Source organism: Heteronotia binoei, chromosome 8 (genome assembly GCF_032191835.1).
Source record: "Heteronotia binoei isolate CCM8104 ecotype False Entrance Well chromosome 8, APGP_CSIRO_Hbin_v1, whole genome shotgun sequence".
Lineage (NCBI taxonomy): Eukaryota > Metazoa > Chordata > Lepidosauria > Squamata > Gekkonidae > Heteronotia > Heteronotia binoei.
Window position 1 is genome coordinate 50,027,157 of NC_083230.1, and position 288,358 is coordinate 50,315,514.

At 42.6% G+C, this 288,358-nt stretch overlaps 1 protein-coding gene across 3 annotated transcripts; it reads right to left on the bottom strand.

Annotated features, from left to right (window-relative positions):
* Positions 1-4,095: 4,095 nt before the first annotated feature.
* On the bottom strand, positions 4,096-207,703 carry PTPRR (protein tyrosine phosphatase receptor type R). 3 transcript variants are annotated; one of them, XM_060245073.1, is made up of 14 exons: positions 207,541-207,703; positions 192,753-193,057; positions 95,714-95,827; positions 92,386-92,538; positions 90,119-90,229; positions 86,737-86,999; positions 49,880-50,066; positions 48,761-48,845; positions 47,861-47,940; positions 47,477-47,614; positions 32,918-33,028; positions 28,104-28,261; positions 15,792-15,905; positions 4,096-5,133 (listed from the first exon to the last, which is right to left on the bottom strand). In XM_060245073.1, exons 1-14 carry the CDS (start codon positions 207,599-207,601, stop codon positions 5,040-5,042), a joined length of 1,974 nt encoding a protein of 657 aa, XP_060101056.1. In that variant the 5' UTR covers positions 207,602-207,703; the 3' UTR covers positions 4,096-5,039. The 3 variants fall into 3 exon arrangements, with proteins under 3 accessions (XP_060101056.1, XP_060101059.1, XP_060101057.1); XM_060245076.1 differs by lacking the exon at positions 207,541-207,703 and adding an exon at positions 166,830-166,877 and having other exon boundaries at positions 192,753-192,846; XM_060245074.1 differs by lacking the exons at positions 192,753-193,057; positions 207,541-207,703 and adding an exon at positions 117,693-117,806.
* Positions 207,704-288,358: the final 80,655 nt, after the last annotated feature.

A 288,358-nucleotide genomic window follows, 5' to 3' on the forward strand; every position in this document is an offset into this window, starting at 1 on the left:
AATGTTCCATACGTCGAAAGGATAAAGACAACTCTTGAGCCATTATGGGCTCAAATAATTGATTGCTTTAATTCCAGTGACTTGGAATTGGAAGAAGAACATAAGAACCCTGGATGAGACCAACAGTCCAGCATCCTGTTTTCTACAGTGGCCAACTGGATGATCTCTCAACAGCCCACAAACAGAAACACAGAGGCCAAAGCCCAACAGCCAGTGGTTCTCTCAGCAACTAGCATTCCTGGGGTTTACTGCTTCTGAAAACTTCTAAGTGGCTGTCATGGTTAACAGCCATTGGTGGATCTATCTTCCATGAATTTGGCTAGTGCTCTTTTAAAGCCATCTAAACGAATGTATATCACTATATTCTATGTCAATTTAAGTGTAAAATCTTCTAATCTCTGAACTCATTGAATGAGGAAACTAGCCAGAAGTGGAGTTCATAGCACTGAGCATAGGGTATCATATGTGCCCAAAACATCATGGAAAAGTTTTCACATGGCATCTCATAATCTCTGAGAGCAGAGCTCTACACATTAGAGATTCTGCTCTAGTCTTCTCTAGAAAGAAGAAGAAGGGGAGGAGAAGGAGGAGGAAGGGGAAGAGGAAGAGGAGGAAGAAGAAGAAGGCTGGTTTTTATACTCCACTCTTCACTACCCAAAGGAGTCAGAGCGGCTTACAATCACCTTCTCTTCCTCTCCCCACAACAGCCACCTTGTGAGGTGCCAATTCACATGATACAATCCTTTCAGGATTCTCATTATTAATTGATTACTGTAGTGCTAAAGCTAAACCTGTGATTTTGTCTAGGTTCAGTTTCTCTAGGTTCAGTCCTGTCACTCCAAAGACCCAACAAAAATTAAGGCCTATATTGCTTGTAAGACAGCCTACCTGGAGCTTATTATATCCAAAAAGAAAGTTTTCTTTCAGAATAAATGGGACCAACTTTACCACTGGATAAAATCTAATGATAATAAGGCTTTCTGGAGAATCATTTTGGGTAATAAAAAAAACGATTCTGTTACTGACCCAACTATTTCTGCACAAACATGGGTTGATTACTTCTCTAACATTTTTGCTGCTCCATGTGTATCCCCTCCCATCTTAGTAAACCCCATAGTTACTGATATGTCGGTCTGGCCTCCAGTAACTATAGAGGAAATCAGTGATTTTTTGACGGATTTAAAAGCAGGTAAAGCACCAGGCCTCGATGGCCTTCCCGCTGAGGTATTCACAAAGTTTGTCGACTGGTGACTTTTGCCACTTACAAAATTGTTCTTGTTCACTGATCTGTATGGTTCCATCCCAGACTCTTGGCTTGATTCTATAATTATCCCAATTTACAAAAAAGGGGGGTTGGAGTTACCAGAAAATTTCCGCCCCATTAGTTTAATATCTATAGTGGGCAAATTGTATGCCAAACATTTAGAACTCCAATTAACTGACTGAATAAGCCTAGATAACATCATAGGTCCTGAACAGATTGGCTTCTCCAAAGGCAAATCTGCTATGGACCATTGCTGTACTCTGGCCTTCCTTGTTGAAAAATATATGCATACCAGGACAAAAAAATTATATGCTGCCTTCATTGACCTGAAGGGTGCATTTGATTCAATAGATGGAGCCCAACTATGAATTAAGCTAGGATACCTGGGAATGCACCCTCGTTTGCTGTTTCTCTTGAGGAAACTTCATTCCAATACCTTTTGCCAAGTGAAATTTTCTTCTAGTGGTGACCTGACTAGCAAAATCCCAGTGTTAAAGGGGGTTAAACAAGGTTGCGTGCTGGCCCCGCATCTTTTAAATTTATTTTTAACTGACCTGGCACAATTTTTGAACCCTATTAATGGTCATCCGCCTAAACTAGCAGGCCGAGCGTCCCCTTATTACTTCATGCCGATGATACGACCATCCTCTCTTGCACTAGTGTGGGCCTGCAAAGGTATTTGAATGCCTTCTATGACTACTGTAATTGTAATTCACTCTCTATCAATTATGCCAAATCTAAAGTAGTTGTCTTTTCAAATTGCTGGCGCCCACAGAGATGGTTTATTGGCAACTCAACAATTGAGCAAACAAAATTTTTTAAATACTTGGGGATCACTTTTAATCATAAGTTAAACTGGGTTTCACATCATAACGACACCGCCAACTTGGCTAAATGCTCAGTTGCTCAAATTAAACATTTTTTTCTTTGCAAGGGGCAACCAATTAGTTCCGGCAGCAATTAAAGTGTTCAAAGCTAAAATGCTAGCCCAAATTCTCTATGGTATTCCTATATGGATCTCAGCATTTACCAGGAAAGTGGAGGACATTCAAGCCTCATTCTTTAGACAAATTCTTGGTATGCCAAAATGTGTGTCCTACTTTGCTCTCTGCTCTGAAGTGGGTCAGTCTTTGGTGGAGACAAAAGCCTGGATTGCAGTGTTTAAATTCTGGCTCAAAATTCACTTTAGAACAGATCCTAACAGCCAGTCTGAAAAGAGACCCATATATCTCATCCTGGTCAGCAGTTCTTATCTCCAAACTTAACCAGTTGGGGATAGAGGTTGATGATTTTTTTTACATCTGATGAGTCATATATCTTCAGATGTATTAAACTGAGATTGTTGGAGTTGGAGGAAACGAAACTACGCCCAACAGACCCTTATATTTGCTCTCCAGCATCCTTAGGTCTTTATGCTTTCTGTGGCAAAATGGCCCATTATTTATCAGACTTAACCATTCCAAGTCATCGCAGGGCATTTATGTTGGCTAGATTAAATGCGTTTCCCTCCAAAGTTCTACAAGGGAGTCCCTTTAGGTGACAGACTCTGTTCCTGTGGAGCGAATATTCCCGACTCAATTCAGCATATATTGCTTGATTGTTCCATTTATTATAACCTCCGTAAAGATTTATTTTGCAAGCTTTCTTTCTCCCCAGATTTGTCTATTCTGCCACCCTGTTATTATTTATTGAACGATACTGAGTGGGAGGTTAGTCAGGCTGTGGCAAAATTTTTGGCTGACATCCTTAAATTTAAATCTGACCATGTATGAATGCATCTGTAATCTCCATTTCATTTTGATTTTATCTCCAATGTTTAAATTTTATATTCTGTGTATTTTTATTCGCAACTGTTATGCCATTAAAGGTTTGGTATGGAGAGTGAGGTAGTTGGGGTTCAGAGAGAACTGTGATTGGCCCAAGGTCACTCAATTCATGTGGAGGAGTGGGGAATCAAACTCATTCCTCCAGATTAGAATCCACCTTTATTAATCACTACACCATGCTGGCTCTTTACACCACACTGGCTCTCTCTCTCACACAGCTGCTTTTGTCACTGTGTCTTTCATGTGCAAGTTGCACCCATGTATCAGTTATAAAATGGCTTGAATGTTGGGTTGGAAACTTTCTTATCTGGAAGGAATTGCTAATTTCTTCAGCTAGGTAGCTAATGCTACTTTTCCATGTGTGTGCTTTCTTAATTGTATTTTGCATTGGACATCAATGCAGTTATCTAATAGTTTAGACAATATCTCAGGAAACATTCCTTAGCGAGGTAAGGGTCACTATGGAAGTTCTCCCAGTTCATACTGGTCCCATATTAGTTCCTATCTACTGCATATACCATGAGGAAGAGCAGGGGTGGTGGTGGTGGAAACTCAGACTTGTACTTGATATAGCAGGAGCTCTACTTACCTATTAGGGTATGAGAAAAGGAAACTCTGATGACCATCAGTGAAATAAAATAATGCAATCTTTAAATATTTTGTATCAAGTTTATTAGCTATCTGAAGCAAAGATAACATTGCTGCTTTTAAAAAACTCATTATTAGATCTTGTGTTCAGACAGTCCCCCCAAAAATTTTGCTTAGTTCTTGCCAAAAGGAGGTGTGCACTTTTGCTTTGCAAATAGATCATTGCCCAGGGGGTGGGGGGAATCTTCACTTTTCATTTGGCCTTTGACTCTGTGTTCTCCAAAACATCCATCTTCTCTTGGCCAGAAATTGAAATGTTGATAGCTTCTCTCTCTTTTTAAAAAGAACTCATTAGGAAAAGACTGGCAAATACTTAACATGTTTACAATTTAATATGTTACAAAGTGTTTTTCCCCATCAAAAGTAAAATTACTCACATGAGTTTACAAATACACTGGATTCTGTCCTGGAGCAAAAAGCTGCTTCTAAGACAATTAACAGCACTGAATAAATGCATAAACATTGTATAATAGACACTGGATTTGATCAGTTGGGAAATTCTCTTACACAAGCCCCACTGATAAATAAATAAAAAGTTAATTAGGGTACACCATGCCCCACTGAAATGCGGACTTTTTTCATAACTCTCATTTGTGTCAATGGGGCTTGTGCTGGACAAGTTCCCTTTTTATCACAGCCATTCTGGTTCAACAATGTTTAACAGAATTTTCTATACATGAAATATATCATAGTGTAAACGGAAGTCAGTTGTCATATAAAATGCAAATTAATTTCTGACTAATTAAAATGAATTATTTTTCCATAAGTTTTTTAAATGGTCATTTTCCTTTGAACCAATCACTGATCCCTTTCAGTCATAAGGGTTGTAAGTGGCTCTGAATTAAGTTTACCACAAAATAGGTAACAGCACTTAACAAGTACAGCTGAACAACTGACAGCCTATTCACAAGACAGACTTTGCAAACATGAAAAGCATTTGTACACATCTCCTCAGTGGCATTTCCCATGTCCAACTGTTGTAGAACACACATACATAATGTTACGTACATTCCATGTGGCATGTTCCATTAATACAGTAATAAATCCTTCATCATGTCTATATGTGTATCCAAATGTAACATCAGTACATTAACCTTCATTAAAACTGTTTCAGGGAACTCACAATACATTCAAGACAAGGGTCCATCAATCTTTTATGCTTTTTTAAAAACCTGCCACATTCCTTTCACAAGTCAGCTGCCTCTCCTTTGACTGCTGTAAACTCCTTGAAGAAGCGGCTTGGTAGGTAATGAAACAAATTACCTCAAGAAAAGTACACATGTGGTTCTTCCTTCTTGGTTTCACTGGACAGCTTCTGCAGACAACCTGCTTTCATACAGGCTTAGTGCATGATGCACAAATTCATACTGTTCACTTGTTTGGACCATTCCACCTCTGGAAAAAAGGAGAGGGTGACCATTTGTGGTATTTTCTGGCTGATGTTAGACAACAGATTTTTCAGAGGACTGAAGGCAATTTGACAGAGGGACAGGTCTTCACCCTGGCTCCCATCATCTCTGTTTTCACCTCTAGTCCAATAAGGTTTGTATTCTGAAAGCTGCAAAACCCATTTGACCAGGGATGACAAGAAATGTATATACCAGGGATGGCCAAACTGTGGTTTGGGAGCCACATGTGGCTCGTTCGCACATATTGTCTAGCTTGGAGAAGGCACTTGTCTCTTTAAATCACTTCTCCAAGCCAAGCTAGCTGGCAGCTTGGAGAATGCATTTACAATTAAAGTTACTTTCTTTCCACATCTCTCTCTCCCCATCTTCCTTCCTTCTTTCCTTCCTTCCCTCAAACATTTGTTGTTCATGTCCTATGGCTCTCAAACATCTGACATTAATTCTATGTGGCTCTTAAATTAAGCAAGTTTGGCCACCCCTGGTATATATACTTTAAACCATTTTCATCCCCAGGAAAAAGGTTTTTTATGGTTATTATTCCATCACCATGAGCTGCAAAGAATGGCAAGGGCCTGTGCATACACCTTCCTACACTACATACAGGCACAGCAGTCTGAGCAGACAAATCTAGATGCCAACTGATCATGCCATTGATTTGGACTAGCATAGTTCACCCACATTATGCTAACACATGCCTTCATTTGCTGTCTGGTGCTGGTGAGTCATGGTTTTGGCAGTGGCCAGGTTGTGAGTGGTGTCAGTTATTTCAGACTTTGTAACCTTAAGTCTGGACTACAGTAAGGACTTATCTGAACTTCCGCCTTTCTCTTTTCCTGCCTAGGTCCATCCCAGATTCTGTAACTCAGACATATATTGCATTTGGAGCCCAGTTTGGGCTTGCAATCATGTTGTGGAGAGAGGGAGCTTATGCCATCTCCTTGAGCTATTTCCCTGACCTGAAATGGCCCTCTGGAGCCACTATGTGCCCCTCTGGAAAAACCTTTGTATACCAACACCCTACACATCTACCAATGGGAATAGAGTTCTAAGCACAAAACTTGCAGGGCAAATCTGAATTCAGGACCAACAGCAGATCTGGGGAGTATAAAAGGAAAATGTAATATCTTGTTAGACTGTATGAGGCTATGCTGTGGAGACTCAGCTGGTACAAAAAATGCTGTTGAGAGCACACTGAAGAATGATCCATTCCATGCAGTGACTTTCTATGATTTCAGGCACAAATCACAGTTTTGATCTGTAGGTTCTTAAAGTATTCTATGTTCTTTTAACAATGATCACATTTTGGAATATGCCATTTATCCTGCATTGGCACACATTCTTCATGCTCTGCAATTCTCTTCCTTTGTCTAATTGCCAAAGCTAAGTCTAATTTTTTTTAGTAGCGTTTCAACTATTTCACATTTTACTAGCTTTTCAGGATCAAGACTAAGGTTTTGATTATAATAGTTTATTTATTTATTGCTTTGTAAGAATAACAGTTTGTCTAGCTTGCTCACAGATGTATAGGAGAGGAACTCAGCTTTTAAAAGCCTACTATGTTTAAAGGGAATCTGTTACATTTGAAGCACAACTGCAAATTTCATAATGAACATTTCAAGTCATACTTTGTTAGCTATGACTCATAGCACATACAGCTTTAGCCCATAGTTTAATTTAGACTGAGCAACGTGCTTCTTAAGGTATTTAAGCAAGTAAGAATCTCGCTCCTACAGCCAATGCATTTTCATTCTTATACAAAATGTGACCTATTGTGACCCTTAGAGCACATGTACAGAATGCAGGTTTTCCTGTCCTTTTTCTAACGCCTACCAGGTTTCCTGTCTCACCAGCTGACACAGAAGAAATTTCTGCAGACGTGAGTCATTTCAGCACTGGCAGGACAGCCCTGTTTAATTTGACCATAAAAGTCTAGGGTGGCTAGGTCAGATCCTGATTCTAAGATATAAAAAGGCCCAGTGAAAGCACACTTAGTCTCTGTAGAGCTAGGAATGAAAACTCATATTAGAAGGGCAAAAGCTGAACCAGCAATGAAATAATTCTGCACTATCAAGGGCTACATTCAGATGGGCAATTTGGCCCAACACAGCCACCTCCCACCCCTGGATTTAGAAGGCATGTTTGAGGGGCGGGGGACTGGAGGCTGTGAGGGCAAGTGCAGTGGCAGGCCCGAGTCAAGAATGCTTCTGCCCTCAGTTGGCTCACTGGGAGGGGCAGCACACCTGCTGCTGCATTGCACTGCACTGCCACTCCTGAGAGCCAGTTTGGTGTAGTGGTTAAGTGTGCGGACGCTTATCTGGGAGAACCAGGTTTGATTCCCCACTCCTCCACTTGCACCTGCTGGAATGGCCTTGGGTCAGCCATAGCTCTGGCAGAGGTTGTCCTTGAAAGGGCAGCTGCTGTGAGAGCCCTCTCCAGCCCCACCCACCTCACAGGGTGTCTGTTGTGGGGGAGGGAAATAAAGGAGATTGTGAGCCGCTCTGAGACTCTTGAGTGGAGGGCGGAATATAAATCCAATGTCTTCTTCTTCTTCTTCTTCTTCTGTTGGAAGGGGCTGGGCGGCTGCTGTCTTACCACTGCCAGCCTCCCTCCCTTAGTAGCAACAGCAGTGAGAAGTTCCTTCAGCTGGAAGCCCAAGCCAGAAGAGGAGGAGATGCAATGGGGAGGGGCTGAGAGTAGTGAGGCTGGGCGTATGTGCTGCTTGCTTCCTACTGCACTGCCTCTTGCTGCCAGCCTGCATTTATGCGCAGGCAGGGAAGCTGTGTGGGTGGGAGGGAGCAACCAGCACCCTAGTAGGCCAGGAAGTGCCCTCGGTGGCTGCGTACCAGGCCTACTGGGACACGCTGGGGCTGTTTATCCTTATAATCCTTGGAACTTAATTCTTTCAGAAGTTTGTAATAAACATTTCAAGTCATATTTTGTTAACTATGATTCATAGCACATACAGCTTTAGCCCATGGTTTAATTTAGTTGGGCAAGAAGGTATCAAACTACGTGGACAGTTGCATGTATTTCTTCACATGTCTGCCCCAATCATATGGGGTGGAGGAGGAGTCTTTTTTAATTAAAAAAAATGGTGCACATATATAAGGGAAGCTACATTCTGTCTCTCCCCCACCTTACCTTACTGTGCTCCATTGTCTGCAGTGGTTTTCTCCCAACCCAGCTCTGCTACCATAAATAAGCATGCTGAGGAGAAAAATTGTTTAAGCAATGTAGTAATTAGGTGAGGTGAGGTGAGAAAGAGGACAGGTTATGGCTTCTTTCCCTGGTGTGGTTCATCTGGTGAAAAAGAATAGTTTCCATAACTCATTTCACATGTGAAAAAATAGACATATATGCACCAGCATATATAGCCTGAGTCTCCCAGATGTCTTTTTAAAAGAAGAAGAATTGCAGATTTATACCCCACTCTTCTCTCTGAATCAGAGACTCAGAGTGGCTTACAATCTCCTATATCTTCTCCCCCCACAACAGACACTCTTTGGAGTGTGTGGGGCTGAGAGGGCTCTCACAGCAGCTGCCCTTTCAAGGACAACCTCTGCCAGAGCTATGGCTGACCCAAGGCCATTCCAGCAGGTGCAAGTGGAGGAGTGGGGAATCAGACCCAGTTCTCCCAGATAAGAGTCCGGACACTTCACTACTACACCAAACTGGCTCTCTTTTACCATACTACCTTTCCCCCTTAACCAATAAAGGATAAGGAAGCCAATTTTTTTTTAAAACTTAGCTGACGAGGTGATATAAGAAGTGACTGGAAATGCTGTTTCTTGCTATATTCATGTTGATCTTTTTGAATCTGGTGTGCTCAAACTGGCACTGGAACCATTCCAGTATAGTTTCTGCCCAAGCCATGGGATGAAGATGGCACTGATTGCCTTCGCATATGATCTCCACAGGCTGTTGGATCCAGGCAGGCCAGCACGACTGCTGCCTCTTGACCTTACAGCAGCATTTGACACGGTCAATCATGATCTGTTGACTCACTGCCTTGCTGATGTAGGAATTTGTGGGGTAGCCTTGAAGTGGCTTACTTTGTTTCTCCAAGGTTGGGAACAGAGAGTGGTGCTAGGGGAGAGAGTGTCTCCTAGGCACCCCTTGGTGTGCAGGGTTCCTCAGGGGACAATCCTCTCCCAGTGTTAACACCTATATGCACCCCCTTGCCCAACTGGTGCAAAGTTTCAGGCTGGGGTGTCATCAGTATGCTGATGACACCCAGCTATATCTGTTGATGCGTGGTCAGTTGGATACTGCCTCAGTTGTTTTGGCTGAGGGCCTGGGAGTTGTGGTGGGATGGTTAAAACATAGCTGGCTGAGACAGAATCCAGTTAAGGCAGAGGTTCTGTGGCTCAGTAGGTTTGAGGTGCCAACTCCTGACTTTATTTTTATTTATTTTATATATTATTAGATTTATGAGTCACCCATTTCTGCTGTAGCAAAGCTCTGGGCTATGTACAACAAGAAATAATAATATTGAACATACATAATTTAAAGCAATTATTTACAGTCTAAAAACAGATGGTGAGATCCTATTATTACAGTGACTGCCAGCCACTTTGCAGGCAGCGGGGAAGAGGGCAGGACAAACACAGAGCGCCAAAAGGGGTGCCTGCCAAGATGGTAACAATTGCTGTCATCAACCAAAGGCCTGGCAGGACATCTCTGCCCTTAACACTGGCAGCAACTGTCAAAAGCTTGGTGTGATTCTGGATGCCTCCTTATCAATGGAGGTCCAGATTGCAAATGTTGCCAGACCCAGCTACACCAGGTTAGGCGACTGGCCTCCTACCTGTCCCACTCTGATCTAGCCACATTAATCCATTCAACAGTCATCTCCAGATTGGACTACTGTAACTCACTCTACATAGACCTACCCTTGAGACTGACTTGGAAACTTCAGCTGGTCCAGAATGCAGCAGTGCAGGTCTTCACAGGGACCCCACAAACTGTGCATATTCGACCTGTGCTGTGTCAGCTGCACTGGTTCCTGGTTGAGCACTGGATCAAGTTCAAGGTTTTGGTGCTTACCTTCAGGGCCCTAAATGGTCCAGGACCCGTATATCTTTGGGACCACCTCTCCCAGTATACCCCATGACAAGCATTATGCTCCACTGATAAGAACTTGCTTATAGTCCCCAGCCCTGAGCTGTCCTCAACCAGGTCCAGGGCCTTTAGCATCTTGGTCCCAACCTGGGGGAACTCTCTGCTGAGTAACATTCATGCCCTGTGGGATCTGATGCAATTCCACAGGGCCTCTAAGGCAGAGATGTTCCACCAGGCATTTGGTTGAGGACAGCAATGGCATCCATCCCCAGCTGGCACTCTCATTCCCTCTTCCCCTGCAAGATGGCAGCACTTCTGGGAAATTTCAACCACCATCTGTTTAAATTGGATTGTTTTTTAATTTTTTTAAAAAGGTTTTCTGATATTGAATAAATCAAACACAGAAATCTTAATATACACAATATCTTAATACGTAGTTATTCATTTCATAGTTGGAGAAGAAAAAGGGGAAGAAAAACACCCCCCCACACACACAGATTGGTTCATTCTAAAACACATCATAATCTTTCCTATTTGGAATAATATCGTTACCTAACCTTTAAGATAACTCTTATCACCAGAATTCACAGTTCCTCATGATTAACTTTCCATATATTTTAACATTTTCTTCAAATAAATAGTTTGTTATTTTACTCATTACGGTACATACATTTCTCTTATTTCATTATACTACTGTGCCCTCATACTGTAGGTGCTGTGGCTGATTTCCAATACTTAGCTACTAACAATCTTGCTGCTGCCAATAATATTGAAGTCAAATTTATATGTTCTTTTGTCATCTTACAGTCATGCCAAATATCAAATAATAACACTTTTGTAAGGAAAGGAAGGTTTTGTTATTTTTAAGATTTCCTCATAGATTTCCTCCAGCAAGATTGAATAATTGGGCATTCCCACCAGATATGAAATGGAGTACCTTTCATTTTATATTTCCTCCAGCAATCTGAGCTAGTAGATTTAAAAATTCTATTCATTTTAGATGGAGTTAAATAGCAGTTCAAAAACATTTTAAAGTATTGGTATCTAATACACAAAATTCTTGATGCATTTGAAGGCGAGGTCAAAATTTCTTCCCAATCTGATTCAGTTAATTCAGCTGACATATCTTTTTGCCAACCTTTAACATACCTTGGTATTGAAGAATAAAAGATATCTACTAAATATTTATATAGCTTCGATAACCGACCTTTGACAATATTATTAGGATCCTTTAACAGTAATTCAAATTGTGTTAACTGCCTTTTAAGAAAACCCCTCCTTTGCAGCAATTGCATTAATTTGCTTATTTGAAGATATTGAGACCAGTTAATACTATTACCCAATTTTCTTTCTGCTTGGGCTTTCGTTATTATTTCTCCTTTTATAAGCCATTCATATAACCTATCTAGACCTTCAGTTCCCATAAGTGCAGAGGTTTGGTCAGGCCGAAACCAATCCTGATTTAAGATGTTTGCTACTGGCGATATATATATATATATATAAACTTTCGTAATTTATCCCAAATTCGCAGAGTATTTTCTAATATAAAATTATCTGGACTAGAGTATGATCTCTTGTTCTTGTTCTTCTTCTTTTTTTTACCAAAACATGCCTCAAAGTGCAAATGGTAATACTTATCCCTTTTCTATCTGCATTAAACTGGACTGTTAATTGAATTTTATTGTAAATGTTAATGCTGTATTTTAATTGATATGTTGTTTTAATGTGTTGTTGTACACTGCCCTGAGCCCTACTTGCAGTATAAAAAATTGAACTTAATAAATAAGCAATAGATAAATAAAAATTTAAATAAATAAGTAAATAAATAATAGTCTTCTGATCTAGACCACTGTTCTTCATAGGAAGCACCAAACAGCAATAACTAGGCTTGCCAGTCCGCAGGTCCCAGTGGAAGCACTCATCCCCAACACCAGCCAGCCACAACCACATGCAAACTTAGAAGACACTTGCAACTGTTTGTGTTTTGGAATGTGTGTGTGCTTTTAAATCTCAGGAGCAGGAAAGCAGGAGGCAGGGTGAGCAGGCAGAGCCACAAGGCAGAAAGCAGAGTCCCTCTGTTTTGCATTTGCTTCAGAAGACATTTCTATAGTAAAATTGATAGGAGTTTGTTAGAACCTGATGGAATGGAAGAAAACTCCACGCCTTGCCCTCCTTTCCTGTTCGTATCTGAAGAAGCTGGTTGAAATACAGCAGATTGTTACATTCAGCAACTCCCATGAATAAATTGCCCTACTGAGATCACAGGAGTGTGAGCTTGAAAGCACTGTTTATTTTGGCTGCTTTGTGTGTGTGTCCCTTAAAAAAGCCATGCTTGGAAATGCTTCCAAAGCCTGACAAGTGGACTTCTGGGGGTATGACAGATTTCATTTTCATTTAGTGGGAGTGCAGATGCCAGGGTAGGCAAAAAAAGAGGATGAGGAAATGAAGGTTGTATTCAGGGGAACTGCACTGCTGTATATTTATTTATTTATTTATTTATTTATTTATTTATTTATTTATTTATATTTGGACTTATATCCCGCCCTTCTCACCGAAGTGTCTCAGGGCGGCTTACAACATTATAATTTACATAGATTTGGTTTAAAAACATTTACAAATAAGTTAAAACCATAATTGATAAAACAAAATAGGAATAAAACCAGCGGTCTGTAGATGCATTTTTGTTCCATCGAGAAGATGTTCTCATTGTCAGTTAGATGTTATAGGCCTGCCGGAAGAGGGCTGTCTTACAGGCCCTGCGGAACTGCCCTAGGTCCCGCAGGGCCCGCACCTCCTCCGGCAGCTGGTTCCACCAGTAAGGTGCCGTTATTGAGAAGGCCCGGTCCCTGGTGGCCTTTAGATAGGCCTCCTTTGGCCCGGGGATTACCAGCAGGTTTTGTGAACCCGATCGTAGTGCTCTCTGGGGAACATGTGGGGAGAGACGGTCCCTAAGGTAGGCAGGTCCTAGGCCATATAGGGCTTTAAAGGTAATGACCAACACCTTGTACTGGACTCGGAATATTACTGGCAGCCAGTGCAGGTCCCGGAGCCCCGACCGTATGTGCTCCCATCTTGGGAGCCCAAGTAGCAGCCGGGCAGCGGCGTTCTGCACTAACTGCAGTTTCCGGGTCCGGCACAAGGGTAGCCCCATGTAGAGGGCATTACAGTAGTCCAGCCTCGAGGTGACCGTAGCATGAATCACTGTTGCTAGGTCGTCGCGTTCCAGGAAGGGGGCCAACTGCCTTGCCTGCCTAAGATGAAAAAATGTGGACTTGGCAGTGGCTGCTATCTGAGCCTCCATCGTCAGTGAGGGCTCCAATAGTACCCCCAAGCTCTTGACCCTGCTCGCCGCTATCAACGGCGCGCCGTCAAAAACTGGCAGAGGGATTTCCCTTCCCGGGCCGCAACGACCCAAGCAAAGGACCTCTGTCTTCGCCGGGTTCAGCTTCAGCCCGCTCAGCCTAAGCCACCTAGCCACTGCCTGTAGTGCTCAGTCCAGATTTTCTGGGGCGCAGGCGGGCCGTCCGTCCATAAGCAGATAGAGCTGGGTGTCATCAGCATATTGATGACAACCCAGCCCATACCTTCGGGCAATCTGGGCAAGGGGGCGCATATAGATGTTGAATAACATCGGGGAAAGTACCGCCCCTTGAGGCACTCCGCAATCAAGCGTGTGTCTCCGGGACAGTTCCTCCCCAATTGCCACCCTTTGTCCCCGACCCTCAAGGAAAGAGGAAAGCCATTGCAAGGCCAGCCCCTGAATCCCTGCGTTGGCAAGGCGGCACGCCAGGAGCCGATGGTCGACCGTATCGAACGCTGCCGATAGGTCTAACAACATCAGCACCGGCGAGCCGCCTTGATCCAGATGCCGCTGAAGATCATCCACCAGGGCGACCAGCACCGTCTCCATCCCATGGCCCGGGCGGAAACCAGACTGGTAGGGGTCAAGGACTGAAGCATCCTCCAGGAAACTCTGTAGCTGCAACGCCACTGCCCTCTCAATAAGTTTGCCCCAAAAGGGCAAATTCGAGACCGGCCGATAGTGTGCCAATTCGGCCAAATCTAACGTTGTTTTTTTCAAGAGGGGACGGACCACCGCTTCCTTAAGCGCTGATGGAAAATGCCCCTCCAGTAGGGATCAGTTTATGATATCCCGTATAGGATATCTTAGCTCCCTCCGGCAGGTCTTAATAAGCCAGGAGGGGCACGGGTCCAATTTACAAGTTGTTGGGCGTGCAGATAGGAGGATCCTGTCAACTTCTTCCAGGCTGAGCGCACCGAAGCCGTCCAGAACTCGATCCAAAGACAAGCACGGAGCCTCAGGTCCACTAACTGTATCTAATATGGCAGGGAAGTCGGAACAGAGCGATGCGATTTTATCCGCAAAGAAATTCGCAAAAGCCTCACAGCCAATTTCCAATTCATTAGAATTTGGTCTGCCCTGTGGCAGTGTTGTAAGGGTCCGAATTATATTAAACAGTTGTGCCAGGCGCGAAGTTGCGGACGCAATCTCCGCCGCAAAGTATGTTTTCTTCGTGGCCTTGACTGCCATCTCATAGGACTTCATAAACTCTCTATAAGATGTTCGAGTCGCTTCGTCTCGAGTACGCCGCCATTGCCTCTCTAGTCGTCTGAGTCCCCGTTTCAAATGCCGCAACTCCTGGTTATACCAGGGTGTCAGCCTTGAACGAGGGCGCAGAGGCACTGCTGTATAAATTATTTATTTATTTAGAGAATAGGAAAGTATCCTGGCTCCACCCCCAAAGTCCCCAATTATTTCCTGAGTTGGACCTGGCAACCCTAAAAATAACCAGTGCTTTTTTTTGTAGCAGGACCTCCTATTAGGCCACACTCCTCATGTAGCCAATCCTCCAAGAGCTTACAGGGCTCTTATAACAGGGCCTACTGTAAACTCTTGGAGGATTGGCTTCATCAGGGGGGCATGGCCTAATATGCAAAAGAGCTCCTGCTACCCCCCCCCCCAAGAATAACTATTTTCAGGGTAAGTCTGCAATTGCATTTGTTAAGCTCCTACATATTCAATCCTCATTTTTGCTTTGTTTGGCATTTTATCTCAAACAAAACAATACAGCATATTGTAAAAAAGGAAATAATTGCAAATAAGTGTTTCTCAAATTCAAGGGCAAGATAGATATTGCATTCAAATATGTGTAATAATGCTTCAATGGCATTTTTAAAAGAAAAGGAGCCTTGAGAAGTTGTAATTTTTTTCACTCCAGATCCTGCTCCCTCCCCATTGCTTTCTTCCATTTAAATACATGCCTGGAGCCCCTGCAGAGAAAGGTATTTGGAAGGCCGGTATTTTGAGATGAAAAACAACTAAAGCTAAGCCATTCCCTTTCCCCCATGAAACTGAAATCTTCTGGGACTGTTTTTTCCTTAAAATCCTGTTAGGGCATTGCTATGTACAAATAGTCCCCAAGATGCCTTCAGCCTACACATATTGCTTTATTCTCACACCACTTTCTGTGTCTGGCATAATCAGAACACCTGTAATCAGTGAGATTACAGTCAAGATCTAACAGACAAATATAAATGATTGTCACATCTACATTTTCTTACCTGTCCAAACGCAGTTGACAGACAATGCTTAAAGCATCAACAACTCCCTCTTCCTTCAGCTGATGACAACCAATGGCAGTAGCAATAAAACATCCAGTTCTTCCTATTCCAGCACTGAAAGTGTAAAAAAAAAAAAAGCAAAAGCAAAAACAAAAACACACTGTTAAATGACCATCCACTTCCATTATCTAGACCAAGGCTGTCAAATATCTGGCCCAGGGGGCAAATCAGGCCCCCGGAGGGCTCTGAGCCCCTGGCTCTCATATGCTTCCTTTCCCCTTTCTCTTGCTTCCTTCAGGTCGTTTTCGCACTCACCTTCCGCCGGCGCGACCCCCCTCTTCACCGCGCAGGATCTGCGCGGATTTTGCACTAAACGCTGCGGAGCAGCTAGAAAAGCCGGAAGCTCCCGGCGCAAAAGCCGCTCAAACTGAAACCGCCAAAAAGCAGTTTGGCGTTTGCGCGGCTTTTGCGACGAGAGCTTCCGGCTTTTCTGGCTGCTCCGCAGCGTTTAGTGCGGAATCCGCGCAGATCCTGCGCGGTGAAGAGGGGGGTCGCGCCGGCGGAAGGTGAGTGCGAAAACGACCTCAGTGTAACAACTTGCTTGCCAGACATGCTCAATTGCACAAAAGCAACAAAGCAAAGCCCCTGCTTTCTCCATTGGCTGAAGCTCCTCCCTTGGGAAGGAGGGGAGGGGAAGGAAGAGCTTGCTTTGCCAGGCTATCACAATTGAACAGCAGAGCTACTGAGCCAAGCCTTTCTTCCTTCTATTGGCTGAGTCTCCTTCCCCTGGAGAAGGCAGAAAAGAGTCAGAGCTTCCTTTGCCCAGTTCCCTGGATCCCATGGGAGAAATACAAAGAAAGACCAATGAGTGCTAGTGTTTTAAGCATATTTTAAGTTTTTTTTTTAAAAAAAAACTTTAATTGTGCTTGTCTGTGTCCTTTATAGCTCTGCTACCTAATCTTTTTTTAAAAAAAATTTAAACAGTTTTATTAAGATATTTCAGGCAATTACATATATAAAAATAATATGATTAAGTGAATTATAAGAAGATTTATAAAAAGCAATTGATATGACAAAGAACTTAGTAAGGTGAGTCTAGTTATAACTGCTAAAACCATATATAGAGCTTTGCACAATATAAAGCTCTATAAACATTAAGAAACAATTCCATAGGAGACCTTATAGGGAGTTGATCAGCAGTAGATGTTTTGGATAAAAATCTATAACAGTAGAAGGACTTGGGAAAGGGGCAAATCATAAACAGTTAGTAAGATCAAATAAACCCACAGAGAGAAGAACAGACAAACAAACAAAATCATAAGACAGTATGAGCCACTCCTGTGTCCAGTAAGAAGTGAAGGAGGTAAAGATATGACACTAACAGATTAAAAGTAGAGCATAGACATTTGTGAAGAGGTGCAAGGAGAAATTTCTTGAGAAGTAATGTAATCAACAAAAGGAAGCCACTTAGCAGAGAAATTGGAAGAGTTGGATTACTGTAAATTGGACTGTATTTTTTCCATGATAAAATGCTCCCATGCTTTAGAAAGCCAGGTAATAACTGTAGGAGTTGTGGGTGTTTTCCAAAAAGAGGCTATCGATGCTTTGGCAGCTACCAACAAGCTAACAATAAGGTCTTGTCTCACTCTGAGGATAGTGAGAGAGTCCCAAAAATTTAAAAAGATGAGAGCAGAGTTAAGAGGAATCTGATAAGTTATGATATGGTTAATGATGTTTAAGACGTCTGTCCAGAATTTTACTATTGTTGGACATTCCCACCAGCAGTGTGCAAATGTAGCCATCTGGCCACACTTCTTCCAGCAATGAGGAGAGGAGGATTTTGAGAAGTAGGCTAACCTCACAGGGGTGAGATACCACCGATTGATAATTTTAAATGTTTGCAGCCTAGTATTGATCACTGACAAGGTGCATAGGGGAGATGAATATATTCCAGCCCACTGCTCTGGAGATAGAGATATTGTAGTCTTGATGCCACAACAACTGGTGCCCCATGGACTTTGAACTATCCAGGCAGAGTTAAATATCGTAAATTGCAGAGATAAGGCCTTTGTTATTGGAAGATGAGCATTGGAGTAGGCATTCAAAGTCAGTGGGTGGAGCGCGGTAGATTTTGCTAAGATCCAAAGTGTTGAAGGCATGGTTCAGCTGTAAGTAAAAAAACCAAGGTATAGGTTTACTAGTTTTCTTTTCCAATATGGATTTCAAGAAGAGGCCTGATGCACAGGAAACATCTTTGAATTGGGAAATATGTGCTGCTTTCCAGGCATGAAGAACAGGAGAAGAGTGGCCGGGAGGTAACCAAGCCTGGTTGGAGATAGAGGAGAAGCGAGAGAGTTCAGGTACCAAATGTTTACAGGAGGAGTCCCATATTTTATAAATTGCGTTCAACATAGGATTTCATTAAGTCCAGCAGCTCTATGATTAGAGTCCACCCAAACTGAGTCTTGAGGAGAGAGTGGTAACAACATAGTTCTGAATGGTTTGGACCACTCAGCAGCGTCCCCATATCAAGCTAATTTTACTATATTGGTTAATAATGCTGTTCTATAGAAGAGGGTTAGATCAGGAACACTAAGCCCTCCATTGGTGCTGCGACGGCGTAAGACATGAAAGCAAACTTGTTTTTTTTATTATTCCATAAAAAAGAGTTAAATGACGCTTGTCACTTGCGAAGAAGAATCAAAGGAATAAATATTGGAGTGCAAAATAGGTACAGTAGTTTTGGGAATGCAAAGGCTTTCAGGAGATGTAACCTATCTACAAATGAGACAACCCATTTATCCCACTTGATGATATCTGAACAAATTTCTTGAAACTTCACTTTGAATTTAAGATGAAGCAATTGTGAGAGGTCATTCAGTAGCTGAGTACCTAAGTATGGAATTGAAGACTGAGACCACTGGAAGGACTAGTGCTGCTTCAGGAATGCCTTGGAAGTAGCTGGTAAGTTCAGAGGGAGAATATTTGATTTGGATTGATTGATTTGCAGACCTGACACTTGACAAAAAGAAGATAGAAGGTCTTGAAGAGGAGGAACAGAAGATTCAGGATTGGAAATGTAGAGCAACATATCATCTGCGAACATGCTGAGTTTCATGGTGTGGGTACTGCAAGTGACGCCTTGTAAGTTTTCATTGCTTATTATCAATGTTGCCAAAGGTTCTATAGCTAACATGAATAAAGCCAGAGACAGAGGACACCCTTGCCTCGTTCCCCTTTGTAGGTTGAAATTGTCTGATGCTTGGCCATTAATGCTGATTTGTGCTGATGGGTTTAAATATATAGCCCTAATGGCATTAAGGAAAGATCCTCCAAAGGACATGTGCTCCAGAAGAGATAGCAGGTATGATGGTTTCAGGGAATCAAATGCTTTCTCAGTGTCAAGAGAGAGCAAAACTGTCGCTGACTTGGAAGATTGGCATGAGGATATGATGTGCAAAGTCTTGTGTACATTGTCAGTGATCTCTCTGCCAGGCATAAAACCAGCCTGGTCTGGATGGATGTACCTAGTTAATATTGAGTTGAGACACCTGGCGAGTGTTGCAGTGCAGATGTTGTAATCTGAGTTCAGCAGCGATATAGGACGATAGGAGGCTGGGAACGTAGGATACTTACCAGCTTTAGGCAGCACAACAATTGAGGCATCATTCCATGTAGAGGGAAGAGAACCAGTTTGGAGGATTTCATTACATGCATCGGTCAAAAGGTTGGCTAGTATATGAGCATATTTGTTATAGAATTCAGACAAATAGCCATCCATGCCTGGGGACTTATTGGTCTTTAAATTCTTTATGTTGTTCAGTATGTAAAATGGAAAAAAAGGGCGATCAAGGAAGTCCCTATGGTCAGTAGATAAACGCTCTATTTGAGGGTGTTGGGACAAAAATTCAGAGATCAAAGAAGACGAGGGTTTCCTGGAAGAGTATAGATGTTTATAGTAATCCATGAATGTTTTGAGTATTTCTGAGGTCTTGTTGCACAGATGACCATCCCTGGTACGAGCTGCGTGGATAAATTTAGATGCAGACTTGTCTTTAACTCTCCAGGAAAGGAGCTTTAGCTATCGGGGAGAGTTGAACCAATGCCTTTGCTTCAAGTATAGAAGGTTCTTTTGGATCTGGGAACTCTTCAACGATTCCAAAATTTTCCTTTCCATAAGCAGTTTTTTGTATATCTTCTTCCCACCACGCTCTTTATGGAGAAACTCCAACTGCTGAATTCTGGAAAGCACTTCACTTTTGAGAGCTTCACCACATTTCTTTAGGGATGACGATAAGGATATCAAATGGTCTCTGAGCACTACTTTGAGAGTTGCCCATCGCGTCGATGCAGACATGTCTGAGGCACCATTGTTGTCCAAATACTGCTTAATATGGGACTCAATATATTGTGCACACTCTTCATTCATCAATTAAGATTTATTCAGAGTCCAGTGTTTTGGTATTGTTTGAGAGTTGTCAAGGTTGATGGTACAATACATCCATGCATGATCCGACCAAGCAATAGGGCCAATATCAGATTTCGTAGCTGCATTTAGGAGAGAATCAGATAGTAAGATGTAGTCGATTCTAGTATGTACATCACACTAAGAGGAGGAGTATGTATAATTCCTGTCAGTGCCACGTTGAAGGCGCCATACATCCGATAGATGAAATCTTCTGAAGAGTTCTGATAATTTAGCTTGGTGCCTACGTCACTGAGGATGCTGAAGATTGTGATGTGAACGATCCAGATTGTAGTCATTGATGAGGTTAAAATCACCCTCAATGAGCTCGCCAGCTTGAAAGTCATGCAAAGCAGCAAAAGTCTCTTGGAGAGACTTTTGGTGTAGTGGTTAAGTGTGCGGACTCTTATCTGGGAGAACCGGGTTTGATTCCCCACTCCTCCACTTGCACCTGCTGGAATGGCCTTGGGTCAGCCATAGCTCTGGCAGAGGTTGTCCTTGAAAGGGCAGCTGCTGGGAGAGCCCTCTCCAGCCCCACACACCTCACAGGGTGTCTGTTGTGGGGGAGGAAGGTAAAGGAGATTGTGAGCCGCTCTGAGACTCTTCGGAGTGGAGGGCGGGATATAAATCCAATATCGTCTTCATCATCTTCTTCCAAGAAAGCCATTTGGTCACTGTTTGGCGCGTAGCTTGAGGCGACTGTAACTTGCAAGTCATCAAGGATGCCCTTAATAAAAATGAAGTGACCACGAGGATCTTGCTGTGTCACCCTTAGTTGAAATTGCACCCGCTTGGAGAGTAAGATCGAAACACATCGAGAGTTAGAGCTCCCAGCAGCATGGTATTGAGACTGAAATCATGAAGCTTTCAGTGAGACATCAGATAGGTTCCTTAAGTGAGTTTCCTGAAGCAGACAGATATCGGTATGTAGTTTAGAAAGATTACTCAAAATACATTTCCTCTTAATGGGGCTATGTAGCCCTAGGACATTTAGTGAGGTGATGTTCCAGGCATGGCTCATGTCATAGTGACTGACAGAAAAAGAATAGGAAAGGATTGGATAAGACTAAAATACAGAGAAAGAAGACAAGGTGTTCACAAAATGAGATAGGAAACAGACTGAAAGTGCAGAAAACACAGGAGTGGACCAATCAAAGAGCAGGAGCAAAGCTGGCAGACAGATAATTAAAAAAACACACACACCTAAAAATCACTACAGAGACAAGAGAGGCAGATCAAGATTAGTAAACTACATAAGGAGGCTAGGCAGAATGAAGTCCAATTCAAAAATACAAAATTAATTACAAGGTTAGACACTCTAAGTGGTAAAGGCAACAGCAGACAAGTTACAACTTTCTAAAATCTAATGAACGATCCCCCCTTATAAAATACAGTGACACAAATCAATAAAAAGCTGATTCACCCCAATAAGATCAAAAAGCAATTAATTATATACTAGCTACTAATTGAACTGTTTAACCTTAAAAACTATTATTTATACTTATAGAGTCAGAGCAATTACTGCAGAGAAAAACCTAATGGATTCTAAAAGGCTACTCAACTTGTGCTGAATTAATTATTAACAATCAAGAGATATTAATTTTCTACCAAAGAATTTGATTAACCATAAAAATTCAGACAATTTGTGAAGAATTAGTTATGAATAATCAGAGCTAAATTGATTTTCTAAAGTATTAAAACAATTTTAAATCTAGTATGATTACGTTAGGTAAAAACTTTCTATAAGAGAGCTTAGTACACTATTACAAACATCTACTGCGAATAAAGGATTTAGGTCTCCAAAAAAACCCTGTAAAAACAAATTAAGTTCTAAATTGTAATGTTAATTTCAGTAAGAATTAGAATTTTATAAAGCTTCACAGAACTATTCTAAGTACAAGGCAAGACTTAATATGCAAGCAAATACTATGAGATAATATATGCAAAGATTAACACTACAAGACAAGCAAAGCTCTATATAAGCTAAGTTAACTGTCAGATGCCCAGTAGTAGCCCAACAAGAACACACAGATATGAAGCTTATAGTTAAGTGGCAGTGATTACTGTAGCAAACTGAAAATGTAATCATCAAGCTAAAGTAGAAGATGATAGTCTCACGAGCTCCAGGAGAAAAAGAAATGAAAATGAAATTAAAATCCTGACCTGGAATTAAAGGAACAAAGTCCTATACAGAGACTATCAAAAACACGGAGGCAAACCTGGGAAGCCCTCCCTCTCCCCCCTCTCCCCGATAGTAACTAGCATCAGAACATTGCAAAAACGTTAAAGCCAATAATTAGCAACAATAATGAACAGCCAATGTATATAGCTTGCATAAAACGTGGGAACTGAATACTTGACAACAGACATGGCAGCGTTGATATTAGTTCATTTCATCATTGGAAGACGACGTGGAAGCGTGGCACCGTTTCGAATGAGCTTTCTGACTGTTGGCAGCAGGCTTAATATTGAGAGTTTGAAGCACCTTCATTCCCAAAGCTAAATCATCCACAAAATAAAGTTTGTCCTTAAAAGAGATCTGCAGGCATGTCAGATTTTTCCATTTATAGTGAACTCACACCTGCCGCAGGGCTTCAGTGACGCTCTTCAAGGCTCGACGCTTGCTGAGTACCGCAGGAGGTAAATCTTGAAAAACTAAAATATGGTCCCCTTTAAACAGAAGATGGTCTTGGCTTCGTGCAGTTTCTAGAATTGCTTTTCACACTCTGGTATCAGGGATGACTGCGATAATATCCCGTGGGCCCTATCATGCAGAATTGTGAGGGGGGCCCTGGCGGAAGGCATTAGAGAGAGCATAGGAGCTGTAACATCAGGCAAATCCATAGTATTTTCTCGCTAGTCTGTAATAAAAGCCACCAGGTCGACATTTAATTGTTCATTAAAACCACGGAATTTAAGGACTCTAAAATTCTAAATGAAGGACTCTATCCTTTATAGCGCCATTTTCTTGTTGAAGGGCAGTTACGTCTTCCTTCAAAGAGAGACTAATTTCTTTGGCCCCCTTGGCTGTTTGGTGGACTGCTTGTAGGGCTTGTTCAACTTTGGAAAACTGATCATTGAGAGGCTGAATTAGTGAAGTCATAGTCTCTTTGAGTATGAGCTCCAAGGAGGCTAAAAGTGTAACTAATGCCGGATCGGCTGAGGACGGGAAAACAGGGGCTGTAGAGGCCTTGGCAGCTGCCATATTGCTAGCGATAAGTAGATCAGGGTCTTGATTTTTATCAGGGCGGGATTTGGCGAAGAAACCAGAAATGTCTTTACTACTTACTGGATTAGCTGCTGTCTTATCTCCGCTTTTGTTGCCCATGCCCAGATAGTATTAGTTCTGATTATAGCGATGGTAGATGAGGTTCAGAGAGTATTTGAGGGAGGGAGCTCTTCTCCTAGGCGGCCATCATCCTTGGCACCAAAGCCATGCCCCCCTGCTACCTAATCTTAAATAGGTACACACATGGCCTGGCCAATCAAGGTCTCATTTATGTCAGATCTGGCCCACATAACAAATGAGTTCGACACCCCTGATCTAGACTATTAGTGCTCTGAAATATTATCCATGGAGAAAAAAGAATCAATATATGTATAATTAGACAATACATTAAATGTGAACTGCGTTAGGTGTGAAACCCCAAACAAGCATTTAACACGTGACTCAGCACTCACCTTAAAAATGGAGGGATTGGTTCCTGAGTGTGTGTATGGGGACAACAGAGATTTCACCATTCCCTTCTTTCCACTCTGCACACTTTTGCTAGCAGAAAAGAACTGTGGAGGGCAGGCTGTTTTTCCTACTGTTAGCTCCACATGTCTGTCCAGGAGACACATGAAACCAGCAGTAAGACAAACAGCCTATCCCCTACAGCTCATTTCTGCTACTAAAAATGCACAGGATGGAAGGGAGGGAATGATGAAGCTACAATCATCATCCTGCCACCATGCGCATGCTTGAGAGTCAATTCCCTCCACATTATGTTTAACGCAAGTGATTAGAGTGGTTAGAGTGTCAGACTAGTCTCTGGGAGGTCCAGTTTCAAATCCCCACTCTGCTATGGAAACTTGCTGGGAAACTTGGGCCATTTATATACTCTTATAGAGTTGTTATAGGCATGAAATGGAGGAGAACCATGGAAACTGCCTTGGGCTTCTGTGGTGGAGAAAACCAGGGTATAAATGCATAAATAATAAATAATGCTGAAGTTGGGCAGCAGATAAAAGCTAAGGTTTTTGGTAAGTAGGAAGAAGAGAAGGAAGAACGAAAAGTTGAGGATATGGGGGCTGCCAGGAGGAACCAGTTCAGGTAGAGAAATACAGGGGAAAGTGAGGTTCTTGCAGGTTCTGCACCACACAACTGATCCTGGCCTGGCTGGTACCATGCAACTTGACCAGAATTTTCCTAGGGAGGAGGTGCCAGGGGGTTGGGAAGGAGGGAAAGCTGAAGACAGAGAAGGCAGATAAATGTAGGTTAGCTTGTGTGTGTGTGGGGGGGAGGACAGACAGAAGCAGAAAAAGGGGGACATAGGGGAGGTCAACATGAGAGATCTATGCATATCTTTGCAGGTCCCCCACTTGTAATGATCAAACTGTTTTAGTCAAGGGATCATCCCATTGATTTTTCCTTACCAGAAATCAAAGTCACAGTTCTTAAGCAGATCAACCACTATAAATTCTGATTAATCAATGATGTGTTCTTTCTGTTTTCATTCTGTACAAATATGAATAGTCCTGATTACATGGGAGCACATTTGGGGGAAAAGTTAAAATAGATCTAGTATAAAGGGCCAATGTATTGGGTTAATTCTTTCTCTCAAAAATTCAGTTCACATCCAGTGTTCCCTCTAAACTGAGTTAGTGTGAGCTAGCTCACAGTTTTTTTCTTAGCTCAGGAAAAATGGCCCCAGAGCAAATGAATTTATGGCAGCAACTCACAACTTAAATGCCAGTAGCTCACAACATAGAATTTTTGCTCACAAGATTCCACAGCTATATTTCTGAATGACATGAGGGATGATGAGGCCACTTTCTCCAAAACGCATTGAATCATATAAGTCTGAGATAATACGATTTCCAAACAGCTTACTATGACTGATGTTTTCCTTGCCACTTTTCCTCACAGACAGAAAAGTACTCTAGAAGCCTAGGCAAGGTTGTTTTCCACTCTGTTTTTGTTTCTGTGTTTATTCAACTTGCTGCATAATTTAGCAGTTCTTTATCAGAATTCTGGAGTGGTTTTTCTCCACAAAATGGTGAGAATAGGCAATTGTATATATTTTTTCTGAATGCAGGGTTTTCAGAGGAAAAGTAAGAAATGTTTATTGTCAGTCAGTCACTGTAAGAGTAGAAAAACAGAGAGTTTTTTTTGAAAATAAAATGCTATGGCCAACTAGGCTTTCCTGCTAGGCTGTTGCTTGAAATCAGTGGAGAGAATAGAGTCTGCAGGGAGAAGCATCTACTTCGCGGGGCAGTGAAATTGACCCAATTGGTCCAATTTACGTGAAACTTCAGGGAATCTTTAGATTGGAGGAGGTGTATGTTTTGTGCAAATCTGGTGCCATTATTTTTATAAACAGCTGGCTCAGACCCTCATACACATTCTCCATTGGAAATAATGGCTCCAAACGCCAAAACCACATAGACTTGAATCCCAAACTAGTACTGTCCTATCTCCCCAAAAGCAATCACAGGAAAATCCCACCCAAAGCCTGGATTGGAAGTCATAAGGAATTTTTTCTCGGTTCACACCCCTAGTGAAGACCTAGGGTGCTAGGGGGAAGTGGTGGAATGTGCCACCAATTCAAGATCAAGTGAGATATGTAAAGTAACTATATTACATTGAAAGAAGCCAGAACTGAATTTTGTAGCCTTTCCAGTGTGTTACAAATTACACTGGCCACACTGGAATGTGAATGTGAATTTGCCATAGTAACAATGTTGTGGATAAATTTGCATAATCCTTGTTAAATAAAATGAGACATACAAAGGAATTTGCTAATTGGCTGTTGAACTTCTGGTTTATATAGCAGAGCGGGGGCTGTGTCAAGAAGCAGCATAATGAATGGAATAGCCTGCCAGTAGTATTTTGGAAAATTACAGAAGAAGAGCGGCTTATGTGGCTTCACATCTGCATTTCAAGCATATTGCTTCTTTCTATGATGTTTTAAGGATTACCAGCCTTCAGGTGAAGCCTGGAATTCTCCTATAATTACAAATGATCCCAAGACTACAGAATTTTGTTTAGTTTAGTTTATTCAATTTATATCCCACCTTCCCCGCCAAAGCAAGCTCAGGGTGGCTCACAATACATAATAAAACAACAATATAAAAACATTAGGTTAAAATAACAATGGGTGCTAATTTAAATACAGTAAACAATATATTAAATAGATACATAGGTGGCATTCAGTGGTCTTAAAAGACATCCATTAAGTTATAATGTCCGCGGTGATGGCAGTCATCTCAGCTGATTCTAGTTAATCAGCTTCCCTCCTCGCCAAATGCAGGCTGAAATAACATGGTCTTGCAGGCTTTGTGGAACTGGACAAGGTCCTGCAAAGCTCTGACATCCTCTGGAAGTTGGTTCCACCAATAAGGGGTGGCTACTGAGAAGGCTCTTTTGTGTGTTGAGTCTTGCCTCCCTTGGCCTGGGAATTGATAACAAATTTTGAGTTCCCAATCAAAGTACCCTCTGGGGAACATGTGGGGAGAGGCTGTCCCTAAGATTGACAGTTCCCTGGCCATATGGTGCTTTAAAGGCAATAGCCAGCACCTTGTAGGGAATCCGGTATGCCACAGGCAGCCAGTGCTGCGCCTGCAGCCCAGGCTGTATGTGCTCTCTCATGGAGAGCCCCAATAGCAGCCTGGTTGCCACATTCTGCACCAGCTTCTGCTGCCACATTCTGCTGCAGCTTCTGGATTCAGGACAAGAGCAGCCCCATGTAGATGGCATTACAGTAGTCCAATCTCAAGGTGACTGTAGCATGGATCACAGTTGCCAAGCTGCCGCACTTGATGAAGTGAACCAGCTGCATTACGCACCTAAGGTGATAAAAGGCAGATTTGGCAGTAGCTACTATCTGGGTCTCCACTGTTAAAGAAGGCTCCAGTAGCACCCTCAGACATCTGAACTTGGATGCCTTCACAAGTGGCACTTTGTCAAAAGCCAGTAGAGGAATTTTCCGGCCAGGACTGCTGTGACTCAGGCAAAGGACATCAGATCCAGCTTCAGTCGGCTCAGGCTGAGCCATCTTGCCATGGCTTCCAGCGCCAGGTCCAGATTTTCTGGGACGTAGTCAGACCGATCGTCCATCAGTAGATAGAACTGGGTGTAATCTGCATATTGACAACACCCCAGACCATAATTCTGCACAAGGGGGCGCATGTAGATGTTAAACATGAGGGAAAGCACTGCCCCTTGAGGCACACTGCAATTAAGTGGCTGCCTCTGGGATGACTGTCCCCCAATCACCACCCTTTGTCTCCAATCTTGAAGGCAAGAGGAAAGCCATTGTAAGGCAACTCCTGAATTCCAGAGATCATTTTCACCAGAGGAAATGGCTGCTTTTGAGGGCAGGCTCTATGGCATCACATCTCTGCTGAACTCCTTTCCCTCCTCAAACTTGGGCGTCCCTAAGTTTCTCCCTCAAATCTCCAGGAATTTCCAAGCCTAGAGTTGGAAAGTCTATGGAATAGTCAAAATCTATCATTACATGTTATCAGGCATAAGTAGAATGTCAACAAAAAGCACATTTATTTAGAAAGTCTTTCTGATTCATCTCTAACACATTCTACAAAATTGGAAAATCAGAAGCAACATTTTAAAAAAAGTTATTTACCTGCAATGCACAATTACAGGTCCTCTTCCAGGTGATGCCATCCTATCTTTTTCTACATCCAGCATGAACTGTAGAAGAGGTTGAGCACTATCTGGAGTTTTGTGGTCTGGCCAGGATGTGTACCAATAATGTTTGACATATTTTGACTGACTTCCATGCTGAAAATAATGGTGCAGTTTTATTGCTCACTAAAAAAGAGGTACAAGCATATAAGATACCACAAATTTTCTCCAGAACAATGACTCTAGATAGCTTGCAGTTTTTCTGTTTAACATGCAACATTCATATAGACTGTTAGGGTATTTTTAGAGCCCTGTGTTTAGAAACCAGTGTTATCATCATGACCTCTGGCGTTTGGACAGTCATGGACAGTCTCTCCTTTCATAGCTAGCAATGGAAAATTCTGCTTATGTGTGTAGAATTGCCTTGCTAGAGCATCACTATTTGATCTGGCCATATACGGTGAAAGGTACCAGTATGATATAGCGGACAGAGAGACAGACAAAGATCTGGGAGACTTAGGTTCAAATGGTTCCAAGAAAAAAGCCCAAAGGAAAAAAGCTCACAGAAAAACCCCATGGACAAAAATGCTCACAGGGAAAAAGCCCACATGGAAAAATGCCCACATGAAAAAATGCCCACATAGAAATAAACCCACATGGAAAAAGCCCACACAGAAAAAAGCCCACATGGAAAGAAGTCCACACGGAAAAATACCATGTAAAGCACCATAGACATTTATAATTGTGGATAATCATGCACCTCCATTTATGAGAATGAACAGGTATTATCTATATTTTATGTTGTTATTTTAGGATAAAAATATATTATATTCACATGCAACAATTTGTGTTGTGATTTTTATTAAGTATAATTAAATAATATATTTGCTAAGTTATTTGTACATTTGATGGACTGCAGAGGGACCCAGCTTGCCAAACGGCTAACGCATGGGAGTAGGAGAGGTAGGAGGTGGCCTGGGGTGCCACCTCACCTATGGGGCACCGCTAGGTGACCCCACCCCACCCCCTGCCCCACAGTTCTTAACTTCCCAGGTCACAGACCTGAGAAGCTGAGAGCGGCTGGATGGTGTGTTGGTAAGGCTCTTCAGAGGAGAAGAGTGAACCCAGCTCTGGGCTTGCCACAAACTAACACTGGCTAATGCACAAGCAGGTTGTGTTAGTTATGGCAAGCCCAGGTCCAGCACTTGGGCCTCGAGCACCAATGGTCAGCATCTGCCCCCATGCCTCCTCATACATGCCTGCCCCACTGCTGCATCCCTGCCCGGGGGGAGGGCAGGTGAAGCAGCATGGCAGGGGAGTGCAGGGAGGGCTGTGGGCGACCCGCACTCTCGCTCTTGGAAGCAATGCGAAACTGCCCTTAGGGCAGTTTAGGAGCACTTCTGAGAGTGCACTCATAGGTTTTCCTTGCAAGGGAAGCTTGGCTCAGAGGACAGTGCTCACCGATTCGGTGTCCCTCGCCCAGACACAGTTAGCAGAGGGAGTGACCATCAGGAGGTGCAATTTTGCTACCACACTTGCGGCAACTTTTAAAAAACCCCCAACACCTTTCCATAGGCACCGGAACCCACACAGAACGATTTCTGAGGGAATGGGGGAAAAATAAAGCCCCAAGGGGCAAAGTCTGATAACAGCAGTCTTTTTTTTAAACAACAACAATAACTATCTATAACTATTTAACTATTAAACTACTAACTAAGAAAACAACAAATGGGCTATATAACAACTAGAAAAATCCAAAGGATTACAGTACCGACCGGAGCAATTGAAAGGAGATCCTCTCAGCGCGGCGGTCAAAAAGGAACTTGCGGGATACTCACGCTGGCTCAGGTGAGTATGCATACTGGGACGCCTGTGCATGCCCACTAGTGCCAAGCGCGAAAAAATCCCGGGCTTTTTAGGTACTGATTCGGGGGATGGGCGCAGGCGCTATATCCCATGAGTGTGAAGCACAGAGACCATGAAGAAGTTTATAAGGAATACTGGAGTTATGAGTTTCTTCTGAACTCCTCTTTGATAAAGATCATCTTGGAAATGGAGTTCTAATAAGGCTGGCATCTCCATTGGAAGAGGCATAGAGGATTTCTCTACCCATTGAAAAACATCCGTTTGAATATTACCATTTGCCTTTCAAGCATGGAGTTGGGACTTTCAAAGACTTTTTCAAGACAAGTTTACAATCAATTTCTGGGATACTTTACATTTTGTGATTTTTATGGCTCATAGTGTGAAATATTATATGAATTTTGATATTACAAACAAAGTATAAAATCATATATAAATAGTTATTCATAAATAGTTTGGCTCAATCATGTTGTTGGGCCCACTTGGAGGCTAGCAATCAATGTTCCCTCTAAGCTGTGGAGTCTTGTGAGCAAAAATTCTACTTTGTGAGCTACTGGCATTAAAGCCATGAGCTACTGCATAAATTAGCTTGCTCTGTGGGCATTTTTCCTGAGCTAGGACACAAACATGTGAGTCAGAGTCTAAAAACCTGTGAGCTAGCTCACACTAACTCAGCTTAGAGGGAACACTGCTGGCAACCCTAGTAGCATGTTCATGTGTATGTAAAGGATGTTCCTCTTCTTTGTGTCACCACCCCAAGCAATAAATTTAACTTCTCATGTTACCAGTGACCTGGGGGATGCTAGTAAAGTCTGCACCTGAGCAAGCATAAAAGGCAGTTTCCCCATTATTTGGGGAAAACTCCTGTGCATACGTATTTGAGTGTGAGTGATCTAAGAAGGAGGAGAGTTGGATTTATACCCTGTCCTTCACTCAGAGTAGCTTACCATCTCCTTCCATTCCTCTCCCCACAACAGACACCCTGTGAGGTAAGTAGGGTTGCCAAGTCCCCAAGTCCCCTGTTTTCATGCGCACTTTATCTGCACAGTGTGATGATGTCACTCACAAGTGACGTCATCACACTGGTGACATTGCATGCCGGCTGCTCTAGGAGCTTCCAGGAAAACTCTATGATACCATAGAGTTTTCCCTCCCAAATTGCTAGGGCATCCATGAAAACCATAGAGTTTCCACAGAAGTTCCTAGAGTGGCTGGCGACATTGGGTGAGGATCCCCCTGCCGGCCCAATGTGAGCTGGTGGGTTGGGAACCTCCAAGATGGGAGAACCTCTCTGCCCAGCCTGGGAACTTGGCAGCCCTAGAGGTAAGTGGAGCTGAGAGAGCTCTGACAGAAACTGCTCTTGAGAGGAAGAGCCCTGCAAGAACTTGTGACTGACTCAAGGTCATATCAGCAGGTGCATGTGGAGAAGTGGGGAATCAAACATGGTTCTCCCAGATAAGAGTCTGTGCACTTAACTGCTACACAAAACTGGCAAAGGAGGACTTTGAATCACAGTCTGCTCTCTTAGGAAAAATCTTTAGTACTACAGATTAAGATAAAGCACAAAACAAGGAAAATACTATTGTGCCTACTGTGTTAAAGATCTAATGAAAAGAACAGAAAACACAGCACTACGCTAAACTTAACAATACAGAAATACAGAAGATTTACTTCCAAGATTCCCTCCCCCGGATGTCTGTGGAACAAATGCACATCCTCACCCCCACCTGCTCCAGAAGAACACCTACACCCTGAGACCCCAAGAGAGGGGAGGAGGAAGAGCAGGCTTGCCATGACTTCTGCCCGGCTTGTGCAGCTCATCTGCACTGCTGGCTTGTGGCTTCCACCCACTTTCACCTATTTATCTTGTGCAGGCAAGGGGTTGTCAGTTTGCAGCAGCAGTCCTTCCCACCCCTTTGCAGGGGCTGCCATCTTGCTGTGGTGGTGGCTTCTGCCCACTTCATACAGGACTGCCTTTGAGTTGAGATGGCTACCTCAAGCTGGTGGAATTAATGCAGGTATGCCAGGCCTGTGTTCCCCAGAAACTTTTGAGGAGTAGAGCCTGAGAAATGAAAGCATCACTGATGCTTTGACATCACTTCTGAATGAAGACCCAGAACTTATGGCACTCATACCACCTGCAGCCTTCTAGAAGTCTATGGTGATATCATAGAGCTTGAGTTGGTTCCTAGAGCACTGAAGGGGGGTAGTAATGTCAAATCAGCAGTGTTGTCCTCACCCTTTGACTACCACTGCTCACTGGAATGAGAGCCTGTGAGAGAGGGCATGGGGTCGGAGTTCCCCATCCTCAACGGGCACCTGGCAACTCTATCTTAATGGTCAATCCATTCCTGCAGTGACCAGTACCTGGCTAAATGTGTGTGTGTATGTATGTATGTATATATATGTGTGTGTATATATACACACATATATATATGTGTATGTGTGTGTGTGTGTATGTATGTATATATATATATATATATATATATATACACACAACATGTTGATTACTCATATTATATATATATATATTAACATGTTGATTACTCATTACTCATATTAAGAAAAACATATTAAGAAGAAAACAAATGTACACTATACAGGAATCACACACTTGTTCAATGTCATTTGTGAACAGGTTTTATATCTATACCTGTTTTTTGCAAGTATGACTTTATGATGGAAACACAAACACTTAAATCCATGCATAGGAGTTGGGCAGCCATGCTCTTGTTTGCGTCTCTACTTTCTGATGGCATGCCATATTCATTCTAGATTATAAAGACCATTTAACAGATTTCAAGAAAATATGTTAAATGGTCTTAATTCTCTAGACTAGTGCCAATGAGTACCACAACCTAATCAACAATATGCAGATTCTGCCCCCACCCCCAATTACCTTCCACTTTCAGATCACATTGCTTAGATTCAGGAGATCAGTTATATTACCTTTAGTGTAAGGTTGCGGACGGTATAATTCTCATATTCTTGCACACTGTTAACAAGTACTTCCACTTTGCCATATATCCCTCTCTTCTCTGGCCAGTAGAGCACACACTTCTGGAAAAAATAATATTGAAGGGGACAGGCTTCTGAGTGCAGGGCAGATTTTTCTTTCTAAACTATGTCAAGAACAACCTGAATCCCCTCAAAAAAGTCAGTATATTTGAATTGTACTGATAAAAAGGCTTCAGGTACCATGGTTAGTAACCAAATCTGAGCATACTAAGCATTTAATCTTCATATTGAGCATTAAAAAATACAAACAGTTCCATGTGGTAGTACTAATATATGGAGCCCTTCCCATTGCAGATCCATGTAAAGTCCACAATAAAATGAACAAAAAGTAAGTGTATTTTGCAATTCTATATCTGATTAGTCTTTTACTCTCTCCCAAATAAAAAAATTAAATATTCTTTACCTTCAATATTTCAGCCCATCTGACGACCACCTATTCTGTTAGATGAAAGTCTACTGTCCTGTTTAAGAGTTCTCACTTGTGTTTTAGAGATCAAAGAATGCTCATTTATCTTAAGTCCAGACTCCAGTTCATTTAGATACGAGTAATGTAAAATAAATAAATAAATAAATAAATAAATCAGCTTTTGAGTCTTGAATTTAAAAAGTTTTAGCAGCTATCTGACATCACCCTGGTGCATTAGTAAGCTAATAATACTAATTATAAATATGCAGCTCCCTAGGAAGATGTAGGCAAAGAAATACTGAATATTTCAACTACTCCTTGCCCATTACCAATCCTGGTGACTGCCTCTGAGATTTCTTGATAAATGGGTGTACCGTCTGCAGCTCTCTCCAGACTTCTGCTGTTCCCTTAGGAATGCTATTCTTGTCTTGTTCCCAGCCCTTTCATTGGCAGCTTACACTGGGGTTGACAGCACTGTGTGACTGTTGACTAAAACCACTCTTCATTATTATTGCCTGTCATTTCCAGTAAATTACAATGCCTTTATTTTTTAAAAAAATGTTTCTATATTCTGCCATCCCCAAACGTGGGCTTAGGGTGCATCACAACAGCAGGATTCAACAATGAAACAGTATTCCAATATTAAAAAACAGGTAGCACTATCAGTTGACGTGTAGTAATTTATCACATTCCTTGCCAGGATTCCAACAGCACCCTCAGAACTGATCCACCATCCATGTATTCCTGAAACTACCACATGACCAGGGTTTCCCTCTCTTTCTTTCAGAGCACCATCTGCCCTTCCAGTCCCACAAGCCACTTTTGAAACCCAGGGGAGGCTGTGACTCAAACTATATAATTCTTGACTTTATCCCTGATTCTTTACACTTGTGAGCTATGCAGATGTTTTTTTAAATGTATACTAGGCACTACTATATAGAAAAATAAGGCTAACTGCTAAGGCAGCTTTCTTGTAAACAGTGTGGTTTTGTTTGTCTGGTATTTCTTTTTTTATATTTAAGAAAAGTCATCTATTCACTACATTTCACTCCCACCTCCCCACATGCATAGTTCCATTTCTATTGTGGTCTCAGTGGTTGACACTGGACTAGCCAACTAGGGTGCCTACAAATTACAACTGAGGAGAGTGATATGTGTGTGTGAGGGGGAGTGAGGCCAGGCCTACTGTCTACTCCAGGAGTGGCCAAATTTGCTTAATGTAAGAGTCACATAGAATAAAAGTCAGATGTTTGAGAACCGCATGACATGGACATCAGGTATTTGAGAGCCATAACACATGATCTCAGATGTTTGAGAGTTGCAAGACATGGATGTCAGATGTTTGTGAGAGAAGGAAAGAAGGCAGGCAGGCAGGCAGGCAGGCAGGCAGGCAGGCAGGCAGGCAAATAGATAGGGAAAGGAGGAAGGGAGGGAGAGCTCGAAAGAAAACATCTTTAACTTTAAATGCATTGCAGCTTGGAGAAGTTATTTAAAGACACAAATGCCTTCTCCAAGCCAGCTGACGATGGGGTGGTGGGCATTTTGAGAGCCACACAATATGTGTGAAAGAGCTATATGTGCTCCCAAGCCACAGTCTGGCCACCCCTGGTCTACACCCTTGCTGTTGTGTATATTAGCAAAACTGGTGAAGATAGCCTGCATACTGTCCTCAAAGATATGTTATCTTTTCACAGCTATTGCACTGGATCCAGCAGAACCCTGACCAACAGGAAATAATCATAGACTCATCTAAAGTAGAAGGATTTAGGGGGAAAAGCTATGTTCTAGCAGACATGCTTCTAGCCTCTTGTTGAGAACATGGACACTTCTGTGAGGCCCAAGGAACTTGTCAATCCCCCCCCCCCCCAGTGGTGAGGCCTAAGTTCAAAAGCTGCTATATCAGTACTAGTTCTGATGACAGGGAATTTGTACCAAATTACAAATTGCTTCATGATAAGGAGACCCAGATTAGTATGGATGATGGTGGAACAACCACAGATGAGCTGCCTGAATGTGAGATTTCCCATATATGGCATGAAATGAACATTTCTCCAAATTGCCAAAAGCTTTTTTAAACACAGAATAGGCCACAGGTTATCAAATGAGAACTAGGTATAAATATTATTTTAAAATTAAAATGTGCTATTTAGTAGGCTTGCCAATCCTGAGGTCCCAGCGGGGGTTCTTCTGCTTTCCCAGGCTCCTTCCTGCCCCCAGTCAGCTGGCCGCCCCCAGTCAGCCCTGCCCCCAGAGGACCATGTGCCTTTCTACCTTCGGAGGCTTCAGTCTCCAATTGAAAGGCTTCCTCTTGGGATGGTGTGTCTGTGTTACTTTGAAGAAGTTGGCAGCAAGTCATAAGTAGAAAGGCCAATCCCTTGCTTCAGAGTCGCCAGAAACGGGGTGGTGGGGGGAGGGAAATGTCTCCCTATGTGGAGATTGATTCTCATAAGGTATAATGGGGAATTGATCTGGAGGTTTCGTGGGCTCTGGGGGAGCTGTTTTTTGAGGGAGAGGCACCAAATTTTCAGTATAGTATCTAGTGCCTCTCCCCAAAGTACCCAAGTTTCAAAACGATTGGACCAGGGGATCCAATTCTATGAGCCCCCAAAGAAGGTGCCCCTATCCTTCATTATTTCCTATGAAAGGAAGACATTTAAAAAGGTGTGCGATCCCTTTAAATGTGATGGCCAGAACTCCCTTGGAGTTCAATTATGCTTGTCACACCCTTGCTCCTGGCTCTGCCTCCAATGTCTCCTGGCTCCACCCCCAAAGTCTCCTGGCTCCACGCCCAAAGTCCCCAGATATTTCTTGAATTGGACTTGACAACCCTACTATTTAGTGTTCTAGAAGCCTGTTGCCAGTGTCTTGGACCCTCCTGAATTCACTTCACCTGTACCAGTGGAGAATAATCCAGATGACATCACACTGCAGAATCTTATTCCAACAGAGAATACTCACACATAGGTGATGCCTTGGGTTCTCAATGGTTTTGGGAAAAGGGATGCATAAAGCATTCTCCTTAATTAAAATGCATTTTTAAAGGAACCAGCAGCCACAACAACAGAGACCTTCCAAGCAAGGTGCATTATTATAAGAAAGCTTTTACACCTTGTGAAAGCTCTGTGGGCACCACTCCATTTTGGCTCTTGAAGACATCTAGACAACAGCAGTCATCCTGAGTCTCTGTCTACCAATGTGCCACTCTTCCAGCTCACCTGTCTTCCAAGAGTTCTCGTGTTTCTCCTTCAGTACACTGCCACCACCTGGTTGATTTCAGAATTACTAAAAGGGCCAGCACTTCCAAGTTCCTTTCTGCATGGCTGATTAAGGCTCTGCCTGGTACTTGTGTCTCCCACTACTCGATGACTGGTTAACAAAGGGTGGCTTACCACACTTGTGCACTCTCAGGGAATGAGGGCCTCACAACCAATTGCCTCCCTTTCCATAGTGTCGATTTTGAATAGTGTCTTTGAATGGTGGAGGTCTAACTTAGTGGTACGGGGGACACCAATCAGCATTTAAAACAGTAAATAATTTATTAAAAGAAAAAAGGCACACATACTATACACAGCAATGGACTGAGCAAGGAATAAAAAGTGCAAATATACAGTCCTTTTCCTCCTCAATTTGATATGTACCCTAGCTGGCCTTCTTTTAAACTTAGCATTTAACAGCATTTTAAAAGCTCCTAAAAGCTTCCCATTACCTTGGAGGCTTCATCTGGGCTGCCAACCAAGATGGAGCTCATTGTGAGAGTTCCTCCTGCAAGTTACCCCCAGTTGGAATCAGCCAAATGGTCTCTTCTCAGTCAATGCCAAGAGATTTTATCTCTTTTGTCTGCTCATCCCCTTTATGAACAAATCTCTTCTTCCAGTTTGGTGTAGTGGGTAAGTGCATGGACTCTTATCTGGAAGAACCAGGTTTGATTCTCCACTCCTTCACATGAACCTGCTGATGTGACCTTGAGTCAGTCACAAGTTCTCACAGCCAATTACACAAAAAGTAGACTGTGGTCTGATTACTGACAAAAGATTCTTTTCCAGATTAATTTATAAATATTATTAGAAGCATTCAAAGTCCATAATAAGTTCATTAAAAAGTTCAAGCTAATAATGAAAATCCTATTTGTTGGTATAATAAACATATCCCGTTCAATGAAGTGCTTATGTTGAATTTCTTCTTAAATATAATATTGGTGCAAAATCCAGAATCTTAGATGGGACACCTCAAAAGTCCATTGAAGAGTTTTTCTCCATTGAAGAAATTTCTGTGCTTCTTGTGAGATGTGAATGTACTGGAGTGAATGAGAACTTACAAAATATTTGGACAACTTTTCAGTGCCTCCATGAGGAAGGCATAACTGAAACACACTGACCAGCTAGCAAGCAATGCAGGAGGAGGTTTTGGCCCAAAAACCAAGCATCACTACACAACATCCCCAACATGATGACAGCACTTTCATGTTGGGAACATCACACAATGATATCACAGTTTGGGGGTGGGGTTTCTAACTGGCTGACAGTGGGCAGAAGCCCCCAGACCTGGGGAATTCCCTACCAAGACTTGGGGAATGGCAACCCTACTTGGAATCCCTAGAGAAGGAGCCTAGGCCAGTGACTGAGAAGGACCAGAGGGACTAGGAAGGGCCTTGCCCAGCAGGACCACCAGCAGACAACTGCTTCTCAGCACCAGATGACACCCTGTCAGAACCTGCAAGTCACACCTTGATAGCCACCATGCCTTCACTGCGTAAGTTTCAAACCCAGGCCCATAGCTCCCTGGAACCCACCCCTTCTCTGCAGGAATGGCAGCAACAGAAGGCACAGGCCAAAGTGGCCCAGAGGAGGTGATATGTCAGACTGTTTGAGCAGAATCTCATCCTAGAGCCAAGCAGTGAGACTGATTCTTCTTCACAAGATCCTGGCCAGCCCAGCCCAGCAGTTCAACACCTGCCAGTTAATTGCCTCAAGCTCTTAAAAGCACCTGATACTTAAGGCTTCTGACCACAATAATCTCACACCCTGGCAGGAATGAGTGTGTTGAATGCTAGCTAGTATCTTTTCCTGGGAATGATAGGAAGAGAAGGACTGACCATGAGGGCAAACAGAGGAGTTAAATTCCCTGGACAAGACCCACTTTTGTGGGTTGTTTTTGCAAGGTCTATTGCAGCTGAATCTATCTGGATGGCTGCCATTACTATGTGGAACTATGAAAGAGGCAGGCAGCCAGGACAAAGATTCAACATAATGGATGACTGATATAAAGCTATTACCTTAAGAATAAGGAGTCTACCCTTGAATAACAATAGTCAGGGTATGTTTAGAGAGAGGGGGTAGAAGAATGTGTGCAGTTACCTTTACTCTGTAACCCTGTTTGCTCCATTGCTGTGTAGTGTATGTGTGTGGACATTTTCTTTTAAATACATTTCTTATTATTTTTAATGCTGGAAATATGTTCTCTGCAACCACAATAAACACCACTCAAACAAATTTCTAAAAGGGTGAGAGGGGAAGGGAGGCAGTTGGTCAACAGATGCTCAGATCCCCATGAGTGCAAAAATGCAGCAAGCTGTTCCTGTAAAGGCTAGTTTAAGTACAAAATAGGAAGTGTGGGCACTAGGTGGGGCCTGTAAATGGCAACATGAGTAGAGTGCCAGGAGTGCTGGCCCTCTTAGCAGGAAATACTGTAATCAACCAGCTGGTGGCAGCACAGATGAGCAGAGAGAAGTGAGGAACCCCTCTGGGAGTCAGGAGGTTCAGGAGAGAGGTGCACTGTCTGATGGTGGCCTGGGACAAGGGATGGGCATGAACTGGGAAAATGTGGTTCAGTTTGTGGTTCATGGCATGCCTGGTTTGCGAACCACAAACCATTATGAAATTTTAGTTGGCAAATAAAGCAGTTCTGTTTGTGAGATTCATGACATGACAGAATGCTCTCCTGGCGTACCAGAGACACCAAACTCACAGGGGATTTCCAGCTGGCTCTCTTTTATTTGCCTTCCAGGTTTGGTGGGGATTGGATTTATGGGGTCTGGGTTGCAACCCCCCAAAGAAAAAAGCCCCCAGAATAGTGCTTTCTGGAAAAATGATAGCAGAAAATGAGAGTTATATTATCTACAGCAAAGCTTTTATTGAGCAGGAACAAACAGGAATGGAGTTCTAGTAGGCTTGACATCAGAGGGTATGGCCTAATATGCAAATGAGTTTCTGCTGGGCTTTTTTTACATAAAAAGCCCTGCTCTATAGCAAGGTCGTATGCAAGAAAAAAAGCAGAATTTAAGTATAACTGAATAATAGTAACAGTAATCTTTGCACTGGGGAGGAATCTCCTGGCAGGTATGATACTGGGGAGCCACACACATTTGTAACTATGGATGCCATTTGTATTTGATACTCCCAAGGTTTCCTGGAACTCGAGGAAAAGTTAATTATGTGAGATCAGTCAACATTCATGCAGCATCACATTATTAAACACAGCCCTTTAAGTTGCATTGTAGGCTCAATTTATGCTTCCATAAGTATATTTCAGTAAATGTCTCATGAGAAAAAAGTATGTTTTGTCTATGGCACTTGAAATACATTTATTTTGCATTTTGTCTATGATGCCTAGTCAAAAACATAGTTAATGCAGCACTGTTTCAATTTTTAGAAGTCTTTTTGCATTCTTGAATTCTTACAGATTCTAACACCAATGCCTTCAAAGAATTTAGGATATAACAGTGTTTAGGATTATACCATTAGTCATCAAGGCTTCAGTCCTAGAGTAAGCAGGGCTTGGACTTTTCCCAACATCAGCTATTGAACAGTTAGCATTCTTTCCCTTCTATACATTGCAGTGGGAGCTGGTTACCCATGCAGATCCTTGAAAGCAAACCAGAGATACTGGAAAAAACTGTTATTCAACTTCCATATTTAAGTACTAACAACAAAATAAATTTTTCAGTCTTTGGCAATTTGGCCAGCAATTTGCCTTCCCTTCCATTATGGGAGCCTCTTGTCCCCAGTGCAATTCCAGAGAGGGGGAGGAAATATTATACCCTATGGGGACAGTCCCCATAGGGTGTAATAGAGCCAAATAAATTTGGCAACACTGATAATTCCCAAACCCCAATATCATTTGGGAATATTGACAAATACCAATATTTTTTCAGGTTTGGAATATCCAACCCCCCAAAATACTGCTTTTTTTTGTGCACAACTCTACCCCTGACTACACATTCATTCCCTGCCTGTTAGATAAACTTAAGACTTCTGTTTGAATGCTGTACTGTCTCAAGAGTTAAATAAATTTTCTATTCTGCATCTTGCTCTCTCTCTCATCTTATCTGCTCACTGGTGCAGCTACCATTTTTCTTGATACCTTCTCAAGTGCCATTTCAAAGGATAAAACAAGATTGCTCTTGTTTTCCTCATCAAGTTCCTGGGCTGGGCTAAAAGGCAAATTATATTCTGTGACAGGGTGAGAGAAACAGATGATCAAATCCACAAATATTAACGTGGTACTTGGAGCTGCTCAGTCACAGCAGGGAACAAGACTTTTGGTGGGAAAATCTGCCAAAAAGTGTGTGTGTGTGGGGGGAGTGTTACAGGCAGTGAGAGAGTGATGGGTTCATCATATCATGTCATTCAGCACACTCCTACTGATTAGTGGAGTTAGTGCCATTGCAGGGAGGGACAGGAAGATTCTCTGTCTCGCTCTCCAAGCAGTGAAAAATATTCATTTGGAAGCCTCCTTAATTACTATCTAAACCCTTTGTGCCTAATTTGAGGTGCTTTGCAAATAATACTTTTTATTAAACTTATGCTAGATTCTATTTTCAATATGGCAGCCATTCTTAAATCATTTGCTCCAATGAGACTGCAGTCAAGCTATACTGGATAAAGATGGAATGAGAACTTTCCCCTTGTGCATATGGGATTCAGAACAAGCCACAATGCACAAATGTCAATAAAAGTAATTCTTCTGTTTCCTCTGAAAGCACTGATATTTTGATACCAACTAAGACAGAGAGCAACCAGACTCCAGTAACAAATAAGACGACAGAATAATTCATCCACCATTTTAATAGTTCTTAATATTCCCCCCAGGATTTCCCAGTGGGATGTCAGAAAGTCATGTAAACACAGACTTTCTCCATATAGCCTGGGAACTTCTTAAGATGTCTCCCCTTCCTTTATTAGAAGGAAATTGCCACTGTCAGTTCATGACAATACAGATAAACACTATTGTGGCAATTCCAGTAAACACAGTGCTTCCTGATATATTGGAGTCTACTGGCTATTTCAAGTCCTTCTTTTCAAGCAGTGTTAGAAGTATGTGTTTTAAAAAACAGCATTTCTTTTGGGAAAACATTTGCAGTTCAGGTTATATTATAGTGGGGCTCATTTTCAAAAGTATCTTGATCAGGTCAAACAAGGAACAATTTCATGTTCCTTTAGAATACAAGCATTTAGATTTAACTCTAAATAGGATACAATTATGTAAATGGACCTTAAAGGGTCATATAGTAGACTCTATGTAACACAGAGAACAAGAAAATGTTTGTTCTCTAAACAAGAATTGGGCCCGCGTCTCCCCACTGGACACTTTAAGTGTGGAAAGGGCTGCACTATTTGTGATTACACCATTCAATCTGATGAAGTATGCATTAATGATTTCACATGGCATCTAAGACACTTCTCTAATTGTGAGTCTTCTAAGGTCAATTATTATTTACGGTACGGTTGTTCTCTGTGTTACATACCGTCTGCTATACGACCCTTTAAGGTCCATTTTTTGGAGCATCTCTCCCGTGTTAAATATAAGGCAATGGAGGCTCCAGTTGTTAGCCATATGTTAAGTTGTAACCATGATCTGAAAGAACTTAGGGGTGGTATAATATATAAGTTACAACAAAGGAATTATTTTGACATTACAGACACGCATAGTCTACTTCTGTAGAAGGAATCTTATTTCATTCAGAAGTTCAACACTGTCACTTTTATTGGTTTAAATTTGGTGTTAGACTTAACATCTTACCTAGAAAAATATTTTCTGAGGTTGTCTCCTTTAAAAAACAAGAGCTTGACATTCAGCATTGTTTTAAAATTCAGACTTTAGCGTCTTCCGCTTTGAGAACTGCTAATGCCGCTTTAGTAATTGACTAACTGCATGGATACTTGTTTGAGCATTGGGTAAGCTTCTTTCTTTTTTGGTCTCTTGGAGCTTGTTTCATGGCAAATAATAATAATAACTATAATAATAATAATAATAATTATTGTTGTTGTTGTTTATTTTTATATAATTCTGTCATAGTTCCAAAATTTGAAGTATTGTGATCAAGAAGTGGACATCGAAACATGTGATTATCTAGAATACATGTTATCCCATATACTTCAATACAGTCTGTGAGTCCTGCCTTCCTTTGCGATTCAGCAGATCTGTGGAGAACTTTTGAACCTTGTTTCAGCTACAATCGATATTTTGCAACATTGTTGCAAAGTAACACATTGATACAAACAGCTTTAACAGATGAAACAAGAGGCCTACGTAACAAGCAAGCAAGAGATTTATTTACAGGCTTTTTGCCTAGGTGGACTTGTCAGTGTTCTCTTTATGTTTACTTATCATTTGGTGTTTAAAATATGAACTGTTCAAAAATAGGGTTCTTTACCCTAAGATTTGGTATAAATGATGATATTAGCAAAAAATTACAAAAGTAAAATTAACTAAACTAATACTAGGCTTGTATAGCAAATTCTTTTGAGAAACAGAGTGTTTTTGTAAAAAACTCCTTGTGAGTAAGATTGTGGAGCACAGGTGTCTCCTATTCACCAATCAGTTACTGTGTTCATCCCATGCGGTTGACACAGTCCCCAGGTGGGGGCAGGGGATCCTCTGGTTTTGAGGCCCTTCCCCCACTTCAAGAAAATGGGGGGGGGAAGGGAAATGTTTGCTGGGCACTCCATTATTCCCTATGGAGGCCAATTCCCACAGGGGATAATGGAGAATGATCCATGGGTATCTGGGGCTTGGGGGGAAGGCGTGTTTTGAGCCAAATTTACAGCATAGCACCAGATGACTCTCGTCAAAACACCCTCCAAGTATAAAAAAGATTGGACCAAGAGGTCCAATTCTATAAGCCCCCAAAGAAGGTGCCCCTATCCATTATTTCCAATGGAGGGAAGGCATTTAAAAGGTGTGTGGTCCCTTTAAATGTGATGACTAGAACTCCCTTTGGAATTCAATTATGCTTACCACAACCTTGCTCCTGGCTCCATCCCCAGAGTATCCTGGGTCCACACCCAAAGTCTCCAGATATTTCTTAAATTAGACTTGGCAACCCTAAAACCCCTTCTCTGGGGTCACATCTCAGCAGTGACCCAGTATCTCCATTCTGTCCTATAGGCCCATAGGACAGCATGGAGTCCACCAGTCCAGGTAAGTGTATTTGCTCACACACCGTACTGTCTGTTGGCCTGCTCCTTCCTTCTATATTTCCCAGGCCGGCACCTGACAATCCTAGGAGCTTCTGAGCTGGGCTGGACCTAGTCTGTTTGGCACCCTATGAAAGGCTAACTACTTGCACACACATGCACCCCGAACTGATAACCAATTGTCTCCTATGGGCCCTGTGGCCAGGAGACGCTGCCTGAGTCTATGGGTGTACCCCACAGGAATAATGGAGTTACCAGCTATGGAAACAAAATGGATGCTGCTTGTCAGAAACAGGCCAAGGAAAACCATTCTCTGCAAAATGTCAGAGAAATCTGCTTGAGCTTGTTCTGATTACAACATAGGTGTCTTCCTGGTCTGGCCACTCTCCCCCTTCCAAAGGAATATTTAAACAATAAGGGTTCACAGGTACGGTATGCCTCCTGTCTTAATCATTGGCCACTGTTAATGGCCATCTGCCTGCCTTCTTTACTACAATTCAGCTTCTTTTATTTACTTCTATGCTAATGTCTGCCATGATGTAGAAATCCTGTCTTTCACTCTGCCTCCTCTTCAGGATATCAAATACTAAATTGATTTCAACCATTAATCTCATAATGACAAACCTTAACAAACATTACTGTGTCAGCCTCACCTATTGTTTTATCCTGGGAATCCATTCAGGTGCCCAGGAAAAACCCATCAAAAGCCATTAAGGTCACCATAGTTACAGGAGGGTCTCCACCCTTCAAAACCCTATATAATCTGGGTCCAAATCACATTACATTGTCCATTCTGTAGGGTACCATTGTACAGTTTGTACCCCAATTACTCTCTATAATTGGGTCTATTGGGCATGTCACGCTGGTCGTGCATGCCCCTCTCTCCATTTTTCCTTGCTACACAAACATCTGCATTTCTGTCAAAACAATTTTATTGATAACGTATGGTAACAATATCCATTTAAATCCTCTCTTTCTCTATCCCATATGTTATTTTCTAATCCCCCCTCCCTCCATTACTTGACTCCCGCCGAAGTTATATACTTAAAATTAACTATTAAGGGTACCCTTAACTGTAAAAACGTAAAACCATATTCTACCTTTTTCTAATACTTAATCATTATTAGAAAGTTGTCCAATGTCTTTTTACATTCCATTCTTTTTCTACATAACATCTAAACTTCTTCCACTCCTTTCTATACACTTCCAAATCATAGTCTCTTAAGATTCTTGTTAGTTTGTCCATCTCACCCCATGATAAAACTTTAACAATCCAATCCCATTTTTCTGGTATTTTTTCCTGTTTCCATAACTACACATATAATGTTCTAGTCGCTGAAACCAAGTACCAGATCAAAGTTCTGTCTTATTTTGGAAATTTTTCCATTTGTAATCCCAACAGAAAAGTCTCTGCTACTTTCTTCAACTCATATCCCAAGATCTTAGATATTTCTTGTTGTATCATCTGCCAAAACTTTTTCACCCTTTCACACGTCCACCACATATGATAGAAAGAACCTTCGTGTTTTTTACATTTCCGACATCTATCCGACATCTTTTTGCTCATCTTTGCCAATTTTTTAGGAGTCATATACCACCTATACATCATCTTAAAACAATTCTCTTTAATACTCTGACATATTGATATTTTCATAGAGTTCTTCCAAAGATATTCCCATGTGTCCATCTGTATTTCCTTATTTACATGAATTGCCCATTTAATCATTTGAGATTTTACTACCTCTTCTTCTGTAGGCCATTTCAGCAATAACTTATACATTTTTGAAATTAATTTGTCATTATCACCAAGCAGAACCTTTTCCATTTCTGTTTGTTCACATCTAATTCCTTCAGTTTTAATATCGTTCTCCATCAGGCTTTTTATTTGTTGCATTTGAAACCAATCATATTTGTTATTCAGCTCTTCAGCAGATTTCAGTTCTATTTTGCCACTTTGTATTTTTAATAATTGATTATATGACAACCCTCTCTCTTCATCAGTTTCAGCCGTTATTTTTATTACTTCCGCTGGCACTATCCATAATGGCTTTCTTTCATCACCCTATTTCTTGTCCTTTATCCACGTATTTAGCAAATTATTTCTAATATAATGGTGAGAAAAAAGACCATCCATCTTTTTCTTCCCATAATACATATAAGCATGCCAGCCGAATTTGTTTCCATGAGCTTCCAGCATTAAAAGTTTTTTATTTGACAGCATCACCCAATCCTTTATAAATTATGAAATGTTAATCTTTAATGCTTAATTTTATATTTTTATGTTAGTTTTACATGTTGTAAGCCGCCCTGAGCCACCTGGTGGGAAGGGCAGGATAAATCTCAGATAAATAAAAAAAATAAATTTATCCATACAAAACAAACTGCATCATGATATAATCTTAGATCCAGAAATGCAGACGTCATTATCACCAAGCAGAACCTTTTCCATTTCTGTTTGTTCACATCTAATTCCTGCATTTCTGGATCAGGTAATATCGCCCTCTTCAACAATCCCTAAAAATCCCTAGCGATCACCTCTATTTTTCTTAGTCCTTGATTGTGTATTTTGTATTGTTTGTGTGTGTGATTGTACCTTTTACATATTTTTTCCAGTAAACATCATAAAATATATTTACTTTGGAGTTTTTGTTTCTAAAACTGGACCTCTGTATCATAGATGGAAAAGATCTCTGCTACAAAGTTGCTCTACCTAAGTCTCCCTCTTGCTAATTTCCCCATAAAAGAGGAGACCCCAAGCATTTCCCATAGTATCCCATAGGACAGAATGGAGAGATTGGGCTGTTGCTGCAGTGCAACCCCAGAGAAGGGGTTTAAAGTTTAAAATCCTTTCTCTAGCGTCACACCGCAGCAGTGGCCAGATCTCTCCATTCTGACCAATGGGCCATAGGAGAGATTGGTATGCAGCTGTGGCTTGACCCCAGAGAAGGGGTTTAAAATTTAAAACCCCTTCTCTGGGGTCACATCACAGCAGTGACCCAATATCTCCATTCTGTCCTATGGGCCCATAGGATAGCATGGAGTCCACCAGTCCGGGGGTCCAATTCTGTGCCCCTGGAGTGGCGGTACCCTACATGATCACTTAAGTTGCCTAGTGGGAGGTCCAGCCCTGCTTCTGAGGGTGAGGCATGGGGGCATCATTGGCATGACACCATGATGTCATTTCTGGGACAAACTCAGAAATGATATCACATGATATATCACACACTCTAGGAATCCTAGAATGGTGTGATATCACTTCCAGATTGGGCCCAGAAATTATACCATGCCATTACACTGATGGTTTTGGGTCTATATTTCCACTCCAACCTATCAAAAAGGAGTGGGTGTTGGGGAATTGTTGGTGGGAGGTCTCCAAACCTACTCCTCTCTCTTCCATTTTCCTCCCATTGTGTTATATTTAGTCTGCAAGCTTCTTAGGGGAGGGAGCCATCTTTTCAAGTCACTATATAAATTGATGTAATGGTGGGCATAAGAAGAATAAATAATTCCTCTCCAGAATCCATCATTCCTAAGTTTTTTGGGGGAGAGCTTACAGTTTGATTGCATACATCACGTTGTTTGAGTCCATATCATTTGATAGCAGCAAGATAGCTTGTTTCCACACCAACAAGGACAATTTAATGGGTTTTGCAAGCTAAGAAATCATACCTCATTTTTCTCCTTTAGTTTTGTGATCATAACAATGACAGGACCATCTTCTTGCCACACCATCAGCCAGAAGTCATTCACAGTATTAATCATAGGCCCTTGGGTTGCAATGAAGGCCTTTTCCTTGCCACCATAACCCTGATTGAGAAACAGACACAAGAAGTTGTATGAAACAACTGATCATTTGTCACAGATTTCAGACAATTGGTTCTTTCATTGTTTATCATTTTACTTATAGAGAGAAACAAGAATTGGGCAAGGATTTGTGGGAAGAAAAAGGAAATAGGACATAGCCCAGCAAGATGATCAAATATTTGTGACTGTTGATTTGGTAGGAAAATGTATAAGATGGGAAGCTGGCATAAGGAACATCAGCTTACTTACCCTAATGTAGTTAGCATTTATATAGGTGCTCAAGGCATTGCCAGGGTTCTTTGGTTTTAAACACACCCTGCTTGTAGGATCTAGAAAGAGGAATGAAAAAGAAAAATGCATTTACCTTTGAGGACTACAAAGAAAAGTATATGGCTGCTGTAAAGCACCAATTATGCAGGGCATCTAGACTTTAGATATGGTACAAGTACTGCCACAAATGTTATGGCTTTCTAAGTTTCTTGAGGCCCATACTTCCTCCACCCCTTCTCTTTTGGATATCATTCGAAGGAAGGGAGCCAGTTATTTATTCTAAACAGTTTTAACCCTCATACAGTCTCAGCCCAAGGCTTCACAGTGGGCTTAATTAATCTGCTTTGTAGATTGGACTGACCAGTATTAACACAATTGGATGTGAAGATACATAATACTGGTTGATGCAGTAAATGACCATCAATTTGAATAAAATGGTTTTACTCCCCAAACTGCTGAAACACAGCAATGCCCACAAAAATTAAAAGTATCTCTAAAAAAATAAATAAATGTATCTCCAACTTAACAGGACATTGAGTCATCAAAAAGTGGTGTCATGTTCTGTTCAGGCAGAAGTCCACAAAAGACATATCAGAATTCAGTGTTACTGGGAACTTGGTAGTTAATGCAACAAAAGTCACTGAATGCCCTCAGCAACACACAGGGTGGAGTTGTCAGGCCAGCCTTTTCCAAAAGAAAGCTTATCATTTCAGCCCTTGCTTGTCAGGCGCTACAGGTGATCCAGTTCAAAAGGCACACCCAACACTGAGAATGGAAAAGCTGACATAAGCAGAGGACTGATCATAGGAAAAGGAAAGGTTACATTACAGGCCTGAAGATTAAACTGCCTAAATGAAATATCTGTTTCAAGGGACTTACTTGGCAGAATAGTCTTATAACGATTTTTAGTTCCATGACTAGGAATGTCAATTTCTTTAGGATCCACAAAATTCATTGGAATTTCCTACACAGAGGGGGGGAAAGCAAAATAAGTAACTCTAGTACTTCTGAAGAGCAAACTACCCCTTCCTGCAAATGCACAGAATGAGAGATGTGCTAGGTTTTCAATGAATGAAAAGCAGCAATTTGGAGAAGCAGCAGTGAGCACTGAACCCTTTCCCAGCTTGAAATAACTCTACAGAACTTTCCATGCATGTTTACAAAAGTGATTATGATTCTGAGGGGAAAGCAGCTGGGGGAGAAGGTAAGCAAAGGAAAAGGTGAGCCATACCCTGCTACTCCATTAGCTCTTTTATTGCTAACCCTGGGAGGCTCCTAAAACCGTTTTCTGTTACCAACAAAAGGTTGTTTCCTATGCAATTGCATGTGGCATAGTTTATCCCTTCATTATTTCACAAGTAGCCTTCTCTAGAGTCAGCTCTGTCACTCAACAGTTATTATTCTCATATATTTGTTCACAGATATGGCAGCATCAGTATACAAATCATTTTACAGAATGCAAGAAAACAAGTCCCTGCCCATAGCAATTGCAATCTCAATTTTAAGATAAGTGAAATGACAAAAAGGAGGGAAGGCAGGAATAAACCGGGGAAGAAGATGTGCTTGTTTCAGTTACATGTACTTAAAGACTTAATTTCAGTAGAAGAAGGCAAATTTATGGGGAAAATGGCAATTGAGGATGTTTTCAAGGAAATGAGAAAGGTGGTATTTACCAGGTATTCTGGTACAGACAGGCATTGTGGACAGCAATGGTAAAGAGTGATTAAACCTTTAGATAACTGAGGAGAGTATAGTTGTTAAATCAGCAAATGTAATAGACAGAGATGTAGACTATGAGAACTGAGAAAAATTGGGCGCCAAGGCTGTGGAAGGCTTCACTGATCAGAATAAACATTTGTGTAGCATAAAGTTATACTTCTGTGATACTTGGAGTCTGTGTTTCAATTTGCATTTGATGACAGAGTACTGTGGGGGAATCAGGTCAGACATGCATTCTAGTTTGTTTAGTAGTTTTAATTGTTTGATTTTTGGAATTACCATGAACTCAGTCTGAAGCAAATGCGAACTTGCAACTGTGTCTTGCAATTGCTGCTTTGTCAGGACTCGGCTAGCTGACTGGAGATATTCCATTGCAACTTTTTCTCTTGGCGTTGGGGCTGCCACAAAAGGTTCAACGCTTCCCAAGCTGCTCATGTCCAAAGTGAGTGAGACATTGGATCCTCGCCTGTATGACAGAAGAAATAATGTGCAATTTGGTCTTTAGTACATATCTGCTGTATTTGAACTTGCTGTATCTGCAGGTAAAGTTAATGCACTTACTGGGAATGTACAAGTTTTGATTCTGGGCTTGATGGCTTAGAGAAGGTCCAGATGGTTCTTTACAAGGCTTCTGCCATTACTATGGTGCCTCCCAGAAAAAAAATTAAGGTGGCCAGAAGAAACATTATTTTATCCTATTTTCCCCTTCATCTTCATATTTTTGAGGTATAAAGTTAGGCCTATGAATCCCTGCTTGTGTGTTTTAGCTGTTGAGTCTCATTTCAATAATGGGCTCCAACTACTGGCTCCAAACTCCCAGGTGAGTCTTGGGGGAAGGTGTGTGTGACTTTTCATTGGCTCTGCTATACCAAAGCCAGCATCTGCAAAGGTCATGTTCAGCTAGGGTTGCCAGGTCCTCCCTGGCCACAGCTGGGGGATTGGGGTAGGGTTGCCAGTTCCGGGTTGAGAAACTCCTACGGATTTGGGGATGGAGCCTAGGGAGGACAGGCACCTCAGTGGGGTACAATTCCATAAAGTCCACCCTCCAAAACATCCATTTTTTTCCTCAGGAATTTAGTTCTGTAATCTGATTATGAGCTGTAATTCCAGAGGATTCCCTGGTCCCACCTAGAGGCTGACATCCCTCTCAGCTCATCCAACTTGCCCTCTTCCACACCACTTTCTCCTTCCTCTGACCAACTCTACTAGAGTTCACTCACTAGGACATGGCAGTATATCTTTCTCCCTCCTTCTCCCCCCACATTTATCTTCAAACTTTCTTTATATTAGTATTATCTGCTTAGGTTAGGATTAAGTAGAAGTTAGAATTTGTAGTTTATTTATTTAGCATGTGTATTCACATGTTTCAAACTCTATTCAATTTGCTAATTCCCTTTGCTATTATTTGTAATAAATCCTTAACTTTAAACCAATATCTGTTTATTCTAAGAATCTGCACACACCCCCCCCCCCATGAGGCATGAGATCAAAACTTGGACCTTGGTATATATCAGGCAGTATGGTCCCAATAATATCTGACCTAAGGTGTGTATAGACTTCTGTCCTTTTTAGAGAGGGCACTTCTTGGGTCAAATATTAAGTACATTTGGGCCATCTGGGTAACAGGGTCATTTCCTCATTCCAGAAGTCAACCAGGATGTCAACAGAAGGACCAGCTATATCAACAGGAAAATATCTTAGAGCCACCAGAAAGCCGTTTGGATTCACTTGGTTCTGGGGAGGGAACATCTTAATAGAATCTGCATCCCTGAAGAGTCTTGGTATCCTTTTAAGTCTAAAACCAAGCAGGTAGTCATCCACCCATGACAAAGGAAATATCATGTACTTCCACTCAACCCTCACTCTTTAGTACCAGCTTTTCCAATCTTTGCTGTGTCCCAGCCAGCAGGCTGTATGCTCTCCAGCATCTCCTGTAAACCACCTGTGTCCTTATCTTTAATTAGAGTTTCCTTTACCCTTCCCTACCCACCTACCCTCCAACCTCCCAAATATCTTTGGGGATATACATACATAATCCCCCTTCCTTCAAGTGGATATTCCTGGACTAGCCATCAGTGGAACACATATTTGGACAAAACAAACTGGACAGTAGTGGTTTCTGATTGGGAATTTCTACTTTTGCACTGTCCAACCACTTAGAAATACCCTCTTACAACCTGCCTCCATATTTAGAACTAATTTGAAGTTGGGTTTATCTTTAGAAATGTTTACTTTCCTCAATTTACATTCTATAGCTTTGGTTAACTAAAGTAAAACTTTTAAAGCTCCCCCCTCTCTCCCTTCTTTGTGAGGCATTGTAAATTTATGCAATGCCTGTGTATATGTAGGCTAATACCATCCCTGACGTCAAGGGCTGGGACCTGGACATGTGGAGTTGCCTACATGGGTACACCTTTACACAGGTCTTGACATACTCATGACTTAGAAATGATGTAAAAATACCATTACATTGTATTAAATGCCAGAAAAGAAGCAAAGCAAGCAGGAACACCAGCATGAAAATAAGCAAAATGAAGGCTCAGAAATGACAAAATAACAAAACAAAAAGGGTGTATTAATACACATCTCCTTCTCAAAAAATATGGTTCAGTACTATAGTGCATGTGACACAAAAGCAAGCTTGCATTTTATGTCAGCTTCTGATTGTTTCCATTTTCCAGTTTTTTAATATAAGAAGGGTAAGTCAAGTGTCTTTCTGAATTCCTTTTAACTAGAAAGTGCAGCAGCTGGGTTCAGTCTTTCCCTAAAGGGTCTGCAGCCTTTACAAATAAAAAGAGAAAATACATTTGTATTGTTTTGCAACAAAGCACAATTGAAATGTTAATATTTTCTTTGGCCCTTACATTGTTATATGTGTCAGTCATGGCAAAAGGGCTACTTCCTTTCTAAAAAAAAAAGGAAGAAATAGAAATGAGACCTGATCTAATTATAGCCTTGAATTTATGGTCTTTTCGAATATAGAGGATTAAGATCAGAAAAACTGATGCTGAGAAGCAGAATTATTCTGTTAATGAGAGGTAAATATCTATGCACCAGAAGACTATTCTACAGAAAGGGTTCAAGGAGATATTTACCCTACTATAACAGCTAAAGGAGAACAAATAATAATTCTGAAATATATTTATTGTGAGAGGTTATGGGATTAATATTTTAAAAGCCTTCAACATATTTTCAGATATTCATGTCTCCTTGTATGTGCAATCACCATTTTATACAAAAAAAGAAAATATGTATTTTCAGGCTTCAGTACACATGTACCCATCACTCCCAAAATGTAATATTTTATGTGCATGTATCAAAGCTGCAAATCATATATCATAATTCTCTTGTAATGGTGGCCAAATGAAGCGCTGCCACTGGTTGATACGAGCACTCAACAAACTATTGGCCCATCACACATCGGTCACCCTCTGTGGCCTCCATTGGCTCACTCAATTATCCTCTGCCCCCTGCGGCGTTCCAAATGCTGACAGAGCTTGCCAAAACGATCTTACCTCAGAGACGACTCTCTCTTGATCAAGACACCTCAGACATGCCTGCTACTTTACTCCAGCCTCCAGACCACCCTAGCAGCCACTACTCTAGGCCCACACATCCCCAGTCTCTCTTGTCTGGCCTCTTGCTGGTTCCACAGCCTCTGCCTTGGCCTCTGTAACAGCCTTACAACTACCAGTGGCAACAGCTGTTTGCCGCCTCCTAAAAGCCCACAGAAAACTGCCTCCCACCTGCTCCTGACCCCGTCGATCTCCTGAAGCCTTCCAAACAATCACAGCAGTCCCCACAGCTCTGACGCACCCTTGGTAATGGCCTTGCCACCAGCAGCAGCAACAGCCATCTGCCGCCTCATAAAAGGCCACAGAAAACTGCCTCCCATCTGCTCCTGACCCCATTACTCTCCTCATGCCTTCCAAGTGCTCACGGCAGGCCCTGAAGGTCTGATGAGCCCTCACACTGCACCAAAAGCAGCAGAAGCTTGTTAAAACAATTTTATTTGGTAACATATGGCAACAAGTTATATTTCTTGCATCATTTATAACTTCTTTTATCTATCCCATATATTACTTTCTACCCACTGCTCCCCCCGTTACTTGACCCCCGCCGGTGCCATTTTCTCAAAATACTAATATTCAAAGGTACCCTTAACTAATAAAAACAAAAATTAATATTCTCCTTTTTTCTAAGACTTAATCATTATCAAAAATTGTCCAATGTCCTTTTACTTTCCACTCTTTTTCTACATATCTTCTGAACTTCTTCCACTCCATCTTAAAAACTTCTAAATCATAGTCTCTTAAAATTCTTGTTAATTTGTCCATTTCACTCCACATCATAACTTTTACAAGCCAATCCCATTTCTCTGGTATTTTTTCTTGCTTCCACAACTGCGCATATAATGTCCTAGCAGCTGAAAGCAAGTACCAAATTATAGTTCTATCTTCTTTTGGAAATTTTTCCATTTGTAATCCCAACAGAAAAGTCTCTGCAACTTTCTTAAATTCATATCCCAAGATGTTAGAGATTTCTTGTTGAATCGTCTGCCAATACTTTTTTGCTCTTTCACAAGTCCACCACATATGGTAGAAAGAACCTTCATGTTTTTTACATTTCCAACATCTATCTGGCATCTTGTTGTTCATCTCTGCCAATTTTTTAGGAGTCATATACCATCTATACATCATTTGAAAACAGTTCTCTTTAATACTATGACACGTCAAAAGCTTCATAGAGTTCTTCCACAAGTATTCCCAAGTTTCCATCTGTATTTCTTTATTTACATTAATTGCCCATTTAATCATTTGAGATTTCACTACTTCATCTTCCAGAGACCATTTTAAAAGTAATTTATATATTTTTGAAATTAATTTTTCATTATCTCCAAGCAGAACGTTTTCCATTTCTGTTTGTTCTTTTCTTATTCCTTCAGTTTTGATATCATTATCCACCAAACTCTTTATTTGTTGCATTTGAAACCAATCATATTTATTATTCAGCTCTTCAGCAGTTTTCAGTTCTATTTTGCCACTTTGTATTTTAAATAATTGATTATACGACAACCACTTTTCTTCACCTATCTCAGCTCTTATTTTTATTACTTCAGCTGGCACTATCCATAGCGGTCTTCTCTCATCATATTTCTTATATTTCATCCATGTATTTAACAAATTATTTCTTATATAATGGTGAGAGAAAAAACCGTCCATCTTCTTTTTTCCATAATACAAATACACGTGCCAGCCAAATTTATTTCCATAACCTTCCAACGCTAAGAGATTTTTTATCCATATCCATATGAAGCTGCCTTATACTGAATCAGACCCTTGGTCCATCAAAGTCAGTATTGTCTTCTCAGACTGGCAGCGGCTCTCCAGGGTCTCAAGCTGAGGTTTTTCACACCTATTTGCCTGGACCCTTTTTTGGAGATACCAGGGATTGATGATGATGATGATATTGGATTGAACCTGGGACCTTCTGCTTCCCAAGCAGATGCTCTACCACTGAGCCACCATCCCTCCTTTTTTATTTAACAGCATTATCCATTCCTTTATCCACACTAAACAAACTGCTTCTTGATATAATTTTAAATTTGGTAATTGAAATTGCATCTGTCAAAATTTTCATTTTGATCCTTGGTTTCTTCCCAGTCCACACAAATTCTGAAATTTTTCTTCGCCATTTATCAAATTGTTTACTATCTTTCACAATAGGAATAGTTTGAAACAAATACATTATTCTTAGTAGAATATTCATTTTAATTGCAGCTATTCTACCCAGCAATGACAAATTAAGTTTATTCCATTTTAACATATCTTCATCCATTTTATGCCATAACTTCTCATTGTTATTTTTGAACAAATCAATATTCTTCATTATCTCCACACCCAAATATTTTACCTTGGAGGTAACTTCACAGCCCGTCAGTCTCTGCAAGGCCTGTTGCTTGTTTATTTGCATATTTTTACATAAAAATTTTGATTTTTCTTTGTTAATACAAAGTCCCACTAACTCCCCATATTCTTGTATTTTAGCTAACAGCAAAGGTGTAACTTGTATGGGATTTTCATTTATAAACATTATATAATCTGCAAATGCTCTGTATTTGTAAGTAAATCCTTTTATTTTTAATCCTTCTATTTTTTTATCTTCTTGAATCTGCATCAATAATATTTCAAGAGTCATTATAAACAACAATGGGGAAAGCGGACAACCTTGTCTTGTCCCTTTGCTAATTATCATATCTTCTGTAAGATCTGCGTTTATACATAGCCTTGCACATTGTTCAGTATATATTGCTTTTATCATTCTTATAAAGCTTTCTCCCAACTCCGTTTTCTCCATTACTGCAAACATAAAGTCCCAGTTTAAATTGTCAAATGCTTCATCTGCATCCGCAAAGAATAATGCTACTTCCTTTTCTGGATGTCTTTATAATATTCTACAATATTTACAACAGTTCTAATATTGTTTCTTATTTGCCTTTTGGGAAGAAACCCCGCTTGATCTTCCTTTATAAAATTTATCAAATATTGTTTAAGCCATTCTGCCAAGATTCTTGTATATATTTTATAGTCATTATTTAATAGTGAAATTGGTCTGTAATTTTTTACATTCGTGACATCTCTATCTTCCTTTGGAATCAACGAAATAACAGCTTCCTTCCATGTGTTTGGTATTTTCCCTTTTATTCTTATCATGCTCATCAACTTCTGCAATTTCGGTATTAACTCCTCTTTAAAGATTTTAAAGTATTTAGGCCTAGGTGCCTTTCCATTTTTCATTGCGTTAATTGCTGCTTCAATTTCTATTTTTTCAATTGGATCATTCAAAACTTTTAGCATATCTTCTGTTAAGGGTTCTATTTTTATCTTTTATAAATACTCATCCATCTTTTCTTTCTTTATTTTAACACCTTTAAACAACTTGGCATAATACTTTAAAAAATCTCTTTTTATTCCCTCTTGGCTAACCACCTCTCTTCCATCTACCACAATTTTATTAATAATTTTATTTTCTCTCTTTTTCTTCAGTTGCCAAGCCAAGTATTTTCCAGGTTTGTTTGCACCCTCAAAAGATTTCTGCTGTGGTCTTTTCAGATTCCATTCCAGTTCTTTATTTAACAAATGTCTCATTTTCGTTTGTAGTATTGTAATTTCCCTTATAATTTTCTTTTTCCTGGCCTTTTTCTCAACTGCCCTTCTTTTTAAATTTCATTTTGAATGTCCAACAACTGTTTTTCTTTTGGTCTCTTATCTTTATTATTTAAAGTAATCAATATTCCTCTCATTACTGCTTTATAGGCATCCCAGACGGTCTGAAATTTTCTATCCTCTTTGTCATTCATTTGAAAGAAAGCTTTAGTTTCCTTTTCTAGGGATGTCACTATTTCTTTATTCTGTAGTAAATCTTCATTCAATCTCCATCTTCTCAACTTCTTAGACAATTTTGTAATCCACATTATTGGGTTATGGTCAGCCCCAATTTTAGGTAAAATCTCTATTTTCCTTGTTATAAGACCTAAATCTTTAGTGCCCCACAACATGTCAATTCTGGAAAAAGTTTTATGTCTTGCTGAAAAAAAAAGGTAGAATCCTGCACTTCGGGATTAAATTTCTTCCATATATCCTCCAAATTTTCTTGTTTAACCAATTCAAAAAAAGATTTCGGCAATTTTCCTTCTTTATTATTATTCCCCCCCCAGACCTATCCAGTGTATTCTTAATTGTTCCATTAAAGTCCCCCATTATCAAAACTTGGTCATAAGCCAGTTCATCGAATAGTTGTATAATGTCTTTTAAAAAAGCATCCTTTGCACCATTTAGTGCATACAGTCCCAATAACAACTTTTTTTGCATTTAATATTATTTCTACTGCTACAAATCTTTCATCTTTATCTTTAAACACTAATTTCGGCTCCAATTCTTGTTTAATATAAAAAAATCACTCCCCTTTTCTTCTGTTTAGCCAAAGAATGGAATTCTAGTCCCAATTGTTTATTCCATAAAAATTTGTAATCCTTTTGTTTAATATGCACTTCTTGTAAACAAATTATATTACAATTTTGCTTTTTAATCCAATGAAACTTTGACCTTCTTATTTGTGGTGAATTTAGTCCATTTACATTCCAAGACAATAATTTGTAATCCATCATGGTGCAAATTCTTTATGTTCTTTATAAAATCTACGCAGTTCCTGTGCGTTTGTAATTGTGGTTCTTTCCCCCTGAAGTTCAAAGCTCAAACCTTCTGGTATTATCCATCTATGCCTCATTTCATTGTCCTGTAATTTTTCTGTCAGTTTTTTATATGTTCTTCTATCATTTATCACTTGCCTTGGCAACTCCTTCAAAATTCTTACTCTGCTGCCTCCCACTATCAATGATTTTCAAAGTTTTTGTTCATGATCTTTCCCACCATTTTTTTTTTTTGTCATATATCTTATGACAACATCTCTTGGTAAATTATTTTTTGGGGCATAGAGTGAGTTTACTCTATACATATAATCATACATATTTTTAGTCTCTTCAGGATCTTCCTCTAAAAATTCTGCAATTATTTTTATTATATATTCTTTCAAGTCACCGTCTTCCTTTTCAGGTACTCCTCTCAGACGTATCTGAGTCTCCATCAATTTGCAGTCATGGATTGCTACTTTTTCTTGTATTTTCAACAAGGTGGAGTCATGTACTTTCATTCTCCCTTCTACCTCCTGCACTTTCTTAGATGTTTCCTCTGTCTCATTTCTGAGATCTTCAATATCTTTTTTAATCTCTTCTACAATTTCTTTTTTAGATGCAGTTATCATCTCTTTCATGCCTCTCATCATTCTGGCCTCCATTGCCTCTAATTGATCCTGCATTTTTGTTGGAACTCAGTCCTAAAATGGCTGACTGACTCCATCTTAGTAATAGTAATGTTGTTTCTGCAATGTCATGCTGAGTCATGCTGCATCATGATCCAGCTGTTACCTGTTACTGAGGTAAGGTGGGATGACCTCACCTGTAATTAGGCTTTGTGCTGACTCACAGAGCTGATGCAACCCTGATGATTGGTACGTGTACTTAGGGAAGCTCAGTGAGCCTGCTCAGTCTGCCTGTAAGGATTGTGGGTTCTGTGAGGCCCGCTATCTGGGTGGCAGCGATCACTGCTGGTGTTGGATCCTAGGCTACTGTGCTTGGATCGTGCTGTGTATACTTACTGCTGTATACTGTTATCTACTGAAGTGTGTACTGATTACTGTGTATGACCTTGGCCTGGCAACGACTCTGAATATTGGATACTATCACTGGTAAATATATCTACCATTGAATACAGCTGTTTCTCTTGTCTATTAATTCCTGTGTTTTGCCTGTCCCTCTCCTTGAACTCTTCTGCTGCGTGCAAAATACTCTAACATTGGTTCTGGGCCCAGAGCTCCCAGTGCTCCCAGTGTTTCCAGAGGTGCTGCTGTTCTGAAGACAGAGGAGGCAACACAGTGTTTTGGAAGAGACGGAGGCAGACTGCCAGGTTGCCCAGGTGTCCAGTGATAAGTAGCAGAGATGGAAGCTGCAAATGTTGTTTCCTTCTCTGGGCTCAGCATTACTAAGCTGAATGGGACTAACTATGCCACGTGGTCCCAGAAGGTCAGTCTGTTATTAAAGCACCAAGAGCTGTGGGAGGTGGTGGCTGCTCCTATCAGTAGCCTGGAGGGTTTGCCTGAGACAGGGTTGACCATGAACGTCGTAACTGGACGGCTTCTTGATGAATATGGCAAGAGACAGTCCAATTCCTCTCTGCGTGTGGAGAAAAAGCCTGTCTGTAAGCCAGAGAGGGGCAGTGGATTTACTGTTAAGGAGGATCCTGACTGTCAAACAGGTAATGTAATGGCTGTAAGGAAGAAATGTTTCCGGTGTGGCTCATCTAGACATTTGTTTAGGAATTGTCAAGGCCAGAAAGGGAAAGAGAGACGGTCTGGAATGAGGTCTGCTGATAAGAGTGGTAATGTGCATCTCGTTACTACTGGTAAGTCAACTAATCACACTCAATCTTTCCTAATTGACAGCGGAGCGTCGGAGAACCTCTGTAGAGAGAGGAGTTTGTTTACTTCTTACACACCTGTTGATAACCAGTCTGTTGTTTTGGCAGATGGAGTTAAAGCAACTGTTTTTGGCAGAGGGAAAGTCTTCCTGCCAAGCCTAAGGAAGGAGCTTCAAATGGGTTTTGTTCCTTCACTTAAGATGAATCTGCTGTCTGTGTCTGCTCTGTGCAGGGAAGGTTTCAAACTGCAATTTGACACCTCGTGCTGTGAGCTGAGGACCAGTGATGGTGTGTGTGTAAAGGCAATGCTGAAGGAAGATTTATACTTCTTGCATACCAAGGTACAAACGTGTAATAACGTCTGTGTAAATAAACCAGTGCATGATAATTGCTGTCATCTTTTACACAGGAAATTAGGCCATGCTGGTTTTCCTGCTCTAAAGAAGACTGTTGAACAGGCAGAAGGCCTTAGTCTTAAACCTTGCAAGGAATTTCTTGACTGTGAAATCTGCAAGCTGGTAAAGTCTACAAAAGCTCCTGTGCGTACTCCAAGTAAATTTACTAGTAAGAAACCTCTTGACCTAGTGTTCTTAGACCTGATAGGGCCCTTTAAGGAGTCAGTGGGCGGGGCCAAATATGTCTTAAGTATAGAAGATCACTATTCAAGGTATGGGTTTGTTTACCTGTTGAAAGCTAAAACTGAAACCTTTCAAAATATGCAGAATTGGCTAAGGTTTGTTAAGAGAAAAACTGGAAATGTGCCTGCATGCATTATTTCTGATAGAGGCTCGGAATTTGTTAATAAACGTTTTCAAAGTTTATTTGCAGAGCTTGGGATTGAGCACAGATTGACTGCTCCATACAGACCTACCCATAATGCTTTTTGTGAGAGAAGAGGCCGTACATTGCAAGACATATGCCAGTGTATGTTACGTGATGCAGATATGCCCTGGAGATTTTGGGCAGAGGCTATGTGCTGTGCCAACTACAACCTGAACAGAGTTTGGTGTTCATCTACTGGCAAAATACCAGCAAGCCTATGGCATGACAAGGTAACTAACTTGGCAAATTTGCATGTATTTGGAGTTACAGCTTTTGTTCATATTCCTCAACAGCTCAGACGTAAAGGCCAACTGAAGGCTAGACGTATGAGGTTTCTCGGGTATGAGAGAAACGGGAGCTGTTATCGTTTTGGCACGCTCGACAGTCGTGAGGTGGTGATTAGTGCTTCAGCCACGTTTCTGGAGAGATCAGAGGGCTGGGATCGTTGCACCCAATCGCCAGCGTTCTGTCCTGAGGATGACCAAGGAATCCGGTTACAAGTCAGCTCAATGCCTAGCAACCCAGAGGAGGGAGAGGCGGCTGAGTTAACCCCAAAAGAAGAGATGCCTGACGAGGAGGAGATGGAGGAGAAGCCTACTCGTGAGGAATCATCCGGGAGGAATGTGCCAACTGATGAGCCTGCATTGAGGAGATCTACACGTGAAAGAAGAGCTCCTGAGAGATTTAGTCCTGTAATGTCTGCTATACATGAGCCTGAGAAATATACTGACATTTTCTCTTTGTCCAAGGAAGAGCAGTGTAACTGGAAGGCTGCTATGGACGATGAACTTTCTTCCCTGAAACGTTTAAATGTTTATGTTGAGACTGATACTGTACCTGCTGGTGTAAAACCCATAGGCAGTAGATGGGTATACAAGGTGAAAACAGACCAGTCTGGGGGAAAAAAGTATAAGGCGAGGCTTGTAGCACAAGGTTGCAGACAGACTAATGAGACTTATGACGAAGTGTTTGCTCCAACGTTAAAGAGCAGTTCACTTCTGACTGCGTTAACTGTGGCAGCCAGAGAAAAACTCCATTTTACCCATTTGGATGTCTGTGTGGCATACCTAAATGCTAATTTGGAGCACCAAATTTATTTAAAGAGACCAGAAGGTATTCCTGGTACTGGAAAGGGATACTGGTTGCTTAATAAGAGCTTGTATGGTCTAAAGCAAAGTGGTCATCAATGGTCAAAATGCCTAGTGGGTACACTTAAACAGCTAGGGTTTACCCAGAGCATTGCTGATCCATGTGTGTTTACCAAGGGAAGTGGTGAAACAAGATGTATTGTTCTTACTTTTGTGGATGACTTGGGGATTCTAACCAAGACAAAGAAACAAACAGATGATATTGTTTCAGCCTTAAGTAAGAAGTTTAAACTGAGAAATCTTGGTACTGTACAGACCTATGTGGGTGTAGATATTGCAAAAACTACACAAGGTTTTAAACTGTCACAAAAACCTAAAATCATAGATTTGTTGGACAAGTACAAGATGACTGATTGCAAAACTGTTTCAACCCCTATGGTGACTGGCTTTGTAAATGATGTTACAGATAGCCCACCATGTAATGTTGAAATGTACAGGTCGTTAATTGGTAGTCTGAGCTATATCAGTAATTGGACACGGCCAGACATATCAGTAGCCTGTAATCTGTTGGCAAGAGCTACCCAGAACCCTAAGCAGAATCACTGGATTGCTGCTAAGCGAGTGTTGAGATATTTAAAGAACACTGCTGACTGGTGTCTTTATATCGAACCTAGGGGGGAGCTAGCACTGAAAGTGTATACAGATGCAAGTTTTGCAAGTGACTGTGAAACCAGAAAGTCAACAACAGGTCTTTCTATATATTTGGGAGAGGTATTAGTATGCTGGAAGACACAAAAGCAGCGTGTGGTTGCCTTGTCCACCACAGAAGCAGAGTTCTGCACCCTTTCTACTGCTTGTACTGAGGTAGAATGGTTTAGACAGCTACTAAAGGACCTGCATATAGAGGCAGAGAAGCCTGTTGAAATTCTGGAAGACAATCAAGCTGTGATTGAGATTGCAAAAGCGGAAGGAGTAAAGACAAGGAATAGATACACTGACATAAGGTACCAGAATGTCAGATCATGTATCATGGAAGGGTTGATAAACATAAGGTATTGTGATACTGGCCACAATACAGCAGATATGTTTACCAAACCCCAGACTATGGAAAAACATAATGAGCACTGTAAAAAGCTCGGATTGAGAAACGAACAGAACTATTAAGAGGAGAATGTTGGAACTCAGTCCTAAAATGGCTGACTGACTCCATCTTAGTAATAGTAATGTTGTTTCTGCAATGTCATGCTGAGTCATGCTGCATCATGATCCAGCTGTTATCTGTTACTGAGGTAAGGTGGGATGACCTCACCTGTAATTAGGCTTTGTGCTGACTCACAGAGCTGATGCAACCCTGATGATTGGTACGTGTACTTAGGGAAGCTCAGTGAGCCTGCTCAGTCTGCCTGTAAGGATTGTGGGTTCTGTGAGGCCCGCTATCTGGGTGGCAGCGATCACTGCTGGTGTTGGATCCTAGGCTACTGTGCTTGGATCGTGCTGTGTATACTTACTGCTGTATACTGTTATCTACTGAAGTGTGTACTGATTACTGTGTATGACCTTGGCCTGGCAACGACTCTGAATATTGGATACTATCACTGGTAAATATATCTACCATTGAATACAGCTGTTTCTCTTGTCTATTAATTCCTGTGTTTTGCCTGTCCCTCTCCTTGAACTCTTCTGCTGCGTGCAAAATACTCTAACAATTTTCTCCAATGAGGTAGCCCTTGCACGGGTTTGCTTATGTTCTGACATTTAAAAACACTGAAAATTTTGATCTCACCAATTTCAAATTTGACTATCAAGTTCAAAAGATTAGAGCTTGCTTTTTACAACAAGCCTAATTTCACCATCCTCAGAGCTTCCCAGACTGAGATATTAATTTTTAAAGTTTTAAAATCCTTCAAAATGGCAGTCACAACTTTTTACTTCTCTCTAATTTTTTTTCTTTTAAAGGCTTCTAAAGCAGCTCAGCTTGGCATTTTCCTCCCCCAGAAGTCAGAGTGTCCTCTGCTGCTCCCTTGCCACCCACTGATCCTATCACTGACATTTAGCCTTCTGAGTCCTGACCTGGGTCCAGCCGCCATGAGCCACTTGTTGGGAAGGGCGGGATAGAAGTCATAAAATAAATAAATAAATAAATAAATAAAAATAAAAGCCTGCCAGATGGCCTTCTCAGACTCCCACCTGACAGACCAGCCAGACTTCAATGCCCAACCTGCACCTCTCCTGCTGGTACAATGGGCCTCCTGCAGGCCCATTCTGGCCATCCCGCCTACTAAGCCTAACAAGGCCTACCTGGCCACAGCCAACCAAACCTACGCCAGGGCTTGGGAGCTACATTTACTACCACCTCTCCTGCTTGTTGTGCTGACAAACCTTCTGCCTTCCACTGACAATGCTCCAAGACAGCCCTCTCCTCTTCTTCATCCACTTCAATGGTACATTCACCATTCCAGGGCCCCTTCTCTGTGTCTGACTGATAGCCAGCAGGTTGCGGGGGGTGGGGAACTTGACTATGCTAGGCCACCATACTGGGTTGCAGAGTCACCACACTGGGCAGTAGGGGAAGAAGACATAATTGTCGCCCTCCTATTTACATTGCTTTAATGCTTTCTGACTTCCTCCCCTTGATTATACATCCTCATGCACTTCACCAACCATTTCAATGTCCACGTATTAATTGTGGCAGTTGAGACTATACATTATTCCACAATTTCACAACTTTTGGTCTATCCAGGTCAATATTGCCTACTGGACAAAACTCCTCAGGGTCTCTGAAGAAAGACTTTTACATCAACCACCACTTCATCTTTTGGATTCTCAGGACAGTTATCAGATTTCTATAACTGACATATCTGACATTTCAGTTTAGTCTTGACAACTTAATTTTATTACCTTTCTGTTATGTGACCTTTTCATGATTGCTAACTTTCTCCTATGACAGCCAGTGTGGCTTAGCAGTTGCCAGCTCCAGGTTGGCAACTTCCTCGGGATTTGGGGGTGGAGCCTGGAGAGGGAGGGTTTGAGGAGGGGTGGGACATCAGATGAGTACAATGCCATAGACTCCACCCTCCAAAACAGCCATTTCCTACTGGGGAACTGCCGTTGCCAATCTCCAGGTGAGGGGTGGTGATCACTCAGAATTACAACTGCTCTCCAGACGGCAGAGAGGGGGGGGGGAGTGAATGCCTTCACTTGGATGGGTGGGAAGACAGCAAGGGGGGACTCCCACCCAAAGCCTCTTTCTAGAGCCTGTTGTATTTTTCTCCACAATGGGCTCTGAATGGGCAAGACGGCAACCTCATGTGTTGAGAGCAGGGTTTCCAACACTGCCTCAGGAAATGCCAGGAGATTTTGTACCAGAGAAGAACAGAGTTTGGAAAATATAAGATGTTATTTCTGGGTGATGCTTTAGGTTGCCTCCCCTAGTCTCTATGATGCTTCACTTTTAGGATGCCAGCGCAGCACTCTGGCATTTGGGGAGATGGGGCATTGCACTGGGAGACCCCACCTTCACTGGGGGGGGGGGGGGACTGGCAACCCTATATAACAATGGCAAGGCCTTATTTTGTTTCCTGATTAGTTAATAAATACATGTCCTTGCTGATTTCAGCATATTTAGCAACCTCCCTAAATGATTCATGCAGCAATTTTGAGGGGCAACATTTAACTGGAAAATCTTTACTGGAAGCTCTGCCTATCTATCTCAGTGGCAACCAATGTGTTAAAAACTATAAATCATGAGCAGGGTCATTTCCTGGCTATATTTTACACCTAAAATCAATTCCTGTTTCATATATGAACATTTGTTGCCGGAACATTCATTCAGCTGTTTATTTAAGCTTTGATCATTCTGTCTGCAGTGTTTATTCAGTACTCATTAAGAATGTAGTACCTCTACTCTTAATCCTCATGTTTCCCATTCTCTTTAATGGTCAAGTGATTATATCAGGCAAGCTGATGCCCTCTGAGTGTCTCCACCTTTTTATTTTGGAATTTCAGACAAGGGTGTTGCTTCCTTCTGTGCTCTCAGATATCTGTCCCTTTGCTGAGATTCTTAGTCAATAAGGGCTATGTGTTGGACTGAATCAACTGTGGCAGGCGGAAGGAAGCCATTAATTAGCTGGCAGAATACTACATTCTGATTACAGAGAAAAAAGCTTGGTTTACATCCCAAGGTTTTCCTGCAGTAATACAAGCACTTTTCTGATGCCTTCTGAGGATCTCTCTGAAAGGTAGATTCTTTCACTTGTACTTGTGGAGATAGGGTCAAAAACTGGGATTCTGTATAAGTTATAGCTGCAGTTTTCATATACACTGAATAAATATTTTTAAAATGTGAAGACACCCTTAAAATTATATTACTTTGCATTGTATTGCCTAGCTGCTTGAGAAGATGAAAACAGGTCTGATCAAGACCCCAAAAGCCAAGGAAGGGATTTCAGTCTCTCTCTCACAACAGCTCTGTGTGTGGTTTTTGAAGGCACACCCAAATATCTAGAGAATAGGGATGGGTATGAACCACATATTTGCAGTTCGGTTCATGGTTCATGGTTCATATGAACTAGGAAGCTGGTTCATGAACGGATCCACTTTGTATTGGTTTGTGAGACATTTCAAGTTTAAACCTCTGCTTTCTGCTCCCTGCTGCTTTTCCTCAAACCTGTATCAAATTTCATGGAAGATCGTGGTGGTTCTTCAGTTTGCAAAATCATTTTGTGAACCATGAACTGGCCAAAGTTGGTTTGTGCCCTTCCCTACTAGGGAATCTCTAGACTGGCATTTTTGAGGCTACAAACAACAACAACAACAATTGGCAACACCCCCTCAGCATGTATCCATGGGCTTCTTTGTATCGTGACCTCTGTTTAAATAGATTTTAATTATTACATTAACTATTGTACATCAGATGGTATTATTAATTGATCACTTAATATATAGCAAGTGGTTGGCAATATATGCACGTGTGATTTACTGCTGAAGTGTCAAAATTAATGGCACAAGAAACTAGAGATGCTCTGTGTAGTACATACCATTTTCAACAGTCATGATCACTCTTGAGCTGTTTATTATTATTATTTCATTTAAACAGTTTGCTGCTGAGTGGTGAACAGCAACAGGTCTGGGAGGTGTAAGAAAACTAGAACTTCCATCAGGCAGTGAGAACACACATGAATGAAGTACTACTGATTTGCACTGTACTGTACAATTTATGGGAAGTAAACTACCAAACAGGTTCAAGCTGCTTGTCAACAGCTGAACTGCTTGATGAAAAATTGGTTCTCTGCTCAATGATAGATATTCAAAATGTGAGCCAGAACACCAAGCATTTGGGAATCCCTACAGGAAATTCTCCTGTGGACTGGCACTTAGCTCTAAATCAGCTTATCTGATTTGTACCCTTCTGTTTGTCTCTACCTGTTATTCTGTAAATCAACAAGAACAGAAATCTTTTCCCTTAAAAAAAACACCAGTTTTCTAATGTCAGCATCATACACTGAATCACAGGAATTCATTTATGCTTTAATGGACTGAACACTGGCACAGAGAGATAAGCAACATGATAGGTTGGTAGAAAGAGCAAATGGCTGCACTAAAGACAGAGAAAGGACACAGCACCATGCATTGATCTGAAAGAAACAGATCCTATAAGCTGCATTTTTTTCCTATATGGAAATGCTACCTGTGTAGAAAGTCACATTGACCATTGCACATAAAGTGAAGCATGATTGTTTGCTTCACTTTGAGTGCACAGATAGGGCAGCTGAAGCTTGTAGGAAACACATTTATTTATAAATCATGCCATACAGCTACTGATACATGTATGTGGTACTATGGCATTGTATTAAATAAATAAAATAAATGAATAAATCGCACTGAAGAAAGCATTGGAATGTCTGTTGGTAGCATGAGAAAAAGAGCATAGGAAATGATCTGGACACATACTTCTGGACTAAGTTTCAAGCAATCAATATCTGGTTGGGGCAGGAATCACTCGACATCCTGAGCAGGAAAGCAGTTGACATGAGAGCAGTTTCAGCTTTCCCTTTTTTAATCAGGCTGTCTAAAGCACTGCCAGCTCCTGTTCTGCCCTCGATAAGGCTTCATTGTAGAGCAATGGGAACTGAGTGTACAGAATTTGAAAGCTTAGCCCAGTTACCCCTCTTTTCCTGTCAATTAGTTCTAACATCCCTTCTCTTGACAGTTTTGGAGCACAGATATAATAAAGTACAATATGCAAACAGAACATGTAGGTGTTCATATGACAAAGTAGAAACCATTGAGCATATGACTGTTGAGTGCCCTATATAGAATGAGTTGAGGACTAATTTAATCAACACTTTACTTAAAAATATGGAATTGCTTAATACAAGAGCCCAGGTGACATGGCGACTATTGGAAATCAACAATCTTGTCACCCTTTCAGTGGCTAAATTTATAGGAACAATAATTAAATACCAGGGAAATAGCATTAAGTAGTCTTTTCTATTTTAATTTTAATTTCTGCTTAAGGCAATAGCTGTATGAGCAGTGATGATAGATAGATAGATAGATAGATAGATAGATAGATAGATAGATAGATAGATAGGTAGGTAGGTAGGTAGGTAGGTAGGTAGGTAGGTAGGTAGAGAGAAATAGAGAGATAGATAGATCCAACACATTTTCTGATTAAATGCTATCAGACCCCCACATCCACCCCAGGACCTTCCACTGGTACACATAAATATAAAAGAACAGTTCCCACCAGTCCTGCTGTACAACAGTTCCCTGCTGTACTTGTGTTATAACACACTTAGTATGATCAAAGCAGAACCCAGGATGGGGCTGTGCAGACAAAGAGTACATGATTCCCAGTGGGAAGGGTCTTCTGGATTTCCATGACTGAAACGCCAAATATTTCCAAACACTGTAAACAGATCAGCCAGTATCAAAATGCCCCTGTATAAATCGATGGTGTGGCCTCATTTGGAGTACTGTGTACAATTTTGGTCACCTCAAAAAAGATATTATAGCATTGGAAAAAGTCCAGAAAAGGGCAACTAGAATGATGAAAGGGCTGGAACACTTTCCCTATGAAGAAAGATTAAAACGCTTGGAGAAATGTCGACTGAGGGGTGACATAATAGAGGTTTACAAGATTATGCATGGGAAAGAGAAGGTAGAGAAAGAAGTACTTTTCTCCCTTTCTCACAATACAAGAACTCATCGTGGACATTCAATGAAATTGCTGAGCAGTCAGGTTAGAACGGATAAAAGGAAGTATTTCTTCACCCCAAGGGTGATTAACACATGGAATTCATTGCCACAGGAGATGGTGGCAGCTACAAGCATAGCCAGCTTCAAGAGGGGACTGGATAAACATATAGAACAGAGGTCCATCAGTGGCTATTAGCCACAGCGTATTGTTGGAACTCTCAGAGGCAAGTGATGCTCTGTATTCTTGGTGCTTGGGGGGGCAACAGTGGGAGGGCTTCTAGTGTCCTGGTCCCTCTGATGGACCTCCTGATGGCATCTTTTTTTTGGGGGGGGGGCACTGTGTGACACAGATGGACTGGACGGGCCATTGGCCTGATCCAACATGGCTTCTCTTATGTTCTTATGTTCTCACATGGTCTCTAAAAAGAAACCCACAGGAGGGCCCAATCCAGACCAGAACCATAGCGCCGGGAGCACTCCCAACACTATTTTCCTAATCCAAAATGCCCCTTCCTGCACTATTTTTAAGACTGGGTGGGAAACCAAACAGACACAATACAGAATAGATGTTTGCCTTTTTTTCTACTAGGATTGAAACAGCTCACAGGTCATTTCCTACCAGGGGAATGAAATTCCTACCATCATGGCCCCAATACAGATGCTCTCTCTCTGGCTGCAAAGGGCAAATTGCACCTTGGGTGTTCTGATCAAAGAACTTTAACATCACATGTAGTTTGACCCTAAGCATTCAAGAAAAGAGACTGAAGTATCACTACCAAATACCTTTCGATGTTCAGCACGATTCACATGTCTTGAAATTAGCTGCAGATGCTCATCTGTTGAGTTTATACAGAGAATGAAAACACGTAATAATACAAATATGTTTTAGTCTCCCCACTGTAAACATGCACTCTAACATGAGCAAATGTGGCAAAATTTCCTTGGTGAGTGGATGGGAGAAAAAGATGCTGGCATGACAACTGTCATAGGCTGGGATCCATGCAGCAATGTAAGGTAATATAGCTCCCTTGAACTGGCTGCGGAATCATAGAGTTGGAAGGAACCTCCAGGGTCATCTAGTCCAACCCCCTGCACAATGCAGGAAACTCACAAACACCTCCCCCTAAATTCACAGGATCTTAATTGCTGTCAGATGGTCATCTAGCCTCTGTTGAAAAACCTCCAAGGAAGGAGAGCCCACCACCTCCCAAGGAAGCCTGTTCCACTGAGGAATCGCTCTAAAGGTCAGGAAGCGCTTCTTAATGTTGATTTAATGTCAACCCACTGGTTCTGGTCATACCTTCTGGGACCACAGAAAACAATTCCACACCATCCTCTATATGACAGCCCTTCAAGTACTTGAAGATGGTGATCATATCACCTTTCAGCTGCCTCCTCTCCAGACTAAACCTCCCCAGCGCCTTCAACCTTTCTTCATAGGACTTGGTCTCCAGACCTCTCACCATCTTCATTGCCCTCCTCTGGACCCATTCCAGCTTGTCTATATCCTTCTTAAGATGTGGTGCCCAAAACTGAACACAAGACTCCAGGTGAGGTATTATCAGAGCAGAGTAAAGCGATACCATCACATCACGTGATCTGGACACTATACTTCTGTTGATACAGCCCAAAATTGCATTTGCCTTTTTAGCCACTGCATCACACTGTTGATTCATGTTCAGCGTATGATCCACTAAGACCCCTAGATCCTTTTCACACATACACTGCTAAGATAAGTCTCTCCCATCCTATAAACATGCATTGGATTTTTCCAACCTAAATGTAGAACTTTACATTTATCCCTGTAAAAATTCATTTTATTGTTTTTAGCCCAGTTTTCCAGCCTGTCAAGGTCATCCTGTATCCTGTTTCTGTCTTCTTCTGTGTTTGCAACCCCTCCCAATTTAGTAACATCGGCAAATTTAATAAGCATTCCCTCTATTCCTTCATCCAAATCATTGATAAAATGTTGAACAAAACAGGTCCCAGGAGAGATCTTTGAGGCACTCCACTTGTCATTCCTCTCCAAGAGGATGAGGAACCATTCACAAGCACTCTTTAGGTGCGATCGGTCAACCAGTTACAGATCCACCTAACGGTAACAGGATCCAAACCACATTTTACCAACTTGTCAACAAGGATAGTATGTGGAACCTTATCAAAAGCCTTACTGAAATCAAAATAAACAATGTCTACAGCATTTCCCTGATCCAGCAAGGTAGTCACTTTCTCAAAAAAAGAGATCAGGTTAGTCTGACATGACTTGTTCTTGAGAAACCCATGCTGGCTCTTCGTAATCATATCCATTCTTTCTAAGTGTTCCAGGACCGACTGTTTGATGATTTGTTCTAAAACTTTTTCAGGTATAGACATCAAGCTGACAGATTGGTAGTTACCCGGATCATCTTACAAACAACTTACACTGAAAAATAGACCATCAGCACAATTATTATCTTGAACTGCCAGTATATAGTGCATAAATATTGTTTAATAATGTTCTCAGTCCATGGTCAAAGAAGACCTCTATGAAGATTCCACATAAACAATTGCAATGGTGCTAAACAACAAACACAATACTGTGTACATAAAATTCTCTCTTTCTCTTTAAATGCAATAGTCTGTGAAAAGTTCTTAGATGTATATGTGCTCAGTTGCAGACACACCATGGCAATATCTCTTGTACTTCAGATGGAGTCAATAGCACAGAAGCAGCATGAATCTTCTTTTCCATAAACAACTGCCAGTTGCACAAGAGTAATAACTATTATCCTTTTCTTAACATCAAGCAGCTGTACAAAAGCAGAACACGCCTCCCAGTTATAACAGTGTTTCATGTGTAACACTTTATCAACTCACTTTTATCCCTTCTGAAGAAGAACTGCAGATTTATACCTTGCCCTTTTCTCTGAATCAGAGAGGCTCACAATCTCCTCTATCTTCTCCCCCCACAACAGACACCCTGTGAGATGGGTGGGGCTGAGAGGGCTCTCACAGCAGCTGCCCTTTCAAGGACAACCTCTGCCAGAGCTATGGCTAACCCAAGGCCATTCCAGCAGGTGCAAGTGGTGGAGTGGGGAATCAAACCTGGCTCTCCCAGATAAGAGTCCACGCACTTAACCACTACACCAAACTGGCTCTCTTGAGCTAAATGTGGAAATAGGAAAAAAACCCTCAAGATAAAAACAAGCTGAATGTAGTGCAGAATGACAGTTTGGGGACAGGGTTGAACCAGGATTAAAGGTCTAGTGCAGAAAGGCTCTTTATCAGCTATTCACATAGCATAAAATTAGTTTATAATGGAGTTATGATTGTACTGTATGTGCATATTTCTTTTTATGTGTTCCTGCCTGTTATGGTATTGCTGATCTACAATTGTACTAAAATTAAGTAAGAAAACAAATTATCTATCTACATATCTAAAATGTAAGTTATCTATCTACATATATAAATGCCCTAGAAAAATTAAGAATCCAATCAAAAGTCCATTTAAAAAGCTCAGTTACATAGCCTCCAAATTTCCAGTAAAGAGACCTGTCCACTCCAGTTAAATAGTATGTATGCGTAGATGTATCCCTGAGTTCTTTAATGCTGTACAGCTATTGGTATAAAATGATTTGTGCTCCAAATGATGTTGGAGAATGAGTAGCTCTAAGCTCTTAAAAATGATTTTTAAAATATTCAAATAGCTACTTATCCCTTTCTCTTCAGCTACTTAAGACCTTTTTATAACAAGCCACTGTGACACATCCCTGACAGACTACCAACACTGTCTGCCAGATGTCGGCCACTGATTAATTTGTCTTAAGTTCAGCCAAAAGGAAAGAAAATGCAATGGGTGGAGCAGCAAAGTGAAGCACAATCAACATTGAACCAAAGAAGGCTTCCTGTCACCTTGGGAATGAAATTGATTGGTCCTGCAGTTTCCTGTGGACAAGCTAAAACCCATAGCAACAATAGTAACAAGTATCAACTCAAGATAAGAGACTGACAAGTGCAATTTGTGTATGCGTCTATGCAAATACATATACAAGAGGCACATAACGCAGACTTGTCTCTGTCTTGCAGCTGCAATGAAAATCCATTGGCTTTTAAGGTGCACACATTCAGAAGTCCAGCTTTAAGTATCCCCCCTGGTTGAGGTATACTGGGTGGCAATGTAGGCCAGGGCCTTTTCGTCAGTGGAACCAAGACTCTAGTTAGACACACTCCTCTCCAGCTTCACTGGTCATCCATATAAACTTCTTAATCTGCAGCTCTAGGCTGCTGCCTGTTTCTTCCACTGCTGGTACTACTGGGCTTCTGCAAGGTTGTTGTTTTTTTTAAGCAGTGATTTTTGCTATTGTTTATCCATATTGTTTGTACAGGGGTTTCAGCTGTAGAAAGCAGCACACATTCAGAACAAGCCACTGTGTTGATGAAACCATCTTGTTGATTTAATGAAGGGCTATATATATTCAAATCAGTAGGATGAAACTATTCTAAAATTTTTGGGCAAACAACTATTACATATTCATCACATGAAGCTGCCATATCAGAGGTGTTGAACTCATATGTCATAAGGGCTGGATCTGACATAAATGTCACCTTGTTGGGCCAGGCCATGTATGCCTCCCTCCCTCCAAAGAAGAAATTTGCTTGCACACAAAAGTTTACACATAGAATAAAATGTTGTTGATCTTAAATCTGCCATGGAAGTCCAATATTGTTCTCTCTTTCTCTCTCTTTCTCTCTCTCTCTCTTTTCTTCTCCTTCATCCCCAAAAGAGGGGAAGCAGCCCCGGAGAAGCAAGCAGAAGGGTGTGAGAGAGAGACAGACAGACAGACAGAGACCAAGAGAGACACACAGAGAGAAAAGCAAAAAGAGAGGGGCAGAGGCAGGGTTGTCTTTGTATTTCTGCTATGCAGAGCAGCCACAGAGCTCTCAATGTGCCTGTGTGTGTGTGAGAGAGAGAAAGAGTGAGGGAAGAAGGAGGGAAGCAAGAGGCAGGAAGTGAAGGGCCACTGAGGGGAAAAGCAAGGTAGGGTGCAACTGCAGCCCTGGAAAGGAAACAAGAGAAGGAAGTTGCTTGGGGGCTGGATTTGAGCCCTCCATGGACTGGGTGTGGCCCATGGGCCACACATTTGATCTACATTGTCAGAGCACTGATCCATCTAATGTTGTAGCAGTGGCTTTTCAAGAGAATAGTCTTTCATAACACACTTTACTTGAGATCCTTTAAATGAAGATGACAAGATTTGAACTTGCTTTGAACCTCAGTGTACCACTGAGCTACATATTTGAACAGTTCTCCTGGAAGGATCCTCCCATTAAGTTGTACATCTTGTGGATTGACCTTTAGGGAGTTGCCTATCTGCTAGGCCAGCCTGGCTTGAACCACAACAAGTTGGCTCCGGCCGGGGGCTGTGTGGCTTGCCTGTAGTATGGTGGGGGTGGGGTCTGCTGTGACCCTTGGCTTTGACTGTACCACAACTGAGTTTAGCCCTTGCCATTTAATGATTTGAATGTTAAATAAAGTGACACTTAGAGTTATCCAAGTTCTTGGTGTCTGATTCTTTATTCTGATATGGGGAACAATTTAGCCCCCACCCAGTTGGCAGTGGCCTGGCTGGAGAGCTGTCTTTGCCTCCCATGAAGGATGAGACAACCAACTGGGACCACCTGGGTCCTTCAAAAGGTGGCAGTGCCTGCTGGGAGTAACAGCTGGCTCCTTCCTTACATCTGTCTTCACCTGGTGATTGGACCTCTGTCCCTCTCTGATTGCTTTGCAGACTTTTAGCTGGTTGCCCCTTTTTGGGGGGGAGGGCAGGAATTTTTGACCACTGCCTGATTGGCTCTGGGATGGGAGTGTTTTTTCACCTACCCTGCACTGCATTTCATTGGACTGTGGAATTGTCTCTGGGTGGTGCTATTAAATAGATTGGTCACTTTAGGTTGGCAGGTTTGCTTTGGTGTTGAGAATATGCAGCTACGGGAGCACCAGATAGCACCCCTCCCCCTTTGTGGGGCTGGGGATCTGTCATGAGCTGACTTTGGGTTGTGCGAGCTGAGATGGGGTAATGTGGACTACATTTTGGGATTACCAAAAGGAATCCTCCCATTAAGTAATGTAATGTAAATGTAATGTAATGTAAATTAAGTATTTTAATTGAATTAACGGGTTTTTATGTGTAATTTTAATTGTTAATCTAATGTTTTACTACTTATGTTAATATATTATTTACTGTTAGCCGCCCCGAGCCGCTTTGCGGGGAGGGCGGGGTAGAAATAAAATTTATTATTATTATTATTATATAAGTTGTACAACTTGTGGATGGACCTTCAGGGAGTTGCACATCTGCTGGGCTGGCCTGGCATGAGCCATGACAAGTTGGCTCTGCCTGGGGGCTGTGTGGCTTGCCTGTAGTATGCAGGGCCGGCGAGTGGGAATAGGCTGACTAGGCGGCGGCCTTGGGCACCACCTGGCCTAGGGGCGCCACAAGGAGCCCTGTCTCTGCACTCCCATGCTGGTCCTGTCTTCGCCCAGGCTTCCCGAGGCTTGGGAAGCCTGGGCAAAGTAGGGGGGCGGGGTGGTGAGCTGCCACAATGTTCTGTCTTCGCCCAGGCTCCCCAAGACTCAAGAAGCCTGGGTGAAGGGGGGGGAGCTGCCACCGCTGTATTCTGTCTTCACCCAGGCTCCCCGAGACTCAGGAAGCCTGGGCGAAGGGGGGGGGGCAAACTGCTGCCATGATTCGGTCTTTGCCCAGGCTCCCCAAGACTCGGGTAGCCTGGGCGAAGGGGGCGGGGCGCGTGAACTGCGTGGATGCATTCTGTTTTTGCCCAGGCTGCCCAAAACTCGGAAAGCCTGGGCGAAGGGGAGGGGGCATGAACTGCCGCCACGGTTCTGTCTTTGCCCAGGCTCCCTGAGACTTGGGAAGCCTGGGCGAAGGGGTGTGTGTGAACTGCCGCGGCCACGTTCTGTCTTTGCCCAGGCTCCTCAAAACCCGGGAAGCCTGGGTGAAGGGGGGGGGCGTGCAAACTGCCGCCGCGATTCTGTCTTTACCCAGGCTCCCTGAGACTCATAAAACCTGAGTGCGGGAGGGGGGGGGGGCTGCACGAGCTGCTGCAGTCGCGTCTGTCTTCGCCCAGGCTCCCTGAAACTCGGGAAGCCTGGGAGAAGGGGGAGGGACGTGCGAACTGCCACTGTGGTTCTGTCTTCACCCAGGCTCCCCAAGACTTGGGAAGCCTGGGCGAAGGGGGGGGGGGGCCGCCCGAGCTGCCACGGCCCTGTTCTGTCTTTGCCCAGGCTCCCTGAGACTCAGGAAGCCTGGGCGAAGGGGGGGGGTGTCCTGTGATGTCATCAGTGATGTTACTGGGGGCTCGCAGGAATATGATACTGGGTGGGGCAACAGAGTGCTATTCAGCCTGGGGCACAGAAAAGCCTAGCCCCGGGCCTGGTAATATGGTAGCGGGAGGGGTCTGCTGTGACCTCTGGCCTTGAGCATGCTGCAATTGAGTTTAGCCCTTGCTGTTTAATGATTTGAATGTTATATAAAGTGACCCTTAGATTTATCAAACTTCTTAGTGTCCAGCTCTTTATTCTGACTTGGGGGGCAATAGTTTCTTAGGGAAGGAAGAACACAATTGGCTACACATAACCGACACACAGTGAGGACTTGGAACTTCCATGGAATACACTTCCCATTGCAAAAATATGATTTGTTTTTGTGAATATTTATTACAATAAGTGGTTCAGAAACATTTTGTTTCTACACAGAAAATATATATCTGATTAAGTGATTTCTAACTTATGAAAGCTTATACTGGAATAGATTTTGCTAGTCTTTACAATGTCACTGGAGTCCTATGTTAGTCTGTTGCTCAAACTAACATGGCTACCCATCACTTTAAAATACTTAGTAAGATTCAGGGTGCATTCACACTACACTAAATAATGCATTTTGCAACTGGATTTTTTCTATTCTTACACAGTAAAAATCCAGTTGCAAAATGCATTATTTAGTGCACATCAGTATCAGAAAAGGCCTAGGATTAACAGTTTACTTAAATGCTAAAGTTATAGGTTCATTCTGAACGTTATTACTTTGAGACAATAAACTGTTTCAAATCTGTGTGGCAATTTTGTTTTTGGGCCTCAGCAAGATTCTGCTTGAAACTACTATCTCTCGCATGTTCCTGTAAGTAATGGTAAATAGTTATATTAAGTACAAATAAAACATATTCATCATAACACAATAGAGTAAATGTACCCTTCAAATCTATGTGAAGCTGTATATTGTAGCCAGGAAATTCCAGATCCCTTCCTGTAAATATATTAGGTTCTCATGCTTGTGATACTGTACACTGAGTCCTTTTCATTATTCTCATTGCAGAGGGCTACACAATACTTCACGTCAAGCATGGCTCTTAACAGAATATCATACTATAAAGGCAGGAAATGTTTAACAATAATTATATATAGCACAGTGGTGGCCTATGCCAACAATTCTGCTCAGTTAATTAGACATTAGAAAGGAAGAAATCTTGGACTCAAAGGTACCATGTATCAAGAGCCAAAGTACACAACTTTTCCCCACAAAAAAGTACCTGAAGAGTAATGTACTGTCTCCTGTGTAAAAATGGTTGTCTTTTCATATATAATACAATCACAAACTAGCAAATATGTATAGTTGGCTATCCATGGATCCAAAAAGTCACACTTTGACATGCAAATAGTTTCTCAGCTTGATAGCCAATATTTTATTTAGAAAATAGTAATGTATGAAACACATTAGGATAAATCCAGAAGTAATATTATTATGTGATAATTATGTCATAAATTAGCACAGATCACAGAAGGCAATAACTCAACAAGTATACAGAAAATGGAGCCTTGTGGATAGGCCTCCCAACCCCCAGGTCCCAGAGGGGGATCTCCCGGTTTTACAGGCTTCCCCCTTCCCCCAGCCAGCTGGCCAGCAGGGGAAGCCCCGCCCCCAGAGCCATCATGCACCTCCATGAATGATTCCCATAGAGAATGATGGGGAATTGATCCGTGGGTATCGGGGGCTCTGGGGGGGGGCTGTTTTTTGAGATAGAGGCACCAATTTTTCAGTATAGCATCTAGTGCCTCTCCCCAAAATACCTCCCAAGTTTCAAAAAGATTGGACCAGGGGGTCCAATTCTATGAGCCCCCCAAAAAGGTGCCCCTATCCTTCATTATTTCCTATGGAAGGAAGGCATTTAAAATTTTGTGCAGTCCCCTTAAATGTGATGGCCAGAATTCCCTTGAAGTTCCATTATGCTTGTCACACCCTTGCTCTTGGCTCCACCCCAATGTCTCCTAGCTCCACCCCCAAAGTCTCATGGCTCCACCCCCCAAGTCCCCAGATATTTCTTAAATTGGACTTGGCACCCCTACTTGTGGAAGACACTTTACATGCCTCCTCGTGGTGGTTGCTGGTAGGTTGCTAATTCTGGGTTGGGAAATTCTTGGAGATTTGAAGGTGGAGACTGGGAAAGGCAGAGTTTGGGGAGGAGAAGGAGTTCAACAAGGATGCTATGCCATCGTATTTACCTTTCAAAGCAGCCATTTTCTCCAGGGGAACTGCTCTTTGTAATCTAGAGATCTGTTGTAATTCCAGGAAAACTTTGAGCACCACCTAGAGGTTGGCAACCCTAGCTGCTGATGTGTAGAAGTTTCCTAAGGACTTGGATGTGATATGTAGCGTCATGGGGTAAATTGTCCATACTCCAGTTAATAGGGTTGCCAGTCCCTGGCCACTGATGGGGTAAGGGGTGGTAGAGTTACCAGATTCAGGTTGGGAAACTCCTGGAGATTGGGGATGGAGCCCAGGGAGGACAGGGACCTCAGTGAGGTATAATGCCATGGAGTCCACATTCCAAAGCATCCATTTCCTCCAGGGGAACTGGTGTCTGTAATCTGGAGATGAGCTGTAATTCCAGCGGAACCCCAGGCCCTACCTGAATCCCTACCAGGGCAACTGGATGCAAACAGTATAAGAACCAGCCCTGCTTGATTAGATCTATGGTCTGTCTAAATCAGCATCACATTTCCCACAGTGGTGATCTCCTTTTTCCTGATGTGAAAAGCATCTGGGTACAGCTGCATATACCCCTTACAGCTTGTGGAACAAGCTCAGCAGGAGCTTATTTGCATATTGGCCACACCCCCTGACATCACTGGTTCAGTATAAGTTAGCTTCATGCAAGTGTTCATGTCAGACATCAATTATAGTTGGCTTCCCGAGGCGGACCAGCCAGAGCTCCACTCCTGTGGGCTCCTGCAGAAAAAAAAGCCCTCGTAATAGCAAATGTTTTTGTATAACCCTTCATTGTTATTAGAACTTTTGAGAAAATGAGGAAGATTACAAGGATCTGCCTCTGCACTGTGATTAGTCATTGTGATGGAGAAGGAGTTCCTAATTTCCAACTCTGTTTGCATATCAACAGGAGCAGGAAAGAGCAGTTTCTACCCACTGAAATGAACTTGAAGGAGCATCAATACAGCTTGCTGCAGCTTTTCATGGAAGTCAGCTATAGATTTCTCACAGTGATTCTACCCAAAGAAGAAGGATGAATTCCTTGCAATTGAGGGGACAACTGGAATCGAGAACTGAATGCCAATATTATATTTTAGCGCAAGCCCAATACATTATAGAAACAGCCACTAATTCACTAGAATAAAATCTGGATCAAATATTATCATGCATTTATTCAATTCATTTAAAAGACTTCTCACCACTCTTCAATGAAAGAATTCTCAACATTGGTCACAAAAAATCAAAACCAAACAACCAATAGCTTTAAAATATTAACAAAAGCAAATGGGAAAAAACTCTCCCAGCTGTGGAGAAACAACAGCTTGCTAAGAGTGTAGTTAACTGTAAATACTGCTGAAAGAATAGTTAAGTCCATTTGACACTAGAGGGAGCTGTGGTGCCTTCCCCAGTGCTTAGGGTTTATTGAATGTTTTTTCTTGCATTTCAGCCTACCTCATATTGTTTATCTCTCTGCTGTGTGTTATTGCTTGTGCTCTGAATGCCTCTCTGTTGTATTAGTGGCCTGCAGTTATTGTCTTTTTGCAAAAATCCTGTTGCAGTACATTCTAGGGTTGCCAAGTCTTACCTTGGCTCCAGCGGGGGATCAGTTTTGAATGCACAAAGTACAATGATGTCACTTGGAAGTGACATCATTGCAGTGGGGACGCTCTAGCATTCAGGGTAAAAAAAAATATGGCGTGACAATGGAGCTCTTTGGGGATGGAGATCCCCTCAGTGGCTCGCTCTGTGCCAGCAGGTTGGGGGCCTCCAAACTGGGGGGGAAAACCACCACTGCCGTGAGCTTGGCATTTCTAGTAAATCCATTAAACCCAATTCCGATATGTGGATTGGATTATTTCTTGAACTCTGCCAACACCAATTACTAAATAGACTCTGTAAAACGAAAGTATTTATCTGTCTTCAAAAGGGAAATGGGGAAGTACTCAAATGAATCTCCCAAGAGAGAACATTCCACAACGTCAGGGCTGCAAAAGATTGATGCCTACAGTGAAAACACAAGGCCGCATGAATAGGTTTTAAACAATGGAAAGTCCATCTTCTGTAGGGTTGCCAAGTCCAATTAAAGAAAAATCTGGGGACTTTGGGGGCGGAGCCAGGAGACTTTGGGGGTGGAGCCAGGAACAAGGGTTTGACAAGCATAATTGGCCATCACATTTAAAGGGACAGCACACCTTTTTAAATGCCTTTCTTCTATAGGAAATAATTAAGGATAGGGGCACCATCTTTTGGGGCTCATAGAATTGGACCCTCTAGTCCAATCGTTTTGAAACTTGGGGGGTATTTTGGGGAGAGGCACTACATGCTATACTAAACATTTGGTGCCTCTACCTCAAAAAATAGCTCCCCCAGAGCCCCCAATACCCATGGATCAATTCGCTATTATTCCCTATGGGAATCGTTCTCCATAGGGAATAATAGAGTGCCCAGTAGACATTTCCCTCCCCCCATGCTTTCTAAAGGGGGGGGGAGGGCCTACAAACCAGGCAATCCCCTGCCACCTTCCTCTCTCACACACACAAATACTTACCTGGTCTTCTTCCAGCAGAACTTTGCTTGCTGTGAAAACGAAAGCAAAATAAAGGGAGGGGCCGTTCTCCATGGAAACTGTTACTGACCCTTTCCCATGAAGCCCTTCCTGTTTCCTGTGCAGCCTTAAAGGGGCACACATTTTAAAAACTGTTTGCAGGTTTCTAAGCCTGCAGGAGCTCTACATGCATGTTCTCTCCCCCCGCCACTTCCGGATTTTTGGAGAGCAGGGGAGGAGGCCACATATTCGGGGATCCCCCACCAGGGCAGGGGGGTTGGGAAGCCTAATCTTCTGGCATCTTAAGCCATCACTTATTGGTGTTTGCTGTTTTAGGGTTGCCAATCCCCAAGTGGGGGCAGGGGATCCCCTGGTTTGGAGGCATTTAAAAGGCATGCAGTCCCTTTAAATGTGATCACCAGAACTCCCTTTGGAGTTCAATCATGCCTGTCACATCCTTGCTCCTGGTTCCACCCCCAAAGTCCCCAGATATTTCTTGAGTCCGGCCTGGCAACTGTAGTTTTCCCCCTTCAAAGTGTAATGTCCCCCTTTGGCTGTGGGTTCCCAGGTTAGAGTACTCAGTCAGGCACCCATCCTCAGGTCCATTCAGCAGAGACAAGCTGGCTCAAAACACCAACCATTTATTAACAAGTGGACAATTCTTACAACCAACAACAGCTAACATGCAAAACTGGAAATTGAACCAAGAGCTCCACCCAATAGGACCAAGCTAAATCACTACAGAATTTTTAATCCCAAAATGCTAAAATCTCTTGTGCAGTGCTGAAAAATATATCGACATATCAATCATAAAATAGGTACCAGAAGGGGGCATAACTTATCTTCCCAGGTGAATTGCAATGTGGAAAAACAAGTTTTCTCTTTATTAAAACACAAGTAGAATGAGCAATGCACTAGCAATAGTTTCTCCTTTTTCTAGATGTTGCTCTCTATCAACCAATATCACAGCCAACTCAAGGGAGTGCTGTTCTGCAGGCTCAGAATCAGCCCACACCATACACACTTCCATGTTACCCTAGAGTGCATTTGAGGTTTCCAAAATATTGCTCATAATCAGCAGGTTTCTAGAATTAATGTCTGGTAATGTCTGGTACAATCCTGATTAAAATTGTTATCTACACAATACATTTTGTTACATGCTGTTACCACAGCACCATATTAAAGAAACTTAAAAGAGTTGGACAAACACAGCTAGAAACTGATTAGGCAGCCTCTGCACTCTTGATATTTGACAATCTGATTTTTTAGAACAGTGGTTAGGAATGTGAATTGTGGGCCAAAATATCCCACCCCCCTCATATTTTATCTTGATCACATCAACTCTTTTCAGTCATTAGAATTCTGGCATAGAAACAGCGCACAAGAGGAACATTTCTACCCTTCTGTTATGTGTAGCTGCCATTTCATGTGATGAGGGTAATGTGTTTCTTTTCCCAGCTTCTGTATACACTAACCTGTGTATCAGGTCTCATGTACCAAACTTGAAAAATGTGTGTTAACATATTCGCACACATTGGTAACTGTGCATATCAGAAGGATCAAGGGAATCACTGTTATTCCCTTACATAATGACTAAAAAGGTCTAAATTCACTAGGCAGCTTTAGACAAAGATTGTAGTTAGCCACATTGGTCCACAGAAAAAAATTCTCCAGTAAATAGTACACAAATCTTCATCATCACCATTCTTCTTACTCCCTCTTTTTCATACTGGACAGCTAGTTTGACAATTGATGGGTGGCCAGTTTGACAATTGATGGGTGGCCAGTCTGACTGTACCCTGGAAAATCTAGACCTGGCGTTACAAGCCGTGGCCTCTTGGCTCAGACTGAGTCGGCTGAAATTGAATCCGACGAAGACGGAGATTCTCTACCTGGGTCGGGGCAGTCCGGGGAGAGAGATCCAGCTGCCGGCCCTTGACAGGGTACCATTGATACCGGTCCCTAAGGTCAAGAGCTTAGGTGTGTTCCTTGAGTCCTCCCTTACAATGGAGGCTCAGATGGCAGCCACTGTTAGATCTGCCTTTTTCCATCTTCGGCAAGCGCGGCAGCTGGCCCCTTACCTGGAGCGCAACGACTTAGCGACGGTAATCCATGCTACGGTCACCTCAAGAATAGATCACTGTAATGCTCTCTACATGGGGCTACCCTTGATGCTAACCCGGAGACTACAGCTAGTGCAGAACGCTGCGGCACGGCTGCTAATGGGGCTGCCGCGACGGGAGCACATTCAGCCAATGCTGAGAGAGCTGCACTGGTTGCCTGTTGTATTCTGAGTTCGCTTCAAGGTGTTGGTATTAACCTTTAAAGCCCTCTATGGTCAGGGACCTGCCTATCTACGGGACCGCCTTTCCCCATATATCCCCCAGAGAGCACTGCGATCGGGGACAAAAAATCTGTTGTCCGCCCCTGGCCCAAGAGAAGCCAGGCTATGTGTAACGAGATCCAGGGCTTTTTCGGTGGCAGCACCAGAACTTTGGAACACCCTCCCAGAAGCTATAAGGGCCCTGCGGGATTTATCTGCGTTCCGCAGGGCCTGTAAGACCGAACTGTTTAAATAGGCTTTTGTGGTCTAACTGAAAAAGGGCTGCCACCGGACACCGGTGGGTCAGATCATAGTTAAGAAGTCAAAACCGCCTATACTGGATTGAAATAGCGCTATAGAATGGTTTTAAAGTTGATATGTAAATTATGGTTTTATATGTTTTATTGGATTAATTGTTTTATAATGTTGTAAGCCGCCCTGAGTCCGCTTGCGGAGAGGGCGGGATATAAATGAAAAGTAATAAATAAATAAATAAACAAACAAAGAGTTCTAGAGGACGTGGAAACTTGTAGTCATCATGAGTACAAGCTTTCAAGTTTCCACAGAACTCTTCGTCAGACTGGCTGCTCAGTATGAAAATGAGGGAATAAGAAGAAAAAGATGCTTCATAGTGTAATGGAAAAGCCCAGAATTTTCATTTCATATCCTTTTTGAAATAGAGACCAGTTTGTAGACAACCTACAGACTAGGGTTGCCAGGTCTGTGTTGGAAAATGCCTGGAGACTTTGGGGGTTCAGCTGGGAAAGGGTGGGGTTTGGGGAGGGGAGGGGCCTCAGCATGGTACAATGCCATAGAGTCCACCTTTCAAAGTAGCTATATTTTCCAGAAAAGCTGATCTTTGCCAGTTGGAGATCAGTTGTAAAAGTAGGAAATCTCCAGGCCCCACTTGGAGGCTGGCAACTCTTCTAAAGATGCAACTTGACTCCTATTTTGTTCTACTACTTCAGACCAACATGGCTGACTACTTGGATCTATCTTCTACAGAAAGTGAGTTTTTATATAAGACCCTGACACATCTTCAAGAAGGGAGCTACAGACTATAAATTTTTTGCTTCTCTAACATGCTCAGACAGTATGGTAGGCGAGATCCCCTGTACAGAATTATTGATGATTTATGAAAAGCACTTGTACTCAGAAGGCATAGATCTAATTTCTGGCTTTCTGGCAGATTTATTGCAACAGATGTCAGGATGAACAGAGTAAGGAAAATGATTAAATTAACAATGGAAATTAATGTTGGCTCTCTGCTGTTTACAATATTCAAAATGCTGGATTGAAAACTAATTTGTTTTCCTGTTTGAAAAGATGGGGCAGCTTCTAATGTTTTTGTCTTTCAGAGCATGGAGGCGTAAATAGGAAACATTCTTTCACCTTCCCACGCAATCCTAGAACCAATGAAGCTGATTACTGGCAGTTTCAGAACAGAGAAAACTACTTTTGACACAATGCAAAATTAACTTACACAGAATTTATTAGCATGTGTTGGTTGCTACTAGTTGAGGGCCAAGATAGACTCACTGCAAATGATCTGTGCTTAGGATCTTCTATATATTTTTTAAAAGCTAACTAAGCAGATCCAGGTTAGGGTTCCCAATCTCCAGGTGGGGGCAGGGAATCCCCCCAGTTTGGAGGCCCTACCCCCGCTGCAGGGTCATCTGAAAGTGGGGGAGGGGAAAATGTCTGCTGGGCACTCCATTATTCACTATGGAGACTGATTCCCATAGGGTATAATAGACAATTGATCAGCAGGTGTCTGGGGTTCAGGGGGGAGCTGTTTTTCAAGATAGAGGCACCATATTTGCAGCACAGCATCCACTGCCTCTCCTCAAAACGCCAAATTTCAAAAGGATTGGACCAGGGGGGTCCAATTCTATGAGCCCCCCCCAAAAGTGCTCCTATCCATTATTTCCAATGGAGGGACGGCATTTAAAAAGCGTGTGGTTCCTTTAAATGTGATGGTCAGAATTCCCTTTGGAGTTCAATTATGCTTGTCACAACCTTGCTCCTGGCTCCACCCCCAAAATCCCCTGGCTCCACCCCCAAAGTCCCCAGGTATTTCTTGAATTGGACTTGGCAACCCTAATCCAGGTGGGTGTTTTGAAGTGCCGGGAAGGGTCACAGGATAAGGGGATATTTAACCCTTTCCTTCTGAAATTATAAATGTTTCTTTCAAGGTGCAATTTCTTGGGAGAAAGACGGGTTTAGGCCCTTTTCCTCCCTACAGGATTAATTGCAGTATTGGTAAGGTGCTGTAAATCATAAAAAGGCAGAGGAAAGGCCTCAGCCCTCTCACTCAGTAACCTTTATCTCCATTGTGAAGTAGGTGCCTGGAGCTGCCACATAACTTTTCCAAAAAAATGCAGAAAATCCTAACCAAGGATCTTTGGCATTACATCTGTTTGGAACCTCCAATGGTTTTAAACAGGATTATCGAAAGTCATGGGAGATAGACCTATTAGCCCTGCCAAACTGAACTGACTCCCCTACAAGAGTTTGGGTCCAGTGGCACCTTTAAGACCATCAAAGTTTTATTCAAGATATAAGCTTTCATGTGCATCTGAAGAAGTATGTGTGCACACAAAAGATCATACCTTGAATAAAACTGTATTCTGTTGCTTCAGACCAGCACAGCTACCCACATGGATCTATTCCCCACAAGAGTCAAATGTATCTTTGACTGATGGATGCTAAATTGAAAATAAATGGCTCAAGGCTCTTTCATGATTGGCCACCTGCAGTCCCTATATATGAAAATGAATTACAGAACTTTGTAAAGAAGTAGATTTGTTCATTGTCATTTGGCAAATTTACATGCTTTTCCTCCAAATCAGCTCAGATATATATTGTTAAAATGTTTCATAATGAAACAACTGCTGATGTACATTGTCAACCAATTCCTGACCCATATTCAAACGGGCAAAAATATAATGGATTAAGAAGTTCCATGATTTGCAGAGCTGCCACCTTCCCGTGAGGCCTGGAAATCTGCTGGAATCAACTGATCTCCATAGAGAGAACTATAGAGACCAGTTTCCCTGGAGAAATGGGCTGCTTTGGAGGATGGAGTCTATGGATTACATCCCACTGAGGTCTTTCTGTTCCCCGAACCCCACCCTAACCAGGGTCCACCCCCAAATCTCCAGGAATGTCTCAGCCTGGCACTGGCAACCCAAACTTGGAATCATAATGATCAATTAGAGGCCTGTTCAGAGGGTGCCGCAATTTCTTTTCAGTACCACAGGACCCATTCAGTTTTTGTCAGCCTTTGAAATGTCTCATGTTTAATTCAGTTTTTTTTTTTTTTAAATTGATTGCACTGACTTACATTGTATGGTGCACCTTGAGTCTCAATGAGAAAGGCAGATTACAAACAAACAAATAATTGTTGATCCCTTTCCAAATTGTGCTTGGGGGAGTTTGCCTATCTCTAATCTGAGCCTGCTTCAGCGGGGAGGGCGGGATATAAATCAAATTAAACAAACAAGCAAACAAACAAACAAATAAATAATCTTGTACAGCCCTAAAAGGAAACAAGTAGACCCTGAAACTACAGAAGCTGTAGCCTACCTTTCTTGAAGCCCCCCTGGTTTCATTTTGAATGGTGACGGGCTGGCAGAAAGAGTGGGCTTGAGTTCAGGAGCACATTGTCCTTGTGGGTCTACTGGGACATTTACAACTTTAGGAGCCTGTTCTGGTTGGACCATTCTGTTTACCACTTTATATTCAGAGGGAGGTTGCTGCAGAGGGATGGGTGAAAGGTGTATTTCCTGTTTGTTATTCTTATCTTGTCTCCGTGAAAACTGTATTTTCTCCTTCAGCCTGTACAGTACCTATTGAAAAAAGACATTAAATTGTTTGTTAAAATATGGACTGTCAATAGCAATAGAAAACACCAGTATGAATGAGAAAAGTCTCCTATTTTTGTGCTGCAAATAAAATGCCAAAAATTTGATTTGTGCAGTCTACCCTCTTGGACTGTTCTTACTTACTTACTTACTTACTTATTTATATCCTGCCCTCCCCGCTGAAGCAGGCTCAGGGCGGCTCACAGTATAAAACCACAACAGACAATTAAAATCCATACATATTATAAAATTACACATTTCATAGTTAAAACAATCAGAGTAGTTTGCTGCTAATCTTTTTGCTATTATATCATTTAAATGGCGATAGTATTTCTTCAGTATCTCTACGATACAGGCTCGGCGTCAGTTGAAAGCCAACCAGAAGAGAGCGGTCTTACAGGCCTTGCGGAACTGGGCAAGGTTCTGCAAGGCCCTCACTTCCTCTGGTAGTTGATTCCACCAGTAGGGGGCTGCAATCAAGACCCTAGTGGTCTTTAGTTTGGCCTCCTGTGGCCCAGGGATTACTAATAGATTTTGAGATCCAGATCAAAGTACCCTCTGGGGAATGTGTGGGAAGAGACAGTCCCTAAGGTAGGCAGGCCTAGGCCATATAGGGCTTTAAAGGTGATAACCAGCACCTTCTAACGAATCTGGTATACTATTGGCAGCCAGTGCAGTTCCCGCAGTCCCGGCTGTATGTGCTCCCACCTGGGATAGCCCCAATAGCAGCCTGGCTGCCGCGTTCTGCATTAGCTGTAGTTTCCAGGTTTGACACGGGGCAGCCCCAAGTAGAGGGCATTACATAGTCCAACCTCGAGGTGACCTTGCATGGATCACCGTTGCTGGGTCACCGCGTTCAAGGAAGGGGACCAACTGCCTCACCTGCCAAAGATGGAAAAAAGTGATTTAGCAGTGGCTGCTATCTGGCTGCTATTGTCATGGCAGGCTCCAGCAGCACCCCCAAGCTTCTGACCTTGTGCGCCATTGTTTGTGGCTCACCATCAAATGTTGGTAAGGGGATTTCCCTGTCCATACCACCGTGACTCAGGAAAAGAATCTCTGTCTTCTCTGGATTCAGCTTCAAGCGACGCAGCCTAAGCCATCCTGCCATGGCTTGCAACGCCAAGTCCAGATTTTCTGGGACACAGTCAGGCCGGCCATCCATCAGCAGATAGAGCTGGGTGTCATCAGAGTACTGGTGGCAACCCAACCCATACCTCCGGGCAATCTGAGCAAGGGGGCGCATGTAGATGTTGAACAACATTGGGGAGAGTACCACTCCCTGAGGCACCCCACAATTAAGCACATGCCTCCGGGACGACTCTCCGGAGTTGTTTTTGAGGATATAAATATGATATAATGAGAAATTATGTTATGGAAAGAAATATTAAGATCTAATATATAACGGGTAGCAAACATTACTCTCTTCCTCCATGAGCAGAGTTGTATAGCCTTCCATCTAGCTATCTCCGTCCATTTCATTACAAATTGTCATCAACTTGGTTTCATTCCTTAGCCTTGGAAAATGTAACTTTGTACAACCATTTTAAAGAATATTTATTGTGCTATAGCTTGTGGATGAGACTTGTTTATTTTAGAGAACAGAAAGCAAATTAGTGATTCAAAAGTGATTGTATCTCTAGGTTAATGGTTTATTTTCTTTCTTTTAGCAGTTAAAGTGAAGTGTAAAAAAAAAAAAACTACTGCATTTTTATTCTGGCAGATTTTCAGCTGACTTTGGTTTTAAAGTGCTTGCTGAATCTGGGTTCACCTAGAACATTTCAGCTTGACTACATTGGCAGACAATTCTGAGATTGTTTTTCCTGAACCTTGAATTGCATACAAAAACCTAAATTGGACTTCTGTCCTTTTAGTGCACACTAAATAGGGAGCTGAAGCCAATCCCAATGTATTCATTTACTTACTTCATTTATAGTCCATCTTCATTGCAGATATTTCTTGATGACCATATGAAGACTTATACTGAGTCAGCCTATTGGTCTGGCTAGCTACTCTCTGAGTGACTACTAGCAACAGCTCTTCAGGGTCTCTGACAGAAAAGGTCTTTCCCATCCTTTAACTACTGCCCAAGATCTTTTCACTGGAAATGCCAGAGATTGAACATAAGATTTGTGTGCATACCACATTTTTAAATGAAACCACAGACTTCTGTATGCAAAGCATGTTATCTAAAATGAAGCCACAGACTGGCGTCTCCAAAAGGGTACTGGTATGATACATCTTTCCAAACTACATTAGTTGCATTCGTACTTTAAGCTTAAAATTTCTTAAGTGAAAATGTATAAATGTAACCCATCCAATACAACTGAGGACTTTATGTGCATGAAAGGCTTCCACATAGGGTTGCCAATGTATTCATTTACTTACTTCATTTACAGCTTTAGGAACTTTAGGTTGCAAAATTCCTGGAAATTTAGGGGATGGAGCCTGAGGAAGGTAGGGTTTGGGGAGGTGAGGGACATCAGTGGGTCACAGAGTCTACCCTCCAAAGTAGCCATTCTCTCCCAGGGAACTGATCTCTATAGTCTGGAGATCAGCTGTAATACAGGGAAATCTCCAGGACCCTCTGGGAGGTTGGCAACCCTACTTCCATACATATCCCTGGCTAGCTGAGGAACTCTGCGAGCACATTTGTTCACACAGACAGTTCCTCTCCACCAGTCCTGCTGCCAGAGTTTCATGTATGTCCCCCTCTCAAAATAGCAGTAATTATGCTAGTCGATTGTTTTCTAGCATGGTGATTTATCCTCCCCCCTCCTTTCCTGCTAAAAAGAGAAATTCTTTCTTTTTGAGGAGGGCTCTTTATGCAAACTGTGACTGTGGTGTGAGTGTGCACACACACACACACAACTGACTGGGGCCAATTAATAAATGTGAGCACTACCTTTTTTAGTACAATTGCATAAAAGCTTGATAGACACATATTGACAGGTTCTGTCAAATCTGATCATGTAGACATTTAAATTACTTAAATTGGGGGACCAGGACTAGAATAATATGTCAATAGATTTGACACAAGCATTAAGGTTTTTTTTACTTTGCTGGTTGGTATAAGAAAAGAAAATATAGAGAAACATACTTACCATCAAACATGTCACAATAATAACAAAGATGCTGAGAAAAATGATGACAGCATAAAATCCTTCTTGGGTCCAGAGTTTACCTGATTCGTGCTTGCCTTGCAACACATTTTTCTTTCATTTATAGAACAAAAACCAGAAATGATTATAAGTGCTTAGTCCTAAATAAACCTCTTAACAGTTCTTCTCAGGTAGTTATGAAGTTTTCTCTCTGTTTTATTTTCCCCATAATATTAATTTCTGGATCTTTAATCAGCACCAATATTCTCCTAATCAATTTAACACAACAATCTTAACATGATTAAAAAGATTATTCTATATCTCCTTTTAGTGAGTGCTGGAAAGGTCTTTCTGCCCACATACTGAACTGTGTCCAGATATACAGACAAGCCTAATTCCTTCCTGGAAACCACCTGGCACATCAGGTGATAAGGCCCTGCTCTGTTTATAGAGGAAATTGCTTACACTTCCAGTCAGCTTGTTACATATTTCCACCCACAACATCTCCAATAGGCTATATATTGTGGCATTAATATCAAAATCTTATAGACCATAGAGAGCCAGGTGCAAGCAAAACCTAAGGGAGAGCTAATAAGTAAAGAGAGATGTTATTAAAAAAAAAAGTAAACAAAATGAGCTGTATTTATCTTACAGTTTTTCATAAATCATCCTGATTTTTTTGGACATCCCAGATATTCTACCAAAGCTTTGAGAAAGGTAACTTCTGTCTCCTAGCTAGATTACTAAAATTCTTATGAAGTAGAAGTATTTTTCTATGAACAAAAAATGAATATTCAAATTAAACTGTGTTGTTCAAATATTATATATGTATGCATATCCTGGCAACCAATAGCATATATGTTAACTTCTTGTTTCCAACAAGTCAAAAATCTCCGCTATGAAACTTGGAAAAAAAGCCATTTTGCGTATAGAAAAAAGATCCACTTTGCATTATATAGGTTAGAAAAGTGATGGTCAAATCTCCATTAACATGCCAGCAAAATGGCCACTCAAACACAAAGGAGGTTTTTCTTCCAGGTATGGACTTCTCAGGTATGCAGAGAAAATGTTACTTTGTAAGTAAAAGACTTCCCTCTCCACTCAAATCCCATCATGATGAAGTCTGAGTACCCTCATTGCCTGCAGTAGGCACAGAATATTAGTTTAGTATTAACTGAAAGAAGATGAAAAAAGAGCAGGGAAGGAAAAGGTGCCTGTTCATCACCCTAACAGTGCATAGTATCGTGGAGGACATTCCCACTCTAAACTTTCTCATATAGCATAGGGAGGGAGTAGTAAAAATATACCCTTCCCGTGCTGGAGCCCACAGGTTTGAAGCTAAAAGAGCAACCTTCTGCTTACCTACCCTGAAGCTCAAGACAATTACATTCTAGCACTGAGATTTAGGCTCTGCGAGCAGGAATCTGAAAAAAGTATTGCACACAAATTTGGAATATATGGCTCTTGAAATTAACCGTTTATAAGAAATGTATTTTTATTTCTCATTTTATGTGCCTTATATATTGGACTTCTATGCATGTAGTAGTTTTATATCCATTTCTGTGAGCAGTTCTTTCCCCAACACACATTTGGGTGCTCCTGTTTTACCTGTGTACTTTTCTTCCCTTTTGTTATCGAGCCCTTAATCATGTTATGCAGCTGCACATGTTAGGGACTTTGCATTTTCAGAACTGTGCTGAATTCGTGCCTGCTGCACATGGAGGAGGGGGGACTTCTAAGGAACCATCAGGTCTCTGCCTGTGTCAAGTGATGCAGGATTACTCACTTTGGCAAACAAAGAAGGCTTGGATTGCTGTGTGCTTATGCTTTCATTTGTGGATTATGGGCAGGGATTTTTTTTTTCTGGGGGAACACAGCAGAACAGAGTTCCAGAACCTCTTAGTGGAAGCAAAATTCTTAAAAAATGTGTAAAAGTTCATGAGGGGCACGCATGTGTTTCTCCTTTATTTCTCTCTTCAGAGTTCTGGCACCTCTTTTTTTGGGGGGGGGGGACCTGATTATGGGCAACTGAGGTCTGAATATAAAGCAAGCATTTCTAAACTCCTGGATGAGGTACTGGTATTGCACATGGGTTTAGAAGGGTGTAACTGTGTTCAGGATTGCACTGTCTATCTTTCATTTGCAGTTAGCATATTTTAACTATTATGCATTGTAGTCAACCTCAGTATTCCATCTTTAAAATAATCTAATAGCACATACTGGATGATATTCTACAAGGAGATGAAAAAGGTACATCATCAATTACTCACCTCTGGGGAGACTTCGGTAATCCCAAACTGGGATAAACTCTGTTGCAGAACATTGATATTAAGTGAACGTACGACTTCTTCTGATGGAAGTGTATCAGAAATTCCTTTCCTATTTACTGGGGATATGAAGAGTTCGACGCAGTTCTTTTTTCCCTAGCAAAATTAAGAGAACTGACAATAGAATAAGACCTTTTGGCCCTAAAGAAACCTTAACAAGCATATGGCCTAAATCTTGTTATTCTGACAAGTGCATGGTAGAAAAATATTCCCCCTTATCCAAAACCAGAAACAAATCAATCAGAACACTCGCCTTCATGTTCAATATGGTTGCCAACTCAAGTTTGGGAAATTTCTGGAGATTTGGGGAGGGTGGAGGATGGAGGGACTTCAGTAGAGATGTGACATCATAAAAGCTACCATTTCCTTCAAGAGAACTGATCTCTGCAGTCTCAAGATCAGTTGTAATACCAGACTCCAAGTGGAGTTTGGTAATCTAAACAAGTATTTTGACATCAGAAACTTCTTTCTTCCCCCAAATTCTGGTTGCATAAGGATGATCTCATCAGCATGCACGAGCGCACAGATGAATTTGGGAAAGCCAAAAGTTGCCAGAGTATAATCTGCATCCACTTTGAACCAGACATAGATTTCAGATGGTCTAGAATTCAGTCCAAAAACATATCTATGATATCTAGAACCCCCAGATCACATCTGTTTCTTGGGAATTATGTAGCACACCATTGGTTCTACAATACAGTCTGTTTATGCAGTGAATTGGCATTATGCTATTGGCATTTCAGTGGGATACAGTCAACTATATTGATGGGGAATTCTTCTCCTTTTCCCCACTTGGCCTGTTTTGAGAGGTGGGTTGTAATGAAGAAGGAACTCTCCCTTTTAGTGTGCTTCAGCAACTCTATTGGGCAGCCATTCATTGGGGGCAGCTGAGGAGAAGCAACCATCCTAAGCATACATGTTGGGAGAAAAACATACCCAATGGATAAAAGAACTAAATAGAGCCCACAAAACTACCCCAGCATCCATAAGAAATGTCAATCTTTCTCATTAATATAACATTAATTTAGTTTAGGGAAAGAGAATTGCATTTTAACATATTTGGGTTTCCAGTGTTCTGATTGTACTATTTTCCTGTGCAATAAACTGATTGTTTTTGTATCTATGGAATGCCTATATAGGTACACTCCCCCCTCCCCCTCCTCTCCCCCCCTCCCGATCTGGGAGTTTTTTGGTGTTTGCAACCAAAGCCCCATGCTTTAATTTCATGCTTACCAAGGTAAAAGACAGCTTCCATAGTTGGAAATATTTCTAACAAGTGAGACTTCTCAGTTTGGCTCCTTCTTCCCATGTGGATAGAAAGTGGGAGGGAGGGGAGAGGATTCTGACACTTGTAAAGGGAGTCTGGCCAACAGACTATAATTCTATGAGTGGCAATTATCGACACCAATAGTTTTGTTGTTGGTGGCAGCAGAGAGCAAAGGGAAGGCAGAGGAAGGGGGATAAAGGGTGGAAATATCAATGCCAGCTGTGTAATCCCCATTCCCAGTATTAAAAACAAGGTCCTAAGGCATTGTTTTACCCCAGCCTGTTCTGAAGAAATATGTTTGTAAAAATAGATGTTAAAAAAGCATATTGTATGTTTCTCTGAGTGGTAGATAGTATCACATATAAAGAAAACAAGCTTGCAAACAAAACTTGGAAGTAAACTATTATTTACCATTTGTTTGATGTTTTTCTACATGTGTCTCACAAATCCTCATGCAATGTAACCTTAGGACTGAACTGCACAATCACCAAGTGCTTCCACTGACTGCTTTTTTCACCCCAGGACAGGCCTATGGAAAATGTGTTGTGTATGGTATTCCCCTGCTCAGGGCTTTTTTTCCGGAAAAAGAGGTGGCAGAACTCGGAAGAGATAAAAGGAGAAACACACAAGTGCCCCTCATGAACTTTTAAACATTTTTTTAAAAAAAAAATTGTTTCCACAAGAGGTTCTGGAATTTTGTTCCACTGTGTTCCCTCAGAAAAAAAGCCCTGCCCCTGCTCCTCCATGGATCCAGAACTTTTCTGGTCTCAGTGGCCCTGAATCCACCCTTTGGGAGGTTCACTGTGTTCTGTAATCAGACTTGTACATAAGCTATTTAAACAGTGGCCATAAAAGAGAGAAGGCAGTTAGTGTGATTGGGCCTCTATTCCCAAATTGGCTGTATGATAGCTCCAGGCTGAATGATAGCTCCAGGTTGGAAAATGAGCCCGTTTATGGGAAAAGGCGGAATATAAGCCTACTAAATAAAATAATTCTGAGGGCAGAGTTGGAGGAGGACAGGGCTTGGGGAGGGAAGGGACTTCAATGCCATAGATACTACCTTCCAAAGCAGCCATTTTCAGCAGGTCAACTGTTCTCTGTCACCTGGAGATCAGTTGTAATAGCATTGATCTCCAGCAACCCTAGATAGCTATGACTGGCACTGAGGTCACTACTAGAACATTTTGCCTCTGTAATTTCATACTCACACAGATTCTCTGGATTCTGATAAGAACAGGGTACAGAAAAGAGCCCTTAGGGCAGGGTCTATTATTTGCACAAGCGACACAAATGAATACATGAAGCTGCCTTAGACAGAGTCAGATGCTTGGTCTCTCACTTTCAGTATTGCCTACTCTGACTGGCAGCAGCTTTCCAGTATCTCAGGTTGAGAACTTACACATCACCTAACTAGGGCTGCCAGCTCTGAGTTGAGAAATACCTGGAAATCTGGGAGGTGAAGCTTTGGGAAGACAGGGCTTGGGGAAGGACCTCATCAGGGTGTAATGCCATGGAGTCCACCAAAGCAGCTATTTTCTCCAGTGGAACTGGTTGTCTGGACATCAACTGCAATAGTGGGAGATCTCCAGGTGCTACCTGGAGGTTGGCAACCCTAGCTTTTGCCTGGAGATGCCAGGGATTGAATTTGGGATCTTCTGTCTGTAAAGCAGATTATCTACCAGTGAACTGCAGCCACTCCCCAGTGGCCTTAACAAGCAAGAGTGCCAGCACGCTACTTGGGCTCAGCTTGTTCCCCGCAGCCATCATGTGGGAGGAGTCAATGGGCATGGCTTATGTCTGTATTTGCTTCCTGGACCTGGGCCACCATCTGTCAGTCTACTGTGCCCCTCCAGAGCTGTTCATTGGGGGCAGCAAAGTACCTGGTTCTGGTGTCATAACTTGCCACCCTCACTGACAAAAATATATGGAAATATTTAACTGTTAAACTCTATACATTTTTACTCTCCACAGATTAAATGGTGATGCAAAATGATTGCCACTTACGAGGAGTCTGTTGATGTGCACTTGCTGTGGCAGCAGTCCTAAAGCGGCAGCCACTCCCCGGCGGAAAATCCGAAGCAATGTAATATTCAGCTTGTTTACATCCATTTGCAGAGTCTGCAAAACAAACCCCAAAACAGGTGAATGCTAATCTTGCTAGGCACATTTAGTCCTCTGCTATTGAATGACCTCTGTGAATTGTGCAAGTAGTTTTCCCCCCAGGATGACAATGTGGAAAGCCAATTTGCATTTTAAATTTTTTTTTGGGGGGGAGAAGAGTGTGTTGGAGGCTAATAGTTTAAAACATGCTTTGTGAGGTCAAAAAGTTAACACTCTTTGGCTGCCATTTTAAAATCTCTGCTCAGGAGAAAATGCCACAGGCACCAATTAAGTTAAATTGTACATCATTTCTGCCACTGTGAATGTGTAAAGGTTTCCTTCTGGTTACCATTTCATCACAGGAATAAATCAGTCTAAGAGTACAATTATGTAGTCTAATGATTCAGGGGGAAAAATTACATTGACTCTCTTCAACTTTTACCCCTTTTCCCTTCCCATTTTTGTATTTCCTTATCCCTCCCTTTTTCAAAAATTCAACAAAATATATATAACCAGGAAAAAAATTAGTCAAGTGAAGGGAGAAACTTATTTATTCAGCTCTTTATACCCATTTTTTCCCCTTCCCAGTGGAAAAAACAGGAGTAGAGCCAGGTTAGTGCTTGTCACAACTTTGCTTATAGCTCCACCCCCACTGTCTCCTGGCTCCACCCCCAAAGTCCCCAGATATTTCTTGTGGTTAAAACAATTTTATTTGGTAACGTATGGTAACAAATTATATTTCTTGCATCATTAATAACTTCTTTTATCTATCACATGTATTACTTTCTACCCACACTTCCCCCCATTACTTGACCCCCACCAGTGTTATTTACTTAAAGTACTAATGTTTAAAGGTACCCTCAACTAATAAAACAAAAATAATATTCTTCTTTTTTCTAAGACTTAATCATTATCAAAAATTGTCCAATGTCCTTTTATTTTCCACTCTTTTTCTACATATCTTCTGATCTTTTTCCACTCCATCTTAAAAACTTATAAATCACAGTCTCTTAAAATTCTTGCTAATTTGTCCATTTCACTCCATGTCATAACTTTTACAATCCAATCCCATTTCTCCAGTATTTTTTCTTGCTTCCACAACTGCGCATATAATGTCCTAGCAGCTGAAAGCAAGTACCAAATTATAGTTCTATCTTCCTTTGGAATTTTTTCCATTTGTAATCCCAACAGAAAAGTCTCTGCAACTACTCACAAGGGTGTGACAAGCATAATTGAACTCCAAGGGAGTTCTGGCCATCATATTTAAAGGGACAGCACACCTTTTTAAATGTCTTCCTTCCTTAAGAAATAATGAAGGATAGGGGCCCCTTCTTTTGGGGCTCACAGAATTGGACCCCCTGGTCCAGTCGTTTTGAAACCTGGGGGGTACTTTGAGGAGAGGCAGTTTGGTGAAGTGGTTAAGTGTGCGGACTCTTATCTGGAAGAACCGGGTTTGATTCCCCACTCCTCCACTTGCACCTGCTGGAATGGCCTTGGGTCCGCCATAGCTCTGGCAGAGGTTGTCCTTGAAAGGGCAGCTGCTGTGAGAGCCCTCTCCAGCCCCACCCACCTCACAGGGTGTCTGTTGTGGGGGAGGAAGGTAAAGGAGATTGTGAGCCGCTCTGAGACTCTTCGGAGTGGAGGGCGGGATATAAATCCAGTATCTTCTTCTTTTTCTTATACTAAAAATTGGTGCATCTACCTCAAAAAACAAGCTCCCCCAGAGCCCCCGAAACCTCTAGATCAATTCCCCATTATACCCTATGAGAATCGATCTCCATATAGGGAATAATGAAGTGCTCAGCAGACGTTCCTCCTCTCCCCCCCCCCCCCCGTTTTCTGGTGACTCTGAAGTGAGGGCTTGGCCTCTCTACTCACGAGTTGCAGCAAACTTCTTCCAAGTAACACAGACACCTCATCCCAAGAGGAAGCCTTTCCAATCGGAGACTGGCGCCTCCGGAGGGGGAAAAATCACATGGTGGCTTTGGGGGCGGGGCTTTCCCCCACCGGCCAGCTGACTGGGGGCGGGAAGGAGACTGGGAAAGCGGAAGAACCCCCGCTGGGACCTGGGGATTGGCAAGCCTAAAGTTGTTCCACCTCTCTTCAAGTTCTCTCCGCAGCAGGCAGAATCCTCTGAAAACTGGTTTCTGTCTACTGTGGAAGGAACTTGAAAAGGGGCAGGGCAACTCACCGGCTGGGGGCAGCTTGTGTGAAATACAGCAGCAGCCCTGCACGGAAAAGGAGCAACGAGACCGAAACAAGTTGAGTGGGAAATCGGTCTGTGATTCATAGATAGAGTACATGTTTGCAGGCTAAGCACCTAGTTAGCCATTTGGAGAGTGATTATCCATTTCATCAAGAGCTGGGACAGGCTGGCATCTCTTTGGGCCTGACCATCAAAGCACACCCAAGTGAGTTGGGTGAAAGAGCCAGGGGGAGCAATGCTGCTCACTAGGGGTCATTTCATAGAAAAAGAAGGAGGGATTTGTGAATTTCCTGCATTGTGCAAGGGATTGGACTAGATGACCCTGAGGGGTACCTTCCAACACTATGATTCTATGAAAAAGAGGTGCCAGCACTCATTAGCACAACTCATTTGCATATACCACACACCTCTGACATCACTGGAAGGTGTACTAAATTATATCAACTCAGCATCTACCTTAAAATGCTTCCTGAATTATAGTTGTCATAGTAAAACCTTACTCCCGTCATACTTTTAAAATTACTTTCCCCTATGTGGCCACAGTGACATGATGAAGATTTCCATCTGTCTGCTTTATATATTTTGGTTATTTCTCCCTTTTTTGTGTGGAGAAAAATATTAGAAAGTTTGTCAAATCTTAGAGTTCAGTAAAATTCTCACAGGGGGTTTGAACAATGGAACCCAGAAGCAAGTATGGGGGGGGGGGGCTTAGAAAGAAAGAGCACCATAAAATTTAGAGGTTCCGAAGCTCCGCTTCCGTGAGGCCTGCTGCTCATCTATGAAGAGGTGGGAGACATGCAGAAAGAGGTTCTCTTAACCCTAAACCCAAACTGAAGCACCCAGACTGCCAAGAATTCGTGTTTGGTCAAAAAAACAATAAAGTTGTTGCCCTTATTCCACCCCTATGTCTGTGTCATTGCTGGGCATATACACAATGCCATTCTTATCAGAGAGACGTTTCCAGTCATAGTACACAGTACTGGCCTAGATAGACAGACCAGTCATCTAGCTCTGTCAAGCAAGTTCACACAAAGCAACAATGATTTATTTCTTTATACTATATGTACACCTTACTGGTAAATGTAATACCTCATTCTACCTTGGAAAATAAGCATAAGATTATATCTCACATTATCCTGTTGATTTCTGTATAAACCAGGCTAGACAACCGAAGGCATGCAGGCTCTAATCCCCTTCCTCCAAAACAAGTAGCCCACACCACATGACAACAGTGTGGAGGGCTGGGAGGAAGCCTTTGCAGACGGCACCTTGTCTAGAAACTTTAGACAATGCAGACTGTTAAAGTACTAGGCACCGTGACATCTGAGGTATTAATAGGCCTCAGAATCAGAGGGAGCTCACAGGAGCACAGCTCCTGAACCTTTCTGAGAGTTCCACCTCCTCCTGAGAGTTCCACCTCCTTGTCCATTGAATAGTAAGTGCAGCTGTGTAACAATCCCTGGATGAGCTCTACCACCTATTTTTCTACAAAATGACCCCTGGTATTAACATTCAGATGCTCTGCACCAAATTCATGCTGATTTTAAAAAGCACTGCATGTGAAGCTACTCTATACTATCCCTGTTCATAAGTTACACAGAATGCACATACAAGCCATGCACAGTGTGCAGTTTATTTTTTAAAATGCATGCTTTGAGTAATTCTCATGTTACATTCAATTCATGTACAGCTGAACATGTGATTTGAACACCAAATTTCATTTGTAAAGTTAACACACTTTGGCTCTTTCTTATAAAGAGGTGTACTCACATACATACATGGTGTACATTGTGTTTAATGTAACATGTGAACAGGGCTGCTGAATCAGGCCGTGGTCAGATGCACCATTTAACCAATCAGCAAGGCGCTCCTGATTTTGTCTGCCCTTACTTGAAACGCAGTCATCTGATCAGACATCCTGACTGTAATCTGCTTCACCAAGTACCTGGCCCATCATTGACCGATCAGACAGCCTGGTCTTTGCACATGTGCATAAACAATGCTGCTAATTGGCTTACCCACAGAGGGACTATTTTCTAGGAGCATGGACTAAACAATGATTGCATTACAAATCTAAATTAGGTTGCATTACAACCTAAAAAAACTAAACTCAAAAAAAATGTTTCCGGCTCAGATTGCATCTCTGGTGGTGCTTAAGGCACCTGAGGGCTCCTGCCACCTTTTGCTGATTTTGTGATTATGTGTGTACTGCTAAGACTGTTTAAAGGCACCGAACCAGGGCTGACAGGGATGAAAGTTGCAATGGCTTGATGACACTGGAATGATCAGACAGGGAAAATCTGTTCATGGCTCATCATCAAGCGTTTGGGACAGACTTTATGCACTGTCAAATAAGTCCAGAACTGAGTTGGGGCAGGGTGGTTTGCCCATAACTCACAGACCATTCCCAGATGTTGCTATCTGGATGTGCACTTTAAATCTGTCAGGCATCCATGGCTATGTTGGATACAAATGCACCTCTGAGTGCAGCCTCAGTGTAGCAAGATCAGTATTGTCTACCACTCTAACAGGCAGTAACTCAGCAAAGTCTCAAGTTAGAGGTCTTTTATTTGTGTACTACCTGACCCTTTTAAGTGGAGATGGCAGAGATAGAACCTGGGACCTTCTGCATGCAAACAGACACTCCACCATCAAGCTATGCTGGCAGCTTTTGTTTGGCAAAGCAAGTGTTGAGCCATCTCAAGGCAGGCAGTCCTAATTAATCGCATTACCCCTTGCTGATCTGTACTGTTTATCATTTAGGGTACCTGGTCTCCAAGGAGAACACAGCTCTGAATGTGCTATATGTGCAAGGTAGTTGTGATTCAGAAAGCCTGAAGGGGAGGTCGGTAGTCACCCAAGAGGACTCAATTTCCCAGTGCAATTTATTAATCTAGATACACAACTGTTAGTGACAGTTTCCAGGTTCCTGTGCCTAAGTCTATGGTTGATGATTTCACAGTGTCAAGTAGCAAGAAAGACAGACTTTTAAAAAAGCTTGCAAAAGATCAAAACACCACAGTAGCATCCACAAATGATATCTGCAGGGTTTTCTGTAGAGGGACAATAAGTGGATTAGAGAAAAAGGACAAAGTGACACTTAAGGCACAGTGCATTTTACTTGTATAGAAGGTATTGATACTGATTTTGACTTAGTACTTTCCATAGTAATGAAATACACAGTGATTTAAGTGTGAAATGCACCATGTTTTTCTAGCATAAACATAAGTTAGTCATGGCAAATATAAACTTTTGGCCCATATAAGCAACTAAACATAAGAAGTATACATAGCATTGTAAATGGAGATGCGGGGTGGGGGTGGGGGGTCTAAGTGACAAAACTCCAGGGTTCTGTTAGGGTTGTCAACAGGCCTGTAGAAATTTTTACTGCCCCATTAATAAAGGCTTAATGGATGGCAATGGGCAGCTGAAACTTTTCATGTCATGGAGGTAAACATCGTATGGTAAATAATACCCTATTAAGTCTCTGTTAAAGAGACAAGACTGTTAAAGAGACAAGACTGGCAACATGATGTTATGGTCACCTAGGGAGACTGACAAGGTGCTGCTAAGATGTGGCTATAAATCCAACAGACCATTTGGTGTGGGATTAGGGAAGGGTGCCACCCTCTGACTTATTCTGGCTGTTGCATTCTGCACTATCTGGACTCTGAATCCTTTCCAAAGATGGCAAAGCGTGCAACATTTCGGTAGGCTTGGCAATCCCCAGGTCCCATTGGGGGTTCTCCCACTTTCCCAGGCTTCTTCCCGCTCCCAGTCAGCTGGCTGGCGGGGGGAAACCCCGCCACCACAGTCACCATGTGCCTTTCCACCTCCAGAGGCTTCAGACTTCAATTTGAAATACTTCCTCTTGGGATGGTGTGTCTGTGTCTTTAAGGCTGAATGGGGGCAGGGGGAGCAGGCAGAACAACATGGCTGCTCCCAGTGGCTGTGAAAGCAGCCCAGACCCTCCATTTGTTGCACAATCTTTTCAGAGGTCGTTTGCATAGGAAAGGTCATTTGCATAGTAAACTTGAAACTTTGGTTGCCCTGTGTTACTTTGAAGAAGTTGGAAGTTCAGCAACTCATGAATAGAGATGCCAATCCCCAGGTGGGAGCAGGCCCTCCCCCAATTCAGAGTCATCAGAAATTGGGGGGGAGGGGAGGGAAATGTCTGCTGGGCACTTCATTATTCCCTATGGAGATCGATTCCCATAGGGTATAATGGAGAATTGATCTGGGGGTGTCTGGAGCTCTGAAGGCGCTGTTTTTTGAGGTAGAGGCACCAAATTTTCAGCATAGCATCTGATGACTCTCCTCAAAATGCTCTCCACGTTTCAAAAAGATTGGACCAGGGGGTCCAATTCTATGAGCCCCAAAAGAAGGTGCCCCTATCCTTATTTCTGATGTAGGGAAGGCAGTTAAAAGGTGTGCAGTTCCTTTAAATGTGATGGCCAGAACTATCTTTGGAGTTCAATTGTGCTTGTCATAACTTTGCTTATGGCTCCACCCCCAAAGTCCCCAAATATTTCTTGAATTGGACTTTGTAACCCTGCATTTGGGGGATGCATTACAGCTGAACATACAGTGGCCTGTTGAGGCAGAGTCTGTTTTCTTAGAGCAGGGGTGGGGAACAGTGGCTCTCCAGATGTTTTTTTATCTACAACTCCCATCAGCCCCAGCCACTGGCCATGCTGGCTGGGGCTGATGGGAGTTGTAGGCAAAAAACATCTGGAAAGGCACTGTTCCCCACCCCTGTCTTAGAGGCTCTGTGACTTGACAAGAATTAGTGCTCAATATTTTAGTCTTAGGAAGAGCTGTGAAAGATGTGGTGGCTTCTCGACACATAGACAGAGACACAGTGGGTTGTAAACATAATTTTAAAACTGCTACAGATAAAATAAGTTAATCCTAAGCAAACAAGGTAATGTCTTGGTGTTCTGAAAGTGTTTGAAACCTACTCTGGTAACATTAATTAACTTCCTGTCACAGTATGCAAGAATTCAAAGAAGCTGGAGGCAATTTCTCTTCTCTTGCCCTTGCTGGTGTCTTAAGGGAAGGGTTAAAAAACTTGGAGTAAATTCTTTCCCTCAGAATTTTCACTGAGCTCTACCTCTTTCTCACTAGTAGTTGAAACCTTATCATAACATTTCACAACACGCTGTTCACACCCAGCCATGATCTTTAGGAGCACCACTTTTCCTTCCTGCCTGCCTCTATAATTTTTGATAGGTTCACAGTGTATCAAAATGGCTGTTTCCCCTCCCCCAACACGTGATGTCCAATAGAGGTATGTCTCCTATTGGAGGAAAGCTTTTGGGGGGAAGGTAGGAGAAAATTATTACTATAAATACTAATTAAAAACAGATCTTCCCTGTGGGGCAGTCTATTTACTATTTACACAAGGGTTTTTTTTTTTAAATAAATAAATCTGTTGTTTCGTATGAAAATAGCCTTTTTTGTATTTAGACTTTCCAACTCCTGAATAACTTTTAAATATAGATGGGTTTCACAACTACACTCAACTTTGCCTTGAAAAGTTTGTTCAGAACCCCTCCTTAGTTTGATTTCACATGTTTCCCCGTAGGGTTGCCAAGTCCAATTAGAGAAAAATCTGGGGACTTTGGGGGCGGAGCCAGGAGACTTTGGGGGTGGAGCCAAGAACAAGGATGTGACAAGCATAATTGAACTCCAAGGGAGTTCTGGCCATCACATTTAAAGGGACGGCACACCTTTTAAAATGCCTTTCTTCCATAGGAAATAATGAAGGATAGGGGCACCATCTTTTGGAGCTCATAGAATTGGACCCTCTGGTCCAATCATTTTGAAACTTGGGGGGTATTTTGGGGAGAGGCACTAGATGCTATACTAAAAATTTGGTGCCTCTAACTCAAAAAATAGACCCCCCAGAGCCCCCAATACCCACGGATGAATTCCCTATTATTCCCTATGGGAATCGTTCTCCATAGGGAATAATAGAGTGCCCAGTAGACATTTCCCTCCCCCCCACGCTTTCTAAAGGGGGAAGGGCCTCCAAACCAGGGAATCCCCTGCCCCCTCCCTCTCTCTCACACACAAATACTTACCAGATCTTCTTCCGGAGAACTCTTGCTGTGAAAACGAAAGCAAAAGAAAGGGAGGGGCCGTTTCCCCAAGCCCTTCCTGCTTCCTGCCCAGCCTTAAAGGGGCATACATTTTACAAACGGCTCAGGAGCTCTATAATAACATGAAGCCTACAGGTATGTTCTCCCCCCCTCCCCCCACCCCCCGCTTCCCAATTTTTGAAGAGCGGGAGATGAGGCTGCGAACCCAGGGGTCTCTTTGGGAAGCCTATTTCCCCGGTACTGCAATTTGCTTGAGCATTAAAGTGGAGGAATCCACATAAAAGAAACAGCTAATCTAGTTTGGTTCTTTTTTGTATTCCTGTGTGAAATCTGAGTCCAGTAATTTGTAAAAAAGCAGTACCTGAGTTGTCTTTGAGCCTCCTGGATGTAGTCTGATCTATTCATGATGACAATGGCTCCACCTTTGTCTGCCTCTTTAATGTCATTCTGCTCTCTTGCTTGCACAGGGTATAACTCTGTTTAAGACTGTGCTGTTAATCATATGAAACTATGATAGGTACAAAAACTATTTTAAATTACTGGAACAAAGTTGCAATGGCAGCTCTCTCTTTGAAAATACAGAAGCCAGAAGGTAAATAACTTCCCATTAAGCCATTATTTAAGGGGAAGGGTCCCCCCCCCCAGGCTTGTTAGCAAACTTAGCTAAAAGAGAGAAGATTGGAGATTTGAACTTGAGTCTGATGGTCCTAGTGCCACATTCCACTGATTATATAAACACACCAACACTCTTCTGTCCTATTTGGGGGGATGTAAAGAGTTTCCTCAGAGCTCCATCCCATCGTTGTAATATAGTTGTACTGTGAAATGTTCATCATTCATTTTATATGCTATGCCATTGGTTTGGCACTACATTTTCATTTTGGTACCTTTCTAGATGTTTGAATGACATTTCCAGCTGGGTCCCCAGGTTCTTCATTAGTATCTCCTGTCTACTCCGCATGATAACGTGCTATATTTAATGGTATGAAAAAGGCTGCCAAAGATACTAACCAGCACACCAAATATTCAGTTGCATGTATCATGATTATGTCACCTTCAGTGACAAAATGGTGTCCTGCTGTACTGAAGAAGTTTCTCTTTTCCCATATTGTACCTTAACCAGTGCTGTCTTCTATGCAAAAAATGCACAAGATGCTTTTCTCAACAGAAGGGTGCAGCAAAACCCGGTTTGCTGGAGAAACCATGTATTTCCTCCTTGAACTCCGATTCTGCAAACTGTGGCACTGGATTGAAAAGTTAAGGAAGTATCTCCCAGGGTCATTTTTCTTGATTATTATTTCACATATTCTCAAAACACCACACAAGATTTGAGTTAAACAGATGTTCATAACATCTAGTCAGATTTTTTTTTAAATCTGGAGAACTCAAACATCACACACTATTTTGAGATATCATGATTTTCATAAATGGTGAAATTCTGCTATGGATCAACATAGCTACCTACAATCCTTCATGTATTCTGTGTTTGAGCCTAGGTACTGATAACACAATCTAGGCCTATGCTAATGTGTTCTAGCTAGGCTTCCCAAACCTCCCGCCCTGGCGGGGGACCCCAGGATTAGCCCCCTTCTCCCCCGCTTTCCAAAAATCTGGAAGCGGGGTGGGGGGTATGGCGTCTGGGAGCAATTCCGTTGTGAGCAGTTGCTTAAGGTGGAGAGCTCAGTTCCTCTGCACGAGAAGAGCCAAGCCAAGGCCAGGAACACCTTAAGAGACCACCAAGATTTTTAGGGTTATAAACAGCTTTCAAGATTCAAAGCCCCCTTTGTCTGATCTTCTGAAGGGAACTTTGGTTGCAGTCACGCACACAAAGGTAGGAGGGCCTCCTGGAGCGGGGCAGGGGGGGAGTGGTAAGTTAACGGCATACTGCCTAGCCCTTGTAGGATTGCCGCTGCCCCCCCTCCCGGCGCTTTCTGGCTCCTCTCTTTCACTTCCCAATCCCAGCGTTTACACAGAGAACCTGCTGGGATAAATTTGCAGCCATTTTGCATTCCACAGGCTTCTGTCATCCCACTTCATAATCTTCTTCTTTTTGCACATTTACTTGGAAGCAAATCCCAGTGTTTCAGCTTAAGCTTACTCCCTACTAGGCACAAGAAAGATCGCAGTGCCTCTGTTTCCTGCTGAAGAGAGCTGCCCCAACCTTGTGGAAGCTGATTTGGGAGCGCTCTTTGAAGTAGGCATGCTGAATTAAGGCTGCTGTTCTAAGCAGTGTTACTGGGTGAACTTGCCTTCTGAGCTTAGGGTTGCCAATCCCCAGGTAGGGACAGGGGATCCCCTGATTTGGAGGCCCTTCCCCCACTTCAGGGTCATCAGAAAGCAAAAGGGGGGGGGAATGTCTGCTGGCCACTCCATTATTCCCTATGAAGATCAATTCCCATAGAATAATGGATAATTGATCTGTGGGTATCAGGGCTCTGGGGGGCTGTTTTTTGAGATAGAGGCACCAAATTTGTATCATAGCATCCAGTGCCTCTTCCCAAAATACCTTCTAAGTTTCAAAATGATTGGACCAGGGGGTCCAATTCTACGACCCCAAAAGAAGGTGCCCCTATCTTTCATTATTTCCAAAGGAGGGAAGGCATTTAAAAGGTGTGCAGTTCCTTTAAATATGATGGCAAGAACTTCCTTTGGAGTTCAAATATGTTTATCACGCACTTGCTGCTGGCTCCACCCCAATGTCTCCTGGTTCCACCCCCAAAGTCTCCTGGCTCCACCCCCAAAGTCCCCAGATATTTCTTGAATTGGACTTGGCAACCCTAGTTCTAGCACACTTTACACCTCATACCCTGCCCTCTTGTCCCCAATTTTGGAAATCCCTCTTTTGGAAGGGCCTTTTCTATCTCTGTTCTATACAAGCTTTATCTCACAAAAGCAGCATAATCACATTACTGCATGTATTCATCATCCTCTTATGTTTGCAGAGTTTGATCTTCATTCTCTTATCCTCCTATATGACCAATGTTATCAATTTATAAATTATTGTCAGATTACATGTACACACACAGAGAGAATGTTGTTAAGTATTCCAGTATTAAATTGCCTACTTATAATAGTATGTGCTATTGGTTTTTCATTTTACATAGATAATGACTCACAGAAGTGGAACAAACTACTTTTATTTAAGATCATAGCTTTTTAGACAATTCACAACAGACAGCCTTTGAGGTGGGTGGGGCTGAGAGAGTTTTCAAGGACAACTCCTACAAGAGCCATGGCTGACCCAAGGCCATTCCAGCAGCTGCAAGTGGAGGAGTGAGGAATCAAATCTGGTTCTCCCAGATAAGAGTCCACACACTTAACCACTACACCAAACTGGCTCTTACTTAACTACTACACCAAACTGGCAGGAGGCTCCTGTCACTACCGCCCCCCCCCCCCATGACAAACCTGTAAGGTAGTCAGGGCAAGGCAGAGAGAGAAAAAGAGAGGAGCTGCTCGGTGTATGGGGAGCTGGGTTCAAAGCCTGGCTTCCCTAAACACCCCCTTGCTTGCTATCCCCCTGCCTTCTGACCCTTAGTGGTGGCGGGGGTGGTGGATGCAGCTGGAAGGGCCGGGCCAAGTTGGCACTTCCTTGCTCTCTCCCTTGTTTCCTCTCTTGTGCAGTGGACAGGCACATCGGGGTGGCCTTCCCTCCAAGCAACTACCTACTTGACTGTTGAGGAGGCCACGAAGCGTATGCTTGGGGGTGCAGAGCTACTCAGAAGTTAAACTAACAACAAACGCTGCCCCTTGCCTGCCTTCTCTGGGGCTTGCCTTGCTAGCACCCACCCAGCTTGCTCCAGTGCTGGCTAGCCAGTCTGCCCTTTCTGGAGCTGCAGTCCGGCTTCCCTGATGCCCTGTGTTGCCAGCTGGAGAGCAGCAGGGAGAAGAGGGCAGTGGGGCCTGCTGGGCTCTGGCAGGTGAGGTGGAGCATTTCTGTGCCTCACTTGAAAAGTTTGAAGAAAGTGGCATTGGTTTGTTGTTTGGTGTGTGGTTTTTTTTGCCCCTGCCTCCCCAAAAGAAAAATTGTGGTTTTGTGCCCCACCAAATTTTAAATCCTGGCTATGGCCCTGATGTAGACATCTGTATCATATATGACCAGTATTTGAAAACCACCCTGTCTTATTCGAACCCATTTATTAGTTGCACTGAAGGCAAGGGACTGCCAACCATTCAATGACTGTTGTGAAACTGAACTTTTATGGATAGATACCTCCCCCCCCCCCAGAAGTAGCATAAATCTAATAATTTTCAACTATTGGATTAGATCCAGACATCTCTTTCACTCAATATCAGCCAATTTCCCTTCTTAATATAACCCCCCCCCCCCCCCCAGTCCACATCGCTTTTGTCCATGATCCCCAGCATAATCTTTTTGGTGTTCAAAGGGGCCCCTTTCTTTCCTTTGTTACAAATGAAAAAGGTAATTGAATCCAACCCATGATGTTTGTTTGAATTAAACAGTAACTAGTCCCCCCCTATATTTCATTTATACCCTGCCTTCATCCCAATGGGAACCCACATTAGTTTACATCATTCTCCTCTCTTCCATTTATCCTCAGAACAACCATGTGAGGCAGGTTAGACTGAAAGCATGTGAATGCCAGAATCAAGTACCTCTGAGAAAGAGCGGTTAAATTAATTTTGTTAATTCAAAGCAGTCAGAGCAAAATGTAAGAAACTGACAATTTTAACTTTTAACTGGCTGAATGAAAATCTGTGAAACTCCAATTCTGTCTTTCTCACTAATAAAGTCAGAAATATTTATTGCCTCAGTACTATGAATTTTAAATAATATAGCCTCTGAGCTTGTACAGAGTGCCTGAAGACTAGCCCAAACAGAGCTGGCTAAAGTATTGCAAATGCTAATTGTCCTCCCTCTTGCTCAATTGAAATCTGTAGCAGTAAAGATTTGATAAGTAACCAAGGCAAAGGAATAGATTTTTAAATGCATTGCCCTGAGAAATTAAAGTACAAGCAATTCAGTGTCTTTGAGAGAGAACCCCATTTTCTTATAGATCTATAACTAGCTAGTGGTAGAAGAAATGTGACCATTTGAAAATCTTATGTGACTAAGAGATGGAAAAACTCCAGGTACCACCTTTGTCACATGCAAATAAGGAAACACCCAGAGCTTGAATTCTCTCCTCTCAAAATTAGAAAGGAAAGCCTTGTTTCTGATACAAAATTAATTCAGTCTCCTTAAGTAACAATAGTTTTTGTTTGCCACCATTCTTGTAAAGAACTTTTTGTCCCTGTATCTTCCAGTGGATTGCTGGCTAGGAAAGCTTTTTGCAGAGCCTCAGAAGAGATCAAATTCAGTGTTTGTAACATAAGAGGTGTTGCCTCTCCTTTTCAAAGGTCGCTGCAACACAAGACAGCTAACCTCAAATGGGCAAGTCTGTAATTTAAATTTGAAAGTACAGAAAGTAGAACCTCCAGCTGTAGAAGCAGCAACAACCAATATAGTATTGATTGGCAAATCTCATGCAGATCCTCTTGAAATAAACTCAGCCAAATTCAGCTTGTTAAAGAAACTGGAAAGAGTTACAATTTGAGCTCAACCAGGCAGAAAGCTCATTATTTTCTCCTTTTCCGCCTTCTTTTGTACCAATCTTGCTTAAAAACTTATCAGGATCAGACAAGAGAGTACTGGGAGTCAACTGTCCAGCCAAATTCATTGTTTCTGTTTTAGCCTTCTGTTAAATAAAGTCTCCTCCACCCATGAGGGAAGGAATTTTGCTTTTGGTCAAAATCTTCCCCACGTTCAATATCTAGGGGAGGAAAGATATTTTGTGCTATTTTGAATTCTCATCTCCTGATTTTGGGTCTAAAAGATATAATTTCAAAAGTTTTTCATTACCAAACTTTTTAAAATATTGCAGTCTCTCACAGAGACAGCCACTACTCAGCCAGGAAAGTACCTGGAGGGAAGATGTGCAAACTACTTTGTTTTTGTAAGGTTGCCAGTCTCCAAGTGAGACCTGGAGGTCTCTCCCAAAATCATAGCCTTTTCCCCCAGAACATTAAGGCCAGGACCTCTGAGAAAGTGTCCAAGAAAATGGACTGCATGGCTTGTGATTTTTTTAATTTAATCCAAATTTTCAGAAATCTCCAGCCTGAAGCTGGCATCTTAAAGTTCAGTTCACCTTAATCCTCCTTTGTTCAACAGCATGCCTCTAGGTGCCCAGGAAGAGAAACTGCTGTTACCCTGATAATGTTTTTCTCTCCATCATATTTGTTTATTTTTATTTCTAATGAGTCTTATATGAGACAATGGGTTAAACTTTTATGTTTGCAATTTTGATGTAAAATCTCTTTCCGCTGAAGTTTAAATTACATCCTTGCACTGCCACACAAGCCTTATCCTGGCTGTGCAAGCTCCTTATCAGTTTTTCTCTTAAGTTCATGCATACAGTATGTTACAGAAGTGAGTACACCCTCTCACATTTTGTAAATATTTAAGTATATCTTTTCATGTGACAACACTGAAGAAATGACACTTGGATACAATGTAAAGTAGTGAATCTACAGCTTGTATAACAGTGTAAATGTGCTGTTCCCTCAAAATTACGCAACACACAGCTATTGATGTCTAAACTGCTGGCAACAAAAGTGAGTACACCCCTAAGTGATAATGTCCAAATGGCGCCCAAATAGCCGTTTTCCCTCCCTTGTGTCATGTGACTTGTTAGTGGTACAAGGAGTCAGGTGTGAAGGGGGAGCAGGTTAAAGCTCTCACTCCCTCATACTGGTCACTGGAAGTTCCACATGGCACCTCATGGCAATGAACCTCTGAGGATCTGAAAAAACGAATTGTTGCTCTACATAAAGATGGCCTAGGCTATAAGAAGATTGCCAAGACCCTGAAACTGAGCTGCAGCACAGTGGCCAAGACCATACAGCGGTTTAACAGGACAGGTTCCACTCCTAACAGGCCTCGCCATGGTCGACCAAAGAAGTTGAGTGCCTGTGCTCAATGTCATATCCAGAGGCTGGCTTTGGGAAATAGACATATGAGTGCTGCCAGCATTGCTATAGAGGTTGAAGGGATGTATAACAGCACCCGCCTCACAGTCCTACTGGATTGCTTCTATGTGCTGTTTTTGGCTACCCCAGCCCCTTTGTTTCTCCTCAGTTCTTCCTTATAAAACTTTTACCTCAGGAATATAGAGCTCAAAGGGTGAGTATGATATGGATTTCACTCTTCTAGTCTCTTCGGGGTTTTTGCTTTCAGATGGATGTATAATTCAATTTGTAGGGGACCACAGCAGCTTTGACAGTTTTCCCAAATTATAGGCACCAGAGAACTTTAACGTAAACCACAGATATTTATTTTAAACACAAAGTCTTAAACTGGGGATGTGGGTGATATATACACGGACCATAAAGTATCTCACTCAGTTAACAAGTTGCTCAGTTGTTTCAGGCTTTAAAATATAACGTTTTCTTTCTCTTAGGTCTCTCAGGTTTTCAGTTCACATATAATACACTCTCCAACACTAACAAAGGCTGGCCTCTTGCCAAGTCTCTCAAGTCGACTGGAGCCTCTACTCCCAGCCCTTCAAACTTTTAGACCCACATATATTCCCTCAACCACCTCTCTAGCTCTTAAGAGACATATATATATGTGTCTGTGACCGTTCAGGTCTTCACAGTGACTCTCCTTAGTCACACACAGCCCCTTGCTGTTTTTATATAGAGCTAGCAGTCAGCTTTGCTTCTCACGAAGACTCTCCTTAGCTACTGCCCCAGCTCCTTCTCAGAATCAACTGCCCTCTCAGCAGTTTCCCTCAGACTCTGTTGTCCACTGACTCTCTCAGTCTCTGTCAGGCACTAACTGACTCCCTCAGCCATTAGCTGTCAGTCTCCGCACTGAGAGTTCTGAGCACTCTCGCCCCCACCCTCAGGTCACCTGACACAGGCTCTGTGCGTCTTCAGTTTTCTTTGGTTTTCTGTTAACCCATACCTTACTGTCACAGGGTGGGGGTGGGGGGTCAGCCTGTCAGTGCTCAGACCATATGGCGCATGCTGCATCCAATTGGTCTGCAGGGCTGTCGTCCCAGAAGGAAGCCTCTTCTAAAGATGATGCACAAGAAAGCCCGCAAACGGTTTGCTGCAGACAAGCAGACTAAGGACATGGATTTCTGGAACCATGTCCTGCAGTCCGATGAAACCACAATAAACTTAATTGGTTCAGATGGTGTCAAGTGTGAGTGGCGGCAATCAGATGAGGAGTACAAAGACAAGTGTGTCTTGCCTACAGTCAAGCATGGTGGTGGGAATGTCATGGTCTGCATGAGTGCTGCCGGCACTAGGGAGCTACAGTTCATTGAGGGAACCCTGAATGCCAACATGTACTGTGACATACTGAAGCAGAGATTGATCCCCTCCCTTTGGAGACTGGGCTGCAGGGTAGTATTCCAACATGATAATGACCCCAAACACACCTCCAAAATGACCACTGCCTTGCTAAAGAAGCTGAGGGTAAAGGTTATGGACTGGCCAAGCATGTCTCCAGACCTAAACCCTATTGAGCATCTGTGGGGCATCCTGAAACGGAAGGTGGAGGTGCGCAAGGTCTCTAACATCCACCAGCTACGTGACGTCATCATGGAGGAGCGGAAGAGGACTCCAGTGGTAACCTGTGAAGCTCTGGTGAACTCTGTGCCCAAGAGGGTTAAGGCAGTGCTGGAAAATAATGGTGGCCACACAAAATATTGACAGTTTGGGCCCCATTTGGACATTATCACTTAGGGGTGTACTCACTTTTATTGCCAGCAGTTTAGACATTAATGGCTGTGTGTTGCATAATTTTGAGGGGACAGCACATTTACACTGTTATACAAGCTGTAGATTCACTACTTTACATTGTAGCCTAGTGTCATTTCCTCAGTGTTGTCACATGAAAAGATATACTTAAATATTTACAAAATGTGAGGGGGTGTACTCACTTCTGTGACATACTGTATATATATATTGCATGCTAGTATAAGTAGATTTAAGAATTGTTTTATATGTTTGTCAAGGTGTATTAACCAGAATTTGATTTCTAGGATTATGTCATTGTTTTGTTGTTTGCTCATCTTTTCTTTCAATATAGATGTGCAGGAAATCTGGACCTGCAAGTCAAGTCTAATGCATGCTCAGTAGTTCTAAGAGTTGTTGGCAGATCTGTTAAGAATTGTTTTATGTATGTGTAACCATTATGTTGCTTTTCAGAATTCTTGTTTTGTTAAGTTTTTGTTGAAATCTATGCTCACATGTGAGTAGGGTTGCCAAGTCCAATTCAAGAAATATCTGGGGACTTTGGGGGTGGATCCAGGAGACATTGGGGGCGAAGCCGGGAGCAAGGGTGTGACAAGCATAATTGAACTCCAAGGGAGTTCTGGCCATCACATTTAAAAGGGACTGCACACCTTTTTAAATGTCTTCCTTCCATAAGAAATAATGGATAGGGGCACCTTCTTTGGGGGCTCATAGAATTGGACCTCCTGGTCCAATCGTTTTGAAACTTGGGGGATACTTTGGGGAGAGGCACTAGATACTATACTGGTGCCTCTACCTCAAAAAACAGCTCCCCCAGAGCCCCCAAAACCTCCAGATCAATTCCCCATTATACCCTATGAGAATCGATCTCCACATAGGGAATAATGAAGTGCTCAGCAGACATTTCCCTTCTCCCTGTTTCTGGCGACTCTGAAGGGAGGGATTGGCCTCTCTACTCATGAGTTGCAGCCAACTTCTTCAAAGTAACACAGACACACCATCCCAAGAGGAAGCCTTTCAATCGGAGACTGAAGCCTCCGGAGGTGGAAAGGCACATGGTCCTTTGGGGGTGGGGCTTCCCCCTGCCGGCCAGCTGACTAGGGGTGGAAAGGATCCTGGGAAAGCGGAAGAACCCCCGCTGGGACCTGGGGATTGGCAAGCCTACATGTGAGAACCCCAAACCAAATAGGTTTTGGCTGAATTGGCGCAGAGAAAACTGGATTCAATGGGACTTGATCACCCCACTGATTCCTAGGGTTTTAATTTTCCAGAGCCAATTCACTATCACTTTGGGTCTGACCCCCTCTCCCATACATTTATATACATATTACAGCCGGCTTTGTTTTTGTTTGTTTGTTTTCCACGAGATCTCAATGTTTTAAACTTTTTCTATTGTTTTTGACAATTTCTTATATTATTCCAAGCTATAGCAAAAGTTTTTCTTCTCTTTGTGGCTAGTCTTATATTGTAATGGCGCCTCCTAGCCTTGGCCATTCCCCTCCTGAAGCTCCAACCTTGTGCACAATGTTTTATTTTAAGTTTTATGTTGCAACAAAGTATATTTGGGGTTGTGTTTTCTGAATTGTGTATGTTCTTTTACTTCCTTGAAAAGGAAAAAGCTTCCTAATAAGTAAACCTGCCTAATGCAGGCCCCTACCATGACATGTGCTAGTTTGTGACGTAAAAGCTCACTGGGTGCCATCTCTTGGACAGGAGAACACTGCATTAAGGACCCTTTCTTCCATTCAACCTCCAGTATGGTTGACTGTATGTACTTTGTTCCGCTGCTCCCTACAATGGTAAAGAGTTATTCCTCATGTGGTTATGTTTCCGGTCTTATGCTCAAGTGGACAGACTGGAAAGCACTGTTGCCATTTCCAAGCTGGGTTTACAAGAAGAATTCCCTTTTGCCTGCAATAAGAACAGATTTCACTGAGCTAGGGGGGGGTGGTGAACAGGGAAATGGGTTTTTCTAATGTAAACAATGTAGCCAGTATGGACTGCCCATCTCTGGCAATGCTCTCACCTAGGTTTGAATGTGTTATCCTGATCATCCATACTACAATTAGTTGCTTGCCATAAAGGCACACAAGTTAATTCATTTCATAGTCTAACTTGTTTACATGTCTCATATTGCACATGCTCTATTACTGCATGTAACTGTTACTGCATAATTCCCTCATTGTTATATGTTCTAGGACTTGTTATACGTTCTGTTGTTTTAGTATATCTTAGTAAATAATGCTTCATTGTTAAGGGAACAAATTTAACAGAATTATTTCCAGATTTAACCATAAGGTATTGAACATTGATGTTGATATTGATTGCCTTCATGTACTAGTCTTGGAAGAAGTAACCAATGGCCGATTGGATCCCAACTTTTCAAATTTTGATTTTTGAGTAGTTTTAGCATAGCGGCTCCAACTTTTAGTTAGGTGGTACACCCCGATTAACACTTGGCTCTTAACAAGAACATCGCCTGTCAAGACCAGCTATGGACTGTGTTATAAGTCAAGACCCCGTCTCCATCCAGTGACAGAAGTCTTGAAGGGGGGGAACTGTGATGGAGAGCCCCCTATTTTTCATTTATATGGACATCATGATCACTGGTTTAGTTGCCAGGATGCCTGGAGATTCAACTCTCACACATCTGCTCTGAAACATGGGTGTACCAACATTTCATAAGAGACTTATACTAACAGCCTCAGTGTTATAACAGCACTCTATATCTCTGGAAGAGTGCTAGCCAGCATTGGAGACCAGCTCCCAGCTGCTCCGTGCGTGCACCATCTTGGCCGTTGCAGTGGAAAAGGTCATGCCGTCAGGAACTACCCAGGCAAGCAGTTTCCATCCCTTCTCCATGAAAGCCATGGTGGTAGGCTAACATCACCAGCGACCATTTTCCTGCACTGCCAGACTCCATGACTGAGAAGTGAGAGGCCCACATACACCACAGCCATTGCAAACCTCTGCATAAGGCAATCAAGCTTATCTTAGGCGTGGATCCTGCCAGACTGTCTAAGCTTTTGTCCAACGGAATGCAAGACAAAGGATGGTGCCAGCAGAGGAGTAAAGAAGAGGAAGAACAGATTCACTCAGAGCCATAGTTATTGTATAGATTGGGTGTCACCTTAGTTATTAATTCAGCTACCTATTGTCACTTTTAGACAAGTTTGTACAGCTTGTTTGAATCCCCTCAACTGCACACTGGAGCCTCCCCCTGCTCATTGTTACCTGGAAACCCAATCAGGTAACCAGAGCCAGGTCCGCTCATTGTCTGGATATGGGCATCCAATCAGGTACCCAGAATAGACTGGCCACTGCCCACCACACAAGTCCAGCCCCTATGGTCACTTCGGAACCACCCTTTTTCTGATGTAATGTACCATGTGGTACAGCATCATGTCCCATCTGACCCAGTGTCATAATCCCCTGGACCTCCTATCCCCTAAGGGTGCAAGGTAGTTCTTATAAACTCTGACCCAACTCCCCACACATGTGTCTCTGACAGTACCCCTACCCTGCTGTTTAGATACACCCCAATACCTGATCAGTTGAGGGCCATCTCCCCCATTCCCTTTTTCGTCGCCATTGGAGCCTTCCTCGAAGACGACGATAGGTAATTATCACCCTGTTTGTCTACCCATCTGTTCACCCCTGTCTATTTCAAACCTGTTTTTCCTAGACCTGTATGTATGTTGTATGATTTTACACTCTTGTATGTTTGCTTGTATTTTATAATAAAACTCCTATTATTATCAGACCAAATCTTGTTATTAAGAGGGTAACTTCCAAAGAAGACGCCTTCTGTATAAATAGGTTTTTGATCTTGCTAAAAGGCAGATTACCCACCAATCTAAATTCCCCCAAACCCTATTTTTAGGGCAATTTGCTTAAAAAAAGCTTAAGCAGGGTTGGCCCTGGCAACTATCTGGACCTTCAAGGAATACCAGGATTATGATTCAGAGGCAGCCAATGGCAAAACGTCTGAATGTCTTCTGCCTTGAAAATCCCATGGGGTCACGATAAATCAGCTGTGACTTGATGACACTTTTCACCACGCTGTATTCTACAGAGGTGGGTCAGGGATACTATAAGCAAACACGCCTTGAGTCATATTTAATGTAGCATGATGAAATAGCCCAGGGACTATATGGAGGGAAAGTAATTTTAATATTTTCTGTGAACAATTTAATGCTATGTCTATTATAAATCTCCCAGACAGCTCTAAATTGCAGATTAATACTTTATTCAGATAAAACAATACATTACAAAAAAAAGTAGGCCAACTGGACATCAATAATATTTAGTGATTATCTGCACTGAAGTTAAAATATTGTATTACCTGTTACTTTAAGAATGCCTGACAGACACCTATATTTCTGCATATGCTTTTCAGAAGTAAATTCTGAAAACAGAAAGGCTTGTTTCCATAGCAATGTACTTTGGACTGAAATTCTAGAACAAGTGACAGTGAAATTTCATATGAATTAAATGGGCATAAAATCCAGAAGATAATCTGTTCCTCTATTGATTGTACCTTGTTTCTAAAAGGCATAATAGTAGTAGCTCATTGTTTTAAAAATTCAGTAAATTTATGCAATCTGGCATTTTGGCAATCTAAAGTGGCTGTTTTGGGATAGTTTATATTCAAGAAATATAAAATCAGAAAACATATAAGATCATTTTAAAGAACGTGCTCAAAGCCACTAAGAATCACCACGTTGTACAAAGCTTAAATCTTAGCCATGTTTAATATACTTTGGTACCCTTTTTACAAGGAAAAGAAAAAAATGTATTGTACCTCAAATAGTGATTTCATGGGTTCTCTATTTTTTCAGGTATGTTTGATGCTCTTGTGTCGGTGCACACGGCAGTGATTGTCTCTTTTTCTCAACAGGGTGTGGTTCACTTGAAGCATACTTGTTTCTAAGCCAACCAAGAAATTGAGTGCAATTCCCATTCAGCCCAAGTAAAGTCACTGCCTGCATAACTGGTCCCAGAACTGCCGAGATTTGCTCCTTTGGGATGCACCTCAGGTGCCTGCTGCTTTTGCAGCTGATCAAAAGGAGAATGTACAGACTTCTCACAGTCATGAGATCCTGGAGAAGGCATGTGATTCTCAAAGACATTATCAGTCAGGTAAGGACCAAGCAGCAGCATCTTCATGACCTTTGCAAGGTCATCCAGTCAACAAACAAAAATGTAGCCCAATTCGATTCAGGAGTTAAGAATGACTGAAAAGAATGGTTCCCAGGTAAATATATATTAGATACTAGCTGGGAGTTTAGTTCAGATTTTTATTGTATACTATTAAAAAAAGTCTAAAGCAGACTAAAACAATGAAATGTGATTCTATTTTGGGGGAGGCAGTGTTTAATTCAATCTTAAAAGTATACAATCAAAGTTACTCCAGATTTAGAGCCATTTAAATACCAATTATGATCTAATAATCAATTATCCTTGAAGATTTGGGCACATTCATACACTACATCTACATGATTGACATATGACAGACATGTAGACTTTGGATTAGACAGGCACCTTGAGAACTCAATTCCAGGGTTTGTGGGGACCCAGTTTGGATTGGACCAGGGGTGTGGAACAGTGGCTCTCCAGATGTTTTTTTGCCTACAACTCCCATCAGCCCCAGCCATTGGCCATGCTGGCTGGGGCTGATGGGAGTTGTAGGCAAAAACATCTGGAGAGCCTTCCCCACCCCTGGATTGGATGAATAGCACATATAGAAAGAGCTGAAGCTTTCCTCTCTGTTCCATTTTTTCCAGCCTGAAGTGGACCTGGAAACCACTCTTTATTCATTTAAAACACTTATTTATTTATTTGAACTGAATCAAATTGAATTTTTGACCACTCTTCTTGAAAGCCAGGTTCAGGGTGGTTCACAACAAGTTTACAAACAGTGTAAAACCAAGATAAACAAATAATTAAAAATTATAGTTCCCTGAAAGCAAGATGGTATCAAATCCTGGTGCTGCTGCTATCTTGCAGATGTGAAGGCAGAAGTGGGGTGGGGTGAAAGCAGAAGTGGGAGTGCCAATATGAAACTGTAGCTGCCATCAGCTGAAAATCTGGCGGAACATCTCCACCTTACAGGCCCTGCAGAATGGTAATAAGTCCCACAGGTTCCAGATGGAATTCGGCAGAGAGTTCTACCAGGTTGGGACCAGGGCGTCCCTGGCCGGTAAGGATTTTAAAGATTAAAAGGGCAACTAGAATGATTAAAGGGTTGGAAAATTTTCCCTACAAAGAAAGGTTAAAACGCTTGGGGCTCTTTAGCTTGGAGAAACGTCGACTGCGGGGTGACGATAGAGGTTTACAAGATTATGCATGCGATGGAGAAAGTAGAGAAAGAAGTACTTTTCTCCCTTTCTCACAATACAAGAACTCGTGGGCATTCAATGAAATTGCTGAGCAGTTGGGTTAGAATGGATAAAAGGAAGTACTTCTTCATCCAAAGTGTGATTAACATGTGGAATTCACTGCCACGGGAGGTGGTAGCAGCTACAAGCATAGCCAGCTTCAAGAAGGGGTTAGATAAAAATATGGAGCAGAGATCTATCAGTGGCTATTAGCCACATTGTGTGTGTGTGTGTGTGTGTGTGTGTGTATATATATATATATATACACACACACACACACACACACACAAACACATATATATAAATTTTTGGCCACTATGTGACATAGAGTGTTGGACTGGATGGGCCATTGGCCTGATCCAACATGGCTTCTCTTATGTTCTTAATACCGACACCTTGAACCTGACCCAGTATTCCACTGGGAGCCAATGCAGCTCCCGCAGCTCAGGGGATATGTGAGCTATGTGTAGAGTCCCTGTAAAGATTTGGGCTGCTGCATTCTGCATAACTGGAGCTTCCAGGTCAGCCACAAGGGCAGGCCCATGTAGAGTGAGTTGCAGTAATCCATCCTGGAGGTGACCATTGCATGTAGGCTTCCCAACCCCCCCGCCCTGCCGGGTGATCCTTGGATTAGCAGCCTCATCCCCCAAAAATGTGGTAGCAGGGGGGTGGGGGGGTGGGGGTGGGGAAATGGCTCGGTGTCTCTTTCCCTGCCTGCCTTCCTCCCTTGCAGGCTTTAGGCTTCTCCCTTCCTCCGGGTCACAAAGACCCGCCCACCGCCAGCCTGCTATTTGCTCCAGTCCAGCCTCCCTTCGCGAGGTGCATGCTGGGACTCGTAGTCCTTGCATCCTCTCCAGCTGCCACAGGCATTTCCTCAGGGAGTCTGGCCAGCGGAGGGGGGGAGCTCCGCCCCCAGAGGAGCATGTGCGTTTCTACCTCCGGAGGCTTCAGTCGCTGATTGAAAGGCTTCCTCTTGGGATGGGGTGTCTGTGTTACTTTGAAGAAGCTGGAAGCAACACGTGAGTAGAGAGGCCAGTCCCCCATCAGTGTTGCCAGAAATTGGGGGGGGGGGGAGTCTGCTGAGTACTTCATTATTCTCTATGTGGAGATCGATTCTCATAGGGTATAATGGGGAATTGATCTGGAGGTTTCGGGGGCTCTGTGGGCGCTGTTTTTTGAGGTAGAGGCACCAAATTTTCAGTATAGTATCTAGTGCCTCTCCCCAAAGTATCCCCCAAGTTTCAAAATGATTGGACCATGGGGTCCAATTCTATGAGCCCCAAAAGAAGGTGCCCCTATCCTTCATTATTTCCTATGGAAGGAAGGCATTTAAAAAGGTGTGCGGTCCCTTTAAATGTGATGTCCAGAACTCCCTTGGAGTTCAATTATGCTTGTCACAGCCTTGTTCCTGGCCCCACCCTGATGTCTCCTGGCTCCACCCCCAAAGTCTCCTGGCTTCACCCCCAAAGTCCCCAGATATTTCTTGAATTGGACTTGGCAACCCTAATTGCATGGATAATAGTGGCTAGGTCGGAATGAGACAGGGAGTGAGCCTGCTGCCATGGTATCATTTTTCTGGCATCATTCAGCAGTATTTATTCCACTGGGAAAACTTATGTCTACTGATGGCAATATTGATACAACATTTAAGCACCCTCATTTCATAAACCAGGGCCTCAGTCCAAAGAAAGCCCCTCATGGCTGGAGCTGAGTTTCCAGCACAGAACTCCATGACTATGCCTGTTAATAGTCCACATGTCTGCACTTCTGTAATATGACTTAGCCTGCAGTGTATCAAAATAGAGCAAAAATATCCCACTCATAAAAGATCCCAGAATGCTCTTTCAAATAGCTTCCTAAAGCTCATCTGGCTTGTATTCATATCAGCCTCCTTAGGAAGCTAATTCCTAACCAACAGCACTCAAAAGAGTTTTCTTCAGTTTAGGAGGTCAAGATGATAAACACATCAACTTTCTCTAGGATAGACGTAAGCATGTTTGACAGAACTGAGGGGTTCTTGGGACATTTCCGTTATTAATTCACCACCCTCAAGGTTCACTGGTAATCCGAACTAAAATGGCACTAACTTCATTACTATTGCTGTTCCAAAACATAATTGGTGATAGCATTGCAACTAATATGAGCTGCATAGGAACACAACACTAAAATGACTAGGGATTTTTCAGATTGCCTTAATGTTCCATTTTCATTCCCCAATGCTAATGAGCTCCACCACCTATTTTTCTACAAAACGACCCCTGCTAACTAGAAAGATGACCATGTGATGAAAAGGCACACTTGATGATTCTGAGCCAATCTTCAAGGCGGAGAGAGAATTCTCGTGGGAGATAATTCTTCAATTTCAGTTCCTTAAAAACTGGCTCTCGAGATATTTACCAGGACAATGCCAGGATATTTACCAGGACAGGTTTTTGGCACCACATTTTAAGAAGGATATAGACAAGCTGGAACAGGTCCAGAGGAGGGCAACGAAGATCGTGAGGGGTCTGGAGACCAAGTCCTATGAGGAAAGGTTGAAGGAGCTGAGCCTGTTTAGCCTGGAGAGGAGGCGGCTGAGAGGTGATATGATGATCACCATCTTCAAGAACTTGAAGGGCTGTCATATAGAGGATGGTGTGGAATTGTTTTCTGTGGTTCCGGAAGGTAGGACCAGAACCAATGGGTTGAAATTAAATCAAAAGAGTTTCTGGCTCAACATCAGGAAGAACTTCCTGACCGTTAGAGTGATTCCTCAGTGGAACAGGCTTCCTTAGGAAGTGGTGGGCTCTTCTTCCTTGGAGGTTTTTAAACAGAGGCTAGATGGCCATCTGACAGCAATGAAGATCCTGTGAATTTAGGGGGATGTGTTTGTGAGTTTCCTGCATTGTGCAGGGGGTTGGACTAGATCACCCTAGAGGTCCCTTCCAACCCTATAATTCTATGAATGCAGAGAGAGACTAAAGAAGATACACATTAATCATAAGCCTCAGTGGGAAAAGGGAGGGAGGGGACAGCAATATTCCAGCTACTTTGAATGCCCTGAATCCTGTCACTACCCCTCACTTTACACCACAGTAGACATACTGAAACAATAGAGCTACTCAGATCACAACCTGCCCATGTGTTCTGTGGGAGGCTCGTCCTGGAAGTGTGATGGTGTGTGATGGGCAGGGATGTACTTTAACAGGGACTGCACAGTGTCCTTGAGGCTGCTGAAACTTGTAAACACTTCAGTGCATGCACGAACCTCTCAACCCTCCCCTGGAAAATCAATCCTCAATGTGAAGGTGAACAGATGAAACTATGATGGGGGGGGGGGGGGGAGATGAAAAAAACCCATGGAAATGTGAACTGATCACACCAAAAGCACTGGGCTAGCAGAGGCCTCTGAGCTTGGGAGGGGAGCTGAAGGTCCTGATCCCTATACTGACGTGAATTGGTGGTGGTGGGCTACCCTAGCAAGAAGGAAAAGCCCCTCCAGAGGACTTGGGAACTCCAATGAGGGCAAGGCAGAATGTGCCCTGCAGGCCAGAGTGGGCATGTTCTTCCACACTTTGTATAAAACTTTGTTCGTCTTAAAGGTGCCAATGGACTCCAATTTTATTCTACATCAGTATACATTATAACAACCATCAACAGACTGAACAGGCTTCAATCTCTATTTTTGAGAAGGCTGCCAATAGTTACAGATATAGCAGGACAAGTGATCACATTTACCATATTGATTTGCTTAGTCTGGGGAATTTTAAATGCAAATTCAAATGAACTTGTATGCAAAATACCAAATACTTATTTTGTGGTTTTGTGCTTTAAGCAGTTAACCCAGTTCATTTTGAAATAGTATAGCATTTAAACATCCATGGTTTGATTTATAAGCAGCAGTACTGAGGTATTCTAGCATGCAAGAAAAATAATATTAAAAATTCACAATACATTTTGTTCCTTGCTATATTTAGCTTTTTGTTACTGGATATTTTTATCATCAATATTCTATAACAAAAAGCCACAAATTCCCTAAAACTAGATGTGTTTGCAAGGCTTCACTATCATAATCTAACAATGTCCAAGTGGGGGGGAAAAAACCCTAAAGGAAATTTTGGAAACACTGAAAATTACTTATTTGATTGAAAGACCAAAGTTGGGGTGTGTCATATGATCATTTATTTCATTGAGAGAGCAGAAAAAGATGTTGATAGCCTGGAAAGATAATTATCTGTGACTCTGTTTACAATTAAATAAAATCCCACTATTTGTAATAGACTAATTTCTAATCAGTGCTTAGAGTACATAGCAAATTGTCTAAGGATGCAATGAGCTATCGATCCCAAACAACATTTAATGGTGATCTGTGTTTTATGTTGCTGAATATCTCACTTCTGCCTCCTCCTGCTCCTCCTCCTCATTTATTAGATTTAATTAATCACCCCATCCTGGCTCATGCCGGGCTCTGAGCAATGAACAAAATATATCATAAAACAATATATAAGTTAAAAGCAACACAGCACCTTGAAATTAAAACTTCTCAGGAACAATCCCAGATGGCATCCTATGAGTTATTTTTGTGCACATTCTGGACTACCAGGGTGTCCGGGAGGGGGGTGGGGGGTGGGCAGTGAGGCAAAAACTTCCAAACATATTTCTCTTGGCAGCTTGTTGTTTTAACCGAACAATGACATTTTCTCAAAATTTTGGAGGATCTCTCCACAAAGTCTGACAACAATATCATTCTATTTCACCCACTCACAAACACATATGTAAAGGTTGGTTCAGTTGCATACATCAAGCAGAGAAAACAGTCCAGCTGCTTCTAGCATTGTAAACATGTAATGACTTCATTATGGCTAATGAGCTGAATGTTACCAGTTCACATAGAGCTCTTGAGGGGTGGCTTGCACAAAATGCAATTTGCTCCTGGTTCCTGTGTTATTAAATTAGCACAACATCAGTTTAAAACACTGAATAAATCTAGCAAAGAAAACATAGGCAATTACTATCTTAGAATTTTTTAATCACCACTATGTTAAAAAGTAAAGAATTTATCATATTATGCCATTCAACTATATTTTATATCCCCAGTCTGTTTCCATGTGGACATTTTCCTTAGGGTTGCCAGGTCCCTTCTGGCAACTGGCAGGGGGATGGGGGGTGTTGGATATTTAGCAGAGTAAATGAAGCACAGCAGAATAATGCAGCACAGACACATGCGTCTTTTAGGAAAACGTTTACTTAAAAATAAGGGAAATGATTACATGGAATGAAAATAACAGTCTAACTAACTCATCTTTCTAGCTAGCAGGGGTCATTTTGTAGAAAAATAGGTGGTGGAGCTCATTAGCATAACTCATTAGCATATGCCCCCCACCAGCCAAAAGCAACCCAACACAAGAAAGGGGAGCGATCCAGCCAGCCCAAGCAGGCCTCATTCAACCGGGGCTCTCCTTGGCTGCCCCCCGCCCCCACAGTCAAAAGCCCAGCAAGCCACCTGCCACTCAAAAATCACATAAGAAGTGGGAAAAGGGTGGCATAGGCTTCTCTAGGGGTTAATGAGGGTTACTGGGGGTGTGGCAAAGCTCCTGGTGGCTGGCTGGCTGCCTGATCTCCTAATCTAGGGATTGTTATGCAGCTGCACCTACTGTTCAATGGACGGTAGGTAGATGGGGAGGAGGAGGGGAGGCCGTCAGAAAGGTTCAGCTGTGCTCCTGTGAGCTCCTGCTGAATTCAAGGCCTGCTAGTTAAGATTTTGTTTCTTTGTTTTCTCTGACTCTAAGAAGGAAGGAATAGAAGTCCCCCCCCCCCAAGCGCCACCCCTTGTGTCCTTGCAGAATAGCATTATCTATCTCCAATAGCCAATTGTCACTTTTAACATCACCTTATTAAGAATAAAAGTGTCCCCTTTTAGATGGGAAGAATTTACTCTACACCTAACTGGTTCTATGCTAAACTTGCTATTATTAACTTATAGAAACTTCAGCTTAACCCTTTCATAACTGAAGGGCTGATACTTGCAAAACCCAACAGGGGGACTTATCAGGAGAGAGATGAAGGTCCAAACTATGTGGAGGCATCACTTCTGGCACACACTGGAAGTGATGTCATCACACTATGCTGTCTCAGCAATGCTCTAGTATTTGGGCAAAAACTCAATGGTAGAAATGACTTCTACCTTAGACTTTTTGCCCAAATACCAGAGTCACACAGATGTTGCCTTTGTGATTGTAGCAGCAACCTTAGCCCTTGGTGGTCAGGCAGAAACGAGGCCACAGGCGAAATCAGGAAGAAACAGCCATTTATTTAATGTGTACACGGACCCCAGATCAAAGTCATGTCTAAGCAAATCTGGGAGCCCCGATTTCAGGAAGGTCTGCAGTTTTATAGTAACAGACAATCATTTCCAGTAAACACTTGCACAATTACAGGAAAGGACCACCCTATATCCCATACATCATTACAAGCATCATATTACTAAAGGAACAAGGAGGAGACAGGGAGGGTCTTTCCATACATGGCATTGAAGTTGCTAACACTCTTGCAGCAATATCCTTCATCAAAAACACATTTGCACCTTTGACTTGTTCCCGAGACATTTTCCAAGGTACATTTGCTCAATAATTATTTTAGTGCTTATTCCAGCCAGTTTCTAGTTCCTCTTTTAGGCAGCTGCGGCAGAGCCGGTGGGTGAAACATTACCTTCCCCTTTTGCTGCCTTATGCTTCTACAAGCCGGACACACTGCTAACGTCCCTTTCCTTACTTTCGCAATCTAGGAGAATTATTTCACAGAGACATCTAACAAGCACTTTTAAATCTCTTTGACCTTTTGTTTTCTTGCCCTTGTGCCTAATTGATGGCTTTCAATTTACCTTATTTAATATCTTTTTATTTCAGTCCTGCTTCATGATGATGTCACTTCTTTTGTTCACCAGAAGTAATACTGCCATGTAACCAATGATGTCACCTGGGCCTTTCTCTTCTGGTAAGTTTTACTCCACTAGGGTTGCCAAATCCAATTTAAGAAATATCTGGACACTTTGGGGTGGAGCCAGGAGACGTTGGGGGGTGGAGCAAGAAGCAAGGTTGTGACAAGTATAATTGAACTCCAAAGGGAGTTCTGGCCATCATATTTAAAGGGCACCTTTTAAATGCTTCCCTCCATTAGAAATAATGAAGGACAAGGGCAGCTTCTTTTGGGGCCCAATTCTTTTGAAACATGAAGGGCATTTTGAGGAGAGGCACTGGATGCTATGCTAAAAGTTTGGTGCCCCTACCTCAAAAAACAGCCCCCCCTTGAGCCCCAGATACTCGTGGATGAATTCTCCATTATACCCTGTGGGAATCGGTCTCCACAGGGAATAATGGAGTGCCCAGCAGACATCTCCCCCTCCACTTTCAGATGACCCTGAAATGGGGGAGGGCCTCCAGACTGGGGGATCCCCTGCCCCCACCTGGGGATTGGAAAAACTAGAGAACCACAGTTAATAGTAAACAAGCAACTGTGGAAATTCACGAAATGCAATGTAATGGGTATGGCAAGGTATACATAGGAAACAGCACTAGACAAATATGGGTTAGGGTCCTGGAACACCAGTCTAGGGTTCGTTGACACAATATGGAGGCTCCTTTCACAGAGCACTTTGTTTCCAATTGACATTCTGAAAATGATGAGATTTTGTGTTTTGTATAAGTATCAGGGTGTCCATATGACATCAGATGAAATTCAGAGAGTTTTACTCCGAGAGGAGGCCTTCTGGATTTTTAAAATGAATTCTCTCAAGCCTGCGGGGTTAAATTCAGCCTTGGATCTTACATGCTACTTATAGATCTTTTAGAACGTTCTGTGATTGCTGTATTTTTATGTTAATTTTGGTGGTATTGAGAGTTTGTAAATAATTGTACTGTATTGGCTTTAGGTGTGTCCTTGGTTTCCTCTTAGGTGTTATTTCTTTAAGGTAGAGAGCAGCTGTTATGTATTAGCATTTATAAGGTTGTCAGTACGTCAGGTACGCTTAGAGTTTTCTCTGTGCATAGTGCTGTGTGGCTGTTGCTTGGGCGAGTGGGTAAGCAGCTTGTTCTAGATATATTGTGCAAAGGACTTTTGGCTTATTGTATACTGTGCATATTGCTGTGAAAATTATGTGGCTCTGTGTTTTAAGGTAAGTGAGAAAAGCCTCTTTGACAAAAGACTGGGTCAGCAACTGTGATAAATGCGTGTCCCCATCAGAGGTTTTTCACACACCCACTTGTTTATATTTTTTAAGAACTGAAACCTTAACTCTGGCCAGATTAAATTTTCTATGAAATCATCGTCGTATAAGAACGATATTGGCCTCAGGACTGTTGGCCTCAGGACTGTTAAAGAGCTTGGTGGATAATGATATCAAAACTGAAGGGATAAGAAAAGAACAAACAGAAATGGAAATAGTTCTGCTTGGAGATAATGAAAAATTAATTTCAAAAATATATAAATTATTGTTTAAATGTTCTATGGAAGATGAAGTAGTGAAATCTCAAATGATTAAGTGGGCAATTAATGTAAATAAATACAGATGGAAACTTGGGAATACTTGTGGAAAAATTCCATGAAGCTTTTAACGTGTCATAGTATTAAAGAGAACTGTTTTAAAATGATGTACAGATGGTATATGACTCCTAAGAAATAGGCAAAGATGAATAATAAGATGCCAGACAGATGTTGGAAATGTAAAAAAACATGAAGGTTCTTTCTGCCATATGTGGTGGACTTGTGAAAGGGCAAAAAAGTATTGGCAGATGATTCAGCAAGAAATTACTAAGATTTTGGGATATAAATTTAAGAAAGTTGCAGAGACTTTTCTGCTGGGATTACAAATGGAAAAATTTCCAAAAGAAGATAGAACTGTAATTTGGTACTTGCTTTCAGCTGCTAGGACATCATATGCACAGTTGTGGAAGCAAGAAAAAATACCAGAGAAATGGGATTGGATTATAAAAGTTATGACATGGAGTGAAATGGACAAATTAACAAGAACATTAAGAGACTATGATTTAGAAGTTTTTAAGAAGGAATGGAAAAAGTTCAGAAGATATGTAGAAAAAGAGTGGAAAGTAAAAGGACATTGGACAATTTTTGATAATGATTAAGTTTTAGAAGAAGAATATAAGTTTTTGTTTTAATAGTTAAGGGTACCTTTAAATATTAGCATTTTAAGTAAATAACACCGGTGGGGGTCAAGTAACGGGGGGAGGGGTGGGTAGAAAGTAATATATGGGGTAGATAAAAGAAGTTATTAAGATTTTAAAAAGTAATTTTGTTACCATATGTTACTAATAAAATTGTTTTAAACACAAAAGGACTGTTGAGTTTAATCCACCACAAGGGAGGTGGTAGGATCGTCTTGCTACACTTTTGGAAGTCGATTGGACGTACTTTAGGACATTGACGTGAATTAATGAACTGCTTATAATGATTTATAAGCGATGTTATTAATTGAATTGTTGTGATTATGATCAATTAGCTACTGTAGTGTTTTGTGTATTTTCTATATAGTGATTACTAAAATGTTCTATGAAATTATCATTTCCACCTGGGGATTGGCAAACCTATATGCCACCTTTGTGTTTTTTGGTGTCCACATGTCATCATCTAAATGTCCACTTTCCAGGTTTTCCTCTACTTTGCTGTACTCTTTCTCTATAGTTGTTCCTTAGATCCACTGAACGTGTTCAGCTACAAGCTATCATTCTATATGTCTGTGTCCAGGCTTACCACCTTTGGTGGGAGATCTCCCACTGTCTGTTGACTGTCCTTGCTGGTGTTCAGCAGGGCAGTGGGGGGAAATAGGTAGGAAAAGCATTGTTATATCGGAAGTGACATCACAGTATGAACACAAGGTCATTCCTCCTGCCCCATCCTCTCCCCCTCTCTCTCCCTATATGTGTAATGATTTATAGGTGAAGACATGAGACATCATGTTGTATGTATCTTTACAAACATGTTTCATATGTAGCTAGGGCTGCCAGGTATCCTGCTAGAAGCCCTCTTTGCCCACCACAGCTCCAAATGATGGTGAGAGAATTTTTTTTTAAAAAAACCACTAACATAATCTGTGCCACTATGATACTGCCCAGGAAGTGGCATGGGGCAGTATTAGGAATTGCTGGAAAGGAATGTAGTGGCATATAGGACCACCGCCCCCCCCGCTAAGAAACAGCATCTGATCTGCCAAGGAAGCAGAGAAACTGCATAGAAATAAGATTCCAATCAAAGGTGGCCATAAATGTGGGTGAAACTGACACATGGTGTCATTTATATTCCTTTTGCTTTAGTATAAAGCCAAACTTTTTAGAAAGAGGGCCTTGTGTTTTCTTATACCCCCCACTGTTCATTTGTAAATTAACTCTAATTTTTGAAGACAGTTTGCCTCTTGGTACTGATATATGAGAGAAGTTATATACCCTCTTGGTAGCTATGGATTACTCTTACTCACCCCCTCACCATCTGCCACCATCCTTCTGCTCATGAAATTCATCCAAACCATTTCACAAGCACAAAAGTAAATTAAAAATAGAACAATTTAACCACATGCAGCAGAGAAACATGTAGAGAAGTCACAGTGGGAGGCATATTGGTCATTTAAATAATACGGCTAATCCAGATATTATTAGGATTAGTTCTGCCACCATTTTAGAATTCACAAGCTTCATTTATCTGCTCTGTGACTTGAATCAATGAGGAACTAAGCCCAGTACCATCCTTGCAAGTTATTCTACTGTATAACATACTCAAATATCAAAATTCAGTTTAGGAGGCTGTAGTGTGGTGTTGGTGGAGGGAAAGTGGAATGGTAAAGCCAAATCTCATCAAATCTTGGGATCTAAGCAGGGCTGGTACTTGGGTGGGAAACAGAGAAGATTCTGCAGAGGAAGGCAAAAGAAAACCACCTCTGTTTCTCCTTTTCTTGGAAGCCTTTTGCCACTAGCGATTATGATTTGACAGCACTTCCATATGTAGTGTGTTGGTGCCCTAGCTTTTTAAAAAGTACAGTGGTGTCCTCCCCCACTTGGACACTGGCCCAAGTTCACCAATCTGCTCAGTCCTGTTGTTGACTTGGGCCTTAATGACGACATTTCACCAGTCCAACAATTTTCACCAGTCCGACATTTCACCAGTCCAATACAGCACAGATATGCCTCATCATTCTGTTTTCAGAGCAATCTAGTCACTAAAGGAGGAGTCTAGCAGGAAGGGCTGGGTCCCTATTGCCTAGTTCGCAGACAACCTGGGACAGTGACATAGTAAAGTTTCAGGAACAAATGTCAACATATTTAAAGTCTCCTCCAGGACTCTTTTGGACAACAACCACAGAGTCTGGAGAAAGGGAAAAGGGCTTAGGATTCTACAACCCCCTTTTCTCCTATTAAATACTGGGTTCAATGAATGAGAAGGCTAGTTGCATAGTGATCAAGCTCTTTATTAATGATACAGCATCTTTAGTAAGTGACTACAAACTACTGGGAAACACTCAGAGCATGTGCCAATATATACAGTTGGGTCAGGGGAAACCCAGCCCCCAGAAAGCAGAAAACATCCTGTGATTGTACCCTTTTTGAATCCTTCATTAGAATATGCATACTCATTGGCAGAACCTAGAATCCTCTGATACTACCTCCCGATTGGCCAGTTTGAATTATGCAACCAATCAGGATGCAGATCTTTGGATCCTCTCAGTTTATTCTGTTGTGCCTCCAGCTCAGGATACAACATCCAACATGTCCACGCATGCCTTCACATACATAACATCTCCTAAAACTGAAATCACTTTCACAACAGTGTGAAAATGCTTAACAATTGTTATCAAAACCAAATCACAGAGAATCAATTTTTCTCAGGGTGTTTTATGGGTTTTTTTTCCTATGAGGGTGTGGAACTAAGATAAATCTTTATCTTGCTTACTCCTAACAGACAGGTCTGTTGTACAAGCAAGGAAGAACACTGATTAAGCAGATGTAACTTAGTTTCACATCTTTTCATACCACAGTGGGCATTGTTTAAGGCTTCATGGAGACACCCTGAAGAAGGTTTTGTACATCCTAGACTTATGCACACCCTCCTCTCCTTGAAACTACAATGCATGCATGGAACCAGTTTCATCCTCCCCCCCCCCTACCATTTTCACTTCATCTTACAGTAACTTACATGAAGCCAACTAAGTAAGATGATTTTGCACACATTGAGTCTCTAGTAGTTCTATGGAGCAGTTCAAGAACTCAAAAGCAGCATGAGTGGGAATGGGGGAGGAGTGAAGCTACTTCTACCTGGGTGCCCCAGTTACTAGGAGAGAAAGGTACACATGTGTCTGGGAGGCATAAACTTCCCATTGAATGTTTGATACAAAGTTTTCACATCATCTACCAACAAACACTATGTAAAGAGTGAAATGGCCCTAACTCTCTCTATATATGTATATAGTCTTGGGACTCCCAGTTGCTAGGCTTAACATAAGTGCAAAGATGGAGAATGCAAGGGTAGACCATCAAAAAAATCTCAAAAATTTACAAGTACCAGTAGACATCAGTCTATTGAAACATAATCATAGTAAATACAGATAATGAAATCGAATAAGTGGTCACAATTCAGATACAAGTAGTAAGAAATAAACATCACATTTCAAGAAATATTCTTCAATAGTAAATATGATTCCAACAAGAGACTCCTCTGTGCTTCTTCATATAATAGTGTCCAAAAGACCTCCTAAAGTCCAAAGAGAAGGCAGAGAACATCCCAGAGAAATTGCTTCAGCTGATATGTCCTTCCCAGGTATACCAGACATTTAAAAACAATTATTCATCAGCTATAAGAATGAAAAATGGAAACCGATTTCCACACTACTCTAGGCACAGCTCATATCTCAAATGGAATCTTGAGGAGCATATGAGAACCCATGTTGGATCAGACCAATGGCCCATCCAGTCAAAAACTCTGTAATACACAGTAGCCAAACCCAGGGATCATCAGGAGGTCTACCAGCAGGTCCAGTGTTACCCAAACTGGTGGACTTCTAATCAGATGGGGAAAATAGCTTTTAAGGAGACAGAGCAAGAGGCAGGTAAATAAGTAACTATGTATTCTAGGATTTTCCCTTAGAGAACTCTGGATTGAAATAAACTGTGCTGCAGTTCAACTGGAAATGTGTTTTATTATAAAAGGATAAAAGCAAAGCATTCACATGAATCACTCAGAAATAGGGTTGCCAAGTCCAATTCAAGAAATATCTGGGGACTTTGGAAGTGGAGCCAGGAGACATTGGGGTGGAGCCAGCAGCAAGGGCGTGATAAGCATATTTGAACTCCAAAGGAAGTTCTTGCCATCATATTTAAAGGAACTGCACACCTTTTAAATGCCTTCCCTCCCTTGGAAATAATGAAAGATAGGGGCACCTTCTTTTGGGGTCGTAGAATTGGACCCCCTGGTCCAATCATTTTGAAACTTGGAGAGTATTTTGGGAAGAGGCACTGGATGCTATGATACCTCTATCTCAAAAAACCTCTATCTCAAAAAACAGCCCCCCAAAGCCCTGATACCCACAGATCAATTATCCATTATTCTATGGGAATTGATCTTCATAGGGAATAATGGAGTGGCCAGCAGACATTTCCCCACCCCCCTTCTGCTTTCTGATGACCCTGAAGTGGGGGAAGGGCCTCCAAATCAGGGGATCCCCTTTCCCTACCTGGGATTGGCAACCCTAAGCTCAGAAGGTAAGTTCACCCAGTAACACTGCTTAGAACAGCAGCCTTAATTCAGCATGCCTACTTCAAAGAGCGCTCCCAAATCAGCGTGCACAAGGTTGGGGCAGCTCTCTTCAGCAGGAAACAGAGGCACTGCGATCTTTCTTGCACCTAGTAGGGAGTTAGCTCAGCTGAAACACTGGGATTTGCTTCCAAGTAAATGTGCAAAAAGAAGATTATGAAGAAGTGGGATGACGGAAGCCTGTGGAATGCAAAACGGCTGCAAATTGATCCCAGCAGGTTCTCTGTGTAAACGCTGGGATTGGGAAGTGAAAGAGAGAAGCCAGAAAGTGTCGGGGGGAGGGGCGGGGGGGCAATCCTACAAGGGCTAGGCAGTATGCAGTTAACTTACCACTCCCCCCCTGCCCCACTCCAGGAGGCCCTCCTACCTTTGTTTGCGTGACTGCAACCAAAGTTCCCTTCAGAAGATCAGACGAAGGGGGCTTTGAATCTTGAAAACTGTTTATAACCCTAAAAATCTTGGTGGTCTCTTAAGGTGTTCCTGGACTCGGCTTGGCTCTTCTCGTGCAGAGGAACTGAGCTCTCCACCTTAAGCAACTGCTCACAACGGAATCGCTCCCAGACACCATACCCACCACCCCGCTTCCAGATTTTTGGAAAGCGGGGGAGAAGGGGGCTAATTCTGGTGTCCCCCGCCAGGGCAGGAGGTTTGGGAAGCCTACTCATAAACACACAAACTGGCCAAATACCTTGTGTTGTGTATGTGGAATCATGCAATACGTTTTACCAGTGTTCCTGCCTGGCTCATTGGAGCTGTGTGGACTAAGCTTGGGGATTCAGGAACAATGGGCAGTAGGATCTAAATCTCTGCTGCCCTAGTCCAATCACAGGCCCCCTGCTCATTCAAATGGCCCAATGGTGTTCTAGCGCAGGAACTTCTAACTGTATATAGTTGGCCCCATTGGCCCAGTTCACCAATCTTCATGTTCAGCCATTACCATGCTGTACTGAATAAAGAGAGCTACGTTCACTGCTACTGCATCTCCTTGAATTGAACCCACTATATTATAGTGGTGAAGAGGATGGGATCCTGTTGAGCAAGCCCCAGCAACTGGCATCGCACTGCACATTGCTGCCCTCCGTGTACCAGATCGCTGCACTCCATGTACCAGATCACATCGCCAACGCTGACTGGAATGGCTACCGCTCCGGGATCGTTACCAGGGTCTGACCCGGCTCACCCTGAGCTCTGGGAGACATGGGCAAAGAGCTTAAAATACTACCGCATGGCCCAAAAGCTCAGAGACAATGACGAAGGCCAGGAGATGAGGAGGGCTTTACTGCTGAGTTCCTGTGGCATCGCCACCCTGAGGCTAGCTAAGAGCCTTGTTGTGCCAGCAATGATTGAGACATTCACCTATGACCAGATCATCAATGCGCTGACCTGCCATTTTGCCCCACAGCTGACTAAAATGACCCGGAGGCTACAGTTCTACGACCGGCACCAGCAGCCAAACGAGTCCACCGCCGACTACCTCACCTCCCTCCATGAGTTGGGTGTAATAGGGGACTTTGTGTGGCTCTAAGAGGTCCTGCTTGACCACTTTTTAAGATGGCCTTCGCTGAATGCTGAGCAAATGATAGATTCGCTGCTGTTGTATTCCGCCATCAATTTATTTAAAACCTGTAATTTAGCACCATAACTGTTAATTTTAATTGGAATGTCGATTTAAATGATGGTTTTATAATGTAGTATAAAATGATGGTTTTATAATGTAGTATTTGTTGAATTATATGATTTTATTGTATTGTATTGTATTGAACTAATATGCTGTGAGCCTGCTTCGTCGGGGAGGGCGGGATATAAATAATAATAATAATACTTTTTAAGATGGCCTTCGCTGAATGCTGAGCAAATGATAGATTCGCTGCTGTTGTATTCCGCCATCAATTTATTTAAAACCTGTAATTTAGCACCATAACTGTTAATTTTAATTGGAATGTCGATTTAAATGATGGTTTTATAATGTAGTATTTGTTGAATTATATGATTTTATTGTATTGTATTGTATTGAACTAATATGCTGTGAGCCTGCTTCGTCGGGGAGGGCGGGATATAAATAATAATAATAATACCTTTATTATTATTATTTCACCCATGGCCTCCACAAAGAGAGGCCCCACCAGAAAGGGCTATCTGGGTCTGGGGTTGCTGGCAAGCCGCTGCTTTTTAAGCGCTGAAGGACCTTCTCACCTCAAACAGCTTATTGGCACATTTTGATGAGTGGCTACCCATCATTCTTGCATGCGATGCCTCTCCTAATGGGGTTGGGGCTGTCTTGGCCCATCAGCTACCGTACGGCTGCGAGGTCCTGGTAGTCTACTATTCCCAGACTCTACAGCCGGTGGAGTGCAACTACTTGCAGATAGACAAAGAGGGTCTAGCCATAGTCGTGGAGGTAAAAAAGTTCCATGATTACCTCTACGGCCGACCCTTCACGACCCTGACAGACCACAAACCTCTGATCGGCCTGTTTGCCTCCAACTGGCAGATTCCCCAGATACTCTTGCCCTGTGTCCTCTGCTGGTCCATCTTGCTGGCTGGGTACCAGTACACCCTCCTGTGTCTGCTCTGTAGAATGGGATGTTCTCCTTTAGTGAGGGGTACAATCAATAACAATTTTATCCAAATCAAATGGGAAACAAGGAGTTAGGTTTTGGGTTTTTTGCCTTAATGACTTCTAAAACAAGGATGATTTCTTCTATCTACTCAGAATTTGGGAGACAGGATACCTTGGGTAATGAATAAACAAAATAGCCACCAAGAAATGCATTTTTTAAATTTAAACCAATGAAATCCAACCTGAAAGATTAATCTTTACAAAACCCTGAAAATAACAAAAATAAGACAGAGTCAGGGGTAATAGCAACCCAAATTACCAAAGACAATTTCTGATGCACCCATAGGAAATTATGCCAGCATTACAAGCAGAGATGCCTTCACAAATGCGTAGGGCTGGGGCATTGTTTCATTGAAAGGAAAAGGTCCCCTGTGCAAGCACCAGTTGTTTCCGACTGGGGTGACGTTGCTTTCACAACGTTTTCACGGCAGACTTTTTACGGCATGGTTTGCCATTGCCTTCCCCAGTCATCTACACTCCCCCCCCCCCCAGCAAGCTGGGTACTCATTTTACCAACCTCGGAAGGATGGAAGGCTGTCAACCTTGAGCCGGCTACCTGAAAACCCAGCTTCTGCCAGGGATCGAACTCAGGTCGTGAGCAGAGCTTAGGACTGCAGTACTGCAGCTTTAACACTCTGTGCCACGGGGCTGATGATTAATTTTTTCTCTTTAATCATATTCATTGTCTGTAATGAAATACTGTATGTGCCTGATAGTTCATGAAGTTACCCTGCATGGCCATCTGCTGTCACCTTACATGGGTTACTCCTTGGGTGGGGGGAGTTCTGGATTACTGACAGCTGCAATCCTAGGATATCATTATTGTTGCCTAAACCTGTCAAAAGAGCCACGTGGTTCAGAGTGATAAAGCTGCAGTACTGAAGTCCAAAGCTCTGCTCACGACCTGAGTTTGATCCCAGTGGAAGCTGGGTTCAAGTAGCCAGCTCCAGGTTGACTCAGCCTTCCATCCTTCCGAGGTTGGTAAAATGAGTACCCAGCTTGCTGGGGGGAGAGTGTAGATGTCTGGGGAAGGCAATGGCAAACCACCCCGTAAAAAGTCTGCCGTGAAAGCAACGTCACCCCAGAGTCAGAAATGACTGATGCTTGCACAGGGGACTACCTTTACCTTTTTTTTTTTTTTTACCTTTAAACCTGTCAAAATAAATCAGTTTCTGAATTTTCTGAATGAATGTGATCCTTCTTATGTGCTATTTTGGTTCATGATGTCCTCTTTTAAACCAAATGAATTTATGTAAAAGCTTTACACATTGCAAACACACACACACAAACTGCTGGGATAATGCTAGGAATTATTTATAGATTTCTCTGTTGAGTCATTAAATACTAAACCCAAACAATGTAGTACTTCTTCTGAAAAAGTACTAATAGACCAAGAATGAAAGCTCTTAAAACTGAGGATCAAGTGCCCTTTTTCAGTGTTCTTACCCAAATCCTTCTTATGCTGAAGTAGGGTTGCCGAGTCTCCCGCAGCCTCCGGCAGGGGACTGTCTTCACGCGCGCGTAATGAACACAGCACGATGACATCACTTGCAAGTGACATGATTGCACCGGCGATGTCTCACGGTGGGTGCTCTAGGAGCTTCCGGGAAAACTCTATGGTTTTCCCAGAAGCTCCTAGGGCAGCTGGCACACGATGTCAGCAGCACAATGATATCACTTGCAGGTGACGTCATCATGCCAGCAACATCAGGGGAGGATCCCCACGCCGGCCCAGTGCAGGCTGGTGGGTTGGGGACCTTCTGAGTGGGAGAACTCCTGCCCAGTCTGGGAGCTTTGCAGCCCTATCCTTAAGTATCCCCACTCCTCCAAATGTACCTGCTAATATGACCTTAAGTCAGTCACAAGTTCTCAAGAGCAGTTTCTGTCGGAGCTCTCTAAGTCAGGGGTATTAAACATGTGGCCCAAGGGCTGAATCAGGCCCCTGGAGGGCTGTCAGGCCCCTGAGCAACTGGCAGTTGTCTGCTTCCTTCTCCCTCGCTCTTACTTCCTTCTGCATCACAGCTTGCTTTGCCAGGCTTGCTCAATCTCACAGGAGCAACAGAGCAAAAACTCTTATTTTCTTCATTGGCTGAGACTTCTCTTTGGGGAAGAAGGGGGGAGGGAAAGATTGCTTTGCCAGGCTCTCTCAATCGTACAGCAGAGCTACTGAACCAAGCCTCTCTTCCTTCTCTTGGCTAAGGCTCCTCCCCCTCCTGGTCACCACCACCACACTTCAGCCTCCTAAACTGAATTTTGTCCAGTTGCCTGGATCCCATGGGAGAGATACACAGAACTTCCAGATCAGCCTTTTACCTTCTTTGATTGGTCAGGCAGCTGGGCTCTTCATCATCAATTTTAAGAGCTTTCATTCTTGGTCAATTAGTACTTTTTCAGAAGAAGTACTACATTGTTTCGGTTTAGTATTCAATGATTCAACAGAGAAATCTATAAATAATTAAGACCAACAAGTGCTAATGTTTTAAGCATGTTTTAAGTTTGTTTTATTTTTAAACTGTGTTTGTCTGCATCCTTTATAAAGTTTATATCTCTGCTACCTGGCATTACATTTTATGACACACATGGCCCGGCCCAACAAAGTCTCATTTGTGTCAGATCCAGCCCTCATAACAAATGAGATCGACACCCCTGCTCTAATCTCCACTTGCATCACAGGGTGTCTGTTGTGGGGAGGGGAAGGGAAAGGAGATTGTAAACTGCTCTGAAACTCCTTTGAGTAGTGAAGGGCAGATTATAAATCCAGTCTCCTTCTCCTTCTTCTTCTTCAAGGACATCAAAAGCTTAGGAAAAACATGGCAAAATTGTTCATAGGAATCAAGGGTAGGACCTTCTCAAGATGTTATCTGAAAAGGACCATATTCACTTGAATAATGAACACCCAACATACTGACTCAAATCCTTCTTGTAATACAACATCATATAGAAGATAAATAAAATACCTACTCTAGATCAGTGGTCTTTAGTCCAAGGGTTAGTTCAGTGGTCTTTAGTCCATAGTTGGGACCCTCTGGTGGGTCATGGAGCATCAGCCCCTATTTTTTAATTTATTTTTATTTTGCAAATTTATAGTCTGCCCTTTCCCAAGATGGGCTCAGAGCGGATTACAACACAATAAGCCTGCCATTATGTTTGCTGCTAGTGTGAGTGCACTTGCAGAGAGTGCGATGGTGTCATGCCTCCTGATTTCAGTAAATTTATTATGGTGTAACTCTGCTTAGGACTGTATTGCTGGAGGCTCAAGAGTAGAGGAGTGTGTGCAGTATAAACTGAACTGAATAAATATCCAAAAAATACCTTATCAGTATTTTCTGAGTATTTTTTCAGCTGAATACAGATTCTTTAATCTGATTCAGCTTCCAATAAAGCTGAGCCCAAACATAAGCCGATATCACTTGGTTTTAATTTGGGCACAGCTTGGAGAGCTTGAGTTAACTTGCCAAGTCCTGCCACTACTGCTGCATGGCCCAGTTCGGAGAAGAAATTTAAAGAGAATAGAGGCTCAGGTCACTACAACTGCCAGATCAGCCTTCTTCAACTGGCCAGGCAGCTGGTGCCCTATCTTTGGTACCATGATTTAGCTACAGTGATCCATGTGACTGTCACTTCTAAGTTGGATTACTGTAATGCACTCTATGTGGTGCTGCCTTTGAACCTGACCTGGAAACTGCTGCTAGTGCAAAATGTGGCTGCAGACCTGCTGACAGTGACATCTGGGTGGGTGTGCATTCAGCCAGCATTGCTCCAATTACACTGGCTGCCATCTGAGTACCAGATCTGGTTCAAGGTTATAGTTCTAACCTTTAAAGCCCTATACAACCTGTGATCTGTATACCTGTGGGACCGTCTCTCTCTGTATGTGTCCAAGAGAACTTTGTGCTCTACTGAACAGCATTTGCTGGTAGTCCCCAGCCCAAAGAATGTCCTCTTAGCCTCCTCCAGGGCCAAGACATAATAAACTCCCAGTTGAGATTAGGGCCCTGTATGATCTTCTGCAATTTCACAGAGGCTATAAAATGAAGCTATTCCACCAGACCTTTGGGTGAGGTTGTGGGCATCCCACCATTCTGGCCTCCCTGCTCATGTTGTCCACACTAAGGGGCCCACTAGAATCCAACACTATTTCTGCTGAATGGACCCTTGTTCTCTGTTTTGATTTTTGAGGCATATTGACCACCAGACACTATGTTTTTGCCATCTGATATTTTTTTTTAGCTGTGAGATTTTAAATTATATTATGCTATATTTTATCTGTGAAATTGAATGATGTAACCCACCTTGAGGCTGACTGTGGGGAGGGTAGGATATAAATCTAATAAATCAAATCAAGTACCAATACTGAGATTAGGGAATATCAGGAAATACCAATATTTTTCGGGTTCAATAGACCTGAATTGGGGGAGGGGGGAAACAATTTCTTCCTGCACACCCCTACTCAACAGTTTCTGACCACCATGAAGTTGAAATAGACAGTCCCCAGTATGGTGGAGTGTCTTGGGTGTCAGACTAGGAGGCATGGCAAAGCCCCTGGTAGCTGGCTGGCTGGCTGGCTGCTCTCCTAATCCAGGGATTGTTATGTAGCTGCACATACTATTCATGGACAAGGTAGCTGGAGAGGAGGAGGGAAAACCCTCAGAAAGGTTCAGGAGCTGAGCTCCTGTGAGCTCCCGCTGAATCTGAGGCCTGCCTGTGAGGTAAGTTAGGCTTAAATTGTATTCCTGGCCCAAAGTCACCCAGTAAGCTTCCATGTCAGAATGGGAATACAAACTTGGGTCTCCTAGATCCTAGTCTTTATCTCTATTTGGGGGGAGAGAGAACATACCTGTAGGCATCATGTTGTTTTACAGCTTGGGATCCGTTTTTAAAATGTGTCCCTTTAAGGCTGCACAGGAAACGGCCCCTCCCTTTCTTTTCCTGTGCAGCCTTGCTTTCGTTTTCCCAGCGAGCAAATTCTGCTGGAAGAAGACCAAGTACGGTAAGTATTTTTTTGTGTGTGTGTGTAAGAGAGGGAGGGGGCAGGGAGGGGGGATTCCCTGGTATGGAGGCCCTCCCCCCCTTTAGAAAGCGTGGAGGGGGAGGGAAATGTCTACTAGGCACTCTATTATTCCCTATGGAGAACGATTCCCATAGAGAATAATAGGGAATTGATCCATGGGTATTGGGGGCTCTGGGGGGGCTATTTTTTGAGGTAGAGGCACCAGATTTTTAGTATAGCAAGTTTCAAAAATATTGGACCAGAGGGTCCAATTCTATGAGCCCCAAAAGATGGTGCCCCTATCCTTAATTATTTCCTATGGAAGAAAGGCATTTAAAAAGGCATGCTGTCCCTTTAAATGTGATGGCCAGAACTCCCTTGGAGTTCAATTATGCTTGTCACGTCCTTGTTTCTGGCTCCACCCCAATGTCTCCTGGCTCCACCCCCAAAGTCCCCAGATTTTTCTTTAATTGGACTTGGCAACCCTATCCCCCCACCTATCTTGTCCATTGAATAGTAGGTGCAGCTGCATAACAATCCCTGGATTAGGAGAGCAGGCAGTCAGCCAGCCACCAGGGGCTTTGCCATGCCCCCAGCAGCCCTCATAAACCCCAGGAGAAGCCTGGGCCACCCTTTCTCCACTTCTTATGTAATTTTGGGCAGCAGGTGGCTTGCTAGCCTTTTGACTGAGGGGCAGGGAGGCCCAGGAGAGCCCCAGGAAGTGAGGCCTGCTTGGGCTGGCTGGATCTCTAGCCAACCCAAGCAGGCCTTGCTCACCTGGGGCTCTTCTTGCTTGCATCGGGTTCCTTTTGGCTGGGGGAGGCAGCATATGCTAATGAGATCCACCACCTATTTTTCTACAAAAGGACCCCTGGATTTAAAACCATCCCTTGTTCCTAGGTATGCTGTTTTGGGAAGACTGGTGGCTGGATATTACAATCCCCAATGAGCAATACATTAAGGTTGATACATATGGCAATATCCACATGCATGCATCAACATTATGATCTGGAAGAAAAGATGTTCAAATAAGGTGAGCCATGAGTTGCCTAAGAAAGTATGTAAATGCAGACCTAATTGTATACTGAGCTTAAAGACATTTGTCCCTAACTTAAGAACTTAATATATAATATATATTATATATTATATTTTTATTATATTTTTATATAAAATCAGTTTCCTGTTGGCAAATCCAAGCACCCTGATTGGTTGACTGGATGGGACTGTACTTAATCAACCTTTGGCCCATCAAACTACCAATCAAGAGTATTTGCATGCCACTGGTTGAGTCCACTCCTCTCTCCTCTCTCCCACCAGGAAAGCTGGTTCTGTCAGTGAAAGGCAAACAAGCTTTGTTCCGGCAGTTACTGGCTCTCCCTACTCTCTCATTAACTGAGCTGCCTGTCGCACTGATTCACAGAGGAGAGAAAGAAAACCTTCCTTCAATTGACTGAAGGAGGGAGGGAGGAGGGAGACAGCCAGAGAAAGACTTCCCTTGATTGGCTGAGTATTCCTCCTTATCCTCCTCTGGAAAGGGGGGTGGGGAATGGCATCCTGTGCCAGACCAATTACAGAGAGAGAGAGAGAGAGACTGAAGTCCTATGCTTAAGTCCTGTGTCAGAGAGAGACTGTTGGTCTGAAAGGTATCACTACAGGCCTCTGAGGCAGAACTCATTGGGGCCAGTTCAGGGCTAGGAAATTCCTGGAGATTCTGTGGTGGAATTGAGGAGGGCATAGGAGTTAGGGCTTCAGAGTGGGGACTGCCAGACACAGGTTCTTGCTGTGAAAGCTGACTGGGTGATTTTGGATCACTCACAGACTCCCAGCCTAACCCACCTAACAGGGTTGTGAGAGGAAAATGTTGTAGGCTGCTTTGCTCCCCCCCCCCCCCACACACACACTGTGGTAAAAGACAGCCTATGCAGAGGCTGCGGAGAGGGAGGCAACAGAAAGCTGAAGTCAGAAGGGCAGATAAAGGGAAAGAGATAGGGTTGCCAACTCCAGGTTAGGAAATTCCTGGAGATTTAAGGAATGCAGCCTGGAGAGGGCGGGACCTCAGACAAGTACAGTGCCATTTCCCCAGGGGAACTACCGCTGCCAATCTCCAGGGAAGGGCTGGAGATCGCTCAGAATTACAACTGCTCTCCAGATGGCAGAGATCAGCTCCCCTGGGGGGAGGGAGTGAATGCCTTCACTTGGGTGGGTGGGAAGACACCAAGCATGAGGGGGCACTCACTCAGAGCCTCTTTCTAGAGCCCATTGTATTTTTCTTCACAATGGGCCTTATTCCTAGTATAATAGAAATGTATTGCTGCCATTCTGACCAACCTTAGGTTAAAATAAATTTTGACTCTTTGTTTGATATCAGAGCATCTAGTCCAATCCACATTTTACAGGAAAATTACATCTCCTCTGTGCACCCCATGGTTTTTGAATACCTAACTCAATCTACAATAATTTTTGTTTTTGTATAGTTAATTGTAATGTATGGAAAGGCATGTATGATTCCAACCAGGATCTATTTTCTACACTTCAGCCTCATCAGCCCATGTGCTACTGAGACTTTCTACTACTTTCATAGACATAATAAATGGTCAGTTGCAACCCAACTCTCTTCCTACATGCCAATCATCGCCCCCAAAAATTTCTAACTCTGGCCACTTAACCCTAGCTAATGAAAGCCACATCAGACAAGAAGGTCTTATAATATTTCTAAAAGATGCCAAAGTTCAGGCTTTATTGAGTTACAAATGCTGAAGAGCAGCCACCAAGAACTCATTTCTAAGGGCCCTTGCAACCTGGCCTTGGCATTTGGAGGGGGGTACTTTTCATTAACTGTTGCACAGCACAGTAGGAAATAGGGGAAGAGGCATCCTTGTAGTTAGGTTGGAAAGAACTGGAACAATGTAAAGATTTTGATGTTTGTGATGAATTCTGGTCAGTTTGTGAAGTCCATAGCAGATCAACTGGCACAAACTTTCCATGGACATTCAAGCTGCTCGAGGTTCCTGCCAGTTTGTGAATGGATAAATTTTCAGTCTCCACTCAAACAGAATGTTTGTCAGACTTCAAAGCAATTGGGGGAGGGGCAGAAATCTCCAGCATCAGAAACACAATTGTCAATTCCAAACTAGTCATGACAGTTTCAAGAGGGTTCCCCCTCCCTTTGCTAGTGTTCCCATTTGCTTGCACAGAGCTCGCAAAATCCTTCCCTCCCAGAGCTTGGATTTCTTGAGACACTGCTTTGTTATCAGCCCTTTTAAGTTTGCAATGCCATAATGGCACTGGCTTTTGCTGGGCATTCTGTACCTTGAACTGGGGTTGAAAAAATGCCCCCTCCTTCAGTTTGTACTGCAGGGATTCTCTGGTTCAATGTTAGGCCTCTTTTACTTACATTGCTACAGTAGCACTGGGTTCTGTGGGGCAGTATTACATTGCACTGATTTTGCTGGGCTTGCGACCCGCCCCCATTGCTTGGGAAGTAATTCTGTGCTGGACATCAGTCTGGTTGAGTTGGTATTATCACAATGGCACTGGGTTCTGCTGGGCACGCTTAGATTGCGCTGGTACTGCTGGGCTTGCAAAAATGTCCTTCCATCAACTTCAGTTTCTACTGCAGAGATTTTCTGGTTTGATTTTAGTCCTATTGGGTTTGCAGTGCCACAGTGGAACTGGTTCTGCTGGGCTTGCAAAAATGCCCTCCACCTTCAGTTTCCACTGAATAAATTTTCTGGAACTTTAACTCTGTTCTGCTGTGCTTCTATTGCCTTGCTCTCTCTCTTTTTTTTTTTTGCTGTTTTCCCCCCTTCATTGGAAGTTATGGAGGATGGGGGCACCTTTTTTAGGGGAGGATAAATCTAATCCTCGTCAGACTTGGAGGGCTGGTAGAAGAGAGTCAGCAGGAGATTCACTGTGAGTTTGGTATCTTTAACAGATCAGGGAGCTGTTCTACTACATCATGAACCTCACAACCAAACCAGTTCATTTAGCCCCTAAAAGTATGTTCGTGAACTGGGCATGCTACAAACCATGAATAATCATGAACTGCTTTTTTCTAATTCTTGCCCATCCCTAATTTCATCTTTCTTTGCCACAGGAAGACAAAGCACTCATTGCTAATTAGCTTTTAAGACCTTTTAAGGTAAGGAAATCAAACCCAACTGAAATTCAATTTGACCGTTCTGTTGCTGCAAGTCATGTCAACATTAAAGAGGATCTGACTTAACTGATTGGTTTTGCAAAGGGCAAAGCGCATCATGGAGGATGCAGACAGACATCTTTGAAGTAGAGTGGTGGTGACGCTAATGAAGATCTATAGAAGGGGGATCTCTAGTAAAAATATCATAGCTGGTTCATAGAAAACTTGGAAAGGGATTATTCTTTATATACTTATTCAAATAAAATAACATCTACATTTGTGGCAAAGAGGAAGAATAAAGACAACTTGTTTATTTTGCTGAACATATGGAAGAATTATATGGAGTACTAAAATCACAAACAGAAGAAGAAAACATTGGATAAATAATGCATCACAGAGCCACTGAAAAGTCCTGATACTAGCAGTGCAATCCTAAACAGTGACACCAGTGTATGCCCATTGACTAAAATGGACTTAAGGAGCGTGTAACTTTGGTTAAGGTGGCTCTGTAAGCAACTAAATAAGAAATAGTTTCTAGTCCTATGATTGCAGAAGAACCTGAAACATGCCAGCACTATGGGGTGGTTGGGAGTTCCCACATTTGGGAGTCACTCAGAAATCAAGATTATGTTTAATATTCAGGATTGCTCAAAAATTATCCTCCCCCACCCCATTCTATTTCAAGATACTTCCTGTATCAAAATACAGAGTACCGAGGTTGGGAGCATACAAACAGAGCTTATTTTTGTATAAATTTATTTTTGCAATCTGCTGTTCACATGAAAGTAGAGTTGCCAGTCTCCAGGTAGTGGCTGGAGATCTCCTGGAGTTACAGTTGGTCTCCAAGTAAAACATTTCCATTGCAGAAAATGGCTGCTTTGGAAACTGGACTCAATCGTATTTCACCTCACTGAGGTTTCTTCCCTCCCAAACTCCACCCTCCCCAGGTTCCACCCCAAAATCTCCAGGAATGTCACAATCTAGAGCTGGCAACCTACCTGTACTTCCTATGTGTTGGGAACCTTCTGCTCCTAAGTGACAGTGAAATCTTTGGAACTATATTAAATGGGCTGTGAAAGCAGGACATTTCAAAGGGATGGAAACTATGAATTGGGCTCGTGAATGGTTGTGACAGGATATGATGTGAATGTGTCTGCATTTTATCTGAATATGATGATTGGTGGCTGCAATCATTATGCACAGTGAACAGCAGTTGTAGACCAATTAAATCATTGTTTATCAGCGCTGAAAGTTGTTAGTTTTTGCCTTCTTGCTCTTACAATGTTTTGGTTACTTCCATATTTGGGAGATGTGGTGTGTCAGTTCTCCCTCTCAACCCAGCTATTGCCCTGAAATTCTCATTCCTTTGTTCATGATATAAAGACATTAAGGGGGGGGGGGGAATCCAAATTCTAGTGACCCCCTTCAGTTCGTCTAGCCTAAAAAGGAGTTAAGATCACTTATAACAATGCATAAGTTACTAAGTTATTCCACACATATACTTCTTGGTGTACTGATCAACTGCTGTTCTGCTTTCCATTCCAATATAAAGGGCATATTTCAGTTTCAGATTTTCTAGTGTCAGTGGAAGACAATGACCTACATTTCTTAATGAATCCCAGCTACTGCTAGCTATTCAGGTTGGCAGTTGATACAAAAAATGGAGTTCACTCATGAATATAAAATGCATTTTCATATGTTGCTGAGTATTCTCTACATGACAGTCAGTAGCAAGATCCATCTGGAAGAAGGTGTGATTTTCCTCTTATGAAGCACTAGTATTGATTTCCTATTGCTTGTTAGATGGAAAGGTAATTTTAAAAGAAAAAAATCTCTACTGGTTCTTACTGCTTGCTTTATTATTCTGGATCTTTCTTGTTGCTAATAGTAGAATGATTTCAAGGAGTAAAGAAAAAAATTCCTTAAGTGCTTCTTCACTGCAGGGTTTTTTGTTTTGGTTTTCATCTGTTGTTGAAAGCAAAAAGGCAGAATTTGTTCTTTCCCATTGTATTACTATGCAAAAGAAAAGCAGAGAGGAGAGCAATCATTTATTTCTGCTTCAAAGAGCTTGTTTACTTAAAAAAACCCCTGATTTATCCAAATCAACTAGGAATATTATTAACAATTGAGGTTTTTTCCTTATTGAGAAATGGTATAAGACTATACTACGTTATGTAAAATATTCTCAGTTCTTTCCATTTAAAAAGCTGTGTCACCTTTTAAAAGAATAGATTTTGTTCTGTTAAACTGAACAGGATTGTGTTCAACAATAAAATGTTATGCATCTGTTCACTCTTCCCCCACACATAATAATTCCTTAACATTTTCAGTGCTTAAGAATATTAAGCAATTTTTTAGAATCATTATGTGTACTTTTGGGGACTGAGTGGGTAGAGCAGGATGAAGAGAAATACTGAGTTGCCAGCTAATGTGTGCAACAGTGCAGGTGTACTTCCTTAGCAATCCACATTTATGAGCATGAGAGAATACTGTCCTGGGTTGGGAACAACATTGTAGCAATAATTCTTAATACACTATGGACATATGATTAACACTACCCCAAAAAATTATATATTAACAGTAATGCTGAGACTAGGACTGACATAAATGATTTTCCTAAAATTCCTCTTTTCCTAATACCAAGGACTGGTCACCGTCATGTTTACAAGCAGGGTTGTGGAGCAGGTTGTGGAACCAGCTCTGAGTTGAGAAATACCTGGAGGTTTTGGGGGTAAATTTTGAGGAGGGTGGGGTTTGCAGGAACTTCAGTGGGCTATAATGCCATACAGTGCACCTTCTAAAGTGGCCATTTTTTTCCCTCTGTCACCTGAAGATCAGTTGTAATAGCAGGAGATCCTCAGCCACCATCTGGAGGTTATATGTAACAACCACCGGAAGCAATGAAACTCTCACGTAAAACATGTTTAAATGCGTTCTTTTAGTGCAAACTAAAATAAAATAGAACTTAGGAACACTTAAATGCTAAATATTTGAAATTTCCCCACACAGAGTCTCACACGGTCTCTTAGAAACAAACTTCTTCAAAATAGACGTAGTAAAGATGTGGGTGGAGTCTTTGAGTTTGTTAGTGTTCCACTCGTGAAGGTACGGAGAGAATAAGGAACTGCTTTTGAAAGGAATCCTCACGGTTTTGCTTATCAATACTTCTTTAGCCTCTTTCTCCCAACGTTAAATGGAGCCACAACTCAGTTCTTTACAACATGGATCAATGCATGCTCTCATCTGCTGTTACCAGCTCACCATAGTTGTGCTCAGGAGACAGTAGGGTCCGTGAGTAATATGCTACCGGGACCTCATGGCTGTCTGGTAGCTGGTGAACAAAGATGGTGCCCACCCTGTAGGGAGAGGCATTGCAGGCCAAGACAATGGGTAACCTCTCGTCGAAGTGCACCAGCACACTATTAGAAGTCAAAAGGACCTTGACCACTTGGAAAGTGGTGGCTTGCTGCTGGGTCCAGACCCAAGGTGCCTTTTTGTCAAGTAGCCGGTGGAGGGGCTTGGCTACTGTGGCCTTGTGGGGGAGGAATGAATGACAGAAGTTCAAGAGGCCGAGAAATGCCTGGAATTCAGCCTTGTTGGTGGGTGCTGGGCGTCACAAATGGCCTTGACTTTGTCTTGCACAAGGTGGATTCCGCTTGCATCCACTGTGTACCCAAGAAAGTTGATCCAAGGAACCCCCAGAAGGCACTTTTCCCGCTTCACCTTCAACCCAGCCGAGTTGAAGCATTGGAGCACTGTGCGAAGGCGGGAAGTGAACTCATCCTCGTTGTTGGTGGTGATCAGCACATCATTGAAGAATGGATGAATTCTGGGAATTCCTTTTAAAAGAGAGCCATTAAGTTTTGGAAAATTCCTGGGGCCCAAATTGGAGACGCTTGACCCAGAAAGCGCCTTGGTGGATAACAATTGTTTGCACCTTGGCTGTTGCCTCATCCATGGGTCGTTGCTGATACGCCTGGGCCACGTTCAACTTTCCAAATATTTTTGCCCCTGCCAGTGAAGCCAGAATATGGCTGACCACAGGGATCAGGTAGGTATGGTCCTACAGTGCTTTGTTTATAGTACATTTGTAGTCTGCACAGATGCAGACACTACCATTGGGCTTCACTGGAGTAACAATGGGGGTTTCCCACCACGCATTTGCGGCTGGTACTAAGGCTCCCTGTGCTACAAGGCAGTCCAGCTCCTCTTCAATCTTGGGTTTTAAAGCAAAGGGGACGCATCGTGCTTTGAGCCTTATGAGCTGCACAATGGGGTTGAGATGCAGGGACACCAGGGGCCTGGTGTAAGTCCCAAGAGTTCCATAGAAAATAGATGGGAACTCCTCACAGATCCCTTGGAAATCTTGGCCAACGTGAGTCTGGTTTATTCCATTTATGCAGATCCCTAGGGGATCGAACCATGCCCAGCTGAGTAGGCTAGAGAGGGACCCTGCAACGACTAGCAGTGGTCGCATTCCCTCAAACTGGCCATACTTAACTCTGAAAAAAAAATGCCATTCACTGCGACCTCGTTTTTGAAAGTTCCGCACTATTACTGGGGAGAGGTAAAGGTGAGGTCCCCCTTTGGGCACAGTTGTTTGAGGGTTTGGGCCAAGATCACCAAGAAGGTGGCCCCCGAGTCTATCTCCATCTTTCATGGAGCACCCTCAATGACCACCATGGTCTTTAATTTGTTTGGAGAGGGCATGGACAACTGGCATACTTGGGTCGATGATGCGTTGAGGCAGTTCAGCTCCTCGACTCTGGTAGCCATGTGGCATCAACCATTTTGTCGCTGTGTTGTGCCTCCCGACGTGGAGCGGGTCACTTTGGACTGGCAGACCTGTGCCAAGTGGCCCGTCCTCCCGCACTGGTGGCAGACGGCATCCCTGAACTTACACAATCACTGCTTGTGGTCTTCCCTGCAGCTAGTGCAGGACCGGGGGGTTGAGGGTTCTGCCGCCTGTGGAGTTGGGTGTCTTGGTGCTGCATGGTGTAGCTTGAGAGTGTCATTGCCATCTGAGTCCTCAGATGCTGAGGTGGGGAGCTGGTGAGTACGGGCTTCAGAATGGCGGCCCCACTCTCGGCTGTGGTGGCGATCTTCAGGGCCTTCTCCAGCGTAGGGTTATCTGTCTCAGTAATTTTCCGGAAGGCACGCTTATCTTGCAGGCCATGTGTGAATTTGTCGAGCAGGGCCTCTTCCAATTGCACCGCGGACTCTGCCTTAACTCCGAGTTCATGCAAGGAAACGAGGTAGGCGGCTGCAGATTCCTGTCAAGGAATTGGAGCCATCTGGTCATGTGAGTCAGCTGGGGAGTGAAATGGCCAGTCAGCACCTTGATGATCTGGTCATAGGTGGAAGTCTTGACCGTGGCTGGCGCGACCAGGCTCTCAGCTAGCCTCAGGGTGTCAATGCCACAGGAGCTCAGCAGCAGGGCCTTTTCATCTCTTGATCCTTTTCTCCATCCTTAAGCTTTTGGGCTGTGCGGTAATACTTGAGCCTCTTTGCCTACGTCTCGCAGAGTTCGGGGTGAGCCGGGTCGAACTCAGGCAGTGGTCCTGGCATAATAGCCATTTCTGTCGGTGGTGGTGATGTGATGTGCGGAGCTGGAAACGGAGGGCAGTGATACACGATACGGTGCCGGTTGCCAGAGCTCGCTCACTAGGATCCCACCTTTGTCGCCACTATAATATTACAGTGGGTTCAATGCAAGGAGATGTGGTTGCAGTGATCATAGCTCTCTTTATTAGTTACAGCATAGGAATGGCTGAACTAGAAGATTGCTTTACTGGGCCAATGAGGCCAACTACATGCAGTTCAAGGTTCCCACACTAGGATGCCATTGGATCATTTAAACCAGCACGGGGCCCGTGATTGCAGCAGGCCAGCAGGGATTTGGATCCTACTGCCCATTGTTCCCGAGTTCTCAAGCTCTGACCTAAAGGCTCCAATGAGCCAGGCAGGAACACAGGTAAAGCATCATTAGTCCACATACACAACAGAGAGAGAGAGAGAGAGAGATCACCAGGCATCAGGCTGACTAGAAACTGCAGGTGCCACACCGTTACATACATCATTGAGAAAGAGGGGAGGGAGAAGCAAAGCTTGCAAATTGAGTCCCCCAGTTCCTCAACCTTTAGCAGAAACTGGAGCACTCAATCCAACAGGTGCCCTCTCTGCCCAGCAGCCTCTGCTGCCATCATTGCTGGTGGTGGTGCTCAGGGCCTACTCCCTCACAAGCCAGGTAAATTAGGTAGGGGGTGTGTGACTTGGTCTGTAGCTGTTCCCCTCTCAACTTGCAAAGGCATTGGAGGGCAAAGCAGCTCACACAACTAGCTCCACCCACAGTTCTACACCCCCTCCCCAAGCAGCAGCAGAAGCTTGCCTCATCTGCCTCCAGCCAACCACCTGCTCACCATGGCCCACCCAGGGACCCCCTCCTTCTCTCTGCCATTGCTGCTGGCCCCCTCACTGCCCCTGACTCATGAGGCTGCTGAAGAAGAGGAGGTTGACAAAGCAGCGGAGCCACCCCTGTTGTGGGGAGGACTGGAGGAGGGAGAGGGCAAGTGAAAGGGCTCAGGGCAGAGTGAGATGAGAGGGTAACTGGCAGCGCAAGGCTTGCTGTCATGAGGCTTGGTGACAGTAAAAATGTTGATTGGGAAGTCAGGGGGCCTGAGATGGCTGGGAGGTCGGAGGGCCTTGTGAGTTGGGGCAGGGCCCTGGGAGCCCCCCTCTCTGTAGCTACAGGCCTGGATGCTCATGAGTTGCAAACCTCAGAAATGTGCTTGCTTTTTGAAAACCTGAAATTGAATGAACAATATTCTGCTTTCTCACTGCTTTCCCCATTTCTCATCCTTTAGCCAATTTAATTATTTAAAACAAATTTTGAAACAGGTTTTTACTCATGCTTATGGGGTGTCTCTATGCCTGTTCTGATTAGCTAACAATATATGCTAGCTCAGAATCACTGATACTTTGTCATGGTTTCCCCCCTCCCTGGTCTGTTTACGAAACACAGCCAACTGGAAAAGACCACGGTTTCCACAGCTGTCTCAATTAAACTAGAATAGTATAATCTTTCCCTCAGGAACATTCCCTTCACCACATGGCCTTGGACCCCTATATCTGCTGGACTGCTTCTCCCCCTATGCTCTGTCACAACAGCTTTGGTCCATCTGAGTAAGGCTTTCTGTAGGTGCCACCCTGCAAATAAGCCAAATCAATAACAGCCCACCCAAGTGCATTCCCTGTTTTTTCGTCCTACCTTACCTGCTTGGTGAGGTTAGCAGGCTCCCACTCTCCTGACATTTCATAAACTATTCATAACTGAAATCTTTAGGGGTCTTTTACAAAGGTAATAAGGTCTTATTATAATAACAATTGGTTCAGGAAGAATGCTTTAATAAAGGAAAAGAGACAGTGGACCACACACACTAGTGTACTATCTGTTGCAGTATGTATTAATCTATTATGTAATTTCTGCATTGTTTAATACACAGTGTTAAGACTTGTGGTTCTGTCTCAGCTTTGTTCTAGAATTTTACTTTTTTATTTTTTTTATTTTTTGCATCCTATTGTTTATTTGATTCCCATCCTATTGACTGCATTGATTTACACTGTGTAATCCTGCTTGAGTCTTAGTGAGAAAGGCAGACTATAAATTAGGTAAGTAAGTAAATAAATAGCAGTGCCAGATGGGAATGAATGAAGACAACAGGGAATTTCAGGAAGAAGTTATCACTGGGAATGGAGGCCTGGGTTTGCTGGGCTTGATGCTGCTTCTTTGGTAGTAACCTGTTATCTGCAGTAGCCTTGAGAGAAGCAGTCTTCTAAGAGTTGTGCCAAGGCTAGGGAACATCAAATCTTACTGCTGTCCAAAGAATGTAGAACATCTCATCTAAGCTGTGGTACTGGAATCTTCTAGTTCCCCACTTTTTCAGAGGTGATGGCTGATGGACATGCTGTTGCACTAGAACAACCACTACCGCCTGCGTCCTTCATCTCCTTTGAAGGAGCAGTTGAAAGACCAAATATAAAAAACTTGTAGCAACAAAAACAGCTCCAATTATGATCTCTGGATATTGCTCCTCAAGCTGCTAGCCTCTTGGGTGAATTATCTGTTCAAATAAATAGCCAACCTGTCCTTGAACCATTTTTTTTTCTTTTTTTGGAAAATTTAAGACTTCCTTCTTCTTCTATACATGCCACCCTGCTGGTAACGTGCAGTGCCGGATATGGTGCTATGGGTCCAGTGTAGTTGCCAGTCTTCTACAGTTACATCCTGTACAGCTTTGGTAATGTGAGATCATGTGGAAGGGGTCAACAATATGGATCTTCACCCCATGATCTTCACCGTTCAAGTATGTTCTGATAGAGCAAAACCTGGCAGACAATAACTATACTGCTTCACTATGATAAGATATGGCCAGTGGTTTCTGTGGATCACACTAGCCACAGTTCCACATTTTAGACGTTAGACTTTAGATTCTACCTTCTCACTTCAAATCCTTCTTGCATTAATGGAAGGATTCATTTACTATGTGAATGAAGCCCTGTTAAGTGCCAGATATCATCTACAAGGAATTAGATTTGCTAACATCCAGCTCTAAAGTCTGGCATGTATAACAGCGAGGGACATCAATGCAAGATTTAGAGAAATAGGCTTTTAGTGGGACCTCATGCTGTCTGTCTCTCTGCATTATGGTAATTGTTGCTAATTTGGCTGAAATTGACTCTCCAAAAACAACATCACGCCAATGCATTTAGTTTCTACAAAGGGCTAGGTGGGCAGCAGCTCTGTTCTATGTAAAACTGTACATGATGACAATTACCCTTTTGATTCATCACTCTGGTGCTTTCACAAACAAGCAGGTGGTGCTTGTGACTGTTTATCTATGTTTTTATTGCCATTAAGAAGGTTAACAATCAGTTAAAGGAGCACATATATTTGCAGGCAGCAATCACTGCACAAGAGATGGCTACCAGATGAATGAGTGACCTTTACCCAGCTGATCCCAAAAGATTAAACATTACTTAATAGTAAAGCTGAGTTATTCAACAAAAGAACTGAGATGAGGAGGAGCAACAATTGTTACAAGCCTTGGGAGCCACAACTGAGAATGCCATAGGTTTGACCCATTCTCTTTTAGAGGATGATAGCCTGACATGCTAACATTATCTCTGTGTTTTCACACCAGTATTTTCATATTCAAAGGAAGTTTTGCAAATGTTTGGACACAATGACTTGGACTTGCTTGGAGAGCTCCTGAGGCATGTACCTTCTCCCCACTTTCAATCTTGATCCCCCACCTATAAACTGGGAATAATGGTGTTCATTCTCATGTCCTTGTTAATTTGGACAACAATGTTACACCAGTAAACTTCAACATGATGTGCCATGATGACCACCAATGTGTTTCCTGGTTGCCACCAGCTTCTTTCCCAAGCATATCTTTCTCCAAAGCAAAGAGTCAAAATGCTTCAGAAGACTCCAGGAGACATCTTTAGGTCTGCAGGAAATGGAAATTTGGAAATAGCTGACCCAATACTTTGTAATTGTCCTCAATTGCAGCCATTTAATGACTGGCCCTATCCCCTCAGCACCACCAGTTTATGGTATTTTTATTACTTCTTGTGGCACAGCAGTCCTGCCTGCAGACCCTGTTTCACTCTGCCATCCTGGGTTTTCCCAACTCCTGTGCTGTGGTCAGACAAACACTGATCTGAAGTTGTCGCTGTTCCCTTCCACGTGAAGACAGAAACAGGATACAGGATGATCTTAACAGGCTGGAAAAATGGGCTGAAACCAATAAAATGAATTTTAACAGGGATAAATGTAAAGTTCTGCATTTAGGTAGGAAAAATCCAATGCATGGCTATAGGATGGGGGAGACTTGTCTTAGCAGCAGTATCTAAGGTCTTAGTGGAACATACGCTGAACATGAGTCAACAGTGTGATGTGGTGGCTAAAAAGGCAAATGCTTAAAATGTTAGAAGAAGACTAAAACATTAAAACGTTAAGACTAACACTAAAATGTTAGCACTTGGTCTTAAAGGTGCTTTCTTTGTATTTCTCTCAGGGGATCCAGGGACCTGGGCAAAGGAAGCTCTGGCTCTTCCCTTCCTTCCCCAGGGGGTGGGGTGGGAGCCTCAGCCAATAGAAGGGAGAAAGGCTTGGCTTAGTAGTTCTACTGTGTGATTGAGAGAACCTGGAAAAACAAGCTCTGCCTCCCCCCCCTTCCCTAAGGGAGGAGCCTCAGCCAATGGAGAAAATAGGAAATAATAGATAGGAGCACTTTCTTTTGGAGCTCATAGAATTGGACCCCTCTGGTCCAATTCTTTTGAAACTTGGAGGGTATTTTGAGGAGAGGCATTGGATGCTATGCTGAAAATCTGGTGCCTCTACCTCAAAAAACAGCCCCCTCAGATTCCCAGATACCCGTGGATCAATTTTCCATTATACCCTATGGGAATCGGTCTCCATAGGAAATAAAGAGTCCCCAGCAGACATTTCCCCCCCTCACTTTCTGATGACCCTGAAGTGGGGGGGGGGATCCCCTGCCCCCACCTGGGAATTGGCAACCCTCCTCCCCACCCCGAACTTCACCTTCTGCAGGCTCTACCCCCAAATCTCTAGGATTTTCCCTACCTGGAGTTAGCATCCATGGGTTAAAAGTACTGCTTCACACATGTTTACTTGAGCAGTCTGTTGTGGACCCTGCCTGGTAGAATAGGGTCGCCAGCTCTGGGTTGGAAAATCTCTAGAGTCTTTGGGGGTGGAGCCTGAGGAGGTCAGGGATTGGAGAGGGGAAGGACCTCAGAAAGGTACAATGCCATAGAGTCCTGTCTCAAAAGTAGCCATTGTGGTGCCCAAAACTGAAAACAGTGTTGTTTTCAAGTGAGGTCTACCTAGACCACAGTATAGCAATATCATCACTTTGCATGATCTGAAAACTGTACTTCTGTTAGTACAGCCCAAAATTGCATCTGCCTTTTTAGCTACCACATCACACTGCTGACTCATGTTCAGTGTACAGTCTACTAAGTTTCCTTGAAAATTTTCACACATACTACTGCCAAGACAAGTCTTCCCCATCCTATAATTATGCATTTGATTATTCCCCCTATATGCAGAAATTTACATTTATCCCTGTTAAAATTCATTTTATTGGTTTCAACCCAGTTTTCTAGCCTGGCAAGATCATCCTGTATTCTGACTGTCTTCTACTGTATTTGCTATCCCTCTCAATTTTGTTTGTGTAAAACTCATAAATGGGTTATATTGTAGGTTTTTTCTTTTTATAATCTACCTTGAATCTCTGTAAGAATGGGGGACTATAAATTAAGCAAGTTAATAAATAAATATTTCCAGTCAAGTGTGCTATATGTCTATACAGGCTATTACATCAGTCCCAAACCAATCTACTCTTTAGAGAAGATATGTGTACATTGAACAGTGGCATAGTTTAAATTTGAGTCTTCAGGGAGTCCACCACTAGTCACTATGCTAAAACTATTTGCTTCTCACTGGCTGTGATCAGACGGACAGCTTGGCATGGCCTGCCAATGCCTCTAATTTGGTTCAGGGTTTTTGTACCACAAGAGTCATGATCAGATGTCACACTGATCACCAAGGCCACCAGCAGCTCCTCCATGGAATCGAGCTGCCACCTTCTTGCCAGCCTCCCATTCAAGCCCTATGTGTCTGCCTCACCTCTCTTTGCTGTCCTGCCCACATTGCCAGACCTCAGCAAGACTGGCCAGTTTGCCTGCCAGGCCTCAAAGGGCCTGGCACTCAGCTCTTCTCTAGAAACATTATGATTGGGCACAGCCTGAGCCATGCCACCAGCAGCTGCACCTCTCCATCTGCCATCCTGACCACCCTTGCCTGCTCACTGGCCTTGCATAAGCAGTTTTAAATTAACCACTTATGAGCTCATCACTAATGTCCCAAAAAAAGAGAAATGGCAGCAAAACAGGAGGTGAAAGATCAGACTCCCTTCATCCCTCAAGAGAGCAATCAGAAACCCATAGAAGTACTGGCAAATTGGTAGGATCCCTAAATACTGGAATTTCTGCAGTGTTGCGTGAGCATGGGAGGTTGACAGCTGCAGGATGGGAATCAGATGTTGCTATCTGTTCCAGCACTTTAAATCCATTTGGGAGGAGCAAGGAGAGCAGATCAAAGTGCTTGTCTGATCTCACCCACTATTGAAGGTTTTGTTTAATTAATATTTGTGCAGTGGATGTAGAAATACTCAGCTCATTAAAGGCACTGATTTCATCAGCTTACAGAATTCATTCATGCTGGTTCTATGAATTTAAACAAGCAAACAAAGAGGGGGATTGAGAAAAAAAATTCAACCCAAAACAAATCAGGTAACATTTTTTCTTTTGGTTACCGGATGCTATGACTTTAATCAGATTTCAAACTGTGAATCAGAGACTCCTTAAATGGCATGATGCACTGGACTGTGGACATAGTGGTGGATAGCTTTAAACTCTTCATTTAGGATCAGTAAACCTCTGCATACCGGGGTAGGAAGCAGCTTCAGGGGAAAGGCCCTTAACCTCTATGTCCTTTTTGTTTGGTTCTCCAAGGCAACTGCTTGAACATTGTGTGATACAGGATGTATGGCTCTTCTGAGGTTCTTAACCACAAATGAGGCTGAAGTAAGGTTGACAGCTCTAGGTTGAGAAATGCCTGGAGACTTTGGGGGTGGAGACTGAGAAGAGCAGGGTTTGAGAAGAGGAAGGAATGTGGTATAATGCCACAGAGTCCACCTTCCACAGGGACCATTTTCTCTGGGTGAACTGATCTCTGTTGCCTGGAGATCAGTTGTAATAGCAAGAGGCTTGCCACCACCTTGAAGTTTAACAACAGAGTGCATCACAGAAAGAAGGAGAAACAAAGATAAGGAATAACAGTGGAGCAATTACACATTAAAAACAACTATATTGACATCAGTTTGTATCACAAAGCATTAATTCCTAGGTTCAGCTTAAAGACATTAATAAGGTGCAACTCCTAGTTCTTGATAGATAAATGTAGAGATGTAATAAAAAGCCAAGTAAAGGATTGCTTTTTATCACATCTCTAAATTTGAAGTTGGAATAATTGGGAAAGACTCTGCTGGAAGTTTATATATCAAGAACGTACTATCAATCTGTAACTGTGAACAGACAATTGAAATAACCCACTACAGCCCATCCAAGAATGTTCTAATTGGAGGCACAGAGCACTTTAAGAATTGGTGAGCTAATTTTCCATCACACCTTTATTGGACTAGGAATGAACTAGGAGTTGCACCTTATTAGTGTCTTTCAGTTGAACCTATGAATGAATTCTTTGTGATACAAATTGATGTCAATATATTGCATAGTTAATGTTTCACAGTTATTCCTTATCTTTGTTTCTACAGCCTTGAGGTTGGCAACTTTAGGCTGAAGAGAGATGGGTCTACTTCTTGGTCAGGGAATGTAGCATAAAGGTGGGTCCTGACTGTGAACAAAATCATACCCATCAGCTTTATCTGTGCAGTTTACATTAACCAGAAGTGTTTTGTTCAGTGGATCACTGTTTGCTGGCCTGGTACCTAACTCCATTCTCTCCCACACTTTGTAGTGAACAAAAGAGAAAGGAACAGTGTAATATAATATTTGCCCTTGAAAACCTCTTGTGCTTCTGCTTGCAATATCATTTCTTTTGCCACGTGTTTTGAAAGCATAGAGGAGCACTGAGGGGTCCTTAGGGGACTATTCTATATCCTTAATGCTTGTTGAAGTTAACAGGAAGTGCATGTTGCATCCAGAGATGCACAGACCATTGTTTGTACTCTGAAAAAGCAATACAGCAGAAGAAAAGCAAAGGGGTGGTCAGAATGCATCTCATTAAGCTATAGAACACATTCTCCATGAAATGGTTACTGAAATGTTAAGTACAGAATGAGGCAACTCAGTGCTAAAAATAAATCACAGTATTTCTGTGTCTTGCAAATGGGAGCCAAAAATGCATTCACTTATAAAAACCAGCCAAAATGCATGTGAAAAGTGAAAGAAGCTTAGCAATGAATTAATTTCCAAATTTCATTATCTCCTTTTTCTGCATTTATCTACCCACAAAAGTCAAGTCTTGTGAATTCTAGAGACCAAGCTCATTAGTCGTTTATTATTGATCAGTTTCATGTGCAAGAACCAGAGCAAGCACTCAGCAGTAAAACAGCACATCATCACCAGAGATGCTATTATATAGATAAAACACAAATGAATCTGTGAAATTATTGCATACATGGAAGGGTGAACTTCTAATTTTCAATACCATAAGAACGACTGAATCTATTGAGCAATGATGTGGAAATACAGCTTCTACAAATATCAGATGCATTTGGTAAAGACTGTAAAACGAGCCACTATTTTAAAATCTATATTACATTTCTAAATACTTTACAAATTGGTTGCCAGCCGACCTTAGCACAAACAGTGAGAATGCCATGTTTTTATACTTTCTAAAGGAGTCTGGAACTTTGAGACCAAGTGTGGTGAATTAGACCCTTTCCACATTTTCTTTTTTTGCTGTGAGGTCAACATTCTCCCTTCCCCACACTATCATAGTGCATTCACATATCTCCCCAGTATGTACTTCCCTGATCCTTCCCAAACCTGTTTTGCTACAAAATTTTTGGGAAAGTCACAGGAAAGCCTAAATGGCTGCTGTGTGAGTGAGAAAGTGCAGGTTCCTGGTCTTGCCCGCACATTTAATAGGCTGCCTCTTTCAGCTGGTTTCCCCCAGGGCAGCGCAGCAAGAAAGCCATGTTTAGGGTTGCCAGCTCTCGCTTGGGAAACACCTGGAGATTTTGGGGGTGGAGACTGAGGAAGGAGGGATCTGAGGAGGGGAGAGACTTCAGTGGGGTATAATGCCATACAATTCACCTTCCCAAGAAGTCATTTTCTCCAGGTGAACTGATCTCTGTTGCCTGGAGATCATTTGTAATTCCAGAAAATCTTGTTACCACCTGGAGGTTGACATCTCTAGCTGTGCTGGAAACTTCTTTAACCTCCTTGTCTCTGACTGGTGCCTGCAGAGCCATGTGCCAAACAAGAGGGAGAAAGGAAGGCTGCATCCACCTACTCCCTAGTCTTGCCAACCTACATGTGGGGCCTGAAGATCTCTTAAAAGTCATCTCCAGACTACAAAAATTAGTTCCCCTGAAGGGAAATGGCTGAAGGGAAATGGCTGCCTTGGAGAATTGGTTCTCTGGCATTATACCCTGCTGAGCACCTTCCCCTCTCCAAACCCTGCCCTACACAGGCTCTACTCCCATATCTCCAAGTATTTCCAAACCCAGAGCTGACAACCCTATCACTTCCTCAGCCAGCCCCACTCCAGGCAGGTGAGCAAAGGAGCCACACTGCATAGCAGCGCCTTTCCCAGCATATTGATGGCTGGCACCTGCAGCTCCTTCTGTCACATTATCCCCCATACCCGTTTGGGTGATGTTGCAGATGTCTGCAGTATAAGGGGTTTTTTTCAGTACTTCCCCAAATTTCCTAATTTTTTCACTAGAAAAATGGAAAAAAGTCCTCAGTCTTTCACATGGTCTACATTTTGAATGCGGAAAACCTTGCCTTAAGAAGCATTTATACATTCTATAATGGACTAGATGACCCTGGAGGTCCCTTCCAACTCTATGTAATTTTCTCTCAAAAACATAGGGGAAAAGCCTTGGGAAAATGTTGGGTTTTGTTCTCTAATGGTACCCTTTGCTCAGTTGATTGTCCCTGTCAAATCTCAGACAAATAAAAGGGTCTCTGTAGATTGCCAGGTCTCCCCTCACCACCAGTGGGGTCATAGGGCAAGCATTTGCTCCCCTGAAAGTTAGCAGCAGAGCAGAACAGACACAGGGAGGTGTACTTTGGATGTTCAGTGCTCCAAGAAAGAAGAAGAAATAGAAGAAATTCAAGAAGTGAAATTCCTAACATGGCTTCAGCAAATGCTGGAAGATTTCTGGAACAATGCCTAGGGAAGGGAGAGTTTGAGGAGGATGTGATGTCACTTCTGGATGATAATCAAGGCTGCCTCCCCCCAGCCTTTATGATGTTCACCATAGATAGTGGGGGAAACTCCTAGACTGTCACTATGAGAAGACCATTTTTTAATCCCCCTTAGTTCCTCAGGGAGAGGAAATTGGAGCTAGAAGCTGGTAACTCCCCACTCCAGGTTGATAAATGGGAGGCCTAACAAGAAGGCAGGCAGTGCTGCACAAAGTGGTGGCATTTGTAAGACAGACCACTGTCACTAGGGCCCTTTCTGTACTCACCATTCACTCTAGGTTTTTTCAGCATTAGATCTGAGCATCCAAAAAACCCCCAGAGCAACAGTGGGCTGAAACCAGACTGACCACTGAAGAAAGGTAATGCAGGAAAAAACAGAATAAAAAGGTTTAATTCAGTTTCAGTGCAGAATTGCTTAGAGGAGACCACAATGAATAAGGATTAAAAGGAGAATGCTGGTGCGCTAGGGAGTCCAGCAATACCGAATGAATAGACCTGCAACTTTGTAACCCAAGAGAGGCTTCACAAATCTCAGTTGAAAGTAGTAAATGCAATTGCAAAGTAAACCACAGAAGAATCTATCAAGATTGTGGTTTTTCAAGAGAAACCAGGGCTTTTTTTTAGCAGGAATGCACAGGAATGCAGTTCTGGCTGGCTAGGTGTCAGGGGTGTGTGTCCTAATAAGAAAATGAGCCCTTGCTAGGCTTTTTCTAGTAAAAGCCTTGTGTGAAACAATGGTGATGTCAGGAGGGGTGGTTTAATATGTAAATGAGTTCCTGCTGGGCTTTTGCTACAAAAAAAGCCCTGAGAGAAACTATTCAGGTCAAGTACAGAAATGTTTGGCTAACCATGAACCAGTGTTGGCGAGGTGCCAAGAATACCAAGGATTCATGATTTCCCCCCAAATACTACCAATTTTACTTTCCCCCAATTTGAATTAATTGCAATAAAGATGTTAAAGAACAGGGTGTTTGCACCGGGGCTTTCAGCTTTAAAGATTTCAGTTTTAAAGATTTCTTATTTAAAATCAGTTAATGTCCAATTGCACATCCCTAAGAGCCAGTTTGGTGTAGTGGTTAAGTGTGTGGACTCTTATCTGGGAGAACTGGGTTTGATTCCCCACTCCTCCTCTTGCACCTGCTGGAATGGCTTTGGGTTAGCCATAGCTCTGGCAGAGGTTGTCCTTGAAAGGGCAGCTGCTGTAAAAGCCCTCTCATCCCTACCCACCTCACAGGGTGTCTGTTGTGGGGGGAGAAGATATAGGAGAATGTAAGCTGCTCTGAGTCTCTGATTCAGAGAGAAGGGCGAGGTATAAATCTGCAATTCTTCTTCATCTAACTGAAAAACTTATAGACAGTTCCATTAACTTCTATTGATGGAATTCAGCTAACCAACAGTCTGTCCAAAAAAAGGAAAGATTATCCAATAGCTCTAACCAGGGCATTGTTTTGCAGAAAAAGCCCAGAAGGAATTCATTTCATATTAAGCCACACCCCCTGACATCACCATTGTTTCACACAGGGCTTTTTATGTGGAAAAAGCCTAGCAGGAACTCATTTACTTATTAGGCCACACCCCCTGACACCATGCCAGTCAGAACTGCATTCCTGGGCATTCCTGCTCAAAAAAAGCCCTGGCTCTAAAAATATTGAAATTGTGACAATACTTATAATTGGTTTTGTAGTTTCTGCTTCCAGATTAAAGAATAAGAAATCCAGCAAAAGTCTAAAAAGTTCAACTGTACCTTGAAAATATGATATTGTTAAGTTTCACAATAAATGTCACAATAGAAAATTAAATGCATTCAAATTTAATTTTATGCAGTAGAACTTAAAAATTAGTTGAATGAAGGCATAACTAGCCTAGCCTATCTGGTGGCCTAGGCAAGGCTAATTTCTGCCCCCCCTTCCCAATTTTTGAAAAATGATGAATTATCACCATGACTTCCTGGTGCACATGCACACACACACAAAGAAATATCAAATTAACCAACTTGAAATTGCTTTTAAAAAAATAATTGTGAGGGGAAAAATAATACAACAATCCTTCATTTTCTTTCTAAACATAATATAGAGATAATATAATATAGAGATGGATGTAATACTAGAATCCAGCTCTTCTACAGCTGACCAACATACGTAAGTGGCAGGTTTCCTAAGAACACAGGAGAAGCTGTGTTGGATCAGGCCAGTGGCCTGTCCAATCCAACACACTGTCCACAGTCCAACACACACTGGCAAAAAAGAGGTGCCATCAGGAGGTCCACCAGTGGGGCCAGGACAGTAGAAGCCCTCCCACTGTTGCCCCCCCCAAACATCACAACATGTTAGATAGATAAATTTATTGTCATTGTTCTCAAAAAAGGAAAATGAGAGCAACGAAATGAGGTGCTCTTCCACAAACATACCAACACATCAACACTAAAGAAAAAAACATATACATAAACCATTTAAATACATCTAAAACAAATAACCATTCATAACCCTACATTTAGCCTACATCTAAAACAAATAACCATTCATAGCCCTGCATTTAGCCTAACCACAGCACTTGGATAGAAGCTGCCCTTAAATCTATTTGTCTTAGCCTTCAACAGTCTATATCGTCTGCCCGATGGTAAGATCTCAAATAGCAAGTGGCCCGGATGTGAAGGGTCCTTTAAGATCATTTGTATCTTCCTTTTACATCCCATATTATACAGATCCACCAATGAGGGGAGAGAGCATCCACAAATCTTCTGTGCTCTTACCATCACTCTTTGGAGCACCCTTCTCTCTGCTTCCGTGCAATTGGAACATACAGAAGCAGTTAGATACTGAATCCAAAAGCTATGAAACAGCTATAAATGCTGCAAGACTGAAGACTAGAGTTGTTTTCTTTTTCTACTGAAACACACACAATTCCTTAGGAAGAACAGAAATGCAAACTATGTGGTTCTATGATTTGCTCCTGGATTTGAATCCAGCTCTTCTACAGCTGATCAACATACATAAGAGGCAGATGAGGTGTGCTTTTAATGCACTAAAGCTTACATTTTGATTAAAACTTTGCTGGTCTTAAAGGTGCCAATGGACACCAACTTTATTTACACTGGTCTTGTCATCTGTTCTACCAGTCAAGATTGCTTGCTGGGAATGCTCTGGAATCAGGGTCTGCTACCTATGACTCCAGATTTAGTACAGAGTCAAATAAGATGTTCATACTAAAAGCCCTATGGTACCCAAAGGATAAATCAAAATATAACATTTAGAAAGAGAGAACATTCACAAGCAGGCTACAAATCATCCAAAGAATCAGTTCCTCCCCTCCCCAAAGCAAAAGGAAGAAACTTAGAATAATGACCAGGCCTCGGATTCAGCAGCAGCTCACAGGAGCACAGCTCCTGAACCTTTCTGACAGTTCCACCTCCTCCTTCCCACTTTGTCCATTGAATAGTAGGTGCAGCTGTATAACAATCCTTGGGTGAGCTCCACCACCTTTTTTCCTACAAAACGACCCCTGGTAATGACTGTGACAAAGGAGAAGCAAAATCACCCTAGTTCTTAAGAACCATTTAATGCAGAGTGACACAAAGGTCTGTGAAAAGAACTCTGAAGAGGAAAGATAATAACAATACTAATAATATCAAAAAGAAATAATATATAATAAACTTCTGAGGATAGCTCTTGGAATTAAGACACACACAGAGAGGGCAGCCAAAATAAACCCAGCACACATGCAGGAAAGCTGTTGAATTCAACCAACTTCTCCAGACCAACACAGGGAAACCAAAGATTCTAGCTTTCTCTTGTCTCTTTTACTGTGCAAGGACTTCTAACTAAAAGGAATGCAAAAAACAAACACAGGGACTGGGCTAGTTTCTTACTCACAGTACTGGGAACAGCCACTGTTCCCTGTTCCATTCAGACTGGCCCCTAAAGATTTAAAGCCTCAGCCTGGAAAGGCTGCATGTGGTGTCTGTTAAGGCTGGGGCTTCTCTCTGTTGGCCAGCAGGCTGGTGGAGGGGAGGAGCCTGCAAAACTAGGACCTGGGTCCTGGCAAGCCTAAGAGGCAGGCGGGCAGCAGCCTTTCTAAGTGCCTGTTTGCTTTCTCCAAGCTAAACAACTGGAGAAAACAGGCTTGGAGAGACAGGCACTTCATGAGACAGACCTCTATGTGCTTTGCTTTCTCTCCAAGCATGCAGGAATGCTCTCAGAGCCAGCAGGAACTCTGTTCCTGCGCTTCCTACTAAAAAAAAAAAAAAAGCCCTGCACACAAACCCAAACCCTCCTAAAGATGGCGCCAGTACCATCAGCCCTTCTCAAGATGGTGCTGGCCGTCGACGGGAGAATTCAGGGGGAAACAAAGGTAGTTTTTTTTAAAAGTAAATCCACTTGGGGGGTGCCTGATTTGGGGCCCCCTGGTCCTGTGCCCTAGGCAAATGCCTAATTTGCCTAGTGGGTGTGCCGGCCATGGGCATAAGGCAGGCCATATTTTCATGTTTAACGCCTCACAACCACCTAATAATAAACTTATTAGAGTTTTTGAAAACCTCCTCCATGGATTTTTGTAAACACAATAATTTAACCTGACTAACAGAGACTCCTTGAGATCTGCACAGCCAACATATTTGCTGACCTTCTTATATAAATTAGTACTGGAACACAGCCAACTACCTGCCTACCCCAAACGCATCATTAACCTCCCCGAAGCCAACCACTGCATGACAAATCTTTAATAAAATGGATTTAGGTGTTATATAAAGTTACAGATTTATAGCAAAACTATCATTTACTTCTATGAATCAGTTTCCATAATGTAACAAAAGGCACACAATGTTATATAATGTGTCTTAGTTGCTGACCAGGTCCTGTTGTAAAGTAAGTGTTATGAACAGAGTTAAATTTTAAAAAAATCCTTTTATTATGAGCTGGAGTTAATCTTGGACTTTTCTTTTTTGTTATCAGTTCAACACCAAAGCAGCATAATCTTACTCTGAAGTAAAAGTATATACAAATCTGATGTATAGAATGGAATATTTAATTTCAAATCGTTCAGTGACACAATGTAAAACATATTCTATCATGGGCTATTGGGTACTGATTTCTTAGCCTTCCAAGGCAAAATCTGCAATGTAAAAATTTTAAAAAATGAAATGAAAAAATAGGTAAAGGCATGACATGTTCAAATATCTATTTCATGGTATAGAAACATTTTAAAAGGGGACAACAGATAAGTACACTAAAGTGCAAACTACACTAAAATCTTTACTGATATAAAGACACCATTGTTTTGTTTCCAGACAAATTCTAATATATATATATGTTTACCTATGTACGTTATGCTAATATTTAAAGACTGTCTAGTTACTCATAACAAATCCTTAATCTAAGAGTGATTGGTTTTTCCTTAGAATGAAACTCTGGCTCCAATATTTAAAACTTTTTGGTTGGCTACATATAAATGCATTGAAGGAATGCAGATGCAATAAATACATTCAATAAGTTGGTGGTTTATGTAGCTTATTATGACATCAACAGAGCAGTCCTGTGCAGAGTTACTCCCTCCTAAAACCATTGACTTCAATGGATTTGACTTCAACCATTGACTTCAATTGATTTAGAAGAGTACTTTTGTTTAGGATTGCACTGCATGCCTGAAATCCCTAACCATATTTCCTTAGTAGTAAGATATACCAGATCCATTGAAACTATTTCCACTACTGTTCGTTTTTAAAATGAAATAATTGATCTGATTTTCAGACGAATGTATCAAGGCTGATTTAAATGAGATGCAGAAAAGAATAGGTTACTATTTCAGTTCAATCACTAAAAATGTCCAGAACAAAGATAGATAGATAGATAGATAGATAGATAGATAGATAGATAGATAGATAGATATAGTCATAACTACATCAATTAAACTTGTCACATATTTTGCATAATGGTGCCACACCCTTTATTTCTGAACAACCCAATGCAATAATCAGTACTTACATAATCATACTTCATTTTTGCTGTACCTATCACGGCTGCTTATTACTCCTATCAAATTGAGAAACAGTGTGATAGTTTGATAGCATCTTTCAGTCTTCCTTCAAATTTACCACTACACATGCATGCAGCTTTAAAAAAAATACTCTGATGTGCTACAAGATTATACCATACAGATAATCCTGGAAGCCTTAAATAGGATAACGGAATTCAACTATACAGTTAGCTCCTGGATTGAACTCAGATTCGTACATGTTATTGGTCTAGTATCACATTTACAGGAAAGGTGTTTTGTTTGTTTGTTAAATGCCACTATTTTTTCCTTTAAAAGCACCCTGTTTTTCATGTGTGAATTTCTGGCACCCCAAAGATGCAGTCTGACAGGCATTAGCATCAATGTAGATTGCACTTCAAGATTACTTTATAAAACTTTGGCTTTGAAAAGCAGCATTTCCAATAAAAAGACATATTTGTTATTGCATGAACTAGAATTAATAGGTATCTTCTACCACACTATTTCTTTCTTGGAAATAAAAGTATTCATCATTTGCTGTATCACACCTTTGATGTTAACATTTTTCTTTATCTCTTTGTATCATTATCCTTTCTCTTTTGTACAACTATCTCATTGCAGAGAAATGATCACCAATTTAATGCAAAGTAGGTACTCAGTTAAACTATCAAAAAGCAGATGCCAGGAGCTCAGCTTCAAAGATGTCATACTGATTATATCCTGGTGTTTCAGAAAAAGTAATGACATTTGGGGTTCCTGAAAAATTTACTTTCCACAAAATGCTACGACGCCTGTTACAAAGAACAAATTGTCCTCTTGCAAGTTCTTTCATAGAATGTTCTTTCACAGGGCTTAGCAGCATAACTGTCAGAGTGCTTGATCTTCAATTTAGTTCACCTTAACTGGATCATCCCTATACTGTATATACACAGCACCATCTGGTAATCTCATTTGGAACCTAATGCTTGCTGTTGTCTTTGACCATCTGCCCTAAATGTCACCCTCAGATCTCTGATTGCTGGTGACAGTTACATGCTTCTTCAGGTTTGTATGTATGTGCGCGCGCACATATCTACCTTTCAAAATCTATCCTGATTAGTCTACCATTCCAACCTGAAACCTTCTTTATTGCCAGCCTCCAGGAGGTACCTGGGGATCCCTTGGAATTACAGCTCATACCCAGGCTAAAGCGATCAGTTTCCCTCATTTGGAGGGTGGACTCTATGCATTGTACCCTACTGAGGTCCCTGTCCTTCTCAGACTCTATCCCCAAACCTCCAGGAGTTTCTCATCCTGGACCTGGCATCCCTACCCCCTGTTCCCCACCAGTGTCCATGGGGGACGGCAACCCTATTATCATACCAAACACATATATGCAGATGTCCAAACATGAAAAATCGCAAGATGTAGCTGTGCCAATCTTAATGTTTCTGGATAGGTAGATTGAGAAGAAGTAGATGAAATGTTGGCTTTTGGAATTGACAACCATCTGCAATCTTCAGTAATACTCTGGAGCAGAGACATAAACTATATCTGTACCATTCTCACTTAGGTCAATATATGTACTCAATGCAAGTTTATCCCTGTTCCTTTCAACCAGCTGAAGCCTATTATCATGATCACTCTGGTGCATCTCCTTTAAGACTAGAAAAAGAAATAGATAGCAAGACAAAGCATAGATCCATGTAAAATTTATTCCTGTGGCTCCGAATAAGGATTGCAGTGATTATGAGAAAGTTGTACCAAAACCGCCTGTTACCAGAAGGCATGTCCATTCGTTTCCTGTGGATTGCAATCTTCATCTGCACTTGTGGAGGTGACATACCTGTTGACTGAATATTATCAGTTCTTATGGACCATTTGATTGCTTGAAAAAGTTTGCTAAGGGAGCATGAAAGAGTGGATGCTAAAAGATCCAACATAGAGAATAAGAGAGAAGGGATTGTCATTCTTCACTTTTTTCAAGAGTAAGGCAGGATTTCTTATGGGACTGTGTTCTATTATTGTATGGATGTGAATAATGATCAAATAAATATTGTTACTATGTGTTATAGATAAAGTATGTAAAATGTTTATATAATATTTGGGGACTCATTGTGCCGCTATATTTCAGTGGTTGTGCTTTTCAATCTCCTGGAGAAAATGACTGCTTTGAAGGGTGGACTCCATGGCATTGAACCATGCTGAGGCCCCACCCATCTCCAAACCCGGCCCTCTCCTGGCTCTGTCCCCAAAGTCTCCAGGTATTTTCCAACACAGACCTGACAACCCTGTCCCTTCCTCTCCCCAAAACAGACATCCTGTGGGGCTGAGAGAGCTCTTTTGAGTCCTGCTCTTGAGAGAACAGCTCTGAGAGAACTATAACTGACCCAAGGTTACTCAGCAGCTGCATGTGGAGGAGTGGGGAATCAAACCCAGTTCTCCATATTAGAGTCAGCTGCTCTTAACCACTACTCCAAACTGGCTCTGGAAAGAACTAGGGGCGCGCACAGAAACTGTATATGGTTCAGATTCCAATTGTTTTGCTTCCTAATAACATTATTTGGAATCTCTAGTAATGTTCTGGCATTAATAAAGTTCTATACTCAACAAAATCTCCTTCCCAACTTTCAGGTATGTTGGCAAAAACCTCAGCTGCATCCAGTAATTCAGTACTATTTAAGTTCCAAACAAGCATATAACTGCTGCATCACTGTAAGACAGCCTTTGCCCACAACAGATCTCCACCTTTCTACTTCCTATTTCCAGTCCTAGTGTACTTCATCTCCCAGCAGGGAATACTTCCAGCTCTTGTTCATAGCCACTACGTCTCCAAGAATACCACAACCACTTTGTCCTATAGGCAATTAAGCATTTACAGAGCAGGGCATGTGTGTGTGGTGGTGGTGGACAGTCACTTTTTACTACTCCTTGCATAAAGGTTGTATGATTAGAGAGACATCTGCTGGTTAAAAATGGCATTGTTATGAATTCACAGATTTGAGAGTATATAATCGAAGTTTACACCTGTAAAATCTTGAGTTATTTCTAAATGATTAATCTGTGATTTATAAATTTATGTATTCACTAAAAAGGTAAAGGTAGTCCCCTGTGCAAGCACCAGTTGTTTTCAACTCTGGGGTGACATTGCTTTCACAACGTTTTCACAGCAGACTTTTTACGGGGTGGTTTGCCATTGCCTTCCCCAGTCATCTACACTTCCTCCCCCAGCAAGCTGGGTACTAATTTTACTGACCTTGGAAGGATGGAAGGATGAGTCAACCTGGAGCCAGCTTACCTGAACCACCTTCCGCTGGGATCAAACTCAGGTCGTGAGCAGAGGGCTCCAACTGCAGTACTGCAGCTTTACCACTCTGTGCCACAGGGCTCTTCAATATTCATTAGTATTCACTAGTGGTATGACAGGAATCTCCTCTTCATTTGTCATTTAAAAATAATAATTTATTTAAGCTTCATCATCTCATATACTCATATTCAAATTTCAGCCACCTAGGACTAGGGTTGCCAAGTCCGATTCAAGAAATATCTGGGGACTTTGGGGGTGGAGCCAGGAGACTTTGGGGGTGGAGCCAGGAGACATTAGGGGTGGAGCCAAGATCAAGGCTGTGACAAGCATAATTGAACTCCAAAGGGAGTTCTGGCCATCACATTTAAAGGGACGCCACACCTTTTCAATTCCTTCCTTCCATAGGAAATAGGGATAGGAGCACCTTCTTTTGGGGCTCATAGAATTGGACCCCCTGGTCCAATCGTTTTGAAACATGGGGGGTATTTTGGGGAGAGGCACCAGATGCTACACTGCAAAGATGGGGCCTCTACCCCAAAAAACAGCTCCCCAGAACCCCAGATACCCGCAGATCAATTCTCTATGATTTTCTATGGGAATAAATCTCCATAGGGAATAATAGAGTTCCCAGGAGACATTTCCCTCCCCTCCCCTCGCTTTCTGACAACCCTGAAGTGGCGGGAGGGCCTCCAAATCGGGGGATCCCCTGCCCCCCACCTAGGGATTGGCAACCCTAGCTGCACGCAACGAAACGTAACGGCAAAAAAAAAAGAAGGCAGGCAGGGAGAGAAGCGGGGGGGGGGGGGGGCGCGACGACGTCCCAGTCTGGACAACAAAATGTCACGTCCCTAAAACGATTAGCTTGCCCTTTTTTTCCTCTCCCCAGCCCCTCTCCACCCATGTTTTAATCGTAGGAGTTGCAGATTGGCTTCTGTGCCCGCAAACAGCCGGCGCCCAGAGCGCGCTCTTCAACCTCTACATATACAACAAAACAATACAATACAAGCGCGCCAAGCCCCTGCCTGTGTCTCTCTCCCCTCGCCCTCCCCGCAGCCAAGCAGGCCGCCTCGGTGCTGCCTAGGCAAGCCCTTCCCTGCCCACCTCTCCGTGCAAGGCGAGCATCTGCCCCAGCGTAGCAGAAGGGAAGCGAAGGAAAGCAGCCGGGCAGGGAGGGCCAGGGCAAGGGAAAGTTGTAGCGACGGTGAGAGGTCTGCAGCTCCTGGCTGAGCAACAGGCTACTCGAGACCTGCAGCATGCATGTCTTCTGCCGCTCCCCCTTTTGGGTAAGCACCATCCAACCCCTGGAGAGGAGCCCGCACATCCTCATCAGGCTTCTTCCCTTATTCAAGAAAGGGAAGTTTTCAGCTGAGCCGCCTGCCGAAGCTTCCAAACAAGGGACGTCGCATGAGGTCTGCGCAGTCGTGGTAGTCCTTAAAACAAAGGTGGTGGGGTACGGGGCGGGGAGTAATGAGGCTGAGCCCATCTCGGAGGAGCAGCTACAGAGAAGAGGCGGCAGCTGCGCAGCAGCGTTGCCCCCTCCAAGATGGGGCAGCTCGCCACGCTCCTTGGCCCCGTTTCCCCCTCCTCCCCCCGCTTCCGTTTTGTTGGGGGGCGGGGGAAGAGGGTGGAAATCCTGGATTCCCCCGCCATAGCGGGAGGGTTGGGAAGCCTACCTAGGACAGATCTGAGAGAGCATTCTATTCAGAAATTTTTCTGCTTATGTCTGAAATGGCACCAGCAGCTGCCCATCAACACCTTTCATGGTGCCAACCAAGTAATTTCAGAAAGTGGGTGGGGCCACATTGGGGTCTTGCCTAGAGTTGCCAGGTCCAATTCAAGAAATATCTGGGGACTTTGGGGGTGCAGCAAGGAGAGTTTGGGGGTGGATCTAGGAGCAAGCAAGATTGAACTCCAAAGAGAGTTCTGGCCATCACATATAAGGCACTGTGCTCCTTTTAAATGCCTTCCCTTCACTGGAAATAAGGAAAGATAGGGGCACCTTCTTTTGGTGCTCACAGAATTGGACCCCCTAGTCCAATCATTTTGAAACTTGGGGGATGTTTTGAGGAGAGGCACCAGATGCTATGCTGAAAATTTGGTACCTCTACCTCAAAAAACACCCCCAGAGCCCCAGATATCCACTGACTGATTCTCCATTATACCCTATGGGATCTGGTCTCCATAAGACATCCCCCCCCCACATTTTCTAATAACCCTGAAGTGGGGGGAGGGCCTCCAAACTGGGGGATCCCCTTCCCCCAGCTGGGGATTGGCAACTCTACTCCTGCCCAGCATGGCTTCTGGTTGGCTGTGCAGATTAAATTATCATGGATTCAGTTGCAGCTGGCACCACAGTGTTGGTTTTATTCTCTCTCATTCCTCCTACTTCCCAGTTCATTTTTAAAATTACCCCTCTTTCCCCCTGCACTTAGGCCTCCTATCTGTGGTTGGTGCCACTTCCTGTGGCAGCCATTTTGCAATTGTGCCCACCACTCTGTGTCAGAATTTCAATGATATTCTCAGGCTCAAAAGGTTTGGAGACCCCGTTGCTAAGGGGTCAGATGGGTGGCTGTGGCAACAGCAGACAATGCCTAATCATTTGACCTATCCTTATCCTCCTGTAGCAGCTGAGGAGCAAATTTCACACCCAGAGGGGAGGGCAATGTGGGGTAGAAAGAAAGAGGTAGAGGCTGCTGTGCCGATGGGTGCAGAAACATTCCTACTAAGGACCCCAAACACTTGGAAAAGACCTAGATGCTGATGAATTCTACCCAAGTAGGGATCCAGGTTTTGGACTCCGTCCAAAAACAGCCATAGGCCTCCAGCAAACTGAGGAGTCAGTATCTTTATATGAGCATTTCCCATGACATAGCTCTGATACACATAATGTGGCATTTTAAATCTACTGGGCCCCTAGAGATCCAGGAAGGCCCCCCACTGGTCTCTGGATGCTAACTCCTGTCTGATTGTGGGGTGTAGGTTGAAGAAGTTTATGTTCACATTGGAGGTCTTGGTAGATGTACAGAGAGTCCCAGCGCAGATTCTACAATCCAGAGTGGAATGGAACCATTCTTCCCTTTTCCAGAACTTTTCAGAATGAAACAGCATACTTCTATTCAGTCCCAATTAACTGTTTTTCTTATTCACTCCATTTCCAATTTAGTACATGATCTTCAATATTAGATGACAGGATCCTAAATATATTTATTTGAAATAAGATCCAGTTAAGTGCAGAACAAAATCTGTGGGATTTATGGCCAAGAAGATTAGGTTGGACTATCAGGACTGTTAATTTGTTAATTGGCTTTGCTTTCAGTATGGTGTATTTGCCTGAATGTAGATGTGCAAGCAGTTGGCCCAAACCATCTGTTTCCTAGTAGGTATGGTAATGATCCTGCTCCAAATTAAATTTGTGCCACAATTTTCCCTATTTTGCTCATTCAAATTCAATACATATATCGAATTGAAAAATCTATTTAACTCTGGAGGAGATTACTCTCAGTACAGAAAAGTAAAAAAAGTCAAGCAAAAGCATGCAACTGCAGTTACCTGTGGTGTGAAAGAACTAGAACTCTATTAATCCCAATATCTAGAGTAGCATGTGTTGTCTGTACCTTTATTGTCAATGGATTTGGATCCAGAGAATCAAGTTTAGAAAAAATATTAACATGCAGGTGAAGCCAACTTATTTCACAACTGGAACAAAGACTCATATATTTAACTTAAAGTTACTTGAGATAGTAAGGTACAACTGTCCTTTGGCATATCCCACTGGAGCAGTGCCTTACTTGACTATCCGTCATTCAGTTTTCTGGAAATATTAAGCCTATTTATATTTTACTTATTTGATTCTTTCTCAAGCAGGTGGATAAAGAATGAGTACATGTGAATAATTTACACACATTGAATCAAGAGAATTATTAAAATGGAGGACAAAAAGTCTAGCACTGGTCTGTAAGTATGCTGAATATAATTAGACTGATTAAAATTAATTAATGTTTTAAAGTAAGTGGCCTGGTTTGATGCTAATTAAGTTGATGTCTCTCTTCTATAGCTTTCTTGGCTTTGATCTAAGAATCTTCAGATCCATGAACTTTTGTCCCACATCACGGCACATTATCTACGACTTCCTTGAAATAAGAACTTAGAAGAAAACTTACCAGACAATCGATAAGAGACATTTTAAACAGACAAGATGTATTGGACAGATGAGGACAAAACAAATTATTCCATTAAATGTGGGTTTTGGTCTATAAAGAAGCTACAGACTTGCCAGCAAAGCAGTGGGTAGTATTCATTAGCCTGTAGGATTGCTCTGCTAATTATCTAAAATTGCATTATATACAGCACGAAGGAAAACATATTAGCAGCCATTTGCCTAAATGATTCATAGCTACAAAAATATCTGCAGCTCACAGAAAGGTCAAAACAGAAATAAAATGATTCTTGGACAAGAAACCAGCATTATCAAATCAATTTATTCGAAACTGGAATCATTCTTCTAATAGAAAAAGATTAACAGAGGAAAAGTTACACATCTGTAACTTTTAAATCCTATTTGTGTCATCAGCTCCCATGTGCACAATGCCTCTGAACAGTGAAAAAACACACACCTTGACATAGTGCTCCAGCAACTGATAAAGAATATAAAAATCTATTTGTTTCAACAAATACTGATATACTTTATAATGCCAAACTTGTTGTGTTGATGCTACATAGTTAGGGCTTTCCCCATATGATCAGTAATCTAACTTTTTGAGGTTCTTGATCACATGGAAGGTAGCAATGTGTATGAACGTGTACAGATGCAAAGTCAATGCTTGTGTCAAAATAAAATGTAGGCAGGGAAGGGGGGCTTGCTGCTATGATCCTTCCCTTGTTGCATCTGTGCTTATTCTGCCCCCATTGCCCTACTGAAGAGGGCTTCTATCTGTATACATAGAGATAAAACAACACACATCCTATATATACAATCGCAAGCATATTGCCACTTTCTGGCTCTCCCATTGGCTGTGGCGTGTGATAATATTGGATTTATATCCCGCCCTCCACTCCGAATTTCAGAGTCTCAGAGCAGCTCACAATCTTCTTTATCTTCCTCCCCCACAACAGACACCCTGTGAGATGGGTGAAGCTGAGAGGGATCTCACAGCAGCTGCCCTTTCAAAGATTACCTCTGCCAGAGCTATGGCTGACCTAAGGCCATATTCACTGCTCCCAAGCGGCGCAATCACTTTTACATCTCTCACCAAGTCTTGGGCATTACTTAGGACTAAATCCAGGATCGCCCCACCCCTGGTAGGTTCTGAGACCATTTGCTCCATAGCACAGTCATTGAGAGCATCAAGAAACTCAATCTCTTTCTCTCTACCAGAACACATATTGACCCAATCAATCTGCGGGTAGTTAAAATCACCTATTACGACACAGTTTTTACGTTTAGCCGCTATCTTTAAGCCTTCCATCATATTATAATCGTCCTCTCTCTTTTGATTTGGTGGGCGATAACAAACTCCCATAGTTAAATTTCCTTTTGGGCCCTCTATTTCAACCCAAATCATTTCTAAAAGTGAATCTAATTCTCTGAACTCAGTCTTACTGGACCGTATATCCTCTCTGACATACAGAGCCACCCCACCTCCAACCCTTCCTTCCCTATCCTTCCGATATAACTTATATCCAGGAATCACCGTATCCCACTGATTCTTCTCATTCCACCAAGTTTCTGAAATTCCCACAATGTCTATGTTTTCTCCCAACACTAAACATTCCAATTCACCAATTTTACTTCGAACATTTCTAGCATTTGCAAACAAATATCTATAACTTCCCAGGCAAGCTATGCCCGCCACCTTCCTCCTGCCGCCTCGAGACTCTGGCAGACAGTCTATACTGTTTGTCACCATCACAGTGGACAACTCTGGTCCGTTAGAAAAATAGCAGCCAACCCTTTATCTCTTTGAGACGAGTCCTCCCGAACCAGAGACATTTCATCTCCTGTCGGCTTTCCCCCAAGATTTAGTTTAATCTGAGTGTGATTCTGGATGCCACCCTCATTTCCAAACCTGTTGCCAAGTTCTGTGCTGCCGGTTATAGCATTCGAAAGACTCGTTTTACCGCTTCTCAATTTTCAGATGTAACTCTTGATGTAACTCTTATACTGAACAATTTTCAGATGTAACTCTTATATTGAACATATTAAGACAATTGTGTATCCTAATACTTACTATAGCATAGATTTTATCTTTTGTGTTGAAGCTTTTAATTTCTTGTATTTCAATTGGTCTGTGACCGTAAATAAACTGTCTGTCTGTCTGTCTGTCTGTCTGTCTGTCTGTCTTCCTCTCAGTGGAGGCCCAGGTCACAAATGTAGCTAGACTGGCATTCTTCCACCTGTGCCAAATTAAGTAACTGGTCCCCTTCCTGTCTTGCGCTGACTTAGCCACAATAATCCATGCAACAGCCAACTCTAAATTAGATTACTATAATTTGCTCTATGCAGGGCTGCCCTTGAGATTGACCCAGAAACTGCAGCGGGTCCAGAATGCAGCTGTGCATGTTCTTACAGGAACTCCCCTTAGAGCTCATATCCAACCAGTCCTCCACCTGCTGCACTGGCTCCAGGTTGAATACTGGATCAAGCTCATGGTTTTGTATTAACCTTTAAAGCCCTAAAAAGTCTGGGACCAGCATACCTTCAGGACCACCTCTCCTGGTACATTCCCCAAGAGATGCTCCAGCGATAACAACCCTCTGGTGATCCCTGGCCCAAAAAGTGTCTGGCTGTTCTCAACCAGAACCAGGGCTTCTTTGGCCCTGGCTCCAACCTGGTGGAACACTCTTCTGGTTGAGATCCTGGTCCTGCAGGATATGGTGCAATTCCACAGGGCCTGCAAGACAGAGCCATTCTTCCAGGCCTATGGTTGAGGGCACCAATGGTGTCCATTCTAAATTGGCCTTCCTTTCTTCTCCCTTTCCTTTCTTCTTTCCTTTTCGCTTCCTTCTTTCCTTCTTACAGGACTGATTCTAGCATATTTATTTTCCCTCCCAAGATAAGGAGCACCAGGTTGTGCTCCTTTTATATACCATCGATTAGTTGTTGTTGTACTGTAGAACTGTTTAATATTTTTACTCTGTGAATTGTTTTATGAACGTTGGCACCTGCTCTGAGTCCTGTTGTGCAGGGGAGAGCAAGCTATAAATCAAATGAATGAATAAACATATCATACAGCATATATCATAATACTTCATTACAAATAGGATTATACATGTTTCATTAGAACCACTTTTTTATATGATGTTTCTTCTAGGCAGTGAATTGGACGTGCATCATGTCAGCCTTAGATCCTGAAGATACTTTTCACCCATTTCTTGCTGAAACTCAGCCAAATAAGAATTAAGCTCCATTACCAATTGTCAATCAGGAAGGACCTTCAAAGGAAGGACATAGAAAGGTAATATAACATTTGCTGTAGTAACCTTAACACAGTAAACCTAATGAAGACCAGTGCTTGGTTCTATTCCTCAGGAGGGGGGGTTGTAGAAAAACCCCAGCAGGAACTCATTTGCATATTAGGCCACACCTCCTGATGCCAAGCCAGCCAGAACTACATTTGGATTTATATCTCACCCTATACTCTGAATCTCAGAGTGGTCACAATCTGCTTTACCTCCCGCCCCACCCCACAACAGAAACCATGTGAGGTAGGTGAGGCTGAGCTTTTACAGCAGCTGCCCTTTAAAGGACAACTCCTACGAGAGCTATGGCTGACCTAAGGCCATTCCAGCAGCTGCAAGTGGAGGAGTGGAGAATCAAACCTGGTTCTTCCAGATAAGATTCCGTGCACTTAAACACTACACCAAATTGGCATGTTTTATTTTAAGCTTTAAACAAATCTTTGTGTTTGTCTGTGTCCTTTATAAAGTTTTTATCTTTGCTAACTTCCTGGCATTACATTTTATGTGTTTTAACAATTTATTAATAACATATAGTTACAATATTTAATTGTCTTTTTCTATACTAACTCATATGATATTTCTGCCCCCCCTCCCTCCAATATTTGACTTCCCCGAAGTTATAAATTTAAGCTCACTTATAAAGGTACCACTAATCTATCAAAGTTCAATACTTTTCTTTTCTCATTAATACTAAAAAATTGTCCAATGTCTTTTTACGTTCCACTCTTTCTCCATATATCCTTTAAATTTCTTCCACTCCTTTTTGAATAAATCTAAGTCATAGTCTCTTAAAGTTGTGGCATTACATTTTATGACATACATTGCTCGGCCTGACAAGGTCTTATTTATGTCCGAGCTGGCTCTCATAACAAATGAGTTCAACACCCCTGATTTAGACGTTCCAGAGCTCCGCTCCTGTGAGCTCCTCCTCAATGAGGCCTGATTACAGGGATATCATCCAACCAGAATCATTTGCCAATATTACTGCCAGATATAACTGTCATGAATGGCATTGTGCGTCTTGCCCCATCTCACACTGTTCTCTGGTGCTTTTCAGTATTTTCCCCACTCCAGCTGTTTCTGATACTGGAGCTGTACTGCTGGAGAAAAATGCTGAACCCTCCAGAGTGCAACAAAGTGAAGTGTGTGGGGCATCAGGAAGGATTCAGTCCTCCTCTCTTTCATGCTCTATTTTGGGATTTTGGTTTTTTTAAAAAAGTCTTGTCTCTACCTGTTAGCTAAGAAGCCCAGGAAAGAAGGAAAACTCACTGTCACATCTCCCTCTGCTTGATCTGCATGGGAGAAATTTAATCACCTGTAAAAAGGGAACACTGTCCATCTGTAGTTTGGCAGACTGGATCATTCAGGTGAAGGGAGTGGAAATTTTACAGTTGGAAATATGGTTCCCAATGAAGCCTATGGATATTACTATTAGGTAGACATATTATGACTACCTTTACTTTTAATATCAAATAAGTAAACTCAAAGATTTAAAAAGGCAAAAGAACAGACTCATATAATGGTTCCTCCCATATAATTCAAATGAATGGTTGCAGAATTAAACCACATTCCTTTTTTTTTTTTTTAATCTTTTAATACTTCAAAGTGGCACTTTAACCACAATTCAGCTCTAGTTGCATATGTCACATCAACTCTGGGGACCCCTGGCAGAGACTCTCCTCCAACTTTGCATCAGATACCTCAATTGTGTTAAATATATCCAGATCCAAATCAGACCTGGGGGCATGTGTGGATCTCCCTTGCACGGGTCAGTCTTGTATTGACTTCTGTGAACTAGGAAGGGGGTCACTTTGCTTAGGGTGATAGTGCAGGTCACAAGTATGTTTTTCTTCAGAATATGGTTTGTTGAAAGTCTAGAAAGCAACATGAAGACAATACACACAACATATATTTAGCCTATGTTCCCATGTAGAGTACTAATTGCTTGATTTTTTGTCATTATGTATAATGCTCACATGTATCTAAGTCTCTGTTCTCTTTCCATCTTTCACACACAGTGATTTAAAAGCACTCCAGAAATCCACTTTCATAACAATTCTATCTAACGTGAAAAATATTCAAGGAAAGTTGTACTCACTCCACAGCATGCAGAGAGCTGCATTTTCCATTTGCTATCTGTGACAGGGGAGATGGTTCTACTAAGCACTCCCATGGAATGATCATTCTGTCATTGCTTCAGGTGTCAAAATTTACCTTTCAGAAAATGGCACAGTAGGCACAGGTAGCAATTTCAAACAAGTTTTGGTTTATTTAAACAGACTGGCAGGGAAGGGATGGGATATTTACAAAGGTTTTTGGTATTTAGAAGATGAAGGCAGACATTTAAAATTGAACACAGAACTACGTCTGAGGTTACTGACTTCACAAGATACAGTGTTACCTTTCAGTTGAGTTAACTTTTACTAAAGGTATCCTCAATGTTAAAAGCCTGTCTTTTTATAGCTGTTCTAGATTTCTGGGTAACTTTCCAACTTCCTAATCACACAATCTTGAGTGTACTCTCCTTTGTCCCTTGGGTTATAAAACTAAGGTCTTTCCAGTAGACCTCTTTCTCTGGCACAATAGTTACTAATCTTCCCTTTAAGATAAATAAATGGCACCTTTTGAGGGCCTTTCACTGCCACTTCAAAACCTTTTGCCAAAGCCTGATCTAGAAGATTTCCAGTCTTTTCCCCCTTTGACACTAAGTTTAATACAGGAAACTGTTTTCCTTCTCAAGACGTGATTCTGTGTTTTACAAATACAGAGATGGTTCTTAACTTCTGGAAACAGCCTTCTACCAGAATTTCCACTATTCAAAGCCACCCCACACTGGCTCTGAATCAGACTCTGCTTTGTGTCTCTTGTCACACACTAGAAAGCATCACACAGACCACCACTCTCTTTTCAGTCACTCTCCAACTTCTCCAACTCAGTAACTGCTTTCTACAGCTGTCCAACTGTCACACTCTTTTGACTGTTAGAAGCAGTTCACCAATCAGAGTGAGTTCCCTTAGCTGTTACTCACTTGCAGTTCCATTATCTGTCACTCACATGTACTGTCTCTCAGCATGCATATGCCTGCTGTATATCACACCATCAATCAAAAGATTAACAAGACCACTGGTGCCACTCACCAACACAAGTACAAAAATATAAGATCTAACTATTAATTTTAAATAAATAACACTAATGTTTTAAATACCACTGAGCACATAGGTTGTCTTTCCCAGCCTTTCTTAGATCTGGAGTCAGGGGATGGTTTTCCTCCCTGCTAGAGATGCCAGCCTCCAGGTAGGACTTGGAGATTCCCCCAGAATTACAGTTCAGCTCCAGACTAAATAGACCAGATCTCCTGGAGAAAAATGTATGCATTGGAGAGTGGACTTCTGGCTATTTTACCTGATTGTCTCCTGTCTGCTTTTTTCAGGCTATTGGTGGGGTGGTGGGATATTTCTCAATGAAAGTCGTGTATGAGGCTATTAGCCACTGTGTGTGTGTGTATTTGGCCACTGTGTGATACAGAGTGTTGGACTGGATGGGCCATTGGCCTGATCCAACATGGCTTCTCTTATGTTCTTAATTTAATCCTCTAGCTATGGCTAAAATTCAAAATAGCTACGTATGCTGTGCCCTTTTTGGAGAAATCTAGCAGTCTCAGAATAACAAATGGAGACCCACTAGTTACCAAGGCAGATATATAACTGGAACCTTTCCAAGGGCACACCTGCTCCAGGGCACACCTTTCCTTCTCCCTTGTTAGTTGTTGGCTGCCATGTGTTCCATCCTTCAATAGGATTTTGCTTAAGCAGCACCATACAAGAGGAAGCCTTGTGCCCTTTTCAAAAAACTAACAGATTGATTCAAGTTCCCTATAGAACAGAGCAGGAAAGAAGCCCCAAACAATTGGTTTTAATTTATAAATGAAAACTGACACATTAAATGTATTCTGTGTTTCTTTTCTTTTAACATTTTAGAAAGCAGATAAAAATAAACAAATAAAATAAATATGTGCATTGAGATTGTTTTAGCAAACAGTAGACTCCAACACAATCTTTTCTGCTATTGCCACAAAGACTAGCATCAAACATAAGGCTGGCATAATAGTTCATCCCACAGTTATCACTGCAACAGTGGACTGAAAAAAGCAAAGAAGAAATGAGGCCACCAAATGCAGGCACTCCTGAGTTCTTTATGCAAACAAAATCTAGAATGACAGAACTGGAAAGATGCTGGAGGCTACTGAGGGCTCCTTGCAAGGCATGAGGAATGCTTGCTGGGTGTGCTTGTAACAGTTATTCACAGAAAGGGCACAAATAATTTTTTCCACTGCTAAACAAAAGATTCAAGCCCTGCATGGCCTGAAGGGCTGCTAATGAAGCAAAACCATACTGAGCCATAAAAAATGAAAGTGGCCAAATGGGAGGAACAATGATACTAAGATGAAATTAAATGAGAGACATATACAGAGTGGCCTACTTCTACAACACAAATTGCATGAAGAGTCCCATTGTGGAGCCAGTGGAAAGCACAAATCCAGTTTTAAGGATATTTCCACATTCTGTGGAGCATTCTCTGAAATTTATGTTTGATTCACCTAGAAAAGAATGGAGTTCTTTTTTCCCTGAATGTTTCTTCTTGCTTAGAGGAAAAATCACCCCTGGCAAATCCTATTCAACCAAGAGAGCTCCAACCTAGCTGGTGAGGTAGGTCGTTACCAGACCTTGCAGTTTCAAGGGTAGAGGAGAGTGAGGATACAATCCAGCTCTTCAGCCAGTAGTTTCCAGCTACCAAGAGAAACATTCAAGTTCTATTACAATGGAAGCCCTTACTAGGATTAGCTCTCAGGCAAAGGAGACATTCCAAACAAACAGAAGAATCCCAATAGCCAACAATCATTTTTTAAAAAAGTTTATTTAGAATATGCCACATACATATCATTCCACAAAAAGAGGAGAGGGAAAAGTCAAAAGTATTCTGGGATTTGGAGTAAATATTAACAGTAAAATTCATTAAAATGTTTACAGTTGAGGGCCATATCAACAAAGAATCAAGGTAGGGAAGATCAACATTACATCTCAAGTTTGATCAGAAAGTTCCCCCTACAGAATGTTTTAGAATCTAACCCATACCACAGGGAAAAGGCTTCTACTATTCCCTCTTTCCTGAAGTACCTGGGATCTGCCAACAAGAAAGGGGGGAAAGCTCCAGGTTCACATACAAGCTAAGGGGGAACCACCAATCATTTTTTAAATCACATAAAGTCTCACCTCCTAAGAATTCTAGGATATGACTCCGTGAAGCTTTTGGCAAACTTGTCAATCCATTCACCACCACCTTTCTGTTAGGGAATTCTGTTTGAAATTCTATTTCTTTATCTCAAACAGTGCGATGGATTACTGGGTCAAATAATCATTGAGAGGCATTTAATATGAAAAAGCAAAAACATATTTATTACTACAGGGAAAGGATACTGGGAGATAAAACAACAAACACTATAGAACTACATGCTTACACTAGAAGATCATGTGCTTAATGGAGGCTACTTCCTCTTTCTTCTTGACCTCTCTGCCTGAACAAAGGAAGTCACCTGACTAACTGACCAAACAGACAAAACAGATTTTCCCACTTCTAGACCTTGATTGACAGCAGTCAGTATCTTCTTCCTAGGTCATGCAGACAATAGGGAATCAGACACAGTGTTAACCCTATAATGACTGGAACTTTAGAACATTGCAAAGGACATACAGAACATATATATATATTTCCAACACCCCTTCTCAATGTCTAATGTCAAAGTTATTATACATTCAATAGTCATTACTCATTATTCACTGTAACATTCACATCAACTAGATTCATCATTTCATGTAAACGTTCAAATCAAGCACAAGGTAATGGCTTTTTAAGTATATCAGCTACCATAGCTTCTGTACAACAATATTCTATCTTAATCAGCCCCTTCTGGTGTAGATCTTTCACTAGCTCACATTTAATACCAATAGATCTACTTCTGGCTGTTCTACTTTCCTCTTTACATATAGCAATATATGCTTGGTTATCTTCAAACATTACAATAGGTACAGGTTCTTTTATCTTGAAGTCTTTCAGCAGATGAAAAATCCATTCAAGTTCACTGCAGGCACTGGCTACTGACACACACTCAGCTTCTGCTGTAGATTGTGCCACTATAGTCTGTTTTCTGCTAGTCCATTCTACAAGTCCATGTCCGTAGAAGAACAAGTATCCACTGGTTGATCTGTAATTGCACAATTCTTCTGCATAGTTGGCATCCATGTATCCAACTAGTCTGGGATTCTCAGAAGGTTCAGTGATCAGTCTTAAGTCCAGAGTTCCTTTTAAGTATCTGGCAAGTTTCTTTACTGCATTCCAATCATGGTGATTAGGCAAACTGACTTTTCTGCTCAATATTCCAACAGTAGCTGTAATATCAGGTTTGGTAGTTTTACTCAGGTACAGGAGTTTTCCTGTAGCTTCTCTGTACTCTCTGATGTCTTTGAGTGGTTGACACTCTGAGCTCTCAGGTATGCAGGTTCAAGTGGTATCTTAGATTCTTTACAGTCTCTCATGCCAAGAGATTCTATAAAGTCCATAATCTTTCATCTCTGGCACAGTTGAAAGGTTCCATCCTCGAGTCTCCCAATCTTTATTCCTAGGTAGTATTTATCTCCAAGTCTTTGGACTTCAACCTCTTTGTTCAGCTTTTCAACAATGTCTTTAATGTCCTCTTTGTTCTTGCACCTCACAACCAAATCGTTAATGTAAACCAGAATGTATTGATATTCTCCATCTGTAAGTCTAGTGTACATGCAGGGTTCAGCTTTCCCTTGCTCAAATCCTTGTTGCTGTAGTAGTCCAGTTATTTTGTCATACCAGCTTTTCGCAGCCTGTTTCAAACCATGCAGTCCTTTGTTGAGTTTGAAAACATAGTTCTCTTTGCCAGGGACTTAAAAACCTTCAGGTATTTCCATATAGATTTCCTCTGATAGCTCACCATTAAGAAACGCTGTCTTAATGTCTAGGTCAGGGGTGGGGAACAGTGGGTCTCCAGATGTTTTTTGCCTACAACTCCCATCAGCCCCTGCCATTGGCCATGCTGGCTGGGGCTGATGTGAGTTGTAGGCAAAAAACATCTGGAGAGCCACTGTTCTCCACCCTTGGTCTAGGTGCTCTACAAGCGTATTCCTAGATGCTGCCACACTCAGTAGTGTTTTAAGTGTAGCACTATTGATAACTGGTGCAAAAGTCTCTGAATAATCAGTTCCAAATTCTTGTGCATATCCTTTGGCTACTAGCCTTGCTTTGTACAAGTCTATAGTCCCATCGTCTTTGTATTTTATTTTGTAGACCCATTTGCATCCAACAGGCTTTCTTCCTGCAGGTAACTTTGTAAGAGTCCATACATGAGCATTGCTCTGGTCATTTTCCGTAACACACAATTAAGTCTTTCTGCACTCCCATTCTGCTGTGGAGTGTATGGGACAGTCACTTTGTGTTCAATCCCTTCTGTTTTCAGAAATTTCTTAAACTCATTATTGCAATATTCATCTGTCAGCAAGCTTTGAGGTGCATGCCCAAATCTGTTTTTAACAATGGCAACATATTCTTTACATTTATCAAGAGTCTCATCTTTTGATTTGAGCATATAGACAGTGCTATATTTTGTCTTTGCTTCTTGAAAACTGAGAAAAAATTATTTCTCCCAATCGAGGCTGTTATAGGCCCAACAATATCACTGAATATTGTTTCCAAAAACCTTTCATTATGCACACTGCTTTTTCCACTGAAGCAAGGTGCAGTTACTTTTTCTCTCAGACAAACATCACATCTTTCCTTGGATTTATCACAATGCACAACATCAAGTCCATAATCCTTTAGCAACTTCTCAACACTTTGCATGCTTCTGTGTACTGACTTTACATGCCAAGCATAAACACATCTCCCATGGTCACACTTTCTGCCTTCAGTCTGGCAAACAGTCTTTTCCACAACATCAACAGCACCTGACCTTTAACTTAAGTCCATAATATAATGGGCTCCATTTCTTTAATCCAGTTTAAAACTAATTACAGAATTCTTCGGAATGATTTCACCATCATCTCCTTCATCAAGATATACAGCATAATTATTTCTTATAAGCACTTGGCTTGAAAGTAAATTCCCAATTGATTCAGGTGCATAAGCTACATTTTTCAGTCTTACTGGCATTAAATCTCCATCAGTGGTAAGCAATTTCATTTTGATCTCACCCACACCACAAACTTGTAAGGGTTTCTGGTTGGCACCTATCATTTCAGGCCTCTGATTTTCATCCAACTCTGAAAACATGCCTTTATATCAATAAATATGCATAGAAGATCCACTAGCAATCAAAAATCTTCCTCTTTCACCAATAAAATTCACATTATTAACATGCATAGTATTTTCTCTATTCTTTTCTTTGTTCCCACCTGGGCCATGTGGCTTGGAAAATTTCTGGTTTAAAAATTTCTGGCTGTGATTATTTCTATGGCCACCAGGTGGTGCCCGTGTTCCCTCATTTGAAATATATGCTTTAAAATTGCTATTCCTTTGTTCAATGTCCTTGTCCCCAGATCTGGAGGCTGCTTCCTCCTCGATAGCATTTAACAGGCCTTCCAACCTCAAATCTTTTTGCAGTCCCAAAATCATCTTAATTGGCTTGTAGCTGTTTGGTAGAGCTTTTAAATAGTTGAGATTAAGTCTCATTCTGCAATAGCCTCACTAAACTCCTGTAGTCTGGATAGCATGCACATAAGTTCCTTCAGATGTTTAGTCACATTCTCCCCTTCTTGCACTTGAAAACCAAATATTTTGCCCTTTAAATCATAGGAGTTTTGTTATATTTATCTTTAAGGCATTCAAGCATTTGTTTTGCAGTTTAAAGAGTGCGCAATTCAGGAATTTCATATGCCTCAAGAGATTCTAAAATGAGAGTTTTTGCAAAACCATCTAGCCATTTAAAATTTGATTTTTCTTGCTCATTCTCAGGGGGATTTTCAGACAAAACTCATTCAGCTCCATAAATCTCATGTCTTTGCGTTAGGAGCGAGAGCCAGAATGAGAAACTATTCTTAGTAAAATTCAGGGTACTAAATCCTATCACTGGTAGGTTACTCACAGTACCAAAACCAAGATTTGCAGTGGCTGTCCCTGAAGATGTGAAAACAGAAGATCCAGTGGCTCCTCTCTCTGGGTTCGACATTTTTCACAGCAATCAGGCAGGGCACGGTTAAAGATTCTTCCTTCCTCACTGGAGAGAAAAGGCAACTGAATGTGTGCGCGTGGTTGCAGCAAGGTTCTTCCAAGGTCTCTGATGTAATCCACAGAAAAGGGTTAAAAAGCTCCAAAAATTCTCTTTCTAGCACATCTGAGGCTTTTAGACAAAAGTAGCAGCGTTTCCAGATCATGACAATCTGAATTCAAATCTCATTTAAGTCAGAACGCTCTCAGTAATGGCCAGAGAAAAAAAGGCGTCGTTTTTCTCCTTTCTGATTGCTTTTTTTTTTTACTATGATGAATGGGAAAGATGCTGTTTTCCTCCCCTGCCTTTAAAGGCAATTGTATTTGCTGCTTGGTTTAAGTTCTTCAAAGCAGCAGGCTTGTGGCCAATTTTAACTTTTATTTTCAGCCCAGGCTTTTCTATGCCTTAAAAGCAGGTTCTTGAAACATATTTTCTCCTTTCTTTCCCTCCTTTCCTCTTTATATCTCCTCAGCCTGGGGCGGGGGGGGGGGGGAAGAGAGGTGTGTACACCCCACATAAATTACTAATTTCTGTTGACCCCATTCACTCTTTTTTTTGCCCTTTGACCCCTCACTTAGTCCCTTGGCACATGGCTTTTGCCTCTGAGTTGGTGGGCTATTGCATGAGCAATGCCCCTGGGTGCAAATCCCTTGCCATAGTTGTGCCTTCCAAGAGTTAGCATAGTTACTCTCCATTTGTTAGATTGGGGCCACTTCGCTTTTCTAGGCTTCTCTTCCGGGTCCCCTGTCTATAGCCTCTATAATTGCATATTCATTGTTGGATGTGATAATTCTAGCTTTTTCTGTTGGGCAGCCTGGTTCCAGTTTTTTTTTTTGCTTGGGACAAAGTGATTATCATCTCCAGGAATCACATTTATCATCTCCAGGATTATCATCTCCACGAATATCAGAACAGGCCTAAAACTTCAAACATTGGTAAGAACCTGAAAAGTTTCCTGAGGCTTCCCCCTCTCCCATTACACAGTATGCACAAGTGTATCAATAGGATAAAATAAGATGCACAATAAATTTCAAACAGACTTCTACAAAAGCCTTGTTAATCATAACTGTAATAGCTGAACAGTCCCAGTTTTTTCCTTCAGAGAAAAATTCCTACCAAGTGCATTCAGAGGAAAATAAGAGAACTGTACCATTTAGAGTTCTGTTCCCTTAATCAACTGAGCTGAATCCCTTTCCCCTCTTTTCTCACTATACAACTTACTTTTACAGTGAAGTCAATACTAGTGGTTTAGTTATTTTCATGTCTGTTTTCATTCAGATCAGATTTCAAGTGTATGTTAAAAGCAAAAAGTAAGATGACTTGCATTTCATTTCTTCAAAAATCGATTGTTGATTTGACCTAGACACCTCTTGAAAGGGCTGTTCATTCAGCCTTAAATCTGAACAATATAGCCTCTCAAATTTGTATCAGTTAAAATTCAAATGACTGTAACTCACAAAACTGCTCTTAGTTACCTTAATGTGAGTAAAACCAGCCAGGACAATGAGTGAAACCCATCATGCCAATGGTCAAGTCAGGAAATCAAATTGTGAAGTGGGAGGTGGAGAAATCAGCTCTGATTATTTTTTTTTTAATTTTAATTTATTTCTAGTTCCAGTAGAATAGCCCAGAATAGCCCGATTTTTTCAGATCTCAGAAACTAAGCAGGGTCAGCCTTGGCTAGTATTTGGATGGGCAACTTCCAAGGAATACCAGGGTCATGACACCGAGAAAGGCAATGACAATGACATAAATTTATGGCACTTCACACCTGATCTACGACATCAATCTGCTTTTTATCACTCTCCAATGTTTTTTCAGCCCAGTTAACAACATTAACTAACAAACACAGACTCCAATTTGTGATTCTTTTACTCTGCTAAAAACATTCCCATGATTCTACATACTAACTCACTGCCCACTTATATTAAGAACTGCTGCTTGCCATTCCAGTTTTGTCTGATGAAGTCTGCTTAGAGCATACGAAAGCTTGCATTCTGAATAAAACTTAGTTGGTCCTAAAAGTGCAACTTGTCTACTGCTTTGTTCTATAACTTCCAGTAAGTAGCTCCCACTCCCAGGTTCCAGAGTGGAACATCTATCTACTGACCGGACTCTTTAGTTTTTTTTGTTTTTAGAGTCTATACTGAATCATATGGAAAACTGGCAATGCTATATCACATTTTATTTCAAGCATTAAAAAAGGGGAATCCACTTTGAACTCTATAAAAACCCATCATTTAATCACCAATATAATAAATAGCACTCTGAATCTGTGACTCCTCCATATGATCTAATCAAACACTTGTCTTAAAGCACTTAGAAATGGCATCCCTGTTGATCCATAACAGAAAAATCATGACAAGTGATATATGACCAATATTTTCTGGCAGTAGCAAGCCCCTGGATGTTACAAGAGATTATCCCAGAAAAGGCAAAATCAATATTTCCTACCCCATGCTATCAAAATGCTCAGCATTTTCCCAGGCTGACTTTAGAGAATACCCATTAGCACCACTCCTTTATAGACAGATTAATAAAATTATTATTTTGGCCTGGCTACGCCCACAGAATTCCTGGCATTTGTAATGAACTGTCCTTCAATGAATTATCCTGCAGTGGAGAGGCTGTATTTTTACAGATTCCTTTTCTATAGTATAAATTCAGATTCTAAAAACCAACTCTCTGGTAACTGCTTGCGGTATGACAGCTGCCTTGGAATACTAAAGAAGCCAGGCTGCTGAAGAGCTTCCCCAAAGATGTTCCTGAGGGAAGAATATGCTTCTCCTTATTGAGCATGGCAGTTGGCCTTCCAATTCAGAATAATGCTTTGATATTTTATCCATCCCAAGAAGGCAGTTGTTAATATGGTTTCTCAGATCTACTAACAGAAGGCTTAGTGCTCTAAACAGAAGCTAACATTGTACTTAAATCACACTGGCGCACCTAGACTATATTGCCGATACAGCTCTTGGTTAGGCCACCCCTCATTAGAGTGCTAGTTTCTGTTTTGCACAAATGTACTAACTCCTTTCCCACTAGACATTTGATGAAGATTTATATGCAGGCATGACTGATAGCTAACATGCCTCATACAGGCTTCAGGTATTTAAAACAAAACCAGAAACATTCAAACCATATCTATAGGAAGCCTTTGACTTAAATTCTTGTCATGCAAGATGTCATATTAAATCTTGCAATTGTCTATACTTCTTTTTGCCTTTGATAAGGGTGCATGCTTTTAATACTGTTTTATCTAAAGCTTTATTCAATGCGGGGGTTTTTTTTAAAAAAAATCTTTATGGAAAAATTGGCAGTTCACTGGAGGTTCTTTGGTTGTAGAGAAAGAGTTTCCATCTTGCTTTATGAAGATCTGGCAACTGGGTCACTCAAAAGCTCTTTATGTCTAAATCTGAGTATTATTCAGCTCAGCCTGAAAAGTGAACGCACCTCTGAAGTGGTCTCATTTCTATGGCTGGGCTCTGAGCTCACTGTAATCAGAAGTATTTTTTCCTTCAGTGGAACACATTTTGGAGCACATCTTCTGGCCTACAAAAGTCTTCTGCAATTTATTGTGATACTCTGGTATGCCACTCATGGTTAAGACTTCTGACCAATTTGGAAAGCATTCATAATTATGCTTGCTGTATACATTTTCACACCTTCCTCCCCAATGCCAATCATTGGTTGTGTTCTACAGGACAGATAGTTTCAGTTGGCATCCACAGCTAACTTCTGCCTTTCAAAGCAGATGGTGACTTCATAGGGGTGCCTATTGAGCAGCCTGCAATTCTTCCATATGGTCCTTATCCATCCCTGCTTCTTGCACAAACACATTCACTAAGGGAGGCACATCTAAAAGGGCACATTTTGAAGGACCTCCTCCTCCTGTATTGTCCTGTTTTCCAGTTAATAAGATCTCAAGCCCTGCTCTCTGTTCCTTTGTTTTCAGGGTTGGTTGGTAGGACTACAGACAGGTGGCACCTGGCCTGTGGAATACCATTCCCCTTGCAGTTTACTTGGTGCCTTTGTGTCAGGCCAAAATGTTTCTCTTTACAACAGCTTTTAATTGAAAAAGATCCCTTTGAAAGACCCTGCTTCAATATCCAGGACCATTCTATCAACATCACAGTAGTCTGCTTTTTAAATGTATGCTGCTTTTATGTCCTGGCAGGTTTTATTAACCTGGTTTATGGCTTTGATTTTTTTTCATGTGTGCCTTACTTGGCAGTAGTGTTTTGAACTGCATACACATTTTCTAAAAAAACAAAAACAAATCTCACTTATAAAATAAAGATTTTGCCCATAACCTTCTATCCAAACAGAGTTCTAAGACTGAGAAAGACTAGGAGGTATTATCTATGCATAGAACTGCAGCCTAAAACTGTAGGAATTACTGGAGAAGTTGGGATTTCTTCTTGTGTTCCCAGAACAACACTGAAAAGCCCACCACCATACAGACTACACTGTCTGTGGAATTTCTATAAACTCTGTCAAAGGTGTACTGAGATGGCAAGAGATTTGTGGGGAGGAGTATGATCAAAGCCCGAACTGGAAGTTCTTGTAATGGTTTGACCCATGTTTTTCTCTAGCCTGTAATCTCTTTAACCTTATTCCTCCAGCCAGAGCTGGACTGGTTCCTTTCTACCATCATCAAGGCCTCAGATTTAAAACTTGCTTTGCGTGGATAACTGCAAGCTAAAGCCTCCAGCAATTGTAGAGCATGGAGATGGGATGTTTATCTGCCAGATCCTTGCAGTGAGCACCATGGGAAGTACATTTCTTGGCAACAGAATGCAAGCTGTTGGCTTATTCAAGAAGAGATTGTGGTGGGGGGGGGGGAGAAATATAACCAGGAGTAGTAGTGTTTTGGGGGTCCAGGGCAAAAGTGTGGCTATGGAATCATTGCCACAACCACCACCACCCCAGCCTGGTCCCATCCCAGACTCAAGTAAGAGGTAACCTTTGTCCTGTGTATGGTGAGTGAGAGTGTGTGTGGCAAATGCTAAGCCAGCTAGTTTCTGTCAGAGCTAGGATTACCAGTCCCCCTTGGCAACCAGTGGGGACTGAGGGGGTTAGGGATGCAAGAGCAAGGTTGGGAAACTCCTGGAGATCTGAGGATAGAGCATGGAGGGACAGGGACTTAAATGGAGTACAATGCCATAGAGTCCACCCTCCAAAGCTGCCACGTTCTCAAGGGAACTGAACTCTGTAATCTGGAGATGAACTGTAATTCTGGGGGTTCCCAGGTCCTAGCTGGAGGCTGAGGACAGTCAGGCTGCACAGCAGCCATGTCTTCCTCTTTTTTTTCCTTCCGGGGGGTGGGGGGTGGGATAGTCAAGGACACTTCAGCCCCAGGCAACTGCTGCTGATGTCCATGGCTTAGATTGTCCCTAAATATAACTCTTAGAACATGAAAAGTTTTGCATATTCTCATAAACAGGTTTTTATAGGGTTTATCCTATAAAAGCTATATTTTATCTACTTCCTAGACCACACAAAGCAACAACACAGGAAAAATTAAATTAATTAGCATTTCAGCTCTTTCTTAGACTCTGTTTTTAAATATTTGTAGACACTACCCTTTTTCTATATTCTGTGCAGAAGAGCAGAATTAGGTCAAGTTTACTGAGCATATTACTAAGCAGGACACATATAAATGTAGATGTTCCTAAAATGTCTAGCTACATCTGAGGGATACTGATTTTGTTCAGGATGGATTTGCAGGTCCCTTGATTTAAACACGCATCCCATCAGCAGCTTGTGACCAGCTCCCATCAGTGTTTCTCTTGGGACAGAAGCCACCAATCCCACAGACTAGAGAGCAACTCAGGAGCTTAGCATGTATGACAAGGAGCAGGAAAAGAGACAACAGAAGATACTTACCACAGTAATCACATTTGTTGCTGGAATGGGTAGATTTTCCACTTCCTGATCGTCACCTGTCATAGCTAAGAGACTGAGAGATGGGTCATATGCAGGTCTCGAAAATGCTGACTTCAGTATAATTGCAGGGTGCAGTTTGCTTATTTTGTCATGGGAAGACAGATGAGATTTGGGTCCATAATCCTCCTGATCACTTGTATCCAAACTTTTTTCAACACTTTGCACGTGATGATAAATGAAGATAGGCTTCCCACTCTTTCTTTGATGAATTGCCAAGAAGTGGTCATTGTCTCCAGAAAAGAAATCTGTGGAAAAACAAGAGAAATAGGAGAAAACACTAATGAATTCAACAGTGAAGAATCTAATAATTATTTTATGTTTCTTATTAATCTATTTGGGATACATGGCAGAAATGTCTCAATAAGTAAAAAGTTTCATTTGGTAATTCAGATTTAATGTCATCCAAAGGAAGTGAGCTGCACTGGAGAATATGGAAGGAAAAAAACTGAACATGATACTTTGTTTCCTCTGGGTGCATGTTTAATTGCTTAAATGAAATATGTTTTGGGGGAGGTTTCTTTTTTTCTATTTCTTTTAAATGAGATTGCATTCCTCACACACACATTATGCACATTAAAACAGTCTTCTTAAGTCCTACTCTCTGTGCCCAAGCCAGGAATGCTCACCAGGCATCTACCTTACTGTCCATTAGACAAGCCAAAGACAAATCTTTTTTAACTTAAGTGTCCCTGGTTTTTAATTTAAGTGTCCACCATTTCTATGGTCTTCTTGCCTGAAGACTGTTTTACAGATATCACTTTAGGTTCCTGAACATGGTTTTACGTTTTTATGCTCCTAGCTTGTTTGTATGACTTGTTCTATTATTAAAAACTCTTACTTTGTGGGTTTACTGTATTTTTTAAAATTGTAAACTGCCCTGAGTAGATATCAGGAGTAGTGGTATATACAGTTTCTAAATATGGTTGCAGGTCTGTGTTGGAAAATACCTAGAGACTTTGAGGGTGGATCTGAGAGAGAGCAGGATTTGGGGAGGGGAGAGGCCTCAGCATGGTACAATTGTCCTGCTACACCATTTGTTGGACCATTTTGTTGCACTGAATATTGAAATTGATTTTATTATCATGTTGTTGTGATTTTATTGTTTGTGATTTTACTGTGATTTTATTATTTATGTTGTACTCTGCTCTGAGCCCCTATGGGGGAATGAGCGGAATATAAATAAACAACAACAACAATAATTATAATAATAATTGTTTTCAATGTCAGATTTTTTATTTAAATAAATAAATCTTTATTAAAAACAAAGATCTTTGACTTACAAATGCATATGAAGAGCATAAAATTATATCATTCAATAGCATTGCAAAAAATAGTCAAAATAAATACTGCATAAAATAGCATGAACAGAGAAATAATAACTAAATACGAGTCAACCAGATAATACACCCAGAATGCGCCTCTCAGATCTTAAACAACTAAAAATGAAGCCAAGAATGATAAGTGCAGTTGGAAGGAAGAATGCATTGTTCTGACATAAAATTTAAAATTGGGGCCCAGATAGATCTAAACTTGATATGAGAACTTTCTAAATTTGAAAAGTTGTGGTTCACAAAGGTCGCAATTTTATGCATGATAATTTGATCCCAAACTTTATCATACCAGACTCTTAATGAAGGAGGTGAGAGAATTTCTGGGGTCCTCCTTCCTGAGCTAAGACAAAAATGAGTGAGCTGGAGGCTAAAAAATCTGTGAGCTAACTCACACTAACTCAGCTTAGAGGGAACACTGGTTACAAGAATAAAAAAACGGAATAGACTGATTAAATACTTTTTGATTCCTACCTACAATATATTAGCAGTGTCATCCTAAGTGGAGTTATACCCTTCTAAATGGATTGATTTCAATAGACTTAGAAGGGTATAACTCTAATTGGGATTGATTTGTTAGATTTAGTCATTACTAGATTAAGTTGATTCAAATCTTTAATTAATCACTGTTGGAGGAAGGAATTAAACAGGTGGGAGCTAAGGTCACATTTATTTTCTGAGTCTTTTTTTGTTCTGGAGCATTACTGGAATAAAGAACGAAAAATTAAATTATTTAGGTGGCATTTCTATTATTAACTCAGTTGCCAGGACTCTCAAAAAGTCGCTTAGGTTCAAAATGCAAATGTATTAATTTATTATTAATTACCTGCCATTAAACTGACACATCTTTAATTGGTTAACACTTCTACCAATAATGATGGCAATTTGTAAGTTGGGTGCTGGCACAGTGTAGTGGTTAAGTGAAAGAATTGTGCCCTGGCAAGTTCAGATCTCACCACTACAATTTCACAGGATGAATCATACAATCATAGAGTTGAAAGGTACCTCCAGGGTCATCTTACCCAACCCCCCGCACAATGTAGGAAATTCACAAGTATCTCCCCCCACCCCCAATGACCCCAGAAGATGACATGAAAATCTCCAAGATCCCTGGTCAAACTTGCCTGGAGAAAAATTGCTGCCTGACTCCAAAGTGCCGATCAGCATTTTCCTGGGTGTGTAAGAAAGGGCCATTCAAAGGATGAAGCCATTATCTCTTAACCTCACCTTCCAACTACAATATGGGATAATAATATTGGCCTACTTTATAGAGCTGTTGTAAAGACTAACACAGGACAATGTATGAGAATCACTTCATACTCTTGAAATAACTCTATAGATGCTAAGGAAGATCATTGTGGCAATTACATGCAGCTTCACTGATTTTAGGGGAACTTGTACACAGATAATGGCTAAGATTACCAACCTCAACATGTATGGAGTGCTCAGAATTAATGCTGATCTCCAGATTACAGGGCTCAGTTTCTCTGGGGGAAATGGCAGCTTCAGAGGGTGAACTCATCACATCCTTATTGTGTTCCCTTCCCTCCCTGAATGCCACCCTCTTCAGGCACTGCCTCTAGTCTCCAGGTATTTCCCAACGCAGTGTTAGCAACCCTAATAATGGCATGTCCCTGGGATCACCCTTAGCACTTTTGGTGGTTGGTCATTTAATGTGATATTTAGTCTTCTGCAAAGGTCATTATTTCTTTAGATTTAAATGCACTCAGTCTTGTATAAGATCAGGCTTCAAGTCTACAGCCATTGTACAGACAGACAACTGAGGCTCTAAGGTCACACAGCTAACTTATGGATCTTGAGTTCTGCATTCAAGTCCTTTATGCTTACTACTGAATCATACTAGCTCTGAAAAACAAACTTTTTTTTTTTTTTACAAAATCTCAAGTGCTTTGCACTTTAGTCTCATGCAGGAATACATGATGGATTTTCAAAACCTTATACCACCACATAAGGGAAATTCCTAATTTCCAATGATTCTCCTCCCAGCTGCAGACCTTCATGTCATTCCTCTGGCATCCCTCAATAACAGCATTTTGTGGAGATCAGTGGGCTGCACTGGAAGGAGAGAGGCAGGGAAGTCCACTCTGCCCAGGCCTGTAGCTACAGGGAGACCAGTGGGGGCCCTGCCCCCTGACTTCCTGTCAGGTGCCCCTGACCTTTCCTCCCCTGTCACCACCACTGGGATGAAAGCTGAGAGGCTGGGGCTGCCCCCTCCCCCCGCAATTTAAATTGCACCAGAGGAGTACTCATGAGCATTCACTGCCCCTACCATGCCATTTAAAGGGCCCACTGATCTGTGGGCCCTTTAAATGGCATGGGAGGGGTAATGTCTGCTCCTGGGTACTACTCCCATGCATTTTAAATTACAGGGGAGGAAGGGGATAGTCCCCAGCCTCTCAGCTTTCACTCCCATGGAAGTTTCTGAACAGATTTCAAAGACAGACTTACATGAATCACAGCAGTGACAGTCAGGGGAGGGAAACCACTTAGTGCCCCTGACTTTTTTATATGCCCCCCAACTTTCAAAATCCTGGGTATGGGCCTGATTCTGCCACTGGAAAATTAAATAAAATAAAATTATATTTTATTTTTTCTTCCTCAGGAACTTCACATGTGCAGCTTTGGTTAAAACCTGGATTTATCTGAATATGGGAGACTGAGCTCTTAGATTATTAAGTATTCCTGAACCCACTTTCAAAACATATTCAGAGACCTCTAACAATGCCCAATCTCTCTTTAACTGTTTATTCCCTCTGCCCCAGTTTCCATTTATCTAGGTGCACATCAATTATCATGGTGCTCATGCCTATAATTTAAAAGGTATGCATAAGGAGCAGAGCCAGATGAAATTGGGTAGCAGCAGCCACAATAGAAGGGAGCATCACAAGAGTGAGGCAGTGTTCCCATCACCTAGTACACCTGAACCTGCACAAACATTTCATTCCATGTTCGACACAATCAAGATCACCCATGGCTGAGCAAAATTGCCAACTCTGGCTTGGGAAATTCCTGGAGATTTGCAGAGAGTTCCTCAGGAAGATGGAGTTTGAGAAGGAGAAGGAGCTCAGGGGGACGTGATATTACTCTAGGACTTCCATTTCTTCTAGACTTTATGGTGTACCATACAGTCTTCCTTCTGAAGCTCCCATTTTCTCCAGGGGAACTGATCTCTGCAGTGTGGAGACCAGCTATAATTCTGGGAAAATTCCACGCCCAACCTGGAGGTTGGTGACCCTACTGAATGGAGATTTGAAGCCAAGTCTGTCCAAGCCAAATCTAACAACCTTGCCCACTACACCACACTGTCTTGCTTTCCTTCATCATTCCATTCTCCAATTAAAAATATTAAAGTACAGAACATATTCACTGAAAGGATGATGTAACACAAAACCATGGAGCCACATTCATTGCATCAGTAACATCTGCTTAACAAATCCCTTTCAAATGACAGAGGAGTCACATGGCAGGAATAACAGTATGAATTGTATTCATGTAAAGAATATAAAGTAAGAAGCTCAAAACCTCTTCTCTCCAGGACTCAGATATAAATAGACAATATTATGAAAAATGGAGGAGGTCCTAAAAATAGCCCCAAAGGTAATTTTAAAACATGTCATTTCACTCACAACAAAAGTGTTTTCCATATGGAAATGCAGACACATTATCGGAGAATGAAATGTGGCTAGATGTGGCTTTAAGCAAAACTGATATAGATTCGAAAATACTCTGAAAAAGCAACATGTACCTAATTCGTGGATACAACAATATTTTAATGTACTCAGAAGAAAGAAGAGCTTAGACAGTTTTCTGTTTCTGAGTATACAGCTAGAGATGTATTTCATGATCTATTGTTAACTGAAGTGCAAATCTGATATTGCGGGCAATTGGATTTCTGTGGGTCTACTCACGTGAATTAAGAATTGATGGATGGGTCCCTCGTGCATTCTTCACTGTGACTCATACAAACACAGAATATTGATTTATTAATGTGCAAAGCTTGGATATTTCCCAGACAGTGCCAGGCCTATGAACAAAGCATGGGCTTTCCAGATTGTAATAGGCTGCATTGGATTACTTCTTGCATCTGCCTGAAAGTCCAGGGAAGTCAGTCTCCCTTTTCAGGAGTTGGTGTGGCTAAGTGAATATGCTGTGATCTGGAAGGACTTGTTCAGGAGTTCAAGGTAAGCCTGCCTGCCTCAGCTGAAAACTCTACCAAAACATGTGCCTTCTTTGACAATGTAGCCAACCTTGGAATTCCAGTGAGAGAAGAAAACTTTTGCTGTCATATTGTAATTAGCACTCAGTTCCTTTACCCTCAGCAGGGACTCAAAGGCTGATTACAGACCGGCACTTTGGGTCGACTCAGAGACGCCTCTGAAGTCGACCCAAAAAACCCAGCCACACAGCAACATCTGCTGGCCGCCCCCGTCCCTCACTTACCCCGTCCTGAGAGATGCTCCAAATGCTTCAAAAAGAGCTGGGGCTGCTCTGAGGTGGCGGCCAAGCATATGGAACCCCGCAGGGCGCTTTACAAGTGCCTGGGGAGCCATAAGTGGGATGTGTGAGCGTTCCTCATGCTCCCCGGCCACCCAAGGCCCGCCCCTTCTTCCGGCGCCATCTGGAAGCTCCGGGGCGCTCTTCTTTTGGCTGGCTTTCTCCAGGCCATCTGTTATCAGCCAAAGTGGCTTACAACATTCCCTTCTCCTCCATTTTATCCTCACAACAATCCTGTGAGGAACATTAGGCTGAGAGTGTGTGACTGGCCCAAGGTCACCCAGCAAGTTCCTACTACATCATACTGGCATGATATGAGGCAGAATTTCCAGCACATTTCAAAACTGAGTCTGTTATGCTTATTCTAATTTTTTTTTCACATACAGTGTACCTACATAGTGCAAGGAGCACAATTGTACCAAGTTAACCTTTAAGTTTGTAGATTATATTCACTGTGTTGTTATATATGTTATTACCCTGAATAGAGAGGCTTCTCTTGAAGTATAATCTTTGGATGGGAGCCATACTGAAAAGCTGAGTTGTTTCAGCCACAACTCACAAAGAGGACATAATTCAAAGTCCACAGCAGCACTAAGTGCAATGCATTTGATGACTAGAGATGGGTGCACAAGACAAAAATCACCATCTATAATTCATAAATATAGATCACAGCTAGATACATTTCACAAGACTATTGTTCGGAAGACAGATTTTTCCTATGTTTCATGGGAGTTCTCTTAATAAATGCTGCTCAGTTAAAAAAAAAAAAGTCCTCCCCTCACACAGAGTATTACATTTCACTTTGTCTATGAAGCCTTCTCTCTGACATGCGGGCTTTCTAAGCATTAAGGTTTGTTATTTTTTTTATGGAGGATACAGCCATGTGAACCCCTACCCAGTGTTTACCATAGTGTTTACCATGTCAGTGGCAAATGGGCCATGTGCTTGGGTGCAAGTCAGAGAAGTTATTTCAAGTAACCATACTTTTGACTGAAGCCTTGGCTTAGGATATGCTGCTAAGCAGGCTAACATGAGAGTGTGACTAACTTCTGAATAAACAAGGACAGAAATGGACAGCAGCACAGGTGAACTTCTATTGTGAATTATATAAGATAAAGGCAGTTTATAGTCCCTAGCTATTTTTGGTTCTTCTATATATCTTAGCATAGCATCCTCTATAAACTGTGCAGAACTAACATAGCATGTGCATGTGTAAAGTGCCATCAAGTCGCAGCTGACTTATGGCGACCCCATAAGGGTTTTCAAGAAGTATTCAGAGGTGATTTGCCATTCCCTGCCTCTGCATAGTGACCATAGACTTCCTTAGTGGTTTCCCATTCAAGTAGTAACTAGGAGCGACCCTGCTAGCTTCTGAGATCTGATGAGATTGGCCAGCCTGGGCCATTCTTGTCACAGCTACATGATAATGTACAGTTAGATCTGAGATGGCATTATATATATATCACTGTATATATAGGTGGAGGATCAAGCCCTAGGAAGTTCTTGTACCTCTTCATACAGAGACCATTGTCTCATCTGTGGTCCACCAAGATATTTAAGAACAGCCAAAGCATCCTTCGAACTATCACCATCTGTTCTGCACTGCATGGGCACAACAAGAGACATTACTGGCATCTGCTCCAGCGTTATAGAACTCCTTTCCCTTTGAAACGCAGCCGTGGCCACATCTCAGTATTTTACAGAAATACTTCAAGGCATTTTTATGTTATCTGGGTTTTAATGGTTGGCTGGTGAGAGATAAGTTTAATTGGGATATTATTATTATTACTAGGAGTGAGGCCCGTTGTGAAAAAAAAAATACAACGGGCTCTAGAAGGAGGCTCTGGGCAAGCGCCTGCCACCCTTGCTGTCTTCCCACCCACCCAAGTGAAGGCATTAACATCCCCCCACTTCAAGGGGAGCTTATCTCTGCTATCTAGAGAGCAGTTGTAAATCTGAGTGATCTCCAGCAATTCCCTAGGAGGAAATGGCATTGTACCTCAAACCCCACCCCTTAAATATCCAGGAATTCTCTAACCTGGAGTTGGCAACCTATCACCTTCCCCTTATCCACCCCTCTGACTTCAGCTTTCCATCTCCTTCCCCCTCCCTGCAGCTTCTACATAGGCTGTCTTTCTCCACAGTGGGGGTGAGGGGGAACCAAAGCAGATTACATAATTCTCTTCTGCCCCCGTTGATCTGAACAACAACCCTGTGAGGCAGGTTAGGCTGGAAGTCTGTGACTGGTTTGAAATCAGTCAGCTTCCACAGCAAGGACCTGGGTCCAGCAGACCCCACTCTGAAGCCCTAACTCCTATGCCGTCCTCTAAGTCCACATCAGAATCTCCAGGAATTTCCCATCAACATGAAAAGGTACCACTGAAGGCCTCTGGGCAAGTGTCTGCCACCCTTGCTGTCTTCCCACCCACCCAAGTGAAGGCATTCATTCCCCCCCACCTCAGGGTGAGCTGATCTCTGGCATCTGGAGAGCAGTTGTAATTTTGAGAGATCTCCAGCCCTCACCTGGAGACTGGCAACAGTGGTTCCCAAAAGGAAATTGTTGGTTTGGAGTCTATGGCATTGTACCTCTCTGAGGTTCCACCCCTCCTCAAACCCTGCCCTCTTCAGGCTGGCCCCTTAAATCTCCAAAAATTTCCTAAACTGGAGTTGGCAACCCTATCTCCTTCCCTTTATCTGCCCCTTTGACTTCAGCTTTCCATCATCTTTGCCCTCTCTGCAGTCTCTATATAGGAAAATTAGTCATTCTTCACAATGGGGGGGGGGGAACCAAAGCAGTTTACATCATTCTCTCCCCCCATGTGATCTGAACAACAACCCTGTGAGGCAGGTTAGACTGGAAGTCTGCGACTGGTCTGAAATCAGTCAATCAGCTTCCACAGCAAGGACCTGGGTCCGGCAGACCCCACTCTGAAGCCCTAACTCCTTGCATGTGGAAAGTATTGGCAGGTGGAAAGGGCCCCTCCCTGCTGTGAATGAACATTCTTTTTGCCTCAGTTGAAGAGAAGGGACCCTACTGTTTTCTCATGAGCACAGGCCTGTAGCTGGGGGGCGGTCTGGAGGGGGCAGGCACCACAAATCTTTCCCCTGTTTTACACCCTTGCACCTCCTTGCCTGCTCTCAGACAGACTGGTCCTGGACTTCCTACAACAGGCCCTGAGGAGAGGCAGTACTGATCAGGAAGCCCCCTGTCAATAGAAAACTGACTCCCTTGAAGGTCAGTGGGCTTATGTTGGAATTATTGCCTGATGGGGCTGACAGTGGGTGGGGAGAGCAGAATCAGCCAACAGCATGGCAGAGACAGTGTGAGCTAATCCTGTGTAAGCCACATCTAAAGAATGAAAATCCTCAGAACCGGCACCACGGTTGGCCTTTTATTTATATAACTGATTATTATTATTATTATTATTTACAGTCAGATATTTGACTGGTAGATGGTGTTCTATAATTTGAGATCCAGCAACACTATCATCTGGAGCTGAGCTGGTGCCCAGGATGTCCAAGTGTTTCTTGAGACTTCTAGGCACTGCTCCAACAGCTCTAAAGACAGCTGGCACAATGGTCACCTTCTCCCAGAGGCGCTCTGACTCTATTCACAGGTCTTGGTATTTTGTGATCTTCCACCATCCTTTCTTTTCTATTTTGTTGTATCCTGGGATTGCAGTGCCAATAATCCAAACTCAATTTCTCATTTTTTCTACAATTGTAATATCAGGGGTATTATGCTCCAGGTGTTTAGCTGTTTGTAATTAGAAATCCCAGAGAATCTTTGTTTCATCATTCTCCATGATCTTGTCTGGTTTGTGATCCTATTAATTTCTGGCTGATGGTAAGCCATACTGTTTGCAAATATTCCAGTGCAACATAACTGCAACTCGATCATGACATACTTTATTGTCAGTCTGAGGAATTTTACAGCAGGCATTGATTGTTTCATCCTTTGTTTGCACACTAAAAATTTGCTGTTACCACTAGTCTTCTGAATCTTGGCTTTAATATATTTATTTCAATTGCCCACTGTTATGCAGCTAGAATTATTGTTGTTATTATTATTATTTTGAGGAGGGTTAATATAAATTTTGGTTTGGTTTTAATATTTGTTTGGTTTTCCAAAGAGTTGGAATGAAGTGGACTAAAAATCCTGCTCACAATAACCCAAATGAAAACTGAGAAGGAAATACCTGAGTTTTAAGTAAATAATATTTCTATTATGAAGAAAAGGTGGAACATGACGATCTCTGCACTTAAAAACTGCAGCCAAACTGAACAGAGAAAGTACTGCAAATTAAAATGACAAACCAGTTTATTCAGAAGGTTGTTTGTTTCAGAATGCCTTGGCAGAAATGGGCCAAGCTAGAAGAAGTTGAACAATTTTCATGGGGAAAAAAATCATTCCCCCTACTTGGGGGCAAAAAAGCAAAAGGTGAACATCCTAAAGTAGTCTTTAAAAGGAAATGGATTGAAGTTTGACACAGCTTCATGGAAGTCTCATCACCTGAACTAATCATTTATCCCAGACAGGCAGTGCAGTCCTAAGCAGAGCTAATTTCAATGGTCTTAGCAAGGGGTAGCTCTGCTTAGGATAACACTGAAGCTTACCTACATTTGCTGAGTAGACACTAACCAGGACTACAAGATCACACTCACAAACTGACATGACACTTCCATAAGGGAAAAGGAAGACAGCAACACTAAAGGGGCACAAAGCTAAAGGAGTCAAGCTTAAATGTTTATGTGGGCTAGATTTGTTGTTGTTCAGTTGCACAGTCGAGTCCGACTCTTTGCGACCCCATGGACAAAGTCACGCCAGGCCCTCCTGTCTTCCACCATCCTCCGGTCTGCTCAAATTTGTGTTTGTTACATCAGTAACACTGTCCAGCCATCTTTTGCCGGCGCCTTCTTCTTTTGCCTTCTGTCTTTCCTAGCATAAGGATCTTCTCCAGGGAGTGCTCCCTTCTTCTTATTATTTGGTGGCCAAAGTATTTCAGCTTCAGCATCTGACCCTCCAGTGAACAGTCTGGGTTGATTTCCCTTAGGACTGACTGATTTGATCTTCTTGCAGTCCAAGGGACTCTCAAGATTCTTCTCCAGCACCACATCTCAAAAGCACACACTTCTGCACTCAGCCTTCCTTTTGGTCCAGCTCTCACAGCCATACATTACTACTGGGAATACCATTGCTTTGACTATACGGACTTTTGTTGGCAGGGAGATGTCTCTACTTTTTATTATACTGCCCAGGTTCCCCATAGCTGTCCTCCCAAGGAGCAAACGTCTTTTAATTTCATGGCTACAGTCACCATCTGTAGTGATCTTGGATCCCAGAAATGTGAAGTCTGTCACTACTTCCATGTCTTCCCCTTCTATTTGCCAAGGTGTGATGGGGCCGGATACCATGATCTTAGTTTTTTTGGTGTTGAGTTTCAAGCCTACTTTTGTGCTCTGCTCTTTCACCCTCAACAGGAGGTTCTTTAGGTCCTCCTCACTTTCTGCCATCAGAGTAGTGTCATCTGCATATCTGAGGTTGTTGATGTTTTTCCTGGCAATTCCGGCTTGTGTTTCATTGAGGCCAGCATTCCACATGATGTTCTCTGCATATAAATTTAATAAGCAGGGTGATAATATACATCCTTGTCGAACTCCTTTTCCTATTCTAAACTAATCAGTTGTTCCATTTCCCATTCTGATAGTTGCTTTTTGACCCTTATACAGGTTTCTCAGGAGTCATGTGAGGTGGTCTGGTACTCCCATCTTTTTAAGGACTTGCCACAGTTTGTTGTGATCCACACAATCAAAGGCATAGTCAATGAAGCAGAAATAGACCTTTTTCTGATACTCCCGTGCTTTCTCCATAATCCATCGAATGTTGGCAATTTGATCTAGGTACAGACTTGCAATATGGGCTACTACCATATACCAACCCAATCCCATACATACGATGAAAGAAAAGTGGAGGAGTGGAGTCTGGTATTTCTGAAATGACAGCAATAGACTGTGTCTGGTCCTCCATGGACTCTTAGCCTCCAGTAAAGGATACTGAAAAGAGAGCAGTAAGGTGGAGTAAGCTAAAAGGAACTCTCGTTACTTTAAAGATGGTTGTGCAACAGGGATACCTGGGGGAGAGGAATCTCCATTTAGAACTCTCCATGAAAAATCCATTTTCCACACAGAAGAAAAGAGCAAGAGTCCAGTAGCATCTTAAAGACTAACAAAATTTGTGGCAGGTAAGAGCTTTCAGGAGTCACTGCTCACTTTCCCACACAGCACTCAAGAGGTATGACGTATTAGGCAACTTTCATTGTGTTCATCACTAAGGTCATAAATGTAGCTATATGCTATTGATATTGTTTCGTATATGTAAAACATAATTCTAGTTTTGTATACTGTACTCTCAACACAATGTTCAGATATAACCTTCTATAGGCAAGATCTTTTTTATAATAACAAATATTTATATAAACAAATATAAACAAAAAACATAAAATCGGGTAAGACCCACCATGAAAACCCATTGAGAAAAAGTGTGTTTAAAAAAAAAAAAACTTCAACAGCTCAAACCATAAAAGACAGATAAGGAGTGATGATGGAAAAATCACTACAAAAGGGGCACACATGAATTAAGAAGAACCAACTCAGAGTGACACCATCCATGGGGCATTTCAGGCAGAGATGAACAGAGGTGATTTGCCATTGCCTTCCTTTGCACAGCAACCCTCATCTTCCTTGGAGGTCTCCCATCCAAGTACTGTCAATAGCCAACTCTGCTTCGCTCCCAGGCTATGTTGAGCTTGGGCTAAACCAGGTTATTTGGGTTATACACACAAAACAACCAAATAAGAGGCCTGAGGAAAGAGAACAGTTTTCATCTGGTGCCTAAATTCAAGAGGAGAGTGCAAACAAACAAACAAAAAACCTCCCCAGAAATACTAATGTGGGGAAAGCATTCCACAGCCATGATGCCTCAAATGAAAAGACCCTGTCAAATGTGCATCCACTTGACCTCAGATACCATAAAAAAGGTGGTTTCATTGATGTCAGTTGACTGGCAATGAGCATTCCTTAATACTCTCGCCCCAGACCACATAGAGTTTTATAGATAATTACCAGTTATATCAATATATAATGCATTTAATGGGAACTGAAGTGCAAACAGTCCCTAAGAATGTAGCGATACAAGTTTTTAATCTCAGAATTTTTTTTAACCTCAAGAATTGTTGTATTCCAGCATTCTGCATTGATATCATTACTATAACTCAACACTTTCAACACATGCAATCAGTATTGCAAGGAATCAGCAGGAGAAAGATATAGGATGTCAGAGAACCAGTGTGGTTAGAAGAAACAGTACAGCACTACACATAGCAATTGCTTAAGATTTTTTTAGTTCCTTGCAACCAAGGGAGGTATAATGAACTCATTGGAGTGGGGGAGTCTTCAGATGAGTGAAATCTCCAAGAAGCAGCATTATTTTCTTAAAGGTTATGACAAATCCCTTGTGCTTGATTCCACCCCACTCCACCCCATTCATGGTCCCCAGGAAAGTGGGGAGAGAACTTCAGCCTCCAAAATCCATTTTCATTGCAGAAGGAACATGATCAGCAAGGCAATGTTGTAATTGTATTAAATAAGTGTATTTAATTACAGCCTTAGCAAAGAGATATCCTTCTGTTTAAAAGAAGAGGAATCCACATTTATTTATGGAGGGGGGGGGGTCTGCAGAAGGAGGAGGTTGATATTGTTTAAGCCATGGCTCTTTGTGAGGGTAGGAATACAAGCGATAATAAGCCAGGCTGAACTGAAAAGCTCTTGTCGCAGGAGATTGCAATGCCGTATTCTCCACGTTTTTTGAACTCTGCACAGGTTCTGCTAGGTAAGCAGAGAGAGGATTTATTATCCCAGCTACATGGGCTACTGCACAAGGGGTAGCTGCGCAGCAGGATTTCACCTTTCTCCAATCGCTATTTCCGTATCTGAACGCATATTAAAAACGCAGCGTCCATCATGGTACAGTAACCGAGAGGCATGATTTGCTCTACGAATCGACCAAGAATTGGCACAGAAGGGAAGCGCATCTCTATGGTTTCTATATGAACTGATAAGTCAACAGTTGAGCGTTTTGCATAATGTGTGTGTATTTAACTACCGTATTTCTTTTTTAGTAGCGCTCAGACAGCAGGCTGTGTTATAGACGTACGCCCCTCCCCCGGCCGAATCCTCGCTGCTGCTTAGCTCTTCTAGGTATTTCAGTTGCCGCTGACCCTGGTGCTGAAACCTAGAGGTATACACGCACCCCGGGCCGGCACACACACGCACGGAACAGACCCACCCCTCTCTCCGAACCGTACTGGCAAGAGGTACTTCACCAAACACAGGAGAGAGGGATCTCAAGCTTCCAGAAGGGAGAATTCGCTCCTTGCTTCTAGGATTTGATTGACTGACTACCGCGAGATGTCTGTAGTGCAGCATCCAGTTAAGAACCCTCGCCTGAACCACAAAGATCTCCTGAGAATTATTACTTTCTCTTGAACCTGCAAAGCCAAATGCATTAAAACGCACACATTAAAAGGAAAGCAGTCCTTAGCTGGTCTAGCTGTCCGCTGCCAGCAGCTAGCATCGCATCCCGCCAGCCAGGCACATGTCCTAGATTGTGGGTTATGTCACTCACAAGCATCAGGCGCTTGCAAGTGCCATACACACAACAGGTGCTTTGATCGATCCAATTAAGTTGGCGCCTGCTGTAGCCAGGCAGACTGACTCTTTCCCCTTCGCTCCAAAAGCCTCAGCGAGCTCAGGGACCCCCACAAAGATAGCGCTGCTCTCGCAACTCTCCCCAAGGCAGAAATCGCGCCTTGCAGATTTCTGCTTACCTGCAGCCTGGAGGTGAAGCAAGAGGCACATCACTGGAAGGCAGGCTGGTGTCCTCCACATGGTGCTTTCATGCAGCCGGCAGCCCGGAGCCCGTCGATCTGGGTCTCTGGCGCCGTCAGGTTTTGCTTCCCATCGCTTTTCCTCTGTTCTGGTTAATGAGCATGCTTGAGAAAGCCACGCATGTGCAACAGCGATAGTGAAGCTACTGCCCTCTTCCGCTGGCCAAAGATTCTGCGCGGAGAACGGCTGGCAGACACGGCCTCGCCAGGCAGACAGGAATCCACAGGGACCCGCATACGAATGAGGGGGAGGAGGGGGCGGGGGAGGGGGGAAGGGCGGCTGAATCATAGGGACTGAGATTAGAAATCCCTAGAGGGAGAGGGGACTCTTTGAAGGAGGTATGGGGAACTGGCAGGTCTTTTCTGATGAACAGCTGCTGAAAAAAATCTGTTTCCCATCTCCATTCCATCTGGGCCACACATTACACCCTGCTTCAGCTTGAAGTTTCCTTGTAGTGGTTTACACTCTGTTCAACTGTCTAGGGCATTTCTGATTTAGTGGCTCCGGCAGCGTTAGTGTTTCAGGAGTATGCTGGGGGTACCGCTGGGCTCTTCACTAGGGAGGGAGCATTTGACATACTCTATGGATCATTCTACAACATGCACACACACAGTTTTGTGAAACCAAAATGGTGTGACCAGACTTCACTTTCAAAAAGATTGATCTGGAGGACAGAGAGACTGCTGGAGGTGCTGGTGAACAATTACAGTCTGTGATGATGCCTTTAAAAAGTCGAGTTATTTTTAATATGGAAACATAATGCATAGTGGAGGCAGGCAATAGCAGACCACCTCTGAACATCTCTCACCTCGAAACACCCCCCCCCCCCTTGCCATAAGTCAGCTGTGGCCTGACGTCAATTTCCCCCACTGCACTGCATAATGGCATTGTTTTATAATGTGCCAGCCATACTCTGAAAAGACAAAGTATTATAAAGACTAGTAAGGGGCTATCTTGAAAATTAAGCATTAATGAACAGTTTTACTACTTCACATTTAGTCAAAGCAAGCAGGGGGTCTCTCAAACTCCCCTCCCTGTCGGTCCCACTGTGATAAGCTCCCATAGCATGCTATCTGCTGCAAGTCCCATCACCGCCAACCAGGTCATGGGGGGCAGTGATTGGAACTGAATGCACCCAGGATGCATTTTCTACTCCAAGTCACCTCAGCTTCTCATGTTCCTAAAACAAAGTGATAGGTTCATGCAGTTTACTGAGGGAACTTAGGAAAACATTCAGATCACAACTCCCCAGTTATTCTGGGGACTTCAAAGTTTTATGCAAATTTGCAATAGATTTCATATTAATATTCCCTCTGTGGCACAGAATAAAGGCACAAGATCACTGTTAAACTAAGGCACAGCTGATCTGCAACTGAAATTCCTATTTAATGGTTTCTGGAGCAATTTGCAGTGGAAGTTAACTGCCGCTTAGGTGAGACCATGGAAACTAATTGTCTGTTGTATCTATTACTTGGATTAAAATCATTCTGGCTGTTTGAAAGCTCTAGAACAGACACAGCATGAATTTGTCTCATACTGAGTCATACCAATGAAGGTCAGTATTGCCTTCTCTTACAGGCAGTGGCTCTCCAGGGTCTCTGGTACAGAGCTTTCACATCACCTTCTACCTGATGCTTTGGACTGGAGATGCCAGAGATTGAGCCTGGGACCTTCAGCATGCAAAGCACTTGCTTTATCTCTGAGCCACATACCCCTAGCAAGTCAGAATGGAAATCTCTGAGTCCTTCTATCCCAATTAGAAGGTGGGAGAGCTGTTGCAAAGAAGGAACTCCAGATGCAGAGTTACAATGAAATTTATGATGCTCACAAACTGAGTGCCAAACGTGCTCCCTCATCCAATCTCCAAAGGAACATGTGATCAGAGTTCTGTTGAAGCAGGAATTGTTTATGTAAGGCTTATCGATATACCTGGAGAAACACTTCACATACTCTCTCTATACCAACATCTCCCATGTTTTTGTGTTTCTCAAAGAATCAGATCCATTACAGCAGTTTATATACATTTTGATAACATATTCAACATGGGACAGATTAATTACAATTGGTTTATCAAAACATGCCGCAATAGCTTATCTCTGTTTTCATTGGACAGTTCCCCCCAGGGTTACTTGAGCCCTTGTGAAGAGCTGAGTTGGCACTGGTGTTAAAAAGTGTATACCTTAGCTTATCCAAAAAATGCTAGCCAAGGTCAGTTTGTGGGTTGCTGGAAATTCCATTACTGGCCAACACTAAGTGTCAAGCATGCCATTTCTATATGCTGTTTCTAATGGCGTTCCGCAGACAGGCCAGATACAAAGCAGAACACTCTTCATGCTCTCTTCCCTCCCCCCGCATTCTCCTTCTAACCAATGGGTGCATAATAAATCTATCTGGACCCAGGATGCTTAGAGTAACCTTGTGCTAACAGTGTAGAGTGCCTCTCTCCCATATTCACACAGCCAGGTCTTATCGGTTCCCAGAGAATGTGTGAGAAAGGGGGATGTTTTTATTAGCTGACATTCCTTAGTTACAAAGAGATACTAGTGAGTAGCCTTTGAACCCTCAACTCAATTTGCATCTTTATGTTATCCTTTTGAAGTTATCTGTAACATTTCCCTTTGAAGCATGCCTATAAGTTACTATTCAACGCTATGTATTTCATTACTTCCAAGGAGTCCGTCCATGGCAAGCTATGGAGTTTTAACAATAAAGCAACTTTTGATTGAAGAACAAAAGCTTGATTATTGTGAAATATCGATGCTTGACATTTTGGAAGTAATCTTACTTGGGGACGTAACCGAATTGCCAACTTTCTGACCGTATGGCGGAGAGAACTTCAGACAATGGAAAACTCCCCATAACTCCGGTGAGAACACGAGGTGAGCTGAGAGGAGACAGTGCCGAGGTGCAAACACCTCTGTGGCACATCCTCGACGCTTGGAGAGTTACAGGGAGAGGATCTCCCCTGCATATTCAGCAGCTGTTTATCACCCCTAAAGTGTGGGTCCCCTGAACATCCACCTCCTTGATGGACGAAGCACCAGCTCGGAGAGAAATGATCCTGGCACTATGCTCGAGAGCAGGGGAGGAAAGTGACCAGAGCCCTTTGGATGCGAGCGGGAGAGATGGCCGAGATGAACGAGGGCAACCATGCCCGGATGAAGAGGACGGGGGAGACAGAGAATGGCCATGCCCAGTTGACGAGGAGAAAGAGCCAGATCCCAACGCTCGGGAATTCCTCCAAACGGTGAGAACCGAGATGGCAGAGATGGCTAAAGGGCTGAGAGATGAGATGCAAGCTAATGCTACCTTCATGGCCCAATAGATGAGGAGGCAATTGGAGAGAGTGCTACAGCAGCCAGATCCAAGAAGGGGACCAATACCCTCTCCGGTAAGGCAACAACCACTACCTCCACCTCCTTTACCACTCATACCCCACAATTATGGGAGAGGACGAGACCTGGATGCCACCTTCAACAGGGATCCTGAAGAGGTGGAGTACTTCTCCATTCATGTGAATAGCTTCATGCATTATTGGGGAAATACCTTCCCTGACGAATTCAGCAGAGTGGATTACCTGGGGTCGAAACTGAAAGGAGCGGCGAAGAGAGGGTACGTGAGTTTATACGAGACCAGAAGCCTCGAGCTAGATACCGTGGCCACATTCCTTTGAGCTCTACTGACCCAGTATGAAGATTCCCTGCAAGAAAAGAGATCCCTCACAACCTTGAGGGACCTGCAACAAGGGTCCAAAACCGTGTGTGAGTACGCTGCCGAGTTCCAGGCCAATACGGCCAAAATCCGGGGTGGAACGAACAAATGAAAATAGAGCAATTTCAGTGGGGCTTGAATGCAAGTGCACTGGATCGCGCCCTTCAACAAGCTCGCCCTACTATGCTGGTAGGGTGGGTGCAACTAGCAGGTGAAGTAGAAACCAACATGAAGCGAGTGGCTTTACAATGTCAACAGCAGCAAGGGGAAAAGGGGGGGGGACATGAGTCTCGGTCGGGGGCAAAACCAGATGGGAAGAAGGCCAGACAAACTGGGGGAGCTACTAAACCAACTACCCCCTGACGCTGCTTTCAACAACTGCCCGGAATGACTTCGAGGCCCCCCCTTACTCCGAAACCCAGCGCACTCAGGCAAAGAAGATGGAAGGTCGATCGAAGGAGTCGGTGAAGGGGAGCATGGCGACCCTGCTAGGGGAGGAAATTATTGTCGTGGATGAGCTGAGTGAAACATCATGGGATGACAAGCCGGCGGGAAATGGGGATGACCTGCACTGAGAGGTGCCAAGCAGCAGGTCGCGGAATTAACAGCACGACTGAGGGTGAGAATAACTGGAACTTTATTTTTCATCCCTTTGACTTTACTAAATCATAAACTAAAGAGATTCATTCATACCCGAGCTCTACTCGACTCGGGATGTACTAGAGACATAATCCCCCTAAAATTGCTCACCGTCACGTTCCCATCCTTTTATATGCGGATGATGCCGTCTTATTGTCATGTTCCCAAATTGGATGGAGGCGTCTATTATACCAAGTTATGACCTATCTCAATAACTACGAGTGAACCCTGAATTATGGGAAAACAAAGATTTTAGTTTTCTCTAAATCTTGGAAGCAACTATTATGGTCAGTCCAGGGAAACCCTATTGAACAGGTCAAAACTACCAAATATCTGGGGATTAATTTTTCCTATAATGGGAGCTGGGCAACCCATCACAAGTGTGCTCTAACAGTGGCAAGAACTAGTGCCTTGGCTATTGCCCGTTTCTTTTATCTGAAAGGGAACCGATATGTCCCTTTAGCCCTAAGAGCTTTTAATGCGAAATCTAGCCCCCAACTTTTATATGGTGCTTCCATATGGATCAGTGCCTTCAATCACACCACTGAAGGCCTTCAATCCTTCTTTTTGAGGAAAATTCTGGGACTACCCAACTGTGTTCCTTATGCTGCAATTTGCATGGAAACTGGACTGTTGATGCTGGAAACTCGCGCCTGGCTTTTGACCTTTAAGTTTTGGCTGCGCCTTTTATTTAATTCTGATCAGAATTCTTTCACCTTTTTGATGCTGATGGACCATCATGCATCCAAATAGTTGACCCTGATCCAAAAGAAAATCACATCCATAGGAATTTCCTTGGATGCATTTTATCTATCCTCTGCTGTGGTATTTCAATCCATCAAACGTAGACTACTAGATATCCAGTTGCAACGTCTAACTGAGGCAGCTCGGAAAACTTGCTCCCCAAGCTATCTGGGTTTATCCCAGATTCCTGGGCTTTTAGCTCCCTATTTCCTCTTTTTAACCAATCCTCACCAAAGAAGAGCATTCATGCTGGCTAGATTTAATGCATTATCATCGGTCATCCTTTTCGGAAGATACCACAGAATCCCCCGCAATCTTAGACGATGCCCTTGTAGTCAAGGAGTCATCGAAACGGTCCCTCATGTTCTTTTGGACTGCCCTTTTTATAGCAGTCCACATGCAAGATACCTAGATGCACTGCTTTCTGACCATCAAGGCCTTTCTGACAATGCCAAGGTTCGTTTTTTACTCCACGGGAAACACAACTTTGTTACTACTCATGTTGCTTGCTTTTACAGGTTGCAATCCAAATCAGAGAGGCTTTTACTCATGCATAGCCTACTGCTATTTTATGTCATTTAACTTTTGCTGTTTTTTTAAGGTTTTATTATATTCTATAGTGTCACTGTTGGTTTTAAAGTATACTGTATTCTTGTATTAATGCCAATAAAGGTCTATGGTATGTATGTATGACATAATCACACCCAAGTTAGTGGAAACTCTGGGGCTCCCTAAGAGTCCATTACCTCACCCCATACAGTTTGAGATGGAACTATAATGAGAGGGGAGCCCTGCACTGAGCAAACCCAAGAAGTACCCGTAGGAATAGAAGACCATTGGGTTACTGAGATATTTGTGATAGCTCCCTCCTCGTCCTTTGACATTGTACTAGGGGTCAGATGGCTAGCCAAACACGAACCCGACATAAAGTGGGGAGATGAGATCATAGACTTTAAAGACAAAAGGTGTGAACACCACCACTGGAACAGGGATTGGGGTCCAGGACCACCTCCTAGGAATGAGAAAGTATGCTTACCTATGGAAGAAGTAAAATCAATCTTTAAGGAATACAGAGATTTAAAACAAGTGTTTAGTGAGGAGGAAGCCAATGAACTCCCCCCCCCCCCTAGAAATACTGACTGTGCCATTGAATTAATCCCGGGACAGGAACTCCTGAAAGCTAAACTGTATAAAAATTTTAAAAGAGGTTTCATAAGACCCGCTACTGCACCCCATGCCACCCCCGTACTGTTTCAGAAAAAGGACGGAGGGCTTCAGCTTTGCATGGATTTTAGGGGGATTGATGTGATTTCCACTTCCAACGCGTACCCCATACCATTGATAAAGGACTTTGCACAGTATCGGAAGGAAAATTTTTCACAAAGTTAGACTTATGAGATGCCTACTCCCGGGTGCGCATAAAAGAGGGAGATGAATGGAAGATAGCGTTTAACACACCTATGGGGCAATTTGACTATCTAGTCATGCCTATTGGGTTGCAAGGAGCCCCTGGAGTGTTCATAAACTTTATAAATGAAGTTCTGCGCAAGTACCTGCACAAAGGGGTAGTGGTGTACCTGGATGATATAATTATTTATTCTCAAGACACGCAATCCCATGTGAAATTAGTCAGAGAAGTTCTGAAAACCCTCTATGAAAATCAACTGTATGCCAAATTATTGAAGTGTGAGTTCCATAAAACAGAATTGGACTACTTAGAGTACCGAGTTTCGGGGATCAGAGTCATCATGAAGTGCAAGAAATTTTAGATGCCAAACTAAAACGGGTTTTTTTGCATTTTCTGATCAGATGAAAGTATTTTTCAATAGCCCATGACGAGTGGGTAGAAAGTTCAAATGTCTGGGCCCCATTTTTAATAAAGAAATTTTATAAGGCACATCCTTCCAAACCCTGACGAGGGTCTTAGGGGGGCAGTATATCAAGCATGCCATTTCTATATGCTATTTCTAAAGGTGTTCCGCAGACAGGCCAGATACAAAGCAGAACACTCTTCATGCTTGTGCTAACGGTGAGTAACCTTGTGCTAATGGTGTAGAGTGCCTCTCCCCCATATTCACACAGCCAGGTCTTATCCGTTTCCAGAGAATGTGTGAGAAAGGGAGATGTTTTTATTAGCTGACATTCCTTAGTTACAAAGAGATACTAGTAAGTAGCCTTTGAACCCTCAACTCAATTTGCATCTTTATGTTATCCTTTTGAAGTTATCTGTAACCTTTCCCTTTGAAGCATGCCTATAAGTTACTATGTATGTCATTACTTCCAAGGAGTCCGTCCTTGGCAAGCTACGGAATTTTAACAATAAAGCAACTTTTGATTGAAGAACAAAAGCTTGATTATTGCGAAATATCGATGCTTGACACTAAGTTATTATGGGATGCCCTGGCTCTTCCAAAGGTGCCTAGGTCAGGTTACTATTGTATTTGTATGGAATGTGGAAGTGTTCTGTAATATTTTCCCTGAGATAAATATCATTGTTTTGGAACACAGTCTCCATTCTCTCTTGCTTATACTTGCTGGTTCAAAGTTAGAAAAATAAGGCTTCGATATGAAATACTTTAGGCTTAATCAATATATCTCATATTCAAGTATGATTCTCAGTGTAAGACATAGCTTCTAATCGATCCCTGAATTGTTATAGTGCAAGTGTTAGTACAAGTTTGTCCATCACTTAGACTCTGAAGCTCACTGTTTTAGCCACTCTGTTACAGAAAGTAACTTTTCAATATGTTTATAAATAATCTGGATGAGGGTGTGGAGAGGCTACTCATTAAATTTGCAGATGACATCAAATTGGGAGGAGCAGTGAACACACCAGAAGATATAGAATTTATTCAGATGTAAACACACTGGAAAAGTGGGCAGATGTGAACAAGATGCAATTTAACAAGGATAAGTGCCGAGCTCTACATCTGGGTAACAAAAATGAGGAACATGTATACTGGATGCACACTTTTGGGTAGCAGTGTGTGTGAACAAGATCTTGAGGTACAGGTGGACCATAAATTAAATATAAGCAGCCAGTGTGATGCAGTGACAAAAAAGGCTGATGTGATCTTGTGGTGTATCCACAAAGGCATAACATTTAAATCATAAGATGTCACAGTCCCACTGTACACTGCATTGGTCTGGTCACACCTGTAGTATTTTGTGCAGTTCTGGAGGCCTCACTTCGAGAAGAATGTGGACAGAATGGAGCGAATGCAGAGGAGAGTGACAAGGAAGACCAGGGGCCTGAAGACCAAGCCTTATGAGGAAAGGATGAGGGACATGGAAATGTTCAGTCTGCAGAGGAAAAGGCTGAGGGGAGACATGATTGCTCTCTTTAAGTATTTGAAGAGCTGTCACTTAGAGGAGGGCAGGGAGATTAATGGGTTTAAATTAAGAGAGGGAAGATATCAGCTGGATATTAGGGGAAATGCTTTCACAGTAAGAGTTGTTCAACAGTGGAATCAGCTAACTGGGGAGGTTGTAAACTCCCCCTCACTGGCAGTCTTTAAGCAGCGACTGGACAAACACTTATCAGGGATGCTAGTCTAGATTGAACCTGCACTGTGTAAGGGGTTAGAATAGATGGCCTGCATGGCCCCTTCAAACTCTGTGATTCCATGATTCTATAAGTCTGTCAGACAAGGCCCTCAAAAAGATTTATGAAGCTTATAATTAAGGCCCCAGACATATGTGATGTATTTGCATCAATATGTAAATTGTATATTTGGATTAGGGTCATGCAGGGATATATTCAAGAATCTGTTCTTCAGATATTTTCAAATAAAGAAGATAGATACATTTCCCAGCTACTAGCACTTTAAATCTTGTGAATATAGACTCGTATTAAAGATAAATTAGTTTCAGTTTGCCAGTCTTCACTCCATTATTTAAATCCATTCCCTTGTTGCAACAATTTTTCTTATTATTGTGGCATATATAGAAACATACAAGATTGAAACTGAGTTTGCAAGCTGTTGTCTGAGAAGCACTTAGGAATGGTTTGTGGGAAGCTGCCTAGTTAAATAATGCCTACTCAGTTACTTGTTTCTTTCAGTTAAATTGCATTAAAAGCTGTCTGACATACATTCATTATGTGTTCCCCATATGTTCAACACATGAAGTTAACTACAGAATTAGCAGTTGGAAAGAAGATAGGCCAAATATGAATGGGTTGCCTGCCTTATTTTTAGTATTCCTAAAAAAAATTATTATTCACAGGGGTACATATGTTTTCACGTCCTGTTCCTTACATGAATATCCCATTTTCCTCCAGGAAGCTCAGGGTGGTATGCATTGATTGAATCATACCATTCTCTTCCTTTCAACAACCCTGTGAGGTAGATTAGGCTGAGGGATCATGAACAGCCCAAGGTCATTCAGGGAATTTCATGATCCAAGCAGTGATTTACACGGAAGTCTCTCCAGTCTAAATCTAACATTCAAACCACCATACCAGATTGGTTCTAGAACTTCTGGTATGTCATAATACATAGATAAAGGATAGAAGTACCAAGTTAATTTGACATAGGCTGATGGAAAAAATGGATTCCATTTATAAATAATTGAAACAAGAATTGTACTATTTTTGTTGGTTGCAGGAATATCTGTTGTAATTATATAAATTAACAACAAAGGGATAGGGAGTCTGGTCTCTCAAAATCCTTATACCACAGATTTAAATTGGTTTGGTAGCATTGAATTTTCATAGGGAACAGTGGGAACTGTAGTTCCATGATAGAGACAACTAAATTTAATGCAATTAACAGACTACAATTCCCATTACTCTTTGGAGAAACCCAGGACAGTTAATTTGACAGAACCCTGTAATGTAAGCCTTCCTTACCTCTGATAATTTTGCTCTCACAATTGGCGGGCCACAAAAGAAGGGAGTCACAAATGGGCTACCTAACTTGTGAGGTTTTAGTAAGAAGACTCAAAGGACCTACTGATTTATTACCTTTTCTTCAAGCTTGCTTATGCTCCTGAGATCTAGTGCCTTTATTAACTATGAGTTATAGAGCCCAGGGTGCTATGAGTATCTGAACAGGCAGACCATTGAAATACTCCCTTCCTCTCTTGCTTTCATTATCATCTCTAATTAATCAATGCGCTGGACTGGGTTGTGCTCAGTTGGTGCCTCCTCTCTCTATTAGGACTAAAATCCAGATGTTGCATGTCTGGTTTCCCTGGTAGTGAAGTATGTTCAATTGTCTTACCCTCTGGGTTTTACTTTGGTTTACAAGTTCAATGCAACCATCCCTCTCCCAGTAACTCTTTGGAGTCCAGAAGAATATGTAGATTTGTCTCACTGGAAAAAATTATAATGCAAAAATTAAAATAATAAATTCATTAAAGTGACTCATGTAAGTAACCCATTTAAAAGACAGCCAAGACAACTAAGAATTTAAAGCTGAACAAAACAATGTATAAAATAGCGCTTAATACTTACGAGACCATTCACGACAACAAATCAATAAACCACAGCAGACCCATAAATTACTGATAAGCAACAGTCACACACATGCAGATCAATCACTTTCTGCTTATTATTTTTATTATCTAGTAAAAAATAGAGATGAGTCCAGATGGCCCTTTTTCAGCAAGTCAATTGATAGGCTAGGGACTAAGACCAAAAAGGCAGAGAACACAGAAAAGTAATGCCAGTGTTGATCTGAGTGTTCCAGCAGATTCACAAATGATGAGGCAGTCCTTAAGATATTGTGATTTCAGACATATATTAGACAGGTACGTACGAAATGGGTCATCCCAAAAAGCTAAGTCTAGTACAATATTCATGACACCATTGAAATAAAGAGTGGTAAATGATGCTGCAGTTCCATATTTGGGTTGCCAGACATATAGCTAAGCTGCAGAAAGCATTCACTGGAAGGCATAAATGTCTAGGGTTACCAACTTCCAGGTGGAGCCTAGATTTCTCCTGCAATTACAGTTTATCTCCAGACTACAGAGATCAGTACCTAGGGTTGCCAAGTCCAATTCAAGAAATCTCTGGGGACTTTGGGGGTGGAGCCAGGTGACACAGGGGTGGAGCCAGGAGACACAGGGGTGGAGCTAGGAGCAAGGGTGTGACATATGAACATATGAAGCTGTCTTATACTGAATCAGATCAGACCCTCGGTCCATCAAAGTCAGTATTGTCTTCTCAGACTGGCAGCGGCTCTCCAGGGTCTCAAGCTGAGGTTTTTCACACCTCTTTGCCTGGACCCTTTTTTGGAGATGCCAGGGATTGAACCTGGGACCTTCTGCTTCCCCAGCAGATGCTGTACCACTGAGCCACCGTCCCTCCCTTTCTTCAACCTTTCTTCCTAGGGAAAGCATGGGTACAAACTTTCCAAAGCCCACCTTCCCTTCCTCAACTCCCTCACAGCTGGGCAAGCTGAGCTTCATACAGCCTCGAGCAACGCCTGCTTTCTGTCTCCACAGCCCACAATCTCCTATATCTCCATAGCCCACAATCTCCACAGCCCCCAGGCACCTCCACGCCTACGCATACAGAAGAGGACAAGAAAGCCCGAGTTAGCAGCAGGCCTGGGCAGCTTAGGCAATGCAGGCTGCGCGGAAAGTTTTGCCGAAGCCCCGCGGGCTGCTCCGGCTGTGCGCCAAGCTCGTCCCGGCTCACCTATGCTGAGCCCCACCACGATGCGTCCCCCCAGCAGAGTCTCCTTGTTCTGGGCAGTGGCCAGCAAAGCCGAGCCGGCCATGAAGATGCAGCTGGCCAGAAGGATGCAGGCTCGGCCGCCGCAGCAGCCGTTGAGCGCCCCGCCAGCCAGAGCCGAGAGGGCCGCAGCGCCCATCGTGCTGGGGACGAGCAGTTCCTGCCAGAAAGCGTCCAAGCGCAGCTCCTTCTTGAGGAGCAGGAGGGCTCCTGATACCACGCCCGTGTCTAGCCAAAGAGGAAGCCGCCCAGGGCCTAGAAGACCGACGCCATGTAGCCGAAGGCCGGCATCTCATCCTGCTGGAACTGGTGCCGAGCCGCCCTCTCCAGGTCAGCGCAGCTGCCAGCCGCAGCTTGGCTCATGAGGCTGGAGCACAACTCGGCGCCGGTGATGAGGCTCCGTTCGCCCAGGCTGGCCGCGTCGGGCACCGCCACCTGCTGCCACCAGTGGTGCTTATGCCCTATCAGGCTGCTCAGGCTCCACAGAGTGTCCTAGAAGGACCCAGATTCGCAGCTCAGAAGGACCCGGCGCCGTTTCCCCTCCTCCCCCTGCTTCCGTTTCTTTTGACAGCGGGGGAAGAGGGTGAAAATCATGGGGTCCCCCGCCAGGGCGGGAGGGTTGGGAAGCCTATCAGTATCCCTGGAGAAAATGGCAATTGTCAAAAATCTGCCTGGTGGCACTGACTTTAAATGCATTCATTCATCTTTTGAATCATATTTTAACCAGGATACTTCAAAGTAATTTCAGTGTTTGAGACAGTTCTCTCTTCAAATACCAGATGCTGGAGACAACAGGGAAGGATTCAGGCCTGTCTGTGAGTTTCCCACAAGCCTCTGGCTTGCCACTATTTAGAAACATAATGCTGGACAAAAAGGACATTTGATCATGTTCCACCAGGCTCATCTAAAGCAAACAGTTGTTTTAAAAATAGATCTGTCATCTATAGCCTTATACTAAATATTACCCAGCATTGGGTACTGTATGTTTTTACAGCTGAACTTCTTGGACTCCTGGAAAATGATAAAATAGGTAATATGTTTCTTAGAAGCAATTCGCGAGGGAGATTTAGTGCCTGCAGTAAGGTCTGTATCCAGAAAGGGGCAGTAAAAGATTCAGGCCTTAAGTTCTTGCCACCTTGAAATCCAAAGAAAGCTGGAGATTAAGTAGATGTATGGAAGGGACTGAACGAACTTAGAAATAAGACAACAGGGCTTTTTTTGAGCAAGAACCCACAGGAACACAGTTCCGATTGGCTTGGTGTCAGGGATGTGGCCTAATATGCAAAAAAGTTCCTACTGGGCTTTAAAAAAAATAAATAAAAAGCCCTGCATGAAACAATGGTGATATCAGGAGGTATGGTCTAACATGCAAATGAGTTCCTGCTGGGCTTTTTCTACAACCCCCCCTGTAAGACAATACTTGTGCTGGGTGACTACTTGAACCTGCCTTAGACCATTGTTATCTACTCTGACAAGCAGTGGCTCTCCACCATCACAGTAATCACAGTAGAACAAAGTTAGAGTCAAATAGCACCTTTAAGACCAACAAAGTTTTATTGAGAATGTAAGCTTTTGTGTGCATGCACACTTTGTCAGTAATCACAGTAATCTTTCACATTACTTACTACCAGGGATTGTTTTGTAGAAAAATAGGTGGTGGAGCTCATCCAGGGATTGTTATGAAGCTGCACATACTATTCAATGGACAAGGAGGTGGAACTCTCAGAAGGAGGAGGTGGAACTCTCAGAAAGGTGCAGGAGCTGCGCTCCTGTGAGCTCCCACTGAATCTGAGGCCTGCTTACTACCAAATGCTGACAAAAACTTACTACCAAAAGCTGATAAATACTGCACCACTAACAAAAAATTGACATTGCCACAACACTATTTCAAAAATAGTAATCTTTGTGAAACTATGATTATAAAAACAAGAGGCATGGTTTTATGGTGCGACTCTACAGCATTATTCAGGATTATTCAGTCCTTTATATTTATAAACACCAACATGGTGTAACGACTAGCATATTATACTAGGATCAGAAAGACCAGACTCACATCCACACACTATCATTGGGTGGTATTGGACCAATCACAAGATTTCAGCTCTACTTCACAGGGTAGCCAGCATGGTATAGTGGTTACAAGTGGCAGACTCTAATCTGAAGAACCAAGTTTGATCCCGCACTTCTCCACATTCCACCAGCTGGGTGACCTTGGGTCAGACATAGTGCTCTCAGAGCTGTTCTCTCAAGAGCAGTTGTCTCAGAGCTCTCTCAGCCCTACCTGCCTCACATGGTGTCTGTTGTGGGGAGAGGAAGGGAAGGAGAGTGTAGGCCTCTCCAAGACTCCTTTGGGTAGTGAAGGGCCAACACTTCTTCTTGTTGTTGTTCTGAAGATTAAATGGAGGAGGGGAGGACTGACCATGTATGCTGGATTGAGTTTTTTAGAGAAAGGATGGCATAATGTTAAATTTAGTCTGCTGTCCTAAGGGCACTTCCTGAGAATATGTCCAATGGAATAACATAGGACAGGGCTTCTAAGTAGTATTAATTATAGTATGTGAATGATGTCCAGGAATTAAAGGCATCTGGTAATTTTAGCTGAGTATGCATCCATCTATTTTCAAATGTTTTCAGAATGTTTATTGCAGTTCTTTTCTACACTATGTGCAATTTCACATGATGAAAGTGGGTGCCCAAAGTTTAGGGTTTCCAGTCTCCATGTGGGGTCTGGAGATCTCCCAGTAATACAATTAATCTCCAAACTACAGGGATCAGTTCCCCTGGAGAAAATGGCTGTGTTGAGGGGTGGACTCAATGGCACTATACTCTGATGAGTTCCCTCCTATCCCCCAACCCCACCCTCATCAGGAACTGCAACCAAAATCTCCAGATATTTCCCAATCCAGAACCCTCCTTATGCCAGTATGTTTTAAAAAAACAGACCTGAAAAGTGGCCCTGTGAGTCATGTTAGATGAAAACTTTTTTGAAGATAGAATAACTTACTTTACACGTCCACTCTTTTGTGGAGTAGGAAGCATAAGAGTGGAGGAAAGGCCCACAAATGGACATGTAGAGGTATGCAATTTTTGCAGCACTGTTCCTTCATCCGTTACCTTCTGCCAGTGTATAGCAGGACAGCCTTTATGTAGGATTGCCAGCTCCAGAAATTCTTGGGGATTTAGAGGTGGAGTTTAGGGAGGGAACTCAGTGAGGATGTGATTCCATACAGTCTACCCTTTAAAACAATAATTTCCCCATTAGAACTGATCTCCGTCATCTGACCTCACTTAGGGTTAATCTGCTGCTCCTGTGAGCTCCCACTGAATCTAAGGCCTGACTGTAATTATACAAACAGAACTGTTCAAACAGGCTTTTAACATCTAATGGAGGCGCCCAGTACTTCACCACTCCACAGCATTAATATCTTAACCCGACCCAAACAGAAATGCAAGGCATTCAATAACATCACAGTAAACAGTGCTAATCAAGGTAATAATAATGCCATCTAAAGATCAAAATTGTATATGGTTGAGATGTTTTAATAATGTAATTTTATGTTGTTTTAATTGATGTTAGCCGCCCTGAGCCCATCAGGGAAGCATGGGATACAAATATAATAAAATAAATAAAGTTTGTGTGGCATTTCTTTATACACTTCTTTTTGTTATGACTGAGCAATTTGGAACACATGATAACCTTGCCGAATTCCACAAGACCTGTAAGACCACTCTCTTCCAGTTGGCTTTCAAATGACGCCAAGCCTGTATTGTAGGGAAATTGAAGAAATACTGTCACCACTGAAATGATACGATATCAAAGAGATTAGCACCAAACTACTCTGATTGTTTTAACTGTGGAATGTGTAATTTTATAATATGTATGGATTTTAATTGTCTGTTGTGGTTTTATACTGTGAGCTGCCCTGAGCCTGCTTCAGCGGGGAGGGCAGGATATAAATAAAATCAAATCAATAATAAAATAAATAAAGCCTCTATGAAATAATAGTTTTCAACTCATTCAGGTAGCAGATATATAATGGACTGTTGCTGTATTTCACCATGAATTGTACTTTACAGCTAGTTCTTTTCGTTGTTTAACAGAGGAGTGTCAAATGTCTGGCTCACAGGCCAGAACTGGCCTACCTAGGGCTTTAATCAGGCCTGCAGCTCTTTTCTCCCCCCTTTCCCTCCTCTGTCCTCAGCCTCTGAAGCTTCAAGGCTGCCAAAGTTCCCAGCTCCTCTGCCTTGTTTTTCCAGACTGAAGCAGGTATCAATTCTGGGCTAGCAAAGCTGCAAAGAAAATTTGGAATGGACTTTTCATTAAGGTCTCTGGGAATGATTACAGACCAGCAATTTGGGGCAACTCAGAGACACCTCAGAAACTGGCCCCAAAAATTCTTCCACACGCAAACATCTGTCACCCATCCCCATCTCGTACTCACCCCATCCTCTGGCCTCTGCAGGTTGGCTCAAAAAACTACCACTTCCAAAGTGGTAGTGAATTTCTGAGTCAACATGTTTGGAAGCAGAAGGGCACAAGGGAGGCACCTTAGCAGTGTGAAACAGCCAAGTTGCCCCAAGCTGCTTCCAGCTTTTTTTTTTTTTAATAAAACCTAACCAGAGCACTTAAGCACATGAATGCACAAGTGCTTGACTCTTCAGAGGAGAAAAAGAGCAGTCTGGCTTCTGGGGCGCCTCCCCGTCTGAACTCACCAAGTAACCTTGCAGACGGGATGGGGCTGCCTCACTGGGGAGCATGTGGAAGCTTCAGGGTGTCTCTTTTTGAGCCAGTTCAATTCAGAACGCCTCCCAACCACCTCAAACTGCCCGTCTGTTAGCAGCCTGGAAGTAGTCTATCTGGGCACAGAGACCTTAATGGAAAATACATTCCATGTTTTCCTTGCAGCTTTGTCTGTGCTGCAATGTATTTTAATTGAGTGTAGCCCAGCTTCACTTCTCGGCACTTATATGGTCAATTAGAAGCTGTTCCTTGCTGGAGTTGTGTGACCTTGCAGATAAAGGGATGATGCTTTGAGCTAGCATGTCTCTACTGAATGGATCTTAGAACTGGTGCCTTGTGAGTACTATAACCTAGTAACCCACAGCCAAAGGAGGATGTTACCCTGAAGAGCCATTGCCAATCTGAGTAGACGAGGGGGCAGGGGGAAAAGGTTGCAATGCCCAGCCATTTCATGTTTTCCTAAGCCCAGAACATTTTCTATTGTTGGTTTATATTTTAGTTTCTGCCATGATCCATGTGCATTTTCTTGATGTTTTATATTTAAAACTGCATTGCCGAATCCCACTATTCCCCCACCTTTTGATTTTAAGCAAAACATTGCAAGAGTTTTAAGCATGTTTGTATTTTAAGTAAAAAATATATTTAATTGTGTTTCTCTGTATCCTTTATAAAGTTTAAATCTCCACTACCTGGCATTACATTTTATTATATGCGTGGCCTGGTCCCACAAAGTCCCATTTATGTCAGATCCAGTCCTCATAACAAATGAGTTTGACACCCCTGGTTTAACATATTTTAAAATATTTTAGTTTGCTATTAAGAAAAACTCTGTTGGCAATTGTTGGGTTGAGAGAATGGCATAGGTGCAACATCATGCAGGCCCCCATTAAGAGAGACGCTCTTAAATTCACTTTGGTCTTATTAGTTGTCTCCAGAGGCTATTAATGAGGAGCTGGAAAGAACTTGCAATGTCTAACATTCAGAAAAGTCTCCATGGCAACCAAAATTTAAAAAGTGCTGCTCTTTTATAGCCAGACAATTGGAAATTTCAATGAGATGTTTTAAATTGTGGCTAGTTTCTTCCATTTAAGAAAGGCATACCTTCTCATGATGACGATGCACTTGTCTCCCACTCGGTATCAGCTCTGCAGCATATGACGTTCTGCTTTGCAGAGGCTGCCAAGCTATTCGGCCTAGAAGTTAGTCTGAAGAAGACAGAAGTTCTCCACCAGCCTGCACCCCAGGAAGATTATCACCCTCCATGCATCACTGCGGGTGAATCAGTTTTGAAGACAGTCCAGCAGTTCAGCTACCTGGGGTGCATCATCTCCTCAGACGCCAAGATCGACAAGGAGATTGACAATAGGCTGGCAAAGGCAAACCGTGCATTCGGCCGACTGCACAAAAGAGTGTGGAGCAACAAGCATCCGAAAAAAGGCACAAAGATCAATGTTTATAAAGCGGTTGTGATGATAACCCTTATCTACGGCTCCGAATCGTGGGTTTTATACCGTCATCACCTGTGACTCCTTGAGCGCTTTCATCAGCGCTGCCTTCGCACCATCCTTAACATCCACTGGAGTGACTTTGTGACCAACACTGAAGTCCTCAAGCGGGCGGAGGTTACCAGCATTGAGGCACTGCTGTTGAAGACGCAGCTGCGCTGGGCAGGGCATATTTCCAGGATGGAAAACCACCACCTTCCCAAGATTGCCCTGTATGGCGAACTTTCCACCGGCCATCGAAATAGGGGGGCACCAAAGAAGAGATACAAGGACTCCTTGAAGAAATACCTTGGTACCTGTTGCATCAACCATCACCAGTGGTCTGACCTAGCCTCAGATCGCAAAGTATGGAGGCACACCATCCACCAGGCTGTCTCTTCCTTTGAGAACGCATGCATAGCTGGTCTTGAGGACAAAAGGAGATTGAGGAAGAATCGCACTGCTACAGCACCAACCCCAAATCAGACTTTTCCCTGCAGCCACTGTGGCTGGACCTGCCTGTCCCGCATTGGTCTTGTCAGCCACCAGCGAGCCTGCAGCAGACGTGGACTACTGCACCTTTCTTAAATCTTCATTCGCAAAGTCAAGCCGAGAGAGAGAGACCTTCTCATGATCCCAACATGTTTCCTTCCTGTATTATAGGAATGCTGAGATTGTAAACCATAAATAAATATTTGCTCTTTTTTGCTAGAATGGATTTGTGCATCTGAAGTCTACAGGCTATCTGGTAGGAACCACCTTGTCAGTACTGGTAGAGAAAAGGACTGTGAAGAGCTAGTTTCATGCATCAAGTCCCACATAAGATTGAGTGCCTACTAAGAATAGGTATGTGATCCCAGGTCTGTCTGGTTTGAAGCCAACCTTCAATTCTACGTTGGCTCTCAGTTGCTCAAATTATCTTTCTATAGGAATCAGACACATGTATTTGTAACCCTACATCTTTGCATGGATATTAACTATCATTCTTTAAATAAATAGGAGGGAGATATAAGAATATTTTCCTAAAGATGAATTTACATCTTGCAGTGAAAGTCATATGATTTCCAATGAAAACACTGCCATCATCAACATTTCATTCCTTTCTCTAAAGGTAGTCACCTGTGCAAGCACCAGTCATTTCCGACTCTGGGGTGACGTCACATCATGGTGTTTTCACGGCAGACTTTTTTACAGGGTGGTTTGCCATTGCCTTCCCCAGTCATCTACACTCCCCCCCCCCCCCCGCAGCAAACTGGGTACTCATTTTATCACCCTTGGAAGGATGGAAGGCTGAGTCAACTTTGAGTTGGCTACCTGAACCCAGCTTCTGCTGGGATTGAACTCAGGTTGTGAGCAGAGAACTCGGACTGTAGTACTGCAGCTTTACCACTCTGTGCTACGGGGCTCCATACCTTCCTCTACCCTATTCATTTGAATAATATAGAGTAAGAATTTCAAATAATATATTATTGGAAAGTACAGATTTGGGTGGCAGCATGGATGAGCTGGAATGAGAGCTCAGCAGCCAGAGGGGGGCTCCTTTCTAACATGTCATGCTTAATGCTATTCTGGAATTTCAGAGATAGCTCCTGAAGCATCTTTGATCAAAAGGACGCATAGCTGGACTTGGTCATGCACTTAAATCCTGAAAAGTTGAATAACATGAGATCTAGAAATAGGAATGTCATTGGAAGTCATGGCACTTTGCATGGTGTGTGTGTGTGGGAAATAACTCTTCCTTCCATACCATTTTTCTGGACCAAGTAGATCTTATAGGGAAGGATAACAGTAAAAATAATTGTTTTATTTCTCTATACTGGAACTAATTGCAGTGGGCAGTTTAATCAGGAAGATAGTACAGGGGAAAAGAACCAAATATCCTTTGCCCACAACTCTAATCCAGATTCAGAATGCTCCCACCTCCCATGATTGCCATGGCTGGTGCATGGAAGAAGGCCAAGTAGGTGACTCCCTAGGGTGCCACCTGTCTTAGGGGGCACCACTAGGTGCCTCCTATCACCACGCACAGCATGTGTGCTTCTTGGAGCCTGCCTTCCCCAATGAAAAGCAGGCTCCATGGATTACAGATGCTGCCTGGCCAGTTTCACGTCCCCCTGGTCTGTTACAGACTCAGGAAACACGAAAGTAGGTGGCGCCTGCGCAGTGCGCTTCTCAGAGCCTGGCAAGGATAAATTAACCAATTGTAAAAGCTGAAAAGAGCCAATTACAGTTTCTAAAAATTGGCTCCTGTTGAAGTTGTATGCTGCCACTCATCCTTCCAACTCTGCTTTAACAGAGCCATGGGGTGGGAGCCATAGCTCAGTGGTAGAGCATCTTTCTCACATGCACAAGGTCTTGTCACTGGCACCCCCAACTAAAATGGTCAAGTAGAAATCGTCCTGTGAAGGTCTTGTCCCTGGCACCTCCAGCTAAAAGGATCAAGTAGTATTATTATAATTTTTATTGCTTAATCTCACAATTTTTTAATAAAAAATTAAAATTTAAAATAAAAAACTAAATTAAAAATGTAAATAGTTTCAAGTTTCTTCATTTCTTGTACAATTCTGTTTTTAAAAAAAAAAAAAAAAATTGGGGGGGTGGCGGGCAAAAACCCTAGCACCGGCCCTGATGGCTACTTTTAAGATAAAGAATATATTCATGATCTGATCAGATATTACCAGTGCAATGTGCTATTTGGCCCTATCATGGACTGCCCCAGAGTCCAAATGACAGGCTGTTCCAATGGAATTGTGTGGAGAGCATCAGTTAAGAAATGACAGTTGGGAACTGATAGCAGAAGAAGAGACAGTTTAGCAGTGACTGAGGACTGGGAAGGAGGCAAAGAGGAGTGAGAAGATCACAGAAGAGCCCCATTCAAGCCAAAGAGGGACAGGGCTTCTAGTCAAGAAAAGTAATCCTGCCCAGTGGAAAAGGACGTAACTCTTTAAAAAGGAGTTATTCCTGGTCTGTTTATATAGAAGGATTTTGGGAACTTGGTTATACATTCTTCTAAATGTGAACTGTCAGTGAAACTCAGAAACCTATATGTTATGTATGTGGACCCAAGTGAAGACTTTGGGTATGCCTGCCAGCTCATTGGAGCCATGTGGACTGAGCTTGGGGACTTGGGAACAAAGGGCTGCAGGATCTAAATTTCTGCAGCCCTAGACCAATCACAAACCCCCACCGGTTTGAATGACCCAATGCTGTGCTAGCGCGGGAATCCAGAGATGTATATAAATTGGGCCAGTAGGCCCCATCCCCAGTCTTGTAATGTAGCCCTATCTTATATAATGTCTATTAAAGAGCTTGTTATCACACAACTGGTGACTCCTCAATGCATTGGACCCACTATATTATAATGGTGATGAAGGTGGGACCCGGATGAGTGAGGCACAGGACCAACTGGCATCGCCAAGTGCGCAGAGCTCCAGCACCACTGCGCAACAGGCACCACCGCCTGAGTAGTTTCCTGGGGCGGGCTTGGTTTGAGGCCCTAGGAATACGAGTAACAGGTATCCACCACGCCCCCATTCAAAGAGACTTCCAAACCGTGTGCAAGGAGTTTCCTGCTGTGTTCGACGGAACCCTGGGAACGTATACAGGGAACCCTGAAGCGCTACAGCTAAACCTGAACGTGCAGCCCATACGGCTGAAGGCCAGGGGCGTTCCCCTAGCGTTGAGACCCAAGATCGAAGAGGAGCTAGACCGCCTTGTGGCCCAAGGGGTCCTTGAACCAGTAATGAACGCAAAGTGGGAAACCCCCATCGTCACCCCAATCAAGTCTAATGGCAGCATCTGCATGTGTGCTGATTACAAATGCATGATTAATAAGGCGCTACAGGGCCACGCCTACTAAGTTCCTACTCCGGTGGTGAGCCATGTACTAGCGTCATTAGCGGGGGCAAAGATTTTTGGGAAACTGGACCTGGCACAGGCGTACCAACAGCTCCCTGTGGACGCCACCACAGCAGAGATGCAAACGATCGTTACACACCGGGGGGCCTTTAGAGTAAAGCGCTTGCAGTTCGGGGTCAGTGTGGCTCTGGGAATCTTTCAGAACCTGATGGACTCCTTTCTTAAAGGTATTCCAAGGGTCCAGTTGTTCTTCGATGATGTGCTGATAGCCGCCTCCGAAAAGGAGTTCGCCAGCCGCCTCCGAGCTGTGTTGCAGAGGTTCAACAGGGCTGGGTTGAAGATGAAATGAGAGAAATGTGTTTGGGGGTGCCCTCCATTGACTTCCTGGGGTATACAGTGGACGCGAGCGGCATTCACCCAGCCCAGGATAAAATTAAGACCATTTGCGATGCGCCGGTGCCCACCAACAAAGCAGAATTACAATCCTTCTCAATTTCTACCATGCCTTCCTCCCCCACAAGGCGGCAGTAGCTGAGCCCTTATACAGATTGTTGGACAAAAGGGCACCATGGGTTTGGGGTCGCCAGCAAGCTGCTGCTTTCCAGGCTGTAAAGGACATTTTAACTTCCAACAGCTTGCTGGCACACTTCAACGAGAGGCTGCCCATCGTTTTAGTGTGCGACACTTCGCCCTATGGGGTGGGCACCATGCTGGCCCACATACTACCGGATGGCCGCATGGTTCCGGTAGCCTACTAGTTGAGGACTCTTCAGAAACCGGAGCGAAATTATGCTCAGATAGACAAAGAGGGCCTGGCCATCATGGTGGGGGTTAAAAAATTCCATGATTTTTTGTACAGCCAGCACTTCACCATATTGACGGACCACAAGCCCCTACTGGGCCTGTTCACTCCTGACCACCAAACACCCCAAATGCTTTCACTGCAGGTATTGAGGTGGTCCATCTTCCTCACGAGGTACCAATACGACCTTAAGTACTGCCCGGGGAAGGCGATGGGCCATGCCGACGCCCTGAGCCGACTGCCACTGCCCTCAACAGACCCAGCCCCAGCATTCCATATCATGTCGCTGGAGTCCCTTCCAGGCCGCCCAGTGCATGCCAAGGACATTGCCCACTGCTCCTCTAAGGACAAAACTCTATCCTGAGTTCTGGACTGGGTGTGGAGGGAATGGACGGCCGGCCGGGTGGGCCCAAAATTCTCGGCGTTTGCGTCCCGCAGGGATGAACTGTCTGTTCATAAAGGGTGTCTGTTGTGGGGAAGTAGGGTGGTAGAGCCCCCGGCACTGCGGCAATGAGACCTAACAGCCCTGCACAAGACCCACCCGGGAATTGTGCTCATGAAGGCGCTGGCCTGCAGCTATGTGTGGTGGCCCAGGATAGACGAAGCTATTGAATCCTGGGTGGCCAGATGTCAGCCATGCCAGGAGACCTGACTAGCACTGCCCCGCGCCCCGGCACAACAGTGGGAGTCCACTCGCAACCCCTGATCCCACTTGCACCTTGATTTTGCAAAGCCATTCCAGGGGCAGGTATTATTCATTATTGTGGACTCCTACTCTAAGTGGATGGAGGTAGTTCCAGTAGCATCCACATCCACGCGGGCAGTGCTAGGGGCCCTCCGAAGGGTTTTTGCCACACATGGCCTCCCGGATACGTTGGTATTGGATAATGGGATGGCTTTCACCTCGGCTGAGTTCCAGGATTTCTGTGGCCGGAACTTAATAAAGCATATATGGTTGGCCCCTTTTCATCCTACTACCAACGGGCAAGAAAAGAGGATGGTGCGAGTTACAAAGGAAATGCTCCGCCGCATTGTACATGGAGAGTGGGAAGCCCCCTTAGTCGAGTGCCTCCTGGCACAACATTCCATCCCCAGCACTGTCACTGGCTGCAGCCCACCTGAGCTGCTCATGGGTCGGTGGCTGACTACCCTGCTTGACCACATGCATCTGGACCGAGCTCCCAACCTACAACAGGTGCCAGAAGCGGTCCACCCAATACCACCCAGTATTGGGTGCTGTTATGTATGAGGTTACATCTGAGGGGGGGTTCACAGTGAGGCGGCACATCGACCAATTACAGGCATGCAAGTCGCCCGGAGGGGAGGGGGATGAGAACGTTGCAAATCCGACAGCCATGCCAGACACTGCAAAGTATGAGCCAAAGGAAGCAGAAAGACCAGCAGCAACACCCCTGCCGGCACTTGAGGCAGCAGAGCAGCCAGGACTACCACCAGAACAAGAGACTGCGGGGAACTCGGCTCCACCAGCCGAGATTTCCTTGGCACCAAGCCCTACGCCCAGGGCGCTGGAAGCTGCTGCCTCGTCTCTGCCCACACCAGCGCTCAGGCGGTCGACACAAGAGCATCACAAGCTCGCATACCTAAAAGACTATGTCCACTAGGGGCTTGCGAACTAAGGGGGGAGGGATATTATGTATGTGGACTCAAGTGAAGACTTTGGGTGTGCCTGCCGGCTCATTGGAGCCATATGGACTGAGCTTGGGAACAAAGGGCTGCAGGATCCAAATCTCTGCAGCCCTAGACCAATCACAAACCCCCACCGGTTTGAATGACCCAATGCTGTGCTAGTGTGGGAATCCAGAGATGTATATAAATTGGGCCAGTAGGCCCCATCCCCAGTCTTGTAATGTAACCCTATCTTATATCATGTCTATTAAAGAGCTTGTTATCACACAACTGGCGACTCCTCAATGCATTGAACCCACTATATTATGCTATACTTGCATGTTAAAGCAGAAATTGAAAAGAAAGCCTCTCTCAACAAAGTTTCAAAGATCTTGAGGAAAAGCAAAAATACTTACTTGTTGGCAATATATTATATGGATTTAGTGAGATTACAAAATTACCTCAGTTTTTACTATGGGTTCACCTATTACATCCTACCCCTGATTCCACCTGCCCTTTCTCCCACCAAGTTAAATAAAAGTATTTTGTTTCTTTTTGAACATTCTGAAGCCTTTCATGTGCTATTACAGGAGTAGAATGTTAGCAGGTGATTTTGTCTCTTCCCTCAATAACTGGGCTGGGTCAGCATCAAAATATATAATAACATGACAGGGTGGGACAGTCATAGACCAACAAATAAGAAGAAAATGGATCATAAAGGGATTGCTCAACAAGCGAAAAAAGAAAAAAACAAAAGGAAAATCCTGTGTGTGATGGAGGGAAGACGGTAAGATCACTAAAGGCCTTTATTCTGTCAGCAAGCTTTATCTTCCACTACTGTGCTATAGCTCTTCCTTGGGAAATGCTTCCCATCACTGCATATCCTCAAAAGTCAGGTCACTGAATCAAGCTACCATATCTGGACTAGAATAAGCAAGGGTTCTTTCAACTATTTATTTTAGGTATTTTCCATGTTTATGCACACTTTATGATGATACTTAAAAATACTACTACTCCCTTTTCCCAGCTCTGTTATGCTGTGGACTTTGGTATCATCTTTTCATATTTGAAAACATTTTGTACTAATAAATGTATACATAAGAAATAGAAACAGATACATTTTGTATCACATAATTGTTTTCCTTGCCCTTTTCCCAGCTGGCAGAAACAATATAAACAACACAAACATATAGCATATCTGCTTCTACTACAGGGAATAGCATCATGTACACAAAGTCTTATTGTGGTGACATCCTATACTTTGCTCCTCATTATCATGTGCTTTTTTTTGTTTCTGGAAGACCAGTATGTTGTACATATGAACCTTTTTGTTATGCCCATTTTTGTTGCTGGTATTTGCAACTCATTTGGTTCTTTGAAACCATTTTTAGACAATAGATGCAAAAACAGATGTGATGTTTAGCAGTAATAATACTTTCAAATTTTGTTTATGTGGCCAGGAAAAAAAAATGACTGCAATTCTGTCCAAATGGAAAAAACTCATGGAAGAAATTGGAATTTTCAAATTGAAACACTGTGTTTATGACATTCAGTAATATCCCTCAGAACAATGTTTGAGTCCAGTGACAGGCAAACATATTCTTGGTATATAAGCTTTCATACGCACACACACTTCTTCAGATACATTGTAACAGAAGTCATCAACAATGACATATAGGTAGTAGATGAGAAGGATGTTGCCAGGAAGGGCCAAGGAGAGTCAAGATGCATAAGTAACTGAGCAGTATAGCAAATAGTGGATGAAGACAATTGGTAAGAGCTGTGAATTGCAGCAAATTAGCATACACATGCAGCCATATGTCATAGACACTGCCTTATACAGGAAACCTATTAGAACATAAGAACATAAGAACATAAGAGAAGCCATGTTGGATCAGGCCAACGGCCCATCAAGTCCAACACTCTGTGTCACACAGTGGCAAAAAATTTTATATACACACATACACTGTGGCTAATAGCCACTGATGGACCTGTGCTCCATATTTTTATCTAAACCCTTCTTGAAGGTGGCTATACTTGTGGCCGCCACCACCTCCTGTGGCAGTGAATTCCACACTGCCACAGGAAGTGGTGGCGGCCACAAGTATAGCCACCTTCAAGAAGGGTTTAGATAAAAATATGGAGCACAGGTCCATCAGTGGCTATTAGCCACAGTGTATGTGTGTATATAAAATTTTTTGCCACTGTGTGACACAGAGTGTTGGACTTGATGGGCCGTTGGCCTGATCCAACATGGCTTCTCTTATGTTCTTATGTTCTTATTGAATAACAAACATATCTACATGCCTCCAGCTACCATCCTATACATACCAAATAATCCATTGTATATGGCTCTACACTACAGCTGCATCTGCTCCACTCCTACGGACAGAGATTCTCACCTGAGGGATATACAACTAAAAAATTTGTAACTAAACTATCCACCTGATAAGTCAAGAAGCAGATTAACAAAGGCAGGATGATACCCATATAAAACCTGTTGCAAGACAGGCCCCAAAGAGACCATAACAGAATACCACTAGTGGTCACATACAGCTCTCAACTCAAAGCAGTTCAATGCATCATCAGTGACTTACAACCTCTACTCGATAAACAATCTTTACTGGATAAACTCACCCACAGTAAAACAACATCTAATTTGAACATGGACACTGATACCACAGCTTGCAATAATCCCAGATGCCAATTTTGCTACTGCATACACCTAGACACCACAATCACTGGACTTAACAACCTCAACTGCACCATCTCAGGCTCATTCACTTGCTCATCTTCTAATATGGTATATTCCATTAAATACCAACAATGCTTTTCAGTTCTCTACAGAGGGCAAACAGGTCAAACCCTATGCCAAATGATAAATGGACACAAATCTGACATTGTGAATCACAAAACTGAGAAACCTGTAGGGTATGTACTGCTTTTCCACCAACACAGTTGGTAGTATTCATGAAATTCCTCATGCTCAGCACTTTTTGAATCAAGCCGAAGTCCCTAATTTCACACCATTACACAGGTAAGTATTTTGAGATCCAGTTTAGGAACTCCATTAAACACATGAAAATGTCATCTTCCTGGACATTCACTAGGGAACCTCAAAATAGCTGTTTTATTGCAAAGGAACTTCAGAAACAGACTAGAGCAGGAGACTGCTGAGTTACAAGTTATTGCAACACTCAGAACAATGGAACTTCCCAGGGCTTAACAGAGACATTGGTTTCTTTTCTCACTACACATACTAATATTGTTCAGTTCTCGTATCTGTTAGTAAACTCTTTTACTACGCTGTATGCTAATTTGCTGCTATTCACAAGTCTTACCAATCATTTTTCATTCAGTCTTAGCTATATTTACTGCTCATTTACTTATGCATCTTGACTCTAATTGGCCCTTCCTAACAACATCATCCTTACCTGATACCTATATGTAATGGTTGATGACTTCTGTTTCAATGTATCTGAAGCAGTGTGCATGCACATGAAAGCTTACACCCAGAGTAAAACTTCATTGGTCTTAAAGGTGCCACTGGTCTCAAACTTTCTTCTGCTGCTTCAGATCAATGTGGCTACCCACCTGAAAGTAATATCTCTCAATATGACTAGCCCAGTGTCTGTAGGCTATTCTGCAAAATCCCTCCTAAACATCTCTCTCAATAACTTCAGACTTGCTGGGTGTACAAGTCAAAGGGTGCACTGGAGACCTTATGAAATCCTATGAAGAACACATGGGGAAAAACCTGCCTAGCTAAAAAGTTTTCTTTGGTTAATTATAATTATGTTTCACATGGAACCATTACACTGTACTCATTTATAGATAAATTTGGCTCCTTCAAGATCTCAGAAAGCAATTTTAACCACAAGACAATCTAATGGGTGTATGCTTGATCAAGAGAACCATTTGCTTAAGGCCACCCAGTGAGCTTCACTGCTAAACAAGGCTTTGGATCCGGTAGTCTCACATTTGTGCCTGACATATTGCCCACTGCTGCAGAAGTCCTCTCAAGCATTTCTTGGACAGTTTCATAAAAGGAATGAAGCCAACCTGACAGTGGAAAGATATCAAATGTACACAGATGATATACACAAAGCACTGCCTACTTTGCCTGGCAGTAGTTCTTCAAGGTTTCAGGGAGCAATAATTAGTTTTTTGCAAATAACGCATTTGAAAATCAAACTTACCTTTTTTCTGTGATTGTTTTCTCTCAAGACAAACAACGTTTGGCTATACTGATGATGTAAAAACATTTAAATGAGCAATATTTTGAGTGTATTGGCCCCTATATTGTTGGTGGCATACATCAAGGCAGTGAACTGAAGAACCACTGCTAGTGCATCCTGACACTTTGTTGGCTCACTTACACCCTTCTGTAGGTATCAATGGACAGTTCACATTATGTTTCCATTGAGGGTATGTACTGCTTTTGCACCAGCACATTGGTAGTATTCATGAAATTCCTCATGCTCAGCACTTTCTGAATCAAGCCGAAGTTCCTAATTTCACACCATTGCACAGGTAAGTATTTTGAGATCCAGTTTAGGAACTCCATTAAACATATGGTCCCAGTTCTGGCAGACAGACAGGCACGAGAAAGAAATACTTCCTCACCGTTGCAGGTTCAAATCAACCAAGGAAAGTGTCTTTGTTGGAAACTTATTTTTGTTTCTGCTGGATGGTTTCAGCAGATGCAGATGGGGTGAGGAAAGAGGGTCAGCTATTGGAGATTCCATGCAAAAACACAGATCCACAAGACAATGGCATGACTTTAGAAGATCCTGGCCTTGCTTTTCTCTCAGATGACCTGAGCCCAGCCTTCTTTTCAATTAATATATATATTTTTTAAAAGCCAGCTTTGTTTTGAGCATTTGAGGGCGTTATTCAAGATTTGTTCTTAAAAGGTGGTTTAGGGTGAGGATGCACCAGCCCTGCTGTTGGAGGCTCTGATAGCTGGAGATGCCAGGCTTGAGCCTGAACCTAGAATTATGCCACCTAGCTATGGTCCATCATATTTCTCCTGTTCTGGCTTGGCTTGCAATGGAAGTATGAATGATTTCTTTAAAGGAGATGATACAGAATTATGAGTGTATCACTTCTTATTTGAGGAATGAGACATATGCCCACATTTTTATTCTTGGCATAAATAAGCTGGCATTTTCTGGCAGGTGTGAAAGCTGTAGCATTCTAGGAAGCAAATACTTGTCTTTAAAATGACAGCTTCCAACCTCACTGGTTTACAATAAGCCAACATTTGGCAGATATCTTTGTAAGATGCCAAGGCTGAGCTAGATCTTCTGTGAAGCATTTCATTTGCAGGGGGTGGGGAGCTAGAGTCTGGCCTTGCTTGTTTCCCTGGGGACTGGAGTAAACACTGTCCAAACTTGGATGCAGCCTTCTTGCTGTTCATAATCCAAATCAAGGGAGTAGTGAAGCTACTCATGTAGTAACACATTAAGAAACTTTTATGCAGACCAAATGGGAATTAGAGCTCAAATATCTTCTTTGTTATTTGTCAAAAAGGTATGAAGTAGGTTAATGTTGCACTTTGGAGGAAAACAAGAGTGGAAACTACTTGATGAATGTTCACTTTGAAACTCATTCATCTTTTATCAATGCTTTATCCTGACATAAAACTAATAGTATATTTTCCTCACATATCTAGAAAAGAATCTTATTTAATACAACAGCGAATGCTCAAACATTTAGCAGTGTAATCTCATATCTTCTTGGCAAAATTAAACTCATGTGATGGCTTTCAGTAATTAGGTCTTCAGATTATATCTGCTCTTCCTTTTCCAGAAGGGCTAGGATGGGGGTGGGGAATAAATAATAGAGAACAAAGACACGGGGCGGGGGGAGCCAATAAAATGTATTTGTTTATTCTTTAGACTTTTAGGCCACCCTTCCCTGCATGCAGGGCTCAGGGCAACTTACAACAAGATAAAACACTTATAGCAATAAATAGTCTGAATCAGTCATATCGAATTACAATTAAAACGCAGTTAAAATACTATTTTTAATTTAAAATAATCCAGAAAGTTAGGTGCCACCACTTCCCAACTTCTGAGGTAGGTAAGGAGGCTGGGGAACCTGAGAGCACCTGATTATTTATTGTCCGACACTGTCCTCAACCAAAGGCCTGGAGGAACATCTCTGCCTTTCAGATCCTGCAGAAAGGCAATAAGTCCTGCAGGGCATGGATGTTCTCTGGCAGAGAGTTCCACCAGGCAGGGGTCAGGGTCTTCCTGGTCAAGGACAGATGGATATCTCTTGAGCCAGGAACCCAAAGGAGATTTTTTTTGTACTTCATTGTAACACTCTGTTGGGGGTATATAGAGAGAGGCGGTCCCAAAGGTATGTGGGTCCTGACTGTGAATGGCCTTAAAGGTTAATACCAACACCTTGAATTTGATCTGGTGCTCTACTGGTAACCAGCGCAGCTTGTATAGCACAGGTTGTATATGTGCCATCCTACGGGTCCCTTTCAGGACCTGCATGGTCACGACTTCCGGGGGAGGAAAAGGTCGAGCTGAGCTGCTTCTCATAATGGGAGCAGACTGGAACTTCTGTTCGGGGTAGTGGAAGGCAATTTAATGCCTACTGCCTACTTTTCTCAGTCAGAGATTAGTCCAAGATATGCACAGGAAACTTTGATGAGATTTACCTTGGCTAAAAGGGAGTCCCGGGGGGAGGGGGCTCCTTTGAGGCTTTGAGCGGTCTCTGGGAAGAGTTGCATTTTCATCATCTGCAGAAGTTTCAGAGTCATTTATTTGACATAAGCTCGACAGGATCCTAACCTTCTTGGACATTGCTAAACATCTAAAGCTTTGCAAAACCGGTGGCAACTTGGATTATTGGAAGAGAAGGTACAAATTACTATCTTTCATTCCAGAACTATTTACAGCTTAATGGAATAAATTTTAAAGGTGGGAAAGGAAAATCTAGAAAGTCTGGAAGAAGAGGGGAGGAAGAGGTGAAATTTAGACTTTATAAATATAAAAGACAGTGTTAAAAAGTGCTAACAAGTGGAAAGGAATTTATTATTTAGTCTACTTGCGGTTTTGAAAAAAGAGCACCATCGTCACAGACCTGCAGCACATTCAAGCAAGACAGGAAGTACGTCAAGTATCGTGAGATCTCCTTACCAGTGTGAATGAGACTTCGTGGCAACAAAAGCAGGAAGTAGTGGAAGGAAAACCTACTCTAGGAATTTACTACCATTGAGAAACACCGGCGGCCATTGCTGGGAGGTCAAAATAAAAACAATGTTTTTAAAGAATTCAGGACATTAAAAATGATTGGAGTTAACTGAGAAGAGGGTAATAAGTTAAATACTATTGGTCATATTATTTGTGTGGACCCAGGATGTTTTTAAAATGGGAGAAAATTGTAAGGAGCAGTAAAAAATCATGACCGCCATTTTGGAAGATTTAAAAACTTTAAAAATAAATATCTTGACTTTTGGAGCTCTGAGGATGGCGAAATTGGGCTTGTTATAAAGGGCAAGTCCTACTCTTTTGAATCTGATAGTCGAATTGGAAACTGGTGAGGTCCAAATTGTCATTTTTTTTCAAATGTCTGAACACAAGCAGCCCCATAAAAGGGCTACTTAATTGGAAAAAATGCAGGACCAATTGGAGGCAATGGAGGCCAGAATGATGAAAGGGGTGAGAGAGATGATAAATGAATCGGAAAAAAAAATTATTGCAGAGATTAAAAAAGATATGGAAGATCTCAGAAAGGAAACTGAGGAAACATCTAAGAAAGTGCAGGAGGTAGAAGGCAGAATGAAAGTATATGATTCCACCTTGTTGAAAATGCAAGAAAAAGTGACAATCCATGACTGCAAATTGATGGAGACTCAGATACGTCTGAGAGGAGTACATGAGAAGGAGGATGGTGATTTAAAAGAATATATAATAAAAATAATAGCAGAATTTTTAGAGGAAGACCCTGAAGAGTCTAAAAACATGTATGACTATATGTATAGAGTGAACTCACTTTATGCCAAGAAAAATAACTTACCAAGAGATGTTGTCACAAGATATATGATAAAGGAAATAGTGGGAAGGATCATGAGTAAAAACTTTGAAAAGACATTGATAGTGGGAGGCAGTAGAGTGAGAATCACGAAGGAGCTGCCAAGGCAAGTGATAAATGATAGAACATATAAAAAGTTGACAGAAAAATTGAGAGACAATGGAATGAGGTTTAGATGGATAATACCTGAAGGCTTGAGCTTTGAACTCCAGGAGAAAAGAATCACAATTACAAATGCACAGGATATGCGTAGATTTTTTGAAGAAAATAAAGAATTTGCACCATGATGGATTACAAATTATTGTCTTGGAATGTAAATGGACTAAATTCACCACAAAAAAGAAGGGCAACCTTTCATTGGATTAAGAAACAAAACTGTAATATAATTTGTTTGCAAGAAGTGCATATCAAACAAAAGGATTATAAATTTTTATGGAACAAACAATTGGGAGTGGAATTTTTTTCATTGGCTGAACAGAAGAAAAGGGGAGTGGTTTTTTATATTAAACAAGACTTGGAGCCAAAATTAGTATTTAAAGATAAAGATGGAAGATTTGTAGCAGTAGAGACAATATTAGATGGAAAAAAACCCGTTGTTATTGGGACTCTATGCGCCTAATGGTGCAAAGAATGTTTTTTAAAAAGACATTATACAACAGCTTGATGAATTGACCTATGACCAGGTTTTGATAATGGGAGATTTTAATGGAACAGTTAAGAACTCATTGGACAGGTCAGGAGGGGGAAAAAACCAATAGTAAAGAAGGAAAATTGCCAAAGTCTTTTTTTGAACTGGTTAAACAAGAAAATCTGGAAGATATATGGAGGAAATTTAACCCTGAAGTTCGGGACTATACCTTTTTTTCTGCAAGACACAAAACCTTTTTTTAGAATTGACATGTTGTGGGGAACTAAAGATTTAGGTCTTATAACAAGGAAAATAGAGATTTTACCTAAAATTGGTGCTGATCATAACCCAATAATGTGGATTACAAAATTGTCCAAGAAGGTGAGAAGATGGAGATTGAATGAAGATTTGCTACAGAATAAAGAAACAGTGACATACCTAGAAAATGAAACTAAAGCTTTTTTTCAAGTGAATGACAAATAGGATATTGACTTTCAGATGGTCTGGGATGCCTATAAAGCAGTAATGAGAGGAATGTTGATTACTTCGAATAATAAAGATAAGAGAGTAAAAGAAAAACAGTTGGACATTCAAAATGAAATAAAGAAAAAGGAAGGGGAGTTGAGAAAAAGGCCAGGGAAAAAGAAAATTTTAAGGGAAATTATAATATTACAAACTCAATTGAGACATTTGTTAAATAAAGAAGTGGAATGGAGTTTGAAAAGACTTCAGCAGAAATCTTTTGAGGGAGCAAATAAACCGGTAAAGTATTTGGCTTGGCAATTAAAGAAAAAGAGAGAAAATAGAATTATTAACAGAAATGTGGTAGATGGAAGAGAAGTGGTTACTCAAGAGGGAATAAAAAGAGAATTTTTAAAGTACTATGCCAAATTGTTTAAAGGTGTTAAAATAAAGAAAGAGAAGATGGATGAGTATTTACAAAAGATAAAAATAGAGCCCTTAACTGTAAATATGCGAAAAGTTTTGAATGATCCAATTGAAAAAATAGAAACTGAAGCAGCAATTAATGCAATAAAGAATGGAAAAGCACCTGGGCCTGATGGATATACAGCTAAATATTTTAAAACTTTTAAAGAAGAGTTAATACCAAAATTGCAGAAGTTGATGAATACGATAAGAATAAAAGGGAAAGTACCAAACACATGGAAGGAAGCTGTTATTTCGTTGATACCTAACAAAGATAGAGATGTCACGAATGTAAAAAATTATAGACTAATTTCACTATTAAATAATGACTATAAAATATTTACAAGAATCTTGGCAGAACGGCTTAAACAACATTTGATGAACTTTATAAAGGAAGATCAAGCAGTGTTTCTTTCCAAAAGACAAATAAGAGACAATATTAGAACTGTTGTAAATATTGTAGAATATTATGAAAGACATCCAGAAAAAGAAATAACATTATTCTTTGCAGATGCAGAGAAAGCATTTTATAATTTAAATTGGGACTTTATGTTTGCAGTAATGGAAAAAATGGAGCTGGGTGAAAACTTTATAAGAATGATAAAATCAATATATTCTGAACAAAGTGCAAGGTTATGTATAAACACAGATCTTACAGAAGATATGAAAATTAGCAAAGGTACTAGACAAGGCTGTCCGCTTTCACCATTGTTGTTTATAATGACTCTTGAAATATTATTGATGCAAATCCAAGAAGAAAAAGAAATAGAAGGATTAAGAATAAAAGGATTTACTTACAAATATAGAGCTTTTGCTGATGATATAATGTTTATAAATGAAAACCACATACAAGTTACACCTTTGCTGCTATCTAAAATACAAGAGTATGGGGAGTTGGCGGGACTTTGTATTAATAGAGAAAAATCAAAAATTCTGTGTAAAAATATGTGGATGAACAAGCAACAAGAATTACAGAGACTAACAGGTTGTGAAGTCACCTCTAAGGTAAAATACCTAGAGGTGGAGATAACAATGAAGAATATTGATCTGTTTAAAAATAATTATGAGAAGTTATGGCGTAAAATGGATGAAGACATGTTAAAATGGAATAAGCTTAATTTGTCATTGTTGGGTAGAATAGCTGAAATCAAAATGAATATCTTACCAAGAATAATGTATTTGTTTCAAACTATTCCTATTGTGAAGGATGGCAAACAATTTGATAAATGGCGAAGGAAAATCTCAGAATTTGTGTGGGCTGGGAAGAAACCAAGGATCAAAATGAAAATTTTGACAGATGCAAAAGAAAGAGGTGGGTTTCAACTGCTGAATTTAAAATTATATCAGGAAGCAGTTTGTTTAGTGTGGATGAAAGAATGGATAACGTTGTTAAACAAAAAACTTTTAGTGTTGGAAGGTCACGGAAATATATTTGGCTGGCACGCGTATTTGTATTATGGGAAAAAAAAGATGGACGGTTTTTTCTCTCACCATTATATAAGAAATAATTTGCTAAATACATGGATTAAATACAAGAAATATGGAGATGAGAGAAGACCGTTATGGATAGTGCCAGCTGAAGTAATAAAAATAACGGCTGAGATAGGCAAAGAAAAGTGGTTGTCATTTAATCGATTATTAAAAATACAAAGTGGCAAAATAGAACTGAAAACTGCTAAAGAGTTGACTCATAAATATGATTGGTTTCAAATGCAACAAATAAAGAGCTTGGTGGAGAATGATATTAAAACTGAAGGAATAAGGAAAGAGCAAACAGAATTGGAAAAAGTTCGGCTTGGAGACAATGATAAATTAATTTCAAAAGTACATAAATTACTTCTACAATGGTCTACAGAAGATGAAGTCGCAAATGATTAAATGGGCAATTAATGTAAATAAAGAAATAAAGATGGAAACTTGGGAATATTTGTGGAAGAACTCTATGAAACTTTCAACATGTCAAAGTGTTAAAGAAAACTGTTTTAAGATGATGTATAGATGGTATATAACTCCTAAAAAAATGGCAAACGTGAATAATAAGATGCCAGACAGATGTTGGAAATGTAAAATGCATGAAGGTTCTTTCTACCATATGTGGTGGACTTGTGAAAGAGCTAAAATGTTTTGGCAGATGATTCAGCAAGAGATTTCTAAGATCTTGGGATATGAGTTTAACAAAGTTGCAGAGACTTTTCTGTTGGGACTACAAATAGAAAAATTTCCAAAAATTTCCAAAATTTCCAGCCACTAGGACATTGTATGCGCAGTTGTGGAAGCAAGAAAAAATACCAGAGAAATGGGATTGGATTATAAAAGTTATGACATGGAGTGAAATGGACAAATTAACAAGAATATTAAGAGACTATGATTTAGAAGTTTTTAAGACGGAATGGAAAAAGTTTAGAAGATATGTAGAAAAAGAGTGGAAAATAAAAGGACATTGGACAATCTTTGATAATGATTAAGTTTTAAAAAGAAGAATATAAATTTTTGTTTTAATACTTAAGAGTACCTTTAAATATTTGCATTTTAAGTAAATAACACTGGCGGGGGTCAAGTAATGGGGGGAGGGGTGGGTACAAAATAATATATGGGGTAGATAAAAGAAGGGTTTTTTAAAAGATGTTAGATATAGATTTATTACCATATGTTACCAATAAAATTGTTTTAAACGTAGGACCTGCAGGGTCACATTCTGGACTAGTTGGAGCTCAATCAAGAACCAAAGGTAAGAAAGAAACCTAGTAGAGGGCCATAAGTTAAAACTGCATAGATATTTATTATAAGTAAAATATATGTATTTATTTTGAGAAGAGTTACACATTATACAGGCCTGTATAGTCTTTTAACTTCCTGGGTAGGAGGTTGGAATGGATTTGGTGACTCATCAGAGCTTTTCCAGTTCTATTACTCTAATGTGCAGATTGGTTTTTAGCCTATTAACACAATCAGAAATATCAGGCTGTACTGCCTGCCCAGGACTGTTTCACTTCAGAATCTGGGTTGGCAGAGAGAATGCATACTTGAACATTTTCTGATGTAAGATGGCCCTTCTCCACATCCAAAATGAACATGGTGTGGAAGATTAGATACCACAACAACTGTGCTTAATACTTATGCTACTAATATCCTGGAACTTGCATGTTAGTCCAGCAAGGAAAAGGAAAAGGAAAGGTCCCCTGTGCAAGCATCAGTCGTTTCTGATTCTGGGGTGACGTTGCTTATCTAAGTGTTGCTTAGATGTTTGCCCCCAAGTGAGATTATAAAGAAAATTATTTGTAAAAATGGGAGGGGGAGCATTTTTGAGAAACAATTCAATAAAGAGGGAATGGCATGATCTCTGATCAATCAAAGCAGTTCTTACCTTGTCATGCATAAAGAAAAAAGAAGGATGACAAATGTTCAATGCTGTGAGTTTAGCCATGTTTAATTTTTTTATAGCTGAAAACTGGCTACTTTTCATTCTACATGTTTCATTCTACATAAATGTCAAAGATGTCACCCCTGCTATTTAATTTTTCTTACTTTGGGACCAGCCTCCATCAATGATCTAGACCAAGTTTGTTTTCTTTCATTTTTCCTGTAGCATCACAATCTTCCTAAGTCTACAATTCCTAAATTAACTGGAGCCACTTGGCCAGCATCTGAACCCTAAACTACTTTCAAATGTGCTACTTAGAACAGGTGTTCACATTTCCTAAGCCTGTCATTCAACTGCAAATCCCACTTTGCCTACATTTCTAAAAAAAAAAATTAAGTACCTTTTCAGGTCCCAAATGCACTATATGGTCTATAAAATTACATTTCAGTCAGTGCTATAAAACAAACATTTATACTTGCTTTCCTACAGAAATCAAAGGCTTATATATTACCTGTACCCTCAATAGCCAAAAGGGAACTAAGCCCCTTCGATTTTTCTACAATACCTCCATATCTTTGTTTCCTCGAAACCAACGCTATGCATCATCCTCTGATAATAATGGAGAAATCAAATAAACCAAAAGAGGCAAATTAATTTGGATTGCCACAATGAGAGACATTTTCATGCTCTCAGAATACCACACAAACAATTATAAGCTTGAGTAACACAAGCAAGTCTGCTATATTATGATGAGTCTGTCTGGCGCCAGCAAGTAGTTTGGGCTGAATGCCAGCAAACAGCTCTACCTTCTGGTCTTATACACCAAGCTGAAATGACCAGAGATCAATTGGAATAATGTCCCCATAGCTGAGAAACACAGAACCCATGCAAGCAAGCAATGTTTCCTGGGATCTTCAGTCACCACTGTATTCTCAAAGCCTGGAATACTGTTGTTGTTATGTCAATAAAGGTTCTGTGACTGTGTGACTGCGACTCTCAAGTGTTCTCTAGCAGTGTGCTCCCGAGTTTTCCACTGAGGCATGAAAGAGCACTTATGAGAAGCTCTTCCAACACTTAGACAGCCTGCTCGGAGTTTGAAAGAGGTCTTTGCATACAAATGCAAATACCTTATTTGGAACAGTTGGGGACGGAAAGCATGAGCTCAGTCTTATGAAAGTTCAAAATGTTTGGATCTCATGGATTTTACTGGAAGACACGCAAATACATGCTCAATTCTTCCATTAAAGTCAATGAGACTTAAAAGTGTGGTGTGCTACTTTTGCAGCTAAGGAAATCAGATTAAATCAGGGAGACCAGAGTTTGTTTTAATACCAGGGTACCTCCTCTTGGCATGATATGGATTTAAAAGCTTCCAAACAACTATAGAGTAACAGTGTAGCAGAGTGGGTAGAGTGCTGGGTTAGCAGCTAGGCACCTGGGTCCAAGTCTCCATGATGCCATGATGTTCACTGGATGACCTTGGGCCAGCTGCTCTTTTTTTTCAGCCTGACACACCTCACAGGATAGTTGGGCGATAAAATCAAAGGTGAACATCATGCACCTTCTTAAAGGCAAAACATATACAAGTCAAGGGCAAAGTACACTGATTTCACTCTATTGTTTTGCCATAAAGACAGCAATGTGGTACCTTGTGTACCCTGTTAAAAGCAGTACTGGTGACCAAACATTTCTTCTTCCACAACATAGCTACATAATTGTATAGCCAAACAGGGAGGTCTCTGAGAGCCAGTTTGGTGTAGTGGTTAAGTGTGCGGACTCTTATCTGGGAGAACCAGGTTTGATTCCCCACTCCTCCACTTGCAGCTGCTGGAATGGCTTTGGGTTAGCCATAGCTCTCGCAGGAGTTGTCCTTGAAAAGGCAGCTGCTGTGAGAGCCCTCTCAGCCCCACACACCTCACAGGGTGTCTGTTGTGGGGGGAGAAGATATAGGAGATTGTAAGCCACTCTGAGTCTCTGATTCAGAGAGAAGGACAGGGTATATAATGTACTGAGTTGCGAGACGGGTTGAAGGCAACATGCTTTATTCAGTGGTACATTACAAGAGAGAGAACACGTGGGCCGGGTCCCGCTTATATACATTACCCGGAACTGCCCCCCAGTCTGACCAGTCCAATCCTGGTCAGTCAAACTTCCCGCCACAGATCTTGATGGGCGGGGCGTCTGGCGAGCTACATCCGGGGACCCATGGGGTCGCCTCTGTAGCGATTGCCATGCGGTACATCAGCTTATGTTTCAAGACATAACAGGGTATATATCTGCAGTCTTCTTCTTCTTTCTTCTTCTCTTCTGCAACCACACAGCTGTCACAGACATCTTGATTAAGGAAAACTAGTGACTTGTGGCAGTGGGGTGAGTGGGACAGTGCTTATGATTTATTATTTGGCTCATAAATGTGGGTAGATTTTAATACCATGCACAGACCATATCAGTTTTGCTGGCTTTTCATATCTACATTCCACTCTTTGTTCCATGTTTTTCATTTTAAATAAATAAAAGGGTACAGGTAGCTTTTGCAAACACCATCATTGGATCCAAGTAGCATTGTTCTTCATTAGAGACCGACTGCTTTTCTATTTCACAAGAAGGAGGCATTCTTCTCCCAGCTTTATAATGAAACTCACACTGAAACATTAGATTTAATACTTGAAGAAAATAAGAGGCTAAATTAATCATTTGTGCCTCACAATTATCTTAGCATAATTTTACTCCCACCTTAAGCTGAATTCTCTCTCACCTTAAGATTTCTCCCAAGAGAACTGAAATTGCTTCTTCACCTCAGTGGGTGGAAGCATTCTTAAAATGACAGTTTCCCCATTCAGTCAGCTGATTCAGCAGTGGGTGTTTGTCGGAATAGAGGAAGATAAAGCAGAAAACATTCTGTCTTAAGCATCTGAGAGAAGTGATGGGAGGGGAGAGGAATGCAACTCATCAGTTTACCTGAAAGCATTATTATGTTCCCTTAACATAAATCAGTTATACCTTATCTAGCCTGTCATTTCTTCAGTCAGGCTAGTGAGAGAGACTAAAAGAATGAATTCTGATGCTTTTCTGTTGCATGCAGTTCATATTTACTGCTAAAAGCATCTACCAGTAAGGCAATTTGTAGAGTGCATCAAGCACATTGGGATGATCTCATAATGTGCCAAAAGAAACAACTGCCCCCAAATAAATTGTGCATGAATGTGACAGAGTGTGTTTTAATATGTTCAGGACAGTCGGTATGAAAATCTGGACACAAGTGTTATTTTGAGCTAATTGCCTGGCACAACTTACTGCCATGCAAATCCTTCACCCAAACACCTTCATGCTGGAGTTCCTAAAGACAAAGCTATAATGTCAGGAAGTTGTAGGGCTACTTTATAATCCAGCTGAATTCCAGTATATAAAACTCATCTTATTGAAAATAAAGTATTGCTAAATTAATTCCATAAGTTTTTTTGTTCCTCAAGAGAAGTCTGCTTGTGATCCTATTACCCATATTAGGCCAGTATTCAATGGATTCCAAGGAGATTCACATGTGTGTGAATGCCATTCAATTTTTTCTTATGACATCCACTGATATTTAATTGCCTAATTATGCATTATGTAGAGCAACATGCTAGCTCCAAGTGTGCCACATTAATAACAAATGAGTCTCAATTAGTGGTTATAGCGTAGGACTGGGATCTGGGAGACCCAGGCTTGAATCACCACTTTGCCTTGGAAATGTTCTGGGTGACCTTGGGCTGGCCTACTTTACCAGGAGGGGTGAGGGAGACAGAAGCAACCACACTACCCACCCCACCCCTGTAACCTATAAGTAGAGCCTTGGAGCCATCGCAAATACTGTGTTTTACACAACATGTAAGCTCTGGCTGCAGTATTCTATTCATGGTGCCCTATTCACACTAGCAAGTCCCTTTCACTTGGTCCTGTTGTCCTCTGTTAGAAGCATGTGAATAGTCACATGCTTCTAACTGAGGACAACAGGACCAAGTGAAAGGGACTTGCTAGGTGGCTTTATCACTCCCACTGTTTGTATAAAACAATGTTCTGTAAACCTTGCATCCATTTTCAGAACCAGCGGAACTGGAGTTAATGTGAGATGTCAAAACACAAGGCTTTCAGGCAGGCCTTTGTCAGGGTGGGATTTTCTCTTGAATCCATACAAGTAAAGTCAGTCACGTTACAGTTCTCTCCTTTCCACTGATAAAATGGGGTGGCACAAGTAAACTTCAAACTGTTACTACTAGGGATGCTTGAGCCCCTCGTGTATTAGCCCATGAGCAGCCATGGTGCCCTATTCACACTAGCAAGACCCTTTCACTTGATCCTGTTGTCCCCTATATAGGGGAGAGTCTGCTGCTAAATAAAAAAAAAAAACCCAGTGGAGTTTGAGGAAGAGAATTGAGCCAAAGTGGAAAGTAAAAACAACAGGCTGTGCAATAGCAACAATACCTCCTGGTTTACATTCTCTTCTTTGTTTAAAAACACTTCAAGGGCAGCCGTAATGGATATCTGTTCCAGATAAAACAGTGTGGGTATCATCCTAAAGCAGCAGATGAATAATAGAGCTTCAGGAAAGGAAAGGTCCCCTGTGCAAGCACCAGTCATTTCCGACTCTGGGGTAACATTGCTTTCACAACATTTTCACAGCAGACTTTTTATGAGGTGGTTTGCCATCGCCTTCCCCAGTCATCTACACTTTCCCCCCGGCAAGCTGGGTACTCATTTTACTGACCTCGGAAGGATGGAAGGCTGAGTCAACCTCGAGCTGGCTACCTGAAAACCCAGCTACCGCCGGGGATTGAACTCAGGTCGTGAGCAGAGCTTAGGACTGCAGTACTGCAGCTTTAACATTCTGCGCCACCGGGCTCTCTTAACAGAGCTTCAAGGCAGTGGTAATTAAAATGTTTAAAAGTTTAAAACCGAGAGCATCAGAAACAGCCTCCGTCTCCGCCAACAGCAACCGGAAAAACATTATTTTGCATATGCACCTTTCCTCCCAGCATTATGGGAATCATCATTCCCTCCTCCCAACATTATTTAATTACCTGATTCAAGCATCCATGGGGAAGAATTGATTTCACCTACTGTGTAGATGCAAAAGCAGCTGCCAAGGCAAAAGGAAATGAAACACCAGCTCAGCTGTTGTCCAGTCACAAAGTTCTTCAGCACACTGCTTGAGCCAAATGGCAATAAACAGGGCTGATGGATCTCCTGGCAGGAACCCCCAAACTGCCATCACTGCTCAGTAAACTGGTGACGGGGAGGGGAAATGCTCCAAAAATCACCATTGGAATTGCAGCATTGTGCCTGTTCTGGGGCAAACCTGGAATTGATGTCACTGCATCAATGTAAGAAAGTAGGAGTTCAGTAGCATCTTTAAGATCAACAAAGTTTTATTCAGAATGTAAGCTTTCGTATGCCTGCATACTTCATCAAATGATGAAATGGGGTACAATGAGCAATGCTACATCTAGCTGGTGGGCAGTGGTTAAAAATGCAAAGTGATATAAAGTTAGAATCCAATGATAAAATAGTGAAATTAACAAATTGAAAGAACATTTGGTCTGGTTAGCATTTGCATGGGAAAACAACAAAGGCAGCAACATTTCAGAATTGGAAAATGATGGTGAGAGTGCCACAAGGCAATAAATGCAATCTGTTAATTGCTCTATTGCTCCTCCAGTCTGGGTTAAACTGAGAACATATGTTCCTGTCCACCTAATTTACTTTTTAACATGTACGTTATAAACATCATTGCAGTTTGCCAATACAAAAAAAGACTACATTAGAATATAGTGGAAGATGGGTTTAGTATATGTATCAATGTAACGCTTTAAAATTCACTGAAGGAAACTCTGAAGGAAAACCATGAAGTTTCTGGTGAATCCTAGAGCATTATGCAAGTGATGCCACACCATCGTTTCAATTATACACCTCTTCTCCCCATCCCCTCCCCCCCACAAGTTTCCCCCAAGTTGCTACCAGCTGACAACCCTAGCAGTGAAAACAAAAGAGATATGAGGTTCCACTCACAAATGATCACAGATGTTGAAAACTGTTTGTTCCCATGGCAAACATGTTTGCTGAAATGTTCTAAGCAAGTATTACATTATGCCTATTAAACTATATTAATCAAATGTTGCCCTCTAAGCATGCTGGTCTTGATCTCCCAGTTTTGTGAAACAGTTTAAGAAAAGGCATTGACCCAGTCACTCTGCCAAGTTGTAACTACATTATCAGTAGTTAATTGGCACAAGAGTAATTAACACCAAGGAGCTGCTGTATGCACTTTGTTATCCTGAATACTCAAAGATGGTGGAGCTGTTTGACAGATCTGACCAAGTGCAAATCAGAACAACTGACTGCTTGAGCACCTTATAAAAACCAGACAATTGGTTTTCTGCCAAAGTACAACCTATTCAGTCCTTTTTAATCTTCACTGGATATCATCACTGTAAATTGCAGCTTGCGAGCCAGACGTCATCCAACTCTGGTATAAGATTTCATCGTAAACATTCACAATAATAACAGGAGCTGCTCAGTTAAACACAGGCCTCACAACACATTCCAGTTATTGTAGTAACTGTATCAGAGATCATTTGATGATATGGTTGCCTCAATAGACTTTAAATCCAAACAACATCCCATAATCATAACCATGACTCCAAGTCATTTGTTTACTTTCTGGTAGCGGAGCTTAATATTTGAATGCCTTAAAAATTGCCTTGAAGTTAAGTTGATAAGGTGCACTTGAGAGGGCTGAGAGTCCTAAACATTAAGGCTTCCGTCTTGAAAGAAACCATCTCATTTAATAAATAATGCAGGATATATCAATACTGACAAAGAGGACGTGGAAATACATATAGCACTAAGTGATCCATTAGCAACCATGTTCATTTTACTATTTCATACTTTTTTCTTTACTTAGCACCCACAAAATATAGCTATGCTCTCTCATACTACAGCAAATACTTTTCAGGAATGATTTCAGGAGGAAAATGCATTTCCAAACATTCAAATGTACACTAAATTGTGTAATTTTTTTTTTTTTAGAAAAACAATTTTTAAAGCACTCGGGTGGTTTGTTTATTCTATTGGTCATGAGCTAGTTTGCCAGCCCTCACAGATTTGGAGTTACTGCTTGGATAGCCTACCATTCCTTCTGTTCAACATGTGGTTTTCTCAAGCATATGGAAACAATATTTTGCACTCCATTGCACACTCATCGTTAAACCCAATTTTCACTGCAGATTGTGCTTCTCGTTCAGACTCATCTATTCCCTTAAATCCACTTTCACCCTGCAGATGCGTACCAAGAGCTACTCACAGAACATTCTACCTATGTGTTGTATCCCTATGGGATTTCCTGCATAGGTTGCATGTAGTCTGCTATGCAAGGCTAACTTGAATTTTTAAACTAGCTTTCATTACTAAAGAAGTTATTATTCAAATGGCTGATCCACTTGAATCGCACAAAGGACAACTTTTGATAGCCTGCCCTTGAAGTGGATACACTCCCTTGAAGGAGCAAGTTTGTAGTTTTAGGATGCTGCTGGATCTTGGCCTATGGTTTGAGGCAGTGTTCCCTCTAAGCTGAGGTAGTGTGAGCTAGCTCACAGGTTTTTGGCCAGCAGCTCACACATGAAGTAGGCTTCCTCTTAGCTCAGGAAAAATGGCCCCAGAGCAAGCTAATGTATGCAGTAGCTCACAGCTTTAATGCTAGTAGCTCACAAAGTAGAATTTTTGCTTACAAGACTCCACAGCTTAGAGGGAGTGTTGGTTGGAGGCACAGCTCTCCATGTAGCTCTTTCACCATATCAGCTTTGGCTGATGTCAGCTACAGTTTTTTCTTAAAAGATGTGACCTGGCCATAGGGAACTATGTACTTATCACATCCAGGTTGGAGTCATGTAATGGACTCTGTGTAGCTGCCTTCAAAAATGGTTTGGAAACATACATGGGTTCAAAATTCAGCAGCTAGTCTAAAGTCATTGGTTGGTTGGTTAAAGAAATTGCACCACACCATACAGAAATATCAGTACTGGCTTCTTATTTGTGCCCTGGCAGAAATTAAAGGCCTGGTTCTTACCTTTTAGGCCCTGAGCAGCTTGGGGCCAGGGTAACTGAAGGACCACATCATCCTATACTGTCTGGCCCGCCATTTAAGATTTGCCTCTCAATCCCTGCTCTGTGTTATTGCCTTCAGAAGTAAGGTGCATGGTGACTAGAGACAGGGCATTTTTCATTTGCTCTCCTCTTTGGCATGCCCTCTCCCTTGAAGCTTGTCCGACACCCAATATAATGTTTTCACTCCAGGCCAAAACATTTTCTTTTTTAACCCAGGCATCTAAATGGGATTTTAAATTTTTAAAGTTGTTTTATGTTTCCTATGTGATCTGAGATCTGTTTTATGGATATCCTTATACTATTTTTAAGAGCCCCGTGGTGCAGAGTATTAAATCTGCAGTACTGCAGTCCTAAATTCTGCTCACGACCTGAGTTCAATCCCGAGTGGAAGCTGGGTTTTCAGGTAGCCGGCTCGAGGTTGACTCAACCTTCCATCCTTCTGAGGTCAGTAAATTGAGTACCCAGCTTGCTGGGGGGGGGGGAGTGTAGATGACTGGGGAAGGCAATGGCAAACCACCCTGTAAAAAGTCTGCCGTGAAAATGTTGTGAAAGCAACGTCACCCCAGAGTCGGAAACGACTGGTGCTTGCACAGGGGACCTTTCCTTTCCTTATACTATTTTTATGTCCCTTGTTTTTTGTTTCTAAAAACAGTTAATCTTTTAAAAACAGCTTGGTATTTTTAAGTCACTTGATCTATTTGTATATTGTATGGTGCTTTGATTTGTAAGCTGCCTTGAGCAGGACTCTGGAGAAGCAGCATAAAAATGTCCTAAATAAATAACCATTCCAGGTGGGTAATGTGTTAGTCTCAGGGCCTCTGAGAGGAATTTTATGAGGTGGTGCAAAAAAAAAAAATCAGGATCCCCTTCCTGCTCCATTAGCCATCTTTAAAAAAAATCCACAATGGTTTATCTGCAAGAAAGTTTTTAGAAGGCTTTATATTTACTTAAAAATTAGCTTTCCTTTTGTGTGTGTGTGTGTGTGTGAAAAATTTTTTATGACAGCATCAAAATTAACCGTTCTGGCAATGTTTGTTTCAATACTGAGTCTGGCCAAATCCACAAGAAGTTCTTGAGACACTATAGACCTAAAAAATTCTTAATCTGCTTGAGTTTGCTAAATGATCTCTCTGCAGAAGCTACTGATGCTGGAATCGTTAAAAGAACTGGTAAGCTGATACAAACATTTGGTCACCAGGTCTGTATTCTGTTAATATGTTCAACTGATCCAATGGTTTTAACTGTGCGTTTCCAAAATTTGTCTTATGTACTAAAGGTAAATGCTGCATTTCTATTGAAAAATCCTCATCATTAACATAATTGGATATTGATTTAATAAAAATAAAGCTTTTCCTTTCAAATCACTTTCAAACATCATGAGGTATTTTCACAAGAAATGGAACTTTTCAGCCAGCTGCTTCACAGCATTGAATCTGACAGTTAATCTTGCTATAACACTGTCTTCCAAAACATAAAACACAGATTTTCTGAAGTAGGCTTCTCCTGGTGAATCATCTGTCATTCATTTTCAGTAAATTAGCATCAGGTCTGTTATCACACAGACTTGCCCTCTTGTGTGAAACTCCACCACATTCATGAGAGAATTTGATTTCTATCTTAAGGATCAATAAAAAATTTTTTAGCTTCATTCCACATGCATTTCCAGTCATTCTGAAGTTTTGTAAGATCTGTAAGGAGTGTTTTTTTGCTTTGACATAGAAGAAGAAGAAGATACTGGATTTATATCCTGCCCTCCACTCCGAATCTCAGAGTGGCTTACAATCTCCTTTACCTTCCTCCCCCACAACAAACACTCTGTGAGGTGGGTGGGGCTGAGAGGACTCTCACAGCAGCTGCCCTTTCAAGGACAACCTCTGCCAGAGCTATGGCTGACCCAAGGCCATTCCAGCAGGTGCAAGTGGAGGAGTGGGGAAATCAAACCCGGTTTTCCCAGATAAGAGTCCGCACACTTAACCACTACACCAAACTGGCTCTTTCTGGCTTGGATTATCTTATTGCAGTTGTCTATGTGAGCTAATATTTTGTACCACACAGCTGACATAAACACAGAGACGATGTCACATAAATAAAATATTTATTTATTGGTTTTATATTCCACCCTTTCCCATAAACGGCCTCAAGACGGATCACAATATGCAATAACAACAATAAAAGCCTACAATTCAGAGTTAAAACAATACATTAAAATTAAACAAGTAAAACAATAATGTCCTGCAGATGTATGGGGTTTGAGGGTCTGTTGGTATTCAAGCATGACAACTTGTTGACCTATTTAGTTGCCTGTCTGCTGAATGCTGCCACTTTGGCAGCAGAAAAAAAACCCTGAGTAATTTCCATGACACACTTTTCTTATTGTACTATGCATCTCCTGATGTTGCTCTTGCTAGTCTTAGACACTATACTGTCCCACATTTTCGATGTATATCCCACTCTACCTGTTTAGAACATTTCTATCCCTCCTTATCTTCATGAAATTAAGGAAGCTAAGAGAGAAACAACAAATCACAGTCACCAAAAAAACATAAAGGCCCATAAAGATACAACAACATAGAGGTTAAAAATACTTCCAGATCGATCAAAGTCATTTACCCTCCCCCAAATACCCTCTTAAGCAGGCCTCTTACATGCCTATCCCAATGCTGCGAGTGAAGGCTCACTCTGTATCCACTGTGACAAGTCATCTTAAAATGAGTAAGACACTGACAATGCCACCTTAAGCAAAATTACACCCTTCTTAGTTCACTGATGAAATGTGCTTAGAAAAGTAGACCTCTGCTTAGGATAACACTGTAGTTTTACCCCTGGAGCATTTTAACAGGTTGGTTTGTTTTTTTTAAGTGCACCTTTAGACCCTGATTGGGAAATGTGGAGAAGGACCAAACTAAATATTATTTAAGTTTTGTTAAAAAGGAATTTCTCTGTTATACTCTGTTGCCTTAGAATAGTTGATCTGCAAATGGGCAAAATCTGACCCATTTTATTTGCCACCCAGATAGTTAGATGGAATAAGTACTAATGGACAGCTGTTCTTCCAGCTGTTCAATAAATTTTATTACCCAAGCAGGTATGCTGCCAGTCATTTCCTCCTTTGGGTTAAATCCCATTTCCAATGAAACTAGTATTGCTTCCATATGAAGACACACATAACTTCCATGCTACTAGTATTTGATGAGCCCTTCATATACAACTGCTTACCTGAGTGAACATAGTCTCAGTCATCTAACACACCAGCACTCATCAGTCCTCTTCAGTAGAAAATGGGGTCATGTGAAGACAATACTCATGGCCTCTCCTCCCCCAACCCAGCTGTTTTCACCCAACCTTCTCATGGTTTCTACAGAAAACTTAAAAGCAGTTCCTGTTTGCTGTGTCATAGTTGCCCAGGAACCACTATAATATTTATTTCTTCCTCAACCTGCTGCAAAACCAGGGAAGGAAAGCCTGGCTTGGTATAGAAAAATCAAGACAAGAAGGAAAACCAATACAAGTCTATGGCTGGGAATCTTCAGTGACTCATAAACCAGTTACTTAAATCTCAGCTTTCCACAGACCAGATTATAGGTTTGCCAGTCCCCAGATCTCAGCAGCTGATTCCCTGGTTTTGCAGGCTCCTCCCCACCACCAGGCAGCCTGCAAACTGCCTGTGTATGTGTGCCTTTAAATCCAGTGGTTAGGGGGACCAAGAAGAAAGCTGAATAGGTGGGGCTACTAGGCAGAGCCACATGGGTCTTCGGGTGAGTGTGTGAAAGGAAGAGAAGTAAGCAGAGTCGCTCTGTTTGTTTTGAGGAAAACTCCACCCTACTAGACTGCTCTGCTTTCATTTTTCTGTTAATCTAAAGAAGTTGGTTGAAGTACAGCAGATGGTTACATTCAACAGCTCCAGTGAATAAATTGCCCCAGTGATATCTCAAAAGTGTGTGCTTTCAAACTGGGTTAATTTTGGCTGCTTTGTGAGTGTGTGTGCATGTTCACTTTAATTTAGTGGAAGTGCAGCCAGATGCTGGGAGATGAAGACTGTATCCAGGGAAGCTGCACTGTTGTATTTTTTTTTATTTTAAGGAAATGGGATAGTCTCCTAGCTCCACCTCCAAAGTCTCGGTATTTTCTGAGTTGGACCTGGCACTGTATCTTAGAAGCAATACAAATAATCAGGTTATGGAACAGAGCATGGGACTTCTGCAAAAAATAATGACTACAAAAACTCTCCCATTTGTGGAAATTAGCCCCAGCGAATAGTGCTCATTCAATATTTCAGTACCTTTTCTAGATTAACAAACACCAAGGGAAGTTGGGGGGTTAATTTTTCTAGGTATATTGGAACTCTACTACTTTTAGATGATATATCATTTCATGCTATATATATTTAAAGCACTCTTTACCAGAACTGAGAGAAACTGGTGGGCAGCACGCCATCATTAGAGTGGTGCTTTAGAGCCAGCCAAATGCTCATTTTCTCTGGATGCTCTCTGGAGATTACTTAGCCCTACAGAAGGCACGCAAGCTTTTTTCAGTCTTGAATTCTTCTGAAAACACCATTACTAGTAGATGAAAAATTCTGCATCCCCATAAATTGCGCTACAAACAAGGCTATCAGCTCAGGTATAATTGAATTAAATACATTATTTATGACACATATGAATTTATGACACATATGAATGGAAGTGGACTTCAGCAAGAAGCTTTCTAAATACATGCACATCTAAAAGCCTGGTTTATTTAAGGACACTTTATAGGGGCATAGCCCTTTTAAATTGAGCTCAGGATAATGGAAAGATTTTGGGCTTTTGAAAGAGAGGGTAGTTCAATTCTACTTTCAGTCCTATGTTTAGTATCCATCTATTCATTAAATTTTTTATACTCCATCTGCTCCCTCATAGAGGGCTTAAGGCAGTGCACAAAATAAAAAATAGGCATATAGATAATAACAATAAAACAATGGGCAGAGACATTTAGAAGAGTTTTAAAACAACATATGCTGGACATCAGATATGCCAGCCTGCCTCCAAAAGTCCAAGCTCCAACACTGAATATTAGACTCCATTAAAATGCCCTTCAAAGGAGCTGTCCTGAAGGCCAACAGACTTTCTGATCTCTTCTGGAAGGCTGTTCCAAAGAATAAGAGCTGCTACCTAAAAGGTACACAAATGGACCAAAATAGCTTTTCCATCTTCAAAAGATGATATGGCCAGTAAGAGCTGTTGGGAGAAACTTGTAACACAAGTTCATAATAGACAGGAATGGTCCTTTAAGTGTGTTAAGTATATATCTATTGAGTCCCATTAACTTCATTAACACTGAGTGTTACTGGGCAGGATTACAGCCAAAAAATGAGCCACAGGAACATAGACTATGCCATATTCAGCTAAATTTGTTCTCTTTAAATCACATCAGAGAACTTATTTCTGTACTCTGATTTAGGATTACAATAAATAGGCATAACAGTTTGCACAAAATGATAACTCTATTTTTTCCTTAAATTTTGAAGGGGGGTGGGCTATGAGTAAAATGAGGTGTTCTCATACACTGATCATTACTTGTTGCTTATCTGAACATAGGAACATAAGAGAAGCCATGTTGGATCAGGCCAACGGCCCATCTAGTACAACACTCTAACACTTTTCACACACAGCTTACCACGCGGTCACATTCCTGTTCTCTCCGCAGCGTCTGTCGGATTTCTCATTATCTGCGCCAGAGTTACAGGAAGTTCCGTGGCTTTTGTGTAGCAAACATAAACTGGGTTTTAGCGGTTTACGTTTGCTACGCAAAAGCCGCAACACTTCCTGTAACTTCGGCGCAGATAATGGGAAATCCGACGAATGCTGCGGAGAGAACAGAAACGTGACCCCGTGGTAAGCTGTGTGCGAAAACAGTCTCTGTCACAGAGTGGCCAAAAAACCAGGTACCATCAGGAGGTCCACCAGTGGGGCCAGGACACTAGAAGCCCTCCCACTGTGGTTCCCTCCAACCACCAAGAATACAGAGCATCACTTGCCCCAGACAGAAAGTTCCATGTATACCTTGTGGCTAATAGCCACTGATGTACCTCTGTTCCATATGTTTATCCTATCCCCTCTTGAAGCCATCTATGCTTGTAGCTGCCACCACCTCCTATGGCATTGAATTCTATGTATTAATCACTCATTGGGTGAAGAAGTACTTCCTTTTATCCATTCTAGCACAATTGCTTAGCAATTTCATTGAGTGCCCACGAGTTCTTGGATTGTGAGAAACAGGCCTCGGATTCAGCAGGAGCTCACAGAAGCACAACTCCTGAACCTTTCTGAGGGTTCCCCCTCTTCCTCCCCGCCTACCTTGTCCATTGAATAGTAGGTGCAGCTGCATAACAATCCCTGGATTAGGAAAGCGGGCAGCCAGTCAGCCAACAGGGGCTTTGCCACACCCCCAGCAGTCCTCATTAATCCCTAGAGAAGCCTGCACCACCCTTTCTCCACTCATGCGATTTTGGGCAGTGGGTGGCTTGCTGGCCTTTTGATTAGAGGGGTGGTGGCCCAGGAGAGCCCCAGGCGATTGAGGCCTGCTTGGGCTGGGTGGATTTCCAGCCAGCCCAAGCAGGCCTCGCTCGCCCGGGGCTCTCCTTTCTTGCATCAGGTTGCTTTTGGCTGGGGTGCTGGTGGTATATGCTAATAAGTTATGCTAATGAGCTCCACCACCTATTTTTCTACAAAATGACCCCTGGTAAGAAAGGGAGAAAAGTACTTCTTTCTCTGCCTTCTCTATCCCCCGCATAATCTTATAAACTTTTATCATGTCACCCCTCAGTTGACGTTTCTCCAAGCTAAAGAGCCCCAAGTGCTTTAACCTTTCTTCATTCGGAAAGTGTTCCAACACTTTAACCATTTTAGTTGCCCTTTTCTGCACTTTTTCCAATGCTAGAATATCTTTTTTGAGGTGTGGTGACCAGAATTGTACAGAGTATTCCAAATGAGGCTGCACCATCAATTTGTACAGGGACGTTATGATACTGGCTGATCTGTTTTCAATTCCCTTCCTAATAATTATCAGCAAAGCATTGGCCTTTTTTATTGCAACTGCACACTGTCTTGACATTTTCAGTGAATTATCTACCATTACACCAAGATCTCTGTCTTGGTCAGTCTCTGCCAGTTCGGATCCCATCAATATATATTTATAGTTAAGATTTTTGGCCCCAATATGCATCAATTCACACCTGGCCACATAGAAACCCACTCACCCATCCTCATCAGATCCCTTTGGAGTGCCTCACAATCCTCCCTGGTTCTCACCGTCCTGAACAATTTAGTGTCATCTGCAAATTTAGCCACTTCACTGCTTACTCCCAACTCCAAATCATTAACGAACAAGTTAAAAAGCATCAGACCCAGTACTAAGCCCTACAGTATCTGGGGAAACTGAGCCCCGTAGTGCAGAGTGGTAAAGCTGCAGTCGGAACCCTTTGCTCACAAACTGAGTTCAATCCCAGCAGAAGCTGGTTCAGGTAGCCAGCTCCAGGTTGAATCAGCCTTCCATCCTTCCGAGGTCAGTAAAATGAGTACCCAGCTTGCTGGGGGGAAAGTGTAGATGACTGGGAAAGGCAATAGCAAACCACCCTGTAAAAACGTGATGTGATGGTATCGCTTTACTCTGCTCTGGTAAGACCTCACCTGGAGTATTGTGTTCAGTTTTGGGCACCACATTTTAAGAATGATTAGACAAGCTGGAACGGGTCCAGAGGAGGGTGACGAAGATGGTGAGGGGTCTGGAGACCAAGCCTTATGAGGAAAGGTTGAAGGAGCTGGGGATGTTTAGCCTGGAGAGGAGGCGGCTGAGAGGTGATATGATCACCATCTTCAAGTACTTGAAGAACTGTCTTACAGAGGATGGTGTGGAATTGTTTTCTGTGGCCCCGGAAGGTAGGACCAGAACCAACGGGTTGAAATTAAATCAAAAGAGTTTCCGGCTCAACATTAGAAAGAACTTCCTGATCGTTAGAGCGATTCCTCAGTGGAACAGGCTTCCTCGGGAGGTGGTGGTGGGCTCTCCTTCCTTGGAGGTTTTTAAACAGAGGCTAGATGGCCATCTGATAGCAATGAAGATCCTGTGAATTTAGGAGGAAGTGTTTGTGAGTTTCCTACATTGTGCAGGGGGTTGAACTAGATCGCCCTAGAGGTCCCTTCCAACTCTATAATTCTAAAAGCAACGTCACCCGAGTCGGAAACGACTGGTGCTTGTACAGGGGATTACCTTTAACTTTATATATAGACCAACCTACAGCAATGTTTTTGCTGTACTGATTTCCCCATCAAGGCATGATCTCCCATTACTGATACACTGGATATACTCTTTTACAGGAACTCAGCATATTACATTTACTTTATGATCCTGCCTCAGAGTTCACACATGGCAGCTAACCAGTTCAAGGAAAAAATGTAATGAAGAAAGCTGGGTTTAAAAATTATTTCATGGGGAAGCAAATGGTAATATGAAACAGATTTCTGCAGCCACCTTACACATTTTGGTCCAGTGTTCCAATACACAGATTGATGTTCATGAAAACAGACAAAAAATCATCTAGTTCACATCATAAAGCAGGATCAACCTACAACATGTACCTTCCGAAAGAACTACAGATATGGTCTTCATCATGTCTGCTGTATCCTTTGTAACTGTGAGACTGCTCCTGGTGCTGCATCTGGCCTTGGATCTGCAAGAAATAGAATAATGAGTGATCAAACATTGGGTTACCAACCTCTAGGTGAGACCTGGAGATGTCATAAGAACATAAGAGAAGCAATGTTGGATGGGCAATAGCCCATCCAGTCCAATACTCACACAGTGGCCCAAAAAGACCCCAAACCCCAGGTGCTATCAGGAGGTCCACTAGTGGGGCCAGGACATTAGAAGCCCTCCCATTGTTGCCCCTCAGCACCAAGGATACAGAGCATCAAGAGCATCACTGCCCCAAAGAGTTCCATCTATACCCTGTGGCTAAGAGCCTCTCTGTGGCTAAGAGCCTCTGATGGACCACTATTCCATGTGTTTCTCCAATTCCCCTCTTGAAGCCATCTATATGTAGCTGCCACCACCTCCTATGGCAGTGAATCCAATGTGTTAATCACTCTTTGGGTAAAATTAGTGGGGCAAAATGCCATAAATCAAAGGTGTCACTCATTTGTTACGAAGGCTGGATCTAACATAAATTGTCATTTGGCATCAGAAATCACTTCACTCTCCAAGATATAAGGACAGATGGGATCACATTCTGGCTGTATCTGAAGAAGTGAGCAGTGACTCATGAAAGCACATGCCCTGCCACAAATTTTGTTAGTCATTAAGGGGCTACTGGATTCTTTCTCTCTTCCACTAATAAAGAATGTACTCTGTTTAGTTTTCTTCCCCCATCATTTGTTAGAATTGGCAAAGGGGCATCTCTCCAAGTGCCACAGGACTCTCCGCCCCCCTCTCTCTGGTGTGCTCTCTCTGTTTTTTTCTTTCCCTCTTTCCTTTCCCCCCTCCCTCCCACTCTCTCTCTCTGAAGGCACACAAAAGCTTATACCTGGAATAAAATGTTGTTGATCTTTCTAAAGGTGCCATGGGATTGACTCTCTCTCTCTGGCTCTTTCCTTCCCCCTCTCTCCCCAGAGGAGGAGGGGTGAGCCCTCAGCTAATTGAGGAAAAGGAGGCTTGGTTTTCTTTTTCTCCTCTGCAAAGCAGGAAATAGGAGACACTGGGCAAAAGCTAGCTCCCATGCTGGAAACAGGAAGGAGGAATAGGAAGTAGCAGACAGTCAGTTGCTCATGGACTTGATAGGAGCCCTGCAGGTGCTGCATTGATCCCCTTCAGTCCGGCTTTCGCCCGGGCCATGGGACGGAGACGGTGTTGGTTGCCCTGGTAGATGACCTTCAATAGCATCTGGACCAGGGCGGCTCGGCAGTGCTGATGTTGTTCGACCTGTCGGCAGCATTTGACACGGTCGATCATCGGCTACTGACCTGCCGCCTCGCCGATGCGGGGATTCAGGGGTTGGCCTTACAATTGCTTTCCTCTTTCCTTGAGGGTCGGGGACAAAGGGTCGCAATTGGGGGTGAGCTGTCCCGGAGACACACGCTTGATTGCGGAGTGCCTCAGGGAGCGGTTCTCTCCCCGATGTTATTTAACCTCTATATGCGCCCCCTTGCCCAGATTGCCCGAAGGTATGGGCTGGGTTGTCACCAGTACGCTGATGAGACCCAGCTCTATCTGCTTATGGCCGGCCTGCGTCTCAGAAAATTTGGACCGGGCGTTACAAGCCGTGGCCAGGTGGCTCAGGCTGAGCGGGCTGAGGCTAAATCCGGCGAAAACAGAGGTCCTTTGCTTGGGTCTTCGTGGTCCGGGAGGGGAAATCCCCCTGCCAGTTTTTGACAGTGCGCCACTGACAGCGACACACAAGGTCAGGAGTTTGGTGGTACTATTGGAGCCTTCCTTAACGATGGAGGCTCAGATAGCAGCCACTGCTAAATCCGCATTTTTTCATCTTAGGCGGGCGAGGCAGCTGGCTCCTTTCCTGGAGTGTGACGACCTAGCAATGGTGATCCATGCAATGGTCACCTTGAGGTTGGACTACTGTAATGCCCTCTACATGGGGCTGCCCTTGTGCCGAACCCGGAAGTTGCAGTTAGTGCAGAATGCCGCGGCCTGGTTGTTATTGGGGCTCCCAAGATGGGAGCACATTCAGCCAGGGCTCCGGATTCTGCACTGGCTGCCAATAATATACCGAGTTCGGTACAAGGTGCTGGTTATTACCTTTAAAGCCCTATATGGCCTAGGACCGGCCTACCTTAGGGACCGTCTCTCCCCACATGTTCCCCAGAGAGTACTGAGATCGGGATCTCAAAATCTGCTTGTTATCCCCGGTCCAAAGGAGGCCCGCCTGCAATCCACCAGGGACAGGGCCTTCTCCATAACGGCTCCTTTCTGGTGGAACCAACTGCCGGAAGAGGTGAGGGCCCTGCGGGACCTTGGTCAGTTCCGCGGGGCCTGTAAGACAGCCCTCTTCCGGCTGGCTTATAATTAACTGGCATTGGAAGCTGAGTGTAGTTCTGATAGACCACCGTTATATGTTTTATTATTCTACTGTTTTAATTATGTAAGCTGTTTTAAATTCAAATTATGTTAGGTTTTTATGTGTTGTGAGCCGCCCTGAGCCACTTCGGTGGGAAGGGCGGGATATAAATAAACTTGAACTTGAACTTGAACTTGCATTCATCCTGTGGGCCATATGTTTGACCCCTGCAATAGATGCCCCCCTCCAAAGCAGCCATTTTATCCAGGGGAATGGATCTGGCAATCTGAAGATCAGCTGAAGTGCTAGGAGATCTCCAGGCCCCACCTGGAGGTTAGCAACTCTACTCATACTTCAGAAACCAGTTGCTTCTGACTCTTCAGAAGGAACAATTAATAGTGTCTTATCACTATAACCTCCTGTGCTGCCATGAGTTCAGAGGAGGAGGCAATGGGTTACCAGTGCCCATTGTAGGGTTGTCAATCCCCATTTGGAGGCCCTCCCCCAATTTCAGAGTAATCAGAAAGTGGGGGGGATGTCAACTGGGCACTCCATTATTCCCCATGGAGACCAATTCCCATAGGGTATAATGGAGAATTGATCTGGGGCTCTGGGGGAGCTATTTTTTGAGATAGAGCCACCAAATTTGCAACAAAGCCTCCGATGCCTCTCCTCAAAATACTCTCCAAGTTTCAGAAAGATTGGAACAGGGGGTCCAATTCTATAAGCCCCCAAAGAAGGTGCCCCATCCATTATTTCCAGTCCCTTTAAATGTGTGTGCAGTCCCTTTAAATGTGATCACCAGCACTCCCTTTGGAGTTCATTTATGCTTGTCACAACCTTGCTCCTGGCTCCACCCCCAAAGTCTCCTGGCTCCATCCCCAAAGCCCCAGATATTTCTTGAGTTGGACTTGCCAACCCTAGCTTATTGTTGATATGACAATGCTGCCTTCTAACTTGGTTTGCTTCACTATTTACACTTTCCAGTTCACCTCATCTTCTTGTGCTGATAGACCACTATCTTAGGTCCATACTACACAATATGTTTAGATATGAGCCAGTTGTAGGGCACTTATTTCCCAAGCATCACATGGCCCAATTCAGATAGATTCTGGGATACTGGGAGAAAAGGAGCCTCACCTTCCCCAAGTGCCATTTTCCCAACCTAGAATGGCTCCAGGGCACATTATTTGCCCTGTTGAAGGCTACATGTGAAGTATTTAGTTCACATGCTACCGCATGGGGGCTAATTACGCCACCACCTTCAGGGCATTTCAGGTTAGGGAACTGATGTTGAGGAGGCTAAAGCCCCTTCTCCCCCACCACACCACATCCTGGATCCAAACTAGGCCCTGTGATGGGGAAATAAGTTCCCAGCAGCTGCCAACTGGCTGTAGGGAACATGAGTCCAGTTGGGACTCCCCCAGCCTGACTCGTGTCCAAATGTATTCTACAACTTGGAGACAGGAATCTCCTCTTTTATGATAATCCAACCCATTTAGTAAAAATTGCCTACAATTATGCTTTGCAAGCTTTCATTTTATTTTTATAAAGTTTTGTTCTTTGTGAGACACCAGTAAGATTAATCAAGAAGGAACAGGAAGTAAACAATCATAACTGTTTGTTAAAGGTTGTTTTTTTAAATGGTTCCTTCAGAATATCTAGTTTCTATAAAATATCCTGGCTTTTGGTATCTATAAATACCTAAACTTATTTTTTTTTTAAAAAACAAAACAAAACAAAAACAAAACAGATGCCAAGTATATAATATGTTCCTCTTTTAGTGGACATGTTAATAGGAATTCATTGCTTCCTCTGTTAAATTGATGCTCATACAGGCAGTTACTATCAATGGCAAATTACCAGGTTTTTTTGAATTAGTCACCATCTGTCCATAGAAAGCACATGCAGTTGCGGGGGGTGGGCATTGCTTTAAAACCAACAAGATCTAAACTGGAAGATTCTGAAATTTATCTACAGTCTTCTATCTTCTTTTTTAATAACAGCAAGCATGGCTTGATAAACTGATCCTGATCCCTATGAAAACTGATCCTAAAAACCACTAGATCCTTCTGTTGGACTGATGAACTTCAAACTCTGTGCAAGTTAAAACTCATTGTAGTACTAGTTTATGGGGCAGGCATATTTTACTGCTTTGGCCTTGTTATAAATCATTGAGGACTTTTATTGGTGTTGAATGTTCCGTCTGCTGCCCATACGGCCAAATAAAGTAGTTAATGAAATGTTTTTGCCTGAACCAATAATAGTTATAGCAGCGGCAGTAGGTATCATCATGCAGCCAGAGGACAGAATCAGAAAGTATGGCAAGAAATTCACATCATTGATAATTTCAAGAGGTACAGTAGAAGAGTTAGAACTAGTAACCTTGAGCACATTCACAGAGAAATTTTAAAAATGCTGAAATTAATGGAATTTACGACTGATTCAGACCGAAAACACATGGTACCAGAGCAGGAATGCACAGGAACACAATTCTGGCTGGCTTGAAGTCAAGGGTGTAGCCTAATATGCAAATGAGTTCCTGATGGGCTTTTCCTACAAAATTCCCCCTGTGTGAAACAATGGTGAGGTCAGGGAGTGTGGCCTAATTGCAAATGAGTTCCTGCTGGGGGTTTTTCTTTTAAAAAAGCCCTGCATGGTACATTTGCCACAGAAATGCCTTAATGGGTCCCATGCTCTTTAACTTGTTCACAAATGATTTGGAGTTGAGAGTAGGCAGTGAAGTGGCCAAGTTTGCAGATGACACTAAATTGTTCAGGGTGGTGAGAACCAGAGAGGATTGTGAGGCACTCCAAAGGGATCTGTTGAGGCTGGGTGAGTGGGCGTCAACATGGCAGATGAGGTTCAATGTGGCCAAGTGCAAAGTAATGCACATTGGGGCCAAGAATCCCAGCTACAAATACAAGTTGATGGGGTGTGAACTGGCAGAGACTGACCAAGAGAGAGATCTTGGGGTCGTGGTAGATAACTCACTGAAAATGTCAAGACAGTGTGTGATTGCAATAAAAAAGGCCAACGCCATGCTGGGAATTATTAGGAAGGGAATTGAAAACAAATCAGCCAGTATCATAATGCCCCTGTATAAATCGATGGCGCGGTCTCATTTGGAATACTGTGTGCAATTCTGGTCACCGCACCTCAAAAAGGATATTATAGCATTGGAAAAAGTGCAGAAAAGGGCAACTAGAATGATTAAAGGTTTGGAACACTTTCCCTATGAAGAAAGGTTAAAACGCTTGGGCTCTTTAGCTTCGAGAAATGTCGACTGCGGAGTGACATGACAGAGGTTCACAAGATTATGCATGGGATGGAGAAGGTAGAGAAAGAAGTCCTTTTCTCCCTTTCTCACAATACAAGAACTCGTGGGCATTCAATGAAATTGCTGAGCAATAGGGTTAGAACGGATAAAAGGAGGTACTTCTTCACCCAAAGGGTGATTAACATGTGGAATTCACTGCCACAGGAGGTGGCGGCAGCTACAAGCATAGCCAGCTTCAAGGGGGGTTAAATAAAAATATGGAGTAGAGGTCCATCAGTGGCTATTAGCCACAGTGTGTATATATGTGTGTGTATATATATATATAAAATTTGGCCACTGTGTGATACAGAGTTTTGGACTGGATGGGCCATTGGCCTGATCCAACATGGCTTCTCTTATGTTCTTATGTTCTAAACTGCCTCTCCCTGATGGCACCACTGTTCCAAAATGATCTTTCTGTCACTGGCAGTATAATCCTGAACAAAGTTACACCTTCCTAAACTCCATGACTTAGAAGGGCATGGCATTATACCCCATTAAGGTCTCTCCACTCCCCAAGCTCCTAGCCTGGAGTTGGCAACCCTAGGCACTGGAAGAGTTGCTGAGGCTTATAATAATAATAATGATAACATTTTATTTATATCCCGCCCTCCCCGCCGAAGCAGGCTCAGGGCGGCTAACAACATAATTAGTCTGTACATGATTTATACAACAAAGTTTGGCTGTGCTTGGTCTTTTCTACCTGTGGCCTTCTAGAACAGAGGTGTCAAATGTCCATCCCATAGGCCAGGGGTGGCCAACAGTAGCTCTCCAGATGTTTTTTGCCTACAACTCCCATCAGCCCCAGCCATTGGCCATGCTGGCTGGGGCTGATGGGAGTTGTTGGCAAAAAAATCTGGAGAGCTACCGTTGGCCACCCCTGCCATAGGCCAGAACTGGCCCACCCAGGGCTTTAATCAGGCCTGCAGCTCTTTTCTCTCCCCTTCTGTCCTCACCCTTTGAAACTCCAAGGCTGCCAAAGTTCCCAGCTCCATCTGCCTGTTTTTGCTGGCTGCAGCAGGAAGCTCTTCTGAGCTTGCAAAGCTGTAAAGAAAGTGTGGAATGGATTTTCCATTAAGGTCTCTGTGCACAAATAGATATTAAAATCCATTCCATGTTTTCCTTGCAACTTTGTCTGTGCTACAATGTGTTTCAAAGGAGTGAAGATCAGTTTCACTTTCCAGCATTCCTATGGCCAGCTGAAACTGTTGCTTCCAGGAGTTGTGTCCTTGCAAATAAAGGGTTGATGCTTTGAGCCAGCTTATCTCCGCTGAATGGACCTGAGAACTGGTGCCCAGTGAGTACTCTGACCTGGGAACCCACAGCCAAAGGGAATTTACCCTGGGGAGCCATTGCCAATCTGAGTAGATCCAGAGGGGGAGAGGTTTGCAATGCCTAGCTATTTCATGTTTTCCTAGGCTCAGAGCATTTTATATTTTTAGTTTCTGCTGTGATCCTTGTGCTTTTTCTTGATGTTTTATTTTTAAAATTGCATTGCCAAATCCCACTATTCCCCTACCTTTCCATTTTAAACAAAAATATTGCAAGAGTTTTAAGCATGTTTGTATTTTAAGGTTTTTTTAAAAAAAAATAATTGTGTTTGTCTGTGTCCTTTATAAGGTTTATATCTCTGCCACCTGGCATTACATTTTATGACATGCATGGCCTGGACTCAGAAAGTCCCTTTCATTTTAGATCTAGCCCTTGTAACGAATGAGTTTGACGGAAAAAGGAAAATAATCTATTAACAGACATAGTCTTTGAATAAGACTAGGTACTTTCTTTGGGTGTCATGGATGAGCAATCTCTGGCAATGTATTTTTATAGCTTGTGTTTTTCTAAGGGACTTCCTTAGGTGTGGTGCACAAGAGACCTGTACATTCCCACATCAATCCCTCCCTTTTTCTTTTAACTCATTTCTCTTGGGCACCACTCATTCGTCCTCTATTGCCACTATTATTATCCCATATTCATTATCTTCAGTAAATTCAGTCTCTTCTTCTTCTGGGAAGGGGAGGTTCTGACAGTTTTGTTTTATGGCCTGCAGGTATAGAAGCTTAATAGGATCTTGGTTTCCTATGCTGCCTCAATAGCCTTGGTTACCATAGTTCGAATTACTGGGATCAGACAAGGCAGCATTATCAAACCCCTTAGAATTAACAATCCCATCAATAGGGCCTGTTTCCATTTGGTGAACAAATCCCCTAGCCATCCTCCTTCATCTAACATTCCAGTCCAAATTTAGGCCGGTACATGAGCAATTTTGTGAATCTCTGATGCTATATCCTGCACAATTTTTCCATTATCATCTATATTAAGACAGAAATTTGTGAGATTAAATTTTCCACAGACGCCACCTTCTTCAGCCAGTAAATAATCTAGAGCCAAATGCTTTTGATATATGGCAGCACACATCTGGGTCTGTTGTTTAGCCAACAGATCTAAAGCCATGGCTGTTAGATTGGTTATGATTTCCAACACAGCCTGCAATCTAATTATACGGTTAAGCGTATATATAGGGGTTCTATATCCCCAAGACCCATCCTGTGCCCAAGTAGCTGGGCCATAATATTCAATGATCCGCTGTGGGGGCCATTCATCTCCCCACTGCCTACCTCCAATATCCAAGGAACGTTTTGATCTAACATAATCATCAAATGATGGGGTCCCAGGGCAGCCCCAACATTTTATGGCAGAATAAAGAAGCTGGGATATATTGTTCCAATAATGCAAGTCCCTTGCCATCTCCTGGGCAGGAGTGTGTAAGCCCTTTCTCCACAGATCCAATACAATCCTTCAGGAGCCCTCCACTGCTCAGAGGGATTTGAAGCATCTTTCAAATATTTATTTATACTGCTAACATTTTCCCATGGCTGAAAATCCTCTGTCATATTATCGCCCTCTGCCCCCACCCATGCTGGTTCTTCTTTAGTGGTGTTAACTAGCAACATCTGGTGGCACAAAGAGTGCCCAACATCCTTTTCGTTCGTCCACAGCCCTTCCCGGGAGATGCACAATTCTCCATTTGTCACTGTTTGCAACTCCCAGATCTTTTGCTCTCCTGGCCTTGTCCCTGGCCCAGGTGCATTCCACTGAACTAGGTCAGTGGGCAGGACCTCAGTGCCAATCCAAGGCCACCTTTCACTTATGAGTGAGCCTCCGCACACCCAGCAGTTTGAAATGTTTAGAGAGGCAGCTATTTGCCCAGCTAGGGCTATAAAAAGATTGCTGCCAGGCTCTGGAATGACAAACTTTTCATTCCGAGCCTCATTAAATTCGGTGTTATACAGAACTTGCTTATTCTCTGGGACCAGTTTGGGCTTAGGGGTGGGCATTTTTTCTGGTCTGACTTTGAATCTGTGGGCCAGCATGCCCATGATGCCATTGGGCAGCTGGCTCTCCCTCTACCAACTATTGTCCCAATTGACCCTGGGTATTTTATTTCTGCCCGATAATAGGACACTCCTCGCTTCATACAAGCTGTCTGGGTATTAGGTTTTATACAGCTTTCAGGCATATTTCTTATTTGAATACGCAGCAGTTTTTTTAACCCCTGCATTTCCTAGCATTTAATACATCTAGCTGTGTGATTACAATATATTGGCACACTGGCAGCGATACAACAAAGCACGGCAATAAAAACTTTTGAAGCATGCATGATTAAATCTTATAACTAACACTAATAGTAAAGTAACAGAATTATAGGGGAACTCCTAAGGATTGTCTTCTTCTGAGGAGTTGTCTGTGTCTCCATGCAAAGGGTTACTTGGGTTTGAGCACTTTTCACAATAAATTCTGTGGAAATACTGGGGAGAGTTAAGGTCTTTTAAGAAACAGGAACATGACTCTGTTAATCCTCCACTATAACGTTCCCAGATCCTTCCCTGCCCCAACTTTTCATCAAAACGTTTTTGAAAGTAAAACCTGATCTTCCACTTTTGGTGTTTCTCAGGGCTCCTGTGTTGGAATTCTACCTGACCCCACAAGACCTGTCCCTCCCACTCTTCATACTTCCAAATTCTTTCTCTATAAAACTAGCATACTTCTCCCTCCCATTTTAGGCTAGGCCCATAGGGGTATTGGAGCGGGTCCTTAAATTGCCATGCAAACCTTTGGAGTCTCTCCCAAGGACTCCATCTCCCGTCATCGTATTGTTGGCAGTTATGCAGGGGGAATTGAAACATCACCTGTCAGCTAGGTTAGCTCTTCTCAGTGTCAGTTTCAAGGGGTTTTCAGGGTCTAAGTTTGCGGTCCAGTCTGGAGTGCTGGCTTCGTCAGGGGCTGGGACGACCTTCACATGGGAGTGATGCACCCACCCACCCTCGGTGGTTTGAACGACAGTCTCCGTCACTAGGAGGACAAGGAATGGTCCCTCCCAGTTGGGTTGCAGCAGCTCATCTCTCCACTTCCTCAGAAGCACCCAATCTCCAGGCAACACATGATGGGCTGATACCTCCAATGGAGGGGTCTGATGAATGAGACCCTGTTTCCTGAGGGTGGACAAAATAGAAAACAGCGACAGCACATATTTCCGCAAAAAGGCATCTTTAATTTCATGGATAGCATCTCCAGGTTGACAGGGAGACACATCCCAAATAGAAAGCCCATACAGCAATTCGAACGGTGAGAGTTTAACCCCTGCTCGTGGCTTGGTCCTGATGTTGAAAAGGGCCAAGGGGAGGACCTTTGTCCACTGTAGCCGGCTCTCTGCAATGAGCTTTTTAATGGTTTGATTCATTTTCTCAGTTCTGCTGGAACTCTGAGGTTGCCAAGGGGTGTGGAGTTTCCACTTAATTCCCAATTGTTCCACTAGACCCTGGAGGATTTTTCCAGTAAAGTGGGCTCCCCTATCCGAATTTATCCCTTCCGGGACACCAAATCTAGGGACTATATGTTCCAGGAGTATTCTTGTCACCACCAGAGCAGTGGCTCAGGCCGTGGGAAAAGCCTCGACCCATCCTGTGAGGGAGTCAGTCATTACCAGGCAATGTTTGAGCCTACCAACTGGGGGCAGCTCTATAAAATCCACCTGTAGACTCTGAAAAGGCCTTACTAAAATCGGATGGCCCCCAACATGTTCTATTTGCCCTCCCCTTTTTTTCACCTTCTGGCATATTAAGCAATGCTGGGTCAATTGCTTGGCTATTGTCCACACCCTGCACCCCACAAACTTCTGAAGGTAGGCGTCTACCAAGGCCTTAGTTCCCTAATGTCCACCCTCATGCAAAGTCTTTAGGACCTCCCAGGTCACTCCCTCTGGGAGCCAGGAGCGCCCATCAGGGAGTATGAATTTTCTTCTTTCCCTCCTTCAGTTCTACCACCTGCCTTCTACCTTTTTCTAAAGCATTCTGGTCTCTCCCATTGTCTTTCAGTTTCACATCCACCACTACAATCCCCAAGCCTTTTCTCTGATGAGGTCTTTGACATTAGCACCAATGCCAAACAGCATGAAGAATTCTAACATCTAGACCTCCACATCATTAGCTTACACCTTTGTAACAGCTTCAACTCCTTCTATCCTCCTGAGCCCCCTGGGCATGAGCCTTTTCTCTTTCCTTTTGAGTGTACATGAAAGGGGGTTCTGGACCCAGTTCTTGGGGGATGAGGGCGACCAAGGGCCCTAGGGCAGCCAACTTGGCATGCTCATTTGCCCTGTACCTCAGGGCTGGACCCCTTTTGATATCCTTTCACATGAATTACGGCCACCTGGGCCGGTTCCTGCAATGCTCTTAGAAGCTTTTTGATAATGCCTACATGGGCCACAGATTTCCCTCAGGAGCTCAGCAGCCCTCTTCCCTCCCAAACTTACCCAAATACATGCACTACCCCACAAGCATATTTAGAATCTGAATAGATGTTTATGCTTTTCCCCTTGAATCGCTCTAAAGCTCTCTGGACTGCCACTAGTTCAGCTGTTTGAGCCGACATGGATGGGGGAAGGGATCCTGATTTGAGTTTTTGTCCTCCCTCTCTACTATGGCATATCCACTGTATCGTTTTCCATCGATCACTCTGGAGGATCCATCTACAAATACATCTGTTGCCCCCAAAATGGGGGTTTCCTCCAGGTCTTCCCTGATTTTGGTCTGTAGTCCCACTATATCTATACAACAATGTTCCAGCCCCATTTCTTTGTTTGTTCCTGGGGATAGTCCTAACACTGGACTAGGTCCCTCCAAGGTTGCTAGGATTAGATCAGGGCATTCCAACAAGATCGCCTCTAATTGGAGAAGTCGGGCATCTGTCATCCATTGTCTCACAGTGTGAGTTAAAATGCTCCATATTTGGTGGGGGGAATGCACAATCAGGACTCCCTGCCACACAAATTTCCTAGCCATTTTTACTGCCTGAGCGGCAGCTGCACAAGCCTGCAGACAGTGGGGCCATCCCTGTACAACGGGGTCTAACATGCGGGAAAAGTAAGCCACCAGTTGCTCTACTCCTCCCTTCTTCTGGGTCATGACCGCAATTACAAACTCCTTTTTGGGTCGTTACATGTAAGTGAGAAGACTTCCGCATTTTGGAAAGCCCCAAAGCAGGGGCGGAGAGGAGGCTAGATTTCAATTTTTGGAATGCCCCCTCCTCAGCCCTGGTCCATTCCAATCTGTCAGGACACTCATGCTTTAATTTGCTGGTGAGGGGGGGAGGTCATAGCCGCAAATCCCTCTATCCAAATTCTACAAATATTTACTGAGCCCAAAAAATCCTCGTAATTGTCTTTTATAAGGGGGAGAGGTAGGTCTTGGATACCCTGGACTTTCTCAGGATCAAGGAGCTTCTTTCCCTCCCTTAATAAATGTCCCACATATTTTACCTGGGGCTGGCAAAATTGTACCTTTTTCTTCACCCCCTCAACCCCTTTTGGGCCAAAAAATTTAAAAGGCTCACCGAGCCCTCTCAGACCTCCTCCTCATTCTCAGAGGCTGGATGGGGCACTCCCCACTGTCTCTCTCTGACCTATAAATCCCTTAATTCTTTTCGCAAATTACTATGTTCCCCAGGAATTATTGCCCCAGGGGTCTCATCCTCCTTCTTCCTCCTCCCTTGGCCTCCTTCTCCTCAGGTCCGGGTTTGGTCCGGTGATTAGAGGCGGAATATAGGGAGGCGGCAGATGGTCCAATGGGTCCCACTCGGCCGAAGTGGGAGCCGAAGGAGGGGCAGTCGAGTCTTTCGCAGTTGCCATAATTACTTTAACTGTTTCCGTCTTTGGCTGTTTACATTTTTTGGCCAAAACGAAATTTATCCATTCTAGGATATATGGGATTTGGTCGCCTGCCATCTTAGTGGCTTCTTGTTCTAACCAGAAGACATAGACCTCTGTACACAGAGAATAGTCACATGTCCCAAATTTCAGCCATCTATGTCCTGATGCCAGGGGTAGATATAGCCACACCTGGATCGAAAGAGGCACCATTTCCTCTTTTGACAATCCACTGGCCCCTCCAGTGGTCTTCCATTGGGCGCAAATCAGCCCCAAGGGGCTATCTTGTACATTCCCACATCAAGCACATCACTTCTTCCCAGAGGCATCTGGTTGGGGCTCCACCTGGAATACACCCTGAATCCTGAAATAACTGCTAATTCCAAGGAGTGCTGGGTAAAGAAAGAAATCGGAAGGTCATTTTTTGTTGTTTTGGGTAACTGGGGGCATGGCTATGAAAGTGTCATGAAAGTACAGAGAATATCCCCCTGTGCCTATGCACTCCAGTACCACTGCAAATGTCTACACATTCATACCAGCAATGCACAATTTGGAATTTTTGCCATGTGGATGCAGTAAAAGTCCTGACAGGATACACAAGGAACAGAAAGGAATTTAGGCATTTGTGACAAAAGTCCTGGCAGGATACATAAGGAATTTAGGAGGAGGAACTTGTGAATTTCCTGCATTGTGCAGGGGGTTGATGACCTGGAGGTCCCTTCCAGTTCTTTTATTTTATTATTCTAACCAGGGCTATTTTTGTAGCAGGAATTCCTTTGCATATTAGGCCACACCCCCTGTTGTAGCCAAGTTACAGGGTTTACAGGACCTACTGTAAGCTCCAGGAGGACTGGCTACATCAGGGTGTGTGGCCTAATATGCAAATGAGTTCCTGCTACAAAAAAAGCCCTGATTCTAATACTAAGGGGCAAGGATGAGGGCAGGCAGTTAACAATATCATCTGTTCACTAGTCTCTTCATTTTCAAGAGTTGCTCTTCAGCTATTCTTTTTTTTCATGGAGGTAAAGTGAAGCTGAACAGCGGAATGGCTGGCAGGTGGGAAGTATCTTCTGGGTGAAAACAAGATACTCAGACTGAATCAATCAATCATTGTCTTTATCTGTTTTTTAAAGAACACCAGATCCAGAATAGGCTCTATGACTGCCACCTACTGCACAATAGACCAATTACAGATTCAAGAGCAATATATTTTCGCTCAGTTCAGTTCTCCTCAAAAATTCACAGGACAAATCATAATTCTGCCCTGTTTCTTCTCATTTTACAAAATACCATTCAAGGGAAACTCTTTGGGTTACCAAATACAGGGCACGCACTATCACATCTATAGCAGAGATTTATGGTGCAAAGAAGCACAGTGCCTAAGAGTAGCCATTTTACTTATTCGCCCAGGCAACCTGAAACCCCCAGAAGCCTCACTATCTGGACCAAATGCATAACCTCTTCTCTTAGCTGCTACTGGATAATTAAGCTGGAGTCTGAGTGACTTTAAAGGGTCAGATGAAGCCCCATTGGTCCTTGGGTCACCTGACAAAAGTTGATTCTGTAAGCTGCAGTATCTCCTAACCAGCTCCTGGGGAGAGGAGGCACCCAAGTGTAGCATGCAAAGTCATTTGCTTGCTGCTCTTGTGAGCAGGGCAGGCCCTAGACTATCTGGCACCTTATGTAAGGCTAACTTCTGGTCCCCTCCCCCACACTGATAACATCACTGAATCACATGGGGGCACCCAATTTGGTACCCCCAGAAGGCCAGCACCCTAAACAATAACCTAGTTTGCCTAGTGGCAGATTGGCCCTGCTTGCAAGGTGCCAGGGTGTTTGGAGCACAAGGGTAAAAGAAGGAAAATCCTCCTCCACCTTTTGTTGTGCACTTCTTTAATTCAGGCACCATTCCCTCCAACCCAGCCCATTTTGGGTGCAAGTGCTAGGCTGGTTTAAAATGCTTCAAGCAGTGGAGTGCAGTGAGATAATGACTGCTTCAACTTGGGGGTGATTCCTATTTGCTTCCCAAAACTGCTTTTGCAGTTGTAGTACAAACAGAGCCTCTGCATAGAGCTTTGTTTTGGGCTTTTCCCTCCTGCTCACCATCCCCCCCATTGTCTCTATCAGGTTTTTTGGTTGGGTCTTTAAAAGTATTGGTAGTAGGTATTATGCACTGTAATACACTATAGCAGCCAACCTGTTACTATCATTTAAAAAAAATAAATTAAAAGCCTGCTTGTGGGGGGGGGAGGGCTGGGGGGAAGGGATTCACACACCTTCCCATCCAGATTTCCCCCAAACTTGCTTTTTGTATGCATCTTTGGATAAAGATTGTCACAAAAGCAGGTTGGGGAAACCTGCACCGAAACTGAGGAAAACCTCAAAGGCTGGTGGAAGCATGATGGTGTCAGGATCAGTCAAAATATAAACCTCTGTAGTTGTGTGTGTGTGTGGGGGGGGGGAAGTGCTCAAAGACCAGGGTTCCAGAGGAGATTTGGGAAATTACAGGCCAGTCAGTCTGACTTCAATACCAGGTAAGTTAGTGGAGACTGTTATTAAAGAGAGAATTAGTAGGCACATTGATTAACCAAAATTGTTGTGGAAGACTCAGCATGGGTTCTGTAAGGGAAGATCTTGTCTCATTAACCTGTTCTTTGAGGGGGTGAACAAACATGTGGACAAAGGGTACTCAATAGATGTTGTTTACCTTGACTTCCAGAAAGCTTTTGATAAAGTTCCTCATCAAAGGCTCCTAAGTAAGCTCAAGAGTCATAGGGTAAAAGGACAAGTGGATCAAAAACTGGCTAATTAATAGGAAACAGAGAGTGAGTATAAATGGGCAATTTTCTCAGTGGAAGATGGTGAGCAGTGAGGTGCCGCAAGGCTCAGTACTGGGTTTGATGCTTTAAAACTTGTTCAATAATTATTTGGAGTTGGAAGTAAGCAGTGAAGTGGCTAAGTTTGCAGATGACACTAAATTGTTCAGGGTGGTGAGAACCAGAGAAGATTGTGAGGCACTCCAAAGGGATCTGTTGAGGCTGGGTGAGTGGGCGTCAACGTGGCAAATGAGGTTCAACGTGGCCAAGTGTAAGGTAATGCACATTGGGGCCAAAAATCCTAGCTATAAATACAAGTAGATGGGTGTGAACTAGAGGAGACTGTCCAAGAGAGAGATTTTGGGGTCATGGTAGATAACTCACTGAAGATGTTGAGAAAGTGTGCGACTGCAATAAAAAAGGCCAACACCATGCTGGGAATTATTAGGAAGGAAATTGAAAACAAATCAGCTGGTATCATAATGCCCCTGTATAAATTGATGGTGTGGCCTCATTTGGAGTACTGTGTACAATTCTAGTCATCGCACCTCAAAAAAGATATTATAGCTGTTATGTATGAAAGTAAATTTGTTAACAATGGTGTTCCTGCCTGGCTCATTGGAGCCAGAAGAACTGAGTTTGGGGACGTAGGAACAATGGGCAGTTGGATCCAAATCCAAACTGCCCTGCTCCAATCACAGGCCACCTGCTGGTTTGAACGACCCAATAACGTGCCAGCGCGGGAACGCAGAGTTGTATATAGTTGTGGTCCTGTTGGCCGGTTCTCCAGTCTTGACTGTGCAGCCATTCACAATGCTGTACTCAATAAAGAGCTTGTTATAACCACCACCTCACCTCTTCAATGCCTAAGAACCCACTATATTATAATAGCATTGGAAAAAGTCCAGAAAAGGGCAACTAGAAAGGGTTGGAACACTTTCCTTATGAAGAAAGGTTAAAACACTTGGGGCTCTTTAGAGAAACATCAACTGAGGGGTGACATGATAGAGGTTTACAAGATTGTGCATGGGATAGAGAAGGCAGAGAAAGAAGTCCTTTTCTCCCTTTCTCACAATACGAGAACTCATGGGCACTCAATGAAATCGCTGAGCAGTCAAGGTTAGAACTGACAAAAGGAAGTACTTCTTCACCCAAAGTGTGATTAATACATGGAATTCACTGCCACAGGAGGAGGTACAAGCATAGACTGCTTCAAGAGGGGATTGGATAAACATATGAAGTAGAGCGATCCAAGCGGGCAGCTGTGTTGGTCTGAAGCAATTGAATAAAGCAGGAGTCAAGTGCACCTTTAAGACCAACGAATTTTTATTTAGAACGTAAGCTTTTGTGTGCTCTTAAGCACACTTCATCAGATGAGGAATCCAGCACAGTGACCAAAGCCGTACATAGCTGAGCAGAGCTGGTAGGCAGTGGCCCAGAATGCAACACGGTACGGATTTAAGAACCAATGACAATGAAGTAAAATTATCTGGTAGGCAGTGGTTTAGAATGTAAAATGGTACAATGACAGAATAGTAAAATTAACAAATTGAGCAAACCTTTGATCTGAGTAGCATGAGCATGCGAAAGCAACAAAACAGTAGTATTTTGACATACTATTAACTGTCATTGGTTCTTAAATCTGTACCATGTTGCATTCTGGACCACTGCCTATCAGCTATGTATGGCTCTGCTCAGCTATGTATGGCTTTGCTCTCTGTGCTGGATTCCTCATCTGATGAAGTGTGCTTAAGAGCACATGAAAGCTTACGTTCTAAATAAAAATTGGTTGGTCTTAAGGTGCAACTTGACTCCTGCTTTGTTCATATGAAGCAGAGGTCCATCAGTAGTAATTAGCCACAGCGTATGTTTGGAACTCTTTGTATAGTTGGAACTCTGTCTGGGGCAAGTGATGCTTTATATTCTTGGTGCTTGGGCTTCTAGTGTCCTGGCTCCGCTGATGGACCTTCTGATGGCACCTGGGTTTTTTGGCCACTGTGTGACACAAAGTGTTGGACTGGATGGTCCATTGGCCCAATCCAACATGGCTTCTTTTATGTTCTTAAAGACAGATGGTCTGGTGCCAGATGGGTAGTTTAAGCCACCCCAGGAACGGCAGGTGTGCAGACTAAAAAAGTGCATCCAAAAGCATACATCTGCCTGCCATCCCACTCCCACCCGCAATCCATCCCTGTCTTACCTGGAGCCAGCTCAAAATCACTGGGGTGCCTCTGAAGCACCTCCCCAGCCATCTGAACAGCCAGGAAGTGCCCAGCAAGTGTCCAGGGAGCGGCGGATAGAGTACATGAGTGTTCTGGACACTCCCCTGGGGCACCTGCTGCCTGTCCCTGTTCCATGGGCCATCTGGACACTCCAGGGCATTCCAATTTCTGCCAATTCACTTCCAGGTCAGCATGCTGCCACTCTGAGCTGGTGGTCTGAAACCAGCCATGGAGACACTTTCTTCTCCCATATCTCCCATTCCAACTTTTAGTCTATGAATGAGGTATATGAATCAATCAGTGCTTGTGGCTGTTGCCATCAGACCTAACTTGGCTCTCTGGGCCTCTGTGTTTGTGGAGCAGACAATGTGGACCCAAAGAGGAATTCCCTGCCATGACATGATCCTCAATCATATTCCACCCTACCCAAGACATATACTCTAGTAACAAATCTGGGATCTTTTAGGAGGTGAAAATGAGCAAGGAGACACATGATTTATTATTCAACCATTATTCATGTAACATTTATTTGAAATGGCCACACCCATTCAGTCCATCTATTCATGCATCTGCGCTCTGGGAGGCCACCCCATGTATGAGTAGATGATATGGGGAAACTAGGATTTACCACAGCGTCACCTCAAGTGCAGGTAGATGAACCAGTCTCATGTAGTGGTTAAGTGCATGGACTCTAATCTGCAAGAACTGGGTTTGATTCCCGACTTCTCCACATACACCTGCTAAGTGACCTTGGGTCAGTCACAGTTCTTGAAAGAGTTGGTCTCTCAAGCAGTTCTTAAAAGAGTTCTCTCAGCCCCACTTATTTCACAGGGTGTCTGTCTGTTGTGGGGAGAGGAAGGGAAAGGAGATCGTAAGCTGCTCTGAGACTCCAAGTAAAGGGCAGGGTATAAATCCAATTTCCTCCTCCTCCTCTATCCCAAATAAGGTAGACTCACTTAAATCCACCCTAACCTGGATTGCCTGGGCTAGCCCAATCTCAGCAGAACTCAGAAGCTAAGCAATATCATCCGTGGTTACTTGTATGGAAGCCCACCAATACAGGGCAAACTACTGAACTTCTCCTGCCTTAAAAACCCTTTAGGGTTGACACAAATTGGCTGCACCATGGCAGAATTTTCCACAATCACATTTAAATGCACATTACCCAGATGACATTGTATGCTAAGAGATGGAGAAAAAGCTGCTCAATTACCTGCAGATTCAAAACATAATCCAGATGAATCAGGTAATGTGCCATATGCTACAAACACACAGAATGTTTTAAAGGAATCATTCCTTCCTTATAGTCTTGGGATAGGTTCTCAAAATCCAAAGCTAAACATCTCAATGTTTAGCAATGATAAACAATTCCACTCAAGAACTTTTCCCAGGTCTGTTCAGTGGGCCTTACTCCCAGAAAAGTGTTTTTAGGACTGCACTGAACCTCTAGCGTATAGTATTTTGTGACTCTCTAAGTCTGCATTATTTTTTTCTGCACCTATAATTCGAATGTTCATTAAAGCCACTCATTATTAAAGTGGTTGCCTTCTATTTTCTATCCCACAATTAAAAAGTAACAAGTGACACATTCCAGACAAGAAAGCACTCTTGATGCAACTTGTAACAGTTTGTCTCACTGAATTTTCTAAGCAATACTATGAAACCACTGTTCATTACCAGTATTGCTCCTCTAATAGTATGGTTGGTGTCCCAAGGGCAAAGCACTTGGTATCAAAAAGGGCAAAGAGATAGTGCAGGAGCAGTTACCTGCATTAGCAGGATCCCTGAAGTATACAGAAAATACTAGGCTTTTTAATTTGAGTGGTCCAGAAAATTCTAAATTTGTGCTGTTAATTTTATTGGTACATGCAACTTTCCAACCCAACAAAACTTTGAGAGACAGCAAAGAGATGAAGAGAGAGTTGAATGTGTATTTGCATACAACTAAGCATTATTCAGCAATAAAATGTCTTATTGCTATATAAGCTGAGAGTTTTATTCTAGCTTTATTTATGATCTATGGTCCAAAAAAATTAAAATTCTATGTGTGAAGAGCAGCTCTGAAGCCCCACTTTCATCAACTGATCCAACAAACAGTTCCACTCTTTTCTCCTGTGAAATATTAAGTCCATTTGGCACATTTCAATGGGAGGCAGGATTCTAACTGTGCAGTTTGAAACAGAGAGGTGCAGCTTTCTAAACCTCTCAGCTACAAGAGATCTGAACATTTCATTGATTCCACTGCAGTCCAATGCATACTTATACCATTCTAAGCCTACTGAGTCAACAGTCTTAGAAAGGTATAACTTTGCTTCAGATGGCACAGCAAGTCCCTTATTCATTTCCCAGTCTTATGGGGGTGGGGGGAAGGAATTCTGTATTTGGGGGAAAGGTTAGTTGTTATTTTGATATACTGTATGCATGCGCACACACATGTACTCCTTCGGTACACATTTATATGACTTCCTTTGCTGAATTTAGAGATAGGATAATAATGAAAAACACTGCTAGAGTAGTGAAATAATTTGGCAGGAAAATAAATCCTTTTGGAACAGAGGGGATTGCAGTTACATTAAAAACAAACAAATGAAAGATATGAACTGTATGCCAATATTGTCTGAAGCAGGTAGAAACATGATGTGTATCTTGAAATATCCCAATACCCTTTGCCATGAACATTTCAAAAAAAACAACAACTAATATTCAAACTTGTCTTTTTCAAATGAGTCAACTTGATAAATAAAACATTATTTTTACATCTGCAAACATTTTGGCCTGTGACTGATAATTAAAACATCATGGCCAGTAACTGATGTGTGTCCATGATTATAACAATCTTAAATATAGCACATTCAGAAGAAAAAAAGATGCCAGAAATTATTATTAAAGAACACTTTTTTGCAGACTTAGAAAAACTGGCAGGTAATCAAATATGAAAACCTCATTATACTTTAAACACCACCAGCACTCGGAGGCCAAGTAACAAAACATGGGGAGCCTGCCCACAAATAGAAATATCAATTGCAAGATTTAGATCTGTTCTTGGCTCACCACCCTCTTCACTTTTGCAGATCTTCCTTAAAGAAACCCTAAGGCTGCCAAGTATGCTATTATCAAACAACTGGAAACCTAAGTCCAAAAAAAGGGCTGGTTCATTCAAAATGAAATTCAGTATTGGGCTCTGCTACATTTTGCTTCTACTGCCCTCTCAAGACTGACAACTCACAGTGTGGCAGTTTTGGTAGAAACAACACCTGGTAGCATTTTCTCTTGTATGAAAGGCACAGAACTTCCCTCATGGTTTAGACCTGTAATGCTAGCTAGGAATGGGAACCAAATTCTGCGTTGAAAGAAAGGTGGTTCTAGAAATATTTTAAATATATACATATTAGGGTTCGATTTGAAAGTTTAGGTTTCTCATCAAGTTTCTGTACTCTCAGGATGACAATCTAGACTGGGAGCCGCATGCAGCTCTTTCACACATATTGTGGGGCTCTTGAAGTCCCCACCACCTCATCGACTGGCTTGGAGAATACATGCCTCTTTTTAATTCATTTCTCCAAGGCAGCTTGGAGATTCTTTCTTTCTTTCTTTCTTTCTTTCTTTCTTTCTTTCTTTCTTTCTTTCTTTCTTTCTTTCTTTCTTTCTTTCTTTCTTTCTTTCTTTCTTTCTTTCTTTCTTTCTTTCTTTCTTTCTTTCTTTCTTTCTTTCTTTCTTTCTTTCTTTCTTCCCTCCCTCCCTCCCTCCCTCCCTTCCTTCCTTCCATCCATCCATCCATCCATCCATCCATCCATCCATCCATCCATCCATCTTGTGGCTCTCAGACTTCTGACGTTCATGTCTTGGGGCTCTCAAACATTTGATGTTTATTCTGTGTGGCTCTTATGTTGAGTAAATTTGGCCACCCGTGATCTAGACATTAGTTTCCTTATTTTATTGGAAAAACTTGATAGAAAAATTTCCATCAGAATCCAGGGTTTGGACATTAAAGCAGCTTCTCTTCTCCACCCGCCCCCCCCCCTGCCAAAGCTGTGGCTGCTGGCTGACCATTCCTTTGTTATGTTGGTGACTCAGAAGTTTCCTCAGTAGCTTTTATTCTCTCATAGCTTTATTAAGATCTATGAGCAGGTAATCCCAGTCACCTGATAGGAGGAGTCAGGTATGTGTAAGTTTGAACAAAAAAAACGGATTCCATTGGAAGAGACAGAGAAAGAAGCTCTATTTGTATTATTGTAAATAAGGCAAATGTTACAATGCCCTCCCAAGAATCAAAAGCGGATGCACTATGGCTCAGAGTTAGACCCTCACCAGTCCGGCTTCCGTCCGGGTTATGGGACGGAGACAGTGCTGGTCGCCTTGGTGGATGACCTCCAGCGGCATCTGGATCGAGGCGGCGTGGCGGTGCTGATATTGCTGGATCTGTCGGCCGCATTTGATACGGTCGATCATCAGTTACTGGCCCGCCGGCTCGCCGACACGGGGATTGGGGGATTGGCCTTACAGTGGCTTTCCTCCTTCCTCGAAGGACGGGGACAAAGGGTGGCCATTGGGGGGGAACGGTCCCGGAGGCACCCACTAGTATGTGGGGTCCCACAAGGGGCAGTTCTCTCCCCGATGTTATTTAACATCTATATGCGCCCCCTTGCCCAGATTGCCCAGAGGTTTGGACTTGGGTGCCATCAATATGCTGATGACACCCAACTCTACCTGCTAATGGATGGCCGGCCTGGCGCCGTCCCAGAAAGCCTGGACCTAGCATTGCAAGCCGTGGCAGGCTGGCTCAGACTGAGTGGGCTGAAGTTGAATCCAACGAAGACAGAGGTCCTGTGCTTGGGTCGCGGTGCCCTGGGAGGGGAAATCCCCTTGCCAGTCCTTGACGGTGTGCAGCTTAAAGCGGCACACAAGGTCAAGAGCCTGGGGGTTCTTCTGGAGCCTTCATTATCAATGGAGGCACAGATAGCGGCCGCTGCCAAGTCCGCGTTCTTTCATCTTCGTCGGGCAAAGCAGTTGGCCCCCTTCCTAGAGCGCCGTGACCTAGCAACAGTGATCCATGCTACGGTCACCTCGAGACTGGACTACTGCAACGCCCTCTACATGGGGCTGCCCTTGTGCCGAATTCGGTGGCTGCAGCTGGTGCAGAACGCGGCGGCTAGGCTGTTGCTGGGGCTCCCAAGGTGGGAGCACATACAGCCGGGGCTGCGCGGACTGCACTGGTTGCCAGTGGCATACTGAGTTCGCTACAAGGTGCTGGTTATTACCTTTAAAGCCCTATATGGCCGTGGACCTACCTACCTAAGGGACCGTCTTTCCCCATATGAGCCCCAGAGGGCACTGAGGTCATCTGGGAAAAACCAGCTGAATATCCCTGGGCCAAGGGAGGCCAGACTGAAAGCCACCAGGGACCGGGCCTTCTCTATTACTGCTCCATTACTGTGGAACCAACTCCCTGAGGAGGTGAGGGCCCTACGATGTTTAGAGGGATTCCGTAGGGCCTGTAAGACCCACCTTTTCAAGATGGCCTTCAACTAGCGAAAAACTGTGACAAATCTAGATATGCTGCTAGAAATGCTTTTATTCTTGAAATGTTTTTACTTCTGAAATTTATTGAAACCTGTTTATAACGCCATACTCTTATGATAATTTTAATACTCTGTAATTGTTTTAACCATGTTTTATAAGTATAATTGATGTAATGTGTGTTTTATGTTGTGAGCTGCCCTGAGCCTGCTCCGGCGGGGAGGGCGGGATAGAAATAAAAAATTATTATTATTATTATTATAGATCATCTACTTTGTATGCAGAAGGTCCCACATCCAATCCCCAGCACTTCCAGTTAAAGGGAGCAAATGGTAGATGAGGTGAAAGACTCACACCTGAGAATGCTGTGAGTCGCAGGAGTCAATACTGACTGATAACTCAGTTCATGTTTTCTCTCCTCCCAAGGGAACAAACCCATGTAGCATTTCACTTTTGTCTTCTAAAAAATAACTCCCTAGGAGCTTCAAAGACAAAATATATCTTGGAACAAGGTAAAAATCTAGATCAGGGATGTAAAACATGTGGCCCAGGGGCTGGATCAGGCCCCCAGAGGGCTCCTATCAGGACTGTGAGCAAGTCTGCTTCCTTCCCCCTCTCTTTTGCTTCCTTTTGCATCACAGCTTGATTGGCTTGGCTTGCTCAATCACACAGGAGTTACAGAACAAAACCACTATCTTCTCCATTGGCTGAGGCTCCTCCCTTGGGGAGGAAAGGTGCGGGGAAGCAGAGCTTGCTTTGCCAGGCTCCCATTCATACAGCAGAGCTACTGAGCCAACCCTCTCTTCCTTCTATTGGCTCTCTTCCTTCCCCTCCTCGTCCCTTGGGGAGGGAGGCTAAGAGCTAGAACTTCCTTTGTCCAGTTCCTTTGACCACACAAGAGAGATATAGGCCAACAAAGTTTTATTCAAGTTATGAGTGTTTTATTCAAAGTTTTATTCAAAAAGTTTTATTCAAGTTATGAGTGTTTTGCCTTAATGCAGAGAGAGAGAGAGAGAGTGTGTGTGTGTGTTTTGTTTAGCATGTTATGCCAGGGCTGTCCTGGGAACAAAAAAACAAAGACTCGTGGCTGAGAATTACTGACAATTATAAATCAAATTATACAATGCTGTTTATGCAAAACGAAGCCTCCTGCAGCCTGCCACATTGCGGCGTGGCTGCTGGGGAGATTTTGCCCCCCCCAGAGGGAGAGCGAACGTTTCGGCGCGCTTTTAGGCGTGTCTTTAGGGGGCGGAGCTTCAATGTGCTTCTTGAAGCCTTTGCACGCCTCTCCTCAGTCATTTTTCGGTGCTCGGAAGAGAGGGAGCGTGCTTTCACGCTCTTGGTTTGCACGAGGGGTGATAAGGTATGGAGAGGCAGTTGTCGTCGCGGAGCGGATCGCAGCGTCGGGGGTTTTTGTGAGCGTATCGTGGGACCAGTTTATAGCTTGCTTTCCCTTCCTCCGTATAGTGACACTTTTGAGTATAAGGGCTGGTGGGCCTTGAGCTTTAGCCCATTGTGGGTTCTTTAAGGGGGTGGATTGCGGGAGTGCTTCATGGGGGCGGTGGGACGTTGCCTCATTTTTTAAAGGGCATCATTTTCCCAATGCCTTCTTCTTTGGGGGGGAATTGTAGAGCCTCTCTCTTGTGGCCTTGGTGGCCATTTTAAGTGGGGCTGAGGTGGTTGTCAGTGGGTGGTGAGGTTTGGCCATTTTGTAGGCACTAGGGTGGTTGTTCTTCCTTTTGGTGCTTGGCAGCCATTTATGCTGGGTTCTTCCTCCTCCTCACTTGTCCTTGGCGGCCATTTTAGGATTTAGTGAGGAGGCGGCCATTTTAAGGTTTAGTAAGGCGGCGGCCATTTTAGGCATGGGCTTTGGTCCCCTTTTTTCTAGTAAGATAATTGAAGGGTTTTGGTGGGTTTTTGAGACTCATCCCTTGGCACAGAGTGGTTTGCTGCTTTACAGCAGTCCATTCTCTCTTTAATTTTGACTCGTGCCGTGATCCTTAGGGTGGCGAGCATGTTGGGGTGTAAAGGTGGTGGAAAACCAAAGGGGAAGCAGTCTGCAAGTAAGGCTCCTAAGCCGCCCCAGAAGCGTCCTCCGACCCCCTCGTCTTCTGATGAGGAGGGAGAGGATGATGTGAACGCAGTCATTTTTCAGAGGCTGCAAGCCTGGAGCGGGCATCTGGGTTTCCACCTTCTCAGATGCCTAAGAAGGGGTGAGTTCCTAAGCGGGCTTTGCAGGCAGATATACTGACCCGTTTGTCTATTTTGGAGGGCAGGTCTGCTGCGACTGCTACTGAAGGAGCTGTGGGGCTTGTTGGCTCAGATGCTGGAGCGGGCCCGTCATCCAGTGTGGTTGGTGCTGGGTCATCATTGTTGCCTGCTATACCTCCTGGTAAGTCGGGGGATGGTTCTTTGCCTTATACTGGGCCTGTGTGGCCCTGGGGGGCTTGGGGATCTGCCACACCTAATGGGGCTGGTGCTACATCAGGTAGTTCAGGGACTCCTTCAACTTTGGGCTAGGGCAGCAGAATAATTGGATGTGGCCGCAGGGTCAGTTTGGTCCATTCGGTAATTGGCCTGGGGCGGGGCAGCAGGGGGCAGCTGCGGCTTTGTCGGGTGGATGGGGTTTCCCATCTCCTTACGGGGCAGTCCCCTTTGGCGCTATGCCTTTTGGCGAGATTGCCTTACCTTTGGGCGATCACCTGCTGCCTGCCACAAGGGACAAAATCCTTAAGGGGGAATATGTTGACATATTCTCCCTTTCATTTAGAGAATTAGAAAAGAAGGACAAGGAGGAACTTGATGATAAAGAGAAGGAGAAGCTTAAGAAGAGGAAGGTGGATCAGACCTGGGCCAATTGGCTTCCAGGGTTTTTTATATATGCGGGAGTGATAGCGCGTGCGCAGCCCTGGCGGGCTGCAGCGTTGATCCAATACATGGACATCATATACAAAGGGTATACAATGTTCAGCGGCCCGGCCTGGATTCAATATGACCAGAAGTTTAGGATGAGGGCCGCTTTGGACCCTTCACTCCCTTGGGATCGGATTCATCAGCAGTTGTGGCTGCAGGTGATGTCACCTGCTCGGCCCAATCTGGGGGACCGATCTGACAGTGGTCACTTAGTATCTAAGGGTTCCTCTTCTCTTTCTAGTTCATCATTATCTTCCCGCAGCTCTGTGGGGCAGGCGGTTCAACCCCGCTTGCTTTGCTGGGAGTTTGGGTAACAGAGGGCATGCAG

What these genes read in the sequence shown, in the direction of transcription:
- PTPRR (XM_060245073.1), bottom strand. Translation starts at nt 207,601, where the DNA reads ATGTGGAGGACACCAGCCTGCCTTCCAGTGATGTGCCTCTTGCTTCAC. An exon ending in TTATTGTGACATGTTTGATG is followed by an intron (nt 87,000 to 90,118) that starts GTAAGTATGTTT and finishes TTTTTTCAATAG; the next exon opens with GTACTGTACAGGCTGAAGGA. An exon ending in TGCTTCAGACTGAGTTCATG is followed by an intron (nt 48,846 to 49,879) that starts GTAATTCCAAAA and finishes CCCTCTGTGTAG; the next exon opens with GAAATTCCAATGAATTTTGT.